Raw genomic sequence first — 265321 nt, forward strand, 5'->3', positions numbered from 1 at the left:
AGGCAAGGGAAGTTTTCCTTCTAAAGATTCCAGGGAAGGGCTCTTATTGGCCTGGCTTTGCTCACATGCCCAGCCCTGGGCCAATGGGTAAGTGGGGAGGTGGGACCTGTGATTGTCAGGCTAGGTCTGTGACTTCCTCAATGACTTGGGCAAGCCCCTGGTATTAGCAGCCCCCCAGGACAGCTTGAGTCACTTGAGGAAGTCGCTTTGACCCAAGAAATAGGTACAGATGCCTGGCCATTCTCCCATGGGATCACGCAGAGCCCCCATGGGATCTCAATAATGAACGCCCCCCACCCCCACAAAGCTCCAACGTGTAAGAGAGGCAGGTGAAATTCTGTACTCACCATGGCCACTGGGAGTACCACAGCTTCCCCTCCCCTGGGCCTGACTGGTGAGTCAGAGCCTAGAATCTGGGCCTGGGGACCTTGAAGCAGATGGATTTGGGGGACTGGGTGGGAGAAGAGCACTGACTCCTAAGTCTGCTCCCTGTAGATGATGTAGAGTGGTGCAAGATGGAGACACACAATTCCAGTCAGACCACACAGACAATGCACACAGAGTCTCACAAACACACAGAGACATGAACACACAGCCACACAAAACCACATACAGTTACATAGCAGGAACATGCAAGCACAGTTACATATGCACACCCAGAGACACACGCATAGCCACATAGCCATGCAGACCCCCAGGATCACACATACACATTTGCCCACATAGTCACCTGCACCCAGACATGCACCCAGCACAATGGGAGCACTCCACATATAGCATACAGATGAGTCCTTCTAGAGTTTCTGTGCAGGGGGTTCTGACACCATGTTCACATGCATGCCAATCCACACATGAGAGACCCTCATTTGTGTGCCCAAAGACTTCCTTGGGCAGGAGGGGTCTCCACAACCTTGTCTTCTACTTTCATGAAACTCCTGAACTCTGTCCTCTATTCCAGTAAGACCCCAACTCTGTCCTTTGCTCTTGTGAGGTTCCCAACCCTGTCATTTTCCCTGTGAAACCTGCTGAGCCCTCACGCCTTCAGGAACAGGGTAAGGAGCAGGGTAAGGAACAAGCAGGCCTTGAACATGTCTCTCTCCTCGCAGCAAATGATGTTCCACCATAGGCCTTCAGAACACCTGCATCTGTCCCTGGCCCACCTCTCCAGTCCCCAAGCTCCCAGCTTCTTTTTTTATTTTTTTTTATTTGGGGGGAGGGTCATGCCCAGCAGTGCTCAGGGGTTTCTCCTGGCTCCACCCTTAGAAATCACTCTTGGCAGGCTCCAGGGACCATATGAAATGCCAGGATTCAAACAACTGTCCATTCTAGATTGGCCTCATGCAACGCAAATGCCCTATCGCTGTGCTATCTCTCTCCTCCACCCACAGGTTCTTTTTACTTCAACATACTCCTCACTTTTTTTTCTTTCTTTTTAATATTTTTTATTTATTTATTTTTTTTTTTTTTAGAAGATGGAAGGGAAAAAAGAAAAAGGTAACAAAAGGACAAAAACAAAACCAAAAAAAAAACAACAACAAAGCAATAACAAGAAAAATACAAAAAATCACAAACAAAAAACAAAGCCAACAAGCAAAAAGAACAAATAAACAAACCCGAAGGTGCTTTTTAAACAGTCCTAGGAAAGTGTTCTGTGTCTAATATCTGAATTTCAATGGTAATTTTCTTCATTCCACATGAGCCCTTTTTTTTTTTTTTTTTTGGGGGGGGCACATTTTTTTCTACACACCTGATATATTTTTCTAATACCTCATGGTGGACTTTATAAAATTGAAAGAATATTTTCTATTATATATTATGACAATTTCTTTTTTTTTTCCAGTTAATCCTAAATTGTAGTGCATCTTTTATACTTTTTCTTTTTTTCTTTTTTTTTTTAACACCACCCATCACCAGTGCAACATTCCCATCACCAATGTCCCAAGTCTCCCTCCTCCCCACCCGACCCCCGCCTGTACTCTAAACAGGTTCTCAATTTCCCTCATACATTCTCATTATTAGGACAGTTCAAAATGTAGTTATTTATCCAACTAAACTCATCACTCTTTGTGATGAGCTTCCTGAGGTGAGCTGGAACTTCCAGCTCTTTTCTCTTTTGTGTCTGAAAGTTATTATTGCAAGAATGTCTTTCATTTTTCTTAAAACCCATAAATGTGTGAGACCATTCTGCGTTTTTCTCTCTCTCTCTCTGACTTATTTCACTCAGCATAATAGATTCCGTGTACATCCATGTATAGGAAAATTTCATGACTTCATCTCTCCTGACAGCTGCATAATATTCCATTGTGTATATGTACCACAGTTTCTTTAGCCATTTGTCTGTTGAAGGGCATCTTGGTTGTTTCCAGAGTCTTGCTATGGTAAATAGTGCTGCAATGAATATAGGTGTAAGGAAGGGGTTTTTGTATTGTATTTTTGTGTTCCTAGGGTATATTCCTAGGAGTGGGATAGCTGGATCGTATGGGAGCTCGATTTCCAGTTTTTGGAGGAATCTCCATATCGCTTTCCATAAAGGTTGAACTAGACGGCATTCCCACCAGCAGTGGATAAGAGTTCCTTTCTCCCCACATCCCCGCCAACACTGTTTATTCTCATTCTTTGTGATGTGTGCCATTCTCTGTGGTGTGAGGTGGTATCTCATCGTTGTTTTGATTTGCATCTCCCTGATGATTAGTGATGTGGAGCACTTTTTCATGTGTCTTTTGGCCATCTGTATTTCTTCTTTGTCAAAGTGTCTGTTCATTTCTTCTCCCCATTTTTTGATGGGATTAGATGTTTTTTTCTTGTAAAGTTCTGTCAGTGCCTTGTATATTTTGGAGATTAGCCCCTTATCTGATGGGTATTGGGTGAATAGTTTCTCCCACTCAGTGGGTGGCTCTTGTATCTTGGGCACTATTTCCTTTGAGGTGCAGAAGCTTCTCAGCTTAATATATTCCCATCTGTTAATTTCTGCTTTCACTTGCTTGGAGAGTGCAGTTTCTTCCTTGAAGATGCCTTTAGCCTCAATGTCCTGGAGTGTTTTACCTACGTATTGTTCTATATATCTTATGGTTTTGGGGCTGATATCGAGGTCTTTAATCCATTTGGATTTTACCTTCGTACATGATGTTAGCTGGGGGTCTAAGTTCAATTTTTTGCAAGTGGCTACCCAGTTTTGCCAACACCACTTGTTGAAGAGGCTTTCTTTGTTCCATTTAGGATTTTTTGCTCCTTTATCAAAAATTAGATGATTGTATGTCTGGGGAACATTCTCTGAGTATTCAAGCTTATTCCACTGATCTGAGGGCCTGTCTTTATTCCAATACCATGCTGTTTTGATAACTATTGCTTTGTAGTAAAGTTTAAAGTTGGGGAAAGTAATTCCTCCCATATTCTTTTTCCCAATGATTGCTTTAGCTATTCGAGGGTGTTTATTGTTCCAAATAAATTTCAAAAGTGCCTGGTCCACTTCTTTGAAGAATGTCATGGGTATCTTTAGGGGGATCACATTAAATCTGTACAGTGCTTTGGGGAGTATTGCCATTTTAATGATGTTAATCCTGCCAATCCATGAGCAGGGTATATGCTTCCATTTCCTCGTGTCCTCTCTTATTTCTTGGAGCAGAGTTTTATAGTTTTCCTTGTATAGGTCCTTCACATTTTTAGTCAAGTTGATTCCAAGATATTTGAGTTTGTGTGACACTATAGTGAATGGAGTTGTTTTCTTAATGTCCATTTCTTCCTTATTAGCATTGGTGTATAGGAAGGCCATTGATTTTTGTGTGTTAATTTTGTAGCCTGCCACCTTGCTATATGAGTCTATTGTTTCTAGAAGCTTTTTGATAGAGTCTTTGGGGTTTTCTAAGTAGAGTATCATGTCATCTGCAAACAGTGAGAGCTTGACTTCTTCCTTTCCTATCTGGATTCCCTTGATATCCTTTTCTTGCCTAATCGCTATAGCGAGTACTTCCAGTGCTATGTTGAATAGGAGTGGTGAGAGAGGACAGCCTTGTCTTGTGCCAGAATTTAGAGGAAAGGCTTTCAGTTTTTCTCCATTGAGGACAATATTTAAACACCTTGGTAACCAACATGATTGTGATTGGGTTTCAGTCATGTAAGATGACCCCCCCATCACCAGTGTAACATTCCCATCACCAATGTCCCAAATATCCCTCCTCCACTCCCCACCCCCACCTGTACTCAGGCTTTCTATTTCCCTCATATATTCTCATTGTTAGGATAGTTCTCAATGTAGTTATTTCTCTAACTAAACTCATCACTCTTTGTGGTGAGGTCCATGAGGTGGGCTGTATCGTCCAGCCCTCCTCTCTTTTGTCTCGGAAAATTGTTGAGAAATGTCTTTCATTTTTCTTAAAACCCATAGATGAGTGAGACCATTCTCCATCTTTCTCTCTCTCTGACTTATTTCACTCAGAAAAAATAGATTCCATGTACATCCATGTATAGGAAAATTTCATGACTTCATCTCTCCTGATGGCTGCATATTCCATTGTGTATATGTTCCACAGTTTCTTTTCTTTTCTTTTCTTTTCTTTTTTTTTTTTTTTGGGTCACACCCGGCGGTGCTCAGGGGTTGCTCCTGGCTGTCTGCTCAGAAATAGCTCCTGGCAGGCACAGGGGACCATATGGGACACCAGGATTCAAACCAACCACCTTTGGTCCTGGATCGGCTGCTTACAAGGCAAACGCCACTGTGCTATCTCTCCGGGCTCATTCCACAGTTTCCTTAGCCATTCATCTGTTGAAGGGCATCTTGGTTGTTTCCAGAATCTTGCTATGGTAAATAGTGCTGCAATAAATATAGGTGTAAGGGAGGGTTTTTTGTATTGTATTTTTATGTTCCTAGGAGTGATATAACTGGATCGTATGGGAGCTCAATTTCCAGTTTTTGGAGGAATCTCCATATTGCTCTCCAGAAAGGTTGAACTAGTCGGCATTCCCACCAGCAGTGGATAAGAGTTCCTTTCTCACCACATCCCCGCCAACACTGCTTGTTCTCATTCTTTGTGATGTGTGCCAATCTCTGTGGTGTGAGGTGGTACCTCATAGTTGTTTTGATTTGCATCTCCCTGATTATTAGTGATGTGGAGCATTTTTTCATGTGCCTTTTGGATACTCCCTACTTCTGAATGGAGAAAGCTCCTGCACATCTCTCAAAGCCCACCTCAGGGCCTGGAGAGATAGCACAGCGGCGCTTGCCTTGCAAGCAGCCGATTCAGGACCAAAGGTGGTTGGTTCGAATCCCGGTGTCCCATATGGTCCCCTGTGCCTGCCAGGAGCTATTTCTGAGCAGACAGCCAGGAGTAACCCCTGAGCACCGCTGGGTGTGGCCCAATAACCGAAAAAAAAAAAAAAAAGCCCACCTCAGATGTTCCCTCCTGGACACAGATTGGCTGGCATCCCATTGGCTCTCCTCTGTTTCCCCCTTTCCAGCCTGGTGGTGCTGAGCCCAGGAACCCAGCTGCCTGCCTTGGCTGTCTAGAGACAGCTTGATCCGGAAACAGACGCTGAGCTGGCCTGGGGGGACACGGTCCCCTCAAACCCCTGCCCAGCACTAGGTTCAGCTCACACTGACAGGCATTCACGCACGTGGGCACTGTGCCCTGCGCCTGCACAGCTGGACAGGCCCTTCCCTGGCCACCAGTGACTCACTGCCCTGCCAGGCAGCCAGCACGGGCACACACAGTGGCCTTTCAGGACCCAACCACAAACACTAGCTCAGTCTTCCTCCTCTGGCCGCCAGCTCCCCACCGGGGCCTCCCCCAGGCCTCTTCCTCTCCCAAGCACAGGCCCTCCTGTCTCTCATCACTTTGCTCCTGTCCAAGCTCCAATGAATGGCCTAAGCCTGGCCAGGTGCGTCCGGCTGCCCTTCTTGTTCCTCTAACTTTGGGGCTGAAACGCGGAAGCCTCCCTAGATCCTACCTCATCTCTTTACACCACAGGGATATGAGGCCCTGAAAAGAGAAGAAGGGTGGAGAAGGGGGGCCCCATTGTGGGCTGAGGGTAGGGGATGAAGAATAGGGGGCTGACACAGATGCCCAGAAGATTCCACAAATGGGGCCCAGATACTGCTGCTCCAAACCCAGTTCTGGGTTGGAGGCCCCCCTCCATCTTCGGGTGGGCTCTGGCCAGTTTGGGTGTTTCATCAGCCCCCACCCTCTGACATCTGGAGCTCATGATCTGTGTTTCTCTAGGGAAGTTTGAGAGTGGACCCTGGGGATCGGCCCTTTTTTTTCCTACAGACAGTCTTCATAGGGGGGCGGGGAGTTTGTGGTAGGGCACCCAGAACAGGAGGGGTGGTCAGGCTGCATAGATCTGGGGACAGGGAAGGGCAAGGGTCAGACAGGCCCTCAGCCACAGAGCCCTGGAAGGCTGAAGAGGTTCCGTACATGAGTGGCCCAGGGCAGGGAGCCCACCTCAGAGCCCCAATATGAGAGGGGGGTTTGTGGTGAGAAAAGCATCAAAGGATAGGTATGATGGCTTCAACCCAAGGTGGTGACTTATGGGGTACTGAGCTCACCCCATGCATGGAAATATCCCTCTGAGAGAAATCCATGATCTGATTGAGCACTGAGGGCCATCAGAGAAGTAAGCAAAGCACCCCATTTTTCCCCAAGGAGTGAAGAATTCCTGGGAGCCAGAGAGATTACAACTGGGAAAAAAAGAATGAAGGATTTGAAGTACCTTAACTTTTGTTTTTGTTTTTGGGCAACAACCAACAATGCTCAGGGCTTACTCATAGCTCTGCACTCAAGAATCAGTCCTGGCGATGCGTGGGGGACCATATGGATGCTGGGGATCAAACTCAGGTCAACCTTGTGCAAGGCAAGAGCCTTATGCGCTATGCTATAGCTCTGGCCCCAGCACTCCAATTGTTAAGATTTCTACTTTATTTATTTATTTATTTATTTTGCACCTGTCCTTACCCCTAAGATTTCTACTTTAGAGAAGAATTCCTCTGTGTCTGCTAGCTAGCTGCTTATCTTCCCTTAGTTCTCCTATCAAAATTCCCTATCCATTGAAGTGAAAGGACAAGCATGTGTGTCTGGAACCTCAGAGAAAACCAGAATCCAGAGCAGTCTCTAGAGAAAATACAGGGGGGAGCAGCATGTGGGCTGTTTTTGAAGGCTGTGACAGTGCAGTGATAAAACAATACAGCCCTGACATATACACTGATACACAGATCGATGGAGCAGAATAAAGAGCCCAGAAATAAACCTTTGTACAGTGTTCAATGCCAGTAGGATTAAAGGAGCCAGCCAAGCACAGGTAATGGGGAAAATCGGTCTTTTATAAATGGCAATGGAAAAATGAGAGATACATACAAAAGAATAAAAATAGAACCTTTGTCCTATACCTTATCCCAAGTTAACACAAAATGGGCTCAAGATATGAATACAATAGGATCTGAAACAAAAGTTTTTTGTTTTTTTTTTTGTTTTTGGGCCACACCCGGTGACGCTCAGGGGTTACTCCTGGCTATGCGCTCAGAAGTCGCTCCTGGCTTGGGGGACCATATGGGACGCCGGGGGATCGAACCGTGGTCCGTCCGAGGCTAGCGCAGGCAAGGCAGGCACCTTACCTTTAGCGCCACCGCCCGGCCCCTGAAACAAAAGTTCTAAGAAAACACATAGGGGTCAGTTTTGGTCTTGGTAATTATTATTATTATTATTTTTGTTTGTTTGGGGGGCACATCCAGCTATGTTCAGGGTTTAGGAGTCACCCTTGGCAGTGCTTGGGGAACTGGATGAGATGGTAGGGACCACACCTGTGTCTGCCCTATGTAAGGCAAGTGCCCTGCTCTTTACTTTCTAGCCCCAATTTTTATTATTTTAGGGTGGGGCCACAGCCGATGAGAGTCAGAGCTTATTCCTTCCTGGCTCTGCACTCCTGAATTACTCCTACATTCCAGTGCTCAGGAAGACCCAGTTAAAAATTTTTTAATCTAACACCAAAAGTAAGGTAACAAAACTAATATTAAACAATTGGACTGTGGGGCTGGAGCCATAGCACAGGGCGTTTGCCTTGAATGCAGCTGACCTGGGTTCAATTCCTGGCATCCCCCAAGCCCAAGTGTGCCAGGAGTGATTTCTGAGCATAGAGTCAGGAGTAACCCCTGAATGCTGCTGGATGTAACCCAAAAACAAAACACACAAAACTGGACTATACAGGTATATTAGTACAGATCGCTCTTTAGATAAATTCTGGGACATTATTTATTTAATCTTTTATTTAATTATTAATTTATTAATTATTTAATTATTTAATTATTTATTATTTAATCTTAAAAAGGACATTTGGGGCTAGAGAGATAGTATCGCAGGTAAAGTACTTGCCTTATGTGTGCCTGATTAGAGTTCAATTCTTAGCATTCTTTTTTCCTTGGTTTTGGGTCACACTTGGTGGTGCTTAGGGGTTACTCCTGGTTCTACACTCAGAAATCGCTCCGGGCAGGCTTGGGGGACCATAGAGATGGCAGAATCGAACCCGTGCCTGGCCATCCTAGTCAGTCACATACAAGGCAAATGCCATACTGCCATACTTCAGCCCAGTTCTTGGCATTCTATGTGGTCCCCAGGCCCCTACAAGGTGTGATTCCTGAGTACTGAGCCTGTAGTAAGCCCTGAGCACCACCAAGTGTGGCCCGAAACAAACAAACAAACAAAAACAACAACAACAAAAACCAATAAAAAATGAAAGGTCAATTAGTAGAAAAACTGATTATAGGGTAGGTGAAACAGGGAGAGGTTGATGAAAGCAGAGAATTCCAGTTCTAAAATGAGAAATATTCACACTATTCTGTTGTCCTGACTGCAATGATTTACAATTTAAATGCCCTACTATTTTATATCAATTGCACCTTACAAACAAAACATAGGCATGGAGAACCCGAGTAACAGTACAGCAAGTAAGGTGCTTGCCTTGCATGTGGCTGACCCCAGCTAGTCTCTGTCACCTTCAGGAGTGAAGAGAGCCAGGAGAAAGCTCTGAGCACAACTGTGTCACCCCCCCACCCCCCCAAAAAAATAGACATGGAAAATGATAATTGAGAGGAAGATTTTCAGAAAGGAATAGAAAAGGTGAGATTTTGTTCCCTGTAGAGATCACCTATGTGGGAAAAACAAGAAGAGCTCAGGAAAGAAATGGGGTGTAAGAGTTCCCCAAAGAGATGAAAAGCTGACCAACAACTGAATGGAAAGAGACAAAGGAGACAGAGGAGAAAGGAAGGAAAGAGGGTGAGAAGGAAGAAAGGAGAGGAGAGGGGCCGGAGCGATGGCGCAGTGGTAGGGCATTTGCCTTGTACATGGCTAACCCAGGATGGACTTTGGTTCGATCCCTGGCATTCCATATGGTACCCCAAGCTAGAAGCGATTTCTGAGCACAGAGCCAGGAATAACCCCTGTGTGTCACCGGGGGTGGCCCAAAAACCAAAACCAAAAACAAAAAAATAGGAGAGGAGAGCTGGAGGGGAGGAAGAAGTGAAGGAGAGAAGAATAAATGAATGGGAGGAGGGAGTGATTGCCATTGTTCACCAAGGGCAGGAAACAAGTATTCCCCTGACCCCGCCCGTCTCCTCTCTCCTCACAGGAGCTCTTCACACTCCCATTTCCTCTGGGAATCAACTTTCCCCCACAAAGTTCATCTGACACTCCCTAGAGCCAAGTCCACCCCTGATCCCCCTGTCCACATCTGGAGCCTCAGACCCAGCCCTCTGTATCCTCCCTCACAAGCACAGCAGGAGGTTCAAGGCCCACTGGCCCAGCCCTTCATCTCTCAGAGATATACCACTAGCCTGATTCGTAGAGACAAACTCTCCAGTTCACTGGTCTGTGTAAAGCCCCAGAGCCCTTTCATTTCTTTTTTTAAAATTTTTATTTTGGGAACCACGTCCAAAATAAAACACAAAAAAGATTGTTCCTGGCAGGGCTAGGGGATCATATGGGGTGTGGGTGTGGGTGTGGAGGGATTGGGGGATTAAAACCTGGTTCAATTGAGTCCACTCTCTGCTGTGCTACTTGCTCTGGCCCTGATGAGTTTAACTGTAGTTATGGGGGCTGGAGAGATAGCACAGTGGTGGGGCGTTTGCCTTGCATGTGGCAGGAGAGACCTGGTTTTATTCCCGGCAGTCATCCCATATGGTTCCCCAGTCTGCCAAGGGTGATTTCTGAGTGTAGAGCCAGAAGTAACCCCTAAATGCCTCTAGGTGAGGCCCCCAAAACCAATCAATCAATCAATAAAGTTTAGGGGCCGAAGAGATAGCATGGAGGTGTAGGGTATTTGCCTTGCATGCAGAAGGACGGCAGTTCAAATCCCGGTATCCTATATGGTCCCCCAAGCCTGCCAGGAGCGATTTCTGAGCGTAGAGCCAGGAGTAACCCCTGAGCGCTGCCAGGTGTGACCCAAAAACCAAAACTAAAATAAATAAATAAAATAAAGTTTAAAACATTAAAAAAATAACTGTACTTATGACTTTGATCTTGGACCAGGTTGCTTGATCCCCTGGCCTGAGAACCCTCACAAGGACACACCCAGGATGTGACTATAGTGAGTAAGTCCACAGACCTATTATCAGAAGGAAGGACAAGGGAGAGGTTCTGCATCGGGCACCCAAGAAGCGATGGTTTCCAGGAAGCTCATGCGCGTGTGTGTGTGTGTGTGTGTGTGTGTGTGTGTGTGTGTCTCGGGGAGGGAAGCTGCTCAGGGTGGGTTTCCAGAAATCTTTTCCCAAGGAGGCTTGGAAGGAAAATGGGACCCACTCTGGGGATTCAAATTTTTGTTTCCTGAGGTTGGAGCAATTGAACAATGTGTAAGGGGCTTGCCTTGCACATGGCCAACTCAAGTTTGATCTCCGGCATCCCTTGATGTGCCAGACTGATCCTTGAGTACAACTGACTGTGCCTTAGAAAACAAGAGAGGGGCCTGAGCAATAGCAATAGCACAGCGAGTAGGTCCTCTGCCTTGCACACCAGTGTGACTCATCTGACTCCATGCCCGGCATGCCATATGGTCTCCTGAGCCCACCAGGAGTGATCCCAGAGCACTGCTGGTGTCACTCCCAAGCCTAAAACAAATACTACACCAAGACTCCATAAAAAAAAGTGTTCCCTTTCTGGAAAATGAGAGGCCGGGTAGGGCTTTATGAGGGTGGAGGTGGGAAGTGGCATTCAGCGGCCAAAGGTCAAGACTCCAGCCAAACAGGCAAGCATGGACCGGATCTGAGCCCAGAGGCAATCTGTGGGGGAGACAGAGTGTGTGTGTGGGGGCTGGGTGCAGATTTGCTCAGATCTCATGGCAGTACCTGGGAGTCCTGGGCATAGAACTCAGCCCATGTGTAGGGCCAGAGACCTCCAATAACCTGTCTCCAGCTGAACCACACCCATTCTTGCTCCTCTTAAAAGATGCGTGGTTGGGGAGATAGTATGGAGATAGCATGGTGTTTGCCTTTCATGCAGAAGGACGGGTTGTTCCAATTTCCCAGCATCCCATATGGTCCCCTGTGCCTGCCAGGGGCAATTTCTGAGCATAGAGCCAGGAGTAACCCCTGAGCGCTGCCGGGTGTGACCCCCCCCAAAAAAAAATGCGTGATCTGTTTTTTTTGGGGGGGGGGCGGGTTGGGCCACACCTGGCAGTGTTCAATGGCTACTCCTGACTCTGTACTCAGAAATCGCTCCTGGCAGGCTCCCAAGACTGTCTAGGAGGGAGTTCCCCGGTCAGATGGGCATTGGGGGAATAGAGCAGCACCAGGAGTGATCCCTGAGTACAGGGCTAGGTATTAGCCTTGAGCAACATTGGTTGTGGCCATAAAAAAGTAAATTGGCAATAAATAAATAAATAAATAAACAAACAAATAAAAGTAAATTGGCAGAGGGACCAGAGAGACAGATAGGAATAGGGTGCTTGTCTTGGATGTGGCAGACCCAGATCGATCTTCATAAGCACAGAGCCCACCTAGGAGTGGCCCCTGAGCACAGTCAGGTATAGACCACCCAGGCCAAGCAATTTAGTTAAATTGGAAACAAGGAAATGGCAGCCACTCCAGACCAGCCTTCCACCATCCTCGGCTCCCAGCCCCAAAGATAGCCCTGGTGTGTATGCCTGGGAGTACAACAGAATGTTGGGCCCCCAAGAAACGGGGTCAAGGAAAGTTGGGTGATTCAGAGTCGCATCTGTGCCCTGGAAGGAAAGACCTGTTGGTGTCTATTCCTGCAGTGCCTGAGTACTCCAGCCCTGCCCCTGAACCAACACAGGGCTGCCTTGCCTCCACCTTTTTAATCACCAGAGGTGGATAGCCTGGGAGCTGCTAAACCCCACAAAGACAGGTCTGTAAACAAGAGTTTGTGGATGCCTCTATGGACACCCCACAGATTACAGAAGAATTGATTGGCAGGACAGAGCTGATCTCCGGAAATCACACCTGGGGTCCCGCCCTCCTCATATGTATCATTGGGGACACATCCAGCAGTTCTCTCAGCAGTGCTTGGGGGACCATGTGTCAGGGATTGAATTTAAGACTCCCACAAACCTGTTCTTTTTGGGGAATAAAGGGTGGGGTTAGTCCATCCTGGCTGTGCTCAGGGCTTATTCCTGGCTCTGTGCTCAGGGATCACTCCTGGCAGAGCTCAGGATGTTGCTGAGGATCAAACCTGACTCAGCTGTGTGCCAGGCAAGCAAGAACGCTACCTACTGTACTATCTCTCCCACCCCAATAAATTCCTGTTTTCTCAGACCACCCCTGCGTCTTCCAGTAATGGGCTTTGACTGGCAGCTCTTCTGTATAACTCAACCACAGTCAAGAGTCAGAGGTGCTGGGTGCTAGAGCAATAGCATAGCGGTAGGATGTTTGCCTTGCACACGACCAACCCTGGAAGGAGTCCAGTTCAATTCCCAGCATCCCATATGGTTCCCGGAGCCTGACAGGAGCGAGTTCTGAGAGCCAGGAGTAGTAACCCCTGAGCATCACAGAGTATGGCCCGAAACCCCAAAAGCAAACAAAAAAAGCCAGAGGTGCTGGGCCCAACTGGTAGGCCAAAATTTGTACCACTGGCTCATGGAGAGGTCAGGAGAGGCCCCCCAACTCCCGATCCAGAAGAAAGAAGAGTGAAGAATGTGGAACACCTGCACGCAATATGTATTGATTTGGGGTTTGGGCCACACCTAGTGGTGCTCAGGGAACCATATGTGGTGCCAGAGGTCAGCTGCATGGAAGGAAAGTGCTCTATTCACTGTGCTATGGCTTTAACCTAGGCCAGGCCAGCCATAGGGAGCTGAGAAATTGGTGGGTGGGTGGAAGGGGTAGGTAGGAGGAAGGGGAGATTGTTTGAAGTGACTTGACTCCTTTTTGGGGGCTGTGGCATGCTGGGCCTTGTCTAGGTTTCCAAGGGACTGATACGTCAAGGCACCTCAGCCTCTGCTTTGCTGTCGACATGGCCCACAATCTCAGAAAATACAGGGTCAAGTTTAGGAACCCTCATGCAGATGGTGCTATGGTCTTGGGGCCACCAGGACCGTACCTGGGGGACCGGAGTGATTAGGACAGTGGAGAGGGCATTTGCCTCACATATGGCAAATACAGCACTAAATATGGTCCCCTGAGCACTATCAGGAGTGATCGATAAGCACTGAGCCAGCAGAAAGCCCTAAGCACCACTGGGTGTGGCCCCTAAACCCAAAACCAAACAAATGGGGTAAGAAAATCAACAAAACCAAAGTGGATCTTATCTCAAAGTCTTTATTTTAGTGGAGTCCAGATGCCACTGGGAAACTGGGGTTCCTGGCTTTGCAGGACATAAGAATCTTCTTCCTGGGGTCCAAGACTTAAGGTCCCAGTAGGGCCCCACCTTGTGGGGGCCAAGGGGACTATTTGCAGCCACAGCCTCATAGTGGAAGGGGCTGAGGGTCAAGCCCAGTCTTGGAGGGCTCGAACTGCAGGACGGGACCCTGCTGTGAGCACATCTGTGAGGGACAAGGACGTCAGCAGGCTCAGGCCCGTGGCTGGAGGTGCTGCTCTGAGTCTCCAGTTGGCTCAAGGTTGCTCCGAGTCTCTTGTCCACTTGAGGTCAGTGGGCTGGAGGGTCTAGGATGGCGGGAGGGCCCATGGAGGCGTAGAGTGCTCAGTGCCGCATCAGCTGCCATGAGATGGGCCTCACTTTCTGTAGGGGGGGCTGCCTGCAAAGAAAGTGGGGAGTGGGTAACAGAACAGAACTTGGGGACAGACCACGTCTGTCCCACACATTTTGCTGGGTGCTGTCAAGTGTGTGTGTGTGTGTGTGTGTGTGTGTGTGTGTGTGTGTGTGTGTGTGTCTGCAAAGAAAGTGGGGAGTGGGTAACAGAACAGAACTCGGGAACAGACCACGTCTGTCCCACACATTTTGCTGGGTGCTGTCATGTGTGTGTTCAGGGTGAGAGCTGGGTGAGAATGGGGGGTGGCACTGGCTAATCTATACTGCATGCAGCCTATGCAGCCTAAGGGTGCCCAGCTAGACACAGTAATAATGGGGTGCAGACCCCTGGCTGCTACTGCTATGTGGGAACTAGGGGTGGATGAGGGCAGACAAGGGAGGCCTGTTCCCTGGCTCTTGGCTTGGCCTCATTCTGGGCCTGACCCAGCCTTGACACTGACCTTGGCCCTCGGGTAATAAGAGGGGCAGGTCCCTACATTTCTGTGTCACACCTACTTGCTCTTTGGGGCCAGGAGTGAAGGGCAGCCCAGCAGGAAGGGGCTCAGGGTGACTCAGATTCCTGCCAGTCCCTTTTGTTCTGCAGCTCTTTTGTATTTGCCTGAAACCTTTTAGAAAGACCTGGAGAGGGATTGTTGGGGCTGATGACCACAGAGGGGGCCCCAGCCACTCCCCATCCACCTGCAGCCTGGGCACCTGCTACAGCCCATCTCCAGACCCCTGAGCATCTGCTGAGTCTTGGGGGCCCCTAAGCAACCTTCACCCCCAACAGAATCCCTGAAGTGGTACAGCCTGGGGATGGGCAGTCAATAGGCCCCCTGGGCAGGGCAAGGGTGGGCCCGACTGATTCAACATCATTCTGGGGCCAAGGATCCCTCACTTACTGTGCAGCCCCCTCAGGGAGGATGGGGTAGAGTTGGGGCGGCTGGCCTGCTGGGGGCCCCACGGGGAGAACTGAGGGGCAGGAGCTGATGCCTTGGCATTGGGTGGGTTCAGCTCCAGAATCTCTGGAGTCCGGGGTGTCCGGGGCTTGCAGATGAAGGTAGATGTCAAGTCCCTGGAGGTAAAGGTGGACCAGAAAGTCACAATGATGACCCGGCGGGGTGAACCAAGGCACAACACACTGCCCACTGCCCCAGAGCTCACTCTCTGCAGAGCCCAGCATAGGATCCAAGCTCTGGAGCTAAGTGTTGTACGCAGGATCCAGTGTTCTATCCCTCGCATGGCACGGTCCACTGGACACTACCAGAAGTGAGCCCTGAGTATGGATAGATGTGCAGAAAAATAAAAGGAAGGAAAGAAGGCAGAAAGGGAGGGAAAGAGGGTGGAAGGAAGGAAAGAAAAGAGGAGGGCTAGAGAGATAGCATGGAGGTAAGGGGTTTGCCTTGCAATGTAGAAGGATGGTGGTTCAAATCCCAGCATCCCATATGGTCCCCTGAGCCTGCCAGGAGCGATTTTTGAGCATAGAGCCAGGAGTAACCCCTGAGTGCTGCTGGGTGACCCCAAAAAATAGAGGAAAGGGGAAGAAAGTGAGAGAAAGGAAGAAATGAAGGAAGAGAAAGAGAATAATAAGGGAGGGAAGGAGGGAGGAGAAAGAAAGAAGAAAAGAGAAGGGGCCAGAGTGATGTACAGTGGGGAGGACACTTAGCTTCAACATGGTAGACCCGGCTTTGATCCCTGATATCTCGTGACCCACCTCAGCCCTACAGGGTGATGATCCCTAAACATCACCACCACCATTCCAACAAAATAAAGAAAAACTTAACAAGTCAGGGGAAAAGATGGTCAGGGGAGCTTGGGGAGAACCCCTGAGACACTGTGCCCCGCAGCCTGACCTTGGAGCCTAGCGGGTCTGTCAGGGCTACCGGCATGATGGAGGAGGCTGAACTGTGACCTCCAGGAGGGATGATCCTAGATCTCACTTTGCTTGGAGGTTTGCACTGCAATTACTTACTGTGTAATTACTTACAAGACATTCCTGGAACAGTCTCTGCCTTTGGTAACACAGACCCTAAGTGACACCCTGTTGGCTCAGTGTTGCTGAGGGGTGTGGGAATCAGGCTAACACACCTTGAAAGCAGTGTCCAGGATGGAGAGATCTCACAGCTGAACCAGGTTTGGTTTACAATTCTATATGGTCCCCTGGGTTCTATCAGGAGTGGTCCCTTGAGCACAGAGTCAGTAGTAAGCCCTGAACACTGCCAGGTTTGGCTCAAATATCCAACCAAACCAAACCAATCACTAATAAAAGGTAATGTGTCCTACCCTGGTCTCTGGCTCGGAATTTTGTGATCAATGGAAGGGCCTCTGCCATCAGGGACTCCCTTCTTTGGGCTGGAGAATGGGATCCTGGAAATTCTCCAAAATAGCATGGGCTTGGGGCCTGAGAGATGGCACGGAGGTGACGCATTTGCCTTGCATGCAGAAGGCTGGTTGTTCGAATCCTGGCATCTCATATGGTCCCCTGAGCCTGCCAAGAGTGATTTCTGAGCATAGAGCCAGAAGTAACCCCTGAGCACTGCCGGGTGTGACCCAAAACAAAATAAAACAAAACAAAAAATAGCATGGGCTTACTTACTCCTGGCTCTGTGCTCAAAGATTATCCCTAGTGGTACTCAGGGAAACCTACGTACTGCTGGGATTACACTTGGCTCAAGCACCCTGGCTGATGAACTCTCTGCGCCCCCTTTTAGGGTTCTTAGCTCTTTCTCTCTCTCTCTCTCTTAGCTCTTTCTCTCTCTCTTTCTCTTAGCTCTTTCTCTCTTCTCTCTTTCCTTCCTTCCTTCCTTCCTTCCTTCCTTCCTTCCTTCCTTCCTTCCTTCCTCCCTCCCTCCCTCCCTCCCTCCCTCCCTCCCTCCTTCCTTCCTTCCTTCCTTCCTTCCTTCCTTCCTTCCTTCCTTCCTTCCTTCCTTCCTTCCTTCCTTCCTTCCTTCCTTTCCTTTCTCTCTCTCTCTGTCCTTCCTTCCTCCTTTCCTTTCCCTCCCTCCCTCCCTCCTTTCCTTTCCCTCCCTCCCTCCCTTCCTCCCTCCCTCCCTCCCTCCCTCCCTCCCTTCCTTCCTTCCTTCCTTCCTTCCTTCCTTCCTTCCTTCCTTCCTTCCTTCCTTCCTTCCTTCCTTCCCTCCCCCGCCCTCTCTTTCTTTTTTTTTTTTTGGACCACACCCAGCTGTGCTCAGGGGTTACTCCTGGCTATCTGCTCAGAAATAGCTCCTGGCCGGCATGGGGGACCATATGGGACACTGGGATTCGAACCAACCACCTTAGGTCCTGGATCGGCTGCTTGCAAGGCAAATGCTGTGGAGCTATCTCTCCAGGCCCATTAGCTCCTTCTTTCATGTTAGGGGGAGGGAGGCCTCCTAAGGGGCCCTTGCAACCATGCCTGGGGATACTCAGCCTTGTGCTGTTTGAGCTGGTTCATGCTGGGAGTCACCAACCTATCCTAGGGGTGCTTGGAGAATCAGGTGAGGCCAGAAATGAAACACCAGAACCCCCACACGCTATGCAAATGCTCCGGCTCTGAGGTTATTTTCTACTGCATTGTGTTTTGGGGCTTGGGGCTACTCCTGCTGGTGCTCAAGGGCCCATATGAGATGCTGGGGATTAAACCCAAGTCGGCCACATGCAAGGCAAATGCCACTGTGCAATATTCCTCTGATGTTTGCAAAAGTCCTTCCTGCCTGTGATGGCAGGGACAAGTTTCTGTAGGCCTGGGTCCTCCCCATCCAACTCTGAGAGAGTCTGTACCAGTTCCCTACAAAGAGGCAGAGGGAGAAGAGGAGAAGGGGGAAAGGGAGCAGAAACAGGGGGACAATAAGTGGTACTTGGGATAAAAACCAGCCTGGATGCTGCTAGATGGGCATCCTACTTGTTGCACTAGCTTTCCTGCATAAACTCCAGCAGCAGCTCAGCTTAAAGCTGTGATGAGCACTGTGAGAGGGGCACCTGGGTTATCTTAGGGTTACAGCACAAGCTTTGAGTAGCTGCGGGAGGCACTTCCAGAAGACAGTCTGGGGGTTCCGTACCCCAGGAGGCAACACTCTTGGGGGGTGAGGGGAAGGGAGCAGAGGGTCTGAGGCGTTTGGCTGGGGCCCAGGCACAGCACCCAAAGTCAGAGACCCTTGAGGGACCACTCTGAGGCCTGCTCATGGCTGACACCTCAGGGTGCCCAAGTGAACTGCCTCTAATGGACTCCAAGGGGTGTCTGAGCTCAGCCCCATATCTTGTCAGGACCATGAGGTCTCCCCTCTGGAACAGCTCAGCCAGAGGGCACTGGGGTGGGGGCAGCCCAAGGCCCTCCATTGGCTCCAGGAACCCTGAGAAACTGCTGGGGCTAGGGGCTCATTTGTGAGGAAATAGTCTGTTTCCTCCCATGGTAGAAACTAATGAGACCTCGGTTTCCCCATGCTCACCATCTCATGTGACTAAAGCAAGAGAGAAGATGGGGTGCACCCCAGCAACTGGCAGGCCTTATGGCTGCACACAGAGCTGCTTCCTCTCCTTCCCACCTAACACCTGGGTGTTTATGCCAAGTGACAGGGGAACTGGACACGGTCCCCAGTGTCTCTTAAAGGCCCAGCTCAAGGCCCTTTTGCTTCTGGTTCAGTAGCCAGGTTAGAAGAACCCTGGACTGGTGAGAGGCCCTGCTGGAAAGTGACTGAGATCCCCCGAAGCCTACCTGGTTGTCTCTGCACTGCCCAAATCTTGGGGTGTCTCTCTAGGCTGGCTCTGACGTCGAGCTGGAAGCCACTCTCCAGGCCTTCCATGGACAGTGGCTGAGAAGGAGAGAGAACTTGGTCAGCAGTGAGATTTGGGCCCTCCACCATGCTGGGCCCTCAGAACCACATGCATTTGGGACACCGCTTGATGCTCAGGTGAACAGTTTTGTAGCTGGGAATTAAAACTGCGTAGGGAGTGCTGAGGGAAAGCTCTAGTGGGGGGCCCAGAGCAGAAACCCCCATACCTGTGCCTCACCCAGTCTGTCAGCAAAGAGCCAACAAGGCCGGAAAATGTTTCCCTGGCCCTAGTGCCTTGAGTAAGAGCCACAGTTCTGCAAATCCCCTCCCAAGGCTGGCCACAGCCCCAGAGCCCATCACTACCTTCAGCTGCTCCCACTGACTTCTCTAAGGACACCTGGAGGGGCAACACAACAAGCACAGACCTTAGGGGTCACAACCCACATTGAGACCTACTGATGGTGAATAGCCCAGGATGCTTCTGAGAGCCTAGGGCACAGGGTATCTGCATCAGATGCAACTTGTACCCCTTCTTGTGTGTGTGTGTGTGTGTGTATGTGTGTGTGTGTGGTTTTCCCTGTACCTCTCCTGAGCACCATAGTGGGGGTCCCAACCCCTTGACCAAGCAACGTTCAATCTTACAGATGCCCTTGAGCCTCTGTCATGTGACTGTTGCTTCCTCTGGAACACCTCGAATCTTCCCTGTGGCTCTCCTCGGCCCAGTGGTGAAGGAAAGTTAGGTGTGCTTTGAAATCCATGAAACTCTTCATTTTTTGTGGGGGTGGAGGGGGCCCATACCTGGTACTGCTCAGAAGTTAACTCCTGGTCCTGTGCTCAGGGGGACCACATGGGATGCCAGGAATCGAACGTGAGTTGGCTGTGTGCAAGGCTAACACTGAACCTGCTGTACTATATTGTTCTGGTTCCACAAAACTCCCTTTTGATCCAAAAGAGGAACCATTTGCTTCTAGAATGGGGTCCTGGGGCAGTTCTGGACAATTCCCACAGGCCAGCTTCCCCCAGGATGGGGCCTCTCATTCATTCTCAGGGCAGCTGGCTGTGCTCTTAGTTTGCAGCCCCTCAGCAGGGCAGAGATTAAGGAGCAGTAGAGGTCCAGGCACTTCTCTTCACCCAAGGCTGGGTCATGGGACATCACAGCCTGGGAAGTCCCCTGGGGTCAGGGGCCTCAGGTTACCTTAGTGGGGAGAAGCAGGAAGCTGCTTTGCTGGGGCCTCTGAGGTCAATCTGGTCTGTTGCCAAAGAGCTGTCAGCTCCATTCTGTCTTTCAATATGTGGAGATTCCACCAACATAGAGGCCTGGAATCCAAGGGGTGCTTGTGTGCGTGTGCGTGTGCGTGTGTGTGTGTGTGTGTGTGTGTGTGTGTGTGTGTTTCAACGGTATGTACATGCATGCATTAGGCAGGTGAGTGTATATGTATGAATGACAACACAAGATAGGTGTGTATAAGTGTGAATGTGTGTGTGCAGGTATATATGTGAACATGTGCTATGCTGAGGCTTTCCTGGGACAACTATTTTCTACCAGTGAGATACATTATAAAATCCGACATAATCTTGGTTGTAGGGAAATGAGAACAACTTCCTCAGGCCAATGATTTGCAATATTTGAAGTGGAGTCTTAGAATAATCTCAGGCTCTGTTGGCTTTGCTTCAAAAAAAGCACACCATTTTTTTTCTTTGAATTGTTTTGGGTAATACCCAGACGCGTTCAAAGCTTACTCCTGGCTCTGTGTTCATCAATCACTCCTGGCAGTACTTATGGGCCCATATGGGATGCTGGCGATCAAACCCGAGTTAGCTGTATGCAAGGCAAGCACCGTCCCGGCTGAGCAGACCTTCTGATCCCAGTTGAGTGACTGGCGGGGGGGGGGGGGGTGGGGGGGATGTCTTGCATGTTCCCCTTGGGGCCTCTGGGTGCTCACTGAGGCATGGGTGTGAGACGGTCTCTGTCTCTGGACCCACTTCCTGTGATTCCCAGGCTCTGAGTCCTAGTGGTCATGGGAAAGGAACCAGAATCCACAGTGGTCTTGTGTGAGGCTAGAACCACAGGGTGGTGAGTGGGAGCCCTCAAAAAGAAAGCTTACACAGAGAGGACTGAGGGAAGCCGAGGACCGGTCAAGGTAGAGAACTCAGCATCATGAACCCTCACCGATTGCTCCCCCATACAGAGGGGTAAGGAGCAAGACACGGAGGTGTGCAGCAGTGATGGGGGGTCAGCAGCGCAGGGAGCTGGGAGTGAAGGGGCAGAGCTGACAGGGGCAGAATGGTACAGGCAGGGGTCAGGGTGAGGGCACACTGGAGAGGGTATTTGTCTCACATGCATCAACCCAGGTAGAATCCCTGGTATCCCACATGGTTCCCTGAGCACCACCAGGAATAATACCTGAGTGCAGAGCCAGAAATGAGCCTGAGCAACATTAGGGCGTGGAACCCCTAAAAGAAAGCATAGTGTAGGTGATAGTTGTCCCACTGAGGGCCCCAAGGAAACCATCAGGAACAGGGGCAGCTGCTCTATGCAATGGGATGGAAAGGGGACATGAGAATGGACTCACAGGGGCAGCTTAGGGGTTCAGGTTCTGCCAGGTGTGGTGGCATCTCCAAAGGTTCAGGCTCACCCACTGAGGGGTGCTGGACAGGTGGCTAGATAGCAGCTAGGCCTGAGAAATCAGGAGGGCCCCGGGGGTGAGCAACACAAGAAATGGGGCCCATTCAACCACACAGTGTGGCCCGGTACCAGGAAGAGCAAGGGAGGAACCACTTACAACTCTGAGGACCCTAAGGCTCAGTGAGCTTGAGGAGAGGGGTGCCCTTCACAATGAAACACTGCAGTGCCCTCCACAGAACCAGCTGTGAAATCACCCCCTCAAGGGCAAAGCCAGCTGTGTCTTTTGGGGGCGGGGGGAAAACAAACACCTCTCCCTGCTCTCATGTATTTTTTTTTGGGGGGGGGCACACCTGGTAATGCTTAGAGGTTACTCCTGGCTGTGCACTCAAAAATTGCTCCTGGCGGGCCCAGAGAGATAGCACAGAGGTGTTTGCCTTGCAAGCAGCCGATCCAGGACCAAAGGTGGTTGGTTCGAATCCCGGTGTCCCATATGGTCCCCCGTGCCTACCAGGAGCTATTTCTGAGCAGACAGCCAGCAGTAACCCCTGAGCACCGCCTGGTGTGACCCAAAAAACCTCCCCCCTCCAAAAAAAAAAAAAAAAGAACAAAAATTGCTCCTGGGGATCTTGGGGATCGAACCTGGGTCTGTCCTGGGCAGTCCAATGCAAGCCAAACGCCCTATTGCTGTGCTATATCACTCCAGCCTCTGCTCTGGTGTATTCTGGTAAAACAGGACGTCTCTGAGGCATGGGGTCATCCACAACTTCTCTGTGGGCCATGCAAGTAGACAGAAATGAAAGCCAATCATAACCGCCAAAACTTAAGATCAAAGCAGCAGGTGTTGGTGCCTAAAACCTTAACATCAGCTGCAGAAACCCCAGGGGTGAGTTCACACGAACACGGGCCAAGCAGCATCTTGGAAACCTGCTCACACACTGCCCAGAGTCCCCTGTGCTCCAGGCTGGACTGGATGCCGTTGCCCTCCGTGAGGGAGACTCAGGAGAGCACCAACTGCTTCTCAGCCTCGACCCTGGCCGGCGGCCCTGTTATTTCCTGTCGGCATAGAGATGAGGGTCTTATCTGGCCAGCTCGCAGCCTCTCAATTTCCTCTTGGAACATGGAAAAGAAATGCTCCCTGTGTTTCTGTCTCAGATCTATTTTTTCTGGCACCTCAGACAACAGAATCTGCCCATCCCCTCATGGCTTCTGGCAAACTTGATGCCTCACTGGGCCCAGTTGGGATCCTGACACACACTTGATGCTCAGACCTGGGATTGCAGGACTAGGGCCTTGGTTAGACAGTACTTTTGGAAGCCATGATGATCTCATGTTAAGACTGTAGACCAGGGGCTGGACCTGGTCTGACCTCGTCAGACCTCCAGCATGGAGGTAAAGTGTTTGCCTTGCATGCAGAAGGTCAGTGATTCGAATCCCGGCATCCCATATGGTCCCCTGAGCCTGCCAGGAGCGACTTCTGAGCATAGAGCCAGGAGTAATCCCTGAGCTGGCTGGGTGTGACCCAAAAACAAAAACAAAAACAAACAAAAAAAAAGACTGCAGACCAATCCCATTCTCCCCATCACAGATCCGACCTCAGAACTGGCAGGAGTGAGTCCAGGACAGAGCAGCATGAGGAAAGGCTCGTGGTTGGACTGGGGTGATCCTGGTCCTAGGAGTCTGCTGAGATGGGACCTGTTGGGGTGTGCCTGCTGTATCCCCAGGCGAAGAACAGTGACATCACTCCATGCTGCCTGTAGACTTACAAGAAGAGAAGTGAGGTTCAGGGGCACCAGGTTCACTCCCCTTGCAAGTGGGCAATGCTGGGAAGTAGCCGTTTCTGGTGTGCTGGGCAGTCTGTGCTGGGGAAGATAGATGGTCTGGGAGCCTAAACAAGAAGACAAAAGGAGAGACAGACATTAGCACAGGAAGGCAGGCCACATCTGGGGTGTGTCACACTGACACACACATACAGACACAGAGACACAAACAGATGTATAGACACAGAAACACATAAGACACAGATACATATATCTACACAGACATGCAGAAATAGACACAGAAATGTACACAAAGACACATATACAGAGACACACAGATTCACAGAGATACAGATATACAGAGACAGAGATACACAGTCACAAAAATACACAAATTTGGGGTTCTCTGCAGTACTTTGGCTGCTACCAGACCTTTGTAAAGGTCATAGTAGCTCCTGGGAAGAACTTTGCCTCACCATGGGGTGTGCAGGCTCCCCAATGTCACTAGCCTAGGACTTCATCCACACAGTACCACCCTCTCTTTTTGTTTTACAACAGTGGGGAAACAGACTGTAGGTGACAGGGATTTGGGGAGCTGCAGGGAGACAGATTCAGGCTAGATGGAGTGGGTGGAGGGTGAGAGCCAGAGTGCAGCACACATCAACCAGGGGGAAGGAAATGAGGCCCCGGGAGGAGTCTCTCGGGGTGGTGATGGGAACATCTGAGTAGAGATCAGTTGGACAGCCAGGCCTTCACTGGCCGGCAGAGTGGGTGTCTGTGGAGGCAGTGGGTGTCTGCTGGCAGACTGGCAGCAGGAAGGATGGCAGTGACTGACTATGACTGTAACCATGGACTGAAAGAAGGCTGTTACTTCTTCCCAAAGCCAAAAGCTAATCTTACCTGGATGGTGAGACCCTTCCACAGCTGGGAGGGGTCTGTGGTTGGTAATTAAGAGTGGCCTGGGGAGAAGGGGTGAAGGCAGATGCAGCAAAGAGACAGAGGCAGATGCAGCAAGGACGATCAGAGACATAGGTTGGATACAGAGAGGCTGGCTGCTTAGCTTAGAGGCCATATGAAGAATATGCACATGGCGCTTAGGGTCTGTAATAAAGCTGGATTTCTCCTGAAACTTCATCTGACTGCCTGCGGATCATTTCCTGAACCCACAGACCTGTGGGCCAAAGGGGTTGCAGGCGCCGAGCCGGGCCGAGAAAGGCCCCACCACCATCCTCCACCACCAGGACTCTATATAATTAATAATGAAATCAACAGGAGACCAGCAGAGAAGCAGCTGGGACACACAGAGGCTTGTTGAGGGGCCCCAAAAGAGCTCAGGCAGTGGGAGGCCACTGGGAAGCAAAGTAAAATGACCAGGCATGTTTGGCTGAGATAGGCTGGGCAAGATCCATGGGCTGTGGGAGGTGGGAGGGCATCTTCTAGGCTGGGATCAAAGGGTTCTTCTAGGCACCTTGGAGTTACCTCCAACCTTGATTAGAAAGTTACTGTTGTTCATGGAAAACACAAAAACAAAAACAAAAAGCAAAAGATTCCTAGAAAGCTCTGCCCACACTGGAAATCTGAAAAGGATTCTGAAGATGGTGACACAGGCTTGCTCTATCCCCAAAGCCAGCCATGGCTTGGTGCTGTCATCAGGGGGCTGGCCCGCTCCAACATCTGAACTTTCACAAAGCAACAGGCGTTTGCTTTCTCCACTCATGGACCTTCATGGTGTAGGGGGTTCATGAACCCGGCCTCTCTGATGGACCTTAACTATAGTGCTGCAACAAATATCTCTGCCTGCCCATCTGTGGGCACCTAAACACCCTGAGAATTAGAATCACTGCCTCCCAGAGTCCTGGTTTTCATGGTCCATGATATGAAATGGGAAAGATAAGATTCTCCATTGACCACACTGCGGGCACTCAGGATGATGGGAGGGTGTGGCTGAAAACCTTCAAAATGCTTGTTTTGGGGCCACACTTGGCTGTGCGCAGGGTTTACTCCTGGCTCAGCATTCAAGAATCACTCCTGGTGGTACTCAGGGGACCATATGTGATGTCAGGATTGAATCCCAATAGGTTGCCTGAAAGCAAGTGTCCTCCCCACTGTACTATGGCTCCAACCCCAGGATCATCTTATTCTTTGGGAGCCCAAATCCTGCAACATATTTCCAATAGTTTGCCCCCCAAAAAATGCCAGGATAGGGCCAGAGTGATAGCACAGCGGCAGGACATTTGCCTTGCATGTGGCCAACCTGGGATGAACCTGGGTTCAGTTTCCAGCATCCCATATGGTCCCCTGAGCCTGCCAGGAGCGATTTCTGGGTGCAGAGCCTGGAGTAACCCCTGAGCACTGCCGGTTGTCCCCCACTCTCCTCAAAAAAACCCACCAGGATACATCAGGCATGAAGACTGCAGGAGCTGCAGGCTCCTACCTACTGGAGGCGGTGCTTCAATGGGAGAGTCTCCGCCTAGGCTCTCTAGACAGTTCAGCTAAATATATCAATATAATAAGACGGTTGTGTGAATCATATGCAGGAGTGGTCAGTAGTTAGCAACTCTTGGATAGTTCTCCCTGGGTTATTTTCAGCCTTTTTTTCTGGATGTTTCTACAACAGCAACAAAATTCTGGTTGTAGGTTTCAAAGAGTGGTATGATAACAATGATCTATGTTGCTATATAGTCATTTAAAACTATCTGTCCTTTAAATAATAAAAGCCTCAAAATAGAGGCATGGGATGTGAACTTTGGGTTTTGTTTTGGGGTTTTTTTTTTGGAACACACCCAGTGGTGCTCAGGGTTGTTCCTCGCTCTGCACTCAGGAATTACTCCTGGGGTGCTTGGGGGAACTATATGAGATATTGGGGATTGAACCCAGGTCAACGGCGTGCAAGTCAAGCTCCTTACCCACTGTGCTATGGCCCCATATGATGAGTTTTGAGATCAAATCAAACAGACCTCATAGTACAGGCCTTGAAGCATTGCTAGGGCATGTCCCAGGACTCAGGATAGAGGAGGGTGGGGGACAAAAAAGCTCCATTCTGCAGGCCCTCCTAGGACCTGTGTGCATATGGATCCCAGCACATCAGATCCCAGTCAGATCTGACATATCTGACTATTGCTGTCACCCCGGTGAACTGAGAGCCCCTCAAGGGACATGGCAGGAAGTTACAGCTCCATTGGAATAGCCCTGAGTGGACTGTGTCATGGCATGAACTTGGGGCCAGACTTTTGAACACAATCACTTGCACTCTGCACCCCACAAGTCCTACTCATGCCTGCTAATCTCCAGCCAGCTCTTTGGGCAGAAAAAGGGGGCATCGTAACTTGGGAGAAAGCAGCCCCAATCTGGCCCAGATTACGGTTTTACGGTCTTATTGATTGATTGATTGTTTTTTTTTGGTCACACCTACTGGTGCTCAGGGGTTACTCCTGGCTCTGTGCTCAGAAATCATTCCTGGGGCTGGAGAGACAGCACATCGACGTTTGCCTTGCAAGCAGCCGACTCAGGACCTAAGATGGTTGGTTCGAATCCCGGCATCCCATATGGTCCCTCGTGCCTGCCAGGAGGTATTTCTGAGCAGATAGCCAGGAGTAACCCCTGAACACCACCGGGTGTGGCCCCAAAAAGCCAAAAAAAAAATTCATTCCTGGCAGTCTGAGGGACCATATGGGGTGCCCAGGGATCAAATTTGCATCAGCCACATGAAAGGCAAATACCCTATCCTCTGGTCTATAGCTCCAGCCCAAGATTACTGTTTTGTTTGTGCCAATGAGAAGGGAGTGAAAGAAGGATTAAGTCACAGCAGAGGGAGAATCAAGGACAGGCTAGAGCTGGGGAGAGGCTCAGGGACCTTCCCTGGGCCCAAATCTCAGCAGCTGCTCTTGGTTCCTTGGGCACAAGGGCCGGAAGTTGCCTTGGAGAGCTGAGTAGCCCTCCAATCAATTCATGTTTCACAAAAAGAAAGCTGGGGTCTGACAGAGGGAAAATTTTTTTTGTGGGGGGTCACATCTGGCAGTGCTCAGGGGTTACTTCTGGCTCTGCATGCAGAAATTGCTCCTGGCAGGCACGGGGCACCATATGGGATGCCGGGATTCGAACCACCCTGCTGCTATGTTATCTCTCCGGTCCCTGGCAGAGGGAAATTTATCCTCCCCGCACTTTCCTCCAGAAATTACCCAAGAGAAAAAAAAATTGCAGAGGGAAATGCTTTCTAGCACTACCTTTATTTGGCCTCTCCAGACACATTCCTGACGCCGTCGCTTGTCACACTCTGAAGGAAGCTTAGCAAAGAGACCCCCTCCAGCATGTGCCCAGACTTACGCGGGGGGCCCAGCCCTGTGTCCCCCGGGGGTGACAGGCCGGCGCAGTGGCTCAGCCCCGCTCCACCGTGCACCCGGCGGCCCCTTCTGCCTCGCCTTCCCCGTGTTGGTCATAATCTGTAGAAGAAGGAAGCAGATGTAGGCCTGAGAGCTACAGTAGAGTTACGCCTGCAAGTGGAACAAGCATCTAGGGCAGAAAGAGACTGGGGGGTGGGGGGCCAGGGGAGGGAGGGAGGATCAGGAATCATTCCAACTGTGTGAAAATTGAGGGCAAACTCCTTTGGTCTGCATAACACTAAACCTCCTATCAGTATGTATGTTTTTGTTTTGTTTTGTTTTGGTTTTTGGGTCACACCCGGCGGCACTCAGGGGTTACTCCTGGCTCTATGCTCAGAAATCGCTCCTTGCAGGCTCGGGGGACCATATGGGATGCCGGGATTCGAACCACCGTCCTTCTACATGCAAGGCAAACAAACGCCTTACCTCCATGCTATCTGTCTGGCCCCCAGTATGTATGTTAAAAAAGAAAAATCAGGGGCCAGAGAGTCTGCCTTGAATGTGCTAATCTAGGACGAACCATGGTTTGATACTCCGGTGTCCAATATGGTCCTCCAAGCAAGGTGTAACCATGAACATCACTGGGTGTGGGCCCCCCCACCCCCCACCAAATCAACCAAGCCAGCCAGGGCTAAGAGAGACAGCTCGATAGGTTGGAGTACAGGCTGGGCATGTACAGACCCCAGCTCTGCTTCCTGGGACTTCATGCCCCCCTTCCCAAGCACTACTGTGGTGATCCTCAGGTCCAGGATCCTCAGGCCCTGGCACAGCTCATGGGTCCAAACAAAACCAGATCAGGTACCCTGTGATTTTCTGGGGAATCAATCCATCAGGCTTTCCATTCTTTCATTTTGTTTTTGGTTAGAGATCAAAAGGTCATTCCTGGCTCAGTATTGGGGTGAGCTTCTAGTAGTGCTTGGGGCTGACCAATGGGTAGGTTTGGGGCATTAAACTCGGCCTCTTGCAGACTTGGCCTGGGTCTCATCTTCCTGACCCCTATAGTTTGTTTGTATAGAAACTTGAGATAAGGGCCCGGAGAGATAGCACAGCGGCGTTTGCCTTGCAAGCAGCCGATCCAGGACCAAAAGGTGGTTGGTTCGAATCCCGGTGTCCCATATGGTCCCCCGTGCCTGCCAGGAGCTATTTCTGAGCAGACAGCCAGGAGTAAGCCCTGAGCACTGCCGGGTGTGGCCCAAAAACCAAAAAAAAAAAAAAAAAAAAAGAAACTTGAGATAAATGTTCTCAAATAAAACTATTTAACAACAGTCTCCAATTTTGATTTTGGTATTAACCAAACTAACTGTGAGATCAGAACAATTTCTGTTAAGAAGAAACAGAGGCAGGAGTGATAGCACAGAGGCAGGGCATTTGACTTTCATGAAGCCAAACTGGGATGGACTCAGTGTTTTCTTTTTTTTTTTTTTTTTTTTTTTGTGGTTTTTGGGTCACACCCGGCAGTGCTCAGGGGTTATTCCTGGCTCCAGGCTCAGAAATTGCTTCTGGCAGGCACGGGGGACCATATGGGACGCTGGGATTCGAACCGATGACCTCCTGCATGAAAGGCAAATGCCTTACCTCCATGCTATCTCTCCAGCCCCTCAGTGTTTTCTTAATATAAATTAATGAGTCCTAGTGTTTGATTCCCAGATCCTCTGAGCCTTCCAGGAGTGATTTCTGAGTGCAAAGCCAGGAGTAACCCCTGAGTGCTACTTGATGTGGCCAAAAAAACAAAACAAAAAGATAAGAAGAACCAAGGGCTGAAGAGCAGGTAGGGTGCTTTCCTTGTATAAAGCTGATTCGGATTTTATTCCAAGCATCCCACTTGGTCCCCCAAACACTGCCAGGGGTGATTCCTGAGTGCAGAGCCAGGAGTAACCTCTGAACCCAGTTTGGGTATGACCCAAATACACACACACAAATACCGAGAGGAAGAAAGAGAATTTGATCAGGAAAAACTGATCTTTTCTCTCTGGAAAACACTGGCCCAGCTCCCAGGGAATGGAGGGCCCAAGGCCTGATGTGAATAGATTTGGGGGCACAAAATTTGGTGATAAAAACCTGCATTTTCAAGGCCGGAGAGATAGCATGAAGGTAAGGCGTTTTCCTTTCATGCAGAAGGTCATTGGTTCAAATCTCGGCATCCCATATGGTCCCCCGAGCCTGCCAGGAGTGTTTTCTGAGCGTGGAATCAGGAGTAACCCCTGAGCACTGCCGGGTGTGACACCCCCCCAAAAAAAAAACCCTGCATTTTCTTGGTGGTATCTACCAATTCTTGCATTTGAACTAGACAGTGCTTCCTTTTTTTGTTCTAAGACAAGCACTCCCTTTACACCTGCTTCTGTGTTTCTTTAATGTAGAGAAGGGCCTTCCTGCTAAGTCAGCCAGAAATTCCCCAAACCCGAGAGGCAGGTGGAGGTAAGAACCCCAGGGGTGATCTGACTCTTCCTCAGGATTATCAGTGGGAAGCTAAGGCCAATTCCACTCCTGGCAGCTCTGCTGCATCCTGATAAAGGGAACCGGGAGCCTAGGAGGAGCGTGGTGGCAGAGGTTCTGCAGAGATATAGCCTTTTGGGGTGGCTGGTTGACTTCTGACTTTTCAGTGATGATTGGAATTTTGTATTAGTAGTGAGAAAAGAAAAGATGCTGGTAGCAAACAAAAAGAGAGGACTAGGGATGCTGGAGGGCTGCGAATGGGGTCCTCCTGCAGGACTGACAGTGTTTTCTGCACCAATGGATGGGCACTGGCTTCATCCATTGTGCTGGGTGAAGTACGACTTGAAAACCCCAAAGTCTCATGGGGCCAGTGAGGTGGCGCAAGAGGTAAGGTTTCTGCCTTGCAAGCGCTAGCCAAGGAAGGACCGCAGTTCGATCCCCTGATGTCCCATATGGTCCCCCCAAGCCAGGGGCTATTTCTGAGTGTTTAGCCAGGAGTAACCCCTGAGCATCAAATGGGTGTGGCCCGAAAAACCAAAAAAAAAAAAAAAAAAAAAAAAGAAAAAGAAAAAAAATCCCAAAGTCTGGGAAGGAAACAAAGATCTAAGAGCACAGCTTGGAAGTTGAGGGGATTCTTTTCCTCTTCTGCTTAAAATAAAATAGAATCTACCTCTTGCAGCCCCTCACACTATTCATGGGAGTGGTTTCCAGGGCTTTTTCAGTATCCAACACCTTGGCCAGTGCCTCTGTCCCAGAGAGACCCCATGAACCCTGAGTTCCACTCAGGTAGCATGGATCTCATGGCCTGACTCCTGCTTCAGAAGCATGGATGGGAGCATGGTTGGAAAAAGGATTCCCAGGGGCCCTCTCACTCCCAACACTCCCCACTGATCAAGTCCACAGCCCTGCTCTGGAAGGATAAGTGAGCAGTGTCTGAGTTCCTCGGCCTCGGCCACCTCTCCGGGTAAAGGGTTACGAGCAGCATGTACCCTGAGGCGGGAGGGAGGGTTCACAGAGGCTGGGAAGCAGCCATGGCATAAGACTGCCCGAACATGAGCTGAAAGAACTGAGGGAATGTTTTCAGCAGGCATCAAACAATGTCCCAGGTGCCACCAAAACCTGGGGTCCTTGGCTTGGGTATGCCACCTCACACCCTTTTCTCTGCCCACTATACTACTGTGCTAACCCCTTGTAATCTGTTTTGCCTCACAGTAATGAGATGCCCACATGTCCATGGAGCGTCTAGAATCAGATGGGATCACAGACTGTGTGGCCCAAGAAGAGTACGGGGGTTTGGGGATGCTTGTGATGAGGAACTATCTGGGTGCTTTACATGAAGCTCTTCAGGGCCTCACCATAACTAGCTATCTGCACCACTAGCAGTCAGTCCCACCAATGAGTACTCTGTACTAGTAACTAGTAGCAATCTGCATTGCCAACTGTAGCCCCAGTGCTCTCCATCTTGCTTATTTTGTTGTTGTAGCTCTGCTGCATCCCCTGCTCAGACCTTGAGCAGCCTCACATACTGTCTGTTCACACCAGGAGCACCATGGACCTGCACTCTGCCCATGTCCTCCCATCTACTGGGGCCATACCCTGGAGCTGACAGCGGACACAATTCCACAGGCCTCTGGGGTGTCTGGCCCCCAAAAATGCCTCTTCTGTCTTCAGTGGCACAGCTTTCTCTGGTTCTTTTCGGACTCTCTGATCCCCTTTTTTGGGAGATCCTGCTCCTCCCACTCCTGACCCAGGTACTTCATAGCCAACCCAGGTACTTGTGCAGAGGTACTCACGCCCAGGTACTCTGTGGTCAGTAGCTTTTCCCCCACAAGCTCTCCAAGCTGGGGCTGGATCAGCTCGTCCTTGTCCAGGTCGGGTTCCATGGTGTCGTGGTCCTCCTGTTCCAAAGACACCAGGGTGATCGCTGGGGGCCCAGTCCTGGGGATTCCCCCATCCCCTACCACACTCCTGTCATGAGAAGCAAAGGTCTCGGCCCTACCACACCTGGGGGCTTCTGGGGCTCCTGGTCTGTTTGTAAATCCAGGCGCCCAACAAGTTCTTTTTTCTTGGTTTTTTTTTTTTTTTTTTTTTTAGTGAAGCAATGTAGTTTTGTTTTGTTTTGTTTTTTTTTGGGCCACACCCGGCGTTGCTCAGGGGTTACTCCTGGCTGTTTGCTCAGAAATAGCTCCTGGCAGGCACGCGGGACCATATGGGACACCGGGATTCGAACCAACCACCTCTGGTCCTGGATCGGCTGCTTGCAAGGCAAACACCGCTGTGCTATCTCTCCGGACCCCAGCAATGTAGTTTTTTGTTTGTTTGGGGGCCACACTTAGCTTTTCTCAGAGGTTATTTCTGGCTCTGCACTCAGGGCTCACTCCTTGGGAACTCAAGGGAACCATATGGGATACTGGGGATCAAACTGGGTTGTCTGTGTGCTATAGCTCCAAACTCAAAGCAAGGTAGTTTTAGTTTTAGTTTTTATTTTTGTTTGTTTGTTTTTTTGGGTCACACCCAAAAAAATGGTACTCAGGGGTTACTCTTGGCTCTAAGCTCAGAAATCACTCTTGGCAGGCTGGGGGACCATATGGGATGCCGGGATTCGAACCACTGTCCTCTGAATGCAAGGCAAAAACCTTGCCTCCATACTATCTCTTCGGCCCCCTTTAGTTTTATTTTATTTTATTTATTTATTTATTTATTTATTTATTTATTTATTTATTGGTTTTGGATTACACCTGGCGGCACTCAGGAATTACTCCTGGCTCTGCGCTTAGAAGACGCATCTGGCAGGCTGGGGGTACCATATGGGATGCTGGAATTCGAACCACCGTCCTTCTGCATGCAAAGCAAATGCCTTTTAGGGTGCTGTTTGGATCTGAATAAATACTAGCCAAGGCTGGGAGGACAGAGCCTTTTGCTACCAGCTGGCTAGCTCCTGAATTGGAGCTGCTGACTAGTTAGTTGGTAAACTGCTTTGTGTTCGACCTTCTTGCTTCTTTTTATCATCTTGTCTGTGTGGATTATTTACTGAGGATTAATTCTTTTTTTTTGTTTTTGTTTTTGTTTTTGGGCCACACCCAGCGGTGCTCAGGGGTTACTGCTGGCTGTCTGCTCAGAAATAGCTCCTGGCAGGCACGGGGGACCATATGGGACACCGGGATTTGAACCAACCACCTTTGGTCCTGGATCGGCTGCTTGCAAGGCAAACACCACTGTGCTATCTCTCCGGGCCCTGAGGGTCGATTCTATTGGAACTATCCTCCCTATCTCTGCTGAATAGGGGGATTGGGAATTCCCTCCCTTCTGGGAACTGTGGGATAATGAAACCTCAACCCAACTCCCAGTGAACTTCTCATTACACTGTGGAAACAGGTAGCAAAGAAGCAGAAAGAACTAGATGCATGCTGGGGGCTGCGCTTGGAGTGGAGACCTCCGGCTCTCCTGTGCACACATTTGTGTCAGCCAGGTGAGTTGAGGGGTCCTGTTCTGGGAAGGCAGGAAGGGTCAAACCCCTTTTCCCATTCTCTACCCACTCAGTGTGACCCAGAGACTTGTGAGATACACATAGGGAAGCTGAAGAGGGAAAGCTGTGAGGTACTGTGGACACAAATTGGGTGGGGGTGAAACCCCGGACTCAGAGACTGCCCCTTGACCCTTCACAGTGAAGACAAAGAAAGCCTTGGAGCCTGATGCTCTGCGTAAAAGGGCAGATAGGGCTAAACATTCTTCAATACCGACACCTCAGTGGAAATGCACCAAATCAGGTGTGAAATTACCGACAGAATGCGCAACTAGCAACAAACAACTTGGTAAACTTTCAGACAATAACGTAGTGGACCCCATTGTGAGAGAAGACAATTTTCACAACAAACTTTTTTTTTTTTTTTTTTTTTTTGGTTTTTGGGCCACACCCTGTGATGCTCAGGGGTTACTCCTGGCTATGCACTCAGAAGTTGCTCCTGGCTTCTTGGGGGACCATATGAGATGCCGGGGGATCGAACCGCAATCCGTCCTAGGCTAGCGCAGGCAAGGCAGGCACCTTACCTCCAGCGCCACCGCCCGGCCCCTCACAAACATTTTTTTGAAGGAGGTTTTTGGGGATAAATTTACCATTTAGTTGTAACAAAAAATATGAATTATTCACACTTGATAAGGGGCAGGCTTGGTGGAAGATGGGGAATTTGGGACAATGGTGGTGGGACTGGTGCTGGAACACTGAATGCCAGAAATAACTGTACATTGAGCAACATGAGAAACCACAGTGTTTAAATAAAGAAGTTTATATCCTCAATCAGCACCAACTAGCTCAGTAAATCCTTAGACAATGACTTCAGCAACACTACTCTGAGCTCTATGTAGTAAGAAACAATATAAAGTAAATTCTTCTGGGCTTGCTAAGGGGGCAGGTAGTGGCGGGTAGGAGATAGGGACACTGATGGTGGGATTGGTGCTGGAATGATTGAATTGTGGATGCTGGGTGCTAACACTCTGCTGGGTCTTGGCTGCTTTGATGGTCATATCCTACTTGTGATATCAAGCTACCAACTTGGCAAGAAGTGACCCTGGGGCGGAACTGGGCAAAGGGCACAGAGGATTTTTCAGTTCATGTTTCTCTTGATTGACTTTTTCTTTTGCAGTGCCAGGAACTGATCCGAGGTCTCCCACATATGGGGTGTGGTGAGGGCAGGAAACACATTTGTAGCCTGATCATTTCCAGCCACTGTAGGCCGAGACCTGTTCATTTCTGTGAGGGATGTTCTCAGAACAACATGGCTTCTGATGTTCTAAACACAAAGCCATAGGCTGGAGTGATAACACAGTAGGTAGGGCATTTGCCTTGCATGGGTCAACCGTGGTTAGATCCCAGGCATTCCATATGATTCCTCCAAGGTAGGTCAGGAGTAATTTCTGAGCACAGAGCCAAGAGTAACTCCTGACCACCACTGGATGTAGCACCAAAAACCCAAAACACCACCACCAACAAATAAGCAAAGGCAAAAAACAACCACCACAAACCAACCAACCAACAAGCCAACCAAACAGTCAGCGCTAACAGCCTCATTCTGAGGCCCTGGGCTTGGTCCCATCCCTCTGAGACTGTTCCCAGGCTGCATGCCTGATGATGATGAAGTCTCCCAGACCTCCAGCTGCCTGGCGTGCAGGGTAGGGGGGGCACAGGTGAGTGAGGCGGGGGATGCAGGAGCTGGCCAGTTCCCAGCAGGAAAGGACCAAGTGGGTATACACATACTGGCTGGGCTGGGAAAGATGCCTAGGCTCCTGAGAGCAGGCTTTGAGGTCCCATGATGGCTGCTCTGCTGAGTTTCATCTCTGAATCTGTTTTCCCAAGATCTGGGAAGATCAGCATTCTACAAGTTAAGCCCAACGGACTGGCATAAGGAAAGGGGCCTAGCTCATTTTAGGTGATTGCCAAGGGCAGCTCGTAAGTGAGGAGCTGGGAGAAGCTGCCAGTGACCAGAACTGCTTGGGCTGAGCCCTAAGGGCGACCAAAGCCCCACTCCATCTACGAAACTTCCCGATTCTCCAAGACCACGAGGATCACTCCTCTCTCAGGCCTCACCTCCAAATCCACGCCTTCAACCAGAGGCCTCTTGGGGCCAGACAAGCCCCCCTCTTCCTTCCCTCCCTGCTTCTCCCAGGGGTAGAAACCAAGTCTCCCACATGTAAGCCCTGCCCTGAACCGCAACCTCAACTTCTACCTATTTTTGTGGTGTGGAAACTGAGGTTAAATAGGGGTCTGTCTGCAGCAAATGCCTGTCCACGAACAGGAAGCATTGGAGGGCTCCCAAGACCTCAGAAGGTGGGCCCCGTGGGCACAGAGTTGCCTCGGACTCCAGGCGGCAGGTACTATTTCATTCCTTTTCTAGGGAGCCCCCACCCCCACCATCAGAAAGGGCATCTGGATCTCAGTTTCTCGGAGGGATCAGTGATACGCCACTTCCTGGCCAACACTGAACGGGAGCTCTCGAGAAACAAAACAAACGGCACATTCCATTTCCATGAGAAATCCACAAGGGGATCCTTGGTCCGGGGAGCCAAAGCCTCTTTACCCCAACACTGAGGACGAACGTCAGACAGTACCAGGCAAACCAAGTGACACCCCCATCTCCAATCAGAGCCCCCTCACATAGTCTCAAGTGCAAGTGAAATGTGACTCGCTCAGGGCTGGTCTATTAGCTCTGCCCCAGCTCTACTTCTTGCATGAAAGGGCCCCATGGTTCCATTGTGGCACTAAAATAAGGGTGCCTGGGGCTCGCTCAGAGGCAGGTGTGAGGCTGCAAGTTTGACCCAATGCTGCCTACATGAGCCAAGTACTGTCCTGGTGAGGCTGCTGTTTAGACAATTGGCTGCCACCAGCCCATGCTAAGAGCTCCAGGCCGGAGGATGCGCTGCACCCGCCCCCCAACCACAAGCTGCTCCCCACCCCACAAGCTCCGCAACTAAGAAATATGTTCCCATAAGCATGTGTGCAAACTCCCCAGCCACGGCATGGATCCCATATATGGCGGCAGTGGCAGCAAAGGGAGGGAAAGGGCCAAGTGTGATGTACTTTATGTTCAAGCACAAGCACATGAAAATGCAGTTTTGAAGCTAAGTTAAAGCCTTGGGAGCTGACGTGCTGGGTTTGCCAACAGAAGGCCCACGCTTGAACCCTGGAATCACCGGGGCCCCCAACCTCTGCAGGAGTGACCCCTGAGCATTGCTAAATGTTTCCTCCAAACCAAAAAAACCTCTTAAATATCCCACTAAAATGATCTTATTCCTTTGTGGGCTTATTTATTTGGGGGCCTCTCAAGTGGTGCTCACAGAACGCAGAGCCATTCTTGGACAGTCTCAGCAAGATAGTACAACACTTGTTTTGCACAGGACCGACCCAGGCTATCCCTGGCCAGAAGTGATCTTTCTTTTTTTTTTTTTTTTTTTTTGGGGTCACACCCGGCGGTGCTCAGGGATTACTCCTGGCTCTGCACTCAGAAATCGCTCCTGGCAGGGGACCATATGAGATGCTGGGAATTAAACTGGGCTCTGTCTGGTGTTGGACGCATGCAAGGCAAATGCCCTACCACTGTGCTATATCGCTCTGGCCTCCCAAGAGTGATCCTTGAGCTCAGCGCTAGAAATAATCCCTTTGCACTGTCAGGTGTGGCCCCTAAACAAAACAAAACAACCTAAAAAAAAAAAAAAAAAAAGAAAAGAAAAGAAAAGAAAAAAAGCTTGTTTGAATTTGGTGGGGTTCAGTTTTTCTGATGCAAAGCATGCTGTGCCTGGTGGTGTAATAAATCATTGTTCTCCATCCATCCACTCGCTGGCTCTGAGCACTGAGCATTTTCTTAGGCTCCTTGGCTGTGAAAAGTCCTGTCCAAGGAGGCTACAATCACGCCTCTGTCCTACTTCTCCTGCAGGTGCTGCTGAAGGGGGCCATAGGGAGTCGGTGGTGCTGGGGACCAAGCCAGACCCTTCGACTCACCCCCCTACCCACCCACACACAAACACCAGTCCATCTGTTTCCTGACAACACTGACATCACTGAGGAGCAGAATGAGGCATGGTAGTCAGGGACTTAAGAAATCAAGGACAGGAGTCGAAGGAGCCGCAGGGCCAGGCTGAAGCACTTTCCCCTTCTGTTTCCAGGACTCTGGGGGAGGAGAGGCAACAGAAGCCTTTAGATGTGGCTGGAAACCCAGGCAGAGAGCCTGCCGGCCACAGTGCCTGACACTTGGCAGGTGCTAGTGGATTAAAAAGCATAAGGAAGGGCCAGAGAGATAGCATGGAGGTAAGCATTTGCCTTGCATACAGAAGGATGGTGGTTCGAATCACAGCATCCCATATGGTCCCCCGAGCCTGCTAGGAGCGATTTTTGAACGTAGAGCCTGGAGTAGCCTCTGAACACTGCCAGGTGTGACCCAAAAAACCAAAAAAGCATAAGGACATATCAACTTGTGGAGATGAGTGTAGCCCAGAAATGGGCTATGGGTATCCTATCCTTTCAGGTCACCCACCTCCATTCCTCCCAGCCTGGTCCCCAACCTGAGTGTCACTTAAAGCTCAAACTGGCAGCCTAGGACTCAGTCTGCCAGCTTCTCCACTGGATGGGCCTGGGTAAGACCAACATCAGACACTCTGTATAGAGACTATAGAGAGAGTGCAGTGGTTAGGGCACTTGTTTTGTACATGGCCAACTGGGGTTTGATCTCATGTGGTTTCCCCCCCTGCTCCTCTCCCTCGAGTACCACCAGAAATGATTCCTGAGAGCAAAGCCTGGAGTAACCCCTGAGCATTGCTGGGTGTGATCCCCCACCAAAAACAAAGCAGAACTCTGCATGGAGGCCTCCCTGTTGTGGCCTCCCCTGAGTCACCTCCACCAGTTTCCCACAGTCCCCTTTGTTGGGGTAGCATGACTCCAATCCCCTGGGTTCTGCCCATGTGGTCTTGGTACTGGGAGACAGACTTAGAGATGTGAGGTGGCGAAGAAGGAAATGCTCTGGGGAGAAAAATGCCTGGCAAGGGTGGGTTTAAGATGCCATTGTGGGGAGGAATTTGACTAAAATTACTGCTCTTTATGTCCCCAAGCCGAGTGCATCAGATTACAAGGGCTGTGCTCGGAATAACCCATTACTTGGGGGAAATAAAGGCCACCCTGGGAAAGGGGCCCATGGCCTCATGGATGTTCCAATGCGAGAGGCTTCCCTGCGGGGCTCAGCCACCTCTGACACGACAAGATGCTTAACTGGAGGTTTTAGATACGTAATACTCCAGACAAACCAGATCCTAAGCTGCTGGCTTGAAAACAAAACGAAGGTTGACTACTAAATGCATTTGAAAACGCAGATGCTGGCGGAGATAAAGTCGGGAGCAGAATGTATTGAGGCGGTTTACACAGGGCGGGAAAGGGATCCGTGTGCTTCCCACTGGGCCATTGTAGGACTCCAGCAGCTTTTAAATTTGAGACACCTTCTCAGAAGGCTGCATTGAAAGTCTCGCCCTTTAGAATTGGCCCCCAATTGGAGGGGGGCTATGGAGGAGTGAGGTGCCCCCAGGTTAGCTGGAATGGGATGGGGGTATCCTTCCTGCAATTTTCCCCTCTGACCTCAATTGAGCTGTGGCAGGCAGGCCGTCAGGAATATTGCAATGCTGGTCCCCTTTGCAGAAGCACCAGCTCTCTTAGCTCCCAGCTCTAGCTGGAACCCCTCTTTCACTTCTCTACTCCTCTGGGCCACTACATTGGTTCACTGCTCCCAGAAGGCTTGGCCGAAACCAGCCCAAAGGGGCAGTGGCCAAGTCTGTGAGAAAGTAAAGCATCAGGGTGTGTGGGAGGCGGTACCGGGGGAAGTGGAGAGGCCAGGAGGTAGCTCAGTGGTGCTGAAAGCGCCTAGCTTGTGTCTATCTCCAGAACCACCTCCAAATATTCCTTCCCCCAGTAAGAGTGCAGAAAGTTGGGGCGGGAGATGGCCAAAGGACAGTGTGAACCCGAATCATTCTAAACAGGGTTATTAGTAGGGTGCTGTGGAGATGGGAGCTCAAAGGATCCACAGACCACAACTGTGTGTCTAAGTTGGACTGAGCACGATGCTCACAAGTGCCCACCGCTAGCATGGAGTCACACCGGTGGGCACAGGGATGCTCCCATGATGCCAGCTCTAAGGGCATAAAGAAGAACCATCGTGGGGTTGAAGAGATAGCACAGAAGTAGGGCGCTTAACCTTGCATGCAGCTGATTCTGGATGGATGATTCAGATCTAGCGTCCCATATGGTCAACCCAAGCCTACCAGGAGTGATTTCTGAGCGCAGAACTAGGAGTAACCCCTTAGTGCCGCAGGGTGTGACCCCCCCCAAAAAAAAAAGAATCATTGTTAGGACAGGTAGGCTGGACCAGCCCTCAAGGGAACCACAGAAGCTCTCAGCAAAGGGGATTTGAGAGGGTGAGGGACCAAGTTTCTCAGCTCCTTAGGTGTGGGGTACAGCCCTCAATGAGAACTTCTGGGAAAACTGCCATGTGACAGCAGACAGCTGAGTGGGAACAGTCTGGCTCCTGCCCCCCTTTAACTGGCTATCCCCGGCACTCTATCTGGCCAGGCAGCCCTTGGCCATCTCTATACTGGCCAGTCTGGCCCACTGTTGTGTTGTGTCACTTTGAAGTTCACATTGGTGGTGGGATTGATGTTTGAATATTTAATGTCTGAAACTACTGTACTTTCAACCAGAGCACTTGACTTACTCATGGCTAGCCTGGCTTTCAACCTCAGAACCACATATGGTCCCTTGAGTCCTGTTAAAAGTGATTTCTGAGCATGGTCATCAGTAAGACATGGAAATGACTACGTGTAGCCCCAAAACCAAAACCAAAACCATGGTAGGGGTTGAAGAGTTGGGGAGAAGAAGTGGGGCTTTAGTGGTGAGAAGCATATGCCTCACAAGAGGGAGGTTGTGAGTTGAATCCTGCATTTGGCCCACATACACTCAGGACAGGCTAGTACGAGTACACCATGCTGGGTGTAGAAGAGCAAGGAGAAGTTTAGCTGGGTTCAATTGCCCCCTTAACCAAGGCTGGAGCGACATCACAGCGGGTAGGCATTTTCCTCGCATGCAGCTGACATAGGTTCCATCTTGGTCTCCCATATGGTCCCCAGAGCTTGCTAGGAATGATTTCTGAGCACAGAAACAGAAGCAACTCAAGTGCCACTGGGGTGGCCCAGAAACCAACCAACTGAACAAACCAAAAAAAAAAAAACAAAAACAAAAACAAAAAACACCTCCACACAACCAAATGTCCCTTCAACCTGAAAATTCCAGAAGCTACAGGCTTCTTCTTGGTCCAGTAGGCCCTCAGCTCAGTCCCTAGGCCTAGACACAGAGCTCTGTCACTGCTTAGCAAGGTGGCCTGAGGGTCACTTAATGGAAAAAGGGCATCCTTTCTTCCCTTTTAACTTCTTTTTCTCTCAAGACAAAGCTAAGGTCCTGGTTTAATCCCTCCCTGACCTCATTCCCAATCCTCCATATCTCTTCCAGGCACACAGTGCACCTCCCCCTTCAACTCATATTCTATGGAAAAATTGTCACCTATGGGCCAAGGAAGCATAAAAAACTCTACAAAGGGGGCCGGAGAGATAGCATGGAGGTAAGGCATTTGCCTTTCATGCAGAAGGTCATCGGTTTAAATCCCAGCGTCCCATATGGTCCCCCGTGCCTGCCAGGAGCAATTTCTGAGCATGGAGCCAGGAGTAACCCCTGAGCACTGCCAGGTGTGACCCAAAAACCACACACACACACACACTCACAAAAACTCTACAAAGAAAACTCACAGAGATCAATCTTCACCAAATTGCCAACAGCCAACTCATCAAACAAGGGAAATGAACAGTCAACTCACGCTGGCACACTGGAAGACTAGACTACAGAACCACAGAACTGGGGTGGGTGTGAATGCTTGCAAAATGACAGAGGGGCTGAAGCTGTAAATACAGGAGGTAGGGCACTGAATTTTGCATAGCTGACCCAAGTTTGATTCCCAGCATCCTATATAGTCCTTCAAGAACGGCCAGGAGTGATCTCTGACTGGTGAGCCAGGAGTAAACCCTGAGCACAGCTTGGTGTGCTTCAAAACAAAAACAAAACTCAAAAAGCAAGAGAGGAGTAACTACTTACAGAGGTCAACGCCCAATGGAATTCAGAAATGATGGCAAGGAACTGTGAGCCTTGAGGGTCAGCAGTCCCAGCCTAGAAAGCAGCAGGCTGGGGCCCGGAGAGATAGCACAACAGCGTTTGCCTTGCAAGCAGCCGATCCAGGAACAAAGGTGGTTGGTTCAAATCCCAGTGTCCCATATGGTCCCCCGTGCCTGCCAGGAGACATTTTTGAGCAGACAGCCAGGAGTAACCCCTGAGCACCGCTGGGTGTGGCCCAAAAACAAAAAAACAACAACAACAAAAAAGAAAGCAGCAGGCTGAGTTCAACAACAGCCAATGCTGTAACACATATTGTGACACTCCTGGCAGCTCTGCTGTCTGAGATTTCCCCCCAGGCACCACATCCAGTGTGCGGGCCCCTCAGTGTGGCCTCCAGCACACACCTGTGCAAGCACTACAACCAAAGAAAACAAAGAAAATATGAGCGCCACCTGGCAAGAATCACAACTGACTGTACAAGCACCCAAAGTGGATGGGCAAACAAATCCCTGTAAGCATCAGAGTTAACCATGGGTGGAAGCACCCAGCTTGCACATGCGAGCCATGTCTGTCATGCATGCACAAGTCTATCCAGGGCAACAGCAGCAGAATGAAGGGGGAGCAGCGGTAAAGATCTTTGACAAGAGGACAGGTAAATTCAACAGAGTTTCAGATGTTAAAAATGGGGAGAGGGATGGGGCCAGAAATATAGCACAGTAGTAGGGCGTTTGCCTTGCATGCAGCCAATCCAGGAGGACAGTGGTTCAAATCCCAGCATCCTATATGGTCCCCTTTGCCTGCCAGGAGCAATTTCCTGAGCCCCACTGGGTGTGGCCCAAAAAACAAAAATAAAAAAAAAAAAGGAGAGGGGCTGAAGAGAGTACAGAGGGTAAGGTGCTTGCCTTGCACATGGCCAACCAGGGTGCAATTTCAGGTATCCCATATGGTTCCTGAGCACTGACAGGAGTACAGAGCCAGGAGTGAACTCTGAGCACCATTGAGTGATATCCCCTCCCCCCATTTAAAAGGGGGGAAATTTTCTGTCAAAAGATCTGAACTACCAAGAGTGCTCCAGGGAAATGCCAGAGCATAACTGCACAGGAAAGAGCGGAGAGCTGGAAATGGTGACTATGGTTGGCCACAGATCTCTTTTTCCCCCAAACTGCTTTAAAAGTCTATCACACATGGTTGAGAATAAAAATAGCTGTAGGGGCCAGAAAGATAGCATTGAGGCAGAGTGTTTGCCTTGCATGCAGAAGGACATTAGTTTGAATCCCAGCATCCCATATGGTCTCCTGAACCTGCCAGGAGCGATTTCTGAGTGTAGAGCCAGGAGTAACCCCTGAGCGCTGCTGGATGTGACCCAAAAACCAAAAATAAAATAAAATAAAATAAAAATAGCTGTAGCCTAACTGGTGACCAGAGCACAGAACAGGAACAGAAATAGGATCACCTCAGGGCCCAGTCTTTCCACTGTTCCAGAAGCACATGAGAGTAATCCAGAGGAGCAAGAAATGGGAAGCAGAGAGCAGCAGACAGCTAAAGTAAACCCGCCCAGAGGAACAACTACCTTCAATGTGAACTTCTAACAATTGTGAAAAGGAAGAAAAAGCCAAAGGAATCATATTTCCAAATCTGCTAGCAGGTTACAGTCATTATAAGATGATGTCGTGTACAGAAACAGACACATAGATCTAGTGGACACAACTTTGTTGTGCTGATGATGTGTTGACCATCAAATTTACTATTTATGACCATTAAAAAATGGTGATGTGGGCCAGGAGTGACAGTACAGTGTGTAGCATGTTTGCCTTGTATGCAGCTGACCTTAGTTCAATCCCAGGCATCCCATATGATCCCCCCACCCCCAAGTCTGCTAGGAGTGATCCTTGAGAAGAGATTAAGCCCTGAGCACAAAATAACAACTAGCTGAGGCTGGAGCGGTGGTGCTAGAGGTTAGGAGTCTACCTTGCAAGTGCTAGCCTAGGATGGACCGACCTCAGTTTGATCCCCCGGTGTCCCATATGGTCCCCCCAAGCCAGGAACGATTTCTGAGCACATAGCCAGGAGTAACCCCTGAGCGTCAATGGGTGTGGTTCCTAGACAAAATAACAACTAGGCAACCAAAAAAAGGGTGATGTAGTAACAAAGCAATTCAATGAGTGAAAGCCTCCCATTTCCAACAAATGGAACTGAGATCACAGAATAGTCACACCTAAGTTTGATCTTTTCCTTGCACCTACAAATGGCAAAAACAATGGTCCATGGACCATGGACCTAGTGCTAATGGGAAAGGCTGGCACTGGAAAGTTCTTCGAAGGGAACCAGGAGAACGGCTTAGCCATGTCGATTCAGGCCACTGGTTCTCAACCAACAGTGAATGCTTTCTAGGGGCCATTAAGTAGTGTCTGGAAACATCTTTAGTTTTGCAACCTTGGAGTGGGGTGCATAATCCTGGCACCCTGCTCTCCACGATGGCACAGAAGTGTCTAGCCAAATGGGGTTGTTATAAAAGCCAGCAGTGAGGATGCCAGTTCTGGGTGTGGTGGAGAGCTCTTAGCTGAGGAAGGCACTGATTGTAAGGGGAAGAAGGCAAATGGAGTAAAGTGGGAGCCCCTTTTTCAAGGTGGCTCAAAGGGCTGGAGCACATACCCTCTAGGCAGAACCCCTGAGGGACACTATGATAAGACACCCCCCCCCCACAAAGCAAACAAAAACTTAGGTGCTTCAGGGGCCAGAGTGATGGCGCAGCAGTAAGGCATTTACCTTGCAAGCGCTGACCTAAATGGATCATGGTTTGATCCTCTGGCGTCCCATATGGTCTCCCAAGTCAGGAGTGATTTCTTTTTTTTTTTTTTTTTTTTTTGTGGTTTTTGGGTCACACCCGGCAGTGCTCAGGGGTTACTCCTGGCTTCATGCTCAGAAATTGCTCCTGGCAGGCACGGGGGACCATATGGGACTCCGGGATTTGAACCGATGACCTTCTGCATGAAAGGCAAATGCCCCACCTCCATGCTATCTCTCTGGCCCCGTCAGGAGTGATTTCTAAGCACATAGCCAGGAGAAACCCCCGAGTGTTTGAATCCCGGTGTCCCATATGGTCCCCTGTGCCTGCCAGGAGCTATTTCTGAGCAGAAAGCCAGGAGTAACCCCTGAGCACGGCCGGGTGTGGCCCAAAAAAAAAGAGGTGTCAGAGAAGGTGTTGGGGAGCGAGGAGAGGGAGGACACAGACGCAAGCAAGCAGCAGCTCTCTATTGGCAATGTCAACTGCCAACTCTCTGGCGCCACTTGGCAAGAACGTCTTTTCTGAGTTTCTTGTCCACTTTCACTGGGGTGTAAAACCACACAAGAAATGTCTGTGCAGGCAGACAGAGGCTATCTCAGGAGGACAGATTGCCCTGGACACCCTAACACCCACTGTGAACAAGGAGGTGAACTTTCCCAAAACAATTTCTTCCAGGTTGGTCCTGGCCTGCCATTCATAATCCTCTAGCCAGTGCAGTCCTTAGAGGCCCCATGGCGGTGCAGCCACCGACTGAGGTGGTGGGAAGAGCTCAGCTCTCCAAGCCTCTAGGATTTGTGGAATTTGTCTCAGCAGGCAGTGGTTTCCAGACGTGCTCTCAACACACCACACCACACCCGGAGCCTGCGCAGATCCAGAGACCAACACCCGGTCTAGTCTACAAGCACTGCAGACAGTGGTGCAGGGACACCCAAAGGGATCCTACGAACTCTGAGCTCAGTGGCAGCGAGAAGATGGTGAGACTTTCTGGGTCCCACCCGTGGAAGGAATTCTGCACCCCAGCACTTGGGCATGGTTGGTGGAGCATGTCCTCCTCCCATCTCTGTGTGGACTACATGTGGGGTGAGGTATGTGGGTGACTTGGAGAAGAAAGCTGGCAGGCCTCCACCTTGTGACACTCATAGTTACCAGTTAATAAAGGGCAGCATAAATACGGTATGTGCACATACACACATGCATACACAACGAATCCATCATGAAGCAGGTTGTTGACAAGGCCAGTACTAACTGAATTGATTCTAAACAAATTTTATGGATGCTCCTATAGAGTGCAACTTTCACTTTGCTTTTTGGCCTTTTTCTATTTATAGTGACCTCACTCTTGCTTTTTCTGGTAAGAACTGACTTTCTTTTGTTTACCCTTAGCACAGAGCAGGGCTTAAATTGAATCTATTCTGCCTAACAGCCCCATATTATTATGTGCGTTTTGGGGGACTTGTCACTCCCGGTGGTACTGAGACAAAACTCGGTTGCTACAAGCCAAGCATGTGCACCAGCCCCGTGTGCCGTCTGTTCTGTGAACAGATTACATGTTGTTTGCCCAGTCGAAGATTGTGTGGCTGACTATCTCCTCTAGCAACTCTGCTTCTGCCAGTATCTCATCTGTCTGTGGCAGTGGGTAGCTATGCCTGGCTCAGCTGGGGGACCACAGGCTCTGCACCCTGCAATTTAAGATTCTACCTGGATGTGAGTTAGTCTGTTGGTGCTGCCTGAAACTCAGGGTTTGAGTTCTTTCTCCCAGGATATCCCTAGGTCTCAGAAACTAAGTGGTTCATCTCTGTTTGCCCAGAAAAAGGATTTGACTAGGGAAATAAAAATCAGTTTCCTTATTAAATAAGACTTGTATTTTTTTTTGTTTTTGGGCCACACCCGGTAATGCTCAGGGGTTACTCCTGGCTATGTGCTCAGAAGTTGCTCCTGGCTTGGGGGACCATATGGGATACCAGGGGATCAAACCGCAGTCCGTCCAAGGCTAGCGCAGGCAAGGCAGGCACCTTACCTTTAGCACCACCGCCCGGCCCCAAGACTTGTATTTTTTGTGTGTGGAGGGGAGAGGGAATCCACACATGGGGTTGCTCAGGGATCATTCCCGGTGGTGCTCAGTGGACCAGATGTGATGCCAGGGATGGAATGAGGGTCAGCCTCGTGCAAGGCAAGGGTCCTCTCCACTGTACTATTGCTCCAGTCCCAAATAAGAATTTTATTTTTTGTTTTGCTTTGTTTTTTGTTTTGGTTCATACCCGACAGTGCTCAGGGGACCATATGGGATGCTAGGATTCGAACCACTATCCTTCAGCATGCAAGGCAAACACATTACCACTATGCTATTTCTCTGGCCCCCCAAATAAGAATTTTAAGGTAAAAGAAGGCACTTGAGTCTGAGGATGGATCATATCTGAGCCTCATTTTAAGGTTTGAAATGCTGGGCCCACCCCACTCCATACTCTGTACCACCATCCCCGAAATCTGAGATAACAGGAAAGAACCAGGCACAGCTTTGGTATTTGGGGGTAAAAAAGGAGATAAGAGAAAAATGTTGGTGTGCCCAGCTTGACCTTTTCTGCCTCAGCTGCTGTGGAAATGAGGGTGGAGTGGTGAGTGGACAACGCCCGTAGAGATGGGCCTCTGGAAGTGTCTCTGAGCACCTTGTTTTGTGCTCCTGGTGTCTATCACCATAGAAACTAGAGTTTTCTGAGGGTAGTTGGCCTGAGTCAGCTGGGCAGGGAGATTCCACCCAGCAGGCTTTGAGTGCCCAGAAGCTTGGTCAGAGAAAGACACAGCTGAGGGGTGGAAAGCCAAGGGTGGCAGCAGGGACTCTAGTCTCCAGAAGGGCTTGGTTCCACAAGGCCCTCAGGAGACTCAGACCTCCCAGTGGCAGGAGGTTAGGGTTAAAATTCACTTAGGGGGCCGGGCGGTGGCGCAAGAGGTAAGGTGCCTGCCTTGCCTGCGCTACTTGGACGGACCACAGTTCGATCCCCCGGCGTCCCATATGGTCCCCCAAGCCAGGAGCAACTTCTGAGCTCATAGCCAGGAGTGACCCCTGAGCGTTACCGGGTGTGGCCCCCCAAAAAAAATAAATAAATAAAATTCACTTAGGCCAGAATATACTCCGTGGGGGAGTATATTCCATGTGTGTGTGTGTGTGTGTGTGTGTGTGTGTGTGTGTGTGTGTGTGTGTGTGTGTGTGTGTGAGAGAGAGAGAGAGAGAGAGAAAGACAGACAGACAGACAGACAGACAGACAGACAGAGACAGAGACAGAAAGACAGAGAGGGAGAGTCAGAGAGGGAGAGTCAGAGACCCTAAGCTTCAACCCTGCCATGGCTCCAAAAGGAAAAAGTTAAAAAATAAAAACAAAGAGGGGAGACACCTCCACTAGTCTGTGGAAACCCCCAAAGCAGCTTGAAGTGTCTCATGCATCACAAGATAGGAATTGGGGGGGTTTTCAATGTCCTTTTAAGAAGACTGAGGCAGTGATAGTTGCACACAGCAGGGGCCAATGCAACTGGCAGGACCAGACAGAGCTGGGGACAGAGATGTGGGCCCACAGCCCTGGAGTTCCCCGGATGCCTGTGCAGGGATAAGGCTGATGGGTAATAGCAGGGAGGAGATGCCAGGCTGATCTTTGAAGCACCCCCACTCTGGGGTGGGGAGGAGGCAGAGAGGAATCCAGAACATTCTGCAGGGCTGAGATGAGGGAGCTCATAGGCCAAGGGGATCCCTGTTGGGTGTGTAAGGATGATTGTCTCTGAGGGGTGCCCTGAACACTACAGTCTCCTCACTGGGGAGCCCTCCCCATTCTGGGCTCTCACTCTGGAACCCAGAACACCCCGAAACACCCTGCCTGAAAGCTCCCTGAGATAATTCCTCTGTCTACACCAGGGGTCCTCAAACTTTTTAAACAGGGGGCCAGTTCACTGTCCTTCAGACTGTTGGAGGGCCAGATTATAGTAAAAACAAAAATTATGAACAAATTTCTATGCACACTGCATATATCTTATTTAGAAGTGAAGAAACAAAATGGGAATAAATACAATATGTGGCCCGAGGGCCGTAGTTTGAGGACCATTGGTCTACACCCTCTTCCAAGGGCCTGTCTGGGATCTGAGTGTTTTCCTCTACCCTCTCTTCCCAAGGACCCCACTGCTGCTCTGTGGAGACCCTCAGAACTTGGAGTATCTCTTGAGGAAGCCCTCTCCTCTGGGGACCCCACAAGTGAGCTTACAGCCTTCTCAGTGACTTCTGATTTAGCCTGGATTTTTCTTTATTTTTTTGGCGTGTTTATGTATGGGGACACCGGGCAGTACTCAGAGGTTACTACTACACTTAGAAATCACTCCTGCTGGGGCCGGGAAGGTGGCGCTAGAGGTAAGGTGTCTGCCTTACAAGCGCTAGTGTAGGACGGACCGCGGTTCGATCCCCCGGCGTCCCATATGGTCTCCCCAAGCCAGGGGCGATTTCTGAGCTCATAGCCAGGAGTAACCCCTGAGCGTCAAACGGGTGTGGCCCAAAAACCAAAAAAAAAAAAAAAAAAGAAATCACTCCTGGCAATGCTCAAGGGGACTATATGGGGTGCTGGGAATTGAACCTGGATCAGCTGCATGCAAGGCAAGTGCTCTACCACCTGTGCTATCACTCCAGCCTGGAATCTCGGTTTTCTTTTTTTTTTTTTTTTTTTTTGGTTTTTGGGCCACACCCGGCGGTGCTCAGGGGTTACTCCTGGCTGTTTGCTCAGAAATAGCTCCTGGCAGGCATGGGGGACCATATGGGACACCGGGATTTGAACCAACCACCTTAGGTCCTGGATCGGCTGCTTGCAAGGCAAACACCGCTGTGCTATTTCTCCAGGCCCTCTTTTTTTTTTTTGTTTTTGGGCCATATCCAGTGGTGCTTAGGGTTACTCCTGGCTCTGCACTCAGAAATCGCTCCTGGCAGGCTTGGGGGACCACATGGGATGCTGGGGATCGAACTCGGGTCTGCCCCAGGTCGGCAGCGTGCAAGGTAAATGCCCTATCGCTGTGCTATTACTCAGGCCCTGAAACTTGGTTTTCTGATCTTCCACCTTCATTTGAGAAGACCCAAGGCTGCACCCCACCTACAGCTTCTCTGGGATACCTTGCTTTTGCCAGGGCCAGAGATGGAGTGCTAGGGGTAGTGGCAAGTCATGAGACTCCTCAGGTGCCATCGCCCGCTGTACTTCTCCTGCCATTTCCCCAGTGAGGCCGGAGAAACAGACACACAGTCAAGCCATTGTCCTGGCCTCCACTCTGGCTCAGTTAGTCACACCCAAGGGTCTTTCTAGAGAATATTCTTCTCAGTTCTTCCCTGAAACCCAGTTGTAGAAACATTTCTTTTAAAAGAAAAATGGGGGGCCAGTGAGGTGGCACTAGAGGTAAGGTGCCTGCCTTGCAAGTGCTAGCCAAGGAAGGACAGCGGTTCGATCCCCCAGCATCCCATATGGTCCCCCCATGCCAGGGGCAATTTCTGAGCGCTTAACCAGGAGTAACCCTTGAGCATCAAACGGGTGTGGCCCGAGAAACCAAAAAAAATAAATAAATAAAAAAGAAGAAGAAGAAAAATGGTCACCACCCCCACCCAAACCCTCCCTCTGGAGCTGGGTGGAGAATGGGGAGAGCCTGAGATACCCTTTAAACTCCTCGGTGGAACCCACCTCGCTGGCCATCCTAAGCGTGTGGCCCAGGGGTAGCCCTCGAGCTCTGGAGGAAGAAGGTGGAAAGGTGCTGGGGTGACCCAAGTTCTGCACCCCTTCTAGGCTGGTTAAAAAGGCCTTTGGCATGGCGGAGGCCTGCCATTCTCCATGGTGGCAAACACTCCCAGCTCCCAGGAAGGGAAGAGATCTTTCAAGAGCTGGGAGCCTGGAAGTTCAAAGCCCCCACCCAGACCCTCCATCCAGAGCCAGGTGGGAAATGGGAAAAGACTGGGGTAACCTTTTTTTGGGGGGCCACACCCTGTGACGCTCAGGGGTTACTCCTGGCTATGTGCTCAGAAGTTGCTCCTGGCTTCTTGGGGGACCATATGGGACGCCGGGGGATCGAACCACGGTCCGTCCTAGGCTAGCGCCTTACCTCCAGCGCCACCGCCCGGCCCCATAAGGAAAGTTGCATGGGCCGGGAATTGAACCCGGGCCTCCCGCGTGGCAGGCGAGAATTCTACCACTGAACTACCCATGCACGTGGGTAACCTTTAAACTCCTCGTCGGGACCCACCTCACTGGCTTGCCCAGGCATGTGGCCCAGGGGAAGCCCTGGAGTTCCGGAGAAAGGAGGTAGAAGGGTGCTGGAGTGACCCAAGTCCCGCACTCCCCCTAAGCCTGGTAAAAAAGGCCTTTGGCATGGCGGAGGCCACCATTCTCCATGGTGGCAAACACTCCCAGCTTTCAGGAAGGAAAGAGATCCTTCAAGAGCTGGAAGTCCTGAAGGTCACCGCTCATTGCCCATATACCCCTGAAGCATTGACCATCTACAGAAACAACCACAACTTTCTACAACATCCCCAGGAGGCAAACCCCAACGGGGGGAGACTCTACCGCTACCCTGGCATTGACTTTCAGGAGTGTTCCCTTTACACCCAGATGACTCAGTGACAGCAGCAACTTGCTTGCAGGGCAGGATACTTTGCATCTGATAGTGAGGTGAAACTGGAGGATACTCCACATCCTGACTTTGATGAAACACAGAAACCAGAATCTTTAATCACAGAAATCGGACAACAACAACAGCTACCGTATTTTCCGGCATATAAGACAACTTTTGAAACAAAAAAAAAAAAGTCAACTGAAAATCGGGGGTCGTCTTATACGCCGAGTATATCCCGAAAAATGTTTCAATATGCCGTTAAATGAAACAAACAAACAAACAAAAAAAATCAGGCCGCAGAGTTTCCAAATCTCTTTCTTGGGGGCTCCCAAACAGTACTCAGGAGATCTGGGGGCCACTTCTGGCAAAACTTCTGGCAAAACCCAGCTAAAGTGTTGGTGGTTCAGTGCTAGGGTCCGAGGATGGGGTGTTGTTTGGTTCATGTAGTGGGGGAGATTAACTGATGCCACCAGGGAATTGCCAGAAAAGGTGCCTATGATAAGGGACCAATCACTACAAGGCTGCTTGAACCACCTCTCTAACTCAGCCAATCCAAGCAGGCTTTTTATGCATGCAAATTAGACAATGTTCTGTACCCGAATCTGCACTGTCAAAAGCCTGCTCAGATTGGCCAGAGTCAGAGAGGAAGTCTATTACAGTATAACTTTTGAACCTTTGCTTGTTGTGAGTGGCTCAGTGTGGTACATACAGTTGCAGCACAGGAATGTTCTGTCTGATACAGCGAATATAGGCCTAAACCTGTTTTAACTGCAAAATTAGGGGGTCGTCTTATACGCCGGAAAATACGGTAATGTGTGAAAAAATTTCACCACAGAAAATGACGAAGGGGTTGGACAACCTAGTATACCTGGAGCCCAGAGTCGTTCTAATGCCAGAGAATTTCAGGGATAAAGTCTCTTTGTATTTAGGACAAGTCTTTTTTTTTTTCCCATTTTACCCATATTTTGCTGGGCCTATCCAAAAAACAGCACTTGCTACTCTTACACCATTATTGCTGTATTTTTTTTAACTCTATCCTTTTTTTTTTTTTTAACAAGAACTTATTAAACTTTTTGCTGGTGCTTCATTGAATTAAATGTGAGTCAACAGTTTTCAAAAATACTCTCCTTTCTCTTCCATCTCTTTAGTTTTTCTTTCAACTTTTTTTTTTTTTTTTTGGTTTTTTGGATCATATCCGGGATCATTCGTGGTTTCACACTCAGAAATCACTCCTGGCAGGCTCAGGGGACTATATGGATGCCGGGATTCGAACCACCGTCCTTCTGCATGAAAAGCAAATGCCTTACCTCCATGCTATCTCTCCGGCCCCAACTTTCTATTTTTTATTTTAAGAAAAACATGTTGCTTTTGGTCTTCCTAAAAATGTATTATTATCAGTTATGTCAAATAAGTAATGCATTTTCTTTAACCCCTGAGCACTGCCGGGTGTGGCCCAAAAACCAAAAAAAAAAAAAAAAAAAAAAAAAAGGATCTTGGGGCCTGAGCAATAAATAGCACAGTGTGGAGGGCGTCTGCCTTGCACATAGTCGACCTGGGTTTGATCTCTGGCATCCCATATAGTTAAGTTTCCTATGGGGCCAGAGTGACAGTACAGAAGGTAGGGCACTTGCTTGACATGTAGTCAATCTAGGTTCAACCCACGGTATCCCATCTAGTCCCTGAGCTCCACCAGGAATGATCCCTGAGTACAGAACCTGATCTATGCTCTGAGTACTATCGGGCTTCTTCAAGGAAAAAAAATTTTTTTGTTTTAGACTTGGGTCCACACCTGGCAGTATTCAGGGGTTTCTCCTGGCTCTCACTCGGAAGTTATTCCAGGCAGGTTCAGAGGACCATATGTGTAGCATGAAATAATTAACGGTGAGGCTGGATGGCGGTGGATTTCTCTCCGTGCCATCCCAGTCCACGTGGCTTTGCAACCTCCATGCAGTCGGCGAGTTCCAGGCCCAGGTGAAATCACTCACTCACAGTTAGACGTCAGGAAGCAACAACTTTATTCAAGCCCTAGCCACCACGTGTGTGTGGCCTATTCATAACCTTTCAAGCACAGCAATATTTTGCTAGCCCTGCATCTTATTTCCTGTTAGCCATTTTCCCTTTGGGCTCCATGTTGGTCAAAGACCAGAACACAGAAACCCAGAAGCCAGAGCGCACAGCAGCGCAAAAAGGGCAAAGAGCCAAAAAGGGCAAAAAGCCAAAAGGGCCGAATTCCCTTGGTCCAAGCCTTATCTAACATTTCCCAGACCCCTCCCAGGAATGGGAGGGTCTAGCAGGTAAGGTTACACCTACTATCCGGTTCCCAAGACCCCTCCCAGAAATGGGTGGGTTTCAGGGTTACAAATAGGTACACCCACACATATGAAATGCTGGGATTGAACCCGAGTTAGCCGCTTGCAAGGCAAATGCCCTACCAGCTGTGCTGTTGCTCTAATCCCTCTTCAAGAATTTTTAAGAGTGCAACAGTGTTCAGAAATCAAACTTTGAGACCAGTAACTTCAAACCTTTCATAAACAAAACGTATGTTTTCTTTTCTGTAAAACCAATATTCTGTAAAAGCCAATATTTAGATTTTAGTTATAGGTCAGAGATGTTGTTCAAAAATAGAATACTTGGTTTGCATGTGTGAGGTCCTGGGTTTAGTCCTTATCACTTCAAATTAAAATTTAAAATTTAGATTTTTTTTATTTGGTTTTTGGGTTACACCCGGAAGCACTCAGGGGTTACTCCTGGCTCTACACTCAGAAATCGCTCCTGGTAGGCTCGGGAGACCATCTGGGATGCCAGGATTTGAACCACCACCTTTCTGCATGCAAGGCAAATGCCCTACCTCACGTATGGGTTAGGCGCTTGCCTTGCATGTTTTAGGTTTGAATCCCTAGCACCACATACAATCTCTCTAACTCTGCCAGGAGCAAGCATTGAGCCCTGCTAAGTATGGCCTCAAACCCTACCTGCAAAAATAAAACAAAAAAAAACTCCACATACAGGTCAACCTGACACCTAAAGCCCATATGAATACAATCACTGTAAATAAGAATATATTCACAAAGTTTTTTTTCCTTTTTACTGTAGTAGTGTTTGAAGTGGCAAAACTCTGGAAAACACTATTTGCACCTCACTAAAATGAACCCTTAGCAATGCTGAGTGGCTTCAGGGAATTTCTAGGAAATATGAATAAGAGGGGAAGGCAGTTCTGTGTGTACTTGCACTTGCATAGCTTTGTTATCTTATCTTGCAAGATAAATATTGAAAGGCCAGAGCAATAGCACAGTGGTAGGATGTTTGCCTTGTACACAGCCAACCCGGGAAGGACTGGGTTGGATTCTGGGCATCCCAACTGGTCCCTGAGCCTGCCAGGAGTGATATCTGAGCGCAGCACCAGGAGTAATCCCTGAGTGCCGGCAGGTGTGGCCCAAACCCCCTCCCCCCCCCCCAAAAAAAAAGTAAAGCATGCAGGGACTATGTGTATATTGCTGTGCGCGTCAGAGTCCTAGGAATGTGTGGACATTTCTCAGGTGGCTGATGTGGGTTTCTCAGCAGTGACAGCATACTCAGGGCACAGGTGAGGGAAGTGCTTCCTCTCTGGCTTCTCCACCACATGACTAATGTGGACCTTCTCCTGCCCTCTGAGAATATGGAATTCCAGTAGCTCTTCCTGTTGCCACTTGTATACTTTGACCCACTTATCTCTCGCTTTTTTTTTTTTTTTTTGGGGGGGGGTCACACCCGGCAGTGCTCTACGCTCAGAAATCGCCCCTGGCAGGCTCAGGGGACCATATGGGGTGCCGGAATTCGAACCAGCATCCTTCTGCATGCAAGGCAAACACCTTATCGCTGTGCTATCTCTCCGGCCCCTCTCGCTCTTTTTTTTTTTTTTTTTTTGGCCACTCCAACTGTGTTTAGGCTTACTCCTGGCTCTGCACTCAGGAATCATTCCTGGTGGTGCTTGGGGGAGCATATGTGCTGCTGGGGATCAAACCCAGGTTAGCTGTGTGCAAGGCCAGTACTGTCCGTGATGTCCTGTCTCCTGGCCTCTGTTCTCTGCCTCTGGTTCCACAACCCCACCCCTGTTATTTCCCTTATTTCCCAGGACAATCTACTGTAAGGCCCTTAGATACTTGTGCAGAAACAATGAATAAGTGAAGGGCTTAAATCTGAGGAGTTGCAAAGGAAGAAAAGTGTCAAAGGAGGGCCTGGAGAGATAGCACAGCGGGCGTTTGCCTTGCAAGCAGCCTATCCAGGACCAAAGGTGGTTGGTTCAAATCCCGGTGTCCCATATGGTCCCCCGTGCCTGCCAGGAGCTATTTCTGAGCAGACAGCCAGGGGTAATCCCTGAGCAACGCCGGGTGTGCCCCCCCCCCCCCCCCGGCCCAAAAAAAAAGAAAAGTGTCAAAGGAGAACCATCTTGGGGGCCAGCTGTGCTTGCCTATGTTGCTAAAGGGTCTTTATAGGGACATTTAGAAAAACATGGGGGTAGGGGACTTTAGTCTCTTCCTACAGAGATACTTAAGGCTACTTAAGCCTCAAACTGCAGCATTTGAGGGAATTGTCAGGGTTTTGTGATTACCCCCCTGGGGCTTTGCCAGCCTGAATAGCAGGTTTACGTAAGTAGAGTAGTGCATCAGATGGTCCCAGTTGGGAAGGGAGTATCCTCTCTGGGGCAAGAAGGGCTGATTTCCCCGGGGAGTTTGTGGACCCCAAGAATATAGGAAATGATTCAGGAAACAGGGAACCCCTGTATTGAACTGCCCCACTCTTTTTTTCCTACTTGTAGCCTCTCCCCCCAGCATCCTGACCTACTGTGCTTTCTCTTTGTGGAGAACAAGGATGCAGCAAACCCCAGCCGGGGTCTAGGCTGCCCCACAGCTTTCATTTCTCTTTGGAGACATGGGACACATCCCTGCCCCCATGGGAGGTTTCCAGTGTCAGCAGCAAGGCTGGTGTTATGTATGTAAACATTTTCATGAGATTATTATGTTGCTGATCCTGCCCTGATCAATGATTATGCCCTACCCTGGCATTCAGCTCCCACCCTAGGGTGGTACCTGATTCTGATGTATAAAAGCAAGGGTCTGTGGAAGGCAAGGGCTTTTTTCTGGGGCTGATTCTGGGGCTTTTTGCTTCAGCCTTATCCACTGAATAAAGCTGATATCTTCTGAATCCTGACAGCTTTCACCTCAGAATCACCGGCTGAGCAGGGTGGCAGATGCGTGGTCCGAGCTGGAGGAGAAAGACCTCATCCTCCATCCCTCCATCAGTCAGTCCCCTCAAGGGCTGTTATACAACAGGCTGGAATTTTCCACCACACCTTCCTGCTACGTTGGCCACACAGGAACATGTCCCTTCCTCTGACTCTGGGCCTATTGGTTTATCCACTTTTTCCCAAAGTGGAATCATGCTACTCACTTGTGTCACTGGGCCATGTCCTTTCTCTGGAGGCTGGTCACCTAACACTACCTTGGTATCCTGCAATTTGGGTGCCTAAGTACATGTCTGTCTAGCTATTGATCCAGCAGAACTTGCCATTACTCTGGGAGAAATAAAAGAGGAGCACAGAAGATAGGCAGGCGGGTGGGCAGGCAGTAGGGTGATCCCAGCTGGCTGAGAGAGGGGCCACGGCAGCCACTCCATCTCCAAGATCGCTCAGCTCAGCGGCCAAATGTAAACAGTGGCTCCATTATCTTTGTTCTGGATCTAAGTATTTAATTAAAAAGTATCTTCTGTAAGGTGACAGGTGAGATAAAGGCCCCCAAAAGCTCATTATTCTGTCTCTGGTTTGCCATGACTACCGTTGTGGGGTGGGAGGGCAGAGAAGTGCATATGCTGTCAGAAACGAGCCTTTAATCTGGGCATGGCTCACTTTCCTCTTCTCATTTTTTTTCTCCACTTGTTAGTTTTTGGGTATTACCCGGTGGCACTCAGGGGTTATTCCTGGCTCTACACTCAGAAATCACTCCTGGCAGGCTCGGGGGATCATATGGGATGCTGGGATTCAAATCACGATCCGTTCTGGATCGGCTGCATGAAAGGCAAATGCCCTACCACTGGGCTATCTCTCCAGCCCTAACTTTTCTCTTTATTTATTTATTTATTTATTTATTTATTTATTTATTTATTTATTTATTTATTTATTTATTTATTTTGGTTTTGGGGTCACACTCAGCAGCGCTCAGGGGTTATTCCTGGCTATATGCTCAGAAATCACTCCTGGCAGGCTCAGGGGACCATATGGGATGCCGGGATTCGAACCACCGACCTTTTGTATGCAAGGCAAATGCCTTACCTCCATGCTACCTCTCCGGCCCCAACTTTTCTCTTCTTAACAGAAACCCCTGTGAGGGTCCTCTGTGTCCTACCACCTGGTCCCATGGAGCCTGAAACTGCTGGCGCGAGGGCAGCACAGAGTCAAGAGGGGCCCCATACGCCACACCCTTTTGACCCTTACTGCCTTGTTTCCCAGCAAGAGCCTTTCTAGAAAGTTCTGGAAATTCCAGTTACTACAACAAATTTTTGTTCTGCCTTTTTTTTTTTTTGGCTTTTGGGTCACACCTGGCAGCACTCAGGGGTTACTCCTGGCTCTATGCAGGAGTATGCATATCCTGGCTCTACTCATGGCAGGCTCGGGGGACCATATGGGATGCCGGGATTTGAACCACCGTCCTTCTGCATGCAAGGCAAATGCTCTAACTCATGCTATTCTCCAGTCTCTTGTACTGCTTTTTTTTGTTTTTGGATCACACTGTGGCTGTGAGCAAGACCAGCACCGAGCAAGACCAGCACCTTAACTGCTGCCCTCCTACTCCCTGTCTCCATACAGCAAATGTTTACCAACACTACCTTTGTGATAAAAGTTCAGTGAAGAAATGCACATATGCCAGAAAAAGGATAGACCTACCTATTTCTTTGTCTGTGGTAACTGTGATCTTGTGATTCATGGTAAGGACACAATCCTGCCTCAGTTAGTGATGTTCAGTAACTAGGATCACCCAAAAAAACGTATCCTGAGGTGGTGTGTGGTTGTGCTAACATCTGGGTGATTGGATATTTAAACCCTACGTCACACGGGAAACCTAACAGGCAGCCTCAGTATCTGCGTCCATGATGGCTGATAAGGAAGAAATCGTGCCTGGATGCTGGTCTCTGCCCAGCCCAGCACCTGCCCAGGTCCCTTCACACCTGCTATTTCCTCAGTGATAAGAACTTTGCGATCCTTTTCTGCTTGAAGGCAAGAACTCCCCGGATGAAGGCTAAGGAAATGAAGCCCTGATGGCAAGTCTTCACTTCGCTGCCTCCTCCCATTCTCTAAGAAGGGACTAGTTAACACACACACTGCTGGCACGGAGGCCTCCACACAAATCCCCCAAGCAGAATTGGAGTTTCAGGGCAGGAAGTTGGGAGAGAAGACACTGAGGGGGCACAAAGGTCCCATACCCCCTCTCTGCAGCCCCAGCCATTGTTTACTGAATCTCACCCTGTCAGGACACATCCAGAATATGTCTCTGTTCTCCTGGTCCCCCGAGCTGCTGGAGCAAATCCGTCAATATTGAGGAGCTACTGTAACCAGCCCATATTGCCAGGTGGGCACAAGTGTGGGTAACAACTTGAGCTTGGGGTTAGCATGGGGTAAGGAGGTAAGGGTTGAGGGATGGAGCCCTTGACACCAGAGCTCTGAAGCTGCCACTGGAAGAAAGAAGGGTCAGAACTGAGCTCATCTGAGGGCCACATGCAGGGACCACAGAGAAGTGACAGACCCTATCCATCTGGGAGCAATGAAGGAGACTCACAGAAAAGAAACCCAAGGAGAAAAGGCCTAGACTTTCTTCCCCAGGAAAATTCACCTCCCAAATTTACAATTATAATTGCTTCTATAGGGAAATTTCCAGGATTCCCATCATTGAATCAGATTAAAGAAAATTCACAAGTTTTTTTTTTTTTTTTTACAAAAATCAAAGGGATGAACAGCAAAAACAAAAATTAAACCAACAAGTAAAACCACCCCCAAACTCCTTACACATAATAAACAGGGGAAAGACATAGGATAGACAACACAGGATATCAGAGGATCCAAAAGGATAACACAGGAAGGGAAAGTCTTGTGAGAACTTTCGGACATGAAAGTGAAAATTACCAGACTAAGATAATAAAGATATCATCAGCTCTCACTGTCATTCAGAACAGTGTTGAAGGGTCAGTCACAAAGGTTATAAGGAAACTGAAGCAAGGCCAGGATCTTTCCCCAAAGGCCAACATGGCCCACAGGCAGTAAACCAGGAAGGATTTTTACAGTTTTATGTCATTGGTAGTCTGGCCACACCTGGCCATCCTCTGTGCTGCGGGATCACTCCTGGTGGGGGTTGGGTGGACTAAATGGGGTCTTGAGGCCTAAATCGAGTGCAAGGTAAACACCTTAACCTTCACACCATTTCTTTGGGGCTCCCATATTTAACATTTTATTTAAAATTACATTAAAATGGTACAAACTGAATGCTAGTGTCCATATATGTAGTTTTATGGGAACACAGCTGTGTCTGTTCATTTGCGTGCGAGTGAGGACTATTGTATTATAGAAACTTGGGCAGCTGTACAGAAACGGGGCTGATCACAACATCAAAGGCACTCATTATCTTCCCTTTCCTACGAAAACTCTGCATATTCCTGTTGTAAGCAGGCCCAGCTGCATCAACTCTGTGTGACCTCTGGTCTCTGGATCCACCTTAGAAAAGGAGAATCTGGGAGGGAAGGAAAGTGAGAGCACGAATGCTTGTTGGTGCCACCTACAGGCCACAGAGGAAAAGTGCAGGTGCAGAGGTCTCCAGAAAAGGGACACCCACAGATCGGAGGGTGGTGGGTGCTGTCTGGGGGCTTTGAGAAGGGCTAGCTACCCGAGTAGATGCCATCAAGGAACAGAAATGGTAGTACAGAGGATTGAGTGTTTGCCTTGCACGAAGCCAACCAGGATTTGATAGTTGGCATTCCATATGGTCCACCATATGGAGCCTGCCAGGAATGATTCCTGACCTCAAGAGCCAGGAGTAACCCCTGAGCACCACTGGGTATGACCCCAACCCCCACCTCCAAGGAAAAAACAAGATAAAAAAGAAACTTGGCCTTTAGACACCTTGTGAATTGGGGACCCAAACCACAAATATACGTCTAGCATCCACTTCAGAGTAATTGTTCCACAAGTAATCCTCTGTTCCCCACACCACCAAGTAAAAGAGAAATATAAATCCTTACAACCACTGAGCACCCAAGAAAAGCATGTACTCAGGAATGCACCATCCAGCTCTTACCCTGGCCTCTCAGATGCTTTCTTGAAAGCAACAGGAAAATTTAGCATCACCTAAAAAATGTATCTACAGCCCAATGGAATCTTTAGGAAACCCCCGTCCTTTATATCCATATGACTTCTGAACCCCCATCCTCTAAAAGAATCCAGGTGAGGGTCTGGAGAAAGAGAGGGCACTTGCCTTGTACAAAGCTGTCCTGTATTCAGTCCCCAGGAACCCATATGGTACCCTAAGCTGTGCCAGGTATATACAATCTCTGAGCATGGAGCCAGGAATAAGCCCTGAGCACTGCGGTATAGCTCATAAAACACCCCTAAAAATAAGAACAGGGCCGAGAGCTGGTACAGCAGGTAGGGTGTTTGTCTGTATGTGGCTGACCCAGGTTCAATCCCCAGCACCCTATATGGTCCCCTGAGCCTGCCAAGAGTGATTCCTGACTGCAGAGTTAGAAGGAATCCCTGAGCATTTGCTGGGTGTGGCCTGAAACCACTAAAAAATAAAAATAAAAATAGTTGAGAGACTCAGTCCAGCAAAAGGGCTGGTGGTTCCCTCGTCATAAGTTCAAACTGGATACAGTGAGGCCCAGGGGTAAGAGGCCTGTGGGAACAGGCCAGGAGGGGCTGGGGAATTGAAGAAGTGGTCACAGACACCCTCAGTGAGGTGTAGCTCTACTAACCAAATCACAGAGCAGGGAGAAAGGGCAGCAGATTGAAGGTTTCCATTTCTGGAGGGAAGATCCATATTATTTGCTTTGGGGCCACACCCAGTGGTCCCCAGAGATATTCCTGACTCTGAGCTGGAGGTGTTTATGGTTTGCTGTGTACAAGGCAATTTGCCTTAATCTCTGGACCCCTGTGCTATCTCTCTGGGCCCTCACACTAACATTTATTTTAGGCTTTTGGGCCACACTTAGTGATGATGCTCAGGGGTTATTCCTATTCCTAGCTCTGTGTTCAGGAATTACTCCTGGCGAGCCTGGGGAACCATATAGGCTAGCTAGGCTCAAACCCAGGTCATCAACATTCAAGGCAAATGACCTATATGTTGTACTATCTCTGGCCCCTACACTAAATTTGGTTGTTGTTGTTTTGTTTTGCTTTGGGGCCATACTCAGCAACGATCAGGAATTAATTCTGGCTCTGCACTCAAAAATCATCCCAGGAGGTTGTCAAGGGACCATATAAATGCCAGAGGTCAGGGTTGGCCATGTACAAGGCAAACACCGTCCCCACTGCACTAATTCTCTGGCCCCTCACACTAAAATTTTAAGGCAAAAATGAAACTCAGAATAGACTTGGCACAAAGTTTCATGTGGTTTTGGGAACTCTGACTTACTTCATCATCGTCATCTTCTTCATCATCATCAGATTCCAGATCACCATCAGGGATCTCTTCTGAAGGAAAGAAACATCAGTGAAAAACTAAATACTGGGGATGGTGGATGGTGGATCAGCAGCCCTGGTCGGCAAGAGAAGACCCAGTTCTGGGGAATCATTCAGGAATCATTTCTGGCATTGCTCAGAGGACTATATGGAATGCTGGGGATTGAACCTAGGTTGGCCATATTCAAGGCAAATTGTGCTATTGCTCTGGCTCCTCACAGAGTTTAAGTTCCCACATGGATACATGAGGGAACAACCAGAGAACAAGCCTATTTCTGCATGTGGATAACAGTATCCAAATCACCATGTCCTCAAGTGACTGGTGGGAGAAGGACTTCATAGCCTCAAGTACTCAGCTCCCTGGCCCAGGCAGGCTATGTTGCAGGTGTCACAGAGTTGGACTCCTTTACTGAACAGTCCCCTCTTCCTGAGCTCACTTGCATTTCACTGAGAACTGGACGTGCTCGGCATCTCAGGATGATAAACATTGACTGATGGCAGGGCTGGGAGCCTGACCAGGGATGTGCCTCAGTGCTGGTCTGAGACACAGGGATGTAGGAGGAAGAAGGGGCCCCAAGTTTCAGGGCTTCTGTTTTCAGCAACTCCCCTTGTTGTTCCTATCACTGTTAGGGATGATCAGAGAGAAAGGGCAATGACCAGGGATTAGGGCCATGCATATACCACCTGGCATGGGTGTTCGCCCTGTTCTGCTCCTGTGTCTACACAACCTTTGCCCTATGCTGACATGTGGTGCCCTCTAAAATGCACACTGCAGTGCCCAGCCCCTTCCTGTCCTGAGTGCCAACTCTGCAGCTCCTGCCCAGCCCCAGAGGTATGACCTCCTTCCCAGGAAGAGGTCTTCACAGGCTCCTCATGGCCACCAAGTGAGGCCCATTTCTACCAGCCAGAGCTCCCTCGGGTTCCCCCAGTGGAGTGAAGGGCCTCAAAGTACTGGGAAAAGGCTGTGGGATGAAAATGGGACTTGAATGTTTGTGAGAGGCTCCAGGTAGCTGAGCTGAGCTCTAAATGCTGCTTCCCTCTCTAGCTATGACTCGGTTCATGCTGTCAAGTCCCACATGGAGACAGAGCCAGAAATGTCTCTAGATCTTCTGGTCCTGGGCATCACTGCCAATACCTGTCAATTCCATTACATAGGGGTTCACTGGTTTATTGGGGTGCAGCAGGAAGTGGAGGAGAGGTCCTCCATGCAAATGTTCAAATGTCTTTGTTTCAAAGCTGAGAATGCCTGAGGGAAGTAGTTCTGGGAACCTCACTGTCCCTGGGCCACAGAACTGCTCAGACACTTGTGAGGTAACCAAGAGGTCCAGATTTAGGCACTTTTTGGCCCAGCTTAGAGATGGAGCATGGGATGTGTGGATGGGGATGGAAAATAGAGGCTCTGAAGAGTCCTAACCCCAGAGGGCTCAGCAGCAAGCTGGAGCAGAAAAGGACCACTTTCCCCAGGACCCTCCCTGTACCTTGTTTCCATCCTCTATTAGAACCCTATTTTGTTTCATTTTGTCTTTGAGTCACACCTGGCAGTGCTCCTGGGTCTCAGGGATCACCTGGTGGTACCTGGGGGCCATATGGGATGATGGAGATCAAATTCAAGTCAGTCATGTACAAGGCAAGCACATTCTCTATTTTCCTATTTTGTCACATAACTGAAGGATCATTTTGTTCTGTGCTCATATGAGTCAAGGCTGGGGAGGAAAACTAAGGTGCTCAGCAGCCTGACTGGTTTTTTGTTTGTTTGTTTGTTTGTTTGTTTGTTTGTTTGTTTGTTTGTTTTTGGGCCATCCTCAGTGGCACTCAGGCACTCCTAGCTCTGCACTCAGAAATCGCCCTGATAAGCTCAGGGGACCATATGAGATACTGAGAATCAAATCTGGGTCTCTCCCAGGTCAGCCGTGTACAAGGCAAATGCCCTACCACTGTGCTCTCGCTCCGGCCCCACCAGCCTGACTTTGGGACAGGACATAAAGTCCTTTTACTGCAGGGGAGGCTGCTTCAGTAGCAGGGTCACTTGTGCCTTCTAGAATGAGTTTAAGAAGACAAGAATGTCCCTGTCAGAAACTCTGGTGGGCTGGGGAGACTCCGGACTTGGAGGTGGAATTGTGGGCCATGTGGTAGGAACCAGAGTTTGATCCCCAGGAGAGTCAGGTCAGGGTGGGCAAGAGGATGCAAAGAGGGTGACCTGGCATGTACCTGAGCTGAGCTGCTCGATGATGAACTCGATCTGGCGGATCATCTCGGAGCTGCCTTCCTTGATGAAGGAGCGCAGAATGTCCTCCATGCCCTTTGCCGGAAAGGAGACAGCTCGGTCAGTTCTAGGGGGCTCTTCTCAAGGGGCAACTGTATGTAATCCCCTCAAAAGCAGATTTTATGGGGAGAGGACTTGTAAATATAAAGCTATTTCAGTATTTTTTTGTTTTTGTTTTTGGGCCATACCCGGTGATACTCAGAGGTCACTTCTGGCTATGTGCTCAGAAATCGCTCCTGGCTTGGGAGACCATATGGGACACCTTACCCCTAGCGCCACTGCTCCAGTCTCTTTTCAATATTTTATATAAATATTTTATATAAATTTATTTTTTTTTTTTTTTTTTTTTTTTGATTTTTGGGCCACACCCGTTTGACGCTCAGGGGTTACTCCTGGCTATGCGCTCAGAAATCGCTCCTGGCTTGGGGGGACCATATGGGACACCGGGGGATCGAACCGCGGTCCGTCCTACGCTAGCGCTTGCAAGGCAGACACCTTAACTCTAGCGCCACCTTCCCGGCCCCATAAATTTATATTTTATATAAATATTCTGTTATAATTCATCACGAAATCTTCTTGATTATCTTACCTGATTATAATATACTGAGGAAAAAAACTATTATAAATTTTTTTCTGCTTATTTTCCCTAAATTTATACACTGCCTTCTAGACTTTTTTTTTTTTTTTTTTTTTTTTTTAGATTTTTGGGCCACACCGGGTAACGCTCAGGGGTTACTCCTGGCTATGTGCTCAGAAGTTGCTCCTGGCTTGGGGGACCATATGGGACACCGGGGGATCGAACCGCGGTCCGTCCAAGGCTAGTGCAGGCAAGGCAGGCACCTTACCTTTAGCGCCACCACCCGGCCCCCTAGACTTTTTTTGTTGTTGTTGTTTTGTTTTTGGGCCCACATACGGTGTTACTCAGGGGTTACTCCTGGCTATGTGCTCAGAAATTGCTCCTGGCCTGGGGACCATATGGGATGCCAGGGGATTGAACCGTGGTCAGTCTTAGGCTAGCGTGCATAAGGCAGACATCTTACCTTTAGCACCACCACTCCGGCCCCCTTCTAGATTTTTAGGGCCAAATATCATTTCCAAAAAGTGATCATAGAAATAAACATATAGAACATCATTTTAAAAGTTATTTTTTTCGGGGCCAGAGAGATAGCATGGAGGTAAGGCATTTGCCTTTCATGCAGAAGGTCAGTGGTTCAAATCCTGGTATCCATATCAACCCCTGAGCCTGCCAGGAGTGATTTCTGAGCATAGAGCCAGGAGTAACCCCTGAGCACTACCAGATGTGACCCCAAAACTAAAAAAAAAAGTTATTTTTTTCAGGGGCAGGAGCAATAGCATAGCAGCAGGACATTTGCCTTGCATGTGGCTGACCCAGGACAGACCTGGGTTCGATCCCTGGCGTCCCCTATGGTCCCCCAAGCGATTTCTGAGCACATAGCCAGGAGGAGTAACCTCTGAATGTCACCTGGTGTGGTCTAAAAACAGAAGGTTTTTTTTTTTTTTCAGTTTTTGGGTCATACCTAGCAATGCTCAGGGGTACTCCTCACTATGTGCTCAGGGACCACTCTTGGAGGTGCTCAGGGGACCAAATGAGATGCCAGAGATAAACTGAGTTGGAAATATGCAAGACAAGCACCTTCCCTGCTGTACTATTTTTCCAAGCCCCAGTTATCATTTTTTCTATCAGTAGAACTATAAAGGCACTATATTATACTTTATTACAAAACACTACCATCAGAATTTTTAACTCTGACAGAAACCAGGGAAATGAAGAAATGTCTCTCTTTCTTTCTTTCTCTTTCCCCCAGAATTTTTTTTTTTATTTGAAAAGAAAAAAGAAGGCAGAAAAGTCCTTGGGTTAAGAAAGGGCCTCCCTTGGGGCCAGAGAGATAGCATGGAGGTAAGGCATTTGCCTTTCATGCAGAACAACTGTGGTTCGAGTCCAGGCATCCCATATGGTCCCCTGTGCCTGCCAGGGGCATTTCTGAGCACAGAGCCACGAGTAACCCCTGAGCACTGCCAGGTGTGACCAAAAAAAAACAAAAACAAAAACAAAAAAAAACAAAATAAAAGGGGGGGGCTCCCTTAAGCAGGATTCCCTCAAAGGGTTAAGTATGCAGGTTCACCTGCTGAGGGACTTTTCTGCTACTCTCCTGAAAGTGGGTCAGACTAATGTCCAAAGCAGAGAGAGCAGAGTCCAGAGGAACATGGACATGCACATCATATTAATCAACTTGTGCCTGGAGTTTATTCCTGGACTTTTTAGTTACAGGAGCCACCATGAAAGGTTCCCTTTCTTTAGTGCAGGCCAATTTAGAAACAATTGCTCCTGTTGAATCAAAGCTGTGTGGAGCACAGCTTGGGACAAAGTGAAACCTGACCAAGTAAAGCTGAGTGATGCCTTCTAGAAAAGTTAGAGATGGATTATTATCCAAGCTCTTCGGGGAACTAACTGTATCCTTGGATAAATGACTTAGTTACTCATAGATGTTTCTTCAACTACATTATGTGAGGAAGACAACTCAAATTACTCCAAGTTCACTGAAAGATAAAGTAGGGACAAGAGCAATGGCACAGAGGTCAAGGTGCCTGTCTTGCACGTGGAGATACTGGTATGATCCCTGGCACCGCAAGTCCACCATCACCACCAGAGCCATGAATAGCCCTGAGCACCCTGGGTGTGCCCAAGTCCACCAAAAAAGAAAATAAAGTAGATAACCGGGACTGAATCACTTTAGTGGCTGGCGCGCGTGTGTGTATGTGTGTGTATGTGTGTGTGTGACAGACCCAGGACACAGGCCTTTTGGGACAGACAGGGCAGTACCGCAGCTCTCTGCCATCCCAGAGTTTCAGAGATTTGGATTCCCAGCATTCTGTCATTCTCTCTCTCTCTCTCTCTCTCTCTCTCTCTCTCTCTCTCTCTCTCTCTCTCTCTCTCTCTCTCTCTCTCTCTCTCTCTCTCTCTCTCTCTCTCCCCCCCCTCCCTCCCTCCCTCCCTCCCCCCCTTTTCTTTTCTTTTTTTAGTTGTTCTTTGGGCTACACCCAGCGGTGTTCAGGAGTTACTCCTGGCTCTATGCTCAGAAATTAGAAATTACTCCTGGCAGGCTTGAGAGACCATATGGGATGCCGGGGAATCAAACCCAGGTTGGCCACATCAAGGCAAATGACCTACCTGCTATACTATCACCCTGGCCCATCATTACTTTTCCATGCTTCCCCAACCCCACTTCCTTTCTGCTTCTCTTTCTGAGACTCCAGCTACATATATGTACAACCTTGGGGGAGTGGCGCCCCTTCTTCATTTTCTGCTGACCCAAATCTCAAAGCTCCACCAAAGGCTCTCTGCACCATCACCCTCTACCCTGCCATGTGGTTCCCTGAGAGTCATCACTTCCAGTCCCACACCCTTCCAGACTTGCCCCTCTTGTGCCAGAATAAACCCCATAAAGAACTGAACCACATTCTCTTTTTCTGGGTTAAACCTCCACTAGGAAAACAGTAGAAATTAAGTTCCATTGCTCGTGGAGATCACAGAGATTTTGAAATCAACTATTATATCTGTGTAATGGTTGTAATTCTAGATTTAGCAATTCCAGGTGATCTGAGCCAAGTAGAAGAACATGTTCTGTTTGCCTTAAAAGGAAGTGAGCCTGTGTTTTGACTATAGGAATATGTTGTCATAGCATTTAATGCACACCAGCAATTAGTAATCTGTTTCCATGCTGGAAGGAAAAAGGGGAAATGCTTGTGGTTTTGCTGATTAGCTCCAAGAAACACTTGTCATCTTGACATAAGGTGCTAATCACTCAGGCTTATTCCAGACTTTGAATCTATGCATAGACTCACACACACTAACTGCTAGATTTGCTGGACAGGCTGACTGAGTTCACGCAATGGTACCCACTACTGTCCTGTCCCACCAGGGTGAGGGGATGGAGCAGACACAGAAGGGAGTCCAGAGTCCTCAAGAATCTCCCCGTGACATGATCTGACTAACAGATGCTTTTCCTTACTCAATTCCTTTCTTTTCTTTCTTTTTACCATTTTGGTTTTTGAGCCATATCCAAAACCCAACATACTCAGGACTTAGTACTCCTAACTCTGTGCTCAGGGGTTGTGACCTCCTTTGTAACTTGGAGTTTTTGTGAGCACACCCATAGCTTAGGTTGTATATTGCTTTGTGATTGTGATTATTCTTCACCTGTGACTGGCTTACCCCTATAAGACCCCTTGTTTGGAAAATAAACTTGTTGCACTCCTAACTACACATTCTCTGTGTGTGGTTTCATTTATTTCATATTTCATATTTCTCCGTACGCTGGTCCAGGTAACCCACTCTCCCTGAAGTGGATTCACTGAAATCGCACTGGTGCTGTAAGACAGAAGCTGCTTACAGCAGGGAACCATTTGAGGTACCAGGGATTGCACCTAGGTTAGCTGCTTGCAACATGAAGAGCTAAACCCCTACCCTATATCTTTCTAGCACCTCGATCATTTTCTTTCTTAGTTTTGAAAAATCCCTAAGTGTTCCCAAAGCTCCAAATTTAAGAGAGCCATTTATATTTTTAAAAACATTTCTTCCAGCTAAATCTGCTGAGAAGTTCCTGAAATAAGGCTGGCAATCCTCTGGGACATGGGGAGACTTGGTCTTACCATGGCCCGGGCCTCCTCGCGTATGGACGGGACAGAGAGGATGCTGTACAGGGCTCCATTCACATAAGGCTGGATCTGCAAGAGGAACATCTGGTCATAGACACCCCTGGGACTCACAGCACCACCCCCCCACATACACACCCCATTAGGGAGAGAGTTTTTAAGCAATGTAGGTGAGTCCCAGGGACAGTGCCAAGATCCTCCAAGTGCTGAGTCTCTGAACTCCCGTGTCAAACAGCCGTGGCTGACCTGCATCTTACACAGACCTGATCTCTTTGGTAAAGACCCGTTTGATGCTCAGGGGTTACTCCTGGCTAAACACTCAGAAATTGCCCCTGGCTTGGGGGGACCATATGGAACGCTGGGGGATCGAACCTTGGTCCTTTCTTGGCTAGCGCTTGCAAGGATGACACCTTACCTCTAGCGCCACTTCTCCGGGCCCAGACTTATTTTTTCTTTTTCAATTTTTGGATCATACCTGTGATGCTCAGGGCTTATTTCTGGCTCTGTGCTCAGGAATCACTCTTTTTTTTTTGGGGGAGGGGGTCACACCCGGCAGCGCTCAGGGGTTAGTCCTGGCTCTATGCTCAGAAATTGCTTCTGGCAGGCTCGAGGGACCCTATGGGATACCAGGATTCGAACCACCATCCTTCTGCATGCAAGGCAAATGTTTTACCTCCATGCTATCTCTCCAGCCCCAGGAATCACTCTTACCTGGTTCTGGGGGCCATATGGGATACTGGGGATTGAATCTGGGCTGCCTCATAATGCAAAGAAAATGTCCTTTCAGCTGTGCATCACTCCAACCCGGGGACTTTTTTTTTTTTCAGACTCATCACCTCACACCCTGCTCCATTGCCTGTGACAGTGACCTGGTCTTCCTCACTGCCCAGTCCTACCTGGAGTCCAAACATCTGACAGTCAGCTACTTCTACCCCAAGGATGGAATCAGTCATCTCCCCACTGAGCAGAGTCCCTTTCTCTGGAAGCCCTAAGCTGCTGGGAGAGGTATGGGACCCTGGGGTGTTTGGCCAGGAACCCTCACTGTCCTCAGCCAGGCCTTCCTACTGCCCTTTCTCCACCACAGCAATATGCATGGGCCAGTTCCTGCCCTTGAAAGCTCTGATCCAGACTATAACCCCAGTCCAGGAGCCTTTACTGATGCTGGGGTACATGCATGCCCTAGTCTCAGCTTTCTGCCTGTTCCCCATACTTTGGTACTAGACACAACAAGCGTATCTGCAGAAACAATGCAGTACTGAGCATCAACCTCAAGTGCTTGCTTTGCCCGTGGCTGAATCTTAGGTTCAATCCCCAATATCTGCCAGCAGTAATCACTGAGCAAGAGCTCAGTAAGTCCTGAGCACCATCAGGCATGGCCCTAAATAAAAACAAAAAAAAAAAAACTCATGGCCAGGGCCGAGAGATAGCGCAGAGGTAGGGCGTTTGCCTTAAACGCTGAAGGACGATGGTTTGAATCCCGGCATCCCATATGGTCCCCCAAGCCTGCCAGGGGTGATTTCTGAGCGTAAAGCCAGGAATAACCCCTGAGCGTTGCCAGGTGTGACCCAAAAACCAAAACCAAACCAACAAAACAAAACAAACAAACAAACAAACAAAAAACTCATGGCCTTGCTTGTGCTCTCCCACTTGAGCTATGTCGCTCACCTAAAACAGCTTATTTCACACTTGTTTCTCTGGGGCTGGAGAGAGAGCACAGTGGGAAAGGCACTTGCCTTGTACCTGGCCAACCTGGATTTGATCTCCATCCCATATTGTAACTCAGATGCCAGGAATGATTCTTGAGTGCAAAGCCAGGAGTAGCTCCTGAGCATTGCCAGGTGTGGCCCCCCAAAACAAAGAAAAACAGGAAAACCTAATATACGTTTACATGCCTAGAATACATTATCACAGGGCTAGAGAGATAGCACATTTGCCTTGCATGCAGTTGACCCAGGTTTGATCCCCATTACCCCACATGGTCCCCAAGCCTTCCAGGAGTGATACTTGAGTGCAAAGCCACAATGCCAAGTGTGGTCCAAAAACAAAATACAGCAAACAAAAATACCAACTTTTTGTACACACCAACTTTAAAGAAGCACATGGTCTAGTGGGATGGGGGATGGGCAAGGTAGTTGAAAAGGGATTGGCATAAACCAAACAGGAACGGCATGCTACAGCACAGAGAGGGGAAGACTAAAACCACTCAGAGGGAGGCCATGTTTTTGGCAGACACATTTATGGGAGAATTATAAAGACAATAATAATATTGTGGGGAAGTTTTTGCTCATAATTTACCAATATCTGTTTGTTTTAGGGCCATACCTGTTGGTGCTCAGGGGACCATATAGGATGCTAGAGACTAAACTGGAGTTGGAAGCATGCAAGGCAAATGCTCTACCCACTGTACTATCACTTTGGTCTCCAAACACCTCTATTTTAAAGAGGTGGGTGCATGGGGCCGGAGAGATAGCATGAAGGTAATGTGTTTGCTTTGCATGCAGAAGGTCGGTGGTTCGAATCCCGGCATCCCATATGGTCCCCCGAGCCTGCCAGGAGCGATTTCTGAGCATAGAGCCATGAGTAACGACTGAGCGCAGGCGGATGTGACCCAAAAACCAAAAAATAAAAAAAAAGTCGGTGCAGGCTTTGCATGCAGGAGCCCCAGTTTCAATCCTTGGCAGTGGTCTCTAGCACTGAACTCAGGTTTAGTCCCCAAGCACCATCATATGTGGATCCCCCTCAAAAAACAAGGGTGCCAACCATGGGCTGTTTTGAAGTAGTGAAAGTTCATGAACTAAAGGGAAAATACCCAGAAAGACCTTGAAAATAAGGGTCATGGTTATCTAGAGCATAGCAACACATGCTCTCACATACAACACCATGTACCACAGACACACACAATCACATGGACACACCTGGCACAGTGTACCACATACACACAGACACCCACATACACATACATACTTAACACAGAAACATGCATCAACACAACACTCAAGCATATGCAGACACACACAGATGATCAACACACACACACACCCACACTGGCAAACATATCACACATATTTATATACTCACATGCAGGTTCATATACATACCGAAGCACACCATACTCAGACAACACACAACACTCCCCTTTCAGGTGCATACACAACCATGCGGGAAACACTGCAGGGGGGAACACGGGCCTGGGGAGGTGCTGAGGGGGGATACGAAGCATGGCCCTGACACCAGCCCCAAAGCTCGCCCACTCTGAATGACTTGGGAGCGAAGGAACATCTATAATCAATGGGTGGTGGGTACCTCGTGGTTTTCGTGGCCCAGCAGATCCGAGAGAACTTTGAGCACGAGGCCAGCCTCCTTGGCACACATGTTCTTCCCTTTAGGACCGAGACAGCAGGGCAAGCATGAGGCGGCCACCCACGCTGGGGGACTGCAGCCCCTCTGTACAGGTGTGGTGGGAGCTGGTGGGTGCCTGGCTGGATCCCAGCTGGGTTCTCATCACAACAGGAAGGCCTGTGACCTCAGGGGCACTCGAGGAGGTGTCTTGGTTATTACTGATAAAACCCAATGCTGCTGAGCTTGCACTTAAGGCCTAAATGAAGCCCCGCTAATGGAAACCCTCACACTGAGCAGCAAAGGACCCCAAGTGTCCTTCCTCCCACCACCACAGTGAGTTGCCTAGTGAGAAGGAGAAAAGCTGAATGGAATAGGATTACTCTGATGCAGAATGTAACTTGACAACCTAGCTCAGGGCTAGGACTGAAAGGGCCCAACAGTACTCTCCCTCTCTGGGGCCTTCCCACACTGCCTGGGGCAGTCATAGGCTGGAGCAGGCACCTCTCCAGGAGAAGCCACTTCCACCCCAAGGTACTGGGACTGGCTGTGGAAGGAACTTACAGGAAGGCGTCAAGAACACATCTCCACCCAACTTGAAGTCAGAAGGAGGGGCCCCAAGTCTGGGTGCTGTGATCAGGGGCCAGGAGCCCTGCCAAGCTAGTCCCATCAAATGTGGGGCCATAAGCTCAGCTTTCAAATAAGATTCAGAGCTCAGCTTGAGTTGCTCCCAGCATGTGCCTGTTTCTGCTCTCTGAGGCTAGAGGAGCAACTCCAGTTCCTCCCTCCATCACAGTCAGTGACTCTGACCCCATAGGCACCTGGACATGCACTCTTGAAGCAGAGGCTTGTGAGCAGGGTCTGTCTGTGCCTTGTCCCCCCATCTCTGTGCCTGTCTCCAGGGACACCCGCACCTGCACTCCGGAGACAGAGATTCATGAGCAGGGCCACGGCGTACTCGAGCGTGTAGTCGGACAGGCAGTCGGGCTCCGTTAGTGTCTCTAGCAGCCAGAAGATGAGGCCATCTTGGATCATGGCTGTCTGCAGTGGGCGCCTGGAGGAAAAGGCTGGTCAGTGAGAGCTGAGGGTGGGCAGCAAATAGCATGGGGACTGGGAAGGTGCTAACATGCTGGGGTAAGGACAGGGGCAGAGAGAATTGAGTCAGGGCAGGCTGTGAGCCCAATGACATGGAAACACATGTCACCCTGTGGCTGTGGGTAGGGCTTAGAGAAGATAAGGCAGAGAAGGTCATCTCTGATAGTTTCCAGTGCATGATTTAAAAGTGGCACCTCCACCCTACCACCAGAAAACCCAGCAGTCTCCCACCCACTGCTGCTATCTTCTCAACAGAAAAATGGCCCTACTCCACCAAGCTCTAAAAGAAATGAATGGAAGACAATACTTCCCAGGTAGCACAGTCCAGGCTGATTCCATGGTAGCCTTCTCAGAAAGGGGGAGGAGGACCCAGATTCCCCTTTCTGCATGAACCAAAGTAGCCCAATGCCACCCCCTACACCCTCTGACAGAAATAGCCCAACTCAGGAAGTCTTGAGCACCACTAGGAATTATTCCTGCTAGAAATAGTCCCTCTCCAATAAAATAAAATTAAATTAAATTAAATTAAAAAGTGACCAATTCTCAATGGCAAGTGGACATATGGGAAAAATTACATAAGCTCAGGGTAGAGCATAAGACCAGTGGTCCAACCAGTAGACAAGCAGGGGTGGGAGTCTCAGGAAGAAATAAAGTCAGGGAACCTGGTGAGAGAAAGGCTGGGAAGTGGTAACCACAGTTCCACAAAGGTGTCACACTCCTGGTTAGAGCCTCGCTACTTCTACATCTTTGAGGGGCCAGGGGAGCCACATGAAGTAAATTTATTCCCCAATAGAAAAGCTTAAGTCACCCTTCGGAGGAGGAGGAGACCTGGCAACAAATACCTGCACTTCCAGGAGGAAGTATCTCTTTACCATAAGAATATGCTATTTAGGTACCAGAGCAGTGGCGCAAGCAGTAGGGTGTTTGCTTTGCATGTGCTAACCTAGTATGGACTGCGTTCGATTCTCCAGAGTCCCATATGGTCCCCCAAACCAGGAGCGAATTTCTGAGCACATAGCCAGGTAACCCTGAGTGTCCCAGGGGTGTGGTCCAGAAAGCAAAAAAAAAAAAAAAAAAAAAAAAAGAAGATGCTATTTAGGGGCCAGAGTGATAGCACAGCAGTAAGGCATTTTGCCTTGCATGCGGCCAATACAGGATGGCCCCCGGTTCAAATCCCGGCATCCCATATGGTTCCCCAAGCCTGCCAGGAATGACTTCTGAGCACAGAGCCAGGAGCGACTCCTGAGTGCCGTCAGGTGTGACCCAAAAACAAAAAAAAAATTTTTTTTTGGTTAATTATTGAATTTCTAGAACCTTTTCAGAGCAGTAAACATGGAGTAAAGTTGTATTTGCCAATTCACAGGAACATGGGTATCATTCAATCTATGGAAGTCTTGTTTTTTTTTTTTTTTGTTGTTGTTTTTGGTTTTTAGGTCACACCTGGCAATGCTTAGGGGTTACTCCTGGCTCGATACTCAGAAATTGCTCCTGGCAGGCTCGGGGACCATATGGGATGCCAGGATTCGAACCACCGACCTTCTGCATGCAAGGTAAAAGCCTTACCTCCATGCTATCTCTCCAGCCCCTTTTGTTGTTGTTGTTGTTATTGTTGCTGTTGTTGGGCCACACCCAGTAACACTTGGGTTACTTCTGGCTATGTGTTCCGAAATTGTTCCTGGCTAGGGGGACTATATGGGACGCCGGGGATCAAACCAGGTCCATCCTGGATCTGCCACATGCAAGGCAAACATCCTACCACCGCGCTATCGCTCCAGCTCCTGGATTGAGGAAGTCTTAACAGGGCTATTCCATGCTCAGAATGAGGGGAACATTTTCAGCGGCTTGGATGCAGCAGAGGGAGCACCCACCTCTCCCCCAAAACCTCTGCTCTTGGAAAGTGGTCTTGGGCCTGAGGAACACTCAAAAACCAACACATTGGGGGAAAGAAGTGCATTCACAAGAGGCCTGAAGGTTCTAGATTGCAAACTTGGCAAGGGAGGCCATGAGCTGACACGAGGGAACCAGAGCTAGTGATCTGGCAACTAAGGTAGCTCTCTCTGCCAGGAGGAAGCAAAGCTCATGTCCACAAAGGGACTCAGATGCCAGTCCCTGCGTAAATAGTCCCAGGGTGAATACCCCAAATAGCCATCATCACCAGGTAAACTGAGAAGCAAGAAATGGTCTAAACAATGGAATGTTCTTTGGCAATACAAAGCAACATATCACCAGGCCAATGAGGGAGGGAACCAGTTTGTGTGCCCAGGGTGTACCCAACTTGGAGAGGCTACATAGGCCACTGGCCAGGAGGCCTAAAAGGAACCTTCTAACCTGGTCTGAGGCATCCTCTGCTGTTCAGTGGAATGGCCTCTAGCTCCCTCAGTGCATGAATAAGCATTGACTTGCACTCTTCATTTGGCAGAGATTTGGGGTGCATAAAGCTAAGTCACTCAAGCTGCTCATGTGAAACATGGAAACGCTCTTGGGAGGATCCCAGATTTCAGAGTCTAGTTTCTTGGTTTCATGTAGATAGTTCCACAGCAGGTTCAGGGCCTAGACATGAGGTGGTGCTGGATGCATGGACAGACCCAACCGCCCCAGCCCACATCCCTAGAACCACCCAGTACCCCATCACTGCTCCCATGGGTAGGACTCCCATAGCCTGTGAGAGAAAGAGGCTCAAGGTATTTGGGCCTCATCTGCAAGGACTAGCAAGCAGGACCTTTTTTTTCTTCCCCAGAGTTTGGGTGAGAATGGAATGAGTGATGGAGAAATAGGCTGCATCTCAGAAGACTGCCTGGGCCAGAAAGATAACGGTGTGGGCAGGGCACCAGATTCATATGCGGCTGGCCTGAATTCAATCCCTACCATGAATTACCCCTGAGTTCAGAGCCAGGAGTAAGCCCTGAGCCCTGAGTGTGACACAAAACCTGGGGAAGAATAAAAAGAACTGGCTCCCCTCAGAATCAGTGAGGAGCATCTGTAGCCTTGTGAGCAATACTTGGACTAAATCTAAACAAAACAGATGTCAAGAAAGCCCACAACTCTATTTCACAGGAGGTGTAGGACCCGGCTGCATGGCCAGCACCTGAGGCTGAACTTTTGCAAGGCCCCCAGAACGTTCTCCCGGGTGATAAGGTCCTTGTCTTCCTCCTTTAGCCTTTCCTCCAGCATCCGCAGCACTTTAGGGCTCTGGGCGAGGTAGAGGCGACCTGGATGGGATCAGAGAAAACCCACAAAAAAGCTTTATGTAGAACAATATGCAAAGTTGTCATTTTAGGGGGCCGGAGAGATAGCATGGTGGTAAGGCATTTGCCTTGCATGCAGAAGGATGGTGGTTCAAATCCCGGCATCCCATATGGTCCCTCAAGCCTGCCAGGAGCGATTTCTGAGCATAGAGCCAGTAGTAACCCCTGAGCGCTGCTGGGTGTGACCCAGGAACCAAAAAAAAAAAAAAAAAAAAGTAATAATAAAGTTGTCATTTTAGCCCCTAAGGTATATTAAAGACACGTCTCCTTTGCAAGCTTTTTGTTCACCAATGTTCAGAGGCTAGTAACCTCCTCCTTGTAACCCACTGGTTCCCAGGGTGGCCCTATCCTTTACCAGAAAGCTTGAATCTAAAGTCAAATGAACAGGGTACAGGGCAAGGGTAACTGCAGCTAAAGAACCCCTCAGATCTCATCACAGAGGCTACCAAGGGAACCTCTGGCTCGTACCTCTGGCTCCTAGACATGTCCATGGGGACCAGAATGATAGTACAATGGGGAGGGTGCTTGCTTTGCACGTGGTAAACCCGGATCAATCTGGTCCCCTGAGCCTGAAAGGGGTGATCCCTGAGTGCAGAGCCAAGAGTAAGCCCTGAGCACCACCAGATGTGGCCCCCAAATCAAAATCAAAATCAAAAGAAAATGAAAATGGACTAGTGAAATAGTGCAGTAGGTTAGATTCCGTTTGCTTACATGTGGTCAGCCTGGTGAGATTCCTGGCAAAACATATGATCCCTAGGCACCACTAGGAGTAATTCCTGAATTCAGAGCCAGGAATAACCCCCTGAGGATCACCAGTTGTGACTTCAAAATAAACATTTTTAAGAAAAGGCTATAGGGGGGCTGGAGAGATGGCACAGTGGTAGGGCATTGCCTTGCACGCGGCCAACCCGGATGGGCCCGGGTTCAATTCCTGGCATCCCATATGGTCCTCCAAGCCTGCCAGGAGCAATTTCAGAGTGGACAGCCAGGAGTAATCCCTGAGCACTGCTGGGTATGGCCCAAAACCTCCAAAAAAAAAGGCTACAGGGCTGGTTGGGACCAGAATCAAATCTTCCTGCAAGCTTATTTTTTTCTCCCAGACAATTGGAGAAAGAGCATTATTACCTATATACTGCCCTGGCAGTGTCTAAAATGTTCTCTGCTACAAAGCAGAGGGCCTACAACATAAAACCTCCAAAAACCTCTAGAACTGGTTCTGCAAAAACTCAACAACAACAACAACAAAAACATTGGACATGGGGTGAGAAACGAGAGAGAAGAGCAGAGATGTGTCACGGCTAAGGGCCTAGGGAGGGATTGTCTGTCCTACCTATCCCATCTATTCCATTCATCTCACCTGCCCCATCCCTCCAGTCTGTCCCATTCATCCTGTTCATCCCATTCGTCCCATCCATCTCATCTATCCCATCCACTCTATCCATCCCGTCCGTCCCATTCATCTCCTCACAGAGCCAATGCAAAAACCCTGGCTCTCTTGAGAAAAACTCACCTTCCACCAGGGAAGCGAAAGCATTGAGTAGCCGAGCCATGTACTGACGCACAGCTTCGCTCTTTGAGTGCAGCAGCTGGAGCACTGTCCTCTGCAGGAGAAATGGAGGTGAGAGACATGGCTGCCTCTGGGAACCATTAGGTTCCATGATGCCTGAATTTACCCAAAGTGAGAGAGGCAAAGTGACCTCATAGAATCTGGACTTCCAGAGGACAGGGTATGAGACTTGGTAAAAAAAATATTATCTGGGGGCTCAAGAAGTGCACAGCACCTTGCCTTGTACTCTTGAAACTGTAAGTTTGACCCCTGATGCCATCCACATGAGCTGTGCCTAATTCTGGCACCACAGACCTTAGACTGCCATATGCAAGCATGAGGACCAAGGCTGTGTGTGACTCCAGATGTCATATCATCAATGGGGGTGGAGATCACTGATTCAGACCCCTCAGTGGAAAAGATAAAAATATGCAAAGCCCTGGACCAACACAAAAAAAGAGACTGTTTGCTCTGCTCATTACTGATGTTTTTCCAGGAGTAAGAGAAATAAGGCAAACATTCAATTTTGCTCCCTCCAAACCTCACCCAGAGAACATGAGTAGGTTGGTTCTAAGTTTTTAGGAACAGAGCTAGTATGCAGCTGAACCTGCTTCAATCCCAGCACTGTTTATGGTCCTTTGAGCACTTACAGGTTCCTTGTGAGTACAGAACCCAGATTAGTCCCAGTGTACCTTCAGATTTAGCCTAAGACCCACTCCCCACTAAAGAAACTAAGTACTTGGGGACAGCGAGGAAGGCATGTGGCAGTGGGAGCCCCATCTGGTGATGGGGTGAAAACCCAGGATGACCTGGTGTGGGCAGCAGTGGGAAGTAAGAGTTGCCTGGTTTACACCACTGACTTTCCAGGACTCAACACTACTTACTGGACAGTGGCATATGCTGAACTCTTTCAAGGGCCAAAAAGGCAAGGGGGAGCAGAATTCCTCTACACAAAGAGGAGGCAGGACAGAGTAGCAGGACACAGCTCATGGACCCTCCACTCCTGAGACAGTCTATGTAGCAAGACCATCCTCATCTTCACTGGGGCTCTGTCAGCTGGCAATATTCCTAACTATTCCCATCCCTCAACAGTGAATGCTGTGAGGTCACCAAGGTCCCCAGAAACCCAAGCCAAGCCTCTAACATGGACACATACCCAACAGGGGTGGATCAATTCAGAATAGTGTGAGACTGAGTGGGAAAAGAGAAGAACTTCAGAAAACTGTCTGCCTGAGATATGAGAGAGTGGGGAAGGTGCTGGCCTTTAGAAATGGTTTAATAGGGCCCGGAGAGATAGCACAGCGATGTTTGCCTTGCAAGCAGCCGATCCAGGACCAAAGGTAGTTGGTTCGAATCCCGGTGTCCCATATGGTCCCCCGTGCCTGCCAGGAGCTATTTCTGAGCAGACAGCCAGCAGCCAGGAGTAATCCCTGAGCACTGCCGGGTGTGGCCCAAAAACCAAAAAAAAAAAAAAAAAAAAAAAAGAAATGGTTTAATACCCAGCACTGCAAAATGCCTGAGCCCTGCCCTGCCCTGGCCAGGAGTGGTATTTGAGCAGAGCCAGGAGTGGCTCAAAACCTAACAAACAAAAACCACAACAGTGTGAGAGGGTGCGGAGTGTTAGTACAGCAAGTAGGGCATTTGCCTTGCACGAGGTCAACCTGGGTTCAATCCCTGGCACCACACATGGCCCCCTTTGCCCCACCAGCACCACTGTACTGAGTGCAGAGCCAAGAGTAAGGAATGAGTACCACAGGGTGTGGGTACTCCTTCACCCCAAAAAGAAGAAAAACAGGAGAGAAAAAAATAATTCATTAGAGTACCAGTTCCAGGAACGAGAGATGTTCAAGGAAAATTCTAGAACAAAGCTCATGTCAGGGAGGAAAAGTTCACAGATGACCCAGATATCTGCCAGGGACACCTGGTGGTCAGCTGGGAAGCCCCACAGAGACCAGAAGCAGAGAACAGCTGACCACGTGCTGCAATCAAGGCTATCCAGAGTCCCTGCAGCAGGTGAGGTAAGTCAGAGCTTCCTCCTATCACCTCCTGGATGGGCCCCTCTTCCTCAGATGGGGGCCAGTATGCACTTTCTGACAGAGGAGTTTGTGCTGCTCCTTAGTGAACACAAAATCAAACCTTATCCTTTAGGGTGCAGGGGGAAGGTGAGGGTGGAATGGGGGGAGCTGAGAACGCCCACTCACCTGGCTGTGACTGTGACAGTCCAGGAGGTCATTGCTGACGTAGGCCTGCATAACTGTCTCCCTCTGCTCCCCAGGCTGGGACGTAGTCAGGCGCTGGAGGAGGAAGCATAGAGTCAGCACCCCAAGACCTTACAGGGTGAGGGCCTCAGGGCCATGCAGAAAGGATACCTGGCTGACAGCCCAGGAGTGACCTTGCTGGGGTCAAGACAGGAAGGGCAGGGGACTAAGGGGAGGGAGGGGAGGCTGCCCAGGAGAGGTCTCAAATGCTGGGAAAGACAAATGCAAAGACAAGTGCATGGTGGGGCAATTCAGCAGTGCTCAGCAGGTTACTCCTGGCAGTGCATGGGATCATATGGGATATCGGGGAACGAACTCATGTTTGCTGCATGCAAGGCAAGCACCTTACCACTGTATTATTGTTCCAGCTCCTAGACATTTGAGAGCACTAAGAGGGAGACAGAGGGTAGCTGAAGCTGTGAAGAACTGTCAGATAAGTCTTTATCGTCTCAAAACACACATGGCTATAGAGAGTATGTGTGTGAGCCCTGAGCAAGTTAAAAGCCAAAACCAGTAAGAATATTATAAAACAGAAATCTCTTAGAGCCATAAGGATAGTACAGTGGTTAAGGTGCTGGCCTTGCATGTAGCTGACCATGGCTCAATTCCTGGCATCTCTTATAGTTCTCTGATCACTACCAAGAGTGATCTCTGAGCATTGCCAGGTGTGAGCCCAAAATTAAAACAAAAATAAAAGGAGGCCCGAGAGATAGCATGGAGGTAGGGTCTTTGCCTTGCATGCAGAAGTTCGGTGGTTCGAATCCCGACATCCCATATGATCCCGAGTCTTCTAGGAGCGATTTCTGAGCATAGAGCCAGGAGTAACCCCTGAGCGCTGCTGGATGTGACTCAAAAACAAAGATACAAAAACAAAACAAAACAAAACAAAAACAAAACTAAAAAGATAATTCTGTTTGAACTGGGGATATGGTTTAATGGAAGAGGCTCACACACACACTCTCTATAGCCAGGTGTTCTGAAAGGATAAAGACTCATTTGACCGTTTTTCACAGCTTCAGCTACCCTCTGTCTCCCTCTTAGTGCTCTCAAATGTCTAAGAGCTGGAACAATAGTACAGTGGTAAGGTGCTTGCCTTGCAAGCAGCAAGGGTTCAGTCCCCCAGCTGCTCAAAAAATAAATTCATTTCTTTTTTTTTTTTTTCCTTTTTTGTCCTTTGGGCCACACTCGGTGGTGCTCAGGAGTTACTTTCTGGCTCTGTGTTCAGGAATCACTCTTGGTGTACTTCAGGCACCATTTCGGATGCCAGAGCTAGAACTGAGGTTGGCTGCAAGCAAGGCAAGTACTCTATCTGCTGTACTATTGTTCTGGCCCCATTAAACTCATTTATTTATTTATTTTTTGGTTTTTGGGTCAAACCCTGCAGCATTCAGGAGTTACTCCTGGCTCTGCACTCAGAAATCGCTCCTGGCAGGCTCGGGGGACCATATGAGATGTTGGAGATCGAACCCAGGCCCATCCCAGGTCGGCCACATGCAAGGCAAACGCCCGACTGCTGTGCTGTCTCTCCGGCCCCCAATAAATTCATTCCTGATGCTTCGAAATCTCTGTAGGTAAAATTCACATGAACTTGAGCTTTTTTGTTATCTTCATAATTTAGGATAGAAAGAGGCCTGAGAGTGGGCTGAAGCAATAGCACAGGTGTAGAACATTTGCCTTGCACAAGGCTGACCTGGGTTCTAACCCCAGCATCCCATTGAGTACCACCAGGAATGATTCTTGCACCCAGAGCCAGAAGTGACCCAACCCCTGTGCACAGCTGGGTGTGGCCCCAAAACCAAAACCAGGAAGGAAACAAAAAGAAGCCTGAGAGCAAAGAGCCTGAGAATGCAGGTCAGCAGATCAGGTGCTGGGCACCCTGGAGGCAGTCATGGGGTGCAGCAAGGAACACACCTCTGCCCTGACCACAGGTCAGCATGTGGCCCAGGGAAGGCCACTGCTGGGCAGGCCTAGGGCCGAGCACTGCATGAAGCTACAGTCGGTGAGGACTCTGAGGGAGGGTGGGGGGGACTCGAGAAGGCAGTCAGGGGGTGGCCAATGGGGTCTAGAGGGTGGACTGGTATGGGAGGCATCAGGTGGGGTCTCAGGAGAGTGGCAGTTAAGGCTGCAGTTAAGGGGGAGGCCAATGGGGTCTCAGAACGTGGCAGGGGCATCGGTACCCAGCGCAGGGCCTGCAGCAGTAATGCCTTTAGGCGGTCACTCCCCCAGATCAAATCCTTCTTCAGCTTTTCATAGTCCAGGGAGGGCAGCAAAGGCGCATCCTTGAGTTTCCTAACAGCAACAGGAAAAAAAAGAAGGCACAGGGCTTGATCATGGCCTCCCAGGTAGCACTGCACCCCACCCCAAGCTGCTCCCCACTTCTGGAACTACCTGGAAATTTTCAGACGCCTGAGTGCGGGGCCCACAATGCTGCTCAGTACAGCAGTCCCTGGGATCTGCACTAGGGTCCAAACAATGTTCCCCCTGAAGGGGGTCTCTGCCCTCAGCAAGAGTGGAGCCCCTGTATTACCTCAGGGGTCCCTAAAACAGAGCTGGACTCTGGACACCCAGCGCACTAGACAATGAACAGCACATCCAATACCCGAAGGCTGATGGGAAAGGGGCACAGAGCCAGGGCTGGGAGCTCATTTACTGCTGAGGTTCGCTGGGCTCTAACCAGGACTGGGAAGCATCAGCGGGGAGAAGGGGCAGACGGCCTCTGTCTGGGGGAGACTAGAACCCACATTACCCTCTTCAACTCAAGCTTCCTGTGCCAGCACACTCTACTTCTATAACAAAAAATGATGCACTGTTGTTCCAGTGTTGGGGGCTTTGGGGAAAGTATGGGGTTGGGCTACACTTCAAAGCTCACTCCAAGCTCTGCTCAGCAATCACTCCTGGCTCTGTGCTCAGGGCTCACTCTTGGCAGGACTTGGGAACCCACTGTGGTACTGGGGATTCAAACCAGGTTCAGTGGGATGCAAATACTTTATCATTGCACTCTCTCTCTCTCTCTCTCTCTCTCTCTCTCTCTCTCTCTCTCTCTCTCTCTCTCTCTCTCTCTCTCTCTCTCTCTCTCTCACTCACTTCTTATGTCTCTGTTTCTCCCTAAATATTAGTTTTTAAAAGAAAATATTATCCTCTTATAGGGCCTGGAAGCAAATTTGAGAAGAAGCAACAAACAAAACAACTTGAGAAAACCCTGGTGGGTTGAGGGGAGACAGTGACACCCCCCCCTAAATAGGATCACAGGGCCATGAGGGGCCCAAAACGCAGGAGCCCTGGGTTTGGCTGAACTACTTCACAGCGTGTGGCTTCCCAGTGTGGGCAAGGTACCCCAACATCACGATGCTGCAGTGATGACCATGATGGGCAGGCGGACTTCTCCAGGGCAGGGTGAGGATTGCAACAGGACCCCTGGGTACTGATAACTGTGCTGACAGAACTTAGAAAGGCCAGCCCTCCTCTCCTGACCACCGAGCTACTCTGAACCCCAATTCCTCCCAAGCTGTTGGTCAATTACTTACACGGGCACCAAGGATGCTCTTAGCATGGAGGAGGCCTGGTGGGAGGGGTGGAGAGGGAAGAAAGGAAAGAAACGGCCATTATACAGGTGGGCAGAGCACCCCCTATATCCCCATCACCATCAGACCCTGTTATGAGGCTCCACCTATAATCATCCACCATTTAAAATTAGCCCCAGCCAAAGTCAGCCCGACAGCACCAAGGACTCCCCATTACAGTTTCCCCCTGAATGGGGCACAATCCTGATCCCTCAGCATGGGGAATGCTAAGCCCCACCCAGGGCTCCTTCTACAGCCACAGCAGCGACGCAGAGGACAGCAGGCATGAATCAGCATCAGCTGGCTGCTAGGGCACACAGTGTATATTGACCAACACAACAGCATGGGTTTTGGCCAGCATGGCCAGGAGGGCCATTCTTGCCCCTCCATCCTGTCTAGAGACCCCTCCAAGAACGCTTTCTGAACACTCTGAATGTTTCTTTTCTTTTCTTTTTTTTTTCTTTTTGGTTTTTGGGCCACACCTGGTGACAGTCGGGGATTACTCCTGGCTATGTGCTCAGAAATCACTCCTGGCTTGGGGGACCATATGGGATGCCGGGGATCACACTGAGGTCCAACCTGGGTCAGCTGCGTGCAAAGCAAACACCTTACCGATGCACTATCGCTCCAGCCTCTGAGTGTTTCTTTTGTTTTGTTTTTGTTTTATTTTTGGGTCACACCCGGCGGTGCTCAGAGATTACTCCTGGCTCTGTGCTCAGAAATCACTCCTGGCAGGCACAGGGGACCATATGGGATGCCGGAATTCAAACCACCGTCCGTCCTGGATCGGCTGCATACAAGGCAAACGTCCTACCACTGTGCTATCTCTCCAGCCCCTCTCTGAATGTTTCTGATGCAGCCACAGCTACCTGGGCCGAAGAAGCTCAAGAAACAACGCCCCCCACCCCAAGATGTACGTGGTGCTGGTTGGGGTAACTCAAACCAAGCATGGAAGATGCTTTAAGGGTCTGAGACAGGCCCGATGCCAACTGCTCTGGGCTGGCCACTCTTGTTGTTTTTTGCCTTGAAAGCTCTCATGAGGGCCTGAGTGATAGGATAGTGGGGAGGGGACTTGTTTGCCTTGCCAATCCGGGTTTGATTCTGGTATCCCAAATAGTCCTCTGTACACTGCCTGGAGTGATTCCCACGTATTACTACCAGATGTGTCCCAAAAACAAAAACAATAACAACAACAAGACCTCATGTGGTAGCCACAGAGCAAAATGTTTCCAGCTGAAGTGACTGTCTCCAGCTAGAGACAGAGCACAAGGTGAAGGTAGGTGCCTTTTGAGTTCCTAGTTCACTCCCGAACACCACCAAGGTCCCCCAATCCCTGCCAGAAGTAGCCCCTGAGCTCCACAGGGTGCAGCCCTGCACCTCGAATGATCTTATTTGGAAATAGTTTGAGACAACTCCAGCAAAGAAAGGAGCCTTTCTCCAAGTTCCTACAGCATCACATGGGCATCCCAGGGCTGGCACAGACTAGGAGGGTGGGGATGAAGAGCACCTCTAGTACACCCCACAGCAAGACCAGGTCATGTCACAGTAGTGTGCCCGCTTACTGACTTCCCTGTATGTGAAAGGTCTTCAGATCAGGGCTAAGGATAAATACATGCCCTACCACTGTGAGGCCCTGGGTTCTATCCCTAGCACCACACACAAGAGCAAGGCTCCTACCATAAATAGGACATATGAATGTTGCCCCATGAGGTCTGGAACACAGCATAGCCTGCAGTGCACGCAGCAGATCCAGCGACTCGGAATCTGTGCCTGCCAGTAACAGGTGGGCAACTCTCCAGGGAGAGAAAGCAAAGTTCAATCACAGTAGAGGTGGGGACAGTGGGGGTCAGGGGGACACCTGCCTTTCTCTGTCCTGTGCAGAGACACTGATCTCAATGAGAGCCAAGTTCCCATATTCCCAACTCTGTCCCCAGCACCTGGGGAACACTGGGTCTCTCAATTTCCACTGCTAAGTGAATGAAGACTCCCCCAAAAGACGCCCAAGCCCTCGTTTGGCTTCTCAATTAAAACAGACCAGGGGCCAGAGAGATAGCATGGAGGTAAGGCATTTGCCCTGCATGCAGAAGGATGGTGGTTCGAATCCTGGCATCCCATAGGGTCCCCGGAGCCTGCCAGGAGCAATTTCTGAGCATAGAGCCCGGAGTAACCCCTGAGCGCTGCTGGGTGTGACCCAAAACCAAAACCAAAACCAAACCAAACCAAACAAAACAAAACATTAACAGACCAGCCCTGGCTCCCCACCCTGTATTTAAAACCACAAGGGCTCGCCGCTTGGAGACAATGAATCCCACTTTCAAATGGATTGTGACTATGCACGTGTCATTTTTAACTTGTTTGGGGGGTTTGTTCTATTTAGGGTCTCTACAGTGCTCTAGGACCAGGTGGCAAAGGACTCAAAGCCCAGTGGCCTCACACCTGCAAAATGCATGCTCTACTCTTTGAGCCACCCTAAGTACAGAGCCAGGGGCAACCTCTGAGCACTGTGCATGGGGCCTAAAAAAACCACCCCCACAACCACAATAACAACAACTAACCCTGAAAAAGGAGGGAATGAAAACAGACCTCAACAGTCTCAGGACCAAGGGCCAGGGAAATGTTCCAAGGGCTGGACCACAGGTTTGGTATGCAGGAGCCTGGGGCTTACTCCCCAGCATTGTCTGGCTCCTCCAGTGAGTAGCCCTCAAGTACTGAGCCAGAAGTAGCTCCTGAGCACAGCCAGATATGGCTCCAACTCCCACCCTCAAATCTCTTATTTTTGGGTTTTGGGCCACAACCAACAGTGGGCTTATTCCTGACTGTGCTCAGAGATCATTCCTGGTGGGGCTCAGGGAACTATATAGGATGCCAGATTGGCTGTGACTCAGGAATGCAGGAGATGGTAACTCTGGCCCTGGAGGTGAAAACTGCCAACTGCACAGTCACTCAATAACAACTTTGCCTCGGGCCTGGAGGTGGCAAAAGGGCAGAGGTATGGGCTTTTTGCAGGCCGGTGACCCAGGCTCAACACTCTGAATGGTCTCTGGGCACCAATAGGAGCGATCCTGAGTATTCTACCAGGACAGGTTAGTTAGTTGTGATCTAAAACCCAGAAAGAAAGGCCAGAGTGACAGTGCAGTAGGGAGGACATTTGCCTTGCACCTGGCCAACTCAGGTTCAATCCCTGGTATCCCATATGTTCAACACCAAAAGCGATTCCTGAGTGCAAAGCCAGAAGTAACCCCTGAGTATCACTGAGTTTGGCTCCAAAAACAAAACAATAAAATAAAACCAAGAAAGAGGAAAGGCCAAACAAAGGTCCTGTTTCAGAGACACAACTTCACTATGGCTATTCTGGAAAAAAAAATCAAGTTTCCTTCTAGTTCTGGCCCAGAAAGATGTGCCACCTGGGATGCCCTGGATGTAGCCAACCCAGGTTGGATCCACATATAGCCCTCTCCCCACAGAGCCCTCTCCTGTCCTCCACAGCTTTTATTTCCTTTGGGGTTCAGAGCTGCCTCCTGCCAGGCCCCATCTCTCCCAGAGTCAGGGCCTACCGTGCCTGGCCTTGTGAAGTCCATGCTGTGCGCCAGGCTGGGCCGCATCTGGTTGCTGAAGAGGCGGACACAGACACTCTGCAGGTATTCAGGGGTGATCTGTGGAGACACATGGATGTGCTGGTCAGTTCATGAAGGTTCCGAGAAGCCCTTCTTGGGACACCAGGCAATGTGCCCCCAGCTGAGGAGAAGTGCCAGGCAAAACCGAACCTCCAGCCTATCCCAGTCTCTCCCAGTATCGTCTGCCCTGTGGCACCCACCACTGGGCCTTCCCACCATCTTGTCAGGAAATGAGGAAAATCCACTAGGGGATCAATGGGGTATACAAGTCAGAAGGGGGGACATGAAGACATGCCTGGCCCATGCCAAGTTCTCAGGGTCCCACCTGCTCTTCCCTGCCCATTGCTCACTGCCTGCTTCTTCCTTCTGTCAACTGTCACTATAGGGAAAAACAACTGGCCTTGACAGAACTTCAGCATCCCCCCATTTCCTAAGATGGGGATGTGGCTCCCTGCTGCCTTGCATGTTTGCAGCACTGTGGGCTCCATCCCACAGCCACAGAAGACTTCACATGGGGCCAGAGCTGTTGGACACAGATAGGGTGCTTGACTTGTATACAGCCAACCTGTTTTGATCCATGGCAGTCCATATGGTTCCCCAAGCTCTGCCAAAAAATGATCCCTGAGCACAGACCCAGGTTTCTTTTTTTTTTTTTTTTTTTTTTTTTTGGTTTTTGGGCCACACTCGGCAGTGCTCAGGGGTTACTCCTGGCTGTCTGCTCAGAAATAGCTCCTGGCAGGCACGGGGGACCATATGGGACACCGGGATTCGAACCAACCACTTTTGGTCCTGGATTGGCTGCTTGCAAGGCAAACGCTGCTGTGCTATCTCTCCGGGCCAGAGCACAAACCCAGGAGTAAGCAATGCTGGATATGGCCCCAGAACCAAAACATAAACAAAAGACCACATCAAATGGCTGGGAAGCCACTCACAGGGCTGAACATGCTCACATCCAAGATGCATGGGTTCTTTATCCAGCACCATGTGGGAACATTCTGGAGCAGGCTCCAAGCACAGGAGTGAAACCCCCAAAAAGAAATTAGTAGGGGCCGGAGAGATAGCATGGAGGTAAGGCATTTGCCTTGCATGCAGAAGGACGGTGGTTCGAATCCTGGCATCCCATATGGTCCCCCGAGCCTGCCAGGAGCGATTTCTGACAGAAGAGCCAGGAGTAACCCCAGAGCGCTGCCGGGTGAGACCCAAAAACCAAAAAAAAAAAAAAAAAAAGTGATTAGTAAAGTAAAATGCCATACATGCCACAGTCTTTACCTGATGCCAGCTGCCCTCTTATACCAGTCTCTGACAATTCTGTGTCTGACTCAGGGAAAACCAGCCTTCCCCAGACCCCTAACCTCCAGCCCTACAATACACAACCTCAATGAACTGGCCCAAGATCGGGTCCTGGTTCTTAGCTCCCAACTCTCAGTCCCAGGAGAAGCTGAGAACATTCAAACTGCCAAGTTTCATTTACCAAGTGGGCAGAGTTCAAAGGACGGCCCTATCATGTACTGGAAGAATGCAGACAAGTCACAGACAACCTGGGGGCTGAGAGCTAGAGTGAGGCTTCATGAACCATCAGGACAAATAACTCAGTCAGGGGCCGGCGTGGTGGTACTAGAGGTAAGGTGCCTGCCTTGCCTGCACTAGCCTAGGACGGACCACGATTTGATTCCCCGGCATCCCATATGGTCCCCCAAGCCAGGAGTGACTTCTGAGCGCAAAGCCAGGAGTAACCCCTGAGTGTCACCGGGTGTGTCCCAAAAACAAACAAACAAAAATAATAATAACTCAGTCAATTCTACCAGAAATTCCATGCCCCCAACTTCTAACTTAGCAACCTGTGGTCTTAGCTTACCTATATTCAAAGATACATAGGGCACTTAGCTTCATTCACTTGGTTGAAGCTGAGCCTGGCTGTGTATGCAGGAACCTTAGCTTCAGTTCTCAGTAATGCCTGGTCCCCTGATCACCACCAGGAATGACCCCCTGAGCAGTCCAGAGCAGCTGCCACACTGTATGTGGTGTGGTCTCAAAACCAAAACATACCGACACACATACGCTCACACACACATACTATCACACACTCATACAATCACAGATTCTTACATACTCATACATACAACTATACACATCACACTCACACACATGCACACCTAAACACACATATTCATTCACACACACAAACACATACATACATACGCACATTCACACACACAGATTAAAGGCAGGGCTGGGGAGATCAACAGCTCAAAGAGCCGGTGCACAAGCTGTGTTGTGGGAGCCCCTGTTTTCCAGAATTGTGCCCTAGGCACAAAACAGCCCCAGGGCACCCCTGGGTATGATATAAGGAAGAGAAGCATGTGCAGATGCAGAGGATAGCTGGCAAAGAACCGGGTAAACAGCAGTGGGCATGAAAGAGTGGCACCAGGCATGAATGGGTTGCGGGGCCACTTGGGAGCACCCACCCCCGATTCTGAAGCCTATAGCTGACTAAAGCAGAAATCAGATGTGCCAGGGCTGGTGAGGTGGCGCTAGAGATAAGGTGTCTGCCTTGCCAGCGCTAGCCGAGGATGGACCGAGGGTTCGATCTCCCGGCGTCCCATATGGTCCCCCAAGCCAGGAGCGACTTCTGAGCGCATAGCACACCCCCTGAGCATCACCGGGTGTGGCCCAAAAACTAAAAAAAAAAAAAAATCAGATGTGTCAACTTCACCAGAAGCCAGGGCTGTCCTCACCATCTTGCCACTGACTGTGGCCTCCAGTGAGTCCACCAGCTCAGCAGTGACCCCGATGAGGTTGTGGTAATCTGCCTGGATCTTGTTGTACCGCTTCAGATATGTCATGCATCTCCGTTCAGCCTCCAGTAGCTGCTGGTGGAGCTGCTGCAGCATTTCTAGGGGGACATGGATGGGAAAGTGAAAGAACAAGAAGAAAACCCCACACCAAAGACTGTTCCTTGGGGGAATGACTAGTCACTCTCAGAAAGCCTGGCTCCAACTAAGTACCCTCCACTGTATCTGTGATTAAGGCAAGACTTCAAGCTTTACTGTGGAATGAAGTGCTAGTCTTCACTGGATTCTAATCTCTTATCTCAGGTTGCTCAACTGAATCACTATTGGTTTTTAAACTCACTCTAGTCTCCGCACTTACTCCATGCAATTCTTGAAGTACAGGAAACTAACTCAATTTTCCTGCCTACAACTGGTTCTGGCTATGGTTGAATCAGATCAGGCTATGGCTTTTTCTGGTGCTGGTCAGTGATCTATTTGAGACAGTACTTTATTCCAGTGAGAACCAGATTGAGGAAGCTTCCAGGGGGACATTCTGTTGGCTGAGAACATGAACCACTCCAATAGCTGAAGCACACAGGAAGGTTGGAAAGTTCTAGAGTTCCCTGCTGGGCTCCCTCCCCACACATCACATGTAGTGGCCAGCCAGGCCACTGTGGCACACAGACAGGAAAAGCCTTGTCTGCTGTCCCTTCCCTGGTAGCTGGCTGGGCAAAGAGGAAAAGCACTGGGTCCCAGCTGGGTCAGTAAACCGATGACTAAATATACAAATAACCTCAGTCCCACTCCAGTGGTACTTATCTGTGTGGACCTGCCCAAGTACCTGCAGACAACAAGTGAAATATCCACAATTATAAGCAAGGAAAATGGCCTCCTGGTCACCAATGTGAACGTGCCCATGGCAGGTCAACCCTGCAACAGCTCTCTTCCTCTCAGGAAATCCTAGTGCCACTGCCCAAACAAGGGCAGTGTTGGGGGAGGCTCCTGGGGGAGCCCTGAGTCAGGGACCTGGATCTGGTTCCCTGAGCATGCCTACCAGGAGTGGCCCAAAGTCCCTCAATATCAATGGGTGCAAAGTCGTGGCCATCACACCTGCCTGCGGTGGGCACAGACCACACAAGGGCCTGTCATCAGCCTCCTGGGGAAACTGGAACCCTGGAAAGTCAGTCACCTAGTCCAGAAGACGCCTTACAGGCCACCAGCCAGCGCGCCTGTGTTAGTGACTAGCGCGCCCCTTGCTGGACACTGAGGGGATCACAAGCACTTTCTGCAGTGCAGCATCAAAGACAGTTCAGGCAAAGTTCCTTCCCTCCACCAGCTCCTGATAACTAAAGGAACAGTTGGGAAAAGCAAGTCTGGGGCCCCCCGGAGAGATAGTATAATGGTAGGGCATTTTCCTTGCACACGGCTGACCTGGGACAGACTCGGGTTTGATTCCCTGCATTCCATATGATCTCCTGAGCCTGCCAGGAGTGATTTCTGAGTGCAAAGCCAGGAGTAACCCTTGAGTACTGCTGGGTGTGCCCCCCCCCCCACCCCCAAAAAAAGGAAAACGCAAGTCTGGGAGTCTGGGGCAATAAAGGACTAATCATGGAAGTGCTCAAAGAACAGAAGCAAGGTGAAGCAACATACTCGAATAAGGTACAGAGCTGCCCCCATTTCGCCCCCCCCCCCATTGGACATTTGAGAACAGAGAGCTGTTCTGGGAAGTCTTTCACTAAATACTGTACCTTTGTTACTCTGTCCATTCTCCTTCTGTGATGATAACTAGGTTGAGAAAAATAGGCCTTTGGGGCCCCAGGCCTAGAACCTGTCAAACTAATACGTCTCAGAAAGCCACCCATTCAATTTTCCATTTTTTTTCCCCCTTTCTTTTGGTCTTTGGATCACACCCAGCAGCGCTCAGGGCTTACTCCTGGCTCTGTGCTCAGAAAGTGCTCCTGGCAGGGTCAGGGGACCATATGGGATGCCAGGATTAGAACCGGGGTCCATCCTATGTTGTCCACATGCAAGGCAAATGCCTTACTGCTGTGCTATCACTCCGGCCCCCCCATTCTATTTTTTGTTACTGTGACTATTCAGCTATCATAAATACTGATGTGTAGGTAAAAAAAAGTTTATATAGGGCTTAGTATTATATCTGTCTCAAGAATTTTGACTTGGGTCAGCTAAATGCAAGGCAAGAGCCCTACTCCCTTTACTATCGCTCTGGCCCCTGAAGTTATTTTTCCAATAGTCCCCTTTTGGGGGCTGGAGAGATACTCAATGGGAGTACAAGCCTTGTATAATGAGACCTGGGGTCAATACTCAGCACTTGATCTCTGAAGACTGAGCCAGGAAGAACCCTGGCTACTGTTGGGTATGGCTCCCATCTGGGCTGTACTGGTAGTTCCATGGCAAAACTCAAGCCTTGTGTTGATGCCCAGCTCTGCAAATAAAAGGACCTTCCCCTTTAAGCCCCTCTGTCTATGTCTACTGCCCCTCCGCAGACACTATAACGTGCTGCTCCGAAGTTGTGGTGGAGGAAGAAGGGGGAGCCAACGTGCAAAGGATACGTATAATGTTAAGAGCTTCGGAGTACTACTTGCTTTGAAAATTACAGTCAGAAACTTCTCCAACTTTACTTTTAATTCTGGGGTCCAGGAATCCTGAAGAAGGAAAAATAAAGAAATGGTTATTTCTCCCCATCATGTGGGTGCCTGAGCAGTTTTTCCAAACAGAATAGGGAAAATGCGTCCAGGGCAGGTGGGGAGATCTCCATACTAGGAATCCACAAGTGTCTGGCTAATGGCAGGGCATGGGGAAAACAGGCCTCAGAGTATGACCACTTCTTTGATAAAAGCTCCAAGTTCCCACAGCAGGACGAAGATCGGCCCCCAAAGTCTCCTATCTTTAAAAGATTTTGCAGGGCTGAAGGGGCAGTAACAGTACAGCAGGTAGGGAGGTTGCCTTACACCCAGCTGACACAGGTCCAATCCTCGAAATCCCAGAGGATCCCCTGAGCTGTGCCAGGAGTAAGGCTTGAGTACAGCTGAGTATGGGCCAAAAATTAAAGAAGAAAAAGAAAAAAGAAATGGTTTTGTGGTTTCCTGCAGAACACAGGACCTTTATAAGTGAGAAATCCTAATGACCCGAGCTGGGTGAGGATCCTAAGGAGCACAACAGTTAGCAGGATCTTCAAAGAAGCGAAGGCACTCGAACCACTTCACCTATAAAGCCCCAGTCATTCTCCCTCAAGACCTGCTGCATAGAGTATTTGAGCCAAGAGCAACTGACTGAGACTGAACTCCTGAACTTTCCCATCCCTCCACCTGGTCCCCAACCCAAAAATCACTGCTCCCTGATAAACTACAAGAGCGCCATATGGGGTTGTCAATGTCCTCTGAGAAAACCACCTTCATTTATTTATTTATTTATTTATTTATTTATTTATTTATTTATTTATTTATTTATTTATTTTGGTTTTTGGGCCACACCCGGTGGTGCTCAGGGGTTACTCCTGGCTGTCAGCTCAGAAATAGCTACTGGCAGGCACAGGGGACCATATCGGACACCGGGATTCAAACCAACCACCTTCAGTCCTAGATCGGTTGCTTGCAAGGCAAATGCCGCTGTGCTATCTCTCCGGGCCCAACCACCTTCATTTATGAAGTGAAGATGGGTTCATCCCTGGACCTAGGACTGGGTTAGGGTCCCAGCACCACATGATAAAGCTGCAGCCACTTTCTGTCATAGATGTCCCCTCCTTTCTCCTAGCACCGTGGAGCCCCTGGCTTTATCTCTCAGCTGAGGTTTACCCTGCTGAAGCCAGGATCCTCATAACTAACCAGAGATCATTTGGAAAGGATCTCTCAAATACTGTTCTGATGACAGGGTGGAGGTATCTCCCTCGGGGCCCCAATAAAAGGAAATTTAGTCAGTGGCAGAGAGAGGAGGGAGGAGCAGGACTAGAGGGAAGTCAAGGACAGTCAGACTGGCTAGCATCAAAAGGAACAGGGCTCATTGGGTCCTTAACATAGAAGTGAAGAGAAATCCCGAGTCAGAGAGGCAGTATGGGTATTAAGGTGATTGTCTACAAACAGCCAACCCTGGGTCAATCCCTGGGAGCACATATGGTCTCTAAATACTGCCATAAGAGATCCCTGAGCAGGGGCTGGGCGGTGGCGCTAAAGGTAAGGTGCCTGCCTTACCTGCGCTAGCCTTGGATGGACCTCGGTTCGATCCCCCAGTTTCCCATATGGTCCCCCAAGCCAAGAGCGACTTCTGAGCGCATAGCCAGGAGTAACCCCTGAGCGTCACCCAAAAACCAAAAAAAAAAAAAAGAGATCCCTGAGCAGAGAGATCCATGAACAAGCAAGGCCCCAGGTGTGGCCCCAAAACAACAACAAACAAAAAAGTGGGTTTGGGAGGTGGTTCAGTAGTAAAAGCATTTGCTTTACATGCTTGAGGCCTTGGGTTCAATCCTCATAGCCAAGAAGATGCATTTCACTATGGATTAACAAGATTTATTGCAATCACAAAGTTGTATTTCACAGTACAAGCAAAACTTGTCAAAGCAAACAGCAAATAGAACAAAGGAACAGTGTTATTTTCACAGCCACTGAGGCAGTGTGTGTGTGTGTGTGTGTGTGTGTGTGTGTGTGTGTGTGTGTGTGTGTGTGTGTGTGTGTGTGTGTGTGTGTGAACAGGAAATCCTGGGGTTGTCACATACCTGGAAGAGCTCCTTAAAGGATGGGTGGACCCTGGGGTTGGGAACAAAAGGCAGCGCATAGAAAGGGAGAAATTCCGTGGTCTGGCTCAGTGTTGCCCCTTTGGTCTCCAGATAGGTTCTGAAGTAGGAAATCCTTTTGTCCAGTTCCTCTTTGTCCTGCAGGAAGGGCAAGTGCTTCTGAAGGCCATCTGGATTCCCAGGGCCCCTGTATCCCTTTCCCTGCCTGCCAGGGGTTATTTCTGAGTGCAGAGCCAGAAGTAACCCCTGAGCATCACTGGGTGTGACCCCCCCAAAAAAAATGAAGGGAAGGAAGAAAAGAAGAAGGAAAAGAATTAGGTACTCAGGCCTGACGTCAACCTACAGGTGTCCCCCTGTGGTGCTTCAGCAGGTAGATGGCGAAGTGGATGTGGAGGTAGAATTCTAGCTTCTGGGCGAGGGTGTCACTGTCACGCACAGTGCTGGGAATATGCTGGACCCACAGATCAAAGAACTGCTTCTGGTCTCCGCTGTCAAAGGCTGCCACCAGGTCCTTCTATGGAGAAACCCAACCCAAAGCCCACTGTGAGTACAACTCACCCTGCCAGCCTCTCGCCTAGTTGGTACAATTGTCAGCACACTGACCATAAGCATGCTGGCCTGCAGCTGCTGAAGTACCTGCCCACATCTCTGGGTGCAGGCCGTGGCCTGCAAGGGCTAGGTAGCTGGGCTCAGACACACTGACCAGGCCCACCTGGACTCCAGCCAGCTTGGTGCTGGTAGCACGTCTAGCCGAGAGGACAGTGAAGGCTGGAACTATAGGCCGAGCCTTCTCCACAGCCAGCAGGCACCTGGGACCCAAGGGACACAGAGCACATTAGTGTCCAGGGCCATCCCATGAGGGTGCTGGGGACCAGAAGCAAATGGACCACAGCAGCCTGGGCTCTGGTTTTGACACTTGTCCTGGAAGTAGGTCATTTAAGACCAGTTACCCCAGAAGCCCTGCAAGATCATAGGTGAGCATATCACCCAATACTCCCCTTCAAAGTCCCCTCTCAAACTGAAGGAGGAGCTATGGGAGGTTGCCCCCTCTGGACTTCAAGACTCACCCCCATCAGACTCTGCACCCCCAGCCTCCCAAGCCCCAAGCCCCCTGAGCAAGCTAAAAAATGTGCAGGTTGAGGTTGTTCTCCACAACTCCTGTAGAAAGACCCCATGGCTACAACATCCCCACTTCTGAGGAAGGTGCGGAGGCTGAAGAGGACACCAAAACCAAAACGCACCCCCAAGCCCCTGCACACCTTGAAGGTCACCAAAATGTGCAGGCAACAAGTCCTCAAACCCCAATGCTCACTCCCTGCAGCTTTGTACAGATGAGATCCTGTTGGATATCTACAGACATTCATAAAGCAAAACGGCACCTGGATTACCAATGGCTTGGAGTCCCTCGGGATGCTGCCCACAGTCTTACACAGTGGTTTCCCTTTGATTTTACACTCTTTAGAAAATATCTTCAAGGTGTCTTCAAATTCAGCAAAATCTAAATACTGTTTTTGAAAGAGAGAGAGAAAAAAACATAAGGGCTAGACAGGAAGGGTGTTTGTCTTGAGTGAGACCACCTAAGTTCGATCCCCAATGTCCCATAATGTGTGATTCCTGTGTGCAGAGCCAGGAGTAACCTCTAAATTCTACCAGGTGTGATTTCAAAGCAAACAACCAAAATAAAAATTTTAGGGACCTGAGCGATAGCACAGCAGTAGGGCGTTTGCCTTGCATGTGGCCGATTTAGGATGAACTGGGTTCGATTCCAAGCATCCCATATGGTCCCCTGAGCCTGACAGGCAATTTCTTTCTTTTTTGTTTTGTTTTGTTTTGTTTTGGGGTCACACCCTCTATGCTCAGAAATCGCCCCTGGAAGGCAGAGGGGACCATATGGAATGCCAGGATTCAAACCACTGTCCTTCTCCATGAAAGGCAAATGCCTTACCTCCATGCTATCTCTCCAGCCCTGACGGGCAATTTCTGAGCTCAGAGCCAAGAGCAACCTCTGAGCACCACCGGGTATGGCCCAAAAACCCAATAAATAAAGAAAAAGAAAATGTTTTAAAAAAATTTAAAAATTGGGGCCGAAGAGGTGGTGCTAGAGGTAAGGTGTCTGCCTTGCAAGCAAGCACTAGCCTAGGATGGATATCAGTTTGATCCCCTGGCGTCCCATATGGTCCCCCCAAGCCAGGAGCAAGTTCTGAGCATGTAGCCAGGAGCAACCCCTGAGCGTCAAATGGGTGTGGCCCAAAAACCAAAATAAGTAAATAAATAAAAATAAATTGGGGCTGGAGAGATAGCATGGAGGTAAGGCATTTAAGAGGATGGTGGTTCAAATCCCGGCATCCCACACGGTCCCCTGTGCCTGCCAGGGGTGATTTCTGAGCATAGAGCCAGGAGTAACCCCTGAGCGCTGGGTGTGACCCCCCCAAAAAAAAAGAAAAAAAGAAATTTAAAAAGAACATAAACATATATACAAAGGGAACAGTGAATCTGAGTGAAAACATCCACTTTTTTTTCCTGAGAAAACATGAATATTCACATCCATCATCTTTGACATCCTAACCAGCACCCAATCATGGACCACTGATGGAGCTCCTCTTTCAGAAAGAACTTGGGGACCCAGGCTAAAGGTTCTGAGCCATAAAGACAGTTTAAGCCTAGAAAGACAGGCTCAGGGGAAAGGTGTACTTCAGATGGTAAATGCATCTTTGGAAGGGAAAGGTACACTGCACAGCTGTTCATAATTGCTTACAAAAAAATAAAATGAGAGTATGAGTTGAAAAGGGCTCAAGGCAAAGGCAGGATAGTGGCCTGGGGCGAACTGGGCGCCAGGACTTTGGGGCCTGAAACAGGACCACACAAGAATGTTGGTCAGATGCATAGGGGTCAGGTTGGATCTCCACATGCACCTCACTTGCCATCAGGAGTATGAATGCTTGCTCTGCCACTGTGGGGGGGGGGGTCCTAACCCCAGTCCCTTCCTCCTGGTGGGGTCATATGTACTTCCACTTGCTAGAGTCAAGCTATTCGAGAGCCAAATACAAAGGGCTAAACACAGGGTCTGCACATAGGAAGCCCCACTTCGTTCCCCCAGCATTACCAGCAATGACCGAGCAATGAGCCAGGAGTAACCCCATAGCCCCGTCAGGTCTGAGCCAAACCAAATAAAAAAATTGTTTTTTATTTATTATTATTATTATTATTTTTGTTTTTAGGATATACCCAGATGTGATCAGGGTTTATTCCTAGCTCTACACTCAGTAACCACTCATGGTGAGCTCAGGGAGACCATATGGGATGTCAGGAATCAAATCTGAATTGCTATGTGCAAGGCAAATGCCCTACCAGTTGTACTATTACTCGGCATCCCCTAAAAGTGGCTTTTTTGTTTTTGTTTTTGGACCACACCTGGTGACACTCAGGGATTACTCCTGGCTATGTGCTCAGAAATTGCTCCTGACTCGGGGACCATATGTGACGCCGGAGGATCGAACTGCGGTGCGTCCTAGGCTAGCGCAGGCAAGACAGATAGATGCCTTACCACTTGCAACACTGCTCTGGCCCCGCAAAAGTGTTTTATAAAAAAAAAAAACTGACCTTGGATCAATCCCTACACCACCCTGAGCATACCCAGAGTCACCCTGAACACAGATCATGGAACAGGCCCTGAGAGAGTACAGCCAGATTAGCCCTGGCTTTCTCTTCCACCCTTTCTCTTCCTCCCATCCCGCCAAATTCTTCCAAATAATATAATTTTAAATGACTTTAATATTTCAACTTAGTTATAGAAACAAAATATATACATGAGAAATTGGTATAGCAGATAGAGTAAAATACCAGTTTTACAAGCTTTTGAGATGTCCAATTTTTTTTTTTTTTGGTTTTTGGGCCACACCCAGTGGTGCTCAGGGGTTACTCCTGGCTGTCTGCTCAGAAATAGCTCCTGGCAGGCATGGGGGACCATATGGGGCACCAGGATTCGAACCAACCACCTTTGGTCCTGGATCGGCTGCTTGCAAGGCAAACACCGCTGTGCTATCTCTCCGGGCCCGAGATGCCCATTTTATATGACACTCCTACCTCCTTCACGAGTCCAAGCAATTCAGATTCGTGAGCCAGAATATCCCCCATTCTGAACAGTAACCGCTGATTCCCACAGCAAAATTCTCTACAAGGGAAAATAGAAGACAACATTTTCATTTCAACATCTGTGTAACAACCACAGGCTGGTTGTGTGGACTGGTAATGATTCCCAAAAATATCCCCAACCTGATCCCAGAACTATAACTGTCAGCTGTGACCTTGAAACAGGAGTGTGGGGCTGGAATGTTAATACAGTGAGGAGGGCACTTGTCTTGCACAAAGGCAATCTGGGTTTGATTCCTGGTGTCCCATAGGTTCACTGAGCACCACGAGGTGTGATTCCTGAGTGCAGAAGAGGAGTAACCCCTGAGCATTGCCAAATGTGGCCACAAACAAAACAAACAAACAAACAAACAAACAAAAAAACAACTAGAGTGATGTGCATGAGAAATAGCACAGCCAGAAAGGTGTATGCCTTGTACATGGCTGACCCAGGTTCAATCCCAGCATGGCATATGGCTCCTCAAACAGCACCAGGAGTGATCTCTGAGCACAGAGCCAGGTGGAAGACCTGAGCACCAATAATAGGTATGACTCAAAAGAAAAAAGAAAAAAAAAAGTGTGGCCAGGCCCACCTGGAAAGTCTAACATGTTTACAGAGTCCCTCTAAGGCAAGAATGTTAGAGCTTTAATCCTCCCAGGACAGACAAATATCAAAACACCATTTTCAGGTCACTCAGTGCAGGCAGACAGCTTTGGGCAGCCAGCGAGAAGCACAGGTTTTGCATCAGGGCCAGACCTATAATTTTGTGGGCATTACTCAGCCACCCCATAAGAGAAAAAGCTGTTGTGTGAGAAGTGGAGGAGAGAGAAGCCTCTAGACGCTGGAAAAAGCAGGTTCTCTGGAGCCCCAGGTCAAAATTAATGAGTTGGAAAATAAACTGTATAACACCTCCATTCAACCAAAGAGATAGGAAAAGAACATTAAAGGGGCCGGAGAGATAGCATAGACGTAGGGCATTTGCCTTGCAGAAGGACAGTGGTTTGAATTCTGGCATCCTATATGGTTCCTCGAGCCTGCCAGGAGCGATTTCTGAGGTAGAACTAGGAGTAACCCCTAAGCACTGCCGGGTGTGACCCAAAAACAAAAACCGAGCCTTAAAATAAACGAACAGATGGGGCTGAAGCGACAGCGCAGTGGCTTGTATGTGGCTGACCCAGGACAAACCTGGGTTCGATCCCCAGTATCCCCTATGGTCCCCCAAGCCAGGGGCGATTTCTGAGTGCATAGCTAGGAGTAACCCCTGAGCATCACCGGGTGTGGCCCAAAAACAAAAAAAAAAATTAATTAAATTAAGAACTAAACAGAAATGGGGAAAAAATCCTCAAAATAAGTGAACATACAAAAATAGAACTCTGGACTAAATTCAACAGAGACATCATAAGAATCACTGGGGTCTAAAAGATCCAAGAGGAAAACCCTCATGAAGAATCAATAGTCAAGGACATCATTGCTGAGGACTTGCCAGAGCTGAAAACTGCATGTACCCACATCCTGGATGTCCTAAAAGTACCAGCTAAAAGAGATCCAAATAAAAGCACCCCTCAGCTGGAGTGATAGCATAGCAGGTAGGGTATCTGCCTTGCAGATGACACACGGTAGATCCCTTGCATCCCATATGGTCCCCTAAACCTGCCAGGAACATTTTCTAAGTGTAGAGCCAGAAGTAACCCGAGCCCCACCAGGTGTGGCCCATAAACAAAAATATAATTAATTAATAACTATTAAAATAATTAATAAAAGCACACAGCTTCACGAATAAACAACAACTCAGAAAATTTAGACTAAAATCCAACCTTAGGGCCGTAGTGATAGCACAGTAGTAAGGCATTTGCCTTGAACGCAGCCAAGCTGGGACTGACCTGGGTTCAATCCCTGCCATCTGATATGGTCCTGAGACTGCCAGGAACTTGGCTGCAGGCAAGGCACTATCTCTCCAGCACCCAGGACCACCATCTAAACAGGATTTACTGACAATGTCAGTAAAAGTGATATCCTACTGGGACTTCTACAGCACAGAATGCTCTCTTCAACTCTGGATCACAGGCACTATGGAGACTTTAAATGATGTCAAGAGACACACAAATGCTTCATGTTTGAACCAGAGAAATACTACAGAGACTAAATGTTTGCATCGTTATGTGGCCAACCCCGGTTCCATCCCTGGCAACATTTGTGTTCCTCTGAGTCACACTAGGAGTGACCCCTAAGTACAGACCCAGGCATAAAATCCCTGAACACTACAGGGTGTGCATCCCGCCCCCATCAACAATTTTCATGCTTATTGTTGTTGTTGTTGTTTTGGGTCCATAGCTGGGGATACTCTCAGAAACTACTCTTGGCTGGTTCAGAGGACCATAATGGGGTGCCTGGGATGAACCTGAGTGGGCCTTGAGCAAGGCAAACACCCTATCACTATACTATCACTTCCTAAAGTGCTTCATGTTTAATATTCACAATAAGTGAAAGGGGACAGCTACAGCGTTTCCATTTACAGTTGAAGCAACTAAAGCTCAGAGAAATGATCACAGTACATTAAAAAAAAAAAAAAAAAGGGCAGAATGGGGATTGAAACCCAGACCTACGAGAACCACCTCACAGTTTTTCCAAAGTTGCAACCATCTGAAAAGCTTAAACCCAGGAGATTCTCCAGCAACACCACAAGCACCAACTTCCCCAAAATCTCCTCTATTACTACTTGAGACCTGTTCTATCCTTGGAGAGAAACTCAGGGCAACTTCTCGAATCGCTCTTGAGAGTGACAGCTTCTGCATTTTCTACAAACTGGGGACCCACCGCCTACAAGCTGGTTGGATATGAGGTAAAGACGGGATTAGCCTGGAAGGCGAATTTGCAGAGCAGATCAGACTTCTGGACACTCTGGACCCGAGTACCAGGAGGAAAGCGGGATTGGATGATGATGAAGAGCGGGGTTCGGGGTATCTAAAAGCCCCCCAGAAGATCCACCAAGGCCTTCCTTGCATGATCTCCCGGTTCTTATTCCCCTAGACTTGGGCCACACTTGCAGCCAAGTAGCGAGAAGCAACCGGGCCTCAGATCGCCTTGGGTTTGAGCGCCCTTAGATGAAAGAAAAGTAGGGGGGATCCCGGATATGGGGGACCCAGGCTGCAGCCCTGGGACACATTAGCAGGAGGCGAAAAAGGCACTTACCTGGATGCTCAGCTTCCTGCACCGGAGCCGAGCCCACCCGGGCCCGAGTCTCCGCCCACCGCCGTCACCCTGGCAACCGCCGCCGCTAAGTCTGCCTCACGTGGGGCCAAGCGACCAATCACAGAGCGCGACGGCGGCGCGGAGCATCCTGGGAGAAAGGGCAGTTGCTAAGGGAGTCCGTGACCCCGGAGTGTGGCGGAAGTGGCTGCAGGGCTTGGGGTCTAGCTTTAAGGCCCAGGTGCGACGCTAGAGCCTCTCTCCGCCACTTCCTGTAGTGTCTCCTCGCCTGCCTTATTAGGTACCAGATGTGAGGCGGTCCTCATCTGAGTCACTCTGTGGTCTCCCCGAGTAAACATGACTCGCAGCATCTCTAGAAGAAGACAGTGCAATGTGATTCCCAGGATGCAGCTCTGTGGTCCATGTTGAGATGGGATGATATGTATATATGTATGGTATGATATGATATGCCATATGATAGAGATGTGACAAGTTATAGTAGCTGATTAGAATCCAATTAATAATCAATTTTTGTACCCAAATGTAACTGTCATAATTGTTCTAGATGCTTAAGATGCTCATGGTACCTAGGGTTCATGCCTTTGCCTCCACTCCCCCCCTTGTCTCCTACCCCTTCTACCCTTGAAATCTTCCCAAACCTTGAGCAGGTCGACATGAACTTTAAGCAGGATGTTCCCATCCCAATCAACCCATAACACACATCTGGCAGGATGCACAACCCACAGTCAATAAGGTTGCTCAAACTTAAAGAATGAAAATACCAGCCGGAGAATAACCCCCTCAAGGGGGACCTGCCATAATTGGAGTGGAAGATGGGGCAGACTGTCAGATTGGACACTTATGTTTAAACCTGGATTAGAGATTGGTGCATTTTACAAACCCTGATTTTCATACCGACCCTCCCCTTAAAATCCCTTACACCTATATAAGATGCCTCCCCAATTTGGTCAGGGCCTCTGGCTTCATCTGCAAGGCAGATCCGGTCGCCCCAGTTAGGTGGAATCAATAAACATGCTTTGCTGTTTGCATTCCTGTTGAATTTGGAGTCTTCATTTGAAGTGGTGGGCTTCCACAAATCCTAACTGTCCAGGTCTGCCTTGCCTGCATTTGGCATTGTCTCATCACCCAGATATCAGACAGAGCTGGTTCCCATTCGAACGCCAAGCTGCAACCACAAGGAAGAAAACAAATTAATTTATTTGTCTTTATTTATTTATTATTTATTTGTCCTTATTTAATAGAAGGGTAATGAGAGCCTCCTTAGCACCCAAACTGTCACCCAGGACCCACCTTAAAACTTCAGGAATTGGGTCGGAGAGATAGCATGGAGGTAAGGCATTTGCCTTGCATGCAGAAGGATGGTGGCTTGAATCCCAGCATCCCATATGGTCCCCCGAGCCTGCCAGGAGCGATTTCTGAGCGTAAAGCCAGAAGTAACCCCTGAAGGCTGCCGGGAATGACAAAAACAAAAAACAAAAAAACAAAAAAACCCTCCAGGAATCAAGAGTTCAGATCCCTGCCTGGACAGGAATCTACAGAGAATTGTGGTTTCTCCCTTTACACACACCCTTTGAAATCTGAGTTTTTCTAAGTTGAATAGGAGTTCAAACACTGTCTTTCCTTATCTGGTGCACTTGATTTCCTTTTCTTGTTTTGTTTGGGGATCACTTAATGGTGCACAGGGCTTGCTCCTGGCCCTGCACTTAGGGATCACTCCTGGTAGTGATAATGGACTTTATGGTATACTGAGGATGGAACCCAGGTTGATTGAGGGCTAGACATTCTCCTTATCTATAGTCACTCCAGCCTTAACGAGTGTGAACTGGAAGTCAACGGCGCTGAACAGGGAGGTGGTTAAAGAAAATCCTGGGGGCCAGAGAGATAGCACAGCGGTGTTTGCCTTGCAAGCAGCCGATCCAGGATCTAAGGTGGTTGGTTCAAATCCTGGTGTCGTGTCCCATATTGTTTCCCATGCCTGCCAGGAGCTATTTCTGAGTAGGTAGCCAGAGTTAGCCCTTGAGCACCGACGGATGTGGCCCCCCCCCAAAAAAAAGAAAATCCTGGGGTACATAACCATAGTACAGCGGGGAGGGCATGTATTTGCTTTGCAGACCGAGGTTCCATCCCTGACACCCTATATGGTTCCCAGAATCCAGGAGTAATCCCTGAGTTCTGCCAGGTATGGCTCCAAAACAATAACAATAAAATACAAGCAGCTAAAAGGTCTCCTTTAATGTTTTTTGTTTTGTTTTTGGGCCACACCTGGTGACACTCAGGGGTTACTGCTGGCTATGTGCTCAGAAATTGCTCCTGGCTTAGGGTACGCCGGGGATCCGTCCTGATTCAGCTGCGTGCAAGGCAAACTATCTACCACTGCACTCTGCCGCTGTTTTTGTTTCTGTTTTCAAAAAACCACCTGAGGGGCTGGAGAGATAGCATGGAAATAAGGCGTTTGCCTTGCATGTAGAAGGTCGGTGGTTCGAATTCCGGCATCCCATATGGTCCTCTGAGCCTGCCAGGAGCGATTTCTAAGCACAGAGCCAGGAATAAACCTGATCGCTGCAGGGTGTGACCTAAAAACAAAACGAAACGAAACAAAAAACCCTGAGAGGCATGAACAGATAGCACAGTGGGTAGGACATTTGCCTTGCTCACAACCAACCTGGGCTCAATCCCTGGCATCCTGATCCCCAGCATCCATATGGTCCCCCAAGTCTGCCAGGAGTGATTTCTGAATACAGAACCAGAAATAACCCCATGAGCACTGCCAGGTATGCCCCCCCCCAAAAAAAAAATACTACCCTGAGTTTATTTGGAGAGGGTTCACAGTCAGCTATGTTCAGGGCTTACTCTTAGCTCTGTGCTCAGGAATTACTCCTGGAGGTGCTTTGAGGACCATATGGAATGCCTAGGATTTAATCCAGGTTGATTGTATGCCAGACAGACAAGCTTCTTACCCACTATACTATGTCTCCAACCCCTAAAAAGAATCTCCCTTTAAAAAAGAAATAAATCCGGGCCCGGAGAGATAGCACAGTGGTGTTTACCTTGCAAGCAGCCAATCCAGGACCAAAGGTGGTTGGTTCGAATCCTGGTGTCCCATATGGTCCCCCGTGCCTGCCAGGAGCTATTTCTGAGCAGACAGCCAGGAGTAACCCCTGAGCACCGCCGGGTGTGGCCCAAAAACCAAAAAAAAAAAAAAAAAAAAATCTCTCCTCTCCCGACTTGCAAAAACCCCAGAGTTCCACTACACAGGATGGCCTGACACAAAGGAAACACATGGAATCTCTATGTCTCTTTTCTTTCTTTTACTTTATGGGGTACCTACTCTTATTTTCTATCAAATTATGTTATTTTGGACTGAAGAGATAGTACAAGAGTTAAGGTGCTTCTATTGCAAATGACTGACCTGTTTGATCCCTGATACCCTATTTGGTCCCCTGAACACCACCAGTCCTGTGCACAGCATGAGTAAGCCCTAAGCCAAGTTGTTCTCCAAAAAAAGAAACCAAACCAACAATCAAAAAACACAAACCAAAAATTGGTTGTATTGCATTCTTTTTCGACTCCTAAAATCATTTTTATTTTATTAAAACATCATAATTTACAAAGTTATTCATAGTTGGGTTTTAGATAGGCTATGCTCCAGCACCGATCCCACCACCAGTATCAAGTTCCCTCCACCAAAGGTTCCTAGGTTCCTCCTCCCACCCCACAGAGGCTCATATTTAAATGTGGTTGAGAGTTTGGACTCTTGCTTTCAGTGTTGTTGATGCTGTGGTTTGGATATCTAACGCACAGGGCATGCCCCAGTGGGTGCTGGAGTGAGAGCATCCTCTGGCCTGCAACTGGCCTGATTTGTAACTTGGTGGCTTCTGGGCCAAGCTTAATTCAGAGCTACCATTATGCATGCATCTCTGTGTTAGGGGACACCAGAAAGCCAGTCAGGGGCTGTTGGACTTTTCACTGGGTGACCCTAAATTTAAAAGGTGACGCGATCCACCTTAGAAGGATCTAAATCAGGGATCTGATAGTACAGTGGCCAGTAGAGGTACAGCAGCCTTGCAAGCTGCTGACCCGGACAGGTTCCATCCTGGGTGAGCAAAGCAGTTTCTAGCCCTCTGTTCTTTCTTTAAGCCGCTGGGGAAGGAAAGTCTTGCAGCTTGCCACTGTTCCTGGGTTCCCAGCTTTCCACAGATGATCAGTTCCAGAAACCCATGCCCTGGCTGTGCCAGAGCAGTAGTAAGAGCACTTCCCAGAAATCACATATGAACTGGTGCCTCCAAAGCCTCCTGCTCATCCCATGAGCCCCAGTGACCCTTTGGATTTAGGTGGGCAAGCCCTTGATCCTGGCAAAAGACATGGGCATTGCCTAGGGCACAGTGACCAATCCAGCCACCTTCCCACCAGGCCCCTTTCAAAGTCAGAGTGAGGAAGCACAGCTGGACCAGAGACACAGCTGTCCTTAGAGGTCAAAGAGAGCTCTGGGTTCCTGTCATAAGGAGAGGCAGATAGTCTCCAAGCACAACTTCCATAAGAACCCAGCACAACCAGCATGACATGGGAATACAGAGAATTCTCCCTGAATCTCTGAGAGTGGGAACACCCAAGCAGTGGGCAGCCTGCTGGGAAGGCCACAGAAGACCAAGCAAAGTCTGGGGAAGGAGAGACCTCCCTGAACTCTGGACCCCAATACCTGCCTTGCCCCAGGCACAGAAACTCAAGGAGTGTTCAGTGGTGGGTAAAGACTCCTTTGCCAACGTCCAAGTTGGTGACTTGACCTGACATTTTTTATCCCTGTCTCCCAAGAAGAAGGTGCATATGCTCAGCCTGGCGCACCATAACTCTGTTCCCACCACTTCACTCCTACTCCCTCCCACTACAAGTCCAGTGGGAAGGTGCAGGATCAGGTCCAACTGTGAGAAAAAGCCTCAGTACACTAGCTCCTCATCCAACCTCAGAAGGTTCTGGAAAACAGACTGATTTCACATGTCCCTCAATATTTGCAGCCCCTAAGGCCAGAGATACAGTGTAAGGCACTGCCAGGAATGATTCCTCAGAGCCAGAGTAACTCCTGAGCGCCACCAGTTGTGGACAACCCCCTCCAAAATATTTTGCAGCACCTGGAGCCAGAGCCTTGGTACAGTGGGTAAGGAGGGTATGACACTTACTTTGCATGCAGCTATTTGTTCCAGACCCAGGTTTGATCCCTGGAATCCCAATTTGGTCTGCTGAGCCTGCCAGGAGTGATCCCTGAGCACAGAACCAGGAGTAAACCCTGAGTACTTCTGGATGCTGTTAAAAGAAGTTTTGTTTTTCTGTTGTTTGCTTGTTTGTTTTTTGGGCCACACCTGGCAGTGCTCAGGGGTTACTTTTAGAAAAGGCCCAGCTCTTAATTAAGCATGTAGAGTAAGAAGAGTTTTGATACCAGGACCACATGCAACCTGGAGTCTTCTAGTCACCACTTGGAATCCTGGTTGGAGGGAACTCAAATGGTTTCTGGGTGGGTGGGAGAGGGCCCAGAAACCAGAGGCGTGTTGAGGCTCTTGGTTTTTGGGTTAACACCCTGCAGCACTCAGGGGTTACTCCTGACTCCAGGCTCAGAAATTGCTCCTGGTAGGTTCGAGGGACCATATATATGGCTTGCTGGGGGTCCATCCCAGGTCAGCTGCATGCAAAGCAAACATCCTGTTGCTGTGCTATCGCTCAGGCCTTCTTTCTTCTTCTTCTTCTTCTTCTTCTTCTTCTTCTTCTTCTTCTTCTTCTTCTTCTTCTTCTTCTTCTTCTTCTTCTTCTTCTTCTTCTTCTTCTTCTTCTTCTTCTTCTCCTTCTCCTCCTCCTCCTCCTCTCCTCTCCTCTCTTCTCCTTCTCCTCCTCCTCCTCTTCTTCCTCTTCTTCCTCTTCTTCCTCTTCTTCTTCCTCCTCCTCCTCCTCTTCCTCCTCCTCCTCCTCTTCTTCTTCCTCTTCTTCCTCTTCTTCTTCTTCCTCCTCCTCCTCCTCCTCTTCTTCTTCTTCCTTCTTCTTCTTCTTCTTCTTCTTCTTCCTCCTCCTCCTCCTCCTCCTCCTCCTCCTCCTCCTCCTCCTCCTCCTCCTCCTCCTCCTCCTCCTCCTCCTTCTTCTTCTTCTTCTTCTTCTTCTTCTTCTTCTTCTTCTTCTTCTTCTTCTTCTTCTTCTTCTTCTTCTTCTTCTTCTTCTTTTCTTCGTCTCTGAAGGTTGGTCCTTCTGTGGAATTTCCTTAGGGGGCGCTCAACTCCTTTGCAAGAAATGCTCATTCTTTGGAATGAAAAGCAGTACAACTCTGAGGGGCAGCTTGTTTCAGAAAAAGCAATACCTCCTATGACTGGCACTGAAGCCAGCCAGTGATGGAGGAGCAAAGGCGGGTAGGCAGGACCTTATTAGAGATTGAAAAAGAGAATTTATGGTGTGTGCCAATGGAATGTTATTGAATGTCTCTGATAACCCAGAAGATAATCATCTTCACTTCCTGGGCATTCTCCTTGTTAAAAAGGTATTATGGGGGGTGCGGAGAGATGGCATAGAGGTAGGGTGTTTGCCTTGCATGCAGAAGGACGGTGGTTCGAATCCCGGCATCCCATATGGTCCCCCGAGACTGTCAGGAGCAATTTCTGAGCATAGAGCCGAGTAACCCCTGAGCACTGCTGGGTGTGACCCAAAAACCAAAAAAAAAAAAAAAAAAAAAAAGATATAAAAGGGGAAAGCAGTAATATTACAGTGAGCAAAGTGTTTACCTCGCACATAACTGGCTCCACTACCCTATAGATTCTGACCACCCCATTTGGTCCCTTAGACTGCTAGGAGTTATCCCGTTTTGATTTTTATTTGGGAACCAGCCCTGGTGGTGCTCAAGGACCATATCAGATGCCAGAGATCAAACCTAGGTTGACTGCATGCAAAGTAAGTGTCCTACTCACTGTACCATCGTTCTGGGGTGTGCATTATTATGCATCAACTTCTCTTTTCCCTTTCCCCTACAGTCATCAAATCCACCCTTCTTCGATAGGCACCACCACAGGAAGGAGCAGGAACGTGATGAAGTAAGAGGGCAGTTCCCCTCCCCTTCTCTCCCCCTTCCTGGAATTGGGAGAGTGAGCCCGAAGCTGCTCAGGGTCACTATAACCATTACCACAGCTCAGGGGAGAACTTGACATTGCAGCAGGGGAGTCGTGCTTCTAGACATTTCAAGAGGCCGGAAGTTTGCCCTTATTTCCCACAGCAGGGCAACTTCCAGTCAGGCCTCTGCTTCAGCTTTTGGAGACTACGGGGTGGGGTGTGGTGACAGCGCCTTAGTTTGCTGCTGCTGGCTCTCTCCATCCCGCCTTCATCACATGGCTCCCTGCAGCCTCTGCCTCTGTGTTCTCTCTTCTGCTTATAAGGCCATGACTGGTTTTCAGGCAGCCCGCCCTGCTCCAGTCCAGGGTGACATGGGAACTGAGCACTTCCGAAAAGGCCTGGATTCCAAATAAGGCCTCATACTGCGGTGCTGGTGCACACGCCTACCTGAGGGACACTTGTTCATCCGGGCACAGAATGAAGGGAGCACAAGGCCTGGGCACTGAGAGGCAGCAGTCCCACCTCAGGACTGGGCACACATCTCCAGGAAGAAGTTGGGGGCTGGGAATACCTCGGATCGCACTGATTTAGTGCCTCTGATTCACTGCACCTTCATCTGCCAGGGTGACCTTGGAGAGAACACTGGAAAAAGAGCTGATTCTTCTATGTTTGTTCATTGTTGATTTGGAACTATATCTGGCAATGCTCTGGGGTTACTCCAGGTTCTGCACTCGGGAATCACTCCCTGTAGTCCTGAGGGGCTGATATGGGGTAGTGGAGATCGAGCCCACATTACCCATATGAAAAGCAAGTGCTTTTACCTACAGTACTATAGCTCTAGCCCTGAGGAGCTAAGTCTTTTTGGATGGGATGGGGTGAAGTGGGGTAGAGTGGGGTTGGGGCTGCTCCCAGGTGTCCCGGAGATGTCCCTGCAATGCTGGGGCCTGCACTTAGCCTTCTAAGCCATGTCCACGGCTCAAGGCATGTGTGTGACTGTTTATTTTGGGTCTCCCCTACAGCACTGGGGTGTCCCTAAGTCCTGCTTGCTCCTGACCAAGTCAGAGGAATATTTACTCCATATCCTTATGGAAATGTGCCCAGGGGGTCAACCAAGGGGCAGTTGGTATCTGCCAGTTACATCTGGGCACACCTGCATTTCTGGGACTGAGCAACTCATGAGGGGCCTGATGGTGAGGGAGTGCCGCCTGCTGGGTCTGGGGTCTGGGAAGGGGTCCTCGTGAGGTTGCCCTGGAGATAGTAGCAGCTCTAGACACTTAGCCTGCCTCAAGGCCCAACATAGCCCTCATGCCCACCCTAATCCGATATACCCTGGCCCCATCTCCCCTCAACAGGCAGCAGGTCTGCCTTGTTGGTCTGGCCACACAGGCCTCCCTCCAACCCTTCTGAAATATGCCTGATTGTGGTCTTAGGACCACTGGACTGGAAGTTAGAACCTCTGAGATCAGGTTATCTGGCATGTTGGTGGTGACTGCTCTGAGATCAAGGCAGGAGGGTCCCAGCAATGGTCCAGCAGAAGCTGTGGATTACTGTTACTCAGGGACCACAGAGTTAGACCTTTTCATTTTAGGGAAGGTCAAACAAGGGGTTCAGGTGGGGCTGCATTATGGGATTGGGAAGGGACCTGTACCTCCATCTCCCCTGGGGAATTCTCTATAGCAGGGGTCTCAAACTCACAGCCCATAGGATGCAAACAGCCCTCCGTACAACATTTTGTGGCCCTGCCCTAGAGGAATCTTTTTCTGTTTTGTTTTGTTTTGTTTTAGTTGTTTGGATCACAGCCCCCCAATGTTTCAGGCTTACTAATGATTTTGCACTCAAGGATCACCCCGACTTTGCCTCCTGCGGCCCCCAGGTAAATTGAGTTTGAGACCCCTGCATAGGCAGAGCTTTGGAAAAAGGCACAGGACCACCCCGGAGTGCTAAAGAGGACCTCCTGGAAGGAAGGGCCCCAGCATCCCTTACAACTTGGTCCTTTGGGAGGCCAGTCCTAGCCAGGCCAGCTCAACTTCTGTCTGCACCTCCCTCTGCAATGCCAAACCCAGAACATGGGGTCCCTGATGGAGCTAAGGGGAGGGACAGAGCCCCTCCCACCAGTCACCAAAGGACTCTGATTTGTCCTCATTTCTAGAACCATCTGTTCATTGGGCCTGTGTGCGTACCAGCTTGGAGGGAAGCAAGGAGGCTGGTGAACAGGCCATGTCACCTTCAAGCTCCCACAGTCTCCTTTCCTTCACATGGATGTTCCAGAGGTAGGCCATGGGGTGCAAAGAAGTCCAAGCTCTGGAAGAGGCCCCCAGCATGCTACAAATCCCTCTCTGTATTCCCTCAAGAAGCTGTGAGAACGGCAGTGGTGGCAGCGCCAGCCAAGGGTCCCATTTGTTTTCATGCCTGCTGTGAGGCTCACAGCCTTATATGGGAGAGGTTGGGCCAGCAAAGAGCTAGCAGAGGCCACGCCTGTGGGGAATGCTGCAGGTCTCTGAGGGGGCTAGCTCCAGACTCTCCTTTAATCATGTTTTACATCTTCTTTCTATCCCTAAATTTCTCAGATAATAAAACCTACGTAGCTGTGTCATTTGATTTTATCTCCCCACATGGATAATTAAAAAAAAAAACTCTGAGTCTGTAACTCTGAGTTTTTGTAACTCTGTTAAAGGCCCTGATTGTAACAAAAAGCTAAAGTGAGGGCTGAAAGACAGTCTTGGGGGCTGAATCTGGCTTTGCAAGTGGGAGGCCTGCCAAGGCTCCGCATGGTTCTCCAAGTAGTGCTGGGAATTTTCACTGAGCACTTCTAGGACCATAGAATTAGACCTCTCCCCCCCCCCCCTTTTTTTTATAGGCATGAAATCCCTATAAGCAAAAATAAAAAATAAATAAAAGGAAAGAAATACATTGAACCTTCATCATCAGAAGTCATGGGAGCTTATTGCTCTTGGCCTCAAGCAGAATGGAAGTCTTAGGTTGGGGTGCAGGGAGGATAACTGGGTTCTCTGTAAGTATGGGAGTGTGTGACCTTCTGCAGACTTTGATTTTTGTTTTTGTTTTGGGTCACTGGTAGTGCTCAGGAGTTATTCCTGAAACTATGAGTAGTTCTCAGCAAAGCAGAAGTAGCTTCATGCAACCCCCCACATGCAGGGCTGGCCTGGAGCTCCCAACTGGAAAGTTAGTTGATCCCACAGTCATAAAGAAACCCCAACTGACTACTCCCAGGGGTTCCACTGCCTCATGTGAACAGCCTTCTCCCAGAAGCAGGTGAGGTGCAGCCTCTTCCCCTCCCTCCACTCTGGCTCTGGGGACTGGAAGCCTGGAAGCAAATGAGAATAGCCATGGCCAGTCCCATAGCCATAGGACATAGTGGGAACAAACATGGGAATAGTCCCCTGTCATCACTTGCTCCCTTGAACTGTGGTCAGAAGCTTGACCCCTTGAGTTATTGCCAGTGACCATTTGCATCATTCTGGTCTCAAGTCCATGGTCTTTATCTCCTCTCTTCCTCTAGGTTTTTCTCTAGGGCTTTATCTTCTCTCTTTCTCTAGGGCTTTCTCTCCAGTGGACCAAGACATTCTCTCACTCTGGCCCTCCATTCACCAGTCAGAATTTCTGACGCCTCCTCTAGGTCCAAGTAAAATCCCTGTGGTGGTTTGCTAGGCCTTTCCTCACAAAACTCAGCACACTAGGGTCTTCATCAAATTCACCCGTCACTGTGGCAGTGCAGGGTCCAGTCTCATCTGAGGCCTTCACTGTGTGTGCATGGCAGACGGCTATGTCCTCATAAGTTGTCCCTGTCTGGTTTGCCTGTGATCTAATTTCTTCTTGTAAGGGCACCAGTCATACTCAATGAGGGTCCATTCCAATGACTCTGCTTACTTCATTATCTCATAAAAGCCACTAAGTCATGGGGCCAGAGAGATAGCATGGAGGCAGGATGTTTGCCTTGCATGCAGAAGGATGGTGGTTCGAGTCCCAGCATCCCATATGGTCCTCCGAGTCTGCCAGGGGCAATTTCTGAGCGTGGAGCCAGGAGTGGCCCTTGAGCGCTTCCGGGTGTGATTCCCCTTCCCCAAAAAAAAGTCATGTTCTGAGGTACTCAGTCAGAAATCCTGGATGTAGGGGCTAGGACTTCAGCCTCTGAGTGGCTGGTGTTTTTTGTGAGCAAAGACTGTTGTTGCTTCTAGAATAATTGCATCTACCCATCTAGAGGTAGAGGCCAAGCTGGACTGTCCCCGCCTCTAAGCTCAGCTTCCTCTGTGCTGGTGTTATCTTTAATCTCAGCTTTCAGTCATGCCACAAGCAGAAGAAAGAGTCTCCTGAGCAGGAACACAGGGCTCTTGAGTCTTGTTGGTTGGCCGTGGGCCCTCATTTATCCCCAACCTGGCATCTTGGCTTGTAGACAGAGGGAGTTGACCATTGCCAGAGTTGGGCTTGGATGGGGTCAGATTTATCAAGAAGAAGCTAAGGACCAGACACTTGTTACTGGAGGAAAAGTCAGAGATCAGGCTGCCAACATTCTAGATGCTTACAGTGTTAGGGTTTGAGTTGACACCCTAGTTAACACTGAGAGTCAAAGATCACTTCCAATAATGCAAGATGCAAAAGGGAGTTTATTTGACTAGTTGGGTCCAAGTCTCATTCAACCAATGGAGACTTGACAAGGACAAAGCAAAATCTTAGCCAGTTTATATAGACATCACAAGCATTAACAGTATTTCATTGGTTAGTACAAACAGTTCAACCTTTACAGCATTATGATTGGCCTATAACTCTCATCCATACATGATTGGCTTATATAATTTTGCACACAAAGCACACTATTATTATTATTATTATTATTATTATTATTATTATTATTATTATTATTATTATTATTATTTTGGTTTTTGGATCATACCCGGCAGCGCTCAGGGGTTACTCCTGGCTCTGAGCTCAGAAATTGCTCCTGGCAGTCTCCGGGGACCATATGGGATGCCAGGATTCGAACCACCATCCTTCTGTAAGCAAGGCAAACGCCCTGCCTCCATGCCTCCAGTCCCCAGCACATTATTTCTTTGCATTGATGTTTCAATGCTCTGACTCAACTTTGGTTGTCAAGGGGGCCTTATCAGGTAGACCTTTCCAGAGCCATTGAGTTCCTCTATCCAAACAGAATAGGGAGGGTCTTGACATCCCTGCATTTCTTTTGTGGTTTTATTCATTGAGTTAATATTCTCCTCCTTGTCTCAGAGTGGAACAGAGTTAACTCCCTCTACCTTGGCTCAGAGTAGAAGCTTTAACTAATAGTGGAAAAGTACCTAATCTTTTAACCTGCCTGAAGAACTGCTTTTAATCTGTCTCAGGAGAAACTGCTTTTACTAGGGTTTGGGCTCCTTTTAGTTTGGAACCCAGGGGGTTCTTGGCCCTCACAACACAAGGGTAGATGCATGCGTTAACTTCTTAGATTTTTCTCTCCTGCATGTAGAAGAAAAAACAGGTTTCCTTGAAATTCACCTTATCTGTGTGTCTGTGAATTTCTGGGGTTCACCTCTTTTTTTTTTTTTTTTTGGGCCACACCTGCAGAGCTCAGGGGTTACTCCTGGCTCTGCACTCAGAAATTGCTCCTGGCAGGCTTGGGGTACCATATGGGATACTGGGGGTCGAGCCCGGGTCTGTCCTGGGTCGACTATGTGCAAGGCAAATGCCCTACCGCTGTGCTATTCCAGCCCCCCACCCCCCACATTTAACACTTCTCCTGTTCTGCCTCTGTAAGTATTGCCCCAGCCAGAGCATGCCCTGGTGCTGACCCAGCAGCTGAGTTTGTGCAGGGTCTGGACACACGAGCCCCTCCTGGGGGGCAGATTAAGGCCTTTCAATGCTCTTTGCTAAAGAGATTAGGTGTCTCCCTTCGCCTTCATTAAATACAAAACTTCAGCTACAAAATCAATGTAAGGAAATCTAGCAACGTGTTTGTTTCCTCGAGAGGATTATTACCGATGACATATGTATATTGATTCAATTATTTGAAGAAAAATGAAATTATTTTGTCCTGCGTCTCTGTTCTGGCACGCACTGTGTCTGCTTAGGGAAATTTGACTCTGTAGACCTGGCTTGACCTTAGGGTGCAGCCCCTGCCTGCCCACATTTTTAATTCCCTTACAAGATGTAGGTTGCCCTGGATTGAACACCACTGGTTCCCTTAGATCACTGAAAGAAGAGATGCAGGTATCTGCAGGAGACCTCTTAGGGGTCTTACTTAAGGCTGGAGGTTGGGGAATGTGTCTAACCCAAAACTTGGTTTTAGGCATCTTTCCTGGAAAGGGGTACATTGAGGCCGTCCTATGGGCTTCTTGGAATCTCCTTGATAGGTGCTGTCTGTTAGACAAATCCAAGCCCTTCTGTCCTTTTTCGGAGGGCACACCCAGCAGTGCTTAGGTGTTAAATAAAATAATTGACGATGGGGCAGGATGGCGGTGGATGGCGATGGATGGATTTCTCTCTGCCATCCCAGGCCACATGGCTCCGCAACCCCATCCAGCGGGCGGGTCCCAGACCCAGGTGAAAGGCGAAATCACTCACTCACAGGCAGGCATCAGGAACCATCAGCTTTATTCATGCCCTATTCACCACATGTGTGTGGCCTATCTCATAACCTTTCAAGCATTCGGCCATTCTTAGCCCTGCATTTTATAATTCAGCCATCTTCCTTTGGCCTCCATCCTGGTCAAAGACCAAAAGAGGCAAAGAACCTAAAGCCAGCGAGCGCAGCAGAGTAGAGAGACCCCTAATCTCCAGGCTCCAGGGTTTATCTACCTATTCCAAGACCCCTCCCAGGAATGGGCGGGCTTTTGCAGGTAAGCTTACACCTAATATCTGGTTCCCAAGACCCATCCCAGAAATGGGTGGGTCTTAGGTAGCTACACCCAAATCTAGGGTCTCAGATAGGTACACCAACACTTAGGGATCCATTTGGGATGCCAGAGATTGAACCCAGGTTAGTCATTCAAGGCAAGTGTCCTCCCCACTGTACAGTCTCTCTAGTTCCTCAAAGTCCTTTTATTTTTATTTTATTTTATTTTATTTATTTATTTATTTGTCACACCATTTGTCTCTCAGGGATTACTCCTGGCTATGCACTCAGAAATCACTCCTGGCTTGGGGGGACCATGTGGAATGCCGGGGGATAGAACTGCGGTTCTTCCTAGGCTAGCTCTTGCAAGGTAGCCGCCTTACCTCTAGTACCACCGCTCCGGCCCCTTAAAGACCTTTTAAAGGGTGAATGTCCATGCCAGGATGAGTGAGAACCTGAGGAAGGGAAGTCAGCTGTTCTGGTTTATGTATCAGGTCAAAGGGCTATGATGGGGCCCTTCCTGGCATGCGGGTCTTCCCCTCCGAGAACTACTTCTCTTCTAGGTGGTGTCCACTGCAGGCCATGTGTTCTGAGGTATCCTTAAGAGGGCCACCTGCTGAGGAGACCTTTGAGGATGCTGTTGCTGTTGAGGGCAATCTGGAGTTTTTGCCCTTCCTCTATCTACATTGCAAGGGAACTTGTTTTTGGGTATCACTCTGGATAGGACAGTGGGGCTGGACTAACCCTATGAGACCCACAGGCCTCACTAGTAGCTGGGCAGAATTGCAGCCTGTGGAACCATTGCTTCATGGCTTCAGTACAAACCAAAACTGAGACCAAGCCAAAACAAACAAGTTTAGGGCTAGAGCAATAGGATAGTGGGAAGCACAAGTAGACATGGGTTCAATTTCTGGCACCCCATATAGTCTCCTGAGCCCACCAGTAGTAAACCCTGAGTGCAATGCCAGGAGTAAAGCCTTGAACATCACTGGATATGGCCCCCAAAACTTGGGGGAAAAAGCACTTTCTGTGGTCAGAGCTGGATTTGAGTTCTAGTCCTATAGCTTATGTTTCACCTTACTGGGCCTCACTCTTTTTCTTTTTAAAGGGGAGCCACTTATTTATTTATTTGGTTTTTTGAATCATATCCTGTGATGTTCAGGGGCTATTCCTGGCTCTGCACTCAGAAATTGCTCCTGGCAGACTCTGGGGACCATATGGGATGCTGGGATTTGAACCACCATCCATCCTGGATCAGCTGCATGCAAGGCAAATGCCCTACCGCTGTGATATCTCTCCGGCCCCATGGGCCTCACTTTCTATCAAGTGGGGAGTCCCACTTCCTTCCCCAGAATGGTAAGGAAAAGGCAGGAACACTAATGCTGACCAAGTGTCACTTACATTTGCTGCTTTCATCTCTCTATCCCTCCCTGTCCCTCTAGTTGTTTCAGAAGAGTGGCTCTGGGCACTAGAATGCAGTAGCCATTCCTAACCCAGGACCTGTCCTCAGGAAGTTTAGATAATACAGAAATTACCATCAACAGGAGGTGCAGAAAAAGTAACCTGCATTGACAGTGTCACTGATATCTCTGAGAGAAAGGAACAATTTGTTCTGGGACCAATATGTATTATCTATATGTTTATCTATAGGTGACAAGTTTGAGGAGCTGCCTCAAACTGATTCCTAGCCCTGCAATGTAAATCAACAGCATTACCAGGCTTCTGCTCTGGGAGCAGAGGGGAAAATTTATTAGGAGCCAGTCCCTGTTCTTTGTTTTGCAGAGACCAGCACAAACCACACAAGCTTCTCGAAAGCTTGGAGGCTATAACCCTCTTAAATCTTGACTAACATAAACCAGGACTTCAGAGCAATCATGGCAAAAGAATTAAGCCAGGTCATGGGAATGTGACTTGATGGGAAACTCAATCTGTTTGCCAAGTCCCAACTCTATGCAATGCCCAAGGTAATTATCTCCCGGATGCAACTTCATTATACATACATAGTTCACTGATTTGGAACCACTGACAGGAACCGACCAGATTCCAGAAAACAGCTGGGAAATGCCCAGCAACAGTGGATGATGCTGTAGAGATTATAAAGTTTTGAAAAGTACTGCTTTTGTTCACGAGCTCTTTTTGAAAAGACAGACTGGCCTAGAAGTATGAGATAGAGAGTGGTTAGAGAGATAGCACAGGGGTTAAGGTGCTTGCCTTGCACGCAGTTGATCCCAGTTTTATTTCTGGTATCACATGTGGTCCCCTGAGCATAGAGCCAGAAGCAACCTATAAGCACAGCCAAGGTGTGGCCCAATTGTTTAACCCCCCCCCCCAAAAAAAAAAGATGAAGGAAGATAGAAACTTGGAGCAATGTGGATATCGGATGGGCAGAGAATAGCTCTTTGCAAGTTATTGTCCCTTTGGATTATTCAAACCTAGAGAGTTCAGTGGTAGAAAGCATGCTTTGCACATGGGAGGCCCTGACTTCCATCCCTGAAACTGCAGCAACCTAAACAATAAAATGTATATGCTTGAGTATAATAGCAAAATGGCAGCTTACAACAAAAGAAAAAAGGCTCTTGGGCCAGAGATTAAGCTCAGTGAGAGAGAACTGGCCTTACATGTGTGAGGTCAAGTTTAATTCTAGGCACTGCAAAATAAAAAAGCAGAGCCAGTGATGTAAAGCATTGTTTTTTAACCTTTTTGTGCAAAGGCACACTTTTTTTCATAAAAAAAAAAAATCACGAGGCACACCACCATTAGAAAATGTTAAAAGAATTTAACTCTGTGCCTATATTGACTATCTATAAAGTAATTCTCTTGAATAGGAACGAAATAAACACAAATAAATTATCTTATAATAATAAAGGTTTTTTTTTTTGTTTTTGTTTTTGTTTTTGGGCCACACCCGGCATTGCTCAGGGGTTACTCCTGGCTGTCTGCTCAGAAATAGCTCCTGGCAGGCACGGGGGACCATATGGGACACCAGGATTCGAACCAACCACCTTTGGTCTTGGATTGGCTGCTTGCAAGGCAAACGCCGCTGTGCTATCTCTCCGGGCCCAATAATAAAGTTATTTTTATAATTGTTCATATTTTCTGTTTATTTACTCAGTGCAAAATCTGCACCTATTTGGCTGAACACAAAGCTGATATTGTGGCAGGAATCGAAGAAAGACACACACACGTAGCTCTTCGTCAACAGCTCTCAGTCTCTGTCTTTAGTTTTTATTTTTTTTGGGGGGGAGGTCACACCCAGCAGCGCTCAGGGGCTACTCCTGACTCTACGTTCAAAAAATTTATGAGATGCCAGGACTTGAACTACCGTCTTTCTGCATGTAAGGCAAACGCCTTACCGCTGTGCTATCTCTCCAGCCCTGCCTTTGGTTTTTATAGTCTGTAACATATGCTACGGCTCACAAATAGACTAATCATGCTGAAGCCGCATGTCACAGATAAAATTGGAAATTTTCCCACAGCACACCAGACAACATCTCACGGCACACTAGTGTGCCTCGGCACAGTGGTTGAAAAACGCTGATGTAAAGCACTTGTCTTCACAAGGGAAGCCCTGGATTCCTAGTACCTTCCCCCCTCCCCAATAAAAATAAAAGTCTCTTGGCGGGGAGAAAGGAGGGGTGAAGGAAGGAAGGAAGGGAAGAAGAGAGAGAGAGGGTGAGAGCGTGAGAGAGAGAGGAAGGGAGGGTGAGAGAGAGAATTCAATGGCTAAAGTGCTTGCCTTGTGCATGACTGACCAGGGTTTGATGATTTCCAGCACGTTTCCCTGAGCCCTAAAAGTGATCCTGGAACATAGAGTAAACTGAACATAGCCAGGTATGATAACCCTCCCCCCCAATAAGAGCCTCGATGTTCATGTCACTTTGTGTCTCTACATGTAAAACAAGGAATGAAACCATCCCAATGTGATTATATTAAAATTAATTAATGCCTACGTAAGAGAAAAGTGGTGGGGAAGTAGGAGGTGGATGGGAGGTAGCAAGGGCAAGTGGCAGAGGCCTGGACACATCAGTGGTGTTCAACCCGCATCAGCTGTGTGTGCGCAGAACAAGTAACTTACCTGCTATACTATCTTCCCAGCCTCTCAAATTGATCATTTTAGGATGCATATTATGGGGCCAAAGAGATCAGTAATAGTAAGGTGCTTGCCTTGCACACAGCTGACTTGGGTTCAATCCCTGACACCCCAGAATCCCTTGAGCCCACTAGAGCAGAGCGAGGACTGACACCTGAGCATAGAACCAGGAGTGATGCCTGGCCACAGAGCAAGGACTAAGTACTCAGCACCACTGGTGTGGCCCCCAAACCAAAACTAAAAATTTCTAAGTCTTTTAAGGGCTTTTTTTTTTTTTTTTTTGTTACACCCATGGCACTCAGGGTGTAACTCTAGCTCTGAGATCAGAAATCGCTCCTGGCAGGCTCGGGGGACCATATGGGATGCTGGGATCGGAACCACCGTCCGTCTGCATGCAAAGCAAATGCCCTATCGTTGTGCTCTCTCTTCGGCCCCTTAAGGACCTTTTATTCCCATTCAAGTCCTGAGGGACTTCAGCTCGAAAACTTGAGAGCAGGCAAAAAGGCTAGTGGTACTACTCACAATAGCTAGAATCTGGAAACAACCCAAATGCCTGAGCACAGATGAGAGGATAAAGGAACTGTGGTGCATCTACACAATGGAATACTGAGCTAGCGAAAATGAAGTCATGAAATTTGCTTACACATGGATGGACGAATATAGAGTGAGCGAAATGAGTCAGAGGGAGAGTGATATACACAAAATGATGGCACTCATTTGTGGGATTAAAATAAAAGATGGCATAGTAATAACATCCACAGACAACAGAGACGAAGTCCATGGTAGGCAGCTTGTCACAAATAGTAGGGGAGTGCAGTTAGGGCAGAAAATGAATCACCATGAAATTGAGTCGGAAATGATCGCTCTGGGCTCTGAAAGAACGAAAAACGTCTGTCACAGAGGCAGGCAGTGGAGAAGACAGGAGGGAAACTGGGGACACTGGTGGTGGGAAATGTGTGTTGGACATTTTATGTCTGAAACTCACTTTGTAACTGTATCTCACAGTGATTTAATTAAAGAGTTTATTTAAAAAATGGTGGGGGAAGGCTGGTGGTAGAGTTAAGTACTACTCAGTTAAGTATATTTCTAGTTCAGAGAGGTCCTCTTGCCTAGAGAAGCAGAGGAGGCCTTTATTATATGCAATGATTATCGTGAAGTGCATACCTGAGCATGCCAGCATGATGCTCTCTGAATAGTTGGGCAATTGGTTGGAAGGAATCACCACAAAGACAAGCAATGAAGTTAAGAGAGGGAAGTCTGAGGGGGCCCAAAATGGACTCTGAAAAAGCTTGAGATAAAATGGACTGAGAAGTGTGGGAATTGCCAGAATCTAAGACTCCCTGCACAAAGACCAAACCAAGATATTGTTTCAATTTGTTCAAGGGGAGGTCAGGGATAAGAGGAAGAGTAGATAGACTGAATCACTGAAGCTGGGGAGCCCTTCCCTTTCCATTTGCTTATACATTCTACTTATCTTCAGTTTAGGGCCAGTGTGCCACAATGACACCATCTGGGAAGAATTGCAGCTATTCTCTTTCAGCCTCTATTTTTTTTTTGGATGATTTTTGGGCCACACTCAGTGGTGCTCAGGGGTTATTCCTGACTCTGTACTCATAAATCACTCCTGGCAGGCTGGGGTGGGGGACCCATATGGGAAATGGGATTGAACCCAAGTCCATTCAGGGTTGGCTGCTTGCAAGGTAAACACCTTACTGCTGTGCTCACTCTGGCCCCAACCTCTATTTCATTTCTTGCTTCTGTCATGTCTTCTCAAGTGACTTCACCGTAATTATCTACTCATTTCAAAGCCCCTAGCTCCTTGGTTTATCTCAGTCTTACACATTCTAGGAAATCTAGGAGAAACTCACCAGAAAAAGGTCCAGTCTAATCCCAGTCATTTTTTTTTTTTTGGTGCCACACCCAGCAGCACTCAGGGGTTCCTCCTGGCTCTGCACTCAGAAATTGCTCCTAGCAGGTTCCAGGAACCATATAGCATGTCAGTTATTGAACCTGGGTCAGCCATGTGCAAGGCAAACACCCTATGCACTATGCTATCACTCCTGCCCCACTAGCTAACATTTTTAAACATTATAATCTCAAGATTAAGACCAAGATACAAATTCTAAAAGGCATTGCTTGTCAGAATCTGGTGCTGATAAAATGAAGCTCAATCTATTATTAGGTTAAAGATTTTACACTGGCAGAATATAATGCATGTACTGCCTCTCAAGACTACTTACTTCTGACAGTGACATCATTGAGATATTTAAACATTTCATATATTAAGGGGAATGTTGAGATAACTGAAACATAACTAATGCTTAGACTGAACAGGAAGGAGATAGCTAATGAGTGGGCAGGAAATGAGATAATGTCTTTTATAGAATCATCTGAGATTGAGGAAGACATTTACAAAGGGGAAGACACAATGAAGTTAGCCAATGAAGACAGTCATCCTTGGGGTAAGTAACCTCTACCAGGACCTAAGAACAAGCTGTGATAGCTCAAAGCATCAGGGTAAGTCTACAAGGGATATGTTTCATCTAAGAGGTTTTTTTTCTTTTAATTCTTGGCTTTGTTTTGTTTTGGGATCACATCTGGAGAAGCTTAGAAACCAGCGTGCCCGCCATGCAAAGCACGAACTCATTGAGCTATTTTCCCAAGCCGTGTTCCCTACATTTAAGAAGTGAAAGAATCCAAATAGGAACAAAGAGCCACTGTATATAAATGCTGGAAACTATTTTATTTGACAAGATTAAGCATTAAGACTAGAAAACTCTATATAAATACGTTCTAGCTCTGGAAGATAATCTGATTTCAGCATCAAAATTATGTCAAAATTCGTCAAATTGTATACATTTTGTTTCCACATCTTACTGCATTTAAATTATAGCTCAATTTATTATTTTTTTGGTTTTTGGGTCACACCCAGCAGCGCTCAAGTGTTACTCCTGGCTCTATGCTCAAAAATCACTCCTGGCAGGCTTGAGGGACCATATGGGATGCCGGGAATTGAACCATCATCAGTCCTGGGTCAGCAGCATGTAAGGCAAACACCCTACCACTATGCTCTCTCTCTGGTCCCTATAGCTCAATTTAAAAAATAAGGGGGGGGGGGCAGAATGACAGTATAGCAGTTAAGATGCTTGCTTTGCACATGGATGACCCCCAGCATCCTATATGGTCCCCCAAAACTTGCCAGGAGTGATCTGAGAGTAGACCCAGGAGTAAGTCCTAAGTACTACTGGGTGTGACCTCCCCACAAAAAAATGAGGGGCTGGAGCAATAGCACAGTAGATAGGGTGTTTGTCTTGCACCTGTCCAACCTGGATTTGATTCCGGCATCCCATATGGTCCCGAGTTTGCCAGGAGAACTTCTTTTTTTTTGGCTACACCGTTTGATGCTCAGGGGTTACTCCTGGCTATACGCTCAGAAATTGCCCCTGGCTTGGGAGGACCATATGGGACGCCAGGGGGATTGAACCGCTGTCTGTCCTATGCTAGCGCTTGCAAGGCAGACACCTTACCTCTAGCGCCACCTTCCCGGCCCCGCCAGGAGAACTTCTGAGTGCAGAGTCAGGAATAATCTCTGAGCACCACAAATATCCCCTCCACAAAAACAGATAAAAGAAAAAAAAAAGTGTTATCTAGGTCCTGTGGTTAAATTAAACTAAATAGGGGCCAGAGCGGTGGTACAAGTGGTAAGGTGTTTGCCTTGCAAGCGCTAACCTAGGACAAACCACAGTTCAAAACCCCAGTGTACCATATGTCCCCCGGCCAGGAACAATTTCTGAGTGCATAGCCAGGAGTAACCCCTGAGCGTCACCGGGTGTGGCCAAAAAAAATTTTTTTTTAAATGAAATGATTTATACTTACTGCCTACAATAAGGTGAAAACCAGGAAAAGAACAAGCAAAGTTTATTTATAAAACGCTCCTGAGTTGCATGAACTGATTATATTTTCTTTGGGTAACTAAAGGAAATTCAGTAACTGATGGTATTCCATATTCTTAAACACAGGTAAAAAGCTCAGAGAATTCCTGAAGTGAAGAGGAAACTTGATCCCTGTCTTCCCCCCAATTTTTACCTTTTTGTTCCAAATAATCTATGAAGTAGTTTATGTCTTCATCTATATGAAAGTCCTTTGCACTCATCCTAGAACTGAAGAATCTGATTCCCTGTATTTAGGTCTTTCACAGTGGGGTAAAAGGCATTAGATTCTTTTTTTTTTTTTGGTTTTTGGGCCACACCCGGTGACGCTCAGGGGTTACTCCTGGCTATGTGCTCAGAAGTCGCTCCTGGCTTGGGGGACCATATGGGACACCGGGGGATCGAACCGCGGTCTGTCCTAGGCTAGCGCAGGCAAGGCACCTTACCTCCAGCGCCACCGCATTAGATTCTTTAATTTAAAATCCAGGCCAGCAAACAAACGAAGTCCTTGCCCATTTGGAGATTTTAATATATTTATTTGAAAACTGGGTTTTGTGAAAGAGTACACCAAAGAGTCACAGATCTTCTCTTTGACCAAAGACTTGAGACACGGTTCTTCGGGTCGGTGAGGAGGCCATGGGCCATGCAGTGAATAACAGGTCTCAGCATGCATCTCCTCTCAGGCAATTCTAATTGAGCCCAGACAAGCTTCTGCAGACGAGAAATGAGATTCCTGGGGTAAGTGTACAAACAGACGATAAGGTAGAGTCATTTTTTAAAATTAAAAACATAGTTTTCTTGGGGCTGAAGTGATAGTGCAGCAATCAAAGTACTTTTGCCTTCCATGTAGCTTACCTAGGTTTGGTTCCTGGCAGCCCATATGGTCTCTCTTGAGCCCACCAGGAGTAATTTCTGAGTGCAGTGCCAAGAATAACCCCTAAGCATCACCTGATGTGACCCCAAAACTAAAATAAAACAAAATTTGGGGCTGGAGTGGTGGCGCTATCGGTGTCTACCTTGCAAACGCTAGCCTAGGACAGACAGTGGTTCGATCCCCTGGCATCCCATATGTCCCCCCAAGCCAGGAGTGATGTCTGAGTGCATAGCTAGGAATAACCCCCGAGTGTCAAAGGGTGTGGCCCAAACACCAAACCAAACTAAACCAAACCAAAAAAACAAACAAACAAAATTTTTCTTTTTATTTATTATTTATTTATTTTTGGGTTTTGGGCCACACACGGCAGTGCTCAGGGGTTACTCTTGGCTGTCTGCTCAGAAATAGCTCCTGGCAGGCACAGGGGACCATATGGGACACCAGGATTCGAACCAACCACCTTAGATCCTGGATCGGTTGCTTGCAAGGCAAACACCGCTGTGCTATCTCTCCAGGCCCACCAAAATTTTTCTTAATTACTAGCTATTCTAGTTACTTGAAGCCTCCTATTCTTCAATTTTTTTTGTTTGTTTTTTTTTTTGGGCCACACCCATTTGATGCTCAGGGGTTACTCCTGGCTAAGTGCTCAGAAATTGCCCCTGGCTTGGGGGGACCATATGGGACGCCGGGGAATCGAACCGCAGTCCTTCCTTGGCTAGCGCTTGCAAGGCAGACACCTTACCTCTAGAGCCACCTCACCGGCTCCCAATTTTCTTTTCCTTGGTTTTGGGCCACACCTGGCAGCGCTCAGGGGTTATTCCTGGCTCTACACTCAGAAATCGCTCCAAAGAGATAGCATGGAGGTAGGGCTTTTGCCTTGCCTGCAGAAGGACAGTGATTCAAATCCCGGCATCCCATATGGTCCCCCGAGCCTGCCAGGAGCGATTTCTGAGCCTAGAGCCAAGAGTAACCCCTGAGCACCACTGGGTGTGACCTCCCCCCACCAAAAAAAAAAAAAAGAAAATTAGAGGCTAAAATCAGGAGAAAATAAAAGGAATATGTATGTGGTTACATATGAAGGAACAAGTCAGAAAAAATTTTAATACTAGCTCAATGAAGAGGTATCAAACATAGAAGGAAGGGAAAAGTGAGCCTGTCTCGGCATAAGCCATTTGTGAATCACTGATGAGACTTCCTTTGTAAGCAATTCTGTTCCACACATACCTTTGCTCCTTAATCATCAATATATTCAAAAGGTTCTGGGGGCTCTGGCTCTTGTTCCTCCTCTTCAATTTTTGGACCATGAGCTGCCACAGGTTCTACCAGCTCTTCGATGTCTTCACTTGTGTCCTTTAGAATGATGATACCACCAATTGACAGCTGCAAATATAAAGCAAGGGTTGAAGAAAAAGTTGCACTCATAATTTTAAATTATTTCAGATTCTAGATTTCATTCTTATAAATGGCAACTGTCATCTAATTGTACCAGTAATTTAGGAGTAGAACACTTTACTTGCTTGTGTAAGGACCTGGGTTTAATCCCAAGCACCAGAAGCAAGCAAACCTTTCTTTGTTGTTGTTGTTGTTTTTTGTTTTTTTTTTTTTTTGAGTCACACATGGCGGTGCTCAGGGGTTACTCCTGGCTCTTCACTCAGAAATTGCTCCTGGCAGGCTCAGGGACCCTCGGGAACCATATGGGATGCCTGGGAATGAACCTGGCTCAGCAATGCACAAGGTAAATGCCCTATCTGTAGTTGTGTTACCCCTCTAGCCCCTAGACACACTTTTTTTGTTGTTGTTTGTTTTTGGGTCACACCCAGCGGCACTCAGGGGTTACTCCTGGCTCTTCGCTCAGAAATTGCTCCTGGTAGGCTCAGGGGACCATATAGGATGCCCGGATTTGAACCACTGTCCGTCCTAGATAGGCTGCTTGTAAGGCAAACACCCTACCACTGTGCTATCTTTCTGGCCCCTAGACATATTTTATTTATTTGTTCATTTATTTATTTATGTTTGCTTTTTTGGGTCATACTGGCAGTGCTCAGGAGACCATAAGGGATGCTGGGGATTCGAACCACTGTCCATCCTGGATTGGCTGTGTGCAAGGCAAACGCCCTACTTCTGTGCTATCCCTCTGGCCCTAGACTTACATTTTTTTTTTTTTTTGTTTTTTTTGGGTCACATCCGGTGGCGCTCAGGAGTTACTCCTGGCTATCTGCTCAGAAATCGCTCCTGGCAGGCACAGGGGACCATATGGGATGCCGGGATTCGAATCAACCACCTTTGGTTCTGGATCAGCTGCTTACAAGGCAAATGCCCTACTGTTGTGCTATCTCTCTGGCCCCAGACTTACATTTTACTAAGATCCCCAGGTGACTTGCACACACTATAGTTTAGAGGTAAGTAATTAAATAATCTTATCATCTCTGAGAAAAGTCAACATTTACTTTGGAAATAAAAAAAGATGACAAATGAAAAGTCATCTTTTTTTGGCCTCCAAATGTATTTTGGGAAACATGTGGTGTCAGTGATCGAACCAGGAGAGTCTTATATAAGGCAATTTACATAACTTCTATACTACTGTTTCAACCCAGGAAAGTCTTTTTTTTTTTTGGTTCCCAGGCAATTTCAGAATGGTAGACCATAAATAAAATTTGACTGGTTTCACCTTAATCTACAAGATAGTGAATAGACAGGAATCAAAAGAAATAGAGGGACGAGGAATTACATCTATTAAGCTCTTTCCTAAATATATTAGCAAGAAGGTAAATCTAACACCAAATATTCCCCTATCTCTGGTGTGCTAATTTTATTCAGGAAATGGAAAGCTACTCTCTGTAATTAAATCAGTCAACAGCGGAACAGCACATCTGGAAAAACACATTTTACCAAAGCCCCATTATTAGGAAGGAAAAGTACAAGCACATTAGTCAAACGATTCACATATGTATAAGCATCTCTGTAGTTCAAGTTAATCCTATTTTGCCATCAGAATTCCACCCTGTTATGCTGTGCAACAGTTCTGTCTGTCTGTCTCACTTACACAAAGGTTTGTTCTTTTGTTTGTTTTTGGGTCACACCCAGCAGTGCTCAGGGTTACTGGCTCTGTGATCAGGTTTTGTTCCTGGCAGACACGGGGGACCATATAGGATGCCAGGATTCAAACCACCATTCGTCCTGAATCAGCTGTGTGCAAGGCAAACGCTCTATAGCTGTGCTATCTCTGCAGCCCCAACAAAGAGTTTTAATCCTCCATGCATGGCCTACAAGCTTACTGAAACCTCCAAAGGGCCCAATAGAAACAAATTTGAAATCAAATGGAAGAAAACACCCATGTTCATAAAATGACTTTCCTTCAGGGCTGGAACACAGAAGGTAGGGCATCTACCTTATACCCAGCTGACCCAGGTTAGATTTATGGCAACCAATATGAGCCCCTGAGCCTTCCAGGAGTAACCCCTAAGTGATGCTGGGGTGGCAAAAACAACAACAACAACAACAAAAAACCTCCAAAATAAAACACCAAACTAAAAACCAAAAACCAAATCAAAATGGCTTTCCACATTTTTGAGACATAAGACCCTAGAATAATTATAACTATTATATATATTTTTTAAAAATAACAATTAGGGGCCCGGAGAGATAGCACAGCGGCGTTTGCCTTGCAAGCAGCTGATCCAAGACCAAAGGTGGTTGGTTCGAATCCTGGTGTCTCATATGGTCCCCCGTGCCTGCCAGGAGCTATTTCTGAGCAGACAGCCAGGAGTAACCCCTGAGCACCGCCGGGTGTGGCCCCAAAAAAACCAAAAAAAAAAAAAAAAAAAAAAAAAAAACCCAAAAAATAAAATAAAAATAACAAAATTAAGAGAGGAAGAGACAAAATAACATACATGTTCAAGTGAGAACACGGGCTTCTCCAGAGTGGAGGAAGCCAGTACACATCCCAGAAATAAAATCAGAAAATAATGAAACCACATCTCAAAAGGGGAGATGTGCCTGGCACTAAGTACCTGTCAGCAGAACATGTGTTCGGCAGTAACACATGGGCATAGGCAGCACATGGTGCCTCTAAAAAAACAAAACAAAACAAAACGGGGGGGGGGGGAGGGGGAGGGGCTTATAGGGCTGGAGAGAGAGTGCAGCAGCAGTGTTTGCCTTGCACGGGGCCGACCCAGGACAAATGGTGATTCAAATCCCGGCATCCCATATGGTCCCCATGCTTGCCAGGAGCGGTTTCTGAGCACAGAGCCAGGAGTAACCCTGAGCACCGCTGGGTGTGACCCAAAAACCAAAAATCAAAAACAATGGGGTGTTTAAAGTGATAAGACTAGAAAATATGTGATACCTAAAAAGCTATCTGTGGGGAAAAGAACAAGCAAGTTACAGAAAACAATGAAATAGGTATCTTGGGGCTTGACAAAGAGTAGAGCATGTCAAATTAGAATACTTTTATAAGATTGAAAAAAGAAAATTTTGAAGGGAGAGCCATATTCAAAAAATTTCATTGGTGGGAAGGGAAAGATGTATGCAGAGAAACTTCCAGATTATGAGAGGGCATCTCCTAAAAATGATTCTGGAGAGAGAGAAGCCTTTCCTCTTAAATACCTTTTAAACAAAGGTAAACAAAGGTATGTGGGTGGGGGTTGGAGTGACAGCAGTTGGGAGGGTGCTGGCCAAGCACATAGCTGACCAGGGTTTGATCCTGTGTCTCATTATCACTCCTCACCAGGGGTAATTCCTGATAGCAGATCCAAGAGTAATCACTGGTTAACACTGGGTTTGGTACCAAAACAAAAATTAAACAAAAAATAATGACAAAATAAACATTTGTTTCTGACAAGCTTGAAGTCCAAGATTAAGGAGCACAGATTTTTCACTCTAGGTAGATCAACAGTGGCAATGTCCCTAATGTATTTTGAGCAAAGGCTTAAACCTTATAGCCTCAGGGCACCAAAAAATTTTTTTGCTTCTTTAATTCTTCATAGTTGAAATGCTCAGGCTGCTCTCAACTTCTAAGCCTGCTTTTCATGAATGTTTAATCCTATTATGCAGGCATAATTTTTGTTTCAAAATAGAGAAAATTTAGGCAGAGTTAACTCTGGACCAAGATCACCAAGTCTAAAAATGTAGAATCAGGATTGAGTCTCAAGATGTTTGACGTGTCTATAGTTTGAAAGTCTATACAATATTCACAAGAATCCCGTAGATGAAGAATGCTTGTAGACTTACACAAAAGCAGAGCTTACCCTCCCCTATCAATATATAATGGAAAGATTTTTTTTTCTTTCATTAAGAGATTTAGAGAGATTTTGCCAGTGGTTTGGAGACTGACCTTCCTTATCAATACTCTATTATACTCTAGGTCAGTTTCATACAGAAACATGGCTAAGGGCCATCAGTGACTTACTGGTTTGAAAGGTTGGTATCTACAGGTTTCTGGCATGGTCAGGACCTTAAGCTGGGCAGGCATAACTCGGGCAGGATTATCCAATAACTGGAAGTTTGGTTCAGGTTCTTTTTTCTTCTCCTTTTCTTCCTTTTTCTCTGCCTCATCCTAGAAAAGATAAAAAAGGCTTACTTCTGTTCCACATCACTGAATACTGTTTGATTTAAGCACCTGTTAGTGATAAAAGATAATTAGAAACAGGTCAACTATAGTAAACCAGGCTCAGATGAAGAAATTAACTCTGCTTGAAGGAAAAAACGTTAACTTGGTTTTAAAGGACGACAAGTTTCTTGTACTAGTTGAACCCTGCCTTGCATCACTCTTGGCAAGGATGCCAGAGATTAAGACCAAGTCAGCTGCATGTAAGGCAAGTGCCTTACTCATTGGATATCTCTTTAGCCTATCTATTTAAACAAATGATAGTCCAATTTTCTTTAAAGGACCTTTTTTTTCTGTTAAAAATCAAAAGGCCAGGGCCAGAGTGGTAGGGCGTTTGCCTTGTATGCGACCAACCCAGGACAGACCTGGGTTTGATCCCTGGCAACCCATATGGTCCCCCAAGCCTGCCAGGAGTAAGCCCTGAGTGCTGCCAGGTGTGGCCCAACATCCCACCCCACCCCTCCAAATCCTAGAGGCCAGAGAGATAGCATAGCAAGTAAGGCATTTGCTTTGTACGTGGTCAACTGGGTTTGATCTTCAGTACCACATATGGTTCCGAGCCTCACCAGGGGTGATCCTTTAGCAACTGCAGAATTGTGGTTTTTCAAACACCTGATACTTAAAAAAAAGAAAAGTAAGTCCTTAGTCTAGGAAGACTGACAGTTTCCTACAGAGCAAGAACCTTCGGCCTAATAAAGAATTTAAGCCATAACAAATAAATATATCACTTAGTTATACCTACCACTTCCATTTTTTCCTCCTCCTTTTTCTCTTTTTCCTTTTCCTTCTTTTTAGCCTTAGCAGTTATAGATAACACAGCAGTGGAAACCTAAATAAAGCAGATAGGTTAAATTAATGTAACCCTTTAACTAATTTAAAGAAAAATGCTCAAGCTCATGAAGAACTATTCTTTTCACACAGAATCATAAAAACAAAATAATCAAAATAAACGGGAAAGGCAAGCAGCACATTTACCTGGACAACTTATTACTACTGTTATCATGTGAGTCTTTAGTTACTGAAGATTTTTTTTTTCCCAAACAAATCTGTACCCTATGGTGGAGTCACTGGTGGTTTGGAAGTCCAACACTGAATGCCTGGAACTATTATGATCAGCAGTTTTGTAAATTACCACAAAAATTAAAAAAAAAAAAAAAAAAAAAAAGAAAAAGAAAAAAATATTCAGGAGGTGGATTTACTATGACTAACTTCTGAAACTGGGATTAAGTGCTATACCCTTTTTTTGCTTTATAGGGAATGCAGGGTTGAGGTATCGCCCTGGGAGAGCACTCACCTTGTATTTTACAAGTTTAAAGCCTTGGTTTCTATGCGTCACACTATATTAAAAAAATTACAAATATAGGAAAACACATTAAAATAATTCCCAGAGATGAGGGCTGGAAGGACTGGCTCAAGATATGAAGCTCACCATAAAGAGTGGTGAGTGCAGTTGGAAAAATAACTATGCTGAGAACTATCATCATAACAATGTAAGTGAGTGAGGAATGCAGAAAGCCTGTCGGAATATAGGCGGGTGGTGGGGGTGGAGTGGGGGCATGGGTGATGGGAAGGTTGCACGGTGAAGGGGGGTGTTCTTGTCATGACTGAAACCCAACTACAATTATGTTCGTAATCACGGTGTTTAAATAACGAAATTATAAAAAATAAAGGAAAACAATAGGAAAAAATCTGTTAATAAATTAGTATCTGAATTATATGCTAACAGTGAGGCCCTTGAATTCTTTTAATGAGTAATCAGTGAAATAAAAGGAGAGCTCAGTAGGCTGAAAATCGCTTTATTCCATCCCAGTACCATATCTGATTCTGAGTACTGCCAGGAATGATTCCTGGATCAAGCCAGAAGTAGCCCCTGAGCACCACCAGGTATGGCTCCCAAACAAAACAAAACAAAAATAAAATAAGTAGATGAAAGGTGAAACAGTTTAGAAAGAAAGGGCAGTCTTGGTATTAAGTTCAACTTTATTTTTTCTCTTCAGAATCATAAAAGGGGAGTGTGGAACATAGGTGATGAAACAAGTTATTGTTCTACAAGGCTACTGATCACCATTACCCTTAAATTCTATCATTTATCCTTACTCAGAGACAAAACTGACAGTAAATAAAGCAACTGTCTTATAAGAAACACTTTTGAACAAGAACCATGTTCCTAAACAATGTATCATGAAGGATGTTTTTACTGAGAAAACTGAAGAGGTAAGACTAATTACTAATTTGTACGCATATCCATTATATAATATTTGGGAGGTACATTTAAAAAAATTGTTCAAGGCACTGTGATTTATACAGTGTTCCTATACCTTCCACCAAGTGTCTCTCAGAGTTCCTCCCACACTCCTCCCATTTCCCTATAGAGGTAAATACATTCTATAGATTAGCTTTCACATTCTGTTGTCTTTGGCCATTTGTTATTCCCTTATTGTGTTTCTTTACAGAATCAATTCACGTAAAAGGAAATGATGTTGATATGTTCAGAATAGCATACATTACCTTTTATCAAACAATTCCACATTTTAAGATCCTACTGATAGGTAGATTTTCAAAATGTACAAATGTACAACTCTCTCTTACCTCAGTCTCATTTATAATGGAGGTAAATTAAAAATCACCATAAGTGTTTGCCAGATATACCAAGGCAGAACGGGTTAAATAACGGTAAAGGGATTTCTCTGCTGCTTTAAAAAAATATGAGGCCTACACACATTAAGAAATATAAAGAAGGGGCCGGCGCGGTGGCGCTAGAGGTAAGGTGTCTGCCTTGCCAGCGCTAGCCTAGGATGAACCGCGGTTCGATCCCCCGGCATCCCAAGTGGTCCCCCAAGCCAGGAGTGACTTCTGAGTGCATAGCCAGGAGTAACCCCTGAGTGTCACCGGGTGTGGGCCCCCCCACCAAAAAAAAGAAGTATAAAGAAGGGGCCGGAGAGATAGCATGGAGGTAAGGTGTTTGCCTTTCATGCAGAAGGGCGGTGGTTCGAATCCCGGCATCCCATATGGTCCCCCGTGCTTGCCAGGAGCGATTTCTGAGCGTGGAGCCAGGAGTAACCCCTGAGCGCTGTTGGGTGTGACCCAAAAACCAAAAAAAAAAAAAAAAAAAAAAAGAAGTAATAAAGAAAGTCTTAAAACTGAAAACAAGGTAGAGCAGTAAGCAGAGAATAATTATATCTGGCATAAAAAGTGTAGATATGTGCAACAAAAACACCTGGAAAGATTCATAAACTATGACTCTTATGACCAGAAAAAAAATACTTTGTATTCTTATTTTATGTTAGCTTTTTTTTTTTTTTTTTGTGGTTTTTGGGTCACACCCGGCAGTGCTCAGAGGTTATTCCTGGCTCCAGGCTCAGAAATTGCTCCTGGCAGGCACAGGGGACCATAAGGGGCCCCGGGATTCGAACCGATGACCTCCTGCATGAAAGGCAAACGCCCTACCTCCATGCTATCTCTCCGGCCCCTTATGTTAGCTTTTATCATAAGAATTGTCTTTACAGCTCTTGCCAGGTATGGGGTTTGGGGAGTGCTGGGAGGCTTGGCAGGCTCCCAGCTGTCCTTGTCTTTTCCCCCTGACTCCAGGCCTTCCCTGGGTGCCAGCTCAGATGGCCAGAAGTGGGTTCAGGTGGACTCTTAGTGGTCCTCAGGCTTCCCCCCTCCCTCTGTACTCCAGGGGGTAGGTGCATGGGGAGGAGGGCGGGCAGACATTTGGCTCGGTTTCCTCCTTGATTCTGGAGACCAGCTCTTGCCAGGTATAGGGTTTTTCTCCCCTGGACTTCAGTCTTTCCCTGGGCACCGGTCTACGTGGACTCTATAGGGGTCAACAGGCTTTCCCTCTATCTCTCCCTACACTAATGGGAATGTGCTCTGGGAGGAGGGCAGGCTGTTCTAGCACTGGTTTATGTTGGGACAGTCAGTGGAAATTTTTTCTCTTTGTTTTCATATTGATAGTATTGTGTGCATATATTCTATATATCCATAATATCCATCTTGTATTGGGACCTTGATACTGCCCTACAAAGCTCATTTCTAATATTTTACTGCCTCAGTCCCAACCCTTACTTCCCCCCATCCTCCCATGTAGGTGCAGCTAATGACATGAAGCTCACCACATAGAGTGATAAGTGCAGTTAGAGAAATAAATATACTGAAAAATATCATAACAATGTGAATGAATGAGGGAAAAAGAAAGCCTGTCTCAAGTACAGGTGTGGGTGGGGTGGGGAGTAGGTAGATCTGGGAAATTGGTGGTGGGAATCCTGCACTGGTGAAGGGGGGTGTTCTTTACATGACTTTGTAATCATACAACTACAATTATATTTGTAATCACGGTGTTTAAATAAAGATAATTAAAAAAAAGAATTGTCTTTAAAATACCTAATTTTTTTTTTTTTTTTTTTTTGGGGGCCGGGCGGTGGCGCTAAAGGTAAGGTGCCTGCCTTGCCTGCGCTAACCTTGGACGGACCGCGGTTCGATCCCCCGGTGTCCCATATGGTCCCCCAAGCCAGGAGCAACTTCTGAGCACATAGCCAGGAGTAACCCCTGAGCGTTACTGGGTGTGGCCCAAAAACCAAAAAAAAAAAAAAAAAATACCTAATTTAATCTACATAAATATTTAAAACAAACACAAGCAAAACATTGAACAGTGTCTGTAACTACATTTAAGTACTTCTCAGAAAAACAAAGACCTACCTTTTCCTTTTCCTTTTCTTTTGGTACTTCCAGAGGGGCAGGATATGCAAATGTGGATGGTTTACAGTTTGACTTATACTGAACTTTTGGCATCTAAAGAAATGAAAAGAATGACCCCGTTATTAAAATAATAAAAATCAAGGTTTTTTGGCCACAGTTAGCTGTGCTTAGGGCTTATTCCTGACTGCATTCAAACATTACTACTGGCTGACTTGGGGGACCATATGGAGTGCCACAGATTGAACACAGGTTAGCTGTGTGCAAGGCAAGTGCTTTAAGAATTTTGTTTCCTATTCTGCTTTCACTGTAAAGAACTGTGCGCAAGTTGAAAAAAACGCCTGTAGAGTGATACAGAGTGTAAAGCACAGTATTAAAAGCTGGAATTGGTAAGCCAACAATTCTTGTTTTAAGATATTAAATAGAGCAATATTTACAAATATAAGTGGTTTAATACTGATGCACTCAAAGGAGAACTACAGCTATTGGGGAAAGTCAATTCAATTAAATACTCAATCCTTAGCAGTCATTTTTGTTTTAATTTTTTTTGTACTACAAAAATCTAATAAACCATTTAATAATTTAATAAAAAGTACCAGATATAAGCATAATTCAGGTTCACAAGATCTGCTAGGATATAAGGGCCCTCTGTTTGACCCTGTTATTGATTACCTCTTGCCCCTGAAAATCCCACCCCAAAGTAGTCAGACGGAGTCTTCTTAAAAACAAAACCGAGTTTCTAGTCATAGGAATGAGAAAAAACTAAGTAAGAACCCCACTGAAAAAGAAAAAAACGGGGATGTGTGTGCATGGATAAGTAGCTCAATAAGCTGAGCACATGTATGTATGTGAGAGGCCTGGGCTGGATCCCTGGCATCACAGACCCTCAAACACTCCTGAAGATCCAGAGTGGCTCTTGAGTACCTCTCCAAGATGTTGTGATGACAACGGATATCTCACCTTAAATGAACAAGCCCCTTGTGTTAATGAATAAATAAGCCCCTAGCTCCTCACTATGCCTGTACATGCTACAACCAAATGTATTTTAAATTCCCTTTCTTCATATCTTCTGCCTTACCACCCCCAGAGGAAGAGATGTATTAAAATCCATAAGAACTTGGTTCAATCCCCAGCACTTAAAAAAAAAAAAAAAAAAAAGATTTAAAAAACTTTATATACTCTGGCATGATTATTTAGCAATATTTTGAGCTATGTTCCTATTTCAAACCTTCACTTCTCAGTTTGTTATCTGTTTAGCCACACTCAGTTGTGTTGAGGAGCTACTCCTGGTAGTTCCCAGAGGACCAAAATTGGTACTGGGGATAGAACTGGGATTTGCCTCATGCATAGCATACTTAATAATCCCTAAATTATCTTGTTGGTTCCAGTCTTTTTCTTTTCCCCACAGATTATTGCAATAGATTCCACTGATAATGGAATGATGCTTAAAATGCAAACCTTTTTTTTAATGGGCCATAGCCAACTGTATAAAAGGTTTACTCCTGGCTCTACTCAGGGATCACTCTTGGTGGCGCACATTACATGGGGATGAGAATAAACACAGGTTGGCCACATGCAAGGTAAGTGCTTTACTATCTGACTCTGACATCTAAACTGCAAATTAATGTCACCTGTATTAAATAAAACGAACTGGTTTATAATGCTTCTTCATATATATATGTTTTTGGGTCACAACTAGTGATGCTCAGGGGTTACTCCTGGCTATGCACTCAGAAATTCACTCCTGGCTTAGGGGACCATCTGGGACATTAGGGATTGAACCAAGGTCTGTTCTGGGTCAGCTGCGTGCAAGGCAAACGCCCTAATGCTGCACTATCACTCTGGCCCCATGCTTATTCATATTTTTATATTTACCCCCTTTTCAGCATTCTTTCTCAACTGACTTACCCAAGTTACGGCTAGTAAGAGACTGGATTTTTAAATTTTTTAACAAGTTTCATTAAACTAGTGATTGAAAGTAAATATTTCACTGCTTAGATTCAAACTTATTCTTTAAATTTCATGGAAAGTCTCACGAATGGATGGTGAACTGGACACAGTGAAGAGATTACTTTATTAAACTAAGGTTTCATAAACATACCTTTAAGTCCTTATTAAGTCCAATGACACAAGTAGGAGTATAAGCCAATGACAAGAAGTGTGAAAGAGGAAACCAGAACCAGAACTGGGTGAAGACAAGGACACCAACCACAGATGGCATATGGGTATGTCCAGTCCTGGACTGCAATGAGATTGTGACATTATGGCCACCTGTGGGGAAAGAGAAGAACCATGAACATAAACGCAGTAGGGCAGTAAGAAAGATTTTTGTTTTTGTTTTTTTGGGCCATACCGGTGATGCTCAGGGTTACTCCTGGCTCTGTGCTCAGAAATTGCTCCTGGCTTGGGGGACCATATGGGATGTTGGGGGGATTGAACTGCGGTCTGTCCTGGGTCAGCCGCATACAAGGCAAACACCCTACCGCTGCACCGCTGGGACCGCTCTGGTCCCAGTAAGAAAGATTTCTAGGTACTAAACAGTTGTACAATCTAAGTTGGAATTTCAGTGTTAACCAGAGAGCTGACTAGTGTCTCATAAACTGGTAGTGTTTATGTATATTTTAAGTAAACACAGGTTTTACCTAAAAATTCTGAGCAAGGAGGAGGTGAGGGAGGAGAGGAAAAAAAGAGCAAAATGCTCTAGAGGCAAAAAGAACCAGTATATACCCCAGATAAAAGCATGAACATACACATCTAAAGAGGGGAGATGTAATAAGTGCTTGGACACCATGTACCCTGTAGCATGTATTATATTTTAACTTGACTGGAGAGAAACCTTGATTCTCTTTCTTATCTAGGTATGCACTGATCAAAAAACAGCCTGAAGGATCAAAAGAGCATGTTAATAAAAAAGTAAACAGATTTTCAAGTAAGAGCTATGTGGTAGAGTCACATCCAATTGCGCTCAGTTTATTCCTGGCTTATGCTCAGGGTCCATTCCTTATCCCTGATTGTAGGGGATGACGCTAGAGTAGTTCTAAGGGTTTCAGAGTTCAAACTCAGGTTAGCTACATGCAAAGCAAGCACCTTAATTAACCCTTGTATTAATTTTCCAGCCTCTTCATACCTTACTTTTTTTTTGAGTCTACAATCAGTTGTACTCAGAGCTTACTACTATGTGCTCAGGGATCATTCTTGGTGGGGCTTTAGGGAAATATATGGTGACAGGGATAAAACTGGGTTATCTGTGTGCAAGGAAAGCACCTTACTTCCTATACTATTTCTTTGGCCCTTAACTTCCTTTTGAAAGGGGCCATATTGGACCAGAGCTATAGAACAATGAGTAGGGCATTTCATTTGCCCTGTATGCAGCCAACCTGAGTTTCATCCTCAGCAACCACACATGGTTCTCTGAGCACCCCTAACCCCCAGCCAGAGTGATAGCACAGCAGAGAGAGCATCTGCCTTGCACAAGGTTGACCGGGTTTGATCCCTGACATCACACTTGGTCCCCACACTAGCTAGGAGTAACTTATGAGCACAGAGCCAGAAGTAACCCCTGAGTACTGCCAAGTGTACCTCCCCAAAAAAGGGAGGCCCAAGTTGATAATTAGGTATGATGCTACAACTATATGCATGAGAAATTATCATTAAAAGTATTATAAGCCACAACATTTCAATCAATAAAAATAAATAAGAGTCATTATACCAGGGTAGTATAGGACTTAGACCACTGGATAAAATTAAGCCTCCTTCATTTTTCTTTTGCCATACCTAATGGGGTATGGGAAATTCTTCTTACTTCGTGTTAGGGGCTTACTTCTGGGCCCCACACAGCAAAGCATGTATTCTAGACCTTTGATCTTTCTTTCAAGGCCCCTAGGTAATTTTATTTAATTTATTTGGTTTTGGGACCACACCCACTGGTACTCAGGGGTTACTTCTGTCTCTGTGCTCAGGAAACATTCCTGATGGTACTCAGGGGACCATGAGATGCTGAGGAATAAACCCGGGTCAGCCACGTGTAAGACAAATGCCCTACCCATTGTGCTAATGCTCTGGTCCTGGTAATTTTATTATTTATTTATTTAATTTGGTTTTTGGATCACACCCGGCAGCACTCAGGGGTTACTCCTGGCTCTATGCTCAAAAATCGCTCCTGGCAGGCTTGGGGGACCATATGGAATGATGGAATTCGAACCACGGTCCTTCTGCATGCAAGGCAAACGTCCTACCTCCATGCTATCTCTCCAGCCCCAATTTTATTTTTAAAGTACAAATCTAGGGCAAGAAATCATACATGGACCTTCAGCTTGTTTAATTCTGGAATGGCACAATCAGGCCCTGAATATCACCAAGAGCAGGCCACAAATACAAGGGGCAGCCAAGCACTTCTGGGAATGGCCCTGGTGTCCCCCAATAGTACTCTGGGCCCCAGAGATACCAACTTGTTTGGCCTGTCTACTGCTAAGCATCACTGGGAGTGACCCCCTAGGCCCTCAGCACTGCCTGGGAATACCTCCCACCCAAGTTTTCCTTTAATTTGAATTTTATTTCAAAATCTTCCACATTTTGTTTGATAGGCTTTAAGTTAAATGTCACCACAGTATGCTTGTTTTCTTCTATTGAGATGCCACTAATAATATATTTTTTTTGGGGGGTCACACCTGGTAGAGCTCAGGGAACCATGTGGGATACCGGGATTTGAACCACCATCCTTCTGCATGCAAGGCAAACACCTTACCTCCATGCTATCTCTCCATCCCATCACTAATTATAATTAAGAAACATGTTGAGGGCAGGAGAGATATAGTACAGGAGATAAAGTACTTGCCTTGCAGTGTGGTCAACCCAGGTTTGAATCCCTGGCACCAGATATGGTCTCCTGAGCATGGCTAAGGGTTACTTTTAAGCATAGAGAAAGAAATCACTCCAAGAACTGTTGGGCCTTCTCCCATTTGTCCCCAAATAAAAGAAAACTGTTGAATGAACCCCACATGTACTTTTAATTTCTAAAAGCACTCCATTCTACCTTGGAAGAACAGCCCAACTCTTTTGAAATAAGCTTTATTATTGTGGCAAAGAAATCTAAGGCAGAATATGTGAATTATTGACAAATAATTCCAAATATATTTTAGGAGGATTTAGCTCCAAGAACTTGATGAACATGTTATTTAAAAACCATAGAAAGTCTAGGACTTGGCCTATGATCTGTACAACAACCAAGATCTCTAATTCCAGAGGTATGACTGAGACAACTGCAACTGAGCAGAACTGGATACATAATGAAAGACTCTATCCTAGGCTTCATACTAGGATCGGTGCAAAAACCAAGACCACCAACTACAGAAGACTGATTAAAACTACAGTGATGAAACAGAATTTCTAGAAACATAAAGACTTCATTCTAGTCTCCATCCTATGACCTGTGCAAATACCAAGATCTCTAATTACAGAGGCCTGATTTTATCATCCACGACCGAGCAGAAAGTTTCTAGACATCAAAAAAGGACCTATGGGAGAGTAAAAGAGAATGTACGATGCCTATAGTTATTCCCATGACAGTATGCTTCAAGGGCAGAAAAACCCTGTATCTCTTAGGCCAAAGGAATTCCCTTTATAATTTCCCCAATATTTACTGTACCTATGCCAAAAAAAAAAAAAAAAGCACAAATTAAAATTTTTTTGTTACTGTTGCTTGTTTGTTCTTCCCTTTTTTCCTTTGTGCTTTGTTTTTATTTCAGGACCGTGGTTATTGTTTGGTTGTTGTCTTTATTGCTTTGGTGCTTTTCGGTTTTTTTTTTTTGTACTGTTTTTATGTTTTTCTTCCTTTTTCCCTTTCTTCTCTTAAATTTATATTTATAGCCTCTAGAAGGACGCCTCCTGTTTTTTTGCTTGTTTGATTTTTGCCTACCCCCTTTTTTCTTTCCTCCAAACAGAACCACATAACTTGAACCATCTTGTTCTGCCTCACAAATGGAAGGGGAAATAATGGAAGATACCAATACCAAACAATTGTATCAACATTGAGTAGAAATAAAAAATGATCAGACTTAAACACCAAATCCAAAGCCAAAGCAACAGAACCGAAACCCAATCTACAACTAGCTAGACACAGAAGGGACCACTTATCCTAGCAGCCAGGGGGTCAAAGGAGGGGGATATGGGATGCATGCTGGGAACAGGGGTGAAGGGAGGACAACACTGGTGGTGGGAATGCCCCTGATTCAATGTCATTATATACCTAAAATATTATACTGTGAAAGATTTGTAATCCACTTTTGTCAAAATAAAATTATTTAATTAAAAAAATTAAGAAAAAATAAAGAAAATTAAGGATGAAAAAAAAATAGCCAATATTCACCGAACACTTTAAGGAAAAGAAAAAGAAATAACATTGTTCACACTATAAAGTGGCTGGGGTTTAATCCCAATAGTCTGTACTCTTTTTGAACAATACTACTAAATCAGCTGCAAGTTCCAAATGATCTCCAGGAGTAATCTGCCCCAGGCTCAATTTCTACTGCATCATAAAGTTAGCAAAGATAAGGTCATTTACTGTATTAACTTAAATAGATAAATAAGTCTGAAGACATAAGACATTTATTTACCTGCATCCAGTATTCCCTGGGCCAGAATAGCGCCAAACTTGGCCATGACATCATCATGTTTATCGTTGATGACTTTGGAATACAGCTGCCTGAACTGATTCACCTGGAAGACAAAAGAATTAAGCATCTCATAATGTCAGTTAGTTCTGAATTTCAAAACAAAAACAAAGGGTCATGTGCTATATCTGAAAGCGGAATAGTTTAATGGGTGAAATCACGCTATAACTATTTTAGTGTAGAAGACTAGTTCTGTTTTCAATCTTCATTTCACAGTGGATGACTCAGGCTGAAGGGAATGTTGGATGCAATTTCATTTTGGAATATTGTCATTATGCTCAAACAGCTAAAGTGAATAATAAGACTTTCACTGCATTATGAATTACAGCAATTCTGTTTACCAACAATCTTACAGGTATTCTATAAGGCACAGTCCTTCAAATCCACCTTAAAGCAAACTAGACTTACTTAAACTGTGGGCTTTATTTTGAACGGTATATACTCATAAATAAAATAAAGCAATTCACTATGTACATATTAATCTCTTGAGGTTTATATCAGAATACTTTTATCAAAAGGAGCATGTGCTGACCCACCTGAGAAGAGGTTTCTTTAGTCGTAATGCACTTCCCAAAATTTATATTTATTATTTTATAATTAGAAAAACTTTCTTTTTTGGTTTGCTTGTTTGGTTTCTGGGCCACACCTGGCAGTGCTCAGGGGTTACTCCTGGCTCTGTGCTCAGAAATCACTACTGGCAGGCTTGGGGGATCATACGGGGATGCCAGAGATGGAGCCCAGGTCTGCTGTATGCAAGGCACATGCCCGACTCCGGCTCCTAGTAATATTTTTAAAGCTATGCTCTTATCTCTTTCTTTTTATGTGTGTATGATTCTAATTGTTTGGGTGACAATAAAGAACTACTTAATGCTTTTTCTATGTCTTAAACTTCTGTTTTCCCACCAGTGCTTTTCAAATGGTAGGCACCCAGAAAGAAGTCTGTTTGTTCAAGAAGCCCATATTCATGGAGCACCTCAAATCTCCCAAAAGCAGAAAATACCAAATATAAGTTTCCTAATATGATTTTTATCTGCATATCCTTTCATAATCTCTTCACCTCTTCATTTGCTGGGGTCTGGGCAGTCACACTGTAATAAAGTGAAGCAATCCTGGTTAATAAATACCTTTATATCAAAAAGCTGTTTGAGTTAAATTACTTTTCCTGAAAGTTTTTCATCTCTTCAGGAATAAACATACTAGGGCAGAATTCTACCTGTCTCCTTGACTGTTATCTCTGTACCCCAAATTCTGCTAACAAAGTAATAGCCCTTAAATAAGGTTCTCATTTTTTAAGGTAGTAACTGAATGCAGTGGTGAAAACAACTAAAACTATCAACATAAAATGACATAGAGCTGGAGTGATAGCACAGTGGGTAGGGTGTTTTCCTTGTGTGTGGCCAACTCATGTCTGATCCCTGGCATCTCATATGGTTCCCTGAGCCTGTCAAGAGTGACTGCTGAATGGAGAGTCAGGAGTAACCCCTGAGCATTGCCAGGTGTGACTCCTCTACACACACACACACACACACACACACACACACACACCCCTCCAACACACACATAAATCCCTGGTAAATCAACTGTCTGGAGAGTCAGGAGTAACCCATGAGTGTTGCCAGGTGTGACACACACACACCACTCCCCCCCGTAAATCAACTGTTTCTCTACGTTTTATTTTCTGTAAAACCCAAAATGATGAAATTATCACAAAATCCCCTTTGAGTTTAAAACAACTTAGGATATGATGCTTTTACTCACTCTGGTTCAATGGGTCAAATTCCTCTGACTCTGAACTTCTTTTAGAAGAACACTTACATTACCTTATATAGGATGGGAATTTTATGTGCAAGGGTTCTGAACTATTTCTAGAGCTTAAAAACAGAAACACTGTTGATAAAGCGCTGTATATACATTCTAACAAAAAATATTAAACTGTACCCAAAGTAGAACTTCATTCACTAAGAGGGAAAGTAAGAAAAAATCAATGATGTGCCGGAACTAAAGCATAGCAGTAGCGTTTGCCTTGCATGGGGCAGACCTGGGACTGGCCATTGTTCAATCCCTGGCATCCCACATGGTCTCCTGAGCCTGACGGGAGCCAGATACAGGAGTAACCATTTGGTGCTGCTGGGTATGGCCCCAAAACAAAACAACAAAATCAATGTAAACAAGTGATGGGCTCATTAAATTACTATTAAGGAAGCATTTTACAAAGATCAATTTGGGGACTGGGGTTGGGGTCCAAGTGGCATAACACAGGCTTTGCATGTGTGAGGTCTTGGGTCTCTCTTCCATAGCAATACTAGTAGTAACAGCAATAACTACAAATGCTAAATTTTATTAATATTTAAACTCCCATGTTATCATGAATGCATCAGTAACTTATTTATAAATTTTCTTTATAAATAATAATTTTAGTGGGCAAGGAGATGGCTCAAAGGGCTGGAAGTGGAGCACCACCAGAAATACCCACTACCAAAAATTAGAATATTATAAATAAGTGGGGGGGCAGCCAAAGGGGGAACAGAAAGTCTAGGTACCCTACTGGCTATTCTTTTTTTTAAATTATTTATATATTTATTTTTGGTTTTAGGGTTACTCCCGGCAGTGCACAGGTGCTTTTAAGCCAGGTGTTCCTAGCTCAGTTCAGAAATCACTCTGGCAGGCTCAGGGGATCATAGAGAATGCTGGGGATTGAACCTAGTGGCCACATGCAAGACAAATGCTCTAACCACCGTGCTATCACTACAGCCCCTCTACTGGCTATTTATTTATTTATTTATTTATTTTGTTTCTGGGCCACCCTTGGCAGCACGCAGGTGTTATTCCTGGCTTTGCACTCAGAAATCACTCTTGGCAGGGTTGGGGACCAAATGGGATGACAGGGTTTGAATCTGAATTAGCTGTGTGCAAGGCAAATGGCCTACCCACTGTACTATGACTCTGGCCCCTTTACTGGCCTTTTTTTTTTTTAAATGCTTTCTCTCAAGGGGTACAATCCCTTTCTGAGAGATTAATTTTTTTTATCCCTTGTCCTGGTATCTTTCTTTTATTTATTTACTTTTTTGCCTTTTGTGCCACACCCTGTGATGCTCAGGTGTTACTCCTGGCTTGGGAGACCATATGGGATGCTGGGGATTGAACCAAGGTCCATTCTGGATCAGCCTCGTGCAAGGCAAACACCCTACTGTTGTGTTATCTATTGCTCTGGTCCCTTGTCCTGGTACCTTACTGCATTTGGAAAGCATTTGATTATTGTTGGGCTGAGAACTCTCTGTGGGCCTGTCCTCATAGGACTAGTCATTAGTGTTTTTCACTATCCTATTTGTATCCTGGTGTAGAATAGCTGACGAGTATTTTAGTGCATGGATGAATCACCATCCTCTCTTCAAATGGAGACTCTATTCCCTGCAGGGAAGAATTAGAGAAGCCAAAGAGGATCATCTGAAATGTGATTAAAGCCAATGGAACCCAATACCTAAATACCCTAATACCTAAATAATTCCTGTTCCGGACTGAGTGCTCTTATTGTAAACTTTTCTGTAAAAGACAAGCAGAGGCCAGTCCTGCAGAAGGGTCTACAAGTCAGAGCTGAAGTTTATTTTTCACCTGTCTACTGGCAACTTCATTTGTTTGTTTGTTTTGGGTCATACCTGTCGGGGTGCTCAGGAGTTACTCCTGGCTCTGCACTCAGAAATTGCTTCAGGCAGGCATGGGGGACCATCTGGAATGCTGGGATTCAAACCACCATCCTTCCTGGATTGGCTGCATGCAAGGCAAATGCCCTACCGCTGTGCTATTTCTCCGGCCCTCTAGTGACCACTCTTAATGAACTGCCTATTCCTGGTGGTTCAATGCAAGGGCCCTTTGGATGAGATGCTGCCTGGTCCCTGCAGTGCAGTGGCCTCTATGGCCACACCTGGATGATCGAACTCCGTCCTAGGTTAGTGTGTGCAAGGCAGACACCCTACCGCTTGTGCCACTGCTCCGGCCCCAGGACTTTATTACCTTAGCAGGAGGAATCAAAAGTTAGACAGCCTAGGCTTGCATACTTATCAGAAAAATCATTCAAAAAATCAAATGAATAATTTTTCATAGAAAAATATTGTTTTTTGGACCAGAGGTTGGCTCAAAGGGCTGGAGTACATGCTTTATGTGCAGGAGCGCCACGATTAAATCTTCAGTATCTCATCATGCTAGCACCTTGGCAGGAGCAGCACTCAAACATCACTGGATGTGGCCCCCCCAAAAAAAAACCCCCTCCCTCTTTTTTTCTCTTTTCAGCTGCTTCAGTTGCTGCAGTGTGAGGATGAGGACAGGGTTACAATACAAGGATTATAATACAAGGAAATACTATGTATTTCAAGTTTTACCATGTTCTTACCTCTTTACTTCCTGTGAGTTTAGTGTTCCCTATATTTCAAGTTAAAAAAGTCTTCAAAAGGCAGGAGAGGAAGGAGGAGGGAGAGGGAGAAGGAGAGGAAATGAACTCTCCAGAAAACTGTTTACTTCCTTACCTTTGGGCAAGTTATTTCTGTCTGCTGGATCATGATGAGAGCTGAAGCTATGAGGGCCCCTTGCCTCACATAATTCACAGGGTCATTTGTCATTGGTTCTAGCAAATTAATTGCTTCCTGAAATCAAAACAAAACAAAGACCTTTGAATTAAGTTATATTGTTGGGTTTTCGAATTAATTATCCTTCTAAGCCAATCTTCTAAGCCAATCATCTAAAATCATATCAATTTGAGACTAAATTTTATATAATTGATGGGAAGTGAAAGAGTAGCTTGTAGAAGAGAAGTGCTCCATCTTGAGGTTAAAAGATCAAAAAGAGAAATGAAAACAGTGTTTGGTAATTATTATTTTTCAAAAATAGTGGAAAATATTTTGTTATCCCACATTGTCTTTTTTAATCCAAACAACAAACACAACCTTTATAAACAAAGATATGGAGTTAGAAGGGCTAGCTAATAAGGTCAACATCACGAACTAGAAGGCTCAGGTATGTCTAATGCCAAATTGAAGTACATAATCTCCTTAAAATACAAGATAAGGGATACTATAGGGTTCAGGCACTTGCCATGTAAACAGGTCCAATCTGATTCTATGCTCAAAGGTTTATTTGAGTACCCTACGAGGTGATTCCTGAGTAGAGTCAGGACTAAGTCCTGATATCTGCCAGGTGTAACCCCTACAAAACACCAGCAAGAAAGCAAAAATTAAATACCCGGTTAAGTAAGCTGTTTGCCCTACAGATGGCTATAATGGGGAGAGGAAAAAGGAAACGCTAAGAGGGAGAGAGAATTTTTAAAATCTTTCTTGGATGATATTTTAATTTCTTTTTTTTTTTTTTTTTTGGGTCACACCCGGCATTGCTCAGGGGTTACTCCTGGCTCTATGCTCAGAATATTGCTCCTGGCAGGCTCAGGGGACCATATGGGACACCGGGATTTGAACCGATGACCTGCACAAAAGGCAAACACCTTACCCTCCATGCTATCTCTCCGGCCCGATATTTTAATTTCTATTGGATGACTTTACTTGTTGCTCCTGGCAAAATTGGGGGACCATATGGAATGCCAGGGATATAATCCAGGTCCGTTCCAGGTTGGCTGAGTGCAAGGCAAACACCCTATTGCTGTGCTATTACTCTGGCTCCATGATTTTATTTACTTTTATTTTGTTGTTGTTGGATTTGGGTCACACCTGGTGGCACTCAGGGGTTACTTCTAGCTCTGTGCTCAGAAATCACTCTGGCAGGCTTCGGGGATCATATGAGATGCTGGGAATCAAACCCGGGTCAGCTGTGTGCAAAGCAAATGCCAGACCCACTGTGTTATCACTCTAGTCCCACATGATTTTAAACCTCTAATTATGGGGGTTAAAGACAGCAGGGAAGTTGCTTGCCTTTCATGAAGCTGACTTGGTCCAATCCCCAGTATCACATATGGCTCCCCAAGTGATCCATAAGCACAAAACCAGAAGTAAGTCCTGAGCATGGTAGGATATGGATCCAAAACCAAAACCAAGCAAACAAAAGGCATATTTAAAAAATTAGGGGTCAGTTCAACTGTTACAGCTGGACTGCTGCATTGAATGAGGCTGCATGGTTCCCTAAGCACAAGAAAAGACTCTCAAGCACTGTCAGATATGACCTCAAAACAAAAATAATTTACTTGTTTGCTTTTTGTAAGGCAAACACCCTATACTTACTATACTGGCCCCAACAAAAACATATTCAAAACAAAGTTCCTTAAACAAAAAGGGAGGTTTCACCTATCAGTAGAAATACAAAACAAATTGGATGAAGTTGGACTAAACCTGACCTCATGTTACTTCATAAAACAGACATACAAGGGGCGAAGAGATAGCACAGCGCTTGCCTTGCAGGATGCCGACTCGGGCCAAACCTGGGTTCTATCCCCTGCATCCCATACGGTCCCCCGAGCCTGCCAGGAGCGATTTCTGAGCACAGAGCCAAGAGTAGCCCCTGAGTGTCACTGGGTGTGGCCCCCACAAAAAAACCAAAACAAGGGGCCGGATGGATAGAACAGCGGGTAGGGCGCTTGCCTTGCACACGCTCGACCTGAGTTCGGTCACCGGCATCCCACATGAACCACCCCCCACCCCCAGCATGCCAGAAGGTGTCTTGAGCAAAGCTAGGAGTAGCCCCTGAGCATCGTGGTGTGGTTAAAAAAAAAAAAAGACAAAAAAACCCCTCTAAAACAAAACAAAACAAAAATTTAAAAACAAATGAACAAAACCCCACATAAACTATTTTTTTTCCTTAAAAGAAATCAAGGCTTTCTGTGAAATTAGGGCGTAGCCTTTAATCACAGTTGAGTAAAAAACAGACAAAAAATTCAATAGCATTGTTTCCACTAGAATCATCAATATGATGTGGGTAGTCTGCTCTTTTTTTGTTTTTGTTTTTGTTTTTTTTTGGGCCACACCTGTTTGATGCTCAGGGATTACTCCTGGCTAAGCGCTCAGAAATTGCCCCTGGCTTGGGGGGACCATATGGGATGCCGGAAAATCGAACCTCGGTCCTTCCTTGGCTAGTGCTTGCAAGGCAGACATCTTACCTCTAGTGCCACCTCACCAGCCCCAATGTGGGTAGTTTGCTCTTAAATAACTGGCTAATCCATCATAGTAAAGCAAGGAAGTTCTGGGAAGTTTTGTGAGGCAAGTTAAGTCTTACAAATCACACCACACTTGTATTTTTTACAGCTGTTATATAAACTTCTCTGCAGTCTGGCGCCAGGAAAGGCCTGAATCCACTGGCTGAGTTTTACCTTGTTTCCTGTACCAGCACAGCAGATGCCTAGGGCCATCGCAGCTCCATACCGCACGTGAGGATTGTAACTCTCGGACAACAAGGAAACAACGCTGGGGCACTGTTCAGGGGTCCTGATGAGGAAGGGAGAAAGCGAAGACCATGAATCAGGCTGGAAGTTATCTCTTGTGTCTGGACTATACCTAGAGCTGTTCAGGAACTGAAAACAGTGATGCACAGTGCTAGGGAACCACTAGCAGATCCCCTGCAGTGGGTGTTCACAGTGTCAGGGATCGAGGATGAGAAGCCTGCATCAAAGCAGCAGTCTAGCCCTTCAATTATCTTCCTGGCCCTGTCGGAAGAACTTTAATCACTTATTTATTTTGCAGGGAGGGGAGGTCACACCTGGTGGCAGCACTCAGGGGTTCCTCCTGGAAGGCTTGGGGGACCATATGGGATGCTAGGATTCAAACCATCATCCATCCTGAATCGGCTGCGTGCAATGCAAATGTCCTACCGCTGTGCTCTCTCTCTGGCCCCTAATCACTTTTTTTGTTTTGTTTTTTGGGCCACACCCGGTGATGCTCAGGGGTTACTCCTGGCTATGCACTTAGAAATCGCTCCTGGCTTGGGGACCATATGGGACACAGGGGGATTGAACCACGGTCTGTCCTAGAGCGTGCAAGGCAAATGCCCTACCACGTGCATCACTGCTTCAGCCCTATATTTTTAAGTCATAGGAAACTCCTATTTTCAACTCATAAGTTATAAATCTTCCACAGAATTCTAGTTATTATTATTTTTTTGAGGGGGAGGTCTTCTTAGCAGTTCTGAGGCTACCAGGTCTACACACTCGATGCCTGGAAACCACTAAAGGGTAGGGATTAAGCCAGAGGACCTCCTTGATCCAGGCCTTTGAGGTATCTTTCTGACCACAGAATTCTATCTAGTGACTGAGATCAGAAATCTAACTTCAAAATCAAAAACCACAAACAAGAAGTAACTCCTCAGCCACAGTTCTGGACAGAGGCATAGTAGTCAGTCCCTTGTGCCTACATTGAGGAATAACAACCACAGGAATGTCTGGGCACAAACTGCTCTAGGTTTATTATTCTATTTCCTGAGTACTTGGCAATTTTGTTGTTATTTTGGGGTGGAGTGCCCACAGCTCAGGGGACTATATGGGATTCCAAGGATCAAACCAGGGTTAGTTGTGTGCAAGGTTAAGTGCCTGAATTCCTGTATTGTCTCTCTGGCTCCTAGTTCCTTGGCATTTTTTACTTTAGAAGATAATAAAGATATTTCATCTTTTGTCATTAGCAATTATTTTAAATCAATAAGAAAAAATAGGTTTTTTTTAATCTCTTCATATTTACAACAAAGACCCTCAAAATAAAGTAACAAAACAGTATTCCCTAGCAAATGGAGCGGTTGAACTCATCTCTGGAAGACTTCTGTTAGTGTTGCTACTTTGGGAAAGGCAGCACGACAAGAGATAGGGCTGGGAACCAATAGGAGAGTAAGGGAAGTTTCTGAGACTGGTAGTATGACTTCAAACTGGACACTGGTTCAACAGTTATATTCAATAGTGACAACTCTATATGTTATTTATATAGTATATTATTATATAGTTATATATAAATTAAGTAACAGGTTAGTGATTTGGGTATATATAATACTTTAATAAAAATTATTTTAAAAAACCTGTCGGTATATTTCAATAGAAAGATTTTTATTATTTATTTATTTTGTTTTTTTGGGTCACACCCGGCAGTGCTCAGGGGTTTCTCCTTGCTCTACGCTCAGAAATTGTGCTCCTGGCAGGCTCAGGAGACCATACGGGATGCCGGAATTTGAATCATCGTCCTGCATGCAAGGCAAATGCACTACACCTTCATGCTATCTCTCCGGCCCCCAATAGAAAGATTTTTGTTGTTGTTGCCAGGAATAAGCCCTGAGCACCACTATGACCAAAAACTAGAACAACGAAAAGATTTTTTTGTTTGTTTTGGTACTATCCAGGGGCTGTGCCCAGGAATTAATACTGCAGTACCTGGGCACCCTGAAACGGTGATTTAAGAGTCTTTTTATAGAAACCAGAGAGTACAGCAAGTAAAACAGTTGCCTTGGAGGGAACTAACTGGGTTTGATACCCAGGACCACATATAAACCCTATATGTTCACCAGCAGTGAACCCTGAGCAGAGTCAGAAGTAAGCCCTGAGCACAGTGGGGTGTGTCACAAAGGCAAAAGTAAAACAGATAAATATAAACAAACCTAGTATCCCCCCCCCCCCATTTTGTTGTGCATTTAAGAAAGATTCTCTGAGTATACCCAGTATTCTAAGGTATACCCTCCTCCCTGGCAAAAATAAAAAATTTCATTAAGATTTTTAAATGTGGGGCCGGGCGGTGGCGCTGGAGCTAAGGTGCCTGCCTTGCCTGCGCACGGACCGCGGTTCGATCCCCCGGCGTCCCATATGGTCCCCCAAGAAGCCAGGAGCAACTTCTGAGCGCATAGCCAGGAGTAACCCCTGAGCGTCACAGGGTGTGGCCCAAAAAACAAAAAAAAAAAAAAAAAAAAAAAAAAAGATTTTTAAATGTTTTGGTCATTGTATTTTCAAATACTTCTCTGTCATTTTCTGTCAAGCTAGCCCATTTCAAGTATGTGTATGCTGTGCCTCCTCACTCTTACCTTTTTTTTTTTTTTGGTTTTTGGTTTTTGGGCCACACCCGGCGATGCTCAGGGGTTACTCCTGGCTGTCTGCTCAGAAATAGCTCCTGGCAGGCACGGGGGACCATATGGGACACCGGGATTCGAACCAACCACCTTTGGTTCTGAATCGGCTGCTTGCAAGGCAAACACAGCTGTGCTATCTCTCCGGGCCCTCACTCTTACCTTTTATAGCTGCTTCTAACTCTCCCATCTATTTGTCTTTCTATTGTATTCAAGGCCATTCTGCAGATAATGTGCAGATTACTGGTTCTCTCCTCAACTATGTCTACCTGATTATCATATTTGTGGATTTGCAAATTTTAATAAATCATAATTTTCTTTTTCTGAAAACAAAAACAAAAACAAAAAAATGAAATTTTAGGGGCTGGAGAGATAGCACCGAGGTAGGTTGTTTGTCTTGTATGCAGAAGGACGGTGGTTTGAATCCTGCCATCCCATATGGTAGAGGGGGGAGGAGAGAGTGAGAGAGAGAGATATTAAATGTTTGCTAGGGTTAGTTCACAAATTATAACCAATAATACTATCACTTAGCTTCTACTGCAACTCCTACTAAGTTAAGAACTTAAAGCTCTGCTAATACTTTGCTATCCAAATTCTGAAAAACTCATTTACATTTTTTTCTTTAAGAGACTAGGATCAAATCCAGGGCCTCACACAAGTAAGGCATGTGCTATACGACTGAGTTAAATGACCAACTCACAAACTCAATTGCTTGTGGAATTGAGGTGGTGCTTGGAGGAGAGAGGATTTGGACATACCCAGCAGTACTTAGGGACCTTATGGTGCTGGGGATTAAACTCAGTTCTGCCAAATACAAGGCAAGTGCTTTCAATCCTGTACTATCTCTAAAGAGCCCAACTACAAGTGGTCACACCCACAAGTACTCAGGGCTTTTTACTCCTAGCTCTGTACTCAGGGTTTTCCCTTGGTGTGTGCTTGGAGGACTGTAATTTGGTGCTAGGGATTGAAGCTAGGTGGCTTTAAGCAAGGGAGGCATTCTACAGGACATCCTTCCCTAGGGCCAGGGAGAGAATGTGTTAGATTACGTGTCTAGCAAATCCTCCCTAGAACATATACTCCAACCACTGGGAGTGGACCCAGGGCCTCCAAATACTGATGAATTGTTCCTAATTAAAAAACACATACTTACATTACTTTAGATGTATTTTCTTAATAATTATAATTTTTTGTGTATATTTCTTTATGTGGAGGTAGCTTTCCCTATCTCTTTTTTGGATCTGCTTAGGAGGGAATTCTAGTAGGTAAGTTTCTCTTGGGATCTGAGTTCAGATTAGAACCAAGTTATATGAATTGTTGAGCTTGTTATTTGTACCCCATATGCACCAGTAGTATCATGTGGCATTGTTCCTTTTTGCATAGAAACATGAAAATGGGGAAAATAGATCAGAGTGGTGGCACAGCGGTAGGGCATTTGCCTTGCATACGGCTGACCCAGGATGGACATGGGTTTGATCCCATATGGTCCCCCAGGCCAGGAGTACTCTCTGAATGCTACAAGGTGTGGCCCCAAAAACCAAAAAAAAAAGGGGGGGGGGGACAGGGGACCGGAGAGATAGAATGGAGGTAAGATGTTTGCCTTTCATGCAGAAGGTCATTGGTTAGAATCCAGGTATCCCATATGATCCCCCCGGCCGGCCAGGAGCGATTTCTGAGCATTGAGCCAGGAGTAACCCCTGAGCAATGCCGGGTGTGACCCAAAAACCAAAAAACAGACACAAAAATACTTAAGGGAAGAACAACAAAAAATGTGGTTATTCCCCCCTCCACCAACTGTTAACCCCCTAGACCTTGAACCTAATAAATACTACTCCACTGGTTAAATCTATAAAAATCAATTTCTCTTTTGTCTTTTACTATAAGTACACATCATTTATCTTTTAATTAACATAGTGATAATGCATAGAATAATATATTCTATTATAATAATGTATAGTGCGATAAATGAGTTCTAATTTGCTGTTTTGATAAAATTTCTTTGCTTATAAATGACAATCATCTTGCCAACTTACTTGTTCAATCTTTTCACAGGAACTGTGCAAAGAATATGCACTAATCAACTTATCACTCAACCATGAACAGCACATGTGAATTCCTTTCTTTCAACATGCTAGCAATTAACTAATCTTTCCTTATTGAAAAAATTATGCAACCTCAATAGTGGGACATAATAAAACAAGATGCTTGTAAGAGATTGGGTGTTTTTTCTTTCATCTTCTCCCTCCCCCCTAAGTTTTTGGGCTTCACCTTGTGGTGCTCAGGGTTACACCTGGTTCTACGTCAGAAATCACTTCTGGGAGGCTCGAGGAATCATATGGGATATTGGGAATGAACCCAGGTCAGCTGTGTACAAAGCAAACACCCTACCCACTATGCTATTGCTCTGGTCCTTGTTTTTTTTTTTTTTTTGGTTTTTGGGCCACACCCGGCGGTGCTCAGGGGTTACTCCTGGCTGTCTGCTCAGAAATAGCTCCTGGCAGGCACAGGGGACCATATGGGACACAGGGATTCGAACCAACCACCTTTGGTCCTGGATCGGCTGCTTGCAATGCAAACGCCTCTGTGCTATCTCTCCGGGCCCTCTGGTCCTTGTTTTTTTTTTTTTTGAGCCAAACCAGGCAGTGCTCAGGGACCATAAGGGGTGAAGGGTATTGAATTGAAGTTAAATGTGTCCAAGACAAGAGTCTTATTACCCACTATACTAATTCTCCAGCCTAAGATGAGAGTGTATTTTTGTTAATTTACTTTCATGAAAGAAGAGCATGATGGAAATAGTTCACTGAACACTTCATTTGGTCTTGTCTGTTGCTAGGTAAGGGCCTATCAAACTCAGATTCCCATTGTGAAGCATGTTTTGCAAGCTGAATGATCTCTTTGTTTCAACACTGTTAATGGCACAAGGGTCCAACAGTGGGACGTTGATGAAACCCTAAACTTCAGAGTAGCCTCTTGGTAGATATAGGAATTTATGATTCTCCTTATTAAGTGCCATTGAATTATTAATGACACAGGAATTAGAAGTATATCCTATCTGATGTAAGGGATGTGACTGTGGTAGAGCACATGCTATATATGACACCCTGGGTTTGATCTCTGGTATGTCATGCCCCTTTATCCCAGCAAAGCAAGAAGTGATCATTCCAGGAGAAAATAAAAATATGCCATGTTTAATTCCCCTATACTCCTTACCAAGAAGCCTCAAATAATCGACTACATTCTAATTATCTACTGACGAAGTTAATATACCAATAACATCTTAATCAAGGAACATAATTAATCAAGAAACAGGAGTAAAGGACACTCTTCTCCCAAACAGCCTTTTCTCCTACTTGACTGTCAAGTAAACTTATGGAATCACAGCTTATTTTAGCTTCTATTCTGAGGACAGTGGGAAGGGAGCTTGCCTTATACCTGACTGACCTGGATTCATTACTTGACTTCCCCAAATCCTGCAAGGAGTAATCCTTGAGTGCAGATTCAGGAGTAAGCCCCGGGTACTGCCAGGTGTGGCCCAAAAAACCCTTTGCTAATTAATTCACTCTCAAATCTAATCTGCCAGCAGGTGAAAAAAACTGGGGGGGTGGGAGGTTTGGCTCTCACCTGTCAGTGCTCAGAGGTTACTCTTGGCAGGTTTGTGGACCACATGAAATGCCAGAGATAAAACCTAGTCAGTTACATGCAACTACCTACTGCTATTGCTCTAGATCCTGAAGTGGAATTCTTAAATCTCTCTTTTTTTTTTGGTTTTTCGGGCCACACCCGTTTGATGCTCAGAGGTTACTCCTGGCTAAGCGCTCAGAAATTGCCCCTGGCTTGTGGGGAACCATATGAAACGCCGGGGGATCGAACCGAGGTCCTTCCTTGGCTAGCGCTTGCAAGGCAGACACCTTACCTCTAGCGCCACCTCGCCGGCCCCTAAATCTCATTTCTTTACCTATTGCCCATTTCAGACCAATTATCTCGTGCAGTTAACAATGAGCTCCTTAAATGATCTTTTCCCTTCCATTTTTCCTATTTTTAGTTTGCTCTTATAGAGAAAAAATGAGTGTACAGTCAGAAAGACCTGAATCCCAGTTTCAGCACAATCCATTTATTATTGGAGTAGTAATCACTAAATCTCTCAGACTTAATCACCTTATTTGAAAATGGCTTCTGCTCTACCTTCCTCATGCCACATTGACAAAATAAGATGATATAATCACTTAAATATAGATGCAAAACCAGAAATTGCCTTTGCACCAGAACGAGGAATTTGGCAATAAGTGAGCAGTTGTTTTGGACTCTTACATTTTAGGAGATAAGCTAATTCATATCTAAGTTTTAAAACAATATAAGGAAAATTGAACATGAAATGTAATGATTATATTATTGATTATATTTAGGCTTCTGACCTCCAGATCTCCTGAACAACCTTTAAGGTTCACAAGACACTTGTTGCCACTTGGCAACAGCCAATGGACTCTAGGGAAAACTGACTCATAGTAATAACTTACACTAAATGTATCTTAAAACCTCATTTAGTTTATGATCTCTTCTTGTTAAAAAGTGTTCTACTTAAAACAGGGCATTAACAATTTGGTGAAGCTTAAAAAGTTTTGCTTTGGATTATAAATATTAGAGCTAAAGGCAGAGCACACTTGTTGATCACTATAAAGAATGAAATGTCTTATAAACTATAGGGCTATAAATGAAAAAAGCACACACAAGACTTCTTGTAAATTTCTTAGTCTAGTAACAGTTCCACATACCAGATATACACCTCAGACAAGTGCTAAGATAAATGACAAATTCTTTTTTGGCCACGCCTGGTGACGCTCAGGGGTTACTCCTGGCTATGTGCTCAGAAATCGCTCCTGGCTTGGGAGACCATATGGGATGGTGGGGGACCAAACTGCAGTCCATTCTAGGCTAGCACTGGCAAGGCAGACAGACGCCTTACCACTCCGTGCCACCGCTCCGGCCCCAAATGACAAATTCTTTAATAAATTAGTTTAGACTGTAATCTCTTCTAAGACCTCAAGAAAATCAAAATATTTTATGTTTACTTGAGTTTTACAAAGGTCAGCTCTGAAAGGAGAAAATAATTTTTCTCAGTAATGACAGAGCTTGAACTAAGACTAAAGAATGTCCTTTAAGGAAGGGAAAATGATCAATGGAGTCAAATGTTACTGTGAAGTAGGCAAAGGAGGTTACATCACCATCAATTACAAATACCGAAATTAAAGCTCAAGAATCTGTCTGAGGTCTCTTAAAGCTTGGTATGCTGTTTGTCTCATTTCATGATCACACAAATCGCAGCCATTCTACTGTGAAGTCTTAGGAGTAAGTGAACGGAGAAAGAAAATGTGGGTTGAGTGATAGTACAAAAGGTAAGGACTCATGCCTTGAACATGGCTAATCTGGGTTTGAGCCCTAAATACCCCAGGAGCGATCCCTGAGTGTAGAGTCAGGAGTGAGCCCTGAACGCTTCCGGGGCTTAAAAAACAAAACGAAGCAAAAAACAAAACAGAACAAAATGTTGGGAAGACATCTCAACAGATGAGTTCTTTATAAGTGAGGCCAGGTTTGATACCTGGGCACTGTATAGTCCTGAGACAAGCATAAACAACCATGGAGTACAGAGCTGTGTGTAGCCTTTGAGCACAACTATGTATGACCCAAAAGCCAAACATAAAACTAACATTAAATGTTAAAAAGAACTGAAGATTTTAGAGTATAGATTAGGGCGCTTGTCTTTGCTGCTGACTCCATTTTGGTAGCTAAGCACTACTGGGGAGCAACCACTAAGCACAGAACTGGGAGTTAGCTCTCACCCCCAACAGGTGTGGCCCAACTCTTCTCCCAATAACGGTCAGAATAGAAATAATAAATGAGGAATGAAAAAAATCTAAAAAGTATTTCAGCTGCTCTGATGGGGGCTCTGCTGAAGTCAAGTCTTAGTTTTACCATATTCTGTACTATAATTATCAATATACTTGTGAGTACCCTTCATAAGATTATAAATTACAAAGAGCAGCACATAATCTTGAGGAGCCAGAGTGATAGCATAGAAGGCATGGTGTTTTCCTTGTACATGGCTTACCCGGGTTGATTCCCCAGCATTCCATATGGTCCCATGAACCTACCAGAAGTTATCTTTGATTACGAAGGGAGGAATAATCCCTGAGTACTGCCAGGTGTGGCCCAAGAATGAAAAGCAAATATACAGAAAACAAAAAAAAACAAAAACAGAAAAAGAAAAAAGAAAAAGTCTTACTGATTACTATATCCCCATGAGCAATTGGGAACCCATATGTATATATGTACATATTTATACAATATATAAGTATGTAAGTACTTACATAATAATTATGTAATGAATAGATTCTTGTAATGGTTCGTTCCCCCATCCCTGGAGTGACTGGAGGGCACACTTGGCAGTTCAGGGATTAATTCAGCTGTTTGGCAGCAGCGGGGGTGGGGTGGGGTGGGGGGGCCCTACTCGGGGGGACAGGATGGGGACACAAATGCCAGAAATAGAATACAGGTCTCTGGCATGAAAAGCATGCACTCAACCTACTGAGCTATTTCTCTGTCCACAATCCATGTACTGCTAAAAATTCCTTAATGGTTAAGTGTTTGACAGATGTGATAAGTGAGAGGTAAAAAATGTCCTGGCTTATATTTCAGTTGTCTTCCTAGACCTATAAAAGATATGAGAGGTTGTTCTTTTAAGTTAATGATATAACTTGTTCAGTAAACTAAAAGTCAGAATATAAGTTAGTATTTTAAAACACATGTACCAATTAAGTTATTGGGTGATGACTTGAGTCTAACCATTACATCTACATTAATCAGAAAGAACCTATTGTGTGAAGTTCCAGGTAAGTTCCAGGTAAATACTGTACTGTACAATAATTTAGCTCCGGGGCTGGCGAGGTGGCGCTAGAGGTAAGGTGTCTGCCTTGCAAGCGCTAGCCAAGGAAAGGACCACGGTTCGATCCCCGGCGTCCCATATGGTTCCCCCCAAGCCAGGGGCAATTTCTGAGCGCTTAGCCAGGAGTAACCCCTGAGCATCAAATGGGTGTGGCCCGAAAAACCAAAAAAAAAGAAAAAAAAATTTAGCTCCTAGATAGTATTGTTTGAGATAACTGAACTCAAATATGAGCATGGTCAGGTGGGACCAGACTCAAGTTGAAAATTCTGGGGTAGTCTCAGAATAGGTGTGGGCCAAGTCCCTTCACATCACCACTCCATCACTAGACAAACGGTGCAGTTTCCACCCACTCTTGCAATCTTCCTGGCAGAAAAATAGCCTGGCTCCTCTACTAAGCCCCAAAAGAACAGATGTCCATCGATTCTTCTCAGTAGTCTGATCTGGGATGAAACCTGGGGCCTTCTCAGAATGGGTGGGGACAAATTCCCCTTTCTACTATAGTAGCCCACTACTATGCTCTTCACATTCCAACAGAAACAACCTAATCAAACTGCAAAGCCACCAAATTGGTTCCAGATCTATAGATACTGAACCATGTAGTGGCTTGTGGTTGTGTAACACTTGAAAAATTTGTAATAGTCCCACTGAGTGGGAGAAACTATTCACTCAAAACACATCGGATAAGGGGCTAATATCCAAAATATACAAGGCACTGACAGAACTTTACAAGAAAAAAAAAATCTAATCCCATCAAAAAATGGGGAGAAGAAATGTACAGACACTTTGACAAAAAAGAAATACAAATGGCTAAAAGGCACATGAAAAAATGCTCCACATCACTAATCATCAGACAAATGCAAAACAAAACAACTATGAGGTACCACCTCATACCACAGAGATTGGCACACATCACAAAGAATGAGAACAAGCAGCGTTGGCGGGGATGTGGGGAGAAAGGAACTCTTATCCACTACTGGTGGGAATGCTATCTAATCCAACCTTTATGGAAAGTGATATGGAGATTCCTCAAAAAACTAGAAATTGAGCTCCCATACGATCCAGCTATACCACTCCTAGGAATATACCCTAGAAACACAAAAATACAATACAAAAACCCCTTCCTTACACCTATATTCATTGCAGCACTATTTACCATAGCAAGACTCTGGAAACAACCAAAATGCCCTTCAAAAGATTGGCTAAAGAAACTGTGGTACATATACACAATCGAGTATTATGCAGCTGTCAGGAGAGATGAAGTCATGAAATTTTCCTATACACGGATTACATGGAATCTATTATGCTGAGTGAAAAAAGTTAAAGAGAGAGAAAGATGCAGAATGGTCTCACTCATCTCTGGGTTTTAAGAAAAATGAAGGGCATTCTTGCAATAATTTTCAGAGACAAAAGAAAGGAGGGATGGAAGTTACAGCTCACTTCATGAACCTCACCACAAAGAGTGATGAGTTTAGTTAGAGAAATAACTACATTGTGAATTAGCCTAACAATGAGAATGTATGAGGGAAATAGAGAGCCTGTCTAGAGTATAGGAGGGGTGGGGTGGGGAGGAGGGATGTTTGGGACATTGGTGATGGGAATGTTGCACTGGTGATGGGGGGGGGTGTTCTCTTACATGACTGAAACCCAACCACAATCATGTTTGTAATCAAGGTGTTTAAATAAAATATTATTTAAAAAAATTGTAATAGTGGACTGGAATGAGAGCACTCAGTTAGGATGTTTGCCTTGCATGCAGCCGATACAGGTTTGATCCCCAGCATTCCATTATGCCCCCTGAGCCTGCCAGGAGTAATTTCTAAGCACAGCCCCAGTATAACCCTAGTGTTGTCAGGTGTGGCCTCCAAACAAACAAACAAACAAACAAAAGAAATCATAACAGTGTCAACCAAGTACGATCATAGCAGATCTGATGGGAAAGTTGCATAGAAGATCACCCAAGTTTAGTGAACCTAAATATAGAAACCTAAATATAGAAAGCTCAACTTGCAACAACCACAACCCAGTAACATTAGTAACACCATGAGAGATATAACAACTATTTCAAATTAAATCTTATTGATCTGAGTTTTGATAATTTCATTCGGCTTTCTGTTGTAACAAACAAAATAAAATTTTTGTGCTAGGAAGGGGGCAGGCTAGGGTGGTGGGTGGGAAATTGGTCTATCAATAGTGGTGGGATTGGCATTTGAACATTCAATGCCTGAAACAACTATATTATGAACAACTTGGTAAATTATGATGTTATAATTAAAAAAATTAAAATTGAAAAGGGTGGGGCTGGTAAGGTGGCACTAGAGGTGTCTGCCTTGCAAGCGCTAGCCAAGGAAGGACTGCGGTTCGATCCCCCAGCGTCCCATATGGTCCCCCCAAGCCAGGGGCAATTTCTGAGTGCTTAGCCAGGAGTAACCCCTGAGCATCAAACAGGTGTGGCCCCCCTAAAAAAAAATGGAAAAGGGTGCTTGCCTTACACATAGCTAACCAGGATTTGATCTCAAAATCCTATATGATCTCTGAGCCTACTAGGAATGATTCCTGAATGCAGAGTCAGGAGCAACCCACGAGTGTTACTAAGTGTGGCACAAAACCAAAAAACTTTCTTAGGGGGCTGGAGATAGGGGTTAATGTGCTAGGCTTACATTCGGTCATGCTAATTAATTCATCAACAAGATGAATCTGGATTCTTTCTGTTTTGGCTACTATGGATAATGATATGATATAAATATATGTGTCCAAGGGTTTGTGTGAGTTTTTTTCTTAGTTTGTTGGGTCACACCTGTAAATGCTCAGGGCTTATTCCTGATGCTGCATTCAGGAGTCATTCCTAGCAGGCTTGAGGAACAATAAAGGGTTAGGATTGAACCTGGGTCAGTTGAGTGCAATGCAAATATCCTACTTACTATACTGTCTCCAGCCCCTAACAATGCTTTTATTCCCCCATCAGTGAGTGCTATTTTTAACATGAAAATAAATGTTCTAAAATGTTAAGCACGGATAACAAGTTATGACTAATAAAGTAGTATTTTAAAATACTCTGAAATTTTGATGAAAAATTCTAGCACATTAAAAATCTATTTTATTGCTTTTGATCATCGAAACCATTAGCAAATATTGTATAGAATACGAAGTGTTCAGCTGGCCTAAAATGAACCAACTCTTTTCTATTAACATTTATGTAAGCTAAGGCATATAAGTTAGAAACAAAAAAGAGGCACAAAATCCACTGCTGTAGAATTACTGAAGTAGAAGCATTATAAACTACGTTATAGTATGATTGACCTATGATAAAAAGGAAGCTTTTTAAGGTTGCATTAACAGAAAGCTAGTTTTACAGTGTGTAGAGAAAACAGCATAGCTGTTTAGATTTCCTGAAACAAGGCAGAAGTTCATCTTCATTACTTACTGTATATGTTGCCTAAAATAAAACCTGCAGGACAGAAAAACTCCTAACCCATCAATTATCAGCTGTCATCTGTTTAAAATCCAGCTATGAAAAAGATTTTGCTTAAACCTATGTATGTATACATGTTGGATTCAAACCTTTCTTTGTTCTTCTATATAAGGCTGCAGCCAGAGTAAATGACTAGTACTCCACAGCAATGGCAGAAAAGCTAGATAAGAGTCTTGTTTCACTACCGGAAACTAGAACTCTGGAAATCACTAAACAGGGTCAAAGGACAGAATCTTCATGAAACGAAAGCTCTAATAATCTCCAAATAACATCTCCCCACAACTCTCAAATGAAAACACAGACGAGGGTTAATCTAAAAAAAAAACTATCAAACTAAGATGACAGTTATCACAATCTACTCAATCAAAGATTGCTAGAAATATAACTTAATAAGGGTCATGAACTATTTCATCATACTTCACTGCTGATTTCATAAATTATAATGAAAAATGCTACTCCACAAAAATAAATGTATCAAAGAGGAAATAACCTTCTTGGCAAGCTGACAGCTATATAACACATAACACATTTTTTTCCTCATTGCTTTCAAGTCCTAGAGCTGGAAGCTCAGTAAGTCACAATGAGACTAGGATTTCATAACAGCAGCAAGCAGGTCTACTGAGCCGGTAAAATGACAAGCTTGGAGAGAAACAAGTAAATAAGAGGTAAGTAGTATCTGACAAAGAAATAGACTTAACCTGAAGATGTTTCTGCGTTCAAAAATTATGCTGCCATAATCTTTCACTTCTATTCAGTGATTTAAAACTAATGGAAAACTTAACCAATGTTAAGAAAATTTTAATATATTTATAAATTTTATGAGTAGTTATTAGTTTAAATCCTAAGAGGCTGGAATGATTAAAAAATTTTGTAGCCCCGGTGCTTAAATAAAGAAATTATTATTAAGTAAATAAATCTTTTGTATAGCAAAAAAAAAAAAAAAACTTGGTTCAAATTTTATATAAAGTGAAAAACTAGAAACTCTTTGCTACAGAAACATTCTTCGAAATATTAAATTATTAAAAGCAATTATTTGGATCCTAGTATGTTTTATTTCTTTCTCCCATTATAAAGAAGTTCTACAATGCTTTAGGAAAATTGCATTTATATCAGCATTAAGGTAAACCTGATAAGATTTAGAACCCAATAACAAATAAGAATTCTTAGCTGGTAAATAATTTGTTCAGACTTCAGATGGATTTCAAGTGTTTTTAGGTGGGTGACTGTAGTGAACCAAAAGTTCTATTCTAAACTATTTAAGTGTTCTGATGTTTCTGTTTTCTTTTACATATTCTAACGTATACATTTAAGAGTCAGGAAACTTCTATATTTTTTAGTATAATCACTGAAAAATTAATGAAGCATATCAGTAATCTATGAATTGCACCTTCACAGATTAGCAATCTGTGATTAAATGCACAAAAGACTTATTGAGAATAGAGGGAGGGGCTCATTGAAAAGTTTTAAAACTGTTTTGGAAAATAAAGAAAATAATATAATCTACACTTTTTATCTAGGGAGAACATTAACATTTAAACATAACGATCACCACACACACACACACACACACACACACACACACACACACACACACACCCCCCTAAGAAAAAACCAAATTAACAGTCTCTTTTTCTCCCCCCAGCCATGGGTTTCTTCGACACACACACACACACACACACACACACACACACACACACACACACACACACACACACACACACACACACACACACACACACACCCCTAAGAAAAAAACAAATTAACAGTCTCTTTTTCTTCGACACACACACACACACACACACACACACACACACACACACACACACACACACACACACACACACACACACACACACACACACCCTAAGAAAAAACCAAATTAACAGTCTCTTTTTCTCCCCCCAGCCATGGGTTTCTTCGACTAAGCCTTCTGAAATCTGAGCCTTCGTGGAATCCTCAATTCGTGGGTACTACCTACAGACAAGAATAGATTCATATACACTCTCATTTTGGAAAACTTTTTTTTTTTTTAAATTCAACTTGGCTTTGAGTGTCTATCAAAAGTAAAATGCCTTAAAAAAGAAGATAGCTAATTTAGCTACTGACCATGCTGGCCATTTTACAAAATTGGATTAAATCACTGAAAAGTAGCGAATGGCTTTCTCTTATAGAATGTCTGAACAAAAACAAATTCCTGAGCCCATTTTGCAGAGTTCATTTGATGACTTATTCTCTTCTAACTGGTCTGGATTACAGACAGAACTGACATCAGGTGAAATGAAAGAGACTGGTGAGGAACATGGAACTAAACCACGCTGGGCAGCTCTCTTGATATTCATGGTGATAATACCTACAATTGGTGGAAACATCCTTGTTATTCTGGCTGTTTCACTCGAGAAAAGGCTTCAGTATGCTACCAATTATTTTCTAATGTCCTTGGCAGTGGCTGATTTACTGGTTGGGTTGTTTGTGATGCCGATTGCCCTCATGACTATAATGTTTGGTAAGTATTTTACCAAAGTATTTTTTGTTCCTGTTATCAAACCATAAAATTAGAAATTATTAGTGAGTTTATTTAATTTTTAGTTTTACTATTTACAGATATAAGCAGTCCCTCATTTTTCACCATTTTCTGTGCTTGATAATCAACTTTACAGAGTAAAAAAATTTCTTAGAAATAACTATATTCTCTTCTCAGGCATTTAATAAAATGATCAAAAAAAGCCATCTAATCTCGCTATATTCAGAATCTGCACACCCCCTAAAAATGACAGTGAAGAACAGTCTTTTTTTTTTTTTTTCTTTTGGTTACACCCGGCAGTGCTCAGGAAACCATATGGGATGCCGGGATTTGAACCACCGACCTTCTGCATGCAAGGCAAACAACATTTTACCTCCATGCTACCTCGAGCGCCACCTTGCCGGCACCATAATACTGTATTCAAATTTAAAGTTACATTTTTATAATTACAAAAAACTATAGAAAATATTTATTCCTCCCAAAAAATGGATGGTGATGGTTAAAACTTCTCATTCTCAATAATTTTTCTGGTTTTAAGCTCTGGCTGTTTAAGCAGTAATGAATAAGGTTCTTATGAATAGAGCTTCTGCTTAAATCAGATTCTATTCATTAGTATTGTTTATATCTTCTCATTTATATATCTATAATATAATTCAATATCACACAGAACTGTAAAAATTAAGAAATTTTACTATAAAGACTATAAACAACCTTAATAATGAATTAAGTTGAAAAGAAATCAAGTAGGCATACATGGTCAAGATCTTATAGTCATAAGATTCAAGCTCTTATCTCCATTCATATAATAGTAGCATAAAATATAAAATCAAACTATATTTGCTTATTTCTGAACATATCTGGAGGTGCTCAGGACTTACACCTAGATCTGTGCTCAGGGATCACTGCTGGTCAGGGGACCATATGGATCAAACCAGAGTTAGCAGTGTGCAAATTAATTGGCCCTACATGCTGTACTATTGATCTGGCCCCCAAAATCATACTTTAAAACATACTTTGCTAGAAATACAAAAAATGACATAATGCTCACCTCATACTATCATAAAAATTAACTGATATATTGAATATATGAGAATGACTTAAAAGAAGCAAAGTTAACTTCAAAATACATAATTTCATAAACAAAACATAATAAGCAAAATAGTGGAAAGATACTTAAATTATTAGATAAAAGAACTTTGAAGTTAAAGTTTCACATTACTAAAACAAGCTGGGAAAATACAGTCCACATATTTGAAAGGGAATAGCAGATTTCCAGAAGCAGAAAACAAAGTTCATTTTTAAAATGTCAGGGGTTAGGGCCGGGTAGGTGGCGCTGGAGGTAAGGTGTCTGCCTTGCAAGCGCTAGCCAAGGAAGGACCGCGGTTCGATCCCCCGGCGTCCCATATGGTCCCCCCCAAGCCAGGGGCGATTTCTGAGCACATAGCCAGGAGTAACCCCTGAGCGTCAAATGGGTGTGGCCCAAAAACCAAAAAAAAAAAAAAAAAAAAAAAAAAAAAAAAAAAAAAAAAATGTCAGGGGTTCAAGACAGACTTTTAAGCAAAACACTAAAAAACTTGACATTTTAACATAAAATTGGTGGAGTGTTTATTTCCTAGATAGTTATGTTTAGTTATGTTTTAACCGCATTGCATTCTAGATGGTACGTTTTTGGGTTACACCCAGTGGTGCACCGGGTTGACTTTTTGCTCCAGTTCCTAGATAATTTTGAATGAAAAACTTAAATTTTAAAAGTAAAAAATTTTTTTCCTTTGCAGTGCTCAGAACTGAATCTAGATCTCATGTATCAAGACAACAGGCATGTCTTTTACTGCTGAATCATATTTCTGAACCCAAGATAAAGTCTTTCAGAGCTTCAAACACTTTTTAATTATAGAAATGAAGCTGTATAGAGAACAACTGGGGTTGAACCCTATACAAAGCCTTATTTATGCAAAGCTTTAACTCCTGTATCCAAGTTACTCCAGACCCAGGTTACTACATTAAAAAAAAAAAAAAAAAACTAAGCTAAACTTAACCACTATTTAAAACATTGTTACATTAATTCAATATCTTATTTTGGTTTCGGGGCTACATATGGCAGAGCTCAGGGTTTACTTTTGGCTTTCCACTGGGGGATTACTTTTGGTGGGAGTTGGGAGAATATGGGGTGCCAGGGATTGAACCCAGGTCAGTTGCATGTAAACAAAGGCTCTATCTGTTGTATATTCCAGAGTCTAAAACTTATTTATCTATGATCAAGTATATGAGAAAATACATGCTAGCCTCTCACACTCATAAATTGGAAATTATAGACATACATACGGTAGCTGACCCACAAACCAAGATTTTGGGGGAATAATCTTTGACAAACTGCTTCATGCTAAGAGTTTCTTCTTCTTCTTCTTCTTTTTTTTTTTTTTTGGTTTTTGGGTCACAACTGGTGGTGTTCAGGGGTTACTCCTGGCAGGCATGGGTGCCATATGGGATGCTGGGATTTGAACCACTGTCCATCCTGGATTGGCTGCATGCAAGGCAAACGCCCTATTGCTGTGCTATCTTTCCGGTTCCCATGCTAAGAGTTTCTAAGCCCAGCATTAAAAACTGACAACTAAAAAAAGCAGGCATAGGACTGGAGACAGTTCAAAAGGCAGAGTGCATTTCCAGGTTTGATACCTATCACAGTATGGTCCCGAGAGGACAGACTGGGAATAACTATAGCACCAATAGGTGTAACCCCCAAAACAAACTAACCAAACAAAACTTTTCCTGGGCTGTGTTACCTCTCCAGCTCTCAGATACATACCTTTGATTTCAGAGTTCTGCTTCAGCTTCTTATTCATGGCTATTAGGTTTCTGACTAGCATTTTCCTTCTAGTAATTGTGGCTAGGTCTTAACTTTATTTAATAAATAATTAGAATAGCTACATAGGCAGGTTGAAATTATTATTAATCCATTTTAAAGATATTACAGAACAGCGATTTCAAGAAAATAAAGAAGCCTATGACTCTTAGAATATTTAAGAGAGGGGCCAGAGAGATGGCACAGCGGCGTTTGCCTTGCAAGCTGCCGATCCAGAACCTAAGGTGGTTGGTTCAAATCCCGGTGTCCCATATGGTCCCCCGTGCCTGCCAGGAGCTATTTCTGAGCAGACAGCCAGTAGTAACCCCTGCGCACCACTGGGTGTGGCATACCCCCCCCAAAAAAAGAATATTTAAAATAAGTTGTGTATATTTATAAGACTAAAAGATTTTATCTCTACAAGATTTAATTACTCATTCAAAAATCCAAACTGTGAGCAATAGCTCAGTTGTAGCTCTAGGCTTGAGTCTTTTTTTTTTTAAACATGTATTTATTTATTTTGGTTTTGGGGCCACACCCGGTGGTGCTCAGGGATTATGAGGTTTGAGTCTTTTTTTTGTTTATTTGTTTTTGTTTTTTTGGGCCACACCCGGCGGTGCTCAGGGGTCACTCCTGGCAAGCACGGGGGACTATATGGGACACCGGGATTCGAACCAACCACCTTTGGTCCTGGATCGGCTGCTTGCAAGGCAAACGCCGCTGTGCTATCTCTCCGGGCCGAGGCTTGAGTCTTAATCTAGTATTATAGAACTATTTTGAAGGCAGCCTCTTGGTCCAAAGATGATTTTATTTACTCTAGAATCTTTTAATTTAAATCATGTTCAAGGTCCTTTTCTACTTATAGAAATTATGAATTCATTGGCTATCAGACTCCTCTAAATTTTTTTTTCTATAACTTTTCTTTGGGAAAGTATCCCTTTAATTCCCTTCTATAAGGCATTCTAAATCCATCTATACAACCAAACTGAGATGAACCTTCTAAGGTTCAGGATAACAACCTTTTCCAGAAATCTTTTAAAGTAGTATTTTTCAAATGTTAATTTGCATACAAATCACAAGGGGATCTAGTTAAAACTGTAATTTTATTCAGTAGACCTAAGATGAGGCCCAAGAGAATAGTTTTAACAAGTTCCTAAGTGATGCAGGTCCTTGGTGAACTGAACAACACACTTTAAGAAACAAGACTACAAATAACAGTTTTAATTAACGTTTTAGTTTTCATACATAATTTCCCCATCTCTATCCAAAGAATTATTTATGACTGAATTTACTCATCTGTAAAAGCAGTGATATAATCATTAAGGTCCTTTCCAGTTCAATGACTATGATTAATTATTTCCACACATCCAATTTAGTGGAAAGAAGAGAAGTCCAATCACAGTATTCATTTAAAAACATGAATTACTTCTGTTTTGTTTGGGGGCCAAAGCCAGCTGTGGTCAGGAGTTATTCCTGGCTCTGTAAGTGCTCAGAAGACTGACCACACGGAGTGCCGTTCATCCCTTTGTAAGGAAGGGACTTACATCAGCTTGTACTATCTTTCTAGCCCCAATATAAATTATTTTTAAAAGAAGTTGTTGAAAAAGAATCATACACAAAGCAATGTTTTTCCAAAACAGTCAGAACTGGAGTGATAGTCCAGTGGATAGGGTGCTTGCCTTGCACATGACTACCTTGGGTTCTATCTCCAGAATTCCAAATAGTCACCTGAGCACTGTGAAGAGTAATTTCTGTAACTTCTGAGCACTGCCAGGTGGGCCCTCCCCCAAAACTGATACATATTTTTTTAAGAAGTTTTATGCTGATTTTGTTCTTAGTAATGAATATTTTAATATCCCTAGTAAGAATGTCTGAAGCTGGAGAGAGTTCAGGAGTAAGGCACTAAGCATGCAGCCAATCATGAGTTGTTGCTGGCACTGTATATGGTCACCCTGATCAGAGCCAGGAATAGCCTTGCTGTGACCTACTACCCAAATAATATCCTATACCAACTCAAAGAAGGGAAGATGTCAGAAAAAGTTGGTTTGTCATTTTGTGATTGTGTCATATATTTTACTGAAATCCTTTAGAAAATAGTATTTAAGTCTTGGCATTTTGGGTCTGGTATAATAGTCTGTCTTCATCCTAGGCTATAATTTAAAAGTTCACCACAGAAGGATCTCAGTACTCTGAATCCTAGATAATTTTTCTTCAATTACTTCAATCATTTTCCTTCGGTTATCCCAATTACTTAATACCTCGCCAGAGTCAGATATACTTTGGATGGTAGAAGTAATCAGGAATTTTTTCAGTGAACCCATAACAATGACAAAAAAAATAATCTAGACATCTTATGCATGGCATTTGTTCTTCTATACAGGGATAATTTTTCTCTTTTATCAGTCTTAAACTCTGTGTGTGTGTGTCAAATGAATTCCAACAGAAATTTTCTCAGGTTAATTATAAAATGTTAGTTGCTCTGAAACTGCAAACATACATGTAAAATACACAACACATTAAATCTACATATGAATGGTCAGTCTCCTAAGTAAATTTATGAGAAATTGAGATTGAACAGCAGTCACTATTCAAAAACTGAAGAAATTTTAAAGGCGGGGGTGGAGGGTAGGGGGGGGGTGGTACGCATGTGCGCTCTATACCCCAGAGCTTAGTGTGGTGCTAGGGGACCAAGAGGTGCAAGACAGAACCTGAGGCTCCTACATGTACTCCAGTCCTCTGAACCATCAACCCTGCACAGGAAATCACTACTTCCAAAGTACTTGCAATTATAAAGCACACAGGAAGTACCTTTTTGTAAGAGTTGTACTAATCTCTAATTTTGATCATTTTATTTTTATGCTTGTTTTGGCAACGCTCAGAGGTTACTTCCTTGCTCTGCACTCAGGAATTACTCCTGGAAGTACTATGCTGGCGATAGAACCTGAGTCAGTAGCATGCAAGCAAGTACCCTACCTGCTGTACTAACACTTAGACCCTCTGATAATTTATTTGGGGGGGGGGGGTCACACCCGGCAGCACTCAGGGGTTACTCCTGGCTCTGTGCTCAGAAAGCGCTCCTGGCAGGCACGGGGGACCATATGGGATGCCGGGATTCGAACCACCATCAGTCCTGGATCGGTTGTGTGCAAGGCAAACGTTCTACCGCTGTGCTATCTCTCTGGTCCCTGATAATTTATTATTAAACCAAAAATCTGCAATGCTCCCTCCCAATAATTGGAGTGAACTGATAAGAGAAATAGAGGACAACAATCCAGTTCCTATATTATAATAATCTAAGACCATTGATTATCCTCATTTGCTCATCTAATACTATCCAAAAGGAAAACTCAGACTGGACTTAAAAAGGTGGAAAGGCATTTACAATGGCCCCAGTTCAAGCTTTCTAACTCCAAGTGTGGTGCTGGTGGCCCTGAGCAAAGCAAGTCTCTTCAAATAGAGTAGCCTCTATCTTCACAGCACAGGTGGGAAGCCCCGCCCCCACCTCCATCTTCAGAGCACAGCTGGGGAAATCCTTCCATCCCCAATAAAAAGGAACTCAAATCATTATTTGATTTTGCAACAACAAAGACTGTGCTACTTGTTAATGCTGAAAGGAAACTAAAATCCTAGAGATTCGTTCTTATATACATTTTGCTGTATTACCTGGATTCTAGAAGGTCAAGGTCGATGGTTTCTTTTTTTTTGGCCCTGTCCACCAGGTCAATGGTTTTTTAATAGAAGCTTAAAAATAGTTTGCTTTTTTGAACAGCAAGGTTAAGTTCTATTTGCTTTTTGAATAGCAAGATTAAGTTCTATTTGCAATACTGTGTAAAGTTTTTAATGATCACAAAGCAAAAAAAAAAAAAAAATAAAAGAGGTCAAAGTCATGTGGAAAAACCTAAAACGCTGCTAGCTGGAATGAAGGTTATAATTATTTTATAAAACAAAAAGTGCTTTTGATAGGTAATACAAAGGCCCATAGAGATAAGAAGGGAGAAAGAGACATGCCTTTGTTATATGCAGCAGATCCAGTTTTGATCCTTGACCCTGTTGGGTGTGGCACAAGCCCCTCCCACAAAAGGTAAATGCACAAATCTACTTAATATTACTAGCTCAATTATCTAAAGTTAAATGCTGCAGAGGTCAAATTGTAAATATTCAGAAGAAAACTTAAAAAAGGTGAAAATCATGGTTACCTAAAAAATAAAAATAAGAAACTGCATACTGAAGGTTGCCATTTTGAAAAAATGTTTTTCTTTCTTTCAGAAGTGATGTGGCCCCTTCCACTTGTTCTGTGTCCTACCTGGTTATTTCTTGATGTTCTTTTTTCTACTGCATCCATCATGCATCTTTGTGCCATTTCCGTGGATCGATACATAGCCATCAAAAAGCCAATCCAAGCTAATCAATGTAACTCACGAGCTAAAGCCCTCATCAAGATTACAGTGGTGTGGTTAATTTCAATAGGTATGTGATGAACATTGAATTGGATGCTATAATCTTTGGTTCCATTCGGGTAGCAAAATACTATGATTGGCAGAGAACTCAGCAGATGAGGCAATCCACTAAAATGAATACAAGTACTGATGCCATTAAACAAATGTATTTTCTAAATTATGCTATTAGTAAAAAGTATGAAAGACTACATGTTCTGTAATGAGAAATAGTCCTCCTCTGATTTTGTGGGGGAGAATAGGCAGTGTCAGGAATTAAGTCCAGGGCCTCATATATATATAGCCAAGTATTTTATCATTAAGCCACAATTCCTAGCATTGTTTCATTTCTGACATTCAGACATACTGGAAAAGTTACTTTTTCATTGTTGTTGCCCTTTTTATGCACAGGCCTAACCACTGGTTCTACACTCAGGGATCACTCCTGGTGGGATTCATGGTACCATATGTGGTGCCAATAATTGACATCTGGGTTGGCAGCATGCAAGGGGAAACTCCCAAAATACAATACCATCTCTCTGGTCCCTAAAAAAAGTCTTATATGTTAACAGAGCACTAAGGTCTACATAAAACAAAATCTTGAATTGTTACAAAAGTAGTAATAAAAATTGAAAAATATCTTAGAATAGCATCTAATGAAGGTAAATAGGAAAGAGAGAAAAAAAGGAAACCAAAACATTTTCCACATAGGTATCATTTTTCATTCCAGTATCCATACTGGAAGACAAAGGGTATACACTAAAGGCATCTGTTTAAATGTTTTGAAAATAAAATGGAAGAAAAGGGTGTTGATAGTCCAGGGCTCTGTGCTTAGAATGACTATTGGTCACATCCAGCCCTACTTGGAAATTTTTATTTCTTTGATTTTGGGCTATACCCATTGATGCTTAGGGCTTGCTCTTGGCAGGCTTGGGTGACCAAGATGCCAAGGATTGAACCCACGTTGCTCATGGGCAAAGCAAGTACCTACCTGCTGTACTATCGCCCAGTCTCTGAACTTTTTAAATTAAAAATTATAAGAAATTAAAAATGATCCGAAACATTTCATAGAAAACTGCTATAATAATACACTTAGTATGAAGTATAGCATAAATTATAGAACACCTCTTAAGATGTAAAAAAAAAATTACTATGATTAGTAAGTATGACCAGTAGTCATTCCTTTCTGATTAAAACAAACAAAAAACAAGAGAGATCTATATGTTAAAAGCAAAGGACAAATAAGATATGAAAAAAGACTTTATGTTCCTAAAATACCAGGCCCAATTCTATTTTGAAAAGTTTGGAGTTTTACATAAGATAGGTGGTAAGTGGACTATGGATGACTTCAGGATAGATGATTACACTTAAGTTCAAGGAATATAAAACTCAGACATTAGAAGACTCATGAAAGGAAAGAAGTCATGAGAAGTGATAGCAGAGGAGAAGATTAAAACAAGGTTCTAAAATCATTAAGAACATCAGAGAAATATCCTGTGTTGGTAGATAAATTGAATGGAGAAAAGAGTGGCATGAAAAGAAACACTGGGCTGTAGATGTAGTATCTGAGCACTGCCAGGTGTGGTCCCAAATCAAAACAAAACAAAAACTAAATAGATCTGAAAGGTTTTTTTTGTTTTTGTCTTTTTTTTTAAGAAAAATCAGTGCAAGTTTCTTTGGAATTAACAGCATAGAACAGAGGTTAGTGACACTTTCTATGGAAGTGTAAGATAGTAAATGTTTTGACTTGCAGATTTTTGTCAAGTTGCCTTTGTCAGAACTCAAATCTGAAATAGTAGACCAAAAGGAACCAGATTATTAAAATTAATGAGTGGATATGCCTATGTTCCAGTAATAGTTTATTGACAAAAGAAAAGTCAGGTCAGATTTGGTTGGCCCTCAAATTCAAGTTTGCTGACCACTAGTGGAGAACAATTATAACAGAATCCTCTTTTCTGGTGGTAAGCCCCAAGGGAGATGGAGAATGCAGGGTGTTCTTCATTATAAAGGGTTGAGAAAGTTAACATTGTTGTGTTGTGTTTGGGCCACACCCAGCGATGTTCAGAGATTACTCCTGGCTCTATGCTCAAGGATTACTCCTGTTATAGTTCAGGGAACACATAGGATGCTGGAGAATGAACAAGTTGGCCACACACAAGGCAAATAAAATAAGCCCTCCCTATTGTCCCAGCCCCAGAATAAATTATTATTGACAAGAGCTCTTTATGGTAGCTATTAAAGAATGATGATGGGGTAATTTTAGATTAATAAAATAAGGACTCGAAAAATGTCTAAAAATCAATTAATATAGGCTTAGTTAAAAAAAATCTGTTATTCAAAGGAAATGGTTCATGTTGACCTAATAACAAACTTGCTTCATTAAGATTCACAAGACCAAATTTAAATGCCTACCCCCTGCTATGTAAAATATTAGAAAATAGAACACAGTGTTTTTCTTTCATATTAAAGAAAAAAAACTTTTTTTATTTTCTGGACTACAACTGGTGACGTTCAGGAGTTACTCCTGGCTATGTGCTCAGAAATCACTCCTGGCTTGGGGGATGGAACCGCAGTTCATTCTATGCTAGCGCCGGCAAGGCAGACGCCTTACTAATCTGCAACACTGCTCCGGCCCAAGAAAATTATTTTTAAAACAAGAAGCCAGAGAAGTAAATCCAGCAAGACATATACCCAATCCTATCAAAGAAATTAAAACAAGGAATATTTAGGTCTCACCATATCAAGTCAGAAAGATCAAAGATAAATTTTCTCTAAATACATTTCTAGTCCACAGGGAAAAATAGATGATCTACTTAGAATTAAGATAAACTATTTAGGGCCGGAGAGGTGGTGCAGGCGGTAGGGCATTTGCTTTGCATGTGCTGAGCTAGGACGGACCATGGTTTGATTCCCTGGAGTCCCATATGGTCCCCCAAGCCAGGAGCAATTTCTGAGCATTTAGCCAGGAGTAAACCCTGAGCGTCACCGGGTGTGGCCCAAAAACCAAAAACCAAAAAAAAAAAAAAAAAAAAAAAAAAAGATTATTCAAATATACTCTAGGAATCTCTCAATAAAATACACATTCAACATTAAGATAAAGCAACTATACTACCGAACTTCCTTTCTTAACTTGGAATACTTCCTATTATTTCCTGGACAAACTATAGTTTTAGGAAATCTTTAACTAGAAACCTGGAACCTGGAACGATCTTTGTTTAAAACAGCAAGTTTGGGACTGAAGATACATACAACAGGTTGCGTATGGTTGACCAGGGTTTGATCCCTGGTATTCCATATGGTCTGTTCTATTTGTCAAAGCTACTGATTTTGTCTTTTGGTAGAATATATACTGTAGGTAACAGTAACTATACTAGCCAGCATGAAGCCACTATAACAAACTAAAAAGACATAATTTAAGAGTCAAGAATCATTTGGGCCTAAGAGATACTATAGAGTATATTTGTCTTGCATGTGGCCAAACTGGGTTCTATTTCTATTATACAATATAGTTTCCAAAGATCAACTAGGAGTGATCAACCAGGTGTGAGCTCGGAGCCAGGAATAAAGCCCTAAACACATTTGGGATTTGTTTGCTTCCCCAACCTCCACTCCTGAATCCCCCATTCCCCACTCTCAAAAAAGGTCACAGATCATAAAAATCAACACATCTGTTCCCCCCCCCCCTTTTTTTTTTATAGGAATTGCCATTCCAGTCCCTATTACAGGAATAGAAGAGAACATAGAAAACCCCAATAATATCACTTGTAGGATGACCAAGGATCGTTTCGGCAATTTCATGCTCTTTGGTTCACTGGCTTCCTTCTTTACACCTCTGGCGATCATGATTGTCACCTATTTCCTCACTATCCGTGCTTTACAGAAGAAAGCTTACTTGATAAAAAGTAAAACCTCTCAACGACTAACATGGCTGACTGTGTCCACAGTTTTTCAAAAGGATGAAAAATTTTGTTCATCACCTGAAAAGGTGGCTATATTGGATGGTTCTTGCAAAAACAAAACTCTGCCCAATTCAAGTGATGATACATTTATGCGAAGAATGTCTACAGTTGGAAAAAAGTCAGCGCAGACAATTTCTAACGAACAAAGAGCATCTAAAGTTCTGGGGATTGTGTTTTTCCTCTTCTTGCTTATGTGGTGTCCTTTTTTTATTACAAATATAACTTCAACTTTATGTGATTCCTGTAACCAGACTACTCTAGAAATGCTTCTGGAGGTATTTGTGTGGATAGGTTATGTTTCCTCAGGAGTGAATCCTTTGGTCTACACCCTCTTCAACAAGACATTTCGGGATGCATTTGGCCGGTATATCACCTGCAATTATCAGACTACAAAATCAGCAAAAACTCTCAGAAAAGGATCTAGTAATATCTACTTTCAGAATTCAATAGCAGAGAACTCTATTTTCATGAAACATGGAATGAGAAATGGGATCAATCCTGCCGTGTACCAGAGCCCAGTGAGGCTCCGAAATTCAGAAATTCAGTCTTCATCAATCATTCTATTAGATACAATTCTCCTAACTGAAAATGAAGGTGACAAAACTGAAGAGCAAGTCAGTTACGTATAACTGAAAAAACTAATTTTCATCTAACATGAGGATTACAAATGTATTGAGTATAACATAAAGAACTTTAAGTCACTGGACCAAATAATTTCTTTAGAAATTATGTATTATGTATTAAAATTGTAAAAAATTCTCTATTTGGACAAAATTATTCCATTAAAAAAAAAAGTCACAGGGGCCCGGAGAGACAGCACAGCGGCGTTTGCCTTGCAAGCAGCCCATCCAGGATCAAAGGTGGTTGGTTCGAATCCCGGTGTCCCATATGGTCCCCCATGCCTGCCAGGAGCTATTTCTGAGCAGACAGCCAGGAGTAACCCCTGAGCACAGCCGGGTATGACCCAAAAACCAAAAACCAAAAAAAAAAAAAAAAAGTCACAGCATAGATGTTAAATCAAAACTGTACAGATCAGAGTGATAATAGAGTGGGGAGGGCAATGATCTCGCATGTGACTGACTGGTTCAATCCCTAGTACCTTATTTGGTTTCAAGTCACCAGGAGAGATTCCTGAGTGCAGAGCCAGGAGTAACCCTTGAGCACCATTGGGTGTGGCCCCCAAACCAACCATCCCTCCCAAAAAAGCACGCTGTGCAGCATTCTTTTAGTTTCTTTATCCAGAATATGTAGTTGTTGTCATCTTCCTCCCATCCTCCATCCACCCCCTCTTCTTCCTTCCTTCCTATTTCACAAAGTCTCACACATATCTCACAAAGTCCTAGGCTTTGGATACTTCTCCCCAATAATTTCTTCTGTCTGTCTGTGTGTGTGTGTGTGTGTGTGTGTGTGTGTGTGTGTGTGTGTGTGTGTGTGTGTGTGTGTGTGTGTGGTTTGAGCCATACCCAGCGGAGCTCAGGGGTTACTCCAGTCTCTGCAGTCAAAAATTACTTCTTCGAGGAGCCAGAGCAGTGACACAAGTGGTAGGGCATTTGCCTTGCACGTGCTAAACTAGGACAGACCGCAGTTCAATCCCCCGGCATCCCATATGATCTCCTCAAGCCAGGAGCAATTTCTGAGTGCATAGTTAGGAGTAAACCCTGAGAGTCACCGGGTATGGTCCAAAAACAAAAACAAAAATTACTTCTAGGGACCAGAGTGATAGCACAGCACTACCCCACTGTACTATAGCCCCAATACCAAAATCCTGAAATCTTTTATCTTCAATCTTTTTTTTTTTTTTTTTGGGTTTATGAGTGACACCTAGACTCCTGCCTGTGCTTGGAGAACCATATGGATGTCAGGGATTGAACATGGGTCGGCTGTATGTAGGGCAAGTGCTTTACCTGCTGTACCATAGCCCTGCCCCTTATCTTCAATTCCTAGTGAAAATTTTTGCTTTCAGCTGAGACCTTTAGTTAATAAAACTAGTGTTTCTATAAGACTAGAAAATGAAACATAACTTCAACATGTTATTCCAAACATGTGATGAGTAAATACTGCATAGAATAAGATATTTACGACTTTGATACACAACTGACACATTTCTGTTTTAGTTACTCTAGGAGATAGGGGGCAAACTCAGAAGGATAATGCATATGCTTTGCGTGTCAGACACCAAGGTTTGGATCCCTGGCAACATATGTCTTCCAAGCACCCAGAGGAGCAACCAGTGACCATAGATCAGAAGTACCCCCTGAATACTACCATGTGTGTCCCCCAAAGCAAAAGAGAATACTTTAAATCTATAACAAAAGGGCAGGGGGCGTAGGGAGAAGCTTGGATCTCTTGGTGGTACTTGAGTGAATTGAACTCAAGTGGGTCCCAAGTGACTACCCACTATCATATTTTTCTGGCTCCTAAATATGTAATTTTAAGCCAGTCTAAGAAGCTATGGCAACAGACTCTCCATAATAATAATAATAATAATAATAATAATAATAATAATAATAATAATAATACTCTCCTTAATAATAGGGGTCTTGGGGCCAAGTGTGCCAGGAGTAATTTCTGAGTGCAGAACCACGAGTAATCCCTGAGTGTTGCTGGGTGTGACCCCAAAACAAATAAACAACAAAAAAAATCTTGTCTTCAAAAAAGAGAACAATTACACAAAATTAGATTATAACTATTAAAAAGAAGTAAATGGAAAATATCTCTCATTCTATACTAACTTCTAACTAAAGGAGATGGGGAACAAGAGATTTTATTTTGCTTTTTGGGCCACACCTGGTGACGCTTAGGGGTTACTCCTGGTTATGCGCTCAGAAATTGCTCCTGGTTTGGGGGACCATATGAGACTGGGGGGGGGGGGGGGAATGGAACCACGGTCAGACCTAAGTGAACGCATACAAGGCAAATGCCTGGTACCACCTGCGCCACCACTCTGGCCCCCGTATTCTCTCTTTTTTTAAGAGGCTAAAGTGAAGGGCCAGAGAGATAGCATAAAGGTAAGGCATTAGACTTTCATGCAGAAGGTCATTAGTTCAAATCCCGGCATCCCATATGGTCCCCTGTGCTTGCCAGGGGCTATTTCAGAACAGATAGCCAGGAGTAACCGACTGCTCCATTTCTAGCACCTCTCCTGAGTACTGCCAGGAGTGATCCCTGAGCTCAGAGCTAGGAATATAAGCACTAAATATTACAAGTGTGGCCCAAAACAACCATTTTTTTTTTAAAATAAAGGGATGGTAGTGGTCAAGATATTACAGTGTACCCACTGTACTTTGATCTCCTGTGGGGCCTAAGCCCTTCTAAGAGTGATCTCTGGGGGACGGAGAGATAGCATGAAGGTAGTGCATTTGCCTTGCATGCAGAAGGACGGTGGTTCGAATCCCGGCATCCCATATGGTCCCCGAACCTGCCAGGAGTGATTTCTGAGCGTAGAGCCAAGAGTAACCCCTGAGCGCTGCTGGGTGTGACCCAAACACCAAAAAAAAAAAAAAATAAATAAAATAAAAATAGAGTGATCTCTGAACACAGAAGAGAGCAAGCCCTGAGCACTGCCAGTGTGGCCCAAAATTTAAAAACAAACTAGATCAATAAAACCTCAAAACAAATACCAAAAGAGTGAATGGAAGTACTATAATGATTAATGAAGTTGATAATTATTTGATTGTTAGTTCAGCTAGAGTTGCATCAAACTAAGAGCTATGATAATGACATTTTTAATATATGAGGAGCTATTTTTGTGGTCTAAAAACTGTATTTAGGGGCTGGAGAGATAGCACAGTGGTAGGGCGTTTGCCTTGCATGCGGCCAACCTTGGATAGACAGTGGATAGACAGATTCCTGGCATCCCATATGGTCCCCCGAGCCTATCAGGGGCGATTTCTGAGCACAGAGCCAGTAGTAACCCCTGAGCACTTCCGAGTGTGACCCCCCCCCACCAAAAAAACCAAACATGTATTTAGAATCTACCTTTCATTTATAAGAACTTTTCATATCTGAAAGCCTATTACATATTAAGAAACACCATTTGGGGCTGGAGAGATAGCATGGAGGTAAGGCATTTGCCTTTCATGCAGGAGGTAATTGGTTTGAATCCCGGCGTGCCATATGGTCCCTCGTGCCTGCCAGGAGCAATTTCTGAGCCTGGAGCCAGGAATAACCCCTGAGCACTGCCGGGTGTGACCCAAAAACCACACACACACACACACACACACACAAAAAAAAAATACCATTTATACATGATAACTTAAATATTAACAAAGATGGCAAAGAATTTCCAACATTATTTAATTTTAGGAAAGAACTATTATCAGGCTACTCTGTCATTACTATAGCAACTAAACTTCAAATTATAGGAAGCAGGGGGCCAGAGAGATAGCACAACAGTAGGGCGTCTGCCTTGCAAGCAGCCGACACAGGACCAATGGTAGTTCGAATCCCAGCATCCCATATGGTCCCCCATGCCTGCCAGGAGCGATTTCTGAGTACAGAGTCAGGAGTAACCCCAGAACACCGCCGGGTGTGGCCCAAAAACAAAACAAAACAAACAAACAAATATATATATAGAAAGTAATGTTTTTTTTTTTTTTTAAACATTTTTGGTCTTGGGGATAGATTCTGCACTTGATTCATATCAGGCTTACTCCTGGCCTGGACTGAACCCTGACCAGTGTTCAAAAATTAGGTGATGTTAGAAATTCCTTGCCATCTCTATGTGGTCCAAAAGGGAAAATAAACAATCAAAAACAAAAACAAAAGAACACCACCACCACCCAAAATAAAAAAAACTCACTTCAGATAAATAAAACTAAACTAATCGACTATCTGGTTTTAATGCAGTTTGTTCAACAAGTTAATCGCATTTAATGTAATCATTTTTTAGGAGGGCCACAATGCACGAATGTCAGAATTTACTCCTGGCTCTATGCTCAGGGATCATTTCTGGAAGCGCTTGGGGGACCAACTGGGGTACTGGAATCAATCCACGTTCAAGGCAAGCACCCTACCATTTGTACTATAGCTCCAGTCCCAAATTTGAATCATCTTTGAGGCTTTAGACAAAATCACCTCTCTGAAGTCCTTTACATTTTCTACTATGTATAATATTGTAAAAAGTAATATTTTATAATATTTTAATAATTATATATAATTTTATAATAATATTACAAAAACTAGATGGTATCAGAAATAATGAGCAAGTACTCAGCTTGACATGACTACCCTGGCAGCAGTTCTAGCAAGCCAAGAAGCAGCTCAGGGGAGACACCTGCTGCTCATCTAGAGTATAACATGTATGTATGTACAGGAAATAAAAAGTGCAAATTAGAAAGTAAGATATTGCCAGGTTCAAAATGGGGGCTAGAGATATTATATGGCCTTTCTTTGCCTTGCAAGCAGCCTACCCAAGTTCAATCCCCAGTACTGCATATAGTTCCCCAAAAGTCAGAAGACCTGAATTCAGAGCTCACTGCTGGGTATGGTTTTCAAACCAAACTAAACATAATGGATGAAAAAGTTTTCATAAAAATTATTAGCTTCATATTTGAATAAATATATACACAAACCCACTGATTAGTGTGATATAAAATATGTCAGGAATATATAATAGGAATAAAATGAATATATTCTTTCCTAGGAAGAAAATGAGGAGGATGGAGGAATAATGGAATAGAACATGATGCCAGGGACTGAGCCCATGGCTTCTGCATGTAAAACATGAGCTCCAGCCCTCTGAGCCACCTCCCAGTCTCTAGAAGAAAATGTTCTTACCAGCAGTTAAAATCTATTTCAGAGATTCAGGACACAAAACACTTGGTTCATTTATGTGCATGTAAACTGAGAACATTCATTTACATGTATGTTGGAAATTAGATTTTACTAGGTATTTTATAAGAAGTTAATAACAACATCCATATAACCTTTAAATTTCATTCATCATATTTTAAGATATACTAAAGACCCAGTTCATTAAATAAAAGTAATTTGATAAAGGATCTAAGGAGAAAATAAAATAACTTTTGGGGATTGGACAAGTTGCACAGCAAAGCTTTAAGGTGCATGCTCTGGTTTGATCCCTGGTACTACGTGGTATCCTCCGACCAGTATCACTGGTTGTAGCTGTAAAGCTGCCGAGCACTGGCGGGTGTGCCCATGGAGGACCACAAGTACAGCCGGGGTGGCCCAGGTACTCCCTAGCACCATGAAGCTGAAGGAACACTGCACCCATGGGTCCTGCACTGAATCAACAGCTGAGCTGGCTGAGAATTACTAGGAGGGGCCTTGGGTTTCCTGAGCTTAGGTGGCTTTTCCTTCCTCCAGAGTAACTTCTGGAAAAAGTATCACTGTGTCTATCAACCAAGTGCAAGAACCATTACTAGTATGTACGAACACTAGTGCCATGAGTAATAGTTTAATAATCATAACACTATTGTACCTATTTCACAGGTGAACTGGAAACTCAAGGAGACTTGAAAACAAGCCCAAAGCCACCTAACTTGTACGTGGTGGAGTCAGAATTCTATCCTGGTTGTTTCCAAACAGTACATCTTTTTTAAAATTTTATTTTAGGCACCGTGGTTTACAAAACTGCTAAAGTAGATTTTTCATATGTTCAAGATTCCAGCACCACATCCTCCCAACCACCAGAGCGTCAGCTTCCCTCCAGCATTGTCCAATGTCCTCCGTTACTCCCCACAAATGGTAAACTTCCTACTAAAGACCAGTTCTTAATTTCTGTTGTCTTTGGGCATTTGTTATTCCCCGACTATGTATTCTTAGGTCCACATAAGAGAAAGATCATTTTGTGTCTGTTCTGTCCTCTGAACTTCACTCAGCATGGTATCAGATCTATTCACATAGCAGCCAATGACATGATTTTATCTTTCCTAAAAGCTGTGTAGGGGCCGGAGCAATAGCACAGCTAAAGAACGTTTGCCTTGCATACTGTCAATCCAGGACAGCTCCGGGTTAGATCCCTGTTATCCCCTATTGCCCCCTAAAAATGCCAGGAGTGATCTGAGTGCAGAACCACAAGAGTAACCCAAGTGCCGCTGGGTGTGGCCCAACCTCCCCCCACCAAAAGCTGTGTAGTATTTCATTAGTTTCTTTATCCAGAATTTGTAGTTGTCATCATCTTCCTCCCTCCTTCTGTCCCACCCTCTCTTTCTTCTCCCTCTCCTCCCCCTTTTTTTGGAGGGAAAGAACTTTTTGGGCCACACTGGGCTGTACAATGAGCTTACTCCAGGATTTATGCTCAGGGTACATTGTGTCAAGTGATCAAACGTGGGTTGATTTCCACATGCAAGGCAAGTGTCTGCAATCCTGCAATACTCTTAGCCCAAAAGAACAACCATACTGGCATATCTAAAATTTTCAAGTTCAAAATAATCTTAATCGGCAAATTTCTCAGTCTTTTAAATATAGCCTTTTAATCTCATCAAAATGTTGATGCTGTACCTACCACAATGGTATTTTTGTGTTTTTGGATGGTACTCAGGAGTTACACCTGACTCTGTGCTCAGAAATTACTCCTGGCTGTCTTAGGGACCATGAGATGTTGGGAATTGAACCCAGGCCAGATGCATGCAAGACAAACGCTCTCCCCACTGTGCTATTGCTTTAGCCCCCCAAAAGTAGAATTTAATGATGCTCACAGATGACAAGAAAAACAAATTGTAGCACCAATGTGTTGGAAAATTTCAAGAATTCTACAGTCATTAAAGAAAGTATCATTTAAATTACTAATATATATGAAAGTGTTCTTACTGAATTTTTAAGAAATTATAACTGTTATGGAAAACTAAATAAAACAAAAATCCAGAAATAAGTTGTTTTACTACTTTTCAAATAGTAAAACAGAATGTCAAGATATATGAACCTTTTCATATGAGTCATACTAATTGCAATCTTAAATGGTCCTCATTCTAAACCTAGATATACAATTTCTCAGATATTTAGTTTGTTTAAGGGCTATCAAGAAAGGAAATATAAATAGAATCAGAAATTTATTACCTGAATAGAATGAACCCAAGAGATTCTACTGCTGCCCTTCTGACATCGTCATTAACATCACTCACCTAGGTAGGAAAATTTTAAAATTTTAAACCATTATACTATGCATTCTATTAAGTAAATTGATGAGGCCAATATTCAAATGTCTTATTGTCATTAATATATTTGTCTATTTTTCCATAATTGAGAAAAACTGATTAAAAAAACATTGATCGGGCCCGGAGAGATAGCACAGCGGTGTTTGCCTTGCAAGCAGCCGATCCAGGACCTAAGGTGGTTGGTTCGAATCCCGGTGTCCCATATGGTCCCCCGTGCCTGCCAGGAGCTATTTCTGAGCAGACAGCCAGGAGTAACCCCTGAGCACTGCCGGGTGTGGCCCAAAAACCAAACCAAACCAAACCAAAACAAACAAACAAAAAAAACCATTGCCAGAGCAGGTATAGCAGATAGGGTGTCAGCCTTGCACAGAGCCAACCCAGGTTCAATTCCTAGCACCCTACCTTGTCCCCATGACCTTCTAGGAGTGATTCCAGAGCTCAGAGCCAGGAGAAACCCTGAGCGTCACTGGGTATGGTCCCAAAACAAAAAAAAAAATTACTGACTTATTTAAAATAAAGTGGTAGCTATTGATTCTTCCCACCAGATAGTCTGGTCAGGGCCAAAAAGTCTGGAATAGGAATTCTTTGAATAGGCAGATTCCCCTTTCTGCCTGAAGGCAGAGTAGCCTGTAGCCACACTTGGCACCTTCTGACAGAAAAAGTCCACAGTTTAATCAAACTGCTTCCACATTTGTTCCAGATCTATAAATCCTGAACCATGTGGCTATGGGACACTTCAAAATCTCATATGTCAACTCAATAGGATCACAATAAATTAAATGGGAAAGCTGCACAGAAGACCGACCACCTAGCCCAGTGAGCCTAAACAGTAATACAGAAGGCTCAAGTAGCACCAATCACAGCCCAGTAAATTCTTAGACAATAACATAAGTAATACCACTGAGAGATATAACAACTACTACAAATTTACTCTTACTGATCTAAGTTTTTTTTTTTTTTTTTTGGGGGGGGGGGCCACACCCATTGATGCTCAGGGGTTACTCCTGGCTCTGCACTCAGGAATCTGTCCAGACAGTGCTTGGGAGACCATCTGGGGTGTCGGGTATTGGGGATTGAACCTGGGTTGGTTATGGTTGCTATAAGGTAAGTATTCTACCTTCTTTATTATATTTTGGCCCTGATTTAAATTTTAATAATTTCTTTTGCCTTTGTGTTATAATAAACATTAAGTACCTTTGCAAAAAGGCAGGCTAGGTGATGGGTGGAAACTGGGGACACTGGTGGAGGGAAGGCAACACAGGTGGTGGATTAGTGTTTGAATATTTAATGTATTATGAACAACTTGTAAATCATGTTGTTATAATAATTTTTTTAAATTATTGATTTTGGAACTGGAGTAATAGGACAGCAGGTAGGGGCTTGCCTTACACAATGCCAACCCAAGTTCAATCTCTAGCATCTCATATGATCCCCCCCCCAAACAATGCTAGGAGTAATTCCTCAGCACTGCTGGATGTGGCCCTCTAAATCAAAAACAAAAAACAAAAGTGAATGATTTAGGCCAGAGAGATAGTACAGGGCTTAAAGGTACTTGCCTTGCATACATAGTCAATCAACCCTGGTTTGATCTTGACAGACCCAGCAGTAGCCCTTGAACACTGCGAGCAAAAACCATCTATCTCCAAATTAAAAAACATAAAAATAATTTCTTGATTTGAAGACTCAGAAGTAGTAAAAAAAATTAATGAAGATTCATAGCTAGGACTAGAGAGATAGTACAGCAGGTAGGATATTTGCTTTGCACGCAGATGATCCAGGTTCAATCACATCCCATATGGTTTCCCCAGTCTTGTTAAAGTGATTCTAAGTACAGAGCTTGGAGTAAACCCCAAGCATACCTGAGTGTGTCCCAAAAACAAAAAAAACAACAAAATTCATAGCTACTTAAAAAGATGTTATGCTAACTTTTATGACTACAATTAAAATCTAACCAAAGTGATTTTCTAAACGTATATCCTAAGTTTGAACAAAAATATAAACATTTAAATGTGACATATTGTACTGACAAAGGATACATTATTAACAGACATTGTGGAAGAATACCAGTTTTAAACATCTCTGGGAAGAATACCAATTTTCTTTCTTTTTTTTCGGTTTTTGGGCCACACCCGGCGGTGCTCAGGGGTTCCTCCTGGCTGTCTGCTCAGAAATAGCTCCTGGCAGGCACAGGGGACCATATGGGACACCGGGATTCGAACCAACCACCTTAGGTCCTGGATCGGCTGCTTGCAAGGCAAACGCCGCTGAGCTATCTCTCCGGGCCCCAGAATACCAATTTTCAATTCATTCTACATAAAAAGATGATAATGGGTTTACCATCTTCCCAGCACATCTAAAGAAACTACTGTGAAAACATACTGGGATGCTTACTAAAATATTAGGTAACATTGCTGCTCATATCATATCGAAACTGGAAGGATTAACTATGATTGGAAGAAGTTTTAAAACCTGGGTAATGACTTTCCTGTGTAACCTGTCTCTTGCTATAAGATCATATTCCTCGGTCGGAGTAACAGCACAGTGGTAAGGCATTTGCCTTGCACGTGGCCAACACAGGACGAACCTTGGTTTAGATTCTGGCATCCCATATGGCCCCCCGGCCTGCCAGGAGTGATTTCTGAGCACAGAGCCAGGAATAACCCCTGAGCGCCGCAGAATGTAAACCCTTCCCCCCAAAAAAGACCATGTCCCTCAGAAATACCTGGACAGTAACTTCTCAAAAAGGTTCTAAGAAGGGGTTCCTTTTAGGTTTCCCTTTCTTAGGGGAGCTGTGCACATTAAAATATTTTGTCCCTTGTTCATCTCCCTTGAGTTGTACCTACATGAATTTAACGAGTATGCATGGCATAACTGTCATCATGTCCTATGTTTTTTTGAAAAGTTAAGTGAACCGTATGCTAGTCACAGCTAATATCTGAGTCAATGACTATTGATTGAGACAACCAGTGATGGTCACATGATATGGGCACTGTATCATTTAGATATTTAGTTCCTATCTGCAAATTCTGCCTCTCATCTCTCTACCCCCAAAAGGTGAGAGTACTTACAGCAACATGAAGCAGTCGTCGAATAGCCTTGTTGTTACCTGAGCCACAATAAGCCATGGCCACAGTATACATTCCAGACCTTCGAAGAATTGGGTCCTAAGAAAAATAGAATTCAACATCAACCTATTTCAAATAGTAATATCTACAGCCTAATACTTACAGAAGGAAACAAACTCCTGTATGTGTTTGGAAACTCAAATGAATCTCCTGTGTGAGAAAAAAAAAAAAAAAGGAAAACTTGTTGTACCTGGTAGTTTTCTAAATGAACAGTGTGGGTGTACCCATTTGAGACCCTAGACCCACCCATTTTGGGGAGGGGTCTTGGGAACCGGATAGTAGGCGTAACCTTACCTGCGAGCCCCTCCCATTCCTGGGAGGGGTCTGGAAAAGGTTAGATAAGGCATGGACCAAGGGAATTCGGCCCTTTGGCCGTTCCTCTCTTGGCCCGGCTCGGCTCCCTGGCTTTTGGATCATGGGGCCGCATGGAGCCCAAAGGAAAGATGGCTGAAAGGAGTTTAGATGCAGGGCCAAGAATAACTATTGCTTAAAAGGTTATGAGATAGGCCACACACATGTGGTGAATAGGGCCTGAATAAAGATGATTCTTCCTAAAGCCTGACTGTGAGTGAGTGATTTCACCTGGGCCTGGGACTCGCCGACTGCATGGAGGTTGCAGAGCCACGTGGGCTGGATGGCATCCTCCACCATCCAGCCCCATCGTTAATTATTTAATTCTACAAACAGGAGAAAGAAAACTCAAGTACAGGAAAAATAACTGTATTTTGCCATGTAATCTTCACAACTAAGTAATCATTGCTCCAATTTTTAAAGAATATAGGTAAAAAATCTAACTTTTAAAAATGAAAACCTTTAAAAGCACTTCACATATGGTTGTGCCCACTTTTTATTTTGGAGGAAAGGCATAAAATGTGGAATGATGGGGCAGTAAAATGCAGTAACTGTAATTTCCATTATTCTATGCAACATGCCCGTTCTGCCAAAAGAAAGCATAAAGTCCAATATTCACTGCCTGATGACATTCAACTTCCATTTATAAAATTCCATTTACAAAGAAGCTTGTCTCTAATTCCACATTTTACTTTATTTGCACTGAGTGGAAGAGATTAGGTCAAGAGTTGAGCAAAACAGTTTAGTCAATAAACTCTAACAATGCTTTTTATCAGGTTATAGAGAACAGCATTATTACTAATGACTACCTACCATACACACATCACAAAATAAAATGCAATGAAGGGAAAGACTACACCATTCAAACAAGTAGAGATTGGCACTGTTTTATCTCTCTCTCTCTCACACACACACACACACACACACCATTCAAACAAGTAGAGATTGGCACTGTTTTATATCTCTCTCTCTCTCTCTCTCTCTCTCTCTCTCTCTCTCTCTCTCTCACACACACACACACACACACACACACACACACACACAATGTAGTAAATTGCTTGCCTTAATAAATCACCATGAAATCATTCTAAAATCTTTATTTCTAAAAGTGATCAAGTTAGAAAAAAAAATCAACTTGAGGGCTGGGGAAATAGCTCAATAAGTGAAATTGCTCAATTAAGTGAATGCTTTGTATGACTGACACTTGGATTTTCAAACCATAGGTGCAAACCCCCCACAAAAAACAAAACAAAACAAAAACCCAAAAAAACAAATAGAAAAATCTCCAAAGAAATCAACTTTAAAATTCTTAATGTGGGGCTGGAGCAAAAGCACAGCGGTAGTGCATTTGCCTTGCATGGGGCTGACCCAGGACAGACCTGACCTCAGCTCAATTACCGGCATCCATATGGTCCCCTGAGCCTGCCAGGAGTGATTTCTGAGCGAAGAGCCAGGAGTAACCCGAGTGCTGCCGGGTGTGAACCCCCCCAAAAAAAACACCCGAAAAAACAAACAAACAAACAAACAGAAAAACCCAACAACCCAATTTAGGCAGGAGCATTAGTACAGCCAGGAAGATACTTCCCTCACAGGTGGCTGACCAAGTATGGATCTTTCACATCCCAAATGGTCTCCAAGGCACTGCCAGGAGTGATCTCTGAGAACAGAGCTAGGAGTAACCCCGAGCATTGCTGGTTGTAGCCCCCAAACCAATCTAAATAAAGATAAATTACCTAAAGAATTTATTTTTATTTTTTTGTATTTTTGGGTCACACCCGGCAGCGCTCAGGGGTTACTCCTGGCTCCACACTCAGAAATCACTCCTGGCTGGCTCGGGGGACCATATGGGATACCGGGATTCGAACCAATGACCTTCTGCATGAAAGGCAAACGCCTTACCTCCATGCGATCTCTCCGGCCCCAAGAATTAATTTTTTAATAACAAAATATTTAAAACTTTTGTTTACTTGAAAATTACACCTAAATCCTCGATTCAATTTAAAATTCTCCAATTATTTCTTTATCTATCACTTCAAATTTATAAATTTAGAATAAACAGTGTTCTTTCTTGAGTTCTTTTAGACTTTCTCTTCTGTTGTTGTTGTTAGTTTTTAGGTCACACCAGGTGGTACTCAGGGGTAACTCCTGGCTCTGTGCTCAGAAATTGCTCCTGGCAGGCTAGGGGGAACATATGAGATGCCGGGGATTAAAGCCGGATCTGTCCCAGGCTGGCCACATGTAAAGCAAACAACCTACCACTGTGCTATCACTCAGCTCTAGGCTTTATCTTTCTTGTAAGAAATTTGATCAGGGGCTGAAACAAGAGATAGCACAGCAGGTAAGGACAATTGCCTTGCACATGGCTGACCAAGGTTTGGTCCCCAGAACCCCATATGGTCCCTAAGCCTGAGAAGAATAATTTCTGAGTACAGATCCAAGAGTAACTACCGGGTATGGTCCAAAACCCTCCCATAAAAAAGAAATTTTATCATGGTAAGGAGATAGCTCCGTGGGTTAGGGTTAGTGTATATATTTTATATGCAGGAGAGGTCTGAGTTTGATCCCTACCTTTATATGACCCTATAAAGTGGCAATGGCCACCCAAGTCATGCATTGGAGAGCAACCAGTGACATGACTGGGTATGGTCCAAAGGCTACACAAAACCAAAAACAACAAAACAAAAACCCAAGAAAATATATCAATAAATGAAGTCAAATTATCTCAAGGGAAGAAAGGTAACAGTCACTGTTTTCATAAATGCTGAAGACAACCATAAATGTGGCAGAGAAGATAGTAAAAAATATATAACCTACCTTATCACGGCAGAGTGACTCAATGAGCGCATCGGCTTCTTCCATTCTCCCATACATCACTAGTGCAATGCCAACTGCAAGACCACGCAGTATCTTCTCATGTTGAGTTTCTTGTGCATAGCCGACCATGTCCTCTATAGCCTGGGCATTTTTAGAGCCCAACATAACTAAACCTAGGGCAAGGCCAGCTGCTTCTCCTAGGGAGCACAAATATAAAAGGTCAATAAAACTTATCTTTGCAAGTGACTTACATGAGCATCAACTACAGAAACCATTCCCTTCTGATAAGATGCAAATATACAAAGTGGCTGGAGAGAGTACAGCAGGTTGGGTGTTTGCCTTGCATGCAGCTGACCTGGATTCAATCCCTGACATCGTATATGGTCCCTTGAGCACTGTCAGGAATAATTCCTGAGTGCAGAGCCAGGAATAAACCATGAATACCACCAGATGTCGCCTAACCCTCCTCCAAAAAAGCAATACACAAATATAACTATTCACATATTTGTGACTATTTTTTTAAGTTTTAATTTTTGTTTTTTGTTTTTGGGTCACACCCAGCAGTGCTCAAGGATTACTCCTGGCTCTATGCTCAGAAATCACTACTGGCAGGCACAAGGGACCATATGGGATACCAGGATTCGAACCACCGTCTTCTGCATGCAAGGCAAACACACTACCTCCATGCTATCTCTCTGGTCCCAAGTTTTAATTTTTAAATTAAATTATTTCTTTTAAATTTAAATTTTTATAGGAGGGGGTTGTTGGGCCATACCAGCAATGCTCAGAGAACACTCTTGGTAGGGCTCAGGATTAGTGGTACCAGAGATCAAACCAGGGGAGGAAACATTTTAACCCCTCTTTTCCAGTTTTCCTTTAAATATTTACAGAATGTACCATTAAATCCTAGTGATTTTTTTTTTTTTTTTTTTTTTTTTTTGGTTTTTGGGTCACACCCGGCAGTGCTCAGGGGTTATTCCTGGCTCCAGGCTCAGAAATTGCTCCTGGCAGGCACGGGGGACCATATGGGACGCCGGGATTCGAACCGATGACCTCCTGCATGAAAGGCAAACGCCCTACCTCCATGCTATCTCTCCGGCCCCAAATCCTAGTGATTTTAAAGATTTTTCCTACATTTTCACTGAGTACAGACTATCCCTTACTACAAATCTTCCTTGAGCAAAACTAATGTATAAAAACTTACATAGGAGATTTAATTTTAAAAAGGCTACCTATGGGGCCAGAGAGATAGCACAGCGGTGTTTGCCTTGCAAGCAGCCAATCCAGGACCCAAGGTAGTTGGGTCGAATCTCGGCATCCCATATGGTCCTTGCCTGCCAGGAGCTATTTCTGAGCAGATAACCAGAAGTAACCTCTGAGAACCGCCGGGTGTGGCCCAAAAACCAAAAACCAAAAAAAAAAAAAAAAAAAAAAAAAAGGACACTTTATTTCTTTGAAGTGCTAGGGATCAACCCAGGACCTCACACATGCAATGATGAGCCAAATATTGAACATAACATTTGTTTCATGAGTTTCACAATAGGAAAAGAATCATATCCTCATGTAGAGTAGTAAGCATCTACAAAATATAGGTAGGAAGTAAGTATTACAGTTACTATAACTGAAAGTGTACTAGCTTAGAACCACTTACCTGTTACAGCATCATCCTGATAAAGGTTTGTTTTAAGCAAATCATAGACATCTTGACGTGCAGTTCCCATAGCTGCCAAACCAAGACCCAGACTACCACCATGTCGAACAATCTAGAAAAAAAAGCAGGGGCGTTGTTGATTTGGTATATCATACTTATAATCCAAGTTTTCTGGGCAAGAGTGGTAGCACAAGAGGTAAGGTGCCTTGCCCATGCTAGCCTAGGACAGACGGTGGTTTGATCCCCTGCCGTCCCATATGGTCTCCCAAGCCAGGATCAATTTCTGAATGCATAGTCAGGAGTAACTCCTGAGCACCACCAGGTGTGTCCCAAAAAAAAACCAAAACAAAACAATCCCAAGTTTTCCAAATTTCAAATATATTCTGGCATTAAATACAGAGAATAGTTGGCCTAGTGAGAATGAACAAAGTAAGGCAAGCAGTAACTGTAAAAATTTCAGTTTCAAAACAATAATGCTTGCTGGTATATCTCTTTCAACAAATTTATATGAAAAGGGAAGGAGAAAGATGACAACTAAGAGGGCCAAGAAAAAAATTTTTGTAGGTGAGATGAGTATATTTGATGAGTATATAGAAGACAGAAAACAGAGGCAGAAAATCTATAATTAAACATGGTTGTGAAGAAAGTGGAAGCAAGTGGGATCAAGAGTTAAAGTTGGGGGGTCAGAGAGATATCATGGAGGTAGTACATTTGCCTTGCTTGCAGAAGGACGGTGGTTTGAATCCCGGCATCCCATATGGTCCCCCGAGCCTGCAAGGAGCAATTTCTGAGCATAGAGCTAGGAGTAACCCCTGAGCACTGTCGGGTGTGACCCAAAAAAAACCCCCCAAAAACAAACAAACAAACAAAAAAAAGAGTTAAAGTTGGGATTAGAGAGATATTTCGCAGGGTAAGGCGCCTGCCTGCATGCATTGACCTGGTTTCTATCCTTTGTACCAAAGTCCCCCTGAATCTAACGAGATATGATCCCTAAGTATAGACAGCAAGAAGAAAGTTCTAAAAACAAAACAAAACAAAACACTTTGTAACACTAAAAGTGTCAAATAGGAGCCAGAAAAATAACTCAAAGGGCTGGTGCACAATTTTACATGTGGGAAGCCCTGGCCCCATCACATCATCACATAATCTAATCATTGAGGAGACTAGAAGTACTCATTGTTGAGCACCACCAGGTGTAACCAAAGCTCTCCCCATCCACGAGTAACAAATAAAAGAATAAAATAAAGACAACATGTATGCTTTATAAATACTTATAGCTTAATTTTGTTGTCACACATGAGAAGTGTAATTTTAAGAACTATAAAGAAGGGTCTGAGTATTGTACAGCAGATAGGATGATTATTTTGCAGGTGTCAACCTGGGTTCAATTCACAGAATCCCATGTAGTCCCCTGAGCACCATCAGGATTGATCCCTGAACTCAGAACCAGGAATAAATCCTGAACACTGAGAAGTTGGGTTTCTCCCCCCCACCCCCGAGAAAAAAGTATATAGAGAAAGAACATTTTTTTTTTGTTTTGTTTTTTGGGCCACACCCGGTAACGCTCAGGGGTTACTCCTGGCTATGTGCTCAGAAGTTGCTCCTGGCTTGGGGGACCATATGGGACACCGGGGGATCGAACCTCGGTCCGTCCAAGGCTAGCGCAGGCAAGGCAGGCACCTTACCTTTAGCGCCACCGCCCGGCCCCCTAAAGCATTCCTTGATTTTTTTTTTTTTGGGGGGGCCACACCCGGTAATGCTCAGGGGTTACTCCTGGCTACGTGCTCAGAAGTTGCTCCTGGCTTGGGGGACCATATGGGACACCGGGGGATCGAACCGTGGTCTGTCCAAGGCTAGCGCAGGCAAGGCAGGCACCTTACCTTTAGCGCCACCGCCCGGCCCGAACATTTTTTTTTTAAAGTCTGAGAATGGTGCTGTTTTGGGAATTCCCAAATCCTACCAAATTTTTACTCAAAGATTTTGGAGAATATGTTTTCCTGAACTATTTGAACAATGTAATTCAGCTTTCTGCTCCAATACTTACATCATTGCTGGCGTTCTTAAGTTGATTAAGCAGATAGTCAATTATATCACCACCGTGATTGGCATGAATGAGGCCCAGTGCATAGAGACCTCCACCTTCCTGATAGGCTGATCCTGGAGAGGTGTCCTTGGGAAGGTAGGTTGCCATTAACTGTAATGCTTCCTTCTCATGACCCTGTAAATGTGAGCCATGACCAAGATATCAGCAGAAGAAAGGGAGAGAAAAAAACTATTACGTTACTGCACTTTCTACAGGATTTTCACTTGCTAAAAGAAAAGGAAGGAGTGGAGTTCTTTTTTTTATTCAAGGCTGTTACTTAAAAGAGAAAAGCCCATGAGACAACTTAATGACATCCTGATTTGAAATGAATGTGTTAGGGCAATAGTACAGTGTGGTTAGGGCATCTGCCTTGCATACAGCATATGGGATGCTGGGTATATGATTCAATTCCCAGACCCCATATCTTTTATATCATTTTCCCAAATTCACCTTAGATCATATGTCAGTAATTCATTTCCATTGGCCCTCTAAGAAATGATTAAAGTAGAAAAATACTTGGGGAAGAGGAAATCACACTTGGCAGATTCAGGGCTTATTCCTAGTTCTAAATCACTCCTAGCAGTGCTTGGGGAATTGTACGGGATGCCAAAGATCAAACCTGGGTCAGCTGTATGCAAGGTAAGTAAGCACCTTACAGTTTGTATTATCACTCAGCCCCATAAAAACACTTCATAAGGGCTAGAGTGATAATGCAGTGGGTAGGATAATGCAGTTTGCCTTGCATGTAGCTGATTCAGATTTGATTGATCCTTCAGCATCTCATATGGTTCCCTGAGGACCACCAGAACCAATTCTGAGTGCAGAGACAGGAGTAACCCTTGAGCACTGCTAGGTGTGGCCTAAAAATAACCAAACCTCAATTTGTTATTCTTTATTGAAAATAAACATATAAAATTTATTTACTTTGTCCTCTGGTAAGAGGATGACTTTAACAAAATTGAAGAACAAAATGGTCAGGGAATTATAATAAATATCAATTTTTTTTCTAAACCCCAGAAGAACTTCTTATATTACCTTATGAATTACACCCAAACTGGCTGTAGCTGTGAATTTTGCCCAGTTAGTGGCTCTGGCCAACCATTCCAAGTTATCTCTGTTAAAAAAGAAAAAAAATTCACAATATTATTATTATTATTATTTGGTTTTTGGGTCACACCTGGTGGTGCTCAGGGTTACTCCTGGCTCTGCCCTCAGAAATTGCTCGTCAGGCATGGGGACCATATGGGATGCTGGGATTCGAAACACCGTCCATCTTGGACCGGCTGATTGCAAGGCAAATACCCTACCACTGTGTTCTCTCCTGCTGATTCACGATATTATTGAAACAAATGCCACAAAGTTTTGTGACATCTAAATTTGCATTTGCCATTACAATTTTACTTTGTTATTTACTTTTGGAATTTCAAGGTCATGTTTTATTCTATTTCACTTGTTATTCTTAATATTATTAAAAAAAACTGATAATAACAGGGGCTGGACCAGTGGTGCAGGGCGTAAGGCATCTGCCTTGCATGTGCTAGCCTAGGATGGACCACAGTTCGATTCCCCGGCATCCCATTTGGTCCCCCAAGCCAGGGCGATTTCTGAGCACATAGCCAGAAATAACCCCTTCCGGGTGTGGCCCAGAAACAAAAAAACAAACAAACAAAAAAACCAATATGCAATTTCAGAATACAAACAAAAGTCAAATTAAATTTCTGAACTTCATACATTCTATTCCAACTTAGTTCAGGGAATTTCACCTTAAATGAGTAGGCATATACAATAAATATATATCTAACACTGAAGTTATTAAAAAACCGAACTTCAAGCTCAGGACTTGGTAGGCAGAGTACACTTTCCACATGTATTAAAAATTATCAACAGTCTCTATTAAAGATGACTTTTAAATCAAAAGAGAAACCTCCAAGCATATTTACCTGAGAAACTGGTCACTGGTAGTCCCACAGTGCATAAAAGAATTTGCTATAACAGTTGCTGTGTGACATACAGAATTCCGTACTGCATCCTACAAAAACAAGGTTTTTATCACTGGCAAAATTTTTATACACAGGAAGTCATATCTTATAGGACAAACATGAAATAAGATAACAATATTTATAACATAGATGTTAGATATAATAAACATAAAGATATTTGAAAAGAATTAAGTCTCCACCCAAAAGATAATTAAGTCCAAGTTTCATATATGCTATTGATTTCAAATTTTGAGCCAAACCCAATGGTACTCAGGGCTTATTCCTAGCTCTATCCTGAGGGCCATACCTGACAGTAGTCAGGGACCCATATGTGGTACCAGAATTTAAACCAGTGTCACAGTGGTACATTAGGCAAATTATTTAACCTTGTTACTCTTTTTCTCCAGTCTATTTGTGGTCTTAACTTGCAGTAAACAGAGTTTAGGTAGAAATTTAGGTTATAGACTTTCCTTTTTTTTCTGGCTTCTAAACAGTTCCCACCCCCAGCCACATAGTGTTTACAGATTAAGGTGCTACACTATTAAAGGACAAAGCAACCACTGTCCTTGACTGTTCACAAAATAATACTATTTCCTCTGGTCCACAGGTAGAAAAAGGTTAAATAATGCTACTCTACACCATCTTTTTTTTTGTTGTTGTTGTTGTTGTTGTTTTTGGGTCACACCCGGTAGCGCTCAGGGGTTACTCCTGGCTCCACGCTCAGATATCGCTCCTGGCCAGCTCGAGGAACCATATGGGTTGCCAGGATTCGAACCAATGACCTTTTGCATGAAAGGCAAACGCCTTAACTCCATGCTATCTCTCTGGCCCTACTCTATACCATCTTGTCAAGGTCTCTAAAACAGAGGAAAACCTAAGCAACACTACATTTCTAATAGTCACAGAAGTAATTTAATAAAATTTTTTAATTTTTATTTATTTATTTAGTTTTTTTTTGGTCACACCCAGCAGGTTACTCCTGGCTCTATGCTCAGAAATCGCTCATGGCAGGCTTGGGGGACGATATGGGATGTCGGGATTCAAACCACCATCCTTCTGCATGCAAGGCAAACACCCTACCTCCATTCTATCTCTCCAGCTCTGAGATTTATTTATTTATTTATTTTTGGATTTTGGGCCACACCCAGCAATGCTCAGGGGTTACTCCTGGCAGGCACGGGGGACCATATGGGACACCGGGATTCAAACCAACCATCTTTGGTCCTGATCGGCTGCTTGCAAGGCAAATGCCCCTGTGCTATCTCTCCGGGCCCGAGATTTATTTTTAATGAAACTATATTATAATTATCAGCTTTAATTATCCTGAATGCATATTTTATGATTCTATATCTTATTATTTGTAAAAACTATTAAAAGTGTGGGATGGAAGTTTTGGGGCCAATGCAGGTAGGGCACTAGCTTGCACATGCCTGACCCAAGTTTGATGCCCAACATCTTGTATGGTCCCTCAAGCACTGCAAGGGGTGATTCCTGAGTGTAAAGTCAAGAGTGTAACGGATGAGCACCTCTGGGTGTGGCCCAATGCTTTTCCTATTCCCCACCCCCCACCCAACAGAAGAGATAGTACAAGGGAAAAAGTACTACCTTGGAGCACAAGGTCCACTATGATTTAATCCCTACTTTTCCTGTTAAAATATAGGGTTTGGGCTACATTTGCCATATAAGACTACATCTCTTTTAATGCACACCAAATGGAAATTTAAAAATGTAAGAGAACAAGAGTAGAACCCTCAAAGATTAACAGTATATGTTCAATAAAGCTAAACTTTGGAGTGCCAACAATCATCATACATTTGTCATTTGTAGTGAGTGACTGTGATTTTTTAATTGTGATCTACATTGAGAGCAGGGAGAAGGGGCTCCTCCAAGAGTAGCTGGCTGGGGTGCAGTGATTAATAAGACAGCTAGAGAAAGACAGAGCACCTTCTTTGTGTCCCATAAAAGCTGAACAGAGGGGACCTGAGCGGTGGCGCAAGTGGTAGGGCACTTGCCTTACTACACGTGCTAACATAGGATGAACCATGGTTCGATCCCCAGATGTCCCATATGGTTCCCCAAGCCAGGAGCAATTTCTGAGTGCATAGCCAGGAGTAACCCCTGAGCGTCACTAGGTATGGCCCAACCCCCCCCCCCCCAATATATATAGCTGAACAGATGATGACTGAGAACTGCAAAGCTGCATACCCAGCGGCTGGATGAGATGTGGTGCTTAGTAACTTTGCTCCTCTGTGCACTCTGAAAAGATTAATCAGATCAAGCAGAGGATGAATGATGATGCCTGGCAGCTGGATGGGATGCGGCGATAGGAGGGGGGGTGGATCACTAGTCCCTGAAGCTGGAGTAAGCATGCCATATATCAGCATATAAGATGACCCCCAACTTTTAAGAAGATTTTCATGGGTTAAAGAGTTGTCTTATACGCCAGAAAATATGGTAGTTTGCATGTCATCTAACTTGAATCTGGTTTACAAGGAACTATGAATGATTTAAAATTGGTAACTTACTGTATTTGAGTTTCCAATGTACATGCATAGTCAACAAGAAATAAAAGAAACAACTCCACTTTAGATGATTTACCTACCTTTGTGTTTTTTAGGATCATTAGATCTGTGTTATTGTTCCGTATTAAAAATTGCAAGTGTAACTCAATAGCCATTTCACCACTTAAAATTTTAATCATTTTCAAAGTCTGGTCTTTGGGTTCTGGACTCTAATAAAACAAATAAATATTAAAATTCACTTATTATAAAATCCACTAAGCCAACAGAAAAAGTGAATATATATGCACAAAGTAGAAAGTTTAAAAGGAAGTATTCATTAGATGAAATTAATTTAAGAAAGTAAGTTTTCATTAGAAACCAGTTTTGATGGATAAATTCATTTCAAACTAGAACCCAATGTGAAATATTTTTTAAAATCTAGAGAATATTTGGGGCCGGAGAGATAGCATGGAGGTAAGGCGTTTGCCTTTCATGCAGGAGGTCATCGGTTCGAATCCCGGCGCCCCATATGGTCCCCCGTGCCTGCCAGGAGCAATTTCTGAGCCTGGAGCCAGGAATGACCCCTGAGCACTGCCGGGTGTGACCCAAAAACCACAAAAAAAAAAAAAAAAAAAAAAAAAAATCTAGAGAATATTTAATTACTGATAATATGACAAGTTAACTTTTTTTTCGGCCACACCTCATTTGCAGCTCAGGGGTTACTCCTGGCTAAGCACTCAGAAACTGCCCCTGGCTTGGGGGGACCATATGGGACGCTGGGGGATCGAACCGCGGTCCTTCCTTGGCTAGCGCTTGCAAGGCAGACACCTTACCTCTAGCGCCACCTCACCGGCCCCGACAAGTTAACTTTTATATAAAGCTTGGATATTAGGTGACAAACTCGTTATTCCAAATTGAGAAAAATCAAAAGTCTTAAATCAACAGATATTTGATTTCATACATTACCTAGTAATTAACAGAGCTGTCTATGTGGGTCAAAGGTGATCAAAGTATCCCCTTAAGCAATATTTAAGATAATATAATGTACTATGGGAATACATGTTCAGTAGCAATCTCAGCTTCAAAAAGCATACTTACCACTTCTGGTGTCTTTCCCACAGGTACACTACCTGGCTTTTCTTCTGTTTCCATTGATTCACTAAAATGAACAGAACCAAGAGTTACTAATCTGACATTATCTTCCCGAATAGAAGTGTAGGTGATTTGTTATTAAATTCCAGATCTATTAAGTGTTTTTAAGGGAAGATTGTCTAATTACTTTGCACATACTGCTATTAAGAAATAAAAAAGGGGGGGGAGGAAAACTAGAGAAATAATACAGGGTAGAGTACTTGCTTTGCATGTGGTTGACCTAGGAGCAATCCCTGGCATCCCCCGAGCCCTGCCAGGAGTGATTCTTGAGTGCAGAGCCAGGAGTAAACCCACTGTTCAGAGTGGCCCCCAAACAAAACAGAAAAGAAACAAAAAAGATTCTAATAAGATGGAGGCAATTATTACATTTAAAATGAATTCATATAAAATCAATTAGCTAAATGTAGAGTCAACAAATACAATAAAGTCATGTGACAATTTTTCCAAAATAAAATAAAATGTATGTCTACCAAACTACAAGACCAGACTGAAATGCAACAGGTGGGACTCCAACAACTCGAAACTAACTAAGCCAACACTCTTCTAGGACAAAGAACTATACTGAGGAAAATATCCATCCTGTACATAATAGACTCCAACTTAAGGCATCAGAATAAAGAAGAAATAGCCAGGAGATCTCAAATCATAGAATACCATTTGTTCAAATAAGTTCTAGAGAGCAATGAAACTTAAAAAAAAATTCTTTTTTGTTTTGTTCTTACAACTGGCTGTGCTCAGGCAGCCATATTGGGTAGTGGGGATTAAATTTAGGTTGGCTGCATACAAGACAAGAGCCCTACCTGCTGTACTATCTCTCCACCTTCTAAAAAACTATTCCTTTTTTTTTTTTAAACTATTCTAAAAAAGATTCCTTGTTACCACTGGAATCTATTTTCTTTCTTTTTGTGTGTTTTTGGGCCAAACTTGGAGACACTCAGAGGTTACTCCTGGCTCTACGCTCAGAAATCACTCCTGTCAGGCTTGGGGGACCATATGGGATGCCAGGAATTAAACCTATGTCCATCCCAGCTCAGCTGGGTGCAAACACCCTACCACTGTGCTATTGCTCTGGCCCCGGGAAACTATTTTCAATAAATATAAACCACAGCAAACTATAAATTCGTACAAATCTATAGAAGGCTTTATTTTGGCTTTTGGCATTTGGCTTTTGGGTCACATCTGGCAGCACTCAGAGTTTTGCTCTTGGCAGGCTCAGGGACCATATGGGATGCTAGGGATTGAATCCAGGTAAGCCACATATAAGGCAAATGCCCTACTCACTGTGATATCACTCCGGCCCCTATGAATGTATTATTTAAAAATAGGTGAGGGACCAGACAGATAATACAGCTCCACAGATAATGGAATTCCCAGTGCACGAAGCCACATACACAGCTGTGCAACACTTCCAACTTTTTCAATACTGACAGCCCAATTGCAACACACCAAGTCAGATGCCAAAGTAGCACAGAAGCCACCAAGTGTCACAAAATCAGTAACACTGAATGTTTAAGTAGCAACAAACAGACAAAATCTTAATGACCCCCACTGTGAGATATAACAATTTTCACAAATTTTCTTTTAGTGAAGTTTTTTCCCCCCTGATAAATTCATTACCATTTAGTTGTAACAAACAATATAAAGTAAGTTATCTTGTGCCCACCAAGGTGGCAGGCTTGGGAGTATGTGGGAAACTGGGGAAAATGATGAAGGAATGTTACACTGATGGTGGGATTTGTGTTGAAAAGGGGGACATATGAATAGTATTATGAGCAACTTTGTTTAAATAACAAAATAAATTAAAAAAACCTAACAATGTATCTTTATAATCAGATATTGGCATAGATTTTCTTTCAAGATATTCCCAAATGGAAAATTATAAAACTCAAAAGTCAGGTGACAGTACAGTGATTAGGTCATACATATGTCAACACAGACTCAATTCCCAGCACCACACAGTGCCCATGCCTCACAATTCTAGAGATCCTTAGGCACCATCAGGAACGGCCTAAGAGGTCTCCAGTACCACTAGGGTAACCTGGGTATCTTGCTCTAAAATGTTAAAAGATTCAAAGATTGGGTAAAAATATTCCTAACAAGGTATCTGAGAATATATCTAGGACTTGTTTAAAAGTCTTAACAGAGCACATCTTTATATCAAGTCTATTACCATCTACTATAACTGAAATAAATGTTCATACATTAGTGTTAGGAGAGTAAAACAGGCTATCACATCTGAGAAGTTTGGAAGGTTCTTTTCTTTTGGTTTCTGGGCCACACCTGTTGACGCTCAGGGGTTACTCCTGGCTATGCACTCAGAAGTTGCTCCTGGCTTGGGGGACCATATGGGACGTGGGGGGGTGGGGGGGAATTGAACCACGGTCCGTCCTAGGCTAGTGCTAGCAAGGCAGACACTCTAGCGCCACTGCCCCTGCCCCTGGAAGATTCTTTACAACTAAACTTCGATTTAGCTATCCTTGTTCTGGGTATTTAACAGAAATAAAAATATCTTGACTGATGGGGCCGGCGAGGTGGCGCTAGAGGTAAGGTGTCTGCCTTGCAAGTGCTAGCCAAGGAAGGACAGCGGTTCCATCCCCCGGCATCCCATATGGTCCCCCAAGCCAGGGGCAATTTCTTTCTTTCTTTTTTTTTTGTTTTTTGGGCCACACCCGGCAGTGCTCAGGGGTTACTCCTGGCTGTCTGCTCAGAAACAGCTCCTGGCAGGCACGGGGGACCCGGATTCGAACCAACCACCTTTGGTCCTGGATCGGCTGCTTGCAAGACAAATACCGCTGTGCTATCTCTCCGGGCCCCCTGGGGGGGCAATTTCTGAGTGCTTAGCCAGGAGTAACCTCTGAGCATCAAACGGGTGTGGACCAAAAAAAAAAATATCTTGACTGAAACCCAACTATAACCATGCTTGAAACCATGGTGCTTAAATATATTATATATAAAAAAATAAAAAAAAAAAAAAAAAAGAAATAAAAAAAATATCTGTTCACAGAAATATTGGTCTATAAAAGTTCATAGAAACCTTATTTTTAAATAGTTAATAACTAAAAAGAAGTAAAATGTCCATCAGTGTAAAAATAAATAAATGTGGTCAAGAAGAAATCTCAGGGGGTCGAAGCGATAGCGAAGCAGTAGGGCGTTTGCCTTTTACACAGCTGACCCATGACAGACCTGGGTTCGATCCCTGGCGTCCCATATGGTCCCCCAAGCCAGGAGCGACTTTTGAGCGAATAGCCAGAAGTAACCCCTGAGGGCCCGGAGAGATAGCACAGCGGTGTTTGCCTTGCAAGCAGCCGATCCAGGACCAAAGGTTGTTGGTTCGAATCCCGGTGTCCCATATGGTCCCCCGTGCCTGCCAGGAGCTATTTCTGAGCAGACAGCCAGGAGTAACCCCTGAGCACCGCCGGGTGTGACCCAAAAACCAAAAAAAAAAAAAAAAAAAAAAAAAAAAAAGAAGTAACCCCTGAGCATCACCAGGTGTGGCCCAAAAATAAACAAAAAAAACGAAAAGGAAAAAAAAAGAAAAAAGAGCTGGAGCAATAACACAGTGGGTAGGGCATTTGCCTTGCACGTGGCCAACTGTAGTTCGATCCCCAGCATCCCATATAGTTCCCCAAGCCGGCCAGGAGTGATTTCTGAGTGCAGAACCAGGAGTAATCTGAGTGCCGCTGGGTGTGGCCCAAAAACCAAAACCAAACCAACAAAAAGAAGAAATCTAAGGGGTAGAGGTTCATGTCTTGCATGTATAAGACCCGAGAGTTCTCAATCTCTAGTGCCACATGGGCTCTCTCCAAACATTGAAGGGTACAGCCGTGGAAGCCCTCAATGACCTTGTGGGTGTGGTCCTAAGGCCCCTTAGCACTGCTGCATGGCCAGGGCTGAGTATTGAACTATCAAGCATTGTTATTTCAAAGTACTGCTTAGGACGTGGCCCCTCTGCAAAAAACAATACAAATGGAGGCCAAACATGTAGCTTAGTGGTAGTGTTCTTGCCTGGTATAAAGGTCTGGTACCACCAAATAAAAAAAAAAAAAAATGAAGTATAGTGTATTTAAATAATAAAATATTCCTTAACAAGAGTTGAAAGAGGCGCAGTTGGGGCCGGGCGGTGGTGCTAGAGGTAAGGTGCCTGCCTTGTCTGCGCTAGCCTTGGACAGACCTCGGCGACCCATATGGTTCCCCAAGCCAGGAGCAACTTCTGAGCGCATAGCCAGGAGTAACCCTGAGCGTTACTGGGTGTGGCCCAAAAAACCAAAAAAAAAAAAAAAAAAAAAAAAAAGAGGCGCAGTAGTAGAGAACACACTGCAAATATATGAGGTCCTGAGTTCAAATTCTGGTACAACTTAAAAGTTTTTGTTGTTGTTTTTGGGCCACACCCAATGCTGCTCGGGAATTCCTCCTGGCTTTGCATTCAGAAATCGCGCCTGGCAGGCTCAGGGGACCATATGGGATTGCCGGGATTCGAACCACCGGACCCTCTCTCCCTCCTTTTGAAGACTTTTTAACTTGAAATATAAGGAACACTAAACTTACAGGAAGTAAAGAGGTAAGAGCATGGTAAAACGTCTGCATGCAAGGCAGACGCCTTACCTCCATGCTATCTCTCTGGTCCCAGATACATACATTTTAATGTATGTAAATTAGCATTCAAATAAAACAGAGTTTTTCTGTTATTTTCCTTAATGTGCTCCACTGAGTGCAAAATGGGTCAACAACTTTACTAAGACTGTATAATACGAGAAAATGATTTATTTTATATTTATTCAATCCCATATAAAGATTAATTTATTATATCAATAGTTCTGATGCAGAAAAAGATATTTATACCTGTCTTTCTCTGGTGCTGGAACAGTACCCGTATTAGTGGATCCAGGCACGGAAGCAATAGGAGTCCCAACTGTTCGAAGATTCTGGATTACAGATGATAAGAACTGCTGACTAGCACTTTCATATAAATCGAAACAAATCTGGTAAGCCATCAGGAGGTTGTCTTCCTTTACCAGCTTCTCTAAGATATCACTCACAGCCTGAGGATCATCTAAGAAAATTAAGCACTGAAATGCAGATATAAAGCAATTATAGAGTTAGAAACGTGGTCTAAGATATTTAAGAGTAACAATCAATGATACATAGGAAACCTGAAAATATTAGTTTAGGCAAACTAATTTCGCACTCCATTTCTGATGCTGGCACTAAATGAAGTTTCCCCCCAAATGGCATTTATATTACAGAAGAAAATTATGCATAATATATTCCATGTCTAAAACTGTATCTGACAATTAGCAGTATTCAATATCATGTGATGAATCTTAGCTTCTTTTAAGTCCTATCCATAATCTACATTTAGGAGTCACTCATTCAACACACATAGTACTATAGCAGGCACAAAGTAATGAAAATGAAAGGAAGCATTTATTTCTCTTACTACTCTTTTTTTTTTTTTTTTTTTTTGTGGTTTTTGGGTCACACCTGGCAGTGCTCAGGGGTTATTTCTGGCTCCAGGCTCAGAAATTGCTCCTGGCAGGCACAGAGGACCATATGGGGCGCCGGGATTCGAACCGATGACCTCCTGCATGAAAGGCAAACGCCTTACCTCCATGCTATCTCTCCGGCCCCTTCTCTTACTACTCTTAGAACATGCAATATACTTATACTGAAATGATCAAGTAATTAGGAATTTTCTTCTAAGAATTTTACTTATGGGCCAGCAAAATAGCTCAGCAATCAGCAGCAAAGCATACACTGGGAGCTAATTTTTTTTTTTTAATCTTTTGCCACATCCAGAGATGCTCAAGGGTTTCTCCATCACTCAGAAATTACTCCTTGCAGTGCTGGGGACCATATAGGATGCCAGGAATCATCAAGTCTACATCTACTGCCTGCAAAGCAAACATCCTACTAACTGTATTATAACTCTGGCTCAGATTCAAATTTTTCAGCATCCCAGAGCCCACCAGGATTGATTCTTGAGTGCAGAGCCAGGAAGTAACCCTTGAGCACTGTCGGGTATGACCCCAAACCCAAAAACAAACAAAGAGATTATTTTCAAAATGATAAAATATAGTGCAGCAAAGTGATTTTAGTCAGCAAAGTCATGTATTTTATGGGGATCAGAGCGGTGGCACAAGCGGTAGGGCATTTGCCTCGCACACACTGACCTAGGATGGACTGCAGTTTGATCCCCCAGCGTAACGTATGATTCCCCCCAGCCAGGAGCGATTTTTGAGCACATAGCTATTAGTAACCCCTGAGTGTCACAGGTTGTGGCCCCAAAACAAAAAACAAACATACATGTATTTTACATACCTTACATCCAATGTGCTGTTGTGACTGAGATAGCATGTATAAAAATATTAGCACTATACTATAATATATAATGTAAAAGTGCAGCAATGAGGGGCCAGAGTGATAACACAGAGGGTAGGGTGTTTGCCATGCACACGGCCAATCCAAGTTTGATTCCTGTCATCCCATATGGTCCCCGAAGCCTGCCAGGAATAATTTCTGAGCACAGAGCTGCTGGCACTGGGTATGGCCCAAAAAGAAACAAACAAAAACAGAAGTACAACAACGTAATGCAACATTACCTGACAAACATTGATGAAATCCGGTTTTTCCAAATTCATGTAGATTTTGACTAAAACTCTTAGCACTTTATTCCTAAACTGTTTATTCTGCATTAAAGACATACATAGCTTGAGGCTATAAGCTAGCATTCCTGGTACATCATTCTGAAAGAGATGTAAAGATAGGTTATTATTTGATTACCAAAAATTTGTATTTCTTTTAAAACAAATATGCTGGGGCCGGAGAGGTAGCATGGAGGTAAGGCGTTTGCCTTTCATGCAGGAGGTCATCGGTTCGAATCCCAGAGCCCCATATGGTCCCCTGTGCCTGCCAGGAGCAATTTCTGAGCCTGGAGCCAGAAATAACCCCTGAGCACTGCCGGGTGTGACCCAAAAACCACACACACAAAAAAAAAAAAACAAATATGCTGAATCTAGAGGGATAGTATAGAGCAGTGATGGCTAACCTTTTTGGGCCCGCATGCCCAAACTGCCGCACAAAACCAAAGAATTTCCTCAAAAGTGCCAGCACGTCAATTAAACCTTAGTAACAAGATTGTAGTATCTAAAAACTATGCGGCATATGCCGCATATCTTTTATTTTCTTTTTGGTTTTTGGGCTACACCCGGCTGTGCTCAGGGGTTACTCCTGGCTATCTGCTCAGGGATCATCACTCCTAGAGAGACTCAGGGGAACATATAAGGTGCTGGGGATCAAACTGGGTTAGGTAGGTGCTAGTCAAGTGCTCTACCCACTGTAGGATTGCTCCAGTCTCTATCTTTTGGTTTTTGGAGCTCCAGACCCAAAATGGATATATTTTAAGATGTGTTTAATATGTGTCATTTCAGGCAGCCAAAGATTTAACAGTATTAAAAAACAGTATTTTACAAAAATCAGGGGCTGGAATCGATAGATAAAACAGTGAGTTACTTGCCTTGCACATGACAGACTTTGGATCAATCTTGGACATTCTATATGGCCACTCAAACACCACCAGGACTGATTCCTGAGTGCAAAACCAGGAGTAACCCCTAAAGATCGCAGGGTATGGCCCCCAAACAATGCAAAACAAAATATTCTGGAGCCAAAGAAATAGACAGCATATAAGGCACTAACTTTAGGGTGTAGCTGACCAGGTTTGATGCCCAAAACTCCGAATGACCACATGAGCCCAGAAGGAATGATCTCTGAGTGTCAGGAGTCAGTCCTGAGCACAGCTGTATCATATCTCCCACCCCCAAAGAAACCAAACAAATTAAAAAAAAAATCTTCCTCTAAATTATCATTTTCCTGTCTTTATGGCAAACTTGAAAACTCTATTCAGTGACTATTAAAAACCATCACTCTGGGCTGGAGAGATAGCATGGAGGTAAAGCGTTTGCCTTTCATGCAAGAGGTCATCGGTTCGAATCCCAGCGTCCCATATGGTCCCCCGTGCCTGCCAGGAGCAATTTCTGAGCATGGAGCCAGGAGTAACCCCTGAGCACTGCCGGGTGTGACCCAAAAAAAACCACAAAAAAAAAAAAATAAAAAAAATAAAAACCATCACTCTATGACCACTATAAATCATAACAGTATTGCTATTATTACATAAAAATATAAATGGGGAGTAAAGAGCTAAGAGCAGCAGGAAAGGCACCCTGCATATGGCCATTCAATGATCAATTCCTAGCACCCCACATGGTCCCCCAAGCTCCACCAGGAGTGATCCTTGAGTGCCACCAGTTGTGACACACACACACAAACACTTCTCTCTCCTCTCTCTCTCTCTCACACACACACACACACAACTTCTCTCTCTCTCTCTCTCTCTCTCTCTCTCTCTCTCTCTCTCTCTCTCTCTCTCTCTCTCTCTCTCTCTCTCTCACACACACACACACACACACACACACACACACACACACACACACACACCAGGAGTGACCCCTTGAGCACAGAGCCAGCTGTATGCCATGAGCACAGATGGGTATGACCTAGAAACAAACAGCTGTCTATAAACTCAATGTTTTCTAAAACCTATAGAAATACATATAACCTTAGGGGTTATTTCAACTTGGGCTTTCTCCCTGCAGTATTCAGGGTCAAGTTTCCAAGTGTGTTTGCTAAACTCCCTCATGTCTTAACTGTTTAGACTTCTGGCCAGAAAGACAATGTGGCAGAAATGTTCTTTAGCTACGTGATTCAAGTGTTAACATATTTGGCTGCTTTTCTGAGAATATTTTGGCTCTAGACTATGAAAAAACGTTTGCTACCATAAAATTCTCAAAAGCAAGTCCAATATCAGAAATAACCTATGGAACTCCTTAAAGATAAATAAGCACACTGAAAAGCTATTCTTTCTCAAAAGCAAGCTCTTACCCATTAGAAATGCAACTAGCATTTTTTTTCTTCCCAAAATGAAACAAGATTTATCACCCCTTTGCTTTCTATATTTATTTGCCTATGTGCTAATGGTTATTTCCAATTTAGGAAGAAACACTGCTGTTCTTATTTGCCACTGTATCATTATTGCCTATATAGTCTATTATATAGCAAATATTCAAAAAATACTTAATAAATCAATGAAAGCAGATGTTTCATCCCACTCACTAGAATGAGGCTATAGCTATATGAAAACGAAAAAAAAAAAAGGTCACATTGTCATATAGGATTGGTTGAATTTATTCATATACATTTATTCACTTCAAGAATACTCACTGCAAAACAGTGCCAGATCCCTTTAAACACTGCTAGAAAGGCACACACTAGATCTTCAGACTCCCAGGCGAAGGGATTGTGTATAGGTTCTACAACATCTTGAGAAATTAAGTTTCAAGAGATGAGCTAATCACTGAAAAAATTTTTGCAAAACTGCTGAATTGCTCTACAACCTGTTGCACATTTTGGGGCACCTCAACATTATCTTTACAAAGATTACTTAAACTATCTTTTTTTTATTCTCAAGCAACTAACAGTTTTATTAATGCAAAAGAAATTTAATAATTTATTGCCATGTGATAAATTACTATATTAAATTTCTTTATTTTGGGTCACATACAACTATGCTCAGGACTGTGCCAATTGTGCTCCTAGCTCTGTGCTTAGGGTCATACTGGCAGGGATATGCAGGGCCTGGGATCAAACCAAGACTGGACGCATGAAAGGCAAGTACCTTAACCGCTATACCTCTCTCAGTCTAAGCCTATCATGGATACTTTAATTCACCTTAATAATGACAACTATTAAAAATGTATACTTAATCTTTGCAGGTTATAATGTGGTGGGAAAAGAATTAAAAATTAATATTTTAATGAAGCTGGAGTGACAGTACAGCAGGTAGGGCATATGCCTTGTAAACAAAGCCAACCTGAATTTGATCTCCAGCTCCCTATGTGGTCCCCTAAGCCTGTCAGGAGTGAAATCTGAGTCTAGACCCAGGAGTAAGTCCAGAGCATCACACCAGTGGTAGGTTCAACCCCTGGCCAATGAATCAAGTATTATAGTGAAAACCACTATGAGGAAGTACAGGGCTTAACAAAATTAAAGGGACCAACATTTTCCATTCTGGAGAAGTACATGTTCTACTTGAACCTATCATTAATCTTTTTTCTCTTCTCTTGCATTGTTCTAAATAAACTTTCAATAAAAAATATTTTGGGTCACTAAAAGAAAGGGGAAGAATGGGAACCTAGTCTTTGCTATAGGAGACCAAGGGGATAAAGGTGCTAAAGAGTGATAGAAGAATCAAGAAAAGAATTGAAAACAAATTATAGTTAAGCTAGACTAGAGCAAGAATAAAGCAGATATATGAATAATTTTTTGGTAAAAAGAATAGGTGATAGGGTCCCTCAAAGGCCGTAGCATAGAAACCATAAATCCAACCTCCAGTGGTACCCACTGAGTCAAGTGCAGTCCTAGAAGATCTGCTGCTTTAGACACTTTATGATGCCACAAACCCTTCAACAATATTGCATACCACAGTATCTAAAAGGAGGAGAAAGGAGGGGGGAAGAGAAAGGAGGGGGGAGGGAGGGAAGGAGGGAGGGAGAAAGGGGCAGAGACTGGACAATGAGAAGAGAGATGGAGAGGGATGGGGAAGAGAGATAGGAGAGAGCGAGAGGAAGGGAGAGTAAGAAAAGGAGAGAAAGAGAAAAAACTGTCTGCCCCGGAGGCAGGCAATGGGGAAGGTGAGACAAATGTGTGAGGCAAAGGCCCAAAAAGATAGCTCATTTTGCATTTGGTGGGTTGGTGGGAGGAATTAAATGTGAGGTTCCCAGTTTCTGCCCAGATACAAACAAACCTGGCTGGCCCCAGGGTAGATAATCAGTAATGGCACTGGAACCCAGAAGAAGGCTGAGGAAATGATGGGGAAAAAGCCCCATTAATGCTTGGTGGGAGGGATTAGGACAGGAATCTGAGAAGCAAATGTGTACTGAAGAAGGGTGTTCTACATTGGATGACTGAAATTAAATCATGAACAACTTTGCACTGTGGAAAAGAAACTATTATGAATAACTTTGTAATTTAAATTTAAACCTTGTGTTTAAATAAAAAAATGTTATCTTCAGAGCCAGGAGAGCAAGTACTGGTGAGCATGAATTCTGGCACAATAGTCCATGACCAGCACTACAACCGGTCTATATACAAGCATCACAACTAAAGTATATGACCAACATGAATGCTGTAGTCAAGTGTGAAAGTACCACAAGCAGATATGCAACTCCCAGCCAAGTACCAGGTAGATGTGTCATCACTACAAGCAAGCATGGGTAATACCATAGGTCATCACACTAAAAACAGCAAGGCCAGGGAAAGAGAAGAAAGGAAAGGAGGGAAAGGTATTTTAAGTTGCCAAGACAAGGTGAAAATAGTGGAAGCAGAAACAAATTGTCAGAAACAGACAGGCACAGGATATAAGTCAACATCCATTGAACTCAGTCTTGCATGCTTCCTATAATTTTTATTGACTTCCACTCATCAATTATTGCAACCTCCCCCAAATCAGCAATTTATTTGTTAGTCGTAATAAATATATTAATGCAGTTAGTTTATCAAAACAACTTTCCTACGCTCACTCATTAATTTTTTTGTGTGTGTGTAATTCTTTCTTTTTCTTTTCTTTTTGGTTTTTGGGCCACACTTGGTGGCGCTCAAGGGTTACTCCTGGTGGTGCTCTCAGAAATCACTCCTGGCAGGATCAGGGGATAATAGGAGATGTCGGGAATTGAACCACTGTCTGTCCTAGGATGGATGTGTGCAAGGCAAACACCCTATCACTGTGTTATTTCTCTGGCCCCAATTTAATTATTTGTTTTACTGATTCCCCATCAATCAAAACCTGGAAAATCATATCATCTTACCGACTCAAGTATGGTTTTCTCAAAGACATCCAGCCTTCGAGTCTCCAGAGAAATACCAATAGCTTGCTTATACTTGTGATCATCTAAACATCGCTGGAACATTTTATTCACAATGCCTTCTAATCTCTGGTCAATTGGTTTTTTTTCTCCTTCGGGCAAATCGGCATTTTCCACGCATTGCTTGGTGTAGTGATCAATACATTTTGCTATGGAGAAAACAAAATATAATTTCACCTTATAAATTAGACTGAATTACTAGGAAAAAACAATGCCTACACTTAAAAAACTTACGAGAAAACTATAAAATGCTAAGTTTTGAAGTAGCTAAATGCACCAAGGTATACAGTATATTCAAAATAATATTGTTCCTTTCAAAACTTACATAGAAAGAGTATTAAATAGTAATTCCAGTAAGGCCAATACTATTCAAAACATTTACTTTGTTTATTTTGACACAGGGCATTTTACTGAACTTGACTAAATTAACATGACTAATTAGTAATTACTCCTGGTGGGGATTTGGGGACCTACCATATGTGGTACCAGGGATCAAACCCAGGTCAGCTGCATATCAGGTTGGTAAGGTACCCTACCTACTCTATCATGCTGGCTCCTCAACTTGAAGTCTTGTAACTGAGGGACCTGGAGAAGAAAGTACTCAGAGGGCAAGCCAGATGAACTGCAAGTACATGTCCCACAACCTCTATCATCACCAGGAGTAATACTGGTGGCCCCAACAATTGCTAAGCTGAGAAGCATACCTTCATTGATGTCAAGCACCGAATCATCCCACCAGGATTGCTGGGAGTGGTCCCAGGCCATAATACTGCAACAGTAGTTACCAAAAGATTTGTTCAAACTATTACAGGAAAACTTTTAAGTGTAAACATGGAATCTCATTTAGCACTTCAGGGAAGGTACTGCTTTTGACTACTTTAACATTTTCCAATTTATTATTTTGTTCTGTTTGCTTATGGGCCACACCTGGCGTCACTTGGTTTATTCCTAACTCTACACTCAGAAATTATTCCTGCCAGGCTCAGGGGATCACATAGGATGCCAGGGATTGAACACGGGTCAGCTGTATGCAAAGCAAATGCCTCCCTGCTTGAGCTATCACTCTAGATCTGCAATTTCTTAACTTAATTTTTAAAAAAAGTAACCCGGGAATTGCTGGGTGTAAACCTAAAACTAAAACAAAACAAAACAAAACAAAAAGGTTCCCTTTTAAGGATTCAGGTAAATACTGCAGATTATTAATAATAATAAAATTTAAAAAATCTAATACATTAATAAAAAACAACCTTGATATCATAGAAAAAATAATTAAAAAAATCTATACTATGCTTTTTTAAGTTTTGTTTTTTAGTCACACCCAGTGGCACTCCAGTCTCTGTACTCAGGGATCACTCCTGGCAGTGCAAGAGAACATACCGGGTGTGTGGATATTGAATCAACCGAAGCCGGTCACTGCAAGTCAAGCAACCTGCCTGCTGTTACTGTATTTCTGGTTCCCAAACACTCTTGACATAGGACATACTCCAGCCCTAAGCTCTTTGTAGTTATGTGAAATAAAGACTATGTACGTAAGGATATGCTTAAAGAATATACATTCTTTTCTTTCATCTAAGATCTGAAATTTTTACCTTTTAAATTCACAAACTCTTTTTTGGGGGGGGGGTCACACCTGGCAGTGCTCAGGGGTTACTCCTGACTCTAGTCTCAGAAATTGCCCCTGGCAGGCACAGGGGACCATATGGGATGCCAGGATTCAAACCACCGTCCTTCTGCATGAAAGGCAAGCGCCTTACATCCATGCTATCTCTCTGGTCCCAAATTCACAAACTCTTATAAAGAAGATTCAACTTACAAGTTAGAAAACCCTGTTCCGTGAGTTACCTCCCACTTCAATAAGAAGATATAAAAGAGAGGAAAAAAGACAGTTATGAGGGCAGAAGTGAATATTTTGCAAACAAGTTAAAGTCCTAGGTTTGATCCCTGATACCGTGTGGTCCCCCAAGTACCACCACATATGACTATGGGGAGAAAAAGAAAAAAAAAACAAAAGAAGAAGGGACCGTAGTGATAGCATGGAGGTAAGGCATTTGCCTCTCATGCAGAAGGACGGTGGTTCGAATCCCGGCATCCCATATGGTCCCCCGTGCCTGCCAGGGGCGATTTCTGAGCATAGAGCCAGGAGTAACCCCTGAGCGCAACCCGGTGTGACCCAAAAAACAACAACAACAACAACAACAACAAGAAAAAAAAGAAGAAACAAAGATTATTGGTAGAAACTATGAATTTTGACATGAGTAAATCTGAGCCTTCTATTTAATAGCTGTGTGTTCCAATCCTTCTCAAACTTAAGTTTCCTCATTTATAAAACAGAGCTAGTCCCATCACAGCACAATTGTAGAATAAACCATAGTTTGAAGAATGAATGGTATATAACCTAGTACAATTCAATAATGGTTTCCTATATCAGAAAAAGTCTATAAACTGCCATCACTTGTAACTCATAATAAGCTGATTTAACTTTTCATATAACAATATGCTAACTGGAGTAGACATTACCATAGCTGCTTCTAAATAACTCCTTAAAGTCATTCTTAAAAATGTTTTGTGAGGTGCCATTATTATGGCCACTGATGCTACTTTCCTTATAAAAAAAAAGCATGGAATGGAGTCAAAAGCCTAAAAAATGAAACCTTCTAAATGCTTTTATAAAATCAGAGAAATATGCACTTCTAATTAAAATGAAATGTAATCAGAAAATAACTGAGAAAAAAAATACCATATGCACTCGAGCAAGAAATAAGCAAACATTTGGCTTACCAAATAAAAGATAATTACCTATAATAGTCTCCACATATTCGGAGTTGTCATTGACATTGAAGAGGTCACCAGCTCCAAGAGCATAATTCAGAGACTCCTCAAAAGCTCCGAGGTGGTAAAATACTTTAGATGCCACTAATGCTGCAAACTGACGACTCCGGAAACCTTCATCTTCGTACAAAACTTCTCTGAAAGAAATTAGTATAGGCCTACTTTAAACTGCTTTTTCTTAAAAATTCTAAATATGAATATTCATGCGACACTTTAATGGCAGCAAATTTATATACAAGTCAAATTTTCTTACATTTTGTCTACAGACTCTGAAATTTCTGCCCAGAAGTCATTGACAACTGCATTCAATTTGTGTAGTGCAAATTCCTATAAAAGATAAAAATAAAATTTAATACTGAGTCAGATTTACCATTATATTTTCTTTTAAAAAATGTTTTAACAAACTGAGTCCAGAGTGCATGCTTTGCATACGGGAGACCTCAATTCAATCCCTGGTACTACACATGGGTGTACCCTCCTTTCCACATTCCTTGCCACAAGTAACTAACTCCTAACCCCTAAGCCAGGAGTAGCCTCTGTTAGATATGGTTCCCCCACCCAAATTTCAACAAATTAATGGAAAAATTCTGTCCTATTTATAAGAACTTCTAATTTAAGTCAAAAAATATATGGGGCCGGAGAGATAGCATGGAGGTAAGGCATTTGCCTTTCATGCAGAAGGACGGTGGTTCAAATCCCGGCATCCCATAGGGTACCCTGAGCCTGCCAGGACAGATTTCTGAGCATGGAGCCAGGAGTGATCCCTGAGTGCTGCTGGTGTGACCCAAAAACCAAAAAATATTTGCCAATACATACTTTCTCTTAGATTGGCATATTTTCTGTCTTCATTATAAAATAAGCTGACCATATGTCATTCATCATAATTTTTTTGTTTGTTTGTTTTTTGGGTCACACCTGGCAGTGCTCAGGGGTTACTGCTGGCTCTTTGCTCAGAAATCGCTCCTGGCAGGCTCGGGGTACCCTATGGGATGCCGGGATTCGAACCACCATCCTTCTGCATGAAAGGCAAATGCCTTACCTCCATGGTATCTCTCCGGCCCCATATTTTTTCTTTTTAAATAAACAAAATTATGTACTTGGGTATCTATTTGAAGTAGATTCCAAAACTTAGTTAAATTATTTTAAATTATCTGACATTAAATACATTTTTATGCTTTTTATTCATAAAACAGGGAACAGAGGCTCTTTTTTTTTTTTTTTTTTTGGTTTTTGGGTCATACCCAGCAGTGCTCAGGGGTTACTCCTGGCTCTACGCTCAGAAATTGCCCCTGGCAGGCACAGGGGACCATATGGGATGCCGGGATTTGAAACACTGACCTTCTGCATGAAAGGCAAACGCCTTACCTCCGTGCTATCTCTCCAGCCGGAACAGAGGTTCTTTTTTTTTTTTTTTTTTTTTTGGTTTTTGGGCCACACCCGTTTGACGCTCAGGGGTTACTCCTGGCTATGTGCTCAGAAATCGCCCCTGGCTTGGGTGGACCATATGGGACGCCGGGGGATCGAACTGCGGTCCTTCCTTGGCTAGCGCTTGCAAGGCAGACACCTTACCTCCAGCGCCACCTACCCGGCCCCGGAACAGAGGTTCTTAAGGTGCCATTCTGATGCTTCAGCGATGCTAAACTATAGAAAATCAACTGCTATTGCTAAAATATTGTCCCCTCTAGAGCTAAATTTCAAAGTCTGGGACTAAGTTTGATAGGATGGTTATTTTAAATGATATTATGCTCTAGGAGTTCCATTCCAAAGAATTCATATTAAGTCTAGTTAATTTTGCTTCAACTGATACCTTAAGCTGTGGTTCATCTTCATCCAGAAGAGAGATAATTCCAGCTATAAGACAAAAGATGTAACATGGTTGTGAAATAGATTATACTGAGCTAGAAACTTACGTTTAATTAAAATATGCTAACTGGTAAAATTAGCATTTTTAGAGGTGAGAAAGGAATGATTACGTTTCTTTAAAACTATAAGTTTAAGGGGCTGGAGCGATTGCACAGCAGGTAAGGTGTTTGCCTTGGATGCAGCTGACTTGTGTTCGATCCCCAGCATCCCACATGGTCCCAAGACTGCCAGGAGAAATTTCTAAGCACAGAGACAGAAGTAACCCTTGAGCACTGCCAGGTGTTGTCCCCCCTAAAAAAAAAAACCCCTTTTGTTTATAACTGGAGACACAGTTCTGCATTTATGGTACTTGCCTTATAGCAGCCAGTTTTGATCTCCAGTGCTACAAATAGTCTCCTGATCAAAACCAAAAGCAAGCCTTGACCACAGCAGGTGTGGCCGAAAAAACACAACAACAACATATAAAGCAACAACAACAACAACAACAACATAGAAAGCATTAGGGCCAGGGAGGTGTCTCAGTGGTAGAATGCCTGAGGTATGTCATTTCCCTGGGTTAAATCCCTGACACTGCCTCCCACCAAATCCTGTAAAGGGTCATGCTTTTAATCTCTAATTTTTAGAATTAAGTATGTTATCAAACTCATGATAGGGCATATATCACATTACTTGCTTAGTTCAATGGTTTTCAAAGTGTGGTCCTCATTTGCATCACTTTGGAAGAAATGTAAATTCTTGGCCCCAACCCAAATTTCCTGATTAAGAAATGGTGGGGATGGGACAAACGAGGCCACAAAACTGTCTGATACTAACTCCAGTTTGAGAATCACCAACTTAATTCAATGACACAAACCAGAGAAGCATTTCTCTGAATAATGAGAATAAACCAAAAAAAAAGTTATAAAATTACTTAAAAAAAAAAAAAAAAAGGGGAGTCTTTAGTCAACTTTGAGAGTAAAACTGAGGCCCAAAGATAGTACTGCAATAAGCAGGAAGGGAATTTTGCCTTGCACACTGCACATGGCCAAACAGGGTTCGATACCTGGGACCCCATAAAGTCCCAGGAGTAGCACTGAGTCAGGAGTAAGATCTGAACACTTCAGAGTAGTACAAAACACTAACAAAACAAAAAGATAAAGTAAAATATTTCAGGCCAGAGATAGTACAGCAGGTAAGGTATTGCTTTATACACAGCAGTATGTGTTTGATTCCCAGCATCCCAGATGGTCCCCGGAACACTGCAAGGAGTGATTCTTGAATGCAGAACCAGAAATAAGCTCTGAGCATCAGTAGGTATGGCTCCAAAATAAAGCAAAAAAGTAAAATCTCTCAAATATTGCAGGATGCCCACATTAAGGCACGTTCTCCAGGGGTGTGCTAAGTGGACAAATAGGAAACACTGGAACTCTGGACTAGTGAGGTGAGCTAGTTGACAGGCAAGACAGACTTAAACATATTATAAATGGCTAAACACTTCATTGAATAGCAAACGTGCTACTTAGCAATATATCTGAGCTGCTTTTACCAAAGGAAGTAGTTAGTACATTTATTTTTGTCCAGCTTATTTTCAGTTGAGACCAATTTGTAACATGATTTACACTGGCGTAGAAACGCACCACACAAATTACACTCTATATTCCATATATAAACACTTCCCACCTTAAAAAAAATAGATTATCTCTTTTGAATTGGAAGGTGAGCGGGAAAATTTAAGGAGACTTAAACAAAAATCTCATAAGACATAGCCAGCAGACAATCTAAAACAATCAAATCAGATGATAAGAATTTATGAGTATTATTTACAAAGGTGGAAGTAGCTCCAGAAGCAACAGCTTTTAAGATGAAGTTGAAGATGGTTATCTGGAAATAAGAGGAGGGTGGGATCTACTATTCTAAAACTTTATGCATTATTTTTTGGGTGTGTCTATATGAAACTAAAGAGAAAGAGAAATAGTCTCTGAGCACCACAGATTATGGTCCCTCAAAATTCCCAAACCAAATCTGAACCCACTCCATCTCACACCCTCACCAACTACCTGCATCTCTTCCACTTCCCTTGGGGGTACGGGGAAAGAAGGGTCACCTCGATTCTTAGTGGCCAGCAAAGTGGCATAGCCGGGTCTAACAGGAACCAGCACTGACTCTGATCCACAGGGCAAAGGGGGCCTCGTTGTTCCCCTTTCCTGCAGAGCTGATGCGGTGGGGCAGGGCAGAAAATGGGGTGCAAATTCCCATCACCAACGCTGCACTGAAAGGGTGTGTGTGTTCTTTCTTAAAACTAAAACCCAACAACAAATGTTTGTAATCATGGTGCTTAAATAAAGATATTAATTAAAAAAAAAAGGGGGGGGGGATGCAGGCTCGGAAAAGACAGTAATGAGCACGGGGCAGGGGGTGCCTGTCCTAGCATCCCACCACCGAATCATCCTGGGGACACACTTCTGAGCTGAACCCCGGGGTGGGGGTCTAAGAACACAGCCAAACACGGGCTTCCCGTGCCAAATCCAGCTCGCGATGACAGCCTGATTTGTGTGCGTGTATTGGGGGGGGGGGCAGTGTGTGTGTGTGCCTGGGGATTGGGGGGCTGTGTGTGTATTGGGGGGCGGTGTGGCAAGAAGGGGTGCAGGGAGGATGAGCTTCTGGGGCAGGAGGAAGCAGGTGTGTGTGTGTGTGTGTGTGTGTGTGTGTGTGTGTGTGTGTGTGTGTAAATTTCGGGGAGGCTAACGACTGGGAGACTGGGGATTGGGGTGCAGTGTGGAAAAAGGGGGTGCAGGGGGGTTGATGAGCATCTGGGGCAGCAGGAAAGCAGCTGCGGGCTGAGGACGGACAGGCAGGACTGGACGGATTGGACCCGCGGGTCGAGTTCCTTTGAGAGATGGGACTGGGACCTTTTAGGGGGGCTGCCGCTGCCTGGGCTCCCCCGATCCCGAGCCCCCCAACTTCCTTGCACCCGTCGATCGGAGGCTGCAGGAGGCCTTGCCCCGCACAAAGGCGCCCCGCAGACTCCCGGGAGCCTCGGCCCCTGCGAGGAAACGGGGGGGGCGGGGGAGGCTCCCCGAGAGCAGCGCCGGGGTGCGGCAAGGGCCCCCGGGCGTCCCCCAGCTTCCCGCACGGGGGTGTGACGGCGGGCCGAGCCGGCTGGTGCGGGGGTGTCTCGGGCAGACCCCCCGATCCCCGGCGCCGGGGTGGGGAGCCAGGGGCCCGCGCAGGCCGGCGCCCCGCGGGAGCTGCCCAGTCACCGGCCCTGACTCAGCTAAACGCCGGTGCGGCGGCTCCTCCCTCGGGCTGGAGCTCACCGGCCGAGGTGATCATGGCTGCGCCCCGCACTCGTCGCCCGCTCGCTCGCTGTCTCGCGGGCCGGTCGCGCCGTGAGCTCGATGTGTCAGCTCCAGGGGTTCGCCGGGGCCGCCGCGCCTCCTCGTTCCCGGGCTGCGCCGCTTACTCAAGTCAGTCGCCGTCCCAGGCCGCCGGCTCGCTCCTCGCAAGGACCCTCCCTCGCCGGGGCTGCCCGCCGCGCCGCCTGCTCCCACGAACCAACTTTCTCCCGAAGTGGCGCTTCCTCGCAGCCCCAAATTTTTAGTAATGATGTGAAAAAGCTCCATATTTTTTATACTTTTCTAAGGGGTAGACTCTGCCAGGATGGGAGGAATATTTATTTCCTCTTGGGTCAGGATTTAGTATGGACACCCTAGAGAAAGGACCTCCCCACCCACTTCCACCGATATACCCGCCACGGCTGGGAGAAAGAGTGCTAGGGAGTTGTGCGGCTGCTGTGTGCAGCGACACCTGCTGCCTGGGAGGTGTCACTGCAGCGGCCTCATCCGCACACTCTGGGCGGGGCCGCGCGGGGAGGAGCGAGTCAAGAATGTTTTTAGGAAAGGGACAGTGACGCATGTTCCAAAGCCGAATGACTTTTTCATAGAACGTGTGTGTGTGTGTGTGTGTGTGTGTGTGTGTGTGTGTGTGTGTGTGTGTGTGTGTGTGTGTGTGTGTGTGTGTGTGTGTGTGTGTGTGTGTGTTACCAAGCGAACCTGTAAGTGATCATTGGTGTATTATACAGTTGAAAGAGAAGACTTTATTTATTCTTAGAGTAGCTAATACTGTACTTTACAGACTTACAAATCAGAAGCATAATATGTATTATTATACATACTAATATATAATATATTAGACAATATATTAGACAATATATGGGCTCCAAAGAGACAAAAAGGGCCAGAGAGATTGTTCAATGTGGGGAATGCATGTTCTGCATGCAGGAGGACCAGTTTCATGCCCCTCTACCTCTTAGTCTCCAAAGGGAAAAGTAAGTTTTCCTTGTTGACCAATTCTCCTCTTCCCCATAGGCACTGGATCTTGGATTTTATTTATTTACTTATGGGATAAAGGGGACACCGACTATGCACAGGGCTTATTCCTGGCGTGCTGGGAACCATGCATGTGTCAGGGATATAATCCAGGTATGACTACGTACCTGTCTTTTGCAAGGCAACTGCCCTACTGCTGTGCTATTTCTCCCGTCCCTGAGCTTACCAAGAGTGATTTCTGAGAGGTTGCCAAGAGTGATTTTTGAACACAGAGCCAGGAATAACACCTGAGCATGGGTGTGGTCCCAAAACAAACAAACCACCATCACCAACAAAAAAATACTGGGCGCAAGCGATCGTACAACCCCAGTTGGGCTTTTACCTTCCATGTTGAAGATCAATTTGTAGTCTCTCCAGTACACCTAGTACCTCCAGTACCCTTAGGGTCTCCTAAGCATGGCCAAGAGTGATCCCTGAACACAGGACCAGGAGAAATCTCTGAGCATAACTGGTGTGACTGTATATGACAACAATAACGGCAACAGTGTATGAAATTATCAAACCCTGGAGGTTGGATGGACAGTCTAGGCCAGTGTCCCCTTTTGGGTGGATGGGGTGGGTGGGAAAACAGAATGAATAGTCAGGCAACACCTGGCTCAGGAAATGGTGGAGCATGGGGATATAACTTGTTGGCCACATGCATCTTCTGTACTATGGGGGAGTCCTTTCTAAAGACTTAGCACCCCAAGTTATGTGGACAGTTGTGTTGAGCCCAAATTGTGTTGACCCCAAATGAGAGTCATTTGCCTTGAAACTAAGAGATTAGTACAGCAGGTAGGATGCTTGCTTTGTAAGCAGGTGACTAGGGTTCAAGCCTCAGAATCCCTTATGGTGCATTGATCACTGCAAGGAATAATTCCTGAGTACAGAGCCAGGAGTAAACCCTAAGCACTGCTAAGTGTGACCCCAAAACAAAACAACACCAGTCATCTGTCTCTAATTATGTAATATCGCACACCGTCTGCGATGTCCTGTTACCTGTGAGCTTCATGCCTCCAAAGTTTGGGGCCTAAGCCAGCAGACCACAGCTTTTGCTGTAATAACTACCAAGTTGTAGAAAGATACCATAACTCTGACTCACTTTACCCCTTTGCCCTAAACCCCATTACGGTAAACCTATCCTGGGTTTGGAATCTGCTCTTTATCCATTGATTTGATAGACATGAGCCACTAGCCTATTGACTTGTGTGATGGACTGTCATAATTTCACGTAAATCTGTGTTAGACTGGGCAAAGGCTAATCTCAGTCTCTGAGCAGAAAACACTGCTCTTGGAGATGTGCATGAAAAACAAATATTGCACACCGGGTTTCATTTTACAGAAACCCATGGGTCCATACCTCACATAAAGCCCCTGTGCACCCTAGATTCCTTGAACAACAACCAAATACTCTACTACAGATGACAGATGTCAGTGAAGTCACCTACCTGAGAACATATTCACATAGTAGGATGGTGAGTGACTTCTGAGACAATAGGGATCTCAAAGAGGCAATAGGGGATAGTGATGACTGTGGCCAAATGAAGAGTGAGTCTGCAACAATGACTGCCAGAAGACTTCAGTGTCCCCCTGTCCAAGGGCAGGGTTGCTCTGATGAGAATTTAAGGTTTTTCTAGACAAAACCAGAAACCGGATGTCACGTGCAATCTTTAAAATTTTTGTTTTGTTTTGTCTTTGCGTAGTGGATTTAACTCCAGCTCTGTGCTCAGGGATCGCTCCTGGCAGTAGGCAGGAGGCTTTATGGGATGCCAGGGATTGAACCAGGGTTGGCTGCGTGCAAGGTAAGTGCTTTACCCAGGGTGCTCTCTCTGCCCAAAATGCTTATTACCCAAGGCCAATAGATTCTGGGTGACTATAGCATATATGCCTATAGTATATACCTAATGATCCAGTATTGCCTTATTTTTTGTGGGGGGTGGGGAGGGAGGCCACACCCTGTGGTGCTCAGGGTTACTCTGGCTCTGTGCTCAGAATCGGTCCTGGCAGGATTGGGGAAATTGAACCTGGGTCCATTTCGGGTTGACTGCATGCAAGGCAAATACCGCTGTGCTATCACTCCAGCCCCAATATTGCCTATTTTTAAGCTGCTAGGGAAATTTTTTTTGTGTGAGGGGGTAGAAGGAACCACATTGATGATACTTAGTGATTATTCCTGCTTCTATGTTCAGAGATCACTCCTGGAGAGTTTGGGGAACCATATGGAATGCCAGGGATTAAACCCAAGTTGGCTGCATGCAAAGCTATATATATAATATTTGCTATATGATCTCTCTGGCCCTCAGATAATTTTTCTTTCTATTTCGCATCACAGGAAAAATCCGGAAATAGAAATGAATGTTAAAATAGATTAAGTTCATCCTACCTTATATATATATATATATATATATATATATATATATATATATATATATATATATATATATATATATATATATATATTGCAGCCCTAAAACAAATATAGCGTCAGGACCAAAGCACTAAGTCAGTGGGTAAGACACTTGTCTTACAAGTACCCAACCTGGATTCAAACCTGGGTTCAATCCCAAGCATCCCACATGCTCCCCCACAAGGAGTGCAGAGCATCTCTGGGTATGGCCAAATCCCCCAAATAAATAAATCCAAACAAAAAAACAATGCTATATGTCTGTTACATTTCAATGAAGATGTAAAACATTGGCAACTTGTTCAAAGTATGTTCAAAGGGTTGGAGCTATAATACAGCAGGTGGGATGTTTGTTGTGCAAATAGTTCACCTGGGCTCAATCCCTGACACCTCACAGAGTCCCCTGAGCACTACCAGGAGTGATTCCTAAGTGCGGAGCCCTGAGCACCACAGATCTGACTGCCAACAAAAATTTAAATTGCCAGGTGGAGGGCTGAAAAGACAGTACAATAGCTGGAGGATGCTTGCCTTATACATAGCAGATTCGCTTTTTCAATCCACCACATACCATATAGCCTCTGAACTGCATATCTATCCTTCCCCCCAAAAATTTACAGGTGGCCTGCTTTTCACCTCTTGCCACCTGGAAAGAGACAACAGTCTCAATGGAGATGTGGTCGCATTTCTGACATGGAGGCTGGGATTGTCCTTGCCACCACCTCCTGGCTATGTCCCTTAGCCATCTATGGGGATTCCCTCCAACCTCCCCTCCCTGGCCTGTGCTCTCTCCCTCTATTCCCTCAATCTCTTCCATCCCAGCCTCCTTTGCTCTGCTCAGCTCTGTCCACTGTTTCATGAAGTCCTGCTGCTTCTTGCAAGGCATGATAGCCGCAGTCTCAGTGCTGTCCTTCAGCTCCTGCCACAAATAACAGGGCTTATTTTGATTACCGAACAGCACCTCTGTTAGGAAGTCTTCCTTGAACACCCCACCCAGTGGGCTCTGTAAGCAGTTCTTGCTCAGGTCTCAGCTGGATGAGAAACCCTTCAGGAATATGACTGCTCTATTTATCTATTTATCTTGGTAACCCAGTGTCACCATATATGTGGGTGAGGCATGAATGGTTATTCTCAGAGAGCTAGAACCAGCACTTTTTAAAAAGCTCTATCATCTATCTATCTATCTATCTATCTATCTATCTATCTATCTATCTATCTATCTATCTATCTATCTACCTACCTACCTATCTCTATTATCTATCTTTTTCATTAATCTCTCTATACATATCATGTATTTATCACCTATCAATTTATCTCTATCATTTTCTCTCTATCATCTCTCTACCATCTCTCTAATGATCATTTCTCTCACTTTTTCTCTCTTTCTCTTGGTTTCGGCCAAACCTGAAGTGTCCAGGGTCATTCCTGAAAGGGTCCCACATGCAGAGTCATCGCCCCACCATCAGCTCTAATTTAAGTTCAGAGAAGAGTTGGACATGGCAAAACTCACCCTGTACCCAGCATGTTGGCTAGAAACTTATCCCATGGTTTTATGAGTGACCCAACTTGGCTGGGAGGTCAGCTGTGAACTCTCTACAGGGAGTCAGTGTGCCCTTTCTTCAGCAGCGCCTCTCCTGGCAGGATCCTTTTGGAAGCTCTACTCTCCTCCCCCTAAAGCCCAGACCAATTGCTGCCTGCTGGAGTTTTGATCTAAGCCAGAGTGGTTCTCCTGGCAAACCAGGATTTGGCTGATTTGTGAGCTTGCATGGGGGTTGACATTAAATTCCTGCTGTACCTCCCCTAGTGCAGTGGGTGTCACTCTATGGGGCAGGCCTCCTGGAGGGGAGGGTGAAGATCAAAGGCTCAGCCCCATGCCCGCTCCATAAAGTTGGAGCTGATGTCACCACCTAGCATCTAGCCCCAAGCTAACCATGGGCCCTATATCCCTCATGCACACACTTGCAAGCTGCCTACTTTTTCAGCACAAGCTTTGACTCCACTAGAAATGGCTTCAGGGGTCAGTGGGTCCTGGTGAATGAGGTCAGAAGGACACCCCCCCCCCCCCAGCCATCCTAGGGAGCCCTGGAGGGTAGTTCCTACCTTGGGCTACTGGAAAGCTGTGCTAGGCAGCTCAGCAGGGACCGCTACCCTCCTCTTCCAAGCTCTGTGATGACCTGGTCTGGGAGAGGGGCTGGAGAGGGCAGATAGAAAGAGGTCGCTGCTTGCTCCCCTGCATTCTAGACCCATTGCCCTCATCCTAGATACCTGCCATAAATACCAGAGAGCATCTAAAGTGGGGTGCAGGACACAGGAATATGGAGCATCTTGAGTGTGACCTCCCAGACAAAACACAAATATAGGGTTGGAGAGACAGCACAGTGCTAGAGTGTTTGCCTTGTAGGCGGCCGACCCAGGACTGACTGTTGTTTGATTCCCAGCATTCCATAGGGTCCCCTCAGCCTGCCAGGAGCAATTTCTGAGCGCAAAACCAGAAGCAAACCCTTATCACTGCCAGGTGTTACCCAAACAAACAAACAAACAAAAATAAATATAAAAGGGGACTAGAGAAAAACTGCTTGCATGCAGTCAACACTGGTTCCATCAGAACTATACATGGTTCTCCAAGCACTGATCCTTGAGCACAGAAACAAGCTGAAAATTGCTGATGTGACCCACAAAACCAAAATCAAATAATTAAAAAAACAAAAAGGAGACTGGAGAGATAATACAGGGATTAAGGTGTTTGTCTTAACACAAATTAGAGCAGCCCTAATTTCAATTCCTAATATGACATTTGGTCCCTGAGTATTACTATGAGTGATTTTTTGAGCAGTCAGGAGAAAACCCTGATGTGTCCCAGCTTCCCCCCAAGAAAAAGGGGGTAGGGAGCTTCACAGAAACCAACTTTAATAAATTTTTCATCTCATTTTGTTGAAATTTAAATTCAAATTTCCTCAATTTGGAAAACTTCAGTATTGGGAGCAATTTGAGTATATGACTAATTTTTTCAGCTCTAAATTTAACAAAATTTAAATACAGAGCAAGTATTTGGGATAACAATATAGTATCTGAATTGGGTTGTAAGAGAAAATTCTTACAAGATTTCAAAAGACATATAATGGAGGCTGGAGTGATAGCACAGTGGATAGGGCATTTGCTTTGCATATGGCCAACCCAGGTTTGATCCCTGGCATCTCTTCCCTGAGTCTTCCAGGAGTAATTTCTGAGTTTAGAGCCAAGAGTAACCCCTGAATACTGCCAGGTGTGACCCCGTCTTCCCAAAAATAGAGACATATAATGGTTCAGAAGAAATTTTTTATTTGAAATGCTATGATAGGATTGCATGATAGTACAAGGGATAGGTGAAGGGACCTTGCCTTGTACACAGCTGACTCATGTTCAATCCCCGGCATTCCACGGGTTCCCCCCTGATCATTGCCAGGAGTGATCCCTGAGTGCAGGGCCAGAAATAACCCCTGAGCACCACAGGATGTTGCCTCAAACCCAAAGAATACATCAAGTGACTATGCTAATAGTTTGGAAATTGGGAACTTTAAATATATTATTTAAAAAATTGGGGGTAGGGGTCAAGTTGTAGTGTGTGAGATCCTGAATTGATCCCCAGTATTCCTAGATGTACCAAACTGCCAGGCCTTTACCTGGGGCCTAAGAGGGCTATTTAGGATGATCCTCAGGCTGCCCCACCTCCCCTGAAAATACAGCTGTGGTCACCATAAAGAATCAGTGTTACTGAATCTTTAGCCGGGAGCTTTTGCAGCATGGGGAATGGCAGGCCTCCATGCCAAAGGCCTTTTTACAAAGCTTATGGGGGTGCGGGGCTTGGGTCAACCCAATACCCTTCCATCTCCTTCCTCCTAGACTCCAGGGCTATCCCTGGGCTGCATGCCCAGGGCAACTGTGAGGTGGGTGCCAGGGAGGAGTTTATGTTTATTGAAATCAGTGTCTAAGAAAATATTATTTTAGAAGCAAAAATTCTGAAAAATGTTTTTGTATTTATAATACATGAGTGAGTGAGAGAAATAGAATGCCTGTCTCAAATACAGGCAGGGGATGGGTAGGATGGAAAAGGAAGGCTTTGGTGGTGGAAATGTTGCACTGGTGAAGGGAGGTGTTCTTTTTTTTTTTATAACTGAAACCCTACTACAAACATGTTTGTAATCATGGTGCTTAAATAAAGATATTATAAAAGAATAAAAAGCTGTCACGATAAAATAAATAAAATAAAATATCAATTACCTTTAAAAAAAAAGAATTAGTATCACTTGTATTTTTTTTGTTTGTTTGTTTGTTTTTGGGCCACACGCTGCTTTGCTCAGAAATAGCTCCTGGCAGGCACAGGGGACCATATGGGACACCAGGATTCGAACCAACCACCTTTGGTCCTGGATCGGCTGTTTGCAAGGCAAACACCACTATGCTATCTCTCCGGGCCCAGTATTACTTGTTAATTTTCCTCAAGTGCCTGTCTAGAGAGAATCCGAAGTTCTGGGGCCCTGGAGTTCTATTTCTTTCCAACAGAGGGCGCTAGACTCCTCTCTTAGACTTGGCTCTAGCCCTCAGACCTGGCTCTTAAAATTAGCATTCCAAGGCCTAATTGGGGGAGAAGATCAAGATGGCAGAAGAGAAAGCTGAGATCACTGATCACCACAGAACTAGGGGTGGGGAGGAGATGGTTCACCTGAGGGACACCGAATGAACAGAATTAACTGAAATAATAGAAACTCTGAATGGCAGTTTTCTGGTAGTAGAAGTTGGGTACAGATTCAGGCAACATCATATCTTAAGAGACCCTCACCCCCACCCCCATCCCTCAGTGAGGGAGAGAAGGAACTGAGGGCCACAGGTCAGAGACCTGGTTCTGTGTTAGGGACTCTGGAGAACAAAATATGTTGACAAGGTCTAGGCTCAAGGCCTAAGCAGAGCTGCACCAAGTTTGGTTTTCCATCAAAGCTGCCAACCTGAGGAATTTCACCCCTCAAAGGTGCAGATGGACCCGGTAAATGGGGAGTTGAGGGGAGACTCTAGATAAGGTTCTCCCCCTGGCTCCCTAGTAACTCTAGTCCAGAGCTATCTATAGCAAGGTCCCCAAGAGTGAGATTCTGGGGGTGAACCAGGGTGTAACCAGCAGTTGGTCTTGGCCTGTGCCTACATGGAAGCAGACAGAAATCTCTGACCCAGGCCATGAGTCCTGAGGGGCCTGTGGAGACTCCCCACCACCTCAACTCATGTCTCTCTACACTTCCCAAGCCTCAGTCTATTTTTTTCTCCATCCTGACCCATAACAAGCTCATCAGGAGGGAGTTCTGCAGGTCTCAGACACCCCAGTTCTTCCTGTGACCCAGTGTGGATACTGCTTCCTGGCCAGCCTTGCTGGCTTCTCTCCAGGCAGGAGGGATAGTCAGAATCCAGGTGGGGGCCTGGGACCCAGGGCCAAGGAAGGTTTGGTTGGATAACCAGGGGCTACTATTTGCCATGGGTCTTGGAGAGAAAGAATCCAATGCATAAAAGGTTGCTTGAGCCCTGGCCCAGAACACCATCTAGTTAAACCATCTAGGGGGAATGAATGGGTAAGAAATTCAGATATCCCTATTCAATGTCAAGCTTACTGCTATCCTCTCAAGAAATCCCTTTTTTCTTTCCTCCTCCTCCTCCTCCTCCTCCTTCTTCTTCTTCTTTGGTTTTTGGGTCACAGCCGGCAGCGCTGAGGGGTTACTCCTGGCTCTCGGCTCAGAAATCGCCCCTGGCAGGCACAGGGGACCATATGGGATGCCTGGATTAGAAACACTGTCCTTCTGCATGAAAGGCAAACACCTTACCTCCATGCTATCTCTCCGGCCCCATCATATGTGATCAGTTCCATCCCTGGAACTGAATAGGGTCTCTTGAGCATTTCCAGAGGTAGAAGCCCCTCAAGTAAAACTGTAAACCAACCTTTAAATTGGAGCCTACAATCTCAAAACTCCAGGAGTGGTAATAAAAAAGTGATTGCAGTGAGGTGGTGGGATAGGGCCTTAAAATCTCTCCCAAAGTAGCAAACTGGAGATGACAGTACAGCCCACCATTTCCTCAGAACAGTAGATTTTTATTAGCCAGAGTTGTAGGTCAGCAGTTGAGCACATTTTCTAAGTGTGAGGTCCTGGGTTCGATCCCTGGTATCACACCCATTCACTAAACCTCACCACCAGCCTTTCCAAGTGCCATCTCATCTCCCAAGTCCCAGGGACAGACAAGAGACTCCATGTTTAAACTTGGTGGAGTCTTATAATTTCTACCTCAATTTTTAAAATTTATTTATTTAAGTTATTGTTTTTTGGGTCACACACAGCAGTACTCAGGGTGTTTTCCTGACTCTGCATTCAGGAATCACTCTTGGCAAATTTGGGGACCATAAGAGATGACAAGGATTGAACCCAGGCCAGCCATGTGCAAGACAGTTACCCAGCCCATTGTACTATCTCTCTAGTCCCTGGCCCCAAACAACTCAAATTTCAAAACTGAAAAAAATTTCTTGCTTTTTCTCACCAAGTAATAACACTCCCAATCGAAATCATTCCAAAAGAAATGAATAGAGTAATAGAAAAATATAGCAGCTTCCAAAAATACTGGTGTCCCAATCTGAAAACAAAGGACAGATCTCTGCTGGCAGAGATCATCAGCAGGGGGTCCCCCTCCATGGGATCTCCCAAATGCATGGGCTGAGCCTGCATTATTCAGGGCCTCCTGCCACTAATCTTCCTTGAGAGTGTGGCATGAGAACCCCGGAGGAATAGAACAAGGCTCCCTGAGAGAGAAGAAATAAGGCACTGAGCTGGGGTGATTTTCTTTCTCACTGGGCCTCAGGGCCCCAGATTCCCTCAAACTGGTGCTGTTAGGGAGAAATCAGTTCTGTAGCACCCTGCAAGCCCAGCTGCATGAACCGTGTGTTTAGCTTCTTCCCCTATACTGTGCTTCCTATCACAGAAAAAAAGGCAGATCCCCCAGGATTTCTCCAATGCCACTCCACTCAGCCTCCCTTAGTTCACAGGGGGCCTTCCTGGTGCAGAGGGGACCATCTTCAGCTCCGACTTGTAGGCACAGACAAACTGTGGCACCTCTGAGCTAAGTTTGCTTTGACCTTGGCCTTGTGCCAGACCCTGGAACTGCAAGCAAGTCCTGGGCACTGGCTTTCCTATATCAGATACACCTTCTGGTAAGGCCGCAGGCAGGTCCTGCATCCTTCAGAGCAGATGAGTGGTGCTTTCCAAGCTCTCAGCTCTCCACGTCCTGGGCCTGGAAAAATGCCCAGAGCTGGCACTGGCACAACTGGCTCTAGAGCAGAGCAGGCTTTATTGGGCCTTGTTGGGTGCCAAGCCCCAGGAAGCCGGGTTCTTAGTTCTGGGACCTCTTCCTGGATGGGCAGGGAGAAGGGAAGTGCCCTGACTGGCACTTCTGGTGAAACAATTCTGGGCTTTTAGGAGGCACTTTTGTGTATGGTAAGATGCAGTCTCAATGCCAAGAGTGCCCATAGTTGTAGTATTTTCTCAAATGCCCCTTTCTAGCTCTCTCTCTCTCTCTCTCTCTCTCTCTCTCTCTCTCTCTCTCTCTCTCTCTCACACACACACACACACACACACACACACACATACATACACACACATACACAGGGGTATGGTAGCCCCCCTGTATTTGGAACACAAAAGCCTCAAAGGCCAAGTGCCATGTCAAAGATTGCATGTCCAAATCTGCTGACACCCAGTGGGGGCTTTTCTCCAACCATACTTGGAATGATGAATCCTTGAGCAAACACTCCCAGGATGCCCCAAGAAGACCTCCTCTCCTTGCTTGGGAGTAGGGAGCGAGCAAGATGGTAGGTCGTGCCTGCTGGGCATAGCCACCTGCCTGGCTGGTGGCTGTTTGGGTGCAGCCTCTCCACAGTGACCCGTGAGACACAGGTCTTTCTGCACACAGGTCCCTGCTGCACTTTGAAGCTTCATCTCGGCTCTCCCCTGGACTCCATGGCTGTGCTCATGGCTTCTCTGCAGGCTTGGTGGTCTTTGGAGGGATAGTCACAGTGTCCATTGGGGGTGATGGCTGTCAGAGCCAGCTCCTCCTCAGAGTCCCTGCAGTGACCTGAAACAGGGAGAGCAGTCACAGGCAGAAGCTGAGGAGAAAGAGAACTTACAAATACCTGATTCTGCATCCACATCTTTGAAAGCTGGCAGGTTTTGAGCCAGCAGACTGTACCTGGCATTCTATTCTAAAAGAAACCAGTGGAGAGAGAGTACAGGGCCAAGGAGGGCCAAAGGCTGATTCAGATTTGATTCCCAGAACCACATAGTTCCCTGAGCATTGCTGGGGAAAGCCCTGGAGCCCCCACCCTAACACCTCTGGGTATGGCCCTGATGACCACTTGGGAGGATTTTTTAAAAAAGGGGAGATCAGGGTTGGAGCAATAGTATAGCTAACCTGGGTTCAATTCACGGCACCTTCTATGTTCCCTTGAGCACAGCCAGGAGTGATTTCTTAGCACAAAGCCAGCATTCCTGACTGCTGGGTCCTCAGGACCACTGGGGGGTAGGGTAGGGTGAAGGAAGCCAGATATAGTACTGGAGTTAAGGTGCTCTGAATTAATTTTGGATGTCAGCCTCAAGAGTGGTGCCCAAGCCTAGAGCTAGGAATAGCTACTAAACACTTCTAGGTGTAGCCCTAAAATTCAACTCCCTCCCTTTCTCCCTTCCCCAAATAAGTAGGAAGAATGAGTGGACCTGATGTCACCATCCTGAGATCTAAAAAGGCAATAGCACTGAGTGACCCAGGTGAGAGTAGGAAAGAACCTGGGTCCTGGTTGGGGTTTACCACAGCCCTGGTCAGTGAGTCCTGAAGCTGTGTAGACTCTAGGTGAGAGATGAATTCATGGGATCCTTTATGGGTATCAGTGGTGTCATCAGACCTTGGGTTGAATTCTTGGTTTTGGTGTGCTGGAGGTCACCCTGGGTGCTAGCATCCAGGGAGCTCTGATGGGTGATATGGGCAGTGCCTGCCACAGAGCCACACCTGCTTGTGGATACTTCACCTGCAGCTAAAAGTGTCCTAACAGATTCGAACAGCCACAGAGGGATGGGTGGAGGAGAGTGTGGCTCAGCCTTTGGATGGGATGAGGCCATTTAAAACGATGGGGTCACAGTTATGGCTCATGTGCATAGTATATCTCTGTGAGAATTCTTACAAGTGCACAGAAATCAACAATAATCTCAACAAAGGAATAAAAGTTCTATGTGATGCTGCCAGCAGAACATCTGGGCTGTGGAATATTGTAGCCACACTAAGAACTGGATAAAGAAAGCAGATTTCAAAATGGCGCACCAAATGCATACATGATAATATGTTGGCTGGGGACCCGATCCTTCTGTGCCCCACAGTCTTGCCACCTCTACCCCCACCCCCTCTTTCAGACTCTCAATGTTCCTGATAGACTTAGATCTGGAGACCCCTTCTGGTTCCAACTGTCCCAATACTTCTATTCACCCCAACCACTTCTTGTTTCTCAATACTTTTGGGAGATACCTACCAAGTGGTGTGCAAGGGGTCAAATGGTGCTGGGGACTAAACTTGGGTCTTTGAGTATGCAAGCATCCTGGCTCCTGAGCAATATCCCTAGCTAACCCCTCACTTTTATGAGGGGGCCATACCATATTTGCTCAGGGACTGCAACTGGCTCTGGGCTGAGGCATCACTTCTAAATCACTCTTGAAGGAACTACATGTGGTGCCAGAATTGAACCCAGGTAGGTTGTGTGCAAGGCAAGTACCCTAACCACTGTACTATCGCTCTATCCCCTCTACACCCTTGGTCTGAGCATGACCTCAGCTCATAGAGTCTCCTCTCATGGTCATCCAGTGGTGCTTAACAAAATTCCCCAACACTGAGATAGTGTAGCAAGTAAGGTGCTTGCCTTGCATGCAGCCCAACTGCATTCGATTCCTGGAACTAAGTAGGCTCTCCCAACCCCCTCCATGAGTGATGCCTAAGCACTGCCAGGAGTACCCTGAGCAAAGTTAAGTGTGGTCCATAGCTTTTTTTTTTTTTTTTTACTTTTTGGGCCACACCTGGTGACGTTCAGGGGTTACTCCTGGCTATGTGCTCAGAAATCATTCCTGGCTTGGGGGACCATATGGGACACCAGTCTGTCCTAGGTTAGCACGTGCAAGGCCAATGCCCTATCTATCGCTTGTGCCACTTCTGTGGCCCCTCAAAAGCTTTTTTTTTAAATATAAAAGTCTGCAGAGGCCAGACAGAGGTAAGCACTTTCCTTGTACGTAACCAATCTCAGTTCCATCCCTGATACCATATATGGTCTTCCAGAACTGCCAGGATTAAGTCCTAACCACTGCCGGATGTGGCACCAGACCAAACCAAACCAACTAACCAAATAAAGATCCAGTAGTCCAGAGCAAATGGCAGCTGGACCCTAAGGTTAGGATATGAAAGATCAGAGACTCCCCTACAATGGCTGACCCCACCCGTACAACAGCCACACCCACATGATCGCCCCATCCCCATCTCCTTCAGGAGGAGGATCCCTCCAGGCCTGAGCTCTGCTGAGGCAGTCAGTGTGCCTGGTAGTCAGTATGGTGGCACCACTCACATGGAACGTGCTCCCTGGAGGGTGCTCCCCTCCATGCTGTAGGCCACTTCCCTCCCCACCACCCCATGCACATGGCTCCCAGTGACCAGGAAGGTAACACACTCACCCTGAGCTGGGCCACCGGAAGAGGTGGCATCTGGTTCCTTCTCCCGGCTCCAGCCACCCCAGGCAAAGCAGGCCAGCAGGGCTGGGAGGCCCCGTCTCTCCAGTGTTTCTTCTGCTAAAAAACAAAGTCCCAGAGGCAATGGATCAGAGGCAGCTGGCATGACTGAGAGTTTCTGTTCAGCAGACTAACAGCTCCAACTGTCAACTGCCCCAGTTTCCACGGTCTGATGGGAAAAACACACATATTCTGGTTTGCCAAACAGGCGAGGGCTTTGTATTTTAAAAACACTTTCCAAAGATTGCTTTATACCAGTGACCCCTCCAGCTCACTCTCACACACAAAAACTATGTGGGGGAAACCACAACAAAAAAAGGACATAAAATAAACCACAAATCATCAGCATCCCAGAAAATATGTATAATGTCTAATTCAAATGATTTCTTCATAGGCAGAGTTCATGGTTTTTTTCCCTTTGATAATCATGCTCAGAACCATTACTAATGATTCTAGAAGGACTGGAGTCAACAGGAACAATCTTTAAAAACAAGAAGGGGGGCCAGAAGGATAGCACAGAGAGGTAGGGCGTTTGCTTTGACGCAGCTGATTCAGAATAGATGGTGGTTCGAATCCTGGCATCCCATATGGTCCCCCATGCCTGCCTGGAGTGATTTCTGAGTGCAGAGCCAGAAGTAACCCCTGAGCACTTCTGGGTGTGACCCAAAAATCAAATAAATAAATAAATAAATAAATAAAAATAAAAACTAGGGCCGGAGCTATAGCATAGTAGTAAGGCATTTGCCTTAAACACAGCCAACACAGGACAGATCTGGTTCGAATCCCGGCATCCCATATGGTCCTCCAAGCCTGCCAGGAGATACTTCTAAGCACAGAGTCTAGAGTAACCCCTGAGTACCACCAAGTGTGACCCCCCCCAAACTAAAATAAAATAAAAACAAAAAGAGCTCCAAGGAACCAAAACAGAGAAAATCCTTGCTGGCAAATCCTTACCAATGCCTGTTTACTTGTTGTGACCTATTTTGAAAAGCCTGCAGCCTTTGTTTAGTAATGCAAAGGCAGCCGCTGAGCTAGACACAGACTGGACAAAGGGGCACTGCCATAACAGGGAGATCCCAAAGTTTAAGAACAGTTACCAAGCAGTGTGAAAGTGATGGAGAAAATTTAAAAGTCAGAAGTAACTGCTAGAAAATTTTGGCAACACGGACCCCCTAGGTCAGGAGGTGTTTGGGTAATGGCTTTGTGCTCGAAGAGTTGTGTAAATGAGTCCCATTAAACTCTTGCCCTTCGATCACTCACTCCAGAGAGGTTTTCTATCACTTCACATTCTTTTATAAAAGTAGAAAAGAGGTCGGCATAGTAAAAAGAGAATGCTTTCTTTGCAAATTGGTGACATTTCCTAAGTGTTAGTGTTTCAGACACATGTGCATACATAAACACACACACACAAACACACACACACACACACACACACACGAAGCATGCTGGGCAGGATGTCAGGAAATAGTAGCAGAGTGCTGATTAAACTCCCAAGGGAAAGCAACAACCTACAGAGAGCTTGGGGAGAGGGACAGAAGCACAAAAGGCTCTCGGTTTCATGCCTGACCTGGCAGGTGATTGGGGGGTCAGGGAAGTCTTACTGGAGGAGGAGGCCCTGTCCTCAGTGATGGGATTGCTCAGAGGGGAAAAATGGAAATATTTCAAAGTTTTGGTGACCAGCTTAGGCTGGGCTTTGGGGATCCGAGCGTAGTCCTTTGGGGACTTGAGTCTTCAACAGTCAGAAATGCCAAACACTTTCTACTAGGGGCAGACAATTGCTCCGCTTGGGGGTTAGATGGGGAAGGGGCAACCGTTTATCTGTGGACACTGTAGGAACTTTTCAGAAGTCTGAATTGTGGATTGAATTCCAGATGTTGCCGCTTCCTCACAAACTCAACAGAAGGGGGCTACAGGGGGCGTGGAGGCTGCTGCTGAGAAACAGGTAGATCTGTTTCTCTTGAAACTCTCCCTGACTACAGTCTGGCAACTGGAAATGGTGGGGGACCCCAGCAGTGGGGAAAGGGGGTGGAGGCTGAGCGCTGGTTACTCTTGGCAAGAAGAGTTGGCAGCCTGGCACAGAGGGCAAGTAGACCCTCTGGAAGGGTGAGAAGGTTCAGGGGCAGGGGCCCAGCCCTCCTGCATAACAGCCCTGCTCCACTGATAGTCTGGCCTACAAGGCCGTTGCCTGTCAAGGTAGGCTGGAGGAAAGGCTGCAGTAGAGTGAGTGAGTGAGTGAGTGAGTGAGTGAGTGAGTGAGTGAGTGAGTGAGTGAGTGAGTGAGTGAGTACGGGGGACCATATGGGATTGCTGGATTCGAACCACAGACCTGCATGCAAGGCAAACGCTCTACCTCTATGCTATCTCTCCAGCCCCTCCAACCCTCATTTTAACAATGTCCATACGCGGGGAGCACCTGTAACCCGACAGACAGGGTTGCAGGCGGCTCTGAGTATCCAAACTCATGGATCAGGTGCGTGTAGACTCCCCCACTCGGCTCCTCGATGTCCACCAAGGATACTGCAGGGTGGCCCAACTTGGGTGGGCAGCCAGAAACACTAGAACATTCTAGGTCCTGTCCTGCACCCTCACACCGAGTCTCTTCTTTATCTTCTTCCTAGGAGCCCGCAGGACTTTTTAATTGGGCCACCCTGGACCTTTCCCAACCAGTGTGAAGGCCTAGAAGGGGCGGGAGCTGCCAACCCCTCCACTGGGCAGTTGCAAGCTGGCCCATCTCCCCTCCATCCCACTCCCCACCTCTACTCCTAACACCCCTGCAAGTGCCCTGGCCACTCGGGACACCCCCACTCTGCCTGCCCTGTGACTGTGACTGTCCCGTCCCCCTTTATATTTCCCCACCACGGCGTCTCACCTGGTCGCAGGGGCCCAGCGGCTTGCAGAGCCCGGCAGGCCGCCGCCTGGACGTCCAGGCAGGACGCGGGGCGATCGGGGCGGTAGGCGGCGGCCAGCACGGGCCCCCCCGCTTGGCGGCCGAACACGGAGCGCAGCAGAGCCTCGAGCCGCCGCATGGCCCACGCAGGGTGAGTGCCCGCGTCGTCCGCCTCGGCCTCGGCCACCAGCACGGCCACCAGCGCCGCGCCCGCCCGCCGCCGCCCGCGCACGTCCCGCAGCATCTCCCGCACGACGCGCCTCGGCTCCCGGGCGGCGAGCGACGCGGCCCGGCACAGCACGAAGACAAGAGGCGAGCGGATGGCGCGCGTGGCCGCCCGGCCGGGGGCCCCCTGCGCCGGCACCCCGGCGATCGTGGGCTCCGCGCCCCGGCCCGCGGGCTCGCTGGGGAACAGCGCCCGCGCGAAGTCCCGCAGCAGCGCCCGGCTCTGCTCGCGCTCCCACAGCTCGCCCACCAGCAGCACCTGCCCGCGGCCGCCCAAGGCTTCCAGCAGCGCCTGCCACGGAGGCGGCGGCGGCGGCGGCGGCGGCTCGGCGGGGCGCGGGGCCAGGGCCTCCAGCTCGCGCTCCATGCCCGCCGCCGCCGCTGTCTGCAGCCCAGCTCTGCAGAGGCGCAGGCCGCCCCGCCAGCTGTCCTGTCCGCCCCTCGTGGGGCGGGGGCGCCCCGGTCTCGCATGCAGGACACGCCTCCCACACACCCTCTAAGGGCCGAGCAGCCTGACCCCGCCGCCGGCTTCTCGGCCCGGCCCGGCCAACCGGCTTGCATGCAGCAGGCGCGGGGCGCCGCGAGGATCCCGACGAGAGGACCGGACGGATGGAAGATCTGAGACAAGCAAGAAGAGGTCAGGGGCTCCCCAGCGTGCTTCCCCCCCCCCCCCATTAATCTTTCTGGACAGTCTTTATACAGTTTAGGGACGCTTGAACCTACATAGGAGGAAGGGCAGATACTCTGATGGCAATCAAATGTGTGTGTGTGTGTGTGTGTGTGTCTGTCTGTCTGTCTGATGTCAATCAAATTTGTGTGTGTGTGTCTGTCTGTCTGTCTGATGTCACTCAAATTTGTGTGTGTGTGTGTGTGTCTGTTTGATGTCAATCAAATGTGTGTGTGTGTGTGTGAGCCCCCACTAGCCCTTTCTGGACAGTCTTTAGCATTTAGGGACACTTGAAACTATGTAGGAGGAAGGGCAGATACCTGTCTGATGTCAATTGTGTGTGTGTGTGTGTGTGTGTGTGTGTGTGTGTTGTGTAGGGAAAAGGACTGATTGTCTTCCCACAAGGACTCTCATCAGCAAAGCGTTCTTTGCTGATACCTGTGCTCAGGTCATTCAAATTAGGAGTCCTAACTATTTAAATAATATCTCTCGCTCTTTTTTTTTTTTTCTTTTTTAAGGTCATTCCTGGCAGCACTCAGGGGTTACTCCTGACTCTGCACTCAGAAGTTGTTCCTGGTAGGCACAGGGGACCATATGGAATGCCAGGATTCGAACCAACCATCGTCTGTTTGAATCATTTGCATGCAAGGGAAACGCCCTACCGGCCCCTTAAATCATCTCTCTCTGCCGCTCTCCACAGACTATTAATGCTCTAGCTAAACTTCTTGATTTCTTGGATGTTTTCATATACAACAATGGCACACAGCTGGACTGGGAAGGGGAGTGCTGGGCAGGGACTTGCTCAGATTTCTCTGCTTCGCCCCTACTAGTCTATGGCTCATCAAAGAGTCTCCCTATTAGATCCAGGGAAACTGAGTCAGTCATTCACCAGTCCCTTAGTCTGTCTGTCATCCACTCATCCATTCACCACACAGCTATTCTAATCACTCATCTACCTGTTATTCACCCACCCACAAAGCCATCATTCATCCATCCATCCAACCATCCATTTCCCCACTCTCCATCAATTAACTCACCTACCAACTCACTCACCTATCCATCTATCTGTCTATCCAACCATCCATCTATCCATTCATCCATCTATCATCTGTTTATCCATCTACTCATCATCCATCCACCCTTCTGACATCCACCTGACATCCATCCACCATCCATTCTTTTGTTTTGTTTTGTTTTGTTTGGGCCACACCCATTTGATGCTCAGGGGTTACTCCTGGCTAAGTGCTCAGAAATTGCCCCTGGCTTGGGGGGACCATATGGGACGCCGGGGGATCGACGCCAGGGGATCGAACAGCGGTCGCCATCTTTCCTTGGCTAGCGCTTGCAAGGCAACACCTTACCTCTAGCGCCACCTCGACAGCCTCCCACCATCCATTCTTCAGCCATTTATTATCTGTGCATCCATTCCCTCTATCTGTGCCCTCCAAGCATCACTTGAGCTCCTTCTTGAATCAAGACAAAGATGAAGATGGGAAATGATGTGAACAGACATACCTGCTTACATTAGTATTAATTCTTTTGAAATCTGGAGATTTTCCGAAGACTGCATTTGGGGTTAGGGCAGGAATTTTTCTTTTTTTTTTTCTTTTTCTTTTTCTTTTTCTTTTTCTTTCTTTTTTTTTTTTTTTTTTTTTTTGGTTTTTGGGCCACACCCGGCGGTGCTCAGGGGTTACTCCTGGCTGTCTGCTCAGAAATAGCTCCTGGCAGGCACGGGGGACCATATGGGACACCGGGATTCGAACCAACTACCTTTGGTCCTGGATCGGCTGCTGTGCTATCTCTCCGGGCCCAGGGCAGGAATTTTTCGACAAGACTAGATCCTAACTGGGCAACTTTGAGGTTGTGGAGTAGAAGGAGGCCTCAGAGAGGGATGTGGAGTGGGGGGAGGGAGGGGGAGGAGAGATAAGCAGGAGTTTCTTTTCTTGTGAATGTTACTTAACTGTCTTTGGGGCCATCAGCATTGAACAACAAGACTCTTTGAGGCTTATTCTTTCAACAAAAACTTATTTCCTGCTGGCACAGTCCTTGCAACTGATTAGAAACCAAGAAGATTAACAATGTGTTTCCCTTGGGGCTGGAGCTATAGTACTTGAGGGAGAGCACTTGCCTTGCACATGGCAGACCTACGTTCCATCCTCGGCATTTCATTGGTCCCATGAGCATCAGTCTGGAGTGATTCCAGAGTGCAGAGCTAGGAGTAACCCCTGTGCATTGCTGAATGTGGACAGATATGGGCCCCAATGGTGCTGTCAATAGAGCAAGTTCAAAGCAGGAATTGATTCCCTTTTATTCTCAGAATCCAGGTCAGCTTGTCCAACAAAACATTCAATAATGGTGGACATGTGTTCTAGCATCCGTGAAGCAGCATCCCTAGCCCATCATGTTTATTCTGAACTCTAGCAGGCTAGCTAGTATTCCTGGCTGTGTTCCATTTGACTTTTTCCCTATTTGTAGTTCATGGTGAAGAGCCTCCTTGTGGTCTATGGCTATGGTTGGACAGCACTAGCCAAGACCCTGATACCAAGGAACAAAAATCAAAATCCAGAGATGCCTCCTCCACCCTTCCTTGGAGGCCACAACTGTTGTTTTGTTTTATTTTGTTTATTTTTTGGGAGGTCACTCCTGGCAGCACTCGGGGGTTACTCCTGGCTCTCCGCTTAGAAATCACTCCTGGCGGGGCCGGTCGGTGGCGCTAAAGGTAAGGTGCCTGCCTTGCCTGTGCTAGCCTTGGACGGACCGAGGTTCGATCCCCCGGTGTCCCATATGGTCCCCCAAGCCAGGAGCAACTTCTGAGCACATAGCCAGGAGCAACTCCTGAGCGTTAACGGGTGTGGCCCAAAAACCAAAAAAAAAAAAGAAATCACTCCTGGCAGGCTCGGGGGACCATATGGGATGCCAGGATTTAAACCCTCGTCCTTCTGCATGCAAGGCAAACGCCCTACCTCCATGCTATCTCTCCAGCCCCCAAGAGGCAGCAACTGGTTGACGGCAGTATTTGGGGTCCATAAAGACAGTAGCTGGCTTTTATGTAGGCCATGGTGGCCGTGGAAGGGAGGAGCTTACTGAATACCTCGCCTCTATCTCTTCTCTGTTCCTTGCTCCCCACATCCCAGATTACTGCAGACCCTGCTCCCCATCCCTTTCTTTTTTTGTTATTGTTTTGGGTTTTTTTGTTTGCTTGTTTTTTTGGGTCACACTCAGCTCTGCTCTGGGGTTACTCCTGGCTCTGCACTTTAGAATCACTCCTGGCAGGCACAAGGGACCATATGGGCTGCCTAGGTTCGAAGGGGTTAAAACTAGGTCAACTCTGTGCAAGGCAAGTGCCCTACTCTCTGTACTATTGTTCCTGGGCCTTTCCCATCCTATCTTGGGTGGCAATTGTAGTGATACATAGCTTATAGCAGGCTGGAGAGAGGAGTGCAGAATCAATGGATCCCAGCATGGGGCCTCAATTCCAAGACCTGAGTCCTGAGAGCAGAGGACTCAGGAGGAAAAGGGTACCCAGTGTTTGTATGTGTGTATACGTGTGTGACTGGGAACAACCAGAGTCATGCTGCAGTGCTCTGTCTACCCCAGTTCTCATTTCCCAGCTTTTCAAGAGAATATAAGGCAGAACAAGGCTTCTAGGCATTAGCCTCCTCTCATGTCCCCACTGCCAGCCAAGGTAGCTGCTCTGCAGGAAACCTGATCTTATGGGACAGAATTAGACTGGTGCCAAGAGCCAGGCAAAACTGCCTGAATTAAGGCAGAGAAACTCAGAGTCACCTGCAAGGAGCACTCACTGCCACGAACAGTGGAACAGCACAGTGCAAGATTCTGGGTCTCTCATACAAGTTTGCAGGAGACCAGTTCTCTTTACAAGTACCATTCACAGCTGATAGAATTTTTCTGTGTTGTTAACCCTTTAAAGACTCATGCTTTAAAGACTCAGGTTTCTACATTTCTACATTATATTATTATTTTTTCAGTGCTAGGGAACAAACACAAGGTCTTACATATGCAAAGTAAGTACTCTACCATCCAGCTACATTCCCGGCCCTCCTAATTTCCCCTTGATTCAAACTGGTAGCAAAAACTCCAGCAATCACAGCCTGCTTCCAGGCAGCTAGAGCTAGATAGCAGAGAAAGGAAGGGAAAAAAAGGCTTTTGTATGTTTGTTTTCTTTTTTTTTGATAGACAATTTTTTTTATTGTGACTGAAGTTCATTTACATAGAATTATTTATGATACATAGTGACAATGAATGAAGGGCATTCCCACCACCAATGTTATCCTCCCTCCACTCGTTCCCAGCATGTCTCCCACATCTCATTCCTTTACCCCACAGAATCCTACTGCAAATGTTCGCTGCCTTACAGCTTGTTATAGGTTGGGTATCTATTCTGTTTGGTGTTCCACTCTGGTCATTTTTTTATTTACACTACATGTTCATATGACTGGTCCCGGTATCATTTCCCCCCTCCCCCAATTTATGAGGCTGAATGATTCAAATTATGCTATTCTGTTGGAGGTTAAAAGGTTAAGGAAAAGAGGAGAAAGAATTTGGAATCAATTACTAAAAAAAAAAAAATATCACCTAATAATATCCACAAAAGTGGAAAAGAAAAAAAAAGTGGAAGAAAAAGGAGAAGGAAGATAATATCAAAAAACAAACAAAAAATAAAACAAAACAACACTAGAAAAGGTGCTGTAGTGGCAGGGTTTGTATTACCCCACTTTTTTTTTTTTTTTTTGTATAGGCACAGCAAGTATTGGGGAAGGAAGGAAACTGGTAGCAAAAACTCCAGCAATCACAGCCTGGTTCCAGGCAGCTAGAGCTAGATAGCAGAGAAAGGAAGGGAAAAAAAAGGCTTTTGTTTGTTTGTTTGTTTTCTTTTTCTTTGTTTGTTTTTTGGGCCACACCCTGTGACACTCAGGTGTTACTCCTGGCTATGCGCTCAGAAATCGCTCCTGGCTTGGGGAACCTTATGGGACACTAGGGATCAAACCCAGGTCTGTCCTGGGTCAGCTGTGTGCAAGGCAAATGCCCTATCGCTGCGCTATCTCTCCAGCTCCCATATGCTTTTGTTTTTTTCAAAACTCCTGGCTCTCCATGTATTTATTTGTATCATATTCAGTGGCATTCTAAGGTCCATCAGTATCATTTCTAGTGAGTGGTACTATGGAAACCAAACAGGATTGGGGATCAAACCCAGAGCCATTGGCTTGTAAAATATGTAGTCTCTCTATTGAATCATGTCGCCAGTTCTGACTTTAGGTTTCTTTCTTTTTTGGAGGATAGGAGTGAGCCACACCTGGTAGCACTCAAGAGTTATTCCTGGCTCTGCACTCAGAACTCCTGGTAGGCTCAGGGGACCATATGGGATGCCAGGGATCAAACCTGGATTAGCCATGTGCAAGGCAAATGCCCTACCCACTATGCTATCACTCCTGCCTTGTCTTTAAGTTTAAGAAACACAACACAGGATTTATTTATTTTTATTTTATTTATTTTATTTGTTTTGTTTTTTGTTTTTGGGTCACACCCGACAGCGCTCAAGGGTTACTCCTGGCTCTATGCTCAGAAATCGCCCCTGGCAGGCACGGGGGACCATATAGGATGCCAGGATTCGAACCACCGTCCTTCTGCATGGAAGGCAAATGCCTTACCTCCATGGTATCTCGCCGGCCCTGTAACACAGGATTTAAAAGGAGAGTTGGATGATAGTTTTAAAATATGCAAGAGAATTTTGGGGCTAGATTTTGACTTTTAGCAGGACTGATTTTCAGGAGTGAACCTCATCAGGACTAAACCATCAGCTCTCTGAGACCTCAGAGAGGAAGCAGCAACTAAGAAAGGAAATAAGCACGAAGGTGGGGGTGGGGGGGGGACCATCAATGGCTTTCGGTTCCAAGAATTAATGTACTTCAAAAAATAATTCTTCTTTTTCTTTTTCTTTTTTCCCCCTCAGTTTTGGGCCATCACCAGTAGTGCTCTCAGGGTTTACTCCTAGCTCTGTGATTAGGAATTAATCCTGGCAGATTTAGAAAATATTATGGGATGCTGAGGATCAAATTTGGGTCTGCCACATGCAAAACAAGAGCCTTACCAGCTGTACTATCTCTCTGTCCCCCTAGAAATCTCTCTCTCTCTCTCTCTCTCTCTCTCTCTCTCTCTCTCTCTTCTCTCTCTCTCCTCTCTCTCTCTCTTTCTCCTCTCTCTCTCTCTCTCTCTCTCTCTCTCTCTCTCTCTCTCTCTTCCCTTTTCCTTTTAGGCCTGATGGATTGCAATACTGTTCCTGATAGGGTATCATGCCTATCACTTTACTTCCTTTCAGCACCCACTTCCAGGATGATCATTCTCAACTATCATTGTCACAGACGTCCCTTCTCTGTCCAAATGCACTTTCCCTCTCTCCTATCCCTTGTCATTGTGTATTATTCTTATACTGTGTTGTGTTTTATTTTTTTTAAACAAATTAGTGTGCTCATGCTATGTCAGTCCCTCTTCCTCTGACTCATTTCACTCTGCATAATACTCTTCATGTCTTTCCATGGATAAGCAAATAGAAATGATTTTTTTTTTTATCTAAGTAAAGGGCTCAAAGCAGTGCTACCAGCTACCAATTGACCTGTGTGGACATGAGCAGAGCTTCAGGGGGTTGTGCCAGATGCCTGTAAAAGGGGAGCAGTCCCCTTGAGATCATCCCTTTGAAGAAGAACCACAGCACAGTAGGCTAGAGAGGGGTTCTCAGACTTGCAGGCTGAATGTTTTTGTACATTCGCACAGAGCAGGTAGGAAAACACCACGCTCAGCCTTTTTGACTACTTATGCCGTGGCTTGAAATTCCCAGGTGACATTTCCAAATTTTCTTTTCTTTTTTTTTTTAACAGGGATTTTTTTTTTTATTTAAACACCTTGACTACATACATGATTGTGTTTGGGTTTCAGTCATGTAAAGAACACCACCCATCACCAGTGCAACATTCCCATCACCAATGTCCCAAGTCTCCCTCCTCCCCACCCGACCCCCGCCTGTACTCTAAACAGGCTCTCCATTTCCCTCATACATTCTCATTATTAGGGCAGTTCAAAATGTAGTTATTTCTCTAACTAAACTCAGCACTCTTTGTGGTGAGCTTCCTGAGGTGAGCTGGAACTTCCAGCTCTTTTCTCTTTTGTGTCTAAAAATTATTATGACATTTCCACATTTTCTAAGGGGTGGATGTAGGATGGCTCAGAGAGGGCAGGAGTTAAACAAAGTCCGGAGTTCAGGGCCAGCTCAGTTTATCTTTCCCTGTGCTATTTACATGGCAAAGGTTCAGGTATTAGATTAACAGGAAAACACAAAGATTTAAAAAAAGGCAGGATGCCAAGAATATTTCTTTCTCTTTGCCCACGCCTTAGAAAGTATAATAAAACAAACAGGCCTTTTCTTATGTCTTTGGTTTTCACTGAAGGTGTAAAGTGAGCTAGGGATTTCTGAAACCATCTGGCACTGCTGGGTCAGAAAAAAGATGGCAGCAAGGGTGGTTTGGAAAGCAGGTGGAATCTGCTCTTAGCTGCTGTTTCCCTTCTTCTGGGTCCTTCCTTCCTCAGCCTCTCTCTTTCCCTTTTTCCTATTGACTCCCTAAATCTTTCCCCCACCCCACCTCCATAGTACTTTCACTAACCCCTTCTCTCCCTTTTTGCCTCCATTTCTTCTTCCTCCATAGGCTTCACCCTGAGAGAATCACATGGGAGGCAGCAGGGAGGAAGGAGGGAGATCCGAAAGATGAGGAAAGCCATGGAGGGGAAGCAAATTGGAGTAGCCCCCAGTATCTACAGAGGAATGAGGGAAGAGCAAAAGGTTTAAAATTAGGCCTGCTGTTAAGGCACTGACCTGGCATATATGTAGCTGACCCCGGTTTGAATCTTTGTCATAGCACAGGGTCCCTTGAGCACAGTCCTGAGCACAACTGTGGGGAGTAACACCCAAACAAACAATAAAATAAAATAAAATTACATAAAACTGGGTCCAGAATGGATGGATTCTCTATGAGTAGAGTATGTGCTGTGTGTATGGAAGTCTTGAATTCGATACCTAGTACTTCAAGATCTCCCAAGCACTGCTAAGAGTGACCCCTGAAACCAAAGCTGTAAGTAGCCTTTGAAAACTGCCCAAATAAAACTGAGCCTGACAAGGGCTCCCAGCAAGGGTGTACAGTACAGTACAGTAATATACTGGCTTTGTACTGGCCTCTGGACCAGGCACCCCTCTACCAAGGTCCTATATGCAGCTTCGTAGGGCTCAGACCATTCTGTTTACTTGAACATTTTTGAGGAAAACATCTGGCAATGCTTAGGAGTTACTCCTAAGTGGGTACTCAGGAATCACTCCTGGTCATACTCAGAGGACCATATGGGATGCCAGTGATCAAACCTGGGTTAGTTGTGTGCATGGCAAACACCTTCTCGCTGTACTATTTGTTCTGGCTCCTGACTTGAAGTTTAGGTTCTAAGACAGTTTAAGAAGGTTGTGGACACAGAGTGGGTAGGCCCTTGCCTTGCACACAGCTGACCCAGGTTCGATCCCCAGCACTTCATAGGGTCCCCTGAGCCTGCCAGGAGTGATATCTGAGTAACCCCTCTAGGCCCCCAGATGTGACCCAAAATAAAAAATAAAAAAGAAGAAGGTGGTGGTGATGGTGGTGGGAATCTGAGAGCCCAGGACCCTACTGGGTCCTGGGGTGTCTACAGTGTCAGGAGAGATGGGTACAGGAGACATGTCTGCAAACATCCACTCTTAGTCTGGACTGCAGCTCACCCCTATCCATGGAGGTCCAGGTAGAAAGCATCTTTTGCAAGCACTGAGGGGTGATAGGCAGCAGCTCTGCCTGCATTGGCTCCTCCCCCCACCCTGCTTCCACTTTCGGTGCAGCTGGAGAGGAGGAAAGGGGCATGGCATAAACACAAGGGGGATCTTGGAGACACTCAAGTAGAGTTTCCATGAAAATCTTCTTGATCAAAAAAAAATAACTAAATAACTAACTAACTAAATAAATAAAACCTTCTTGATCCAGCCAGCCAGTGCTCTGATCTCCCCATATCAGCTTCATGGAGAAGGACTCAGACCCAGTGGGCAAGAGGAGGCCATCTCTAAGAGTTGAACTAGCCATTATCTTACCCAGAATAAATGTACCAGATTGACCCAAAAGATCCCCTTTCGTCAAAGGATCATCCTTTAGTCTGATCAAAGAATCATCCTTTAGTCAAAGGATCAAAGGATCATTCTCACCAGCACCTCATTCTTTAGCCAAGGCTCAGCAAGTGCACCCCATTAAGATGGCCACATCTTTGGGGCCAGAGCCATAGCACAGCAAGTATGGTATTTGCTTTGCATGTGGCTGAACCGGATGGCTCCAGGTCTGATCCACAGCATCCCATATAGTCCCCAAGCCTGCCAGAGATGATTTCTGAGCGTAGAACCAGGAGTAACCTGAGCACCCCTGAGTGTGGCCCATAAACAAAAACAAAAAATAAAAAATGACCACATCTGAGCAGGCTCATGCCCATGCTTGACTATGTGGAGATTGGGCTCAATACCTAGCACCTCGTGGTCCCCCAAGTATCACTGTGGAGTGACGCCTGAGCTAAGGATTGATTCTGGGTGTTGCATAGCAAAGTATGAATGCTAGCTAGTTTGTTGAGCTATCTCTCAAGAATTCTCTTCGCTTTCAAATATGCTTGACAGTGTTAATCACTGCACGCATCCACGGTCTAGACAGGGACATGGGCTGACCAAGGACTCCTTGACCCCACCCTATTCCTAGTCTCTAGCTGATGACATCTGGTTATTGGGGTCTGGGGTATTGGGGAAGGACAATGGATGGCTTCACACGTGTGGGGCTTCACATGCCATAATCTAAACTTGAAGAAAAGGGGTCTAGAGCAGGGGATCATTATAGGAAATATGCCAGGCCAAGCTTGAGAGGGTGAAATATGTGTCGTTGGGGAAACTTTCAATCTCTTGGAACCAGAGAGCTGCCTGCCAAAATCAGCTGTCTTTATTTCAGTCAATCCACCCCCAGGCTCTGGGATGATGGTGGTGGTGTTTAGTGGTAGTGGTGCTGGTAGAGCTGTCCAGTAACAAAGTACCTATATCGAGCTAATGCAATCTAGGTGGGGTTTTACATTTCAGAAGTCTTGGGTAAATAGCAGAGGGAACAGGGCAGAAGTCTTTGTAGAGGAATAAAATAGAATAAAATAAGATGTGACCTAACAAGTTGACCATTGATGGTCATTATCCATAGGGCACCTAGCATACATAGGACACAGGGATCTTTAGGTAGTATTTTTTTTTGGGGGGGGGGGGAGGAGTGGGTCTTTGTGCCAAGTGGGAGGTGCTCAGAGGCCATTCTTGAATCTGCTCAGGAGTGACCCCTGGAGGTGCTCAGAGACCATGTGTAGTGCTGGGATGAAAGAAAGACGGAAGGAAAGGGGGAAGAAATCCACAGTTGGGTATTTATCCAAAGAGAACAAAGAAATCTGTACTCCTTATGTTCATGGCAGCATTGTTTATCACATTTAAGAAGTAGAAGCAACCCAAGTGTCTGTTGGTGGAGGAGGGGATAAAGAAAATGTGACAGGCACATAAAGGATTAAGATCAACAAAAGGAAACAAGGAAATCTTGGTGCTGGTAAGACAGACACAGCCCAAGGACACTGTGCTAAATGAATTCAGCAGATCTTAAATTTCACAAATGTGGGGAATCTAAAGAACAAAAGCAATCTTCTGAACTCTTAGATCTAAACACCAGGTTGGCATATGTCAGGAAAGAGGAGTGGGTGGCGGATGAAAAGAGAGGTGAAAGTGTTCATCAAAAGTACAAACATCCTTGGGGCTGGAGAGATAGCATGGAGGTAAGGTGTTTACCTTACATGCAGAAGGTCCGTGGTTTGAATCCTGGCATCCCATATGGTCCCCTGAGCCTGCCGGGGGCGATTTCTGAGCGTAGAGCCAGGAGGAACCCCTGAGCACTGCCGGGTGTTATCCAATCCCCCCAACAAAAGTACAAACATCCATGGGGCTGGAGTGATAGCACAGCAGTAGGGCGTTTGCCTTGCACGCAGCTGACCCAGGACAGACCCAGGTTCGAGCCCCAGCATCCCAAATGGTTGGATCCTCGAGCCTGCCAGTAGAGATTTCTGAGTGCAGAGCCAGGAGTAACCCCTGAGTTACTCCCAAACCTGCAGCAAAAAGTACAAACATCCAGTTATAAAGTCCTGGAAATGCATGTATAGCAGGGTGTATACAGTGATACATGCAGTTGAGCATATTTGAAATTGTAGCATATTTGAAAGCTAAAAGGATTCTTGAGAGATAGCTCAACAAGCAAGCTAGGTTTAATAATTTGCATATGGAACGCCCAGAATCAATCCCCAGCACTATAATTTGTTTTTGGGCCAGACACTATGCCCAGATTCAAGCTCAGGTGTCACTCTATAGTGAGTCGAGGTCACCACATGTCAAGCGAGAACATAAACCCTTGAGCCGTTCCATCTAATAGAAGGTATGTGTCGTGACCTGTTCACGGTGCTACATGGTTCCTTTGGATGAATTACTTACTAGTTGTGACATTAAACACCTGATTTGTTCTTATTTAATGGACATTGTGGGCAACATAGCTGATCTTGTTTCTCTCTTCACACAGACTGTTGGGAAACTGAAAGTCAAATAGTGGCACCGCTCCATGATTAGGAAGGTATTTGAGGGCATTTGGTTTGTCTTGTCTCTAGCTTTACATTATTTCCATGAAGCCAATTTCCCTTCCAAACAACCTCTTTGACTCTTAGAAAAGCACGTATACATTTTGTAAGCAAATTTAATCTTTCTCTTTACTTCGTTCTTTCTTCTTCTTCTTCTTCTTCCTTCTTCACTCCTGGCATTTAGGGACCATATTGGATGCTGGAGATTGAACCTGGGATGGCTATGTGCAAGTCAAATGCCCTACCCACTGTGCTAGCTCTGGCCTCTCTTTTCCTTCCTTTCTCTCTTCTCTCTCTTTCATTTTTTTCTTTTGGTTTTGGGCCATTCCCAGCAGCGCTCAAGGGTTACTACTGGCTCTGCACTCAGAAATTGCTCCTAGCAGACTTGGGGAACCATATGGGATGCCAGGGATCGAACCTGGGTCTGTCCCAGGTCAGCTGCATGCAAGGCTCTCTGCTATCTCTTTGGCCCCTTAAAATTTGTTTTTAAACAAAACATTTGTTTAGTTTTTACTCACAAAGAACTTTTCAGATAGATCCACTCAGCATTCCCATTTTACAGTTGAAAACAGAGGCAATAAATTCCTCCAAAGTTTATATTAGTTGTACAGTAGTATTCTTCCTTCAGCTAGACTTAAATACAGTCTGGTATGGAGCCTATTATATTAATTAGTCCTTAACTGCTGGAAAAAAACTTAGGTCACCTCAAGTTTGCTAAGAATATTTGATGAAAGGCATTAAATATTAAAATTATTTTTAAATGGGGGCCGGGCGGTGGCGCTGGAGGTAAGGTGCCGGCCTTGCCTGCGCTAGCCTAGGACGGACCGCGGTTCGATCCCCCGGTGTCCCATATGGTCCCCCAAGAAGCCAGGAGCAACTTCTGAGCGCATAGCCAGGAGTAACCCCTGAGCGTCACAGGGTGTGGCCCAAAAACCAAAAAAAAAAAAAATTATTTTTAAAGCATTATGTAAACTATACCAGTGTGATTTCAAAAGTACTTTAAAAATCATAGTAAAGGGCAGGAAATATATTAAAGGGCATTTTACATATATAATAACTTGGTGGTCTACTGCTTTTCCAAGTTTTGTATTTTTTGACTTTTTTTTTTTTTTTTTTGGTTTTTGGGCCACACCTGGCGGTGCTCAGGGGTTACTCCTGGCTGTCTGCTCAGAAATAGCTCCTGGCAGGCACGGGGGACCATTTGGGACACCGGGATTCGAACCAACCACCTTTGGTCCTGGATCGGCTGCTTGCAAGGCAAACACTGCTGTGCTATCCCTCCGGGCCCTTTTTTTGACTTTTTTTCCCCCAAGTTTTGTATTTTTTAATTGCAAAATATTCTTATTACCTTTGTTAAAAAGATAGAGTGGGGGGGCCGGAGAGATAGCATGGGGGTAAAGCGTTTGCCTTTCATGCAGGAGGTCATCGGTTCGAATCCCGGCATCCCATATGGTCCCCCGTGCCTGCCAGGAGCAATTTCTGAGCCTGGAGCCAGGAATAACCCCTGAGCACTGCTGGGTGTGACCCAAAAAACCACAAAAAAAAAAAAAAGATAGAGTGGGGGCCGAAGAGATAGCATGGAGGTAAGGCATTTGCCTTGCATGCAGAAGGACGGTGGTTTGAATTCCGGCATCCCATATGGTCCCCCGAGCCTGCCAAGAGCAATTTCTGAGCGCAGAGCCAGGAGTAACCCTTGAGCACTGTCAGGTGTGACTCCAAAACAAAAACAAACAACAAAAAGATACAGTGGATATTTAACATTATATTTATTTCTTTGTATTACTTTTTAATTTAAAAAAGACACAAGCATTGCTTTAAAAATATTTCTTTCAAAGAACATTATACTGAGGGGAAGAACCAAAATATACTGTTTAAAAAGTGGAATATAGAGGCCAGAGTGGTAGCGCAGGGCGTAAGGCAACTGCCTTGTGCGCTCTAGCCTAGGACTGACCCCGGTTCAATCCCTTGGCGTCCCATCTGGTACCCCAAGCCAGGGGTAATTTCTTTTTTTTTTTTTTTAATTTTTATTTTGATCATAGTGGCTTACATATTGTTGACAATAATATTCTAGGTACATATTTACATAAAATCAGGGGGGATTCCCATCCCTAAATTGTCCTCCCTACACCTCCGTTTTTGTCCTACCTCCCATTTCTTCTTCCCTCACCCCCAGGGTGGCTAGAATATGTGGTCCCCTCTGTATCTGACCTACTACTTAGTAGTCTTGCATCAGTTTGGTCTTGGTGCCTCCCTTATTTCCCCCTCTAAGTGGGGGCAGGGCTAGCAGTTCAAGTTAGGTGGTTTTGCCTGAAAAGGAGAAAATGAGTAAACTGGGGTAAGAGTCTAATATCCCAAAAATGGGCAGAATCCTTCTAGAGGTTCTCCTCATCGATTTGGATAATGCAGGAGAAAAAGAAGGTGAAACACCCCATCAGTACCAAAAGAAGTGTCAAATATCCAGTGAGGACTCCAGTTATATCGATAAGCACCACAAAAAACTGATAAAAAAAATACAAACAAAAACAAACAAACATATGAACAACAAAAAAAAAAAACTCGCCGTGGTCTTGAAATAAGAGACATGGTGTAGCACATAACGAAAGAAAAGAAAGGAAAAAAAAACACACACACACACACAAAAAAAAGAATAATTGGGGACAACAATTTCAATAATCACATCCGAACCGAGAAATCGACCAAAATAGCTAGGTAAATAAAATTAATAATAACAATAATAAATGAAGGTAATATATATATATATATATATATATATATATATATATAAATATCCAAGGTTTTGTGCTTTTTGCAATTTTGCCAGGGGTAATTTCTGAGCATATAGCCAGGAGTAACCCCTGAGCGTCACCAGGTGTGGCCCAACCCTCCCCAATAAAATAAAAAAATAAAAGTGGAATAAAAGGGCTGAAGATAGTATAGCCGATAGAGCACTTGCTTTGCATGCAGCAAACCTGAGTCTAATCCCCATAATCCCATGTGGTCCCCTGAGTCCCGCCAGAAGTGATCCCTGAATTTGAAACCAGGAATAAACCTTGAGCACCATTGGATGTGGCCTTTAAACAAACAAAAAGGTAGCCTATAAAGGTACATGCAAAGTATGATCCAGTTGTAAAAGAGAGAAATAAAGTGCAATATCCCCTGACTGGTAGAATAGGATTCAAACAGACATTTTCTCATATGGTTTTACAATTCTATAAGCAGAATTCTAATGATTCAAGTTTTTATTTTGTTTTTGTTTTTTTGCTTTTTTCTTTTTTGCCAGAGATTTGTGATAGATCAACACTGAAAAGTTACTGGTTTGGGGCCTATTTAATGTGGCTCACGAATACCTTGACTGTTTCATCCCTGACACTGCATGGCCCCTCCCCAGCACCGCCAGGTATAGTCTTGGTTGCTCTCAAACACTGCTATGTCAGCATATTATGCTTCTTTCTTCTTGTCCTGGAGAGACTTGAAATTAATTCGTAGTCACTGAAGCTCAACAGAAATGCTATTGGCCTCCAAATGGCTCAGCTCTCGGCATGGTGATCAGGACATGAAAACTCAGTGCTGGCTTATATATACTTTAAAACTCACTGTGATGTGGTTCTGCAGGTAGCCTCTTGCCTGGTACCATACTCATAAAGACAATATAAAAGAAAGGCAATGAAAAGGAATAAAGTTGGGGCCAGAGAGATAGTACAGAGAATACAGCAACTGCCTTGCATGCAGCCAACTCAAGTTTGATCCCTGGCATCTCATATGCTTCCCTAAGACCACCGGGAGTATTCCTAAGTGTAGAGCTAGGAGTAACCACTGAATACTGCCAGGAATTGCTTAAAAACAAACAAAAAAAAAAGTAGAATAATAGAAAAGTATCTCCTATTTTCCTGTTATTAGCAACTATAAGACTGGTTTTTGTATTATTAGTTAAGCATTTTTTTGTTGTTGTTGTTTTTGGGTCACACCCGGCAGTGCTCAGGGGTTACTCCTGGCTCTATGCTCAGAAATTGCTCCTGGCAGGTTCATGGGACCATATGGGATGCCAGGATTCGAACCACCGACCTTCTGCATGCAAGGCAAACACCCTACATCCATGCTATCTCTCCAGCTCCTAATAAAGCATTTTTGTAACACACATTTATTGAAAGCATACCACATGAAGCCTGTCATTTCCTGGAGCACAACAACATCCAGTAAGATATCTGTCCTCTACCTCATGCTATAGATGTCACAGACACATAGGCAAATGCTACTATGCAGTACATGGTGCCCTCATACCTACTCTTTTCACTGGATTATGTGTGTAAATATATGTACACACACATATGTATTTGGGGGAAGAGTGCTTAGTCCTTACTTGACAATGCTCAGGGCTTACTCTTGGCTCTGTGCTCAGGGAACACACCTGGCAAGTCTTGGGGGATCATACTTGATACTATGGATTAAAAACCTGGGTTTAAAAAAAACCTGGGTTGGCTGTGTGCAAGGCAAAGACCATATTTGTTGTATTATTAACTCTCCTGCACAAGGGATCAGATAACCTATTTTATATATTATATATAAATATATGATACATGATATAGAATATATATGAATATATTTATAATAAATATGAATATATTCTTATACATTTATATATTATATAAATATATAGTTATATATTATATATATAGCCTAAAATATAGCATATTTTAGGAATTGTCATTCAAAGATCAAATGGTACAGTTATTTATTGTTTCTTTACAAGGACATTTTCTGAGAAATTTGGCCTTAGGAGGTTTTGTAATTAGAAAGAATTATAGGGGCCAGAGCGGTGGCGCAAGTCGCAGGGCGTTTGCCTTGCATGCACTGACCTAGGACCAATTGCGGTTTGCTCCCCCAACGTCCCATATGTTCCCTCAAACCAGGAGCGATTTCTGAGTGCATAGCCAGGAATAAGCCCTGAGCGTCACTGAGTGTGGGCCAAAAACAAACAAACAAACAAACAAACAAATAAACAAAAAGAAAGATTTATAGCAAACTGAGATGGTTAACTGACTATGAACCTAGGTCTATTGGGGCCACCCATGTATATGTTTGTGTGTCATTGATCAAAGTGTAGACAAGCCACTCAACTTGTATTATGTAGCTGATGATCCATGCTTTAATTTAAATTGGTGCCCCAATGATTTATACTTCTATGCAATTTTAAAAGGGCCTTTTGTACATTCACATGCATGCATAAACAGACCTGTGCACTGATCTTGTCATTTTAAGCTCTCATGTCATTCCTAAATGAAGGAGCATGGACAACTGGCCCCCATGTGGTCTGTAATCTCTCTAGTTTCTACTTCAGTGCCTTCTTTTAAACCTGGATAATCATTCTATGCACGAGGTCCAACTTGCCCAGATAAAGTCTATCTAGCCAGGACTGCTTGGGAGATAACTGAAGTGAGTCTGGCCTCTTGGGTGACAGGCGGGGGGTCTTCTTTTCTGCATGGACAGTGTCTTTCCGCCTTAGTCTTACAGTCATTGCCCTGCAAATAATGCTGGTGGAAGGAACAAATGGTCTGTTTCTGCATTAGCCCTTGGCATGCTCTTCCTGCATTATCCTGGTGTTTATTCAGCTATATGATAGTTGAAAGCAAAGAAAAAAAAATACTTCATGGGAGAAATTACCTGGGTTTGGAACAATTCACAGGATGGAGGTTGCTGGGATCATAAACAGACTGAAATTACTGGCAGGGCTAAGTTAGTTTCATTTTCTATTAACAAACGAACAAACTAGAAATAACACCAAAATTGACGAAAAAAGTAAATAGCTTAAGTAAATTTTACAGAAAGTTCAACTTAATGACCGTAAATAAGAGAGTGAAGGACAAACAGAGAAAAATGGGGAATTGAGACAAAGGAAAACTAAACAGACATAGTAAACTCAATCCCAACCATGTTAATAGTGATGTGATATTAATGAACTAAATCAGAGATGGCATCAGAAATCCATATAGAACAGTCACCAAGACGGAACATATACTGGTCATCAAACAGGTCTCAGTGAATTTCACAGGTTTGACAACATACTGGGTTCATAATATGACATGTGTTCCAGTAGCCATCCAACACAGAGATGATACAGTAACCAATTACAGTCAGATATGTAGAATTAGATAGAAATTCATCACCATACTTCTAAATAACCTACGGAGCAAAAGAAAACAGTACAAATGAATAGGAAATATTTTAATGGAGTAAAGTAAAAATAACACCATCCTCCAAATTGTGGGACACAATTAAATTAGAATATTGGGGTAAAACATTTTTTTGTACTGATGGAGACCAAATCTAGAGCCTCACACATGCAAGGTAAGTACTGCCAGGCTACCCCCTAGCCCATATGTCTTCCTCTTTACAGCCAGAGCAGTGAATAAAATGCATTTCCCTTGTCCCTGACCTTTTCAGTGAGAGAGTACCTATTGCGTTTTCTCCGTCTTTTTGTTGCATTTCCTGTTTATGTATTCCCCGGCATTTGTTAAGGTTGTTGGTGGGAGAGAACTAGTTTTCACATTCATTTGGTCTTGGTTTGATGGTGAGACTCTAAACTTTATGCCTCAATCTGATGTCGGTTCAGAAAGAGTCTTTGGAAGTTTTATTGTCTTTTGTCAGAGGGGTGACTGGTAGTTTTTCTAGGAGTGTGAAGGTATGGTGGCTACTCTGGTTACTTCCAATGAACCATGTTTTCGGGTATTCATGTCCTTGGTAGTTCTAGATTAACTTGGGGCATGACTGATGTGACCTTAGCAGGAAGAAGGCAGAGATGTCATTAGTGGCAAATAGAGTGCTCTGTCCTCTTGACATTTGCCACAAAGTTCAGAACCTTTTGTCAAGCCCACAGGAAGCTATTGAATAATGAAGATAACATGGACAGAGACACTGAAAGAGGAGAGAATGGCAATTTTTCTCATTCTCTCCTATCTTAATTAGTACCACTGTATCTGTTCTCTGCAGCTGAGCCCATCCACCCATTGAATAATAAGAAACAAGCCAGAGTTTACTCTTCTGGTTCTGGGGTTGGCTTGTTATGCAAGTCTAGATAAGGGGGACGTGTCGGAAACTTTGGAGTTCTGATGACCTTTTAGAGTCATTTCAAAATGAGGCATGAGTCCAGGACTTATTGCTGTGATGTACTTTTCATTTGATTTCCTTGCCTCTTAAGAGGTATGAACTGGAGCTAGACCACTTTCTTCTTTTCTTTTCTTTTCTTTTCTTTTCTTTTCTTTTCTTTTCTTTTCTTTTCTTTTCTTTTCTTTTCTCCTTTCCTTTCCTTTTCTTTTTCTTTCTTTCTTTCTTTCTTTCTTTCTTTCTTTCTTTCTTTCTTTCTTTCTTTCTTTCTTTCTTTCTTTCTTTCTTTCTTTCTTTCTTTCTTTCTTTCTTTCTTTCTTTCTTTCTTTCTTTCTTTCTTTCTTTCTTTCTTTCTTTCTTTTCTTTCTTTCTTTCTCTCTCTTTCTTTTTTTAAATAATTTTAAAGAATAATTTATCTACTTAAGCACCATGGTTACAAACATGTACATAACAGGGTTTCAGTGAGACCACTTTCTTTCTTTTTTTTTTTCTTTATTTAAACAGCGTGATTACAAACATCATTGTAGTTGGGTTTCAGTCTTAACAAGAACACCCCCTTCACCTGTGCAACATTACCATCACCAATGCCTCTATCTCTTCCCTCCCCCACCTCACCCCACCTGTATTCGAGACAGGCTTTCTACAACCCTCACTCACTCACTCACAGACATTGTTATGACAGTTCTCAGCTTAGTTATTTCTCTAACTGCACTCACCACTCTCTGTGGGGAGCTTCATATCTTGAATCGGTCCTTCCAGACCTCATCTCTGGGAATTATTTCAATGTCTTTAATTTTTCTTAAAACCCATAGATAAGTGAGACTATTCTGTGAGACCACTTTCGGTAGCCAAGGGTGATGTCCAGAGATGGACTAGGCTGTGAACAATGTGAAAACCACACTTTTGGCATCTGGGGACTGTGCTGATGTGGTACACACTGTAGCAGTCACTTTTGTCCTTGTTTTTGTAGACTCAGCCAGTGGGAGAGAGGAAGGGAGCTACAGAACCCTGAATGGAGAGTTTCTCAGTTGGGAGCCACAGGACCACTCTAGGAGCTTTCAGAATATTCCAAGGTCACCACAGGTGAAAGTTGCACAAATGGGGGATCATAGCCTGAGACTAGAAGCCAACCAATAGGACTGGGGAGGCAATAGGAAGGTAAGAGGGGCTCACTGATTTAATTAATGCAATCTCCAGGAAGAATGTTCTAAGAATTAGGGAAACCATAAAAAAAGTCACATGGTGGGTGGGCCAGCCAGGGTGTCCACCTAGAATTTGTTTCCCTAAAGGAGACCTCATCATGATAGTTAGATGTCATGTGTGTGTGTGGGGGGGGGGCGGGTTAGGAGAGAGGCTCTGCTTTCCTAGTTCTACAAAGGTCCCATGACTCACTCTGTTTTCATTACTAAAACTATGGAGGTATGATAGAGGCAGTTTGGGGAGTGCAAGAATGAAGAGAGAAGCATAGAGTTTGGGGGCGAGAGAGATAGTATAACAGTTATACTGCTTGTCTTGCATGCAGCTGACCCGGGTTTGATCTCTCGTATCCCACCATGAACACCATCAGATGTGATTCCTGAGTGCAGAGTCAGGAATAACCCCTGAACATTGCTGGGTGTAGACCCCCCCCCATTAAAAAACAAAGATAAACAAAACAAGAAACTTAGAGTGAAGAAGGCAACTGAGGGGAGGTGGGCTGGATATAGTAGGAAAATACACTGAAAAATTCCTTCGTAAATATTGTAAATAGTAGGTATATTTAAAATGTTTCTAAAAGTGAAGCTTAAAAAGCTTCTTTCTTCATCTGTAGAAAAAATGATTTTAGAAAAGAGATGAATATTGAGAATGGACATATGTTGATGATCTTCTCACCAATTCCTGCTTCTTTACTAAAAAAAAAGCCTAATTTTCATTCCTATACCAAGATTTCCTTCATGCAGCTTTTTTAACTTGTGGGTGGGCTTTATTGGGTCAGAGCTAATCAGCAAACATCAGTGGTCATGTAACCAAACGAGGCCCAATTAGAGTAAATCATAGAATTCCTGCTTGGAATGCTGGGAAAGCTATATGGGCTGAGGGTGCTTTATCTAGATGTGGACTAAGACCCAATATGGTTGTCAGGGGGCATCACAGGGTTTTTTTAGCAGGGGTTGAAAATCACACCTACATAGATCTACTTTATGCAAATTTTACATGTAAGGAATTCTCCCAAGGAAATGGAGATAGAAGTAATGGGGAAAACCTTTTGATTAGATTGTACAGAGAGAGGCAACTGTGGAAAAGTAAATAGTAAGGGAGCCTAGAGGAAGATAAGAATTACTTTCAGAGCCCGTTGGTTCCATGGCACTTGCTCCATCTCAGCTTTTCATCGGTTAAGACTGTTGAAGGATGATAAGAATGTTACTTGCCTTGGGGCATAAGTTGAATCTTTCATCCAGGACTTTTGCTCAGAATTCAGTAAGAGGAAAATGACAACCTCCTTTTGTATCTGCTGTTTTCCCAGTGCTTTTAGTTAAAAATGATTCTTATGTCAATATGGCCAATTAGGGTCTGGCATGTTCTGCCACCTTGGGCATTGTTGGCAGGGGTCTTGGAACTGGTGTAGTTAGCAGTTGTATTATAGCTGGTTTGGATGTGGAAAGCAGAGAAGATTGGTTGCATACAAGGCAAGTACCCTATGTGCTATACTATCGCTTCGGCTCCAGTGTTTCTGTTTTCTTTAACTCTAGACCTCTTCTAAGGTGTTTAGGAGCCGAGGGATCTGGAGGAAGTTGCCTAAACTTGCAAAATGCTTTGATCACTCCATTTTATGCCCCGGTATGCTTTTGGCCAGAAGTTAATTTCAGGGGAGGGGCTTGGGATGCAGAATGGTGGTTCCTAGAGATTTGTAGCTTCCCAAAGGGCAATCACCAGGGGAAGAGCAAATCTGTAGTTTAGGCAAATTCGAAATGGTTTGACAGTAGCTTCACTTTTTGATTCCCAAACTGTGGGATTAATTGGATTTTGAATTAATCTGATCCCATCCCTCTCAGTATATATACCTTGTTACTCATTGGTTCGAAACATCTTTGAACGTAGCACCTTGGATTGGTGTTTAGACCACCTAGTCCCACCTCCAGGTGTGGTCTCGGTCTTCAGAATAAATACTCAAATTTTCAGGAAAATTCTCTCTTGCATTTCCAGACTTCCATGGAGCTTGCTGCTTCTTAGGAACTGAAGGCTTACTGAATCTGTTTCTCCCTCCTTGAGTGTGTGTGTGTTTGTGTCTGCGTTTGGGTGTATTATTTATTTCCTAGATCAATGTTTGCTTCCAGACCCACTTCTCTCCACTGTCCTGGCTTTTGAATCTGAGGATTAATTATATATAATGGTGTCCCAACAGGGCTACAGTCGGCGATTGGTGAGATGTTAATTTTATAGCTGCTGCTTCTTCTTCTTCTTCTTCTTCTTCTTCTTCTTCTTCTTCTTCTTCTTCTTCTTCTTCTTCTTCTTCTTCTTCTTCTTCTTCTTCTTCTTCTTCTTCTTCTTCTTCTTCTTCTTCTTCTTCTACTTCTTCTTCTTCTTCTTCTTCTTCTTCTTCTTCTTCTTCTTCTTCTTCTTCTTCTTCTTCTTCTTCTTCTTCTTCTTCTTCTTCTTCTTCTTCTTCTTCTTCTTCTTTTTTGTTTTTGGGCCACACCCAGCAGTGCTCAGGGGTCACTCCTGGTTGTCTGCTCAGAAATAGCTCCTGGCAGGCACAGGAGACCATATGGGACACTGGGATTCGAACCAAACACCTTTGGTCCTGGATCGGCTGCTTGCAAGGCAAACGCCGCTGTGCGCTGTGCTATCTCTCCGGGCCCAATTTTATGGCTTCTTAACTGGGTTTCACCATTCTGGTTTTGCAACCTTGTGTCTATTTGAATTAGAATTATGACTAGGGTTGATTCTTGAAGTGAAGGGCTTTGGCTTTTCCTTATGCAAATGGCTACCTTCTTTCCTCTAATAGCCAACATGAATATATAGATATTATAATCTATATAATTATATAGATTACATAGGGGATTTTGATATTGATTTTACTTGTTATGTTAGTTCATAAGATTCTTGAGATAAAAAAATGCGGTTGAAAACTCTGACTTATCACAAAAATGTCAGAAATGCTTTCAAAATACTCTGACTTATCACAAAAAAATGTCTGAAATGCTTTCATTTTTTTCCCTGAAAGACAGAGAAGATGCAATTTACAGATTTTTCCAGTCAAAACACATGGTCAAGCCCAAAAACCCTGAGGTTGGTGTTCCATCACCACCTACTGGCAATAGGCTGGAAGAGCCTTTAGTTGTTTCACCATATAGTTCAGGCTTGTCCTCACTGGTGCTAATGTAGAAGAACCTCAAAATATTTTACCCAAAACTTTTTGCTGAATCAGAGAAAGAATCTATAAATTTATCACCCACCCCCCATCTATTATAGCTTTCTAGGGAGTGTGGTACAGATTCTATCCCTCCCCGACAGCTTTCTAGGGAATGTGGTACAGACCCAATCTCTCCCCTGCAATGGCTAACTTATTAGGGAGGTTGGCATAAATACAGAATCAGAATTAAGTTTTTTCCACCAGAAAAGCAATTTACTATATTGATTAGTTTTTAATAAGATTAAAATTAATACATATTTGGGGCCTAAGAGATAGCATGGAGGTAGGGTGTTTGCCTTGCATGCAGAAGGACTGTGGTTCGAACCCTGGCATCCCATATGGTCCCCCGAGCCTGGCAGAAGCGATTTCTGAACGTAGAGCCAGGAGTAACCCTTGAGTGCCGCAGGTTGTCACCCAAATCCCCCCAAATTAATACAGATTAAGAAACAAACAAACAAGCAAACAAACAAAAAACCCACTCGAAAAATATTCAATTATGGGGACCAGTTCTTAAAGGAACTGGTGCTGATACAGAATTAGGAACAAATTTCCCCAATCAGGAAAGGAATCGAGCCTCAACCTATAAGGTTTAAACATGGATTATCTTGGTTGGTTTAAGAAACCATGCTCTGGGGGGCCGGAGAGATAGCATGGAGGTAAGGTGTTTGCTTTGCAACCAGAAGAACGGTGGTTTGAATCCCGGCATTCAATGTGGTCCCCTGAGCCTGCCAGGAGCGATTCTTGAGCCTAGAGCCAGGAGTGGCCCTTGAGCGATGCTGGGTGTGACCCAAAAACAAACAAACAAAAAAGAAAGCATGCTCTGAGTATGAGTATGAGTCCTCTATCTCTGTTTTGTTTTGAATTCCTTGGTACCTGGTCTGATAGGGCAAATTGAACTCATTATTATAAAACTGTAGCAAAAGTAAGTCTAAAGCCATCTCAGTATTTTCAGTAGAAGATGCGGTTTCATGAAATAGCAGAAGAAAAATTAATAGCTTAGATCACTCTGGAAAGATAGTTGCAGGAATTAAGTTGTCTATGAGATACTGACAGGAAAAGGGGAATTCATAGAAATAAATAAGCAGGAAGGATTACCATGTGTTGTTTTAAGAATGATTGCTTTGGAAACTTGGGAAAAAAAGTTGACTCTGAAATCAAATACAATGGTAGTTATACTAAAATTATTTGGGGAACTACAGAGCCATATGCATATTTTCTAGGTAAATTAACAAAAGCGATTGAGAGATGAATAAATGATAAAGACCTTCAAAAATTCTTGACAAAAACTTTAGCATTAGATAATGTTAATGGATATTGTCACTCAATATTACACCCTGAAAAGGAGGATACTATGGAATACCTATATGCTTGTAGAAATGCCGGAACTTACAATTATCCCCTTCCACTCCCCAATGGTACTTATGATTATTTTCTCCTTCCCTCCGTCACAGTCCTTATGGCCTCTGCTGCCCTGTTGTTGCTCCCTACTACTGCACCTTTAATAATATAAGCTATTCAGGTGCAGACTCCGGGGAATCAGATCAGTGGCCTTCATCAAATAAAAGTACCTGAACTTTGTCTGAGGTGTGGTAAGGGAGTTCATTGGGCAAGAGACTGCCATTCAGTTTCTCAATGTCTCACTGGCAAATGAAAAGGGATTCAAAACCAATTCATGAGTTCATGTCAGGTGCTTTAAGTGTGGCAAATGGAACATTTAAGAAAACACTGCAGATCACAATTTCTTTCTGTACCAGCTTGGGGATCTGCCTCCTTGAGACCAGAACTTAATCAAACTATCTTGGAAAACTGGGTAAGGGAACATTCCCTGACCCCTCAAAATAAGGAAACTTTCTCATCAATAATTCAGCTCCCCAGTACAGACCAAGAGAACTCTGCAGCTTAAGCTCATTAAATCCTGACACTTCAGGAAACTGCAGTTTAGATATCCCCTGTCCAGAGGACTTAACCATCCTCCTGAGTCAATGCCCTTAAAAGATTAGGTCTGGGCCCGGAGATATAGCACAGCGGCGTTTGCCTTGCAAGCAGCCGATCCAGGACCAAAGGTGGTTGGTTCGAATCCCTGTGTCCCATATGGTCCCCCATGCCTGCCAGGAGCTATTTCTGAGCAGACAGCCAGGAGTAACCCCTGAGCAACGCCAGGTGTGGCCCAAAAACCAAAAAAAAAAAAAAGATTAGGTCTGGGGGTCGGAGAGATAACATGGGGGCAAGGCGTTTGCCTTGCATGCAGAAGGATGATGGTTTGCATCACAGCATCCCATATGGTCCCCAGAGCCTGCCAGGAGCAATTTCTGAGCATACCAGGTGTGTCCCAAAAATAAAAACAAAAACAAAACAAAACAAAAAAAATATTAGGTCTGGCATAACAGGGCCAATACCTAGAGGGACTTTAGAGATGATTTTAGGAAGAAGCAGTTTAATGCCAAAGAATAGTAAACTCACCTGGGAATTATAGATTCTAACCACGTAGGGGAAATAATAGTTCTTGTCTCAGTACCCACAGTTTGGACCTTTAAGAAAGGTGAAAACATAGCTAAAATTGTATTAATTTCTTATGTTATGACTGGAAAATCAGAATGCATAAGGAAGGAGGTGTTGGAAGTACTAACCCTGAGGTTTCTGCTAATGCATTTATAGCTTTTACTGCTAAGCTTAAAGATGAAAATCCAATGTTAACTCTTGAAGTTCAGGGTATGAAGTTTAAAGGAATGTTTGATTCTGGTGCTGAAGTACCTGTGATTTCTTTAAGAGATTGGCCCCCAAATTGGGCCCTACAAGAAATTCAGAAACGTTTAGAAAGGATAGGAGGGGTCTTGTCTCCAAATCCTGTTCACCAGAACACTAGTATTTGAATTGCACAGGACTGGAAAATCAACAACGGTATTCAGACCATATGTAGTTCCAGTTTCTTTGAACTTACAGGGACATGATTTGCATTGGCATCAGGGAGCAGAATATTACACCCTCGCCAAAAACATCTTCCAGTATTATTTCAGAGGTTTTGCCTTTTTTATTGGAGCCACTGGGTTAAAGCAGATGATGATAAGTCTAAAGCCACTTTCTGGCTCATCATATTGATTTGACCTTCAATTCATTACCTCAGCTAAGCCTAGGTATCCCTGATGTGACTGGGAAACCATAAAGTTGAACTGGCCTAGGAAAAGTCAAAGTCGTCTAAAAATGAGCTGCCTCACCACATAATGGTCAGATGAAACCTGGAGACACCTCAGGACATCATGATTTCTACATAGGATAAGCGCTAACACCAATATCTTTAAGTTCTGAAACCTGACAACAAAAACCATGATGGAGGAGAACCCTTCCTGGGACCTTGAAGACTTTGGAATTAGATAGATTAATGTGCCTGGAGTCTGTAGTTTGTCTATGGCAGGAGCTTCCTGGTTAGAAACACCCTGTTTTTTAGGCCAAAAGGTTTTGCTTCCTTATTTTCCAACTTTCGCTGTGCCTATGCAAAATTATGGCATCCCCTTTTATTTTTAGAGACATCTGTCCTTCCCTTAGTAAACTCACTTTCCCTTGGAGTATGTGTTAAATTATATTACCTCTTATTTCTTCATTATTTTTCTATAAAGTCCATTAGGGGGAGATGTATGATTAATTGAATTGTGGGATTAATCTGATCCCATCTCACTCACTATACATCTTGTTACTCATTGGTTCAAAACATCTTTGAATGTAGCGCCTTGGATTCGTATTTAGATCACCTAATCCCACCTCTGGGTGTGGTCTCTTCCTTCCTAATAAATACTTGGATTTTCAGGAAAATGCTCTCCTGTGTTTCCAGACTTCCATAGAGCTTGCTGCTTCTTGGGGGCTGAAGGCTTACTTGTTCAAATTTCTGAATCTGTTTCTCCCTCCGTGTGTGTGTGTGTGTGTGTGTGTGTGTGTGTGTGTGTGTGTGTGTGTGTGTGTGTGTGTGCATTATTTCCTAGATTAACATTTACTTTCAGACCCGTGTCTCTCCAGTGTCCTGGCTTTAGAACCTGAAGATTAAT

At 45.3% G+C, this 265321-nt stretch overlaps 4 protein-coding genes and 1 non-coding gene across 5 annotated transcripts; 1 reads left to right on the forward strand and 4 right to left on the reverse strand.

Moving 5' to 3' along the window:
* Nucleotides 1-13772: 13772 nt before the first annotated feature.
* ARMC9 (armadillo repeat containing 9) lies at nucleotides 13773-102364 on the reverse strand. Its single transcript, XM_049769356.1, has 25 exons — nucleotides 102321-102364; nucleotides 99086-99173; nucleotides 96382-96507; nucleotides 95346-95516; nucleotides 94985-95140; nucleotides 92829-92921; nucleotides 92004-92028; nucleotides 90220-90377; nucleotides 87425-87523; nucleotides 83835-83869; nucleotides 82488-82599; nucleotides 80254-80346; nucleotides 78017-78107; nucleotides 76347-76470; nucleotides 73081-73220; nucleotides 72134-72210; nucleotides 68828-68902; nucleotides 64102-64192; nucleotides 61847-61905; nucleotides 31914-32015; nucleotides 27632-27747; nucleotides 23315-23436; nucleotides 18868-18964; nucleotides 15080-15252; nucleotides 13773-14184 (listed from the first exon to the last, which is right to left on the reverse strand). The coding sequence occupies exons 2-25, from the start codon at nucleotides 99134-99136 to the stop codon at nucleotides 14162-14164; spliced, it is 2409 nt and encodes an 802-aa protein (XP_049625313.1). The 5' UTR covers nucleotides 99137-99173; nucleotides 102321-102364; the 3' UTR covers nucleotides 13773-14161.
* Nucleotides 50725-50795, reverse strand: TRNAG-GCC (transfer RNA glycine (anticodon GCC)). The gene has a single exon. It is a non-coding gene; the product is annotated as a tRNA-Gly (tRNA).
* Nucleotides 102365-124781: 22417 nt separating the features above from the next.
* On the reverse strand, nucleotides 124782-220166 carry PSMD1 (proteasome 26S subunit, non-ATPase 1). The gene is made up of 25 exons (XM_049769301.1): nucleotides 220014-220166; nucleotides 216662-216705; nucleotides 215108-215181; nucleotides 214822-214991; nucleotides 211969-212174; nucleotides 206650-206793; nucleotides 204890-205116; nucleotides 199997-200057; nucleotides 199000-199128; nucleotides 196359-196447; nucleotides 195454-195532; nucleotides 194380-194553; nucleotides 192336-192447; nucleotides 190685-190881; nucleotides 187463-187558; nucleotides 184297-184361; nucleotides 149406-149520; nucleotides 146626-146742; nucleotides 142052-142154; nucleotides 137542-137711; nucleotides 135444-135536; nucleotides 131488-131574; nucleotides 130548-130694; nucleotides 126365-126520; nucleotides 124782-124999 (listed from the first exon to the last, which is right to left on the reverse strand). The coding sequence occupies exons 1-24, from the start codon at nucleotides 220027-220029 to the stop codon at nucleotides 126374-126376; spliced, it is 2862 nt and encodes a 953-aa protein (XP_049625258.1). The 5' UTR covers nucleotides 220030-220166; the 3' UTR covers nucleotides 124782-124999; nucleotides 126365-126373.
* On the forward strand, nucleotides 164610-176989 carry HTR2B (5-hydroxytryptamine receptor 2B). Its single transcript, XM_049769315.1, has 3 exons — nucleotides 164610-165028; nucleotides 172152-172352; nucleotides 176017-176989. Exons 1-3 carry the CDS (start codon nucleotides 164680-164682, stop codon nucleotides 176904-176906), a joined length of 1440 nt encoding a protein of 479 aa, XP_049625272.1. The 5' UTR covers nucleotides 164610-164679; the 3' UTR covers nucleotides 176907-176989.
* A 10299-nt stretch (nucleotides 220167-230465) lies between the features above and the next one.
* C2H2orf72 (chromosome 2 C2orf72 homolog) lies at nucleotides 230466-237748 on the reverse strand. Its single transcript, XM_049769327.1, has 3 exons — nucleotides 237139-237748; nucleotides 234216-234329; nucleotides 230466-231594 (listed from the first exon to the last, which is right to left on the reverse strand). Exons 1-3 carry the CDS (start codon nucleotides 237746-237748, stop codon nucleotides 231455-231457), a joined length of 864 nt encoding a protein of 287 aa, XP_049625284.1. The 3' UTR covers nucleotides 230466-231454.
* Nucleotides 237749-265321: the final 27573 nt, after the last annotated feature.

This window comes from Suncus etruscus, chromosome 2 (assembly GCF_024139225.1).
Source record: "Suncus etruscus isolate mSunEtr1 chromosome 2, mSunEtr1.pri.cur, whole genome shotgun sequence".
NCBI classification, from domain to species: domain Eukaryota; kingdom Metazoa; phylum Chordata; class Mammalia; order Eulipotyphla; family Soricidae; genus Suncus; species Suncus etruscus.

Excerpts from the sequence above, each read along its gene's own strand:
- PSMD1 (XM_049769301.1), bottom strand. Across the intron at positions 192,448-194,379 it reads TTAAGAACGCCAGCAATGAT|ATTGTTCGACATGGTGGTAG; the intron begins GTAAGTATTGGA and ends TTTTTTTTCTAG. Across the intron at positions 135,537-137,541 it reads GACTTAATAAGGACTTAAAG|ATGCCAAAAGTTCAGTATAA; the intron begins GTATGTTTATGA and ends TCATTTCTTTAG.
- ARMC9 (XM_049769356.1), bottom strand. The coding sequence starts at position 99,136 with ATGGGGGATATTCTGGCTCACGAATCTGAATTGCTTGGACTCGTGAAG. Across the intron at positions 96,508-99,085 it reads TGCTTGGACTCGTGAAGGAG|TATTTAGATTTTGCTGAATT; the intron begins GTAGGAGTGTCA and ends TTTCAAAAACAG. Across the intron at positions 92,029-92,828 it reads CGAAGCTCTTAACATTATAC|AAGGAGAATGGACAGAGTAA; the intron begins GTATCCTTTGCA and ends TTATCATCACAG.
- C2H2orf72 (XM_049769327.1), bottom strand. The coding sequence starts at position 237,748 with ATGGAGCGCGAGCTGGAGGCCCTGGCCCCGCGCCCCGCCGAGCCGCCG. Across the intron at positions 234,330-237,138 it reads CGCTGGGCCCCTGCGACCAG|CAGAAGAAACACTGGAGAGA; the intron begins GTGAGACGCCGT and ends TTTGTTTTTTAG. Across the intron at positions 231,595-234,215 it reads TTCCGGTGGCCCAGCTCAGG|GTCACTGCAGGGACTCTGAG; the intron begins GTGAGTGTGTTA and ends TCCCTGTTTCAG.
- HTR2B (XM_049769315.1), top strand. The coding sequence starts at position 164,680 with ATGGCTTTCTCTTATAGAATGTCTGAACAAAAACAAATTCCTGAGCCC. Across the intron at positions 165,029-172,151 it reads CCTCATGACTATAATGTTTG|AAGTGATGTGGCCCCTTCCA; the intron begins GTAAGTATTTTA and ends TCTTTCTTTCAG. Across the intron at positions 172,353-176,016 it reads GGTGTGGTTAATTTCAATAG|GAATTGCCATTCCAGTCCCT; the intron begins GTATGTGATGAA and ends TTTTTTTTATAG.